This window comes from Arachis ipaensis, chromosome B2, assembly GCF_059453495.1.
Source record: "Arachis ipaensis isolate K30076 ecotype BB chromosome B2, ASM5945349v1, whole genome shotgun sequence".
Lineage (NCBI taxonomy): Eukaryota > Viridiplantae > Streptophyta > Magnoliopsida > Fabales > Fabaceae > Arachis > Arachis ipaensis.
This window is the reverse complement of record NC_142437.1, coordinates 122,018,945-122,287,725: the sequence shown is the minus strand read 5'-3', so window position 1 is coordinate 122,287,725 and position 268,781 is coordinate 122,018,945. Positions and strand designations below refer to the sequence as shown.

The following is a 268,781-nucleotide window of genomic DNA, read 5'->3' as shown; positions in this document are numbered from 1 at the left end:
GTGACGTTTGATTAGACATGACGCTTGAGAAATTCAAAATCACGTCGATTTTAAACTAAAATCACGTCGTTTTCCGACTTGAATGGAACCAAGCTTAATTAATACTCGAATCCAACTCATAACTAAGAGATCGGACTCGAATAGGGGCACTGTTCATGCCCTGGCCCAATACCATGGTCCAAGCCCAAGTAAGCCAAAAAGATCCAATCTAAAGGTTGGCCTTTACCACCTACCCAACCTCCTCAAAGAGGTCGGATTCAGCTGGCAGATAACGCTTATTCAAATAAGTAACTGCCCCCTAAAATCTCTCCTCCACTTCTAGAAGAGATATCTCAACAACCCTAAGATAAAGGGACGGTTATCCACCTTCAAAAGTGGAACTACTCCAACGGTGGTTATTGGATCATCACCTATAAATACACTAACACACTCAGGTAAACCTAAGTTCCAATACTCTCTAAACCTGCTTACTCCATTACTAATTTAGGCATCAGAGTGTCTTTACAGGTACCACTCCACATTCTGTCAAATACTCACAATTTGGACAGCGGTACCCAGACACAAACCAAGTCGAAAATCACCTCCTTCTAACGTTCGGGCCTTTCATCTAAGTCCAATCCATCTATTTCAGGTTACCTACGTAACACTTATGTATTCAAACAATTTATCCAGTTGGCTATATGATTAAAAATAATATATTTCTTTATTTATTTAAATATAGAGTTCAAAATTTTTAACTATTTTCTGATTATTATCTCTATACAAGACACTCCGGCTATTGTTAATTTTGTTAATGTTGATATAAGATTTTTTTGAGTGAGTTTATAAAAAATTATTTAAAAGAATATATATTTTTAAATTTTTTAATTATAATATTTTTTATTTATTAACTATATTTAAGTATAATAATATAAAAATATTTTTATTTATTATGTTAAAATATATTTTAGTTAAAAAATATTTTAAAAATATAAATTGTAATTTTAAAAAAATATTTTAATTTAATTGTTAAAAATTTACTAAATATACTAAAAAATAAAGAGTAAAATTTCAATCCAACCCTTAATCATTTTACTAACCTCATTCCGTCCTCTATCGATTGAAAAATGAGATTGTTCCTAAGGACTAACTTTGTCAGATCTTCTACCTCCTTTGTTAATATTTTCGTTTAGAACTAAGGAATTTTGTTAACGTGTAACGTTAATCCATTATTTAAAGGGACAAAGTTAGCACTACGCTATCATTTTGGAAATCCTAAAATGTTTAATTTTTCTTCTTTTTTTTGTTGTTCATGCATTTAAAACTTTAAATAGAAAGATGAGCTGCATAGAGCAATCTTCAACTTCTAATTGCATTCATAGAAGACTGTCGAAAGGTTGATGAGATGACATGAGAGCAAGTAAAGTTAGTAGGTTAATTATATTAGTTATTTGTAATAAGGGAATACAAGTCTCATATTACTTAGAATGGTGAACTTTGTGTTATCTATTAGTCCCACATTGCTTAAATCACGAAGGTTTTTCCTTTTTTCATTAGTATAAATAACTCATGTATTATTCTTTTATGAAATAAAGTTGATTTGAATATAAAATAAGATGTGTGTTTATTTTTCTCTAAATTTTTTTAGAGTAAGAGGTGCATCCTTAAGTGGGTTCATGACTATTTTCACCAAGAATTTGGATCTTTTAAATTTTGAATTTTTATTTTAGAGGATAAAGTGTGATCTATCACCCTTAAATGATTTTTCTCTCATATTTTCTTTTAATCCCACCTTTGAAATAAATAGTGAGAGATCATACTTTATCCTCTAAAGTGAAAATTCAAAATTTAGAGGATCCAAATCCTTTCACCAGGATTGCTAACCTCGCTAAGATTGATTGTGACCTCTTACTTTCAAAGAGTTTAGAGGAAAACAAACACATAACTTATTTCATATTCAAATCAACTTCATATTATAAACAAATGGTATATAAGTTATTTATGCTAGTGAAAAAAGAAAAAACCTTTAACTTAAGTAATATGGGACTAATAAATAAGATAAAATTTACTATCCTAAATAATATGAGACTTATATTCTCTTATTACAAATAACTAATATAATTAACCTATTAACTTTATTTGCTCTCACGTGATGAGATGTGATCAAAGTAGGACTAAGAATAACGAAACAAGAGGATATACAACTTACTAGTATAAGACTGCATAACGCTTACAATTGTAACTTAGGTGTTTTCGAACTTTTTTTTTTTATTGTTCTCAATCCCTTGATAAATCTCGTTAACCTTAATTTTTTAGGAACGGCAATTAGAAGTTAAAGATTGCTCTACATAATTTATCTTTGAAAAAATAATAAATAAGTTCCTGACTTTTTGTCTCGTAGACATTTTCGGCCCTTACTATTGAAAAATATTTTTAAGTTTCTGACCTTCACAAAATTTGGACGGATCAGTCCCTCCGTTCAAATGCCTCCGTCAAAGACTGATTCGTCTAAATGCCTTCGTCAAGGACTGATATGTCCAAGTTTTGTGAAGATTAGAGACTTAAAAGTATTTTTCAATGGTCAAAGATAAAAATATCCGCAGGACAAAAGGTCAGAGACCTATTTGTCCTTTTCTCTTTATCTTTCTATTTAAGGTTTTAAATGTATAAACAAGGAAAGCAAAAAAAAAAAAAAAAACATTTTAAGCTTTCTAAAATGATAATATTATATCGATTAGACATGGGACGTTTTATATTTTTATTTTTTTAAATAATTGCTTGACATGTATTGAATTAAGTTATATATAAATAAATTCTGTTAGCTCTAAATAAAAATATTAACTAAAGAAATAGAAAATTCGACAAAATTAGTACTTTTCAAACGACGAAGGATGGAATAAGAGTTAGTAAAATTGTCAGGTTTAGATTGAGGTTTAACTAAAGGCTACCATTCAAATAAAGATTCCAAAAACAACTTTATGGTAAAGATGCTTACATGACAAAATCTAAACCATATATTTTAAAGCCACACTTTTTACTTAAAATCATAACTTTTCACAAAAAAAAGCGTCACCTAATAGAAAAAAGTAAATTAGAAGACTTAAGAGAAGAAATAATTAAATTATCAAAATTAATAGATCAAAAACTAAAAATTTTAACTAATGTTAACTGTAATGACACCGAATTCTTAAAATCAATACAAAATGATTTTTCTCAAAATCTTTATTTTACTATAAGTTTTATTGAAGGACTTCAAAAACCTGAAAAAACTTATATTTCACACGGAATTTCTAAAAAATGTTACCATGGAAATGATTCCCCACATCTTTATCATACTTTTAACCCACAATTAAATTCTATAGTAGATATGCTTGAAGAAATATTAGTATCCATAAAATTTCAAAGAAATAAGGAAAAAGAGAATCCCAAAGAAGAAAAATTTCAAAATATAATCAACATAACAGAATTAAAAGTAAAACCACCATTGAAATTATGAATATTGAAGAAAAATTAGAAGAAGTTACAATGCTTTTTAAACAATTAAAAATGGCTCAAGAAAATAATATTATAGAACAGGGATTTCAAATAGAAGAAGAATTAGTAAATTCTGAAAATATAGAAAATGAAGAACACATCCTAGATTATTCAAGTGACGAAGAACCAGCAATTCCAATACAAGTAAAAAATGAAGCTGGAACATCTAAGGATAGTCAATCTCAATTTAAATGGGAAACAGGTTTTGATAATTATGCTTTTAAAAAAGGGTTTATAAATAAAGATTCAAAGTATACAAAAATACCATCAAAATACGTTCCTAAAATCCAGGAAATAGAAGGAGAAAGAGTGCTCGATTTAGACTGTAAAAAGAATGAAAAAGAAATTTTCGAGAACTGGTTGAATTCCTTCTTATTAGAAGCCTTTACTAATCCAAAACTTAGTGAATTGTCTGGAAGAGATATTTGGAATTACATAGGGTTTCATACTAAAGGAACTGTAAGAGATTATATGACATCAATAGAAAACCAAATAATAGAAGAATTAGCAACAAAAACAACAGCTTATGATAAGATATTACATATAATGATGATTCTATATAAAGAATTTTTTGGAAAAAATATTATAGATCATAGACAAGAAGTCTATAATAAAGAATATCAAGAAGCAAAAAACTATTTAGCTAATATTCATATATATGATTTATGTAATGTGAAGTCTTATATGTGTGAATATAGAATTTTTTTTTGAAAGGAAGAGCTCAACACAACAAGTGGAGCATAGGAATAAACCAAAACTACAATTATAAAAGAGTACTCTAAAAACGATTAAATGATACCTCCTGTCATCTTCGGCATTGCCATCAACAACAGAAAGGATCAACACCTATCCATTCCTTATAGTTCATGGATGACTGGTAGATGATATCGTCAACCCCTTTTCCTGCATTCTGAAAAATCCGCCTATTCCTTTCCAACCAGACATTCCAGATAATGGTACAGAAACATATCATCCACCTCTTTCGCTCCTGTTTACTAGTTGAAAACTCAGTCCAGCTCTGGAAGTGCTCCTTTAGCGTTCCCGGGCAGGACCATTGCCTTCCAACAAATGACAGCCATGCACACCATACCTGCCAAGAAAATCGACAACCAAGAAACAAGTGATATCCAGATTCAACACTATCATTGCACAACACACAGACAACATCTTCCTGGTTAACCACTCCCAGTCGACTCAGCCTCTCTTTCGTATTGACCCTCCCAGTCAAGACAAACCATATGAACAATTCAACTCTAGGTGGGACTAACCCCTTCCAAACTGTCCTAGTAAAGCTGTAGCTCGCCATATCCTCTGGAAGCATTTCCACCTGCATAGTCTGCACAAAAGAGTTAGTAGAAAATACACCCTGTTTATCAAATTTCCACACAACTTTATCCTCTCTCCCATATACTAGATTGACCAGTCTTAGTGTTTCATGCAACTGGTTCACTAAATCCAACTCCCATTGGAATAGCTCTCGCCTCCATTGGAAGTTCCATCTCCACTCTAGCCCGTCCCAGAACCCACAATCCCCTATGACGGATCCTCTTTGGTTTGAAACTGAGAAGAGCCTTGGAAAAAGATCTTTCAGGGTCCCCTCACGCAGCCATACATCCTCCCAGAATCGAGTTCTCCTCCCATCGCCAATCTCCATAGCCATTCCATTGATCATTTTCTGTTTTAGGCGTTGATCCTTGAACTGCAGCTGGCATATATCCTTCCATGCCCCCCCCCGGGTAGGCAGGGCCTGGAATGATAGCATCACATTGGGGGTGAGGTTGTTGCAAGAGCATACCACCTTCTTCCATAAGGGGCAATCCTCCTTTGAAAACCGCCACCACCACTTAAAGAGAAGGGCTGTGTTGCGCACCATGGCATCTCCGACACCTAGCCCCCCTAACTTTTTAGGGGTCTGCACCACTTCCCATCTAACCATTGCCATACCAAGTCTACCATCCTCCTTACTCCATAGGAACCTTCTCTGTAAGGAAATTAATTTTTCTGCAACAGCTTTTGGCATTTTATACAGACTCAAATAGTAGACTGGCAGGCTGTTCAAAACAGATTTAATCAGTACCAGCTTGCCAGCTTTATTTAGAACCTTGGCCTTCCAAATGCTCAGCTTCTGCTCCACTTTTTCTATAATGGGCTTCCACGTCTTCACCAACTTCGGGTTCGCACCTAGCTGGATCCCCAAGTATTTTACCGGAAGGGAGGACACCTTACATCCCAGCACTCTAGACATGCTTTGTATCCACTGAACATCACAATTAACAGGAATCAGGCTAGACTTATCAAAATTAATAGTCAGCCCTGACATGAGCTCAAAGCAACGCAGGATCCTCCTGTAATTCTTTATGGTTTCTTCCTCCGGGGGGCAGAACAGAACAGTATCATCCGCAAACTGAAGATGTGTCAACTCGACGTGATCTCTACCCACCAGTAACGGCGAAAGTCGCCCATTTCTCACCGCCTCCCTGAACATCCTGTGCAGAACATCAGCAACCAGAACAAATAGGAATGGAGACAATGGATCCCCCTGTCGCAAACCTCTTTCCATCTTGAATGGCTTTGAAGGCGATCCGTTTATCAATACTGACATAGAGCTCGTACTTATGCATTCCATAATCCAACTCCTCCATCTTTGTCTAAACCCCATCTTTTGCAGCACGAGATCCACAAAGCTCCACCTGACTTTATCATATGCTTTCTGAAAATCTAGCTTTATTATTACCCCTTCCTTCTTCGTCGCTTTCATCCATTGAACAGTTTCGCAAGCAATAAGAGCCCCGTCATGAATCTTCCGTCCTTTAACAAAAGCACTCTGAGTCTCCCCAACCAGTCGTGGCATTATTGCTCGCATCCTCCTAACCAGTATTTTAGAGATGACTTTATACACACAACCTACCATACTGATCGGTCTCAGGTCTTTAATTTCCTTAGCGCCAGTGAACTTCGGGGCCAACGCCACCCATGTGAGGTTCACCTCTGCCGGTAGCTTGGTAGTCAAGAAAAAATTCATCACCGCCGCTGTAAACTCAGTGCCAATTTCAGTCCAACACTTCTTTATGAAGTTCATATTATACCCATCACTTCCTGGAGCCTTGCTTGAGTCACAATCCCACACCGCTTCTTTAATCTCCTCAGGAGTCGGTTGCACCTCTAAGGCCAAAGCATCATCTTCATCAATCATTTCCACCAATCCGTCCCTGAATCCCACCAAGGGAGACGCTTCCTGATGATACAGATTCTTGTAAAAGTCTCTAACTGCAATCTTAATTCGAGCTTGATTCCTTACCATTCTTCCATTAATAAGCAGTGTATCAATCCTGTTGTTTCTCCTTCTTGCAGAGGCTAGATTGTGGAAGTACCTTGTATTCTTATCAATATCCTTCGCATGTCTAGATCGCGACATCTGCTTCCAATGTAGCTCCTTCCTTGCATACCACTTCTCACAGCAAGTCACAAGCGCCTTTCTTCTTGCCTCCATTGTTACATCATAAACACCATCACCCACCATATCATCAATTTTCTTTATCTCCTCCTCAAACTTCATAATTTTGTTGTCCATGTCACCAAAATTATATTTATGCCATCTTCCCAGAGGAACTGTCATAGCCTTCAACTTATCTGTAAACTGCGCCTCACCTAGGCTTCTCCATTCATCTTTGACCATCCTCAGGAACCCTTCATGTGTAAACCAGGAGTCAAGACTTCTGAAAGGCCTCGGTCCGTCTCTCTGTCTCATACCTTCCACTATAATTGGGCAATGGTCCGACAAACCTCTTGGACCCCCTCGTATCCGAATCTCTGGAAATTTTTCAATCCATTCCAAGCTAACCAAAGCCCTATCTATACGGCTACAGGAACGACCTCTGAACCATGTGAACTTACGGTCTGTTATCGGCAAGTCCACCATACCCATATCATTTATCCAACTCTTGAAGTCTTCGGCTGACAGGGATAAGCTATCTACACCCCGTCTCTCCTCCACCTGTACAATCTCATTAAAGTCCCCCATGAAACAGTAGGGAACCTGGCATAGACCAACTATGTAGCTTAGCTCCTCCCATACAACAAGTTTCTCATTTCTAGTATGCGCCCCATACACCAGAGTAAAAGCACAATTAAAATTATATTTCAATAGCTCCCCTTCAACACATAACCATCTCTCCCCTTTGTGGCTGTTTCTTAATTTAAAAAAATCCTCATCCCATATTAACAGCAACCCGCCAGCTGCACCATTAGATTCCACAAACTCCCAACCCGCACAGCTATTTCCCCAAATTTTTTGTACATCAAATTTAGTCACTAACTGTCTTTTCGTCTCTACCAGGCCTAACATGTTTAATCTAAACTTCCTCTTCAAGTCCTTTATCATCCTCATCTTTCCATCCCCCCTCAACCCCCTAATATTCCAAGAGCTAAAAATCATTTCAATAAATTATTGCACACCTTTTTATGAGTTTTGGGTCTGCTCCGCCTCGCTTTTGCTTTTTGTTTCGCCAACCTTTTTTTCAGAGCAATTTCTTCGTTCTGTTGCTGAAGGATCGCCATAATGTCCTCTTCTTCGTCATATAGCACAGCTCCTGACTCGGTTGCTAGTTCCCAGGTTCTTTTATTTTCTATCAGCTGTTCCTCCAATGTGTGCTCCTCATTGTCACTAGCTTCAGCTTTCTTGGCTTGAGCATCGTCCTCCATTTCGCCCTTATCTTCTTCCTGTTCATCTGATTCATTATGCACTGTTATTTTGCTTTCCGTACATGCTTCCTTGCCCTGCCCATTCTTCCCAACCACTTCACCATGTTCCCCATTGTGTTCAGTATCCTTGCTGTGGCCATTGTTGTTATTGCTTTCCGCGCTCCCACCTTCTGCCCGCCCGGCTGCCTCTTCTTCATTATCAATATCCGATCTGCCTCCTCCCTCCTCCACCACAAGGCTCTCCGGCCACGGCGCACTATTTCCGCCTTCCCGTGTCCTAACCACCTCGCCACAGCAGGATCTTCGGTTGACATCCGGCTGGCGGTTATGCACTGCCGGTCTCGCCATGCTGCCTTGCCCATCTGCCCGCGCTACCTCCTTTCTCCAACAACCGTGGTTCTTATTGGTCGCTGGCTGAGTCACAGGTTCTGAGGGATCGGGCATGACACATTCCTCAGCAGGCCCTGACCGTTCTTCCCGACTCCTTGGTACCGCAGCACCCAGCTCGCCGCGTTTCCCAGTCACTGTCATTCCCTCCTGAGCTTCGCAGATCCCTAGTCCCGCATTTCCCAGTCGCCTGAACGTGTGTTTCGCAGAGCCAGTGCACGCCCGACCCGGATTCACCCTCTCAGGCCCAAGTTCAACATCCACAGTTCCAATTTGCTTCGCTGAACCGGGAAGGACCCGACCCGTCTTCTCCTTCGCTGGCCCAAGTCCATCAACCACTGCGCCAATCTGCTTCGCTGGACTAGGACAGAGCCGATCCGGAATCTCCCTCGCAGGCCCAATTTCATCATCCCCAGCGCCACTTAGTTTTTTGGTTTCTTTGGGCCACAGCTCAGCAAGGCCCAATGACCAATTATTGTAGTTGTAACTCTGCAAGGGCCTATTTGCTTGTATTACTAAGTCTCGACACATTTCCCTTCCTGGCCCATAATTTTTGCACCCGTAATCCCACGGAATCGTCAGTTCAGAATCCCCCTCATCATATCCCATAGAATCTGCTGTGTCTTCATTACCGCTTTTATTAAGTTGATAAGTTACTAATTTGGTTTGATTGTGTCTTAAATTATCATAACTCCACTCATTCAAAATGATTTCTGAGTTTACCATTCTACCCTCATCTTCTACCTCCTCGCGCCTCACGGTGATCACTTCCGCTGCTTGATCTGCATTACTTACCTTACCATCCTCCACCCTACCCAGCGTAGCTGCTCCGCCATATGTTTCACCACCTACCTCCTTTACCAATATATCAAAGCCACTGGTGCCAATTGTTACATGGATCCATTCTTTGATCACATCCATTACACATGTATCAATTTGTACCCGGCCAACACTGAAGGATGTGCATGATTCTGTCGCATTATCATAGCCAACCACCTCACCCCATTGACTACCTATTAGCCCGAACGTATCCACAGACCATGCATGTAGAGGCACCCCAAAACACTCTAACCACACCCTCCGAGTCTCGCTTCTCTCCGACTCGTCCCACCTCCATACACTGTGGAATAACTGTAATAGGCTATTCATATTGAAGGTGTACGCCTCTTCTGCATTCAATAGGCTGTCAAAAGTCAACAGGGCTTTATAAGCACCCATTTCTCTTACCTGAACAACATGGGGAAAGCTTCTCGCAACCGATTCCTTCAGCGCTCTGAATTCAATAGCCTTCGTCGTACCCCCAACCAGACTTCGCTGCAACCAGACCAGATTTTCATTTGCCACCGTTATTTCCACCTTCTTCGTCCACCCATTTCCATGTGGATCTTTAGCTATAGTATCATTCATCACAGCCTTGTTGAGTGTCTCCTTATTTTTCTTAGTCTCCCCTCCTTCTTCTGGCCCTTGCCGACCCGTAGCATTTCGAGTGTTGGTTCGTAAGGAAATCCTACTATCGTCTTTTGCGTTGGACGTTCTCCTATATTTAGCTTCCCCTACAAAGATAACTTTACCTCTCAGTCTCATATGGTTCATCTCCGCTATAGCCTTCAGAGCCCCACCTTTTGTAGTGTATCGTATGAATGCAAAGATATATAAGCCACCATTCTTTTCTTTTCTCGACAAGTAGATGTCGTTTATTCGTCCAGTCCAGTTAAACAGTTCAAACAACTCTCTTCTCGATATGTCTGATGGGAGATTATCCACGAAGATTGAGAAGGACTCATTCTCCAAACGTCGATACTCTTCTCGATTCCAAACTCTAGGATCCTTGACCTGACCTATCGTTCTACCCTTCCCTGTGTTTCCCACCCAGTCTCTCTCTCTAGCTCTCTCTCTCTCTCTCATTCTCTCTCAGCCCTTCTAAGTTTTTTATTTTCTTAATTGATTATAAATTAAAAGAAGAATATAAAAACTATTATCTTAGTATGTATATAACAAAACTTCCATATCCTGCTAATGAATTTATAATGGGAAGATTTATAAGAGAAATAAATAGAGGGACAATTGAAAATAATTTTGGTGGAGCAACCTCTGCAATAAGAGAGGAAATAAAAGAACGTTGTATGCAAGAAGCAACTCAAAAAAGATTTGCAAATATAATTAGAATTTGCTGTCAGGATAATGAAGAGATACCTCAAAAATATAGTCTTAATAAAAATTTTCAAAGAAAAAGAAATAACAATAAAAATAAAAGACAAAAAAATGACTATTGCCCAAATAAAAAAGAAGATTGTAAGTGTTGGTATTGCCAAGAAGAAGGACACTATGCAAATGAATGTCCAAAAAAGAAGGATAAAAAGGATCTTACCAAACAAATAGAAATTGCTAAGTCTTGTTTCATGGAACCATTAGAAGAACTGATGATAACTTAGACTATATTTTTGAATATGTCTCAGAAACAGACTCAGAGACTGAGTAATAATGCAACATTTATTACTATAAAAATAACAGAAAAATTTATAAATGCTTTCATAGATACTGGAGCAACACAATGCTTTGCTAGTACAAATATAAAACTTGATTGAAAAAAATTAAAGAAACCATTAAGAGTTAGAATAGCTGACAAATCAATACATAAAATTGACCAAAAAGTAGAGATGGCTGAAATATTTATTCAAAATTATAGGTTCATTGTTCCATCTATATATATGTTAGATTCTGGAATGGATTTTATCATAGGAAATAACTTTTTAAAACTATATCATCCATTCATTCAAGAATTAACATATATAGTTTTAAAAGCTCCACACGATTCTTCAATAAATCAAAAATCAAAACGTATAAAAATACCAACTACTACTATAGATAAGATCTTAAAATTTAAAATATTTTCTATATTAGAAATATGTTATTTAAATTTATACTTTCAGATAAATATTCCAAAAAATAATCTTGAAATAAAGATAGAAGAACTTTTGGATGAAATTTGTGCTGAAAATCTTTTAGATATTAAAAATACAAATAAAGAATTAGTAAGCATTAAATTAAAAGATCCTACAAAAGAGATAAATGTTCTAAATAAAATTCCTTATTCCGCAAGAGATAGAGAAGAGTTCTCATTAGAATGTAAAGATCTTTTGGAAAAAGGAATTATAAGATTAAGTAAAAGTCCTCATGCGGCTCCAGCCTTTTATGTCGAAAACAATAATGAAATTAAAAGGGGAAAATGAAGAATGGTAATTAATTATAAGAAGATGAATGAAGCAACTATTGGTGATGCTCATAAACTTCCAAGAAAAGATTCTATTTTAGAAAAAATCAAAGGAGCAACTTGGTTTTCATCTCTTGATACAAAATCAGGATATTGGCAACTTCGTCTAGACGAAGAAACAAAGAAATTAACTGCTTTTACTTGCCCAACAAAAGAATCAACAAGTGTGTTGCTCTATGAATGGAATGTATTACCATTCGGATTAAAACAAGCCACAGGTATTTATCAAAGATTTATGGAAGAAAATCTAAAAGAGTTAAATGAATTGTTCTAGTTTACATTGATGATATATTAATTTTTACAAAACAGGATAGAGAAGATCATCTTCAAAAATTATTAATAGTTTTAGAAAGATGTAAAGAAAAAGGATTAGTTCTTAGCAAAAAGAAAGCAAGAATAGCAAAACAGGAAATAGAGTTCCTTGGATTAATTCTATCCACTCAAGGAAAGCTAAAACTTCAACCAAATGTTTTAGAAAAGATAAATTTATTTCCTAATAAAATAGAAGATAGAAAACAATTACAAAGATTTTTAGGGTGTATAAATTATATTTCTGATCAAGAATTTTTAAAGAATATAACAGAATACACTAAAAGCTTATTTCCAAAAATAAGTACTAAAAAAGAATGAAAATAGAAAGAAAAAGATAGTATGCAAATTCAAAGAGTCAAAGAATTATGTGAAAAACTTCCAGAACTTTATATTCCAGAAGAAAATGACTACTTAATAGTATAAACAGATGCTTCAGACATAACCTGGTCAGGATGTCTAAAAGCTAAGAAAGCTATAAGAAGTTTGGAACAAGAAAAAGAATCACTAGATTCTAAATATTTTCCAAAGGAATTACTTTGCAGGTATATTTCAGGGACTTTCACTCCAACAGAACAGAGATATACTACTCATGAAAAGGAAACTCTAGCAGCAATTAAATCTCTTAAAAAATGGAAAATTGATTTACTACCCAGAGAATTTACATTAAGGACAGATTCAAGCTACCTAATAGGTTTCATACAATATAATTAAAAGTTGATTATAATCATGGACGATTGGTAAGATGGCAATTATTTTTGTTACAATATCCAATAAAGATTGAATATATTAAGGGTAACAAAAATGTTATTTCAGATACATTAACAAGAGAATGGAGTTCGTCTACAACGCATTAGATCAAGAAATTCAAAAATATGAGCAAGAGCTCGAAAAATGCAAGCATTGTCAGCAAATAAGAACAGAGATCCAATCTCTCAAGAAGGCCATTCAAGCAATGAAATCAACACAACAACCAAAACCACCAGAGTTCAGCCAGCTAAACATGGTGGACAAATCAGGTGAAGAAAAAATTTCAGAAAATATAACAATTGCTGAAATTATTAAAAAATTCACCCAGGATAAAAAATATTATGTAATTTATAATGGCCCCATGAAAGGAGTATATGATGCATGGGAAAAAGCAGCACCATTCACACATCAATCAAGGATAATTCATAAAGGAGGATTTTTAACACTGGAAGAGGCAAAAGAATCCTTCAGGGAATATGAAGCTCTTCATCCAGAGCAAACCCTAAAAAGAGCAGATAAAGCTCCAATTCAAACCCAGAGAACATGAATAATAAGAAACATTCCTACAAGGGCTGAAATCAAGGAAAAGAAAAGGGTCTGTAGATCAAATCTCAGAGAAACCCTTAATATAGTCCTGAATTGGACTGAAGAAAAAAGAGCAATTTTGGGATATTATCCTATTGCCAAAGAACAGCTAACAAAGCTGGTTATCTTTCCAGATGCTTTTCCATCTGACACTTATCAGTTCTTCCAGTATGGATTAATTGATACAATTTTAATTTTTAATGATCTAAAAATTATTAGTGAGTTTCCTACAGGATTTGTTGATGCAGTAAAGAGATTTAAAAATATGATTGACAATGTAAATCTAAGGGATGTATCCCTAAAATTTACAAACAGTCAACCTATTTTTAATGAAGAAGAAGAATGTTTGGTTCCAGCACACCAAGTAATATTCATGTCCGTCTTCCCAGGAAATTTTCAACCAATTGATCAAATTCAAGATTTAACAACTTACAGTCATGAAGGAAGACTAGCCAGCACATTAGCAAGGGTCTTTGAAAGAACTCAAAAAATAACAAAGAAATCTCACACAAGGATTAATTATAAAAGTATAAATACTCTGCTCGTGTCCAGCAAAATAAATGAAATTGAAGAAAGAGAGATGAGACTCTTGGTGGAATTTGAATCAGCATTCTACAACTTATCTGGACTTTTAGAAAAACTCCCTGAAGGGATAAAGATGAATCTCTGCTATTTGATAAAAGATAGAGAAGACCACAAGTGCCAGCTATGTGCCTCAGAAATATCTGAAGAAAGCAATAATGAAACGGAATCAACCCACATGGTAAAAGAAGAGGACAATACATCTGAAACCCACATGATAAAAGAAGAGGACAGTGCATCTGAAGCATCCTTCAACATTATTGCATAATGACGTAAGCGCTTAGGTCATAAAGCACCAATAATGTAGCTAGTGCAAGATAACAAACAATGACGTAAGCAATGACGTCATAAGAAGGGTAAGGATGGGAATTGTCCATCAGACCCAACTATTATAAATAGGTTGCTTAGGCAATTGAAGAAGTATCAGAAAACAGAAAGCAGAAGGCTAAGAGTACTCATATGCTAGGAGAGCAAGGAGGAAGCTGCCGAGGCGATTCTGTAGTCTGACAAAGAATTCCCTTAGGGAAAAATAGTTCTAAACTCCCCTCTGGAGTTAGTATCTACAATCTCCCATCTGGAGATAAAAACATCTATTGTAAAATATACTAAATAAAGGAAGTTTTTCTCCAGAAATGTACATCTTCATCCTAGTCTTTTAGTTATGAATTATTTAGAAAGTTTAGAATTAACAGAAGAATCTGATTATTATAGATTAACTGCTTTATTAGATAATGAAAAACATGCTGTTCTAAAAACAGAATTAAATCTCAAATCAAATGAAAATTTTAATAAACAAAGTCTTTTAAAAGAAGTTTTTAATAGAAAAAATATAATATACTATGGAAAAATTCAACTTGAAGCCCCTATAAAGATAAAATCTGCCAATGAAGAACTTGAAATAGCTTTGATAAGTGATGAAGAATTGAGTAAACAGATTGAGAAAATTAAGGATCAACAAAAAAATCTAAAATTGGATGGATTCATATTAGTACCATACAAGTCTTAATCAAATCTACATATATGAAAGGAATTAATTCACCAATAAGTTTAGCAATATGTGACAAAAGAATTACTGATGACCCAATAGATCAAATAATTAGAATTGTTCATGGAAATTTGGCAAACGTAAATGTAAAATTTAATGCCCATCTTGGATATGCTATACCTTTATCAACTGAAAATCTTGGAAGATCTATAAGTTTGGCTTATAAATTTCACAGAAAGAATTTAATAGAACAAAATGATGAACCGTTTTTAATTACATATGCAATAAATTATGCTTTAACAAATAGCCATCATAGTATAATATTTAAAAACAGAGAAAGAATTTATGTCGATGAATTATTTCAGAAAATTGTAAAAACAGAAATACCAAAATATAAAGCTATTGAAAACCCAGTTTTATTACTAAAAGAACCATCAGGGAAATTGGTTTCATCGAATTTTCAAATAAGAGAATCTAAAATTAATAGCCCTTTAAGTTTATCTAAGTTAAAAATTAAAGAAGAAAATTCTGAAATAAAATAATTAACAAAAAAGGTCGAAAATTTAAATGAAACCCTAAATACTAAATTATGACAATAAATAAAGAAGAAATATATATAACATCTCAAGACAAGAAACAATAGCTTTTTGAAAGAGAAAATCGTTTGAATTATTTACAGTTTTCTCAAATAAATCAAAGAGCATTTGAAGCTCTAAAAATAATCTATGACAAGTTAAAAATAGAAGTTGAAGAGCTAAAAAAATTAATAGAGTCTCTAGAAAATAGTGATGAATCGATGATAGAGTTTGCAGAAATTTTAAAATATATAATGAAGCATAAAAAGATTGAAAAATTAGAAAATAAAATAAAAAGAAAAAGGGCGAAAAAATTAAAAAGTAAAATAGAGGAGTATAAAAGGGAATTAAATAATTTTCAAATCGAAATTGATGATCTTATAATAAAAAAAGATAGAAATAAGAATAAATATAAACAAGTTGGAATTAAACTTAAAAAATTTATAAATGCCTGGAAAATCATATTAAGACTTAAAAGAATTAAAGCTGTTGAAAGAAAAAATGAGAATGAAGTTGAAAAATTAGAAAGATATTTAGAAACAAGAGAAAGTGTAGAAATAAAAGAAGTTTTTGAGGATTTGAGAAATTATATTAAAGAAAAAGACAAATAGATAAAAGATTTTATAATCCATGCAAAAAAGAATATCATAATTATGATAGAAATTAAAACAGAATTAAAAAAACTATAAATATAAAATCAGAATTATAAATATACATAAAGGACTAGTAATAAATGATCATATAACAAATACAAGAGAAATAGTAGAAATGGTCAATACTTTAGATTATGAAGTTGCAAATTATTTTTATCAAAATCTTTTAAATAAAGCACCACCAATTGAATCTATACAAATTATAAACTTATTCGAAGCAAAATATGAAGAGTTAATAGAAATTTCGAAAAGGAAATTAATGGAAAAATCGAAATTGAAAAATTGGTATCAGAGCCAAGTTAACAATTAAGGGTAACACTTTCTCTTTAAACAACACTTTTAGTGATACGCTTTTAAATCAATAACAACCACAAAATAAAAAACGTCTTTACAAAAAGTTGAAACTGACAACTTGATCAGAGTAGCCACCTTAACTAAAAAATAAAAAATAAAACTTTTTTAGCAACTCACACTCACTGAAACCAAACAAGCTCAGAGCCTGACAATGTAGAAAGAAATGTGTTAGAAGTTAGAAGAATGTAGAGAGTTAAAAACGTGCTATTGTTAGCGGCGACTGCACCTGTCCATGAAATATGCCATGGCCACAACTACAAGGGAACCACCCAACGCTAAGAAAATCCCTCTCTTCCCTCTTCTCTCCCTTCTCTGCTTCACCTCCATCTTTCTCATCCTCTCCCAGTTCAGGAACACTTCCTCCACCCCTTCCACCTCCCGCTCCTCTTCTCTCCGCACCTTCCCAATCGATTCTTCTTCATGCGACTACACCGACGGCACCTGGATCCACGATGCGCCCGGGAAACCGAGGTATGACAACACCTGCAAGGAGATCTTTAAGGGTTGGAATTGCATCTCTGCCAACAAATCCAACGCTCAACAACTCGCCACGTGGCGCTGGAAGCCTCACCGCTGCGATCTCCCCCAGTTCGACCCACTTGCGTTCCTCCAAAACCACAGACACGTCAGCATTGGTACTCGCTTAGTTTCTTCCTGCTTTTCGATTTTGATTATCGGAACAAAGTTTTGAGAATGAAGTTGTATGCTTTATGGCATTGTGAATGATGGGAGTTGTGCAGTGCAGGGTTTGTTGGGGACTCGTTGAATAGGAACATGTTTGTGTCGCTCTTCTGCACTCTCAAGAGCTTCTCCAGTGGGCAAGTGAAGAAGTGGCGTCCCGTTGGCGCTGACCGCGGATTCACCTTTCTCAGCCACAATCTCACCATTGCCTATCACCGGACCAATCTCCTCGCACGTTATGGTAGGTAAGCTTTGTGGTTTTTTCATTCTGCGGATTTCTTTGAAAATTGAAATGGCACTTCTGTTATGTTCTATGCTGATGTTGCATTGAGTCCAAATTTGAAAAACATTTTGTTTGCCCCCATCAAAACTGTTTGTGATTTTCTCCGGTAAGTATACTCTTGATAAGAACTAATATAGGATTCATGTCATATGTTCTCTTATTGGTTGAGATTTCATGGTTAAGGTTATCTCATGTGCCACTACTGTCTACTGGACTATGTGGAATCGTTTGTTGTTCATTGTTAACCTGTGATCTTCTTTCTCTGTTTTGATTCAGATGGTCAGCAAATCAAAATGGCGGTGCCTTGGAATCTCTTGGCTTCAAAGAGGGATATAGAGTTGATGTTGATGTTCCAGAAAGCACGTGGGCACAAGCTCCAAGTTTCCATGATATTCTAATTTTCAACACTGGTCACTGGTAAGCTTCCATATTCCTTTGATTGATGATATATTCTAGTTGTTTTCCTTTCTGTGCGTTGATGTTAGAAATGACTAGGATTCTAGGGAGAAAAGGTACCAATCTTTGCATCCTAAGATTGCTTTGATCATAACTTCCTGTGATTGTGAATTTACTCGAGTGTTGGATTTCCTCAAGACCTCAGCAGGTTACCAGGCAGAAGTTGTATTTGTGATCATTTTTACGATCTTGATTTCATCGGTGTCCTTGAGTTTCATGATCTGCTTCTAATTTTCTTTTTATAGTTTAGCTGATGCTAGAGTTTCTTTGATGATTGATAGTATGGGATTTTTTTTTTTAAATGATTTATTTATTTTAACCACGAAGAGCTGCCTTTTACTGCTTGCACCTCATTTTTTGTTTTAAGTTAATATTGTTGTAGCTGTTCTTTGGAAATATCTTTTGAAGTTATGAGAAAATTTGATTTGTTAATCTGGTTTTTGGTTCATATAAACAGGTGGTGGGCCCCTTCAAAATTTGATCCGGTGAAATCACCTATGCTATTTTTCAAGAAGGGTCAGCCAGTACTCCCTCCTTTACCTCCTGATCAAGGCCTGGATATGGCTTTGGAGCACATGGTAATGTCTTTGCCCCCTGTTCTGCTTTCATGGTAGAGTTTAAAAACAATTACAAACTAAAAGAGGAAATTTTTGTGCATGTGTTTTCATGGTGGAACATAGACATGGTTTTCTATATGACCCTGTGGAATCTTGTGAAATATGTAGGCAACCTCACCTAGTAGACTTGGATATTATTCTGTTGTATGGAGAAGTTTTCCATTTTTTACATATTCATGGATGTTGTGAACATACAGAACGAATCTTCTTTCAGTAATAGGTCTTCGGTAGGTCTAAATAGTGAGTTCAATTCAAAACTTTTGATGATTGCAAATTCAATGATGGCATTGTGAACTTACAACTAGTTCAAACAGTTCTGTGCTTGTTCTGTGCACTTTAATATGGAGTGATTCCTTCACAGATCGCATATGTCGAGGAGAGGGCACGACCAGGTGCGGTCAAATTTTTCCGCACTCAATCTCCGAGACATTTTGAAGGGGGAGATTGGGATCAGGGTGGTAGCTGCCAAAGGGATAAACCATTATCAACAGAGCAGGTCGGTCCATATATCTAGTATTTTCTGAATAGAACTTTCATCCAATGAAATGGCATGCGATTCCTCATTACGGCGTTAGTATCAGTTTTTACTTATTTGATAAGCTGGCCCATTCTATCATCACCCTTTCAGGTAGAAGAAGTCTTCTCTGTGAAGAATAATGGGACAAACGTGGAGGTTAGATTGGTCAATGGACACCTCTATAAGGCTCTCAAGGGATCTACATTCATTGTTTTAGACATCACTCACTTGAGTGAGTTCAGGGCTGATGCCCACCCAGCTGCGGCTGGAGGGAAAAAACACGACGATTGCATGCACTGGTGCTTACCAGGACTCACAGATACTTGGAATGACTTGTTCGTAACACATCTGAATAGTGTCAAGGGTAGAAGTTGATGAACTCCATAGTAATATTCATTAGGAAAAATTATGATGAACGAATTTTGGTGGTTGAACTGTTTGAGATGAGTCTATATTCTTCCATTTGTTCATTTGAAAATTAATGAGATAAAATAGTTCTAAGTAAAAATCTTGTGCTCCGTTTTACTATCCTTCCATATTATCCGTGTATTTGGATATTTTCGTCTCATTTCAACGGTTCTTTGTTGCTAATTAATGTTATTATATTTCAAAGTATGATCCAAAGTAAGTTTAATTTCAATGTATTGATTATATAAAATGTTTTACACAGTTGTCCAATTACATATATTTTTATGCGATCGATGTAAAGTGTAATTTTTTTTGTTAACATGAAGTTGCGTAATTAAGCATTCGTGTAAAATTGTTTTATAACGGGAATGCATCAAAATTAAATTTTCCAATGTAAAAGGAAAGATGCCTATGCGTGAAGTGGCATGGTAAAAATGTTAAACCAATCACTGAACTTAGATTCTGCCTGTTCATAGAGGCTAACAATTTAAATATTTTGGGAAAGTTCTATACCAATGCCTAAATTTCATATACATGCACCGAAAAGAGATAGATGTAAAATAAACAAATAATAATGTCTAAAGTGAATTACAAAAACACCAGCAACTCATACCCTGTTTTCTGGGTGAAGCTAACCAATTTACTGAATCTTATTACTCAGAATATGACTAATCAGACTCAATCTTGACGTTTTTGGAGGAGGCTTTAGGACTTTTATTGAGAAGTTTTGCAATTTTCAATACTAGAGTTCAAGACATTTAATTTACAAAAATATTAGACGGTCAATACTTTTAGTAATAAAAAAGCATAGAGTTAGTTAGTGTTAATTCATATACAAATCAAAACAAGGGAAAAATGTTGGTTACTTAGCATTTCTTTTTAATTTAAATACCAAAGTATTTGCAACTAAACCACCATGTGAGTAATGTATTCATACTCTCGCACAAGAAAAAGATAAAAATGAATATAGTTGATGACATTTTCTGCTTAATTAATTACGTGTGATCTTGCCTGCTGTTCACTAGGTTAGTAAATTATAGAATATAATATTACTCATGTATTTGCTTATTATTTATTTATTATAATCATTCAATAAATATATATCGTGATACATAACGTGTCAATAATTTATCAATGTCATAGAACAACAAACTTATGGTGCACCAGAAAAAATAAATAAAATTACACTTAATCTGCTATAACACAATCTTTCCAAAAAAATAAATTATTATCATGTGAAGTTGTGCAGATCTAAAACTGATTATATTAAGATGCATTAATGTTACTTTGATAGACTCTAAAATGTACTTTAATCGATCTCTAAGATGCGTTACAAATATTATAATAAATGTACCAAAAACCAAACTACTCAAAATTATTTGTAGATAATATTTTAATAGGCCATGCATCCGATCCTTTAATTGGAAGGCGAAAAAAGAAATGAAAACAGCGTAGAAATTGGCAACTAGTTTTGTTAGTTGAGACTTTGTATCTGTATTACTGTATATCACACAATTCACCATTCACCATTGACTCATCTAATTCAATAATCAATTCACCATTCATCATTGATTCATTTTCATAACTGCATAATAAATAAGATTATTGTTAGTTAATATAATTCTAAATCTAAAGTACACGGACTGTCCAGCCTTTTCTGTCCTCAATGGTTCCAGTTTGAATCCCAAGCAGAGTTTTGCGCAGCTTCTGAGCCACTGTCTCTGCTCCTGTCTTGTATTCAATTCTGCATTCAACAATTATTAATTAGCAATTAGCATCATGAATTTTCATTAGGCACAAGTCTTTTTCACTATGATATTAAGATCATTTTACTTTGTATTCTTATATGTCACAGATGCAATATTGTTCACAACCACTGCAGTTCCAGTGCAGAACAATTCATCAGCAACCAGCATTTCCTCCACTGTTACGCCGCGTTCCATTACCTGCTCAACCATAATTTCAATAACCAACTCCGTAGTTTAAAATGTTAGATCATTAAATAATTAAATTTCCATAGTTCTATACATAATGGAGAAAATTAAAATACCTGGTAACCCAAATCAATGGCAATGGCAATGACAGATTTTCTAGTAATCCCAGGCAGAATGGCTCCATCTGTTGTGGGAGTGCAGATAGCATTTCCCTTCACAAGATTACAAAAAAAAAATAACGAATTAAATCACAAATTTTTGTTTGGGATGTAAATTAGTAACTACATGTTTATGATATGTACCTTAACTACAAACATATTGCACGCAGAACCTTCCTCTATATGTTTTCCAGTTGCTGCATCCAAGAATAAGACATCGGAGAACCCTTCTGCCTTTGCTTCAGTGGTTGCTGGATAAACCTATACCAACAGAAACATGGAGCTTTCAGGGTAGGCTGTTTAGCTTAATTAGTAGTATGGTTTAGTCAATAAAGTCATTTAATTTAGTTGTCATTCTCCTTTGTAGTATAAATACTTAAATTGAATAATGAAATCCCGGACCACAGTTATGTAACACAGAATTTGTGGCTTCACTAGATTCCTTAAAACTTGAGTGATCTCAAAAGTCAAAACTATACCAAAGAAAATAGACATATATCTAAGTTGGAGAAAATGGTGATTAATAGGTAGTTGCTAATAATATGGTGGTTACCGGGGCATAGTTTGTGACACTCTTAATCCCTCCAGTTCCAGAGAGGCCAGATATTGCTCGATAGAGTTTCTCCTCCACTTTGAAGTTTAGAGGACCCTATATATACATAATCAACAAAGTGATATTAGTCTTCATAAGAAAAAGGTTGTGATGTTTGTTCCTTCTTTTTAGTTACCTTGTGATAGTTGCTAACAGGAGAACAGTAAATAAGGAAAGTGTACTCAGTTGAAGGTCCCACGCCTAAGGCAGCACCTGTTCCCATCAGCAATGGCCTAAGGTACAGTGTTCCTCTCCCTGCTGGAGGCACCTGTTTCAAGTTCCAACCTCAATTTAGTTTTCATTCTTATATCCTAAGTTTTAAAATCAAAATCACAAGTATCTCGAACCGAATCTGATTAGTTGAAAATACATACATACCCAGCGTTTGTTGGCAAGGACTGTGTCCTTGACAGCATTAATAAACTGCTCAACGGATGGGGAAGTCATACACAATCTGTCAGCACCAGCCTTCATGCGCAGGGCATTCTCCTCTGGCCTAAACAGAAGTATAGACCCTTCTTCGGTTCTATATGCCTTTAGCCCCTCAAAGATCCCCTGACACAACCACAATTTTTCATGTATATATGTAGAGTGAAGTTAGCTAATTAAATAAAAACTGAAATTTTACCTGTCCATAATTTAAGATGCCAGCAGCAGGGCTGACCTCAAAGGTTCCATAACGAATGAGGTTTCCATGTGAAAACTTTTCACCCTTTGCACATTTCATTACATACATGTAATCTGTGGGAACTAGACTGAATCCAATGTCCTCCCAATTGATGTCAGGGTAAGTTTCACTGTGGTTTCATCACAAAACTGCATTAACTAATGAAAAATGCATTAACTAATTTGCCTTATACTTGGGGTTATACCTGTTTGAATCCTCTAAGCAGTTCTCCAAAACTGAAGGGGGAGCCATTGTTGTTATGCAGTGGGGCCTTTCTGCAACATAATAATAATAATAAATTAATAATTGTGATATTGGTCCATGGTCCTCACCACCACCACCAATGCTCTCTAATTGTGGTGAGGGACGCATAAAGATAAGAGCATTCTCTTCACATTTGTAAGGTTAGAGAGATTAGAGATAACAGAGCACATAATAATATACAATCGTTGTTGAGTAATGCACATAATATATAATACGAAAATGAAGAGAAGCAGTGGTACCTTAGAGGGAGTTAGGGTAGAAAAGAGAATGAAAGGAATATGAATGGGAGTGGAACGTAACCAATAACCACGCTGATCTTAATGCACACACACACACACACACAGAGCTATGATATCGGGGTTAAGGCCTTTTATATAGGAAGAACCATTGGAACAAGCTAACCAATATGCCACGTGGCATGATCCTTCCCGTTAGTTACAACATGATTATTTTACTCCTAAAACTCACCTTAGCTTCTTCTAGAACCATAAATTTCATTTTTCAAGTTGAGAGGGTGATACTACTTATATGTGTCCTGAAATCTCAAACATGTTAAACAATCCAACCATATAATAATAAGGAAAAGTATAGGGTACCAACATATTATCTACCAACTTCTGCCAACTCTTATTTATAATTGTGTTTCATGGAAGTGTGTTCGTGGATGTGTCTAATAATTAATATATTTTAAATACATATATAAAGAGACACATCCAGAAAATATATTTATAAAGACACTTCTATTAAACACAGCTATAAAAAAGATATTTTTATTAGACACATCCACGAACACATTTTCATGAAACATAATTATAAATAAGAGTTGGCAGAAGTTGAGCTGTTGGTAACGTAGCGGAACCGTAATAATAAACATTATCATCTTAACATAAAAATATTTTTGTGAGAATATCCATCTAATAATAATATAATTAATGACCTAGGTTGGGTAGTATGCATAGTGGGAAGTGAGAACTGCAAAAATGCATTTACACCTGCTGTCCCTACTAGGGTTGGTTCCTTCCTTCCTTCCTACCTATCCATTTGTGATTTGTTACCCTTTTTTAAATCCAGAAACGAGCATGGTCCATCACCAAGAGTTTTCTAAATCTAACAACTCAGAATAATTTTGTTATCACATTCTAACTATAAGATGAGTTTAGTCATTTTTGTAACTCCGAATTTCCTTTTACAATTGTTGATTTTTGACTTGTACTATTTTTTTGGTGTAGAAGTTGAGTCCAATTTTTAATAGGTACGCATGTTCGGTATAAACATGGTCTTTTTTCCCTCTATATAACTTCACTCATTTTCTGACCAATGAAATAAAATAAAATAACTTCGCTAATTTTATATACTTTGCTGTTTTGATTTTGAGAACTGGTCAATATATATAGTACTTTTTCCAGAAACGAGGTAGTTAAACAAATTTTGTGTTTGTATACTCAGAAAAAGAAAATATTGTTTGTCATAAAGCAAATTTAGTCGTCACTGCTACTGAGGCTAATGTTTAATAGTGTTTCTGTATATATACATTAATGAATATATCTAAAATTATAAAATTATATACTAATAATTTCTTAATACATTCGAAACTCATCCAAAAAGAATTATATTTATTATTCTTGTTAATTTAGAATAAAAAAAATCATATATACCAATCTCAAAATTGAAAAAATTGATTTTGATAGTATTATTTTAATTTTAATTTAGTTAAAATTTAATTTTAATTTGTTATTTTTGTTTTTTTGGTTTAAATTTAAATTTAAATGTTCTAACTTTAAGGAGATATAATTTTAAATATATAAAAAGAATTTTGAGACATAATATCTAAAAATAATTATTACAATAAATAATGACAAATTAAAAAATGAATTATGATAGATATTTAATTATATTATTTTATATATTTTTTTAATATATCTAAAATAATAAGACAATACACAAAATATTTTTAGTATACATCTAAAATTCATTTAAATAAATAATGACGGATTAAAAGATGAATTATAATAAATACCTAATTACACCAATACAATAATATCAGTTGAAACTCAAATCGTACACACCTTCGATTTATTTAGAAGCAAGCCCTTTACTTATGCTATTGCCATTGAAAGATTAACTTATATAAATTAAATATGATCTGATATTTTGATTCATTAATTGTAAAATAATTATTTTATGATAATGAGTTATAGCTCAAATGGCATAATCTCTTCATATTCTCTCAAGAGGTCATGGATTTGAGTCTTCTGGTAAAAAAAATATTATTTTATTGCTAAAGCTTCTATAATTTAATAATCAAATTAGGCTTAGAATCTTTCGAATTTTGCTAATCACATTAATTATATGCCATTTAAAATTTATTTGATTAACAAAATTTTCAATTACAGACTGGAGTTATATACATTTCTTTTGTTGGGGTCAACTTAAGTACATGTTTTAATAATAATAAAAAAAACACTATTTCACAAAAACAATAATTCAGATGTTTTGTTAGCGCAATTAGAATCTGTGGAGATTTATACAACTACATTAATTAGTTCCGAAAAAAAATATTCTAACATCTCATTTTTTAAAAAAATAAGGCATTATATACGTTAGATTAATCAAACGATTAAGATTAATTATTAATTTTTAAAATAATTAATTATTTATAATTTACAAAAGAATTTACCTAATATATATTGTAAGATATATATTCAGGTTATTAGTTAAAAAATTTTGTATAAAAAAGTATACAATTTAATTTTTAATTATTTATTGTGTATTTACTAAAATAATAATAATAATAATAATAATAATAATAATAATAATAATAATAATCATCATCATCATCATCATCATCATCATCATCATCATCATCATCATCATCATCATCATCATCATCATCATATAGTGTTTACTCTGATACATATTAGAGATATACAGAGATACCGAGAAAGTAGCTCTATGTTATGTTTTGTGAGTTCTTTTTCTTTTTCTTCACTTTGTTATGTGAGTGTAAACCTAATACATATTTGTTAGCTAAATCACTTAAAAAATAATTAATATAGTTTGTACTTAGTCTAATTTTCAGAAGACTTATGAATATTACTAACAAATATGAAAATATATTGTTAAGATTTAGATCCCGAAATGAACAACAATTATCTTAAAATTCAGTTTCTAATACGTATAATTTTTTTTTTTTTAATTCTTTTGAACATTAGAATAACTGAAGTTAGAAAATGAAATAAGAAAAAGTAAAAAGCCTTACTTGATGCCAAATTGATGTATTCATAATTTCATGTATTAATAAAATCAATTTCAACCACTAAAATCAGCCACCAATGTATTTATGTATTTATATTCTAACATATATTTTAGTGTACACATAACATAGTATATTCAAAATAACAGATATGCTTGTTGCTCTGCTCAATCAAGTTGGAGTGTCCATCCTCTTTTGTCTTGAACAAGTCCAGTTTGAATTCCAGTTAGTGTCTGATACAATTTTGAAGATACTGTTCCTGGTCCTGTTTTATATTTGGCTCTGCGTTGCGCAAATACACATTACACAACACATAATATAGTAAAACAGCATTTAAGATATAGCTTCTTAATTCTTACTTTGTTTTATTATAGGTTACAGAGAAAACAGGGTTGATAACCACAGCAGTTCCGGTGCAGAAAACTTCATCAGCTTGTAACAATTCTTCCACTGGAACACCACGCTCCTCTACCTACAAAAGATTCCAATTAATTATTGATTTCAGTACTAATTGAAGGAAACAACAATGTAAGTCACCTGATAACCCAAATCAATGGCAATGTCAATGATGCTTTTTCTTGTGATTCCAGGAAGAATAGTTCCTACTGCTTCTGGAGTTGTGATGCTATTACCCTTCACAAGATAATCCAAACATACATTACTGAATAAATAGATGATTTTACTAGTTCTTCGCATAAAGATATAACAAAGAAAAGCATAGCTTCTGTTGTACCTTGACCACAAAGATGTTGCATCCGGTGACCTCTTCAATAAATTTTCCTGTTGCTGCATCTAAGTATAATATATCAGAGAACCCTTCTTCCCTTGCTTCATTCAATGCTTTATAAGCCTACAGCAAACAACATATATATGTTACATTGAGTAACACTTAACAGTAACTTTGTATTTATTTTCTTTATACTTCAAATCAAATGATGGGATTATCCCACTTACTGGGGAATAGTTAGTAATGCTTTTGATCCCTCCAGTTCCTCCAGGGCCAGAAATTGCTCTATAGAGCTCATCTTTAATAACCAAGTTCAATGGACCCTAAAAAAAAAGGTGAAGTTATTAGTCCAAACTCCTAACTGTACAATGAGTAAAGAAAAAGGGAATTGAACCTTGTGGTAACTCTTGACAGGAGTAGTATATATGAGAAGCATGTATTGAGGTGATGGAGACAAGCCTAAGACACTTCCTGTTCCCAAAAGCAATGGCCTAATATAAAGTGAACCTTGCCCAAATGGAGGTACCCAACGCTTGTTTGCAATTACTGTCTTCTTGATTGCATGAACAAATTGTTCAACTGATGGAGATGGCATGCACATTCTCTCTGCTCCTATCTTTATGCGCCTTGCATTCTCTTCTGGTCTAAATAGCACTATACTCCCATCTTTTGTTCTGTATGCCTTTAGCCCTTCAAGCACTCCCTACATAATATTGGAATGAAGGTATGATAGAGGAAGGATTATTATATGTTGTATACTGTGTCCTTTAATTTCTAACCTGTCCATAATTTAAGATTCCAGCAGATGGAGGGAGCTCTATGTTTCCATAGGGAATGAGGCTTCCATCTCCAAAGTCTTCTCCTTTTGAGCATTTCATGACATACATGAAGTCAGTTGAAACTATACCGAATCCAATCTCATCCCACTTGATTTCTGCATGCCTTTCTTCACCAGCACTACTACATGTGGAGTGGAAGAGAATTGGAAACAAATTCTATACATAAAGTTAATAGTCTTTAATTAATGGCTTTCATAACGTACCTGGTAGCAGCAGAATCAGAGGATGTTAGAATAGGAGGAGGATCCATATTGTGTTCAACTTTATGCCTCGTAGCAATGACCTTATATATATGCATCAAATACTGAAATATTCAAAATTCCATTATTACTTGTATTTGTAAAGGATCCTTTAATATTGAAGGAGTCCAAAGTGGCATGCCAATCACCTATTATACTACCATTTTTAAAACTTATAAAAGTGATTATGATGAGAATCAAACACTTTACGTACTATTAGATATCATTGGATATTTGTATAACTTTTTCGCACGAACTGTGTATTGTATATAGAAAATGTATAAAGAATAGTGTCAAGTTACAATTTCGTTGCAAAATTGATGATCTCCTCACTTCATCGGTGGCTTCTGAATTGTTTATTGGCCAAGTCAGAGTCACGCGAGTAATTAGGTGTGCATTGCTGCCAACTACCAAAATGGCAAACTTGGGTAAAATATTCTTACATTTTTAATTTGACCCTTTTGGTTTTTCCAACATCCACATATACATGAAGATGAAGAGCGGTATGTCTTAATGATGTATATCATTAATTGATTTAATTATTCCATGTACTGATCAAATTATTGATCTCCGTACAACAATTTTGTTCTTTTCGTGAAGATAAAAAAACAAAGAGTCATATTACTTTCTGACAACTAAGTCTAACTAAGTTGATCTAAGCTCAATAACAATTAGTAACGTAAATACACGCTTCAACTATGTAAATATTCTTGCGTTTCTCTTTTTCACCTCTTTCTTCTTCTTCTCCTTCTTCTCCATGTTTCTCCTTCTTCTTTTTTGCATTCATTCTTCTTCTTCGCATGTTTCCTTCTAATCATCATTCTTTTATAGTTATTGTTACTACGTTTTTTTATTTTCTTTCTCTTTTTCCTAGTAATTTTGCAGCATAATGAGTTTTTTCTTTTTCTTTATTTGATTTTTTTTTTAATTTTTGTTAACAAAGTAAAACCAGAATAATAATGAGAAGATAAAATAAAAAGATGATGAATAAGAAAAAAAGGAGATGATAATAATGATGAAGAAGGAGAAAGAGCGGTGCATTTTGGATTTAAATTTTGACACATTTTGTATTTAATTTCGGTGTATTCTGGTCTTAATTTGTTTTAAATTGAATTTGTTTGTGTGTCATTATTATTAAAAAATTTCAGTGCATTCTGATATATATATATATATATATATATAAAGAAAATAACAATAATGACAATAACAATAACGATAATGATAATAATGATGATGAAGGAGGACGACGAAAATGAAGGAAGAGATCGAAGAAATTTAAATAAAAAAAGAAGGAGGAGGAGGAGATGGAGGTGGTGGTGACAACAAGAACGGAGGAGAAAGATGGAGTAAATGGTCAAATTAGTACCCGAATGATCACTCATTTTTTAAATTAGTCTCCAAATGATATTTTTAATCAAATTCGTCATTCGAAGATTTTAAGTTAGTCATTTTAGTTCTTCTGTCACTTTCGTTGCTAACAACATCAAATTTTGTTGATAAATTTATAAAATTATAATTGAGGAATTTATAAAATTATAACCTAGTAGTTCTAATTGGCGGTTAGCATGATAAATTTATAAAATTATATCAAATCAACTCTAAATTGAGGAATTTTATTGTCTCAAGTTCTTTCTTCGATTAGGCTTTAATTTGATATAATTTCATAAACTTTTCATACTAATAGTCAATTAAAACTCTTATGTGTGTATTGTAGTATCACTTAACATACTACATTAACAAATTTTGGCATCGTTAACCAAGAAAATAACAGAATGATTAATATGATTAATTTAAAATCTTTGAAGGACGACTTTTATTAAAAAAAAAAATCTTTTGGAGGCTAATTTGGAGAATGAGTGATCTTTGAGAGACAAATTTGATCATTTATCCGACGACAATAATAAAAGAAAAAGATAAAGAAAAATAAAGAAGAGAAGAAAAAACAACAATATTAAAGATGAGAAGAATGAGAAGAACGTAGATAAATTAAAAAGAAAACAAAGTCCGCAAAAAAAGAAATAGTCAAAAAGTCTATATATATATATATATATAATGACTTGTTTGGCCAAAAAATGATTAGAAATAATAGCGTGTGGATATCAATTAATTAGGTTATACTAACTTTGATTAAACTTAATTGAATAATTAACTTGGTTTAGAGTATTATTTAAAAAGAAAATCACAATAATAATAATAATAACAACTACCAATTTGTGGAGTTTGTATGCAATGTGGGAGCAATAACGAACAAAAAAGTCAACCTACATAGCTCAATCAATCTTGACTACCCATCCCCTATTATCTTCTGTTAGACCATTTTGGATCCCTCTAATCGTTTCAAACAACTTCCTCGTCACTGTGTTCTCTCCCGTCTTGAATTCAACTCTGCACGCAAGCAAATTAACGAGTATCAATTAATTTTGTTACTAACTATATACTATGATGAAATTACTAATTTGAACAAGAATTACTTTTTATCCATGTAGGTTGCACTGCACACGTCAGAGATGCCAACAGCAGTTCCAGTGCAAAAGACCTCATCAGCTTCAAGAAATTCATCCACTGAAATTCTGATTTCTTCGGCCTACACAAATTCGTGATTAATCACATCAATTATAAGCATGTTAATTAGTACATTGGAGTAATTTATAACTTGGGCAGCGTAACAGGACCTGGTAGCCCAATTCAAGAGCAAGTTGAAGGATAGATTTCCTTGTGACTCCGGGGAGAATTGTTCCAGCGGTGGGTGAAGTTGAAATCTTGTCACCCTTAACTATGAAAACATTACATGAAGAAACCTCCTCAACATACTTGTGTTCTACTGCGTCTAGAAACAGCACATCAGAGAATCCTTTGGCCTTTGCTTCTTTTCCCACTTGGAATACCTATATATAATTATATATGCAAAAATGTTTCAGTCAGAATTTGCAGTATTTAACATTCATTAATTCTACTAACAATTAAAGTTACCGGTGAATAATTGCTTATATTTTTTATTCCGCCAGTTCCACCGGGAAAGGCGCGAGGAAGTGAATGATGAACCAACAAGGTCAAGGAAGTAGAGGTTCCCTTGTAGGCATTGGCAATTGGATTGGTGAATATTAAGAAAGTGGTTTGTGGTGCAGGTGCAATACCCATGACAGATCCACTTCCGAATAGCAATGGCCTAATGTAGAGTGTTCCTTTTCCATGAGGAGGCACCTGCATGCATGCATGCTCGTCAAATTGAAAAATAAAAAAAAAGGGTAAACGTGTAAAGTCATATTCATACCCAGCGCATGTTGGCACGGACAACTTGTTTGACAGCATCAACATACTGGTCAACAGTTGGTGAGGCCATCAGAAGCCTCTCAGCTCCCATCTGCATGCGAATGGCATTCTCCTCCGGCCTGAATATCTGCACCTCACCGGTTGGTGTTTTGTATGCCTTCATCCCCTCGAACAATCCCTGTCCGTAATTCAAAACAGAGGAATGGGGATTGATTTCGATGGTTCCGAATGGTACGAGAGCTCCATCGGAAAAGGTGCCGTCTGGATTGGATTTCATCACGTACATGTAATCCGTTGGAATTACGGCATAGGATAGCTGCTCCCAATCCATCGTAGCATGCCTCTCTTCGTTCTCATCACCATTTGTGGCTAATGTTGCCATGCCTGCCAACCCAAGAATTCAATGTTGCTCCAAACTAGTGACTACAACAAAATGTGCTTTTATCTTTCGGTCATGGGGAAGCCTTAAATAAGTCTTGAATTTCACTCCGGATTCTGTGGATTCAAGAAACCGTAATTTGAAAATAACGGCATGCTTTATTTAGCTTGATTTTTGGGCCCGCTGGAATGAAATACACATACATCACTTTGTACAGATAAACATAAATATAGATAAATGAGTACTGAATGACGAACAATAAGTAGGGTTCGGGTAGAGGTTTTGTAATACGTGGTCTACTATGGAGGGCCTTACGAAGGGAACTGTTATCGACTTAAACCTACGGGCTACGGGAGAGCCCAATTTTGGTAACCCAAAACTGAAACCAAACACAAGCATTGACATCCAACTATGCTTCTTTTGGACCACTAATTAAAAACAAATTAAAAAAAAAAAGTAAGATAGCAGTTAGGACGTTTTTTTTTTATAAATAAACAAAATAAATACTAAATTTACGCTTATAGACATGCATGGATAAATTTATATTTATACATTTTATTATATATCTCGTCCTCAATAATAACAAGATTGTTACGAATATATCTCATTCATACTATAGATAAAATATGTAAAAAATTATTAACAGAGTTTTTAGTCTGCAAATGAGATAAAATAGTGCAATCGTTTTGAATGTGTTAATATAAAATTTGACAAAATATAGGCAGTTCGACCACAGTAAAACAAAATATTGACCAATCTATATAAAAGTCGGAGTATTGTGCAAGTCGGGATATTATAGCACATGGATTAATATATATTGAAAGTCTTGAACACGTGACCATAAGGAAGTCTAAATGTGATAATTGCACATGATTTTATCCAAAAGAGTTATAAAGGACGTGGGGCTTGAAGACCAAGGTAAGAGAAGATGTGAAATATCAAACTTTGGAGTCAAGATTCTTTATGGTTAAGATAATGTCGTGGGTCATGAAACCCCTGAAAAAAAGGAGAAATCTAGATCGTGAAAAGAGAAACAATATGTAAAATCTATCTTTGTGCTCTATAAATAGGAAAAATTTAGAAGAAATCTAGGATTTCAATTTAAACATCTCATTATCACAAAAATTTTGCAAAAATTCAAGTCATACTGATGCAAAAAAAAAAAAAAAAAATCATGAAGTGCAAGTATATGTAAATATAGGGATCCACTATTAATTTATTTCTTTTGTTTTCGTTTGTGTGTTTTTTAATTTATTTCTTTTGTTCTTTTTTTTTGTCAACTTATTATATTTTCTTTGAGCATTTTGCTTCTTTTACTCTTTTATTTTATTAAAGCCTTCATTTATTTTATTTGTGTACTTTTTTTTATTCGTTACAATTTGCATTGTTACAAGCATTTCGACACTGTTTGTTTCGACACAAATACTAAATAATTTTCAGGTCGAATCTATCTTTTTCAAAAAAATCATATCTGCTTCCCAAACTAAGATCTTGATACAAACTTAATTCGACATCCTGTCGAAGTTACCAAAAATCAAGTGGAACATAATATATCTCATTTATGACGTGGATGACATATATGTTTAAAAATATTTTTTAATATTTTATTTAATACAAAAGTATTAGTACAAATCAAACTTCTTGAAACATAAACATTCAGAATTAATTTGTCTATCTTGAGGATGAGATATGTTCATAATTAATTTGTTTATGTTAAAAGTAAGAGATGTAATAAAATTTATAAATATAAATAAATTCTAATGTGTCTATTATATATTTTTAGTATTTATTTTATTTACTAAAAAAACAGTTAGCACAATAAAATAGAAACACTCAAAATAATTTTATATCTAAGAAAAAAGATAAAAGAAAACTCAGAATGATAGATATTGATATTCTTTTTTCAATGATGCATATTATGACTATATTTTAATTGTATCATACTTTTTTTTTTACGAGTAAATACCTTTTTCAACTTCTATCTTTTTTAAAATTTGACTACCAGCTCCCTAACATGTATAAAATATCAGATCGGCCCCTGTCCATCTATTCCATGAGACCAATAAGTCCTTCCATTGGTTTCTTCGTTTAGAGTCGTCGGAAAAAGCTGAGGTGTAACATTCAGCCTATGACATGGCCTTGGGACATCCTACGTAGAATGGTATGTGTTGGTTGGGACCATTAATTCCCTGTACAATCAGCAAAACGACGTCGTTTTGCTTGCCTCCTCTTTTGCGTGTTATTGTGAAATCTTATTCTCCCCCTTTACTGAACCCTAACTCTAGCCTCAAGCATGAGCGATCCAGAGCAATCTGCAACCTCTCACACACACCGTGTCCGGAGGAAGACTATGGTGGGTTCGAGTAGTAATGCAAGTGAGTGGAAGAAGGCCAAGTTCCAGCACCCTAAATGCAAGTGTGGAACTTATGAAATCATGCAAGAATCTGGGACATCGAAGAACCCAGACAGAATCTTCCTCGGTTGTTCCTACTATCGCGTAAGTGTGCTTCTATCTTCCATTTATGTAATCAACTTCTTCTGTGATTTAACAAGTTGTATTCATTATAATGGCAATTGCAGGCAGAGCAATGTCACTGCAACTATTTTGTTTGGTTGGATGAACTGATTTCTAAATGTTCTGGGCATGAAGATGACAATGATGTTGAAGGAAGAATGCTGATGTTGGAGAATAGATTGGAGCAACTGGGATATAAGATTAAGCATGAATATGAAAGAAAATCAAAGAAATGTAGTAATCACTATAGTGTATTTGTTATGCTGGCAATGTTAATTCTGTTAACAGCAATTGTGTATGTAGTGTTTTAGGGTAAACTGTATTGCTGTAAGTGATATATGGACAAGGTTAAGACATGAGTTAATTTGCTCTGTAATTGTAGCTTCTACATAAATGGAATGGGATTTTTTTTTGGAAGAATCCCGAGTGTGAAACCATAATAATTTTGCACAATGATGTATAAGCCAAAAGCATAATATTTATATTCATACTGCTAAGCACAAAGGCCTGCATTAGTTTATTGATGTATCAGCCAAAAATATCATCATATGTCTGAATTCACAAAACAAAAAACATGTTTCAGTAGTCTACCAAATTCCATAATTGTAGCCTTAAGTCTATTACATATTGTAACTTGACAACCAAAAAATTTTACACAAAAATATTCAGTCTCCATAACTATGACTACAAGTATGTTATTTCTAAAGTCTTGGTGGCCTAAACCCATATGTTTGCTTGAAGCTGTGGGGTGCATTTAGGCTTGGTGTGGGGATAAACTTGAAGCGAGTTGTGGCAGTCACTGAACTAGTTGCTCCATCAGTTGTGTGTTGCTGCTGAGTTGGTGGTTGTGTGGTTGGGGCTATGGCCTGCTGGAGAGGTGGCTGAAGTGTAGGGGGTGTGGCCTGCTACAGAGTGTGCTGAGCTGTTGGAGGTGTGGCCTGCTGTTGAGGGTGGTAAAATGTAGGTGCTGGTGGCCTAGTTATTACTTGCTTGGGCTTAAAATTTGGCCCCTGATAGAGTGTAGTTGGATTAGTAGGGGTTGATTGCTCAGTGTTGGAATTCACACCCTAAATTTCAGAAAAACAATAGAATTTAGGGTCTATGCACTTGGGCTAAAATATGGTATAGTGTGCACAACAATCTGAAAAATAAAATTACCTCTGTAGGTGGTGGGGCAGACTGTGAATATTGGATATCAACTCTTGCCTCTTCTTGAACTGAAATAGTGGTGGATCTCTTTGGAACCTTTTTCTTTTTCCTTTTTGCTTTAGCCTGTGAAGTACACAAGAGAAGTAAAGTTGTTCATCCAAACAAAAAAAAAAAAAAAACTAAATAACTATAGGTAGTAAGACAGTCGGCTGCCACTGGGTCCAGTGTTGTGGCAATAACATTCTAGGAGTTATTTGATTGAGCTCTTTCGGGGGCCTGTGCAAATAAAAAATTTAAAACCTCAGCTACTTTCATGCATATGGTACTATAACTATTCTGCTCATTTTATGCAAATAACAATAACTAGAATATGACAAAAACAAGTAGAACCTTTTTAACCTGTGCTGGAGGTTGATCTGCAGGTGTCTGTGATTCTTGGTTTCCATTTTGTTGTGGCCTTGCCTTCTTTTGCTTTGGCTGCCAATTCGGGTTTGCAAGTGTGCCTTTGCAAGTCCTATGGTAGTGTCCCTTTTGCCCACATTTACTGCATGTTACTTGAAATGACTTCCTCACCTTGTGACCTTGTGGCTTTGAGACTCAGCCACCACATCAACAACCCTTTATGGTAAGCCATTTGTGTGCGAAATTCTCTGGCCTTAGTTGTTGTTTCCTTAGTCTTGATATAGCAGCTACTACATGTTTGCATGGCAACCCTGTCAGAAAAAGATACATGAATCAAATTTTACTGAATTCACATTACTACAACATAAGATACAATACCAGACACTAAATTTATCATTAAACCCGTTAGTTGCCAAACATTGCAAGCACATGCTTGTCTTTGCAAATTGACAGCAACTCTTGTTTGGTATCTCTGGACTTCAAACAAGACTCTGGCTTCATCCGCAGCACACTCTGCCGTCCACTTGTTACTCTTAGGGATGATGTACTCATCCAGCCTTAATTGCTGAACAGGAGCCAATTTACTATTGCACTTGCTTAATCTATGTTTGTGCCCTACCATCTTTCGTATAATGTAGCTTTGAAGGTCCTCGCACATAGTTAAAATTGGTTTGGCCCTATACTACACGATCTTGGCATTTCAAACTTCGCACATGTTGTTGGTTATATTGTCACACTTGGGACCGTGGATAAAGTAAGCCTTGGTCCATGCACCGGGATCAAATTTCTGTAGATACTCCCAAGCATCCTTATTCACCTTCTTCACAAGCTCCATTGTGCCGTTGAATTCTCTCATTGTTGTGCTCTTAGCAGCCTTCTAAACAAGTCCTTTTGTTTGCTTGTCCTTGAAGTGTTTGATGAAGTTTTTCCATATGTGTAGGACACAATTTCTATGATGAACTTGTGGCATTATCTCATGCAAATCCATATCCAACCTCTTCAATAACATGTCAACCGAATATTGAATTAAGAAATCAAAACAACACAAAAACAAACACAAAGAAACTGAATGCATGTTACCTTCTGCTGATCGGACATGAAGTTCCACCCATTGGCTGCCACTGGACCAAGATCATCATGTAGGATTGAAAGAAACCATTTTCAGGAATCAATGTTCTCAACTTCAACTACGGCAAATGCTATTACAAAGAAACTGTTATTGGCATCCTGCCCTACAGCTGACAAAAGATGACCATCGAAGTACCCTTTTAGGAAGCATCCATCCAATCCGATCAGAGGGCGACAGCCAGCCTTGAAGCCCTTCTTGCAAGCATCTAGGAAAATGTACAACCTATTGAACAGTGGACGATCCTCTGGTTGAGGAGTTACGTCAATCATACCAGTGGACCTTGGATTGCTTCTATGAATTTCATTCAAGTAGTCATGGAGCTTTCCATATTGTTCTCACTCGTTTCCAATTGTTTGCTCTCTAGCAGCTTTCAGAGCTCTGGTAATCATCTTGTAATGTATATGGACATTATAGTCTTGTTTCATGTGGTCCAGTGCCTCTTTGGGAGTCATTAGAGGTTGAGTAAGCAGCCTTTTCACCAATTTACTTGTTACCCAAGCTCTATCAACCATGTTACTGCTCAAATTTCTGCCACAGTTGTGCTCTCCAATGAATGTCTTGATTTAGAAATATAGACTCTGACTATTATGAGAGCGTAACACTAGCCATGGACAACCCTCCTCAACACACCTTGCTCTAATCCTCTTTGGCTCATTCTTCAAATACATCAGCTCTTTACCCTCAAAGATAAATTAGTCCTTAAGTGCTTGCTTGAACATTGTCATGGTCTCAAATTGTTGTCCTACCTGAAACTGAACATCACCATATTCGGCCTCGTCATTGAAGTAAGGATATCTTGCCTTATGCTCCTCATCTGAACTGGATATTGGAGAGTTAAACTCTTTAGACTCATATTGATATGGCTTGTCCAGGTTTGAGTCCAAATCCTCACCCACTGGATTTGAATTGGGCTTATCCCTTGCCTCAGCAATTGGGTCAACCTCACCAGGGCCATCACCTTGTTCTCCACTAGGCCCACTATTTGGCACATTGTCTCCTTCTTGTTGGGACAGGATATGTTTTCTTTTTTCTTCTAACATACCTTTTTGCCTTCTTCTTCTTAGTCCTAGGAGACATGTCCTTATCATCATCTCTACCAGGAGGCACATTCTTCTTCTGCTTAAGTGTTTTTTGTCTAACGCAACTCTCCTTCTTAGTACTGGATTGTCCAGCACCCAACGCGTCTTTCATCCTCACACTAGGCTCCTTTTTCCTCAAACTCTTCCTCTTTACATTAACTTCCTCACTACTACTACTTCCATCAGGTTCGAATCCAGGTGGGAGGGGGCTTGTAAGGCTCGTCTTCAGTGGTCTCATATCCATCATCGGAAGAAGAAGAATCAACCTCAACAACATCTGGACCATATTCTGGTTGACTAACATCATGCTCAAAATAAATAACCAGCAAATCTGACTCCACATTCTCCATCTTTTTATCACACATTTCATTGATCTTCTTATCTCCCTTGAGAACATGTAGCCCAGACTCTAAATCAAGGGCACTGCCATCATACCAATACATCTGTTTGTAGCTTGTATACCCTAAACCCTTGAACATTTTCTCCAAATCCTTGAAATTAACATAATCTATGTCTAATGGAGGAAATGTACGAACACTTCCGTCATAGTAGTATAATACACGATCTTCATCCTGTTCAAACCAAACCCCATGGTGAAAAACATGAACTATTTCATACGACATCTATTAGAACATCAATGTGCAATAATTAGAACTAAAATAACTACTTTAATCAGCTTTCAATCGTTAAAGACAATAATTATTAGACCATGCATGGGATGATCACTAAGCGACAGCATCATTAAAAAAATCACATTAAGCAAAAAAAATTGGAGCAATACCAACTAACGAAGCTACAAAATCAGATAGCGGCACTAACCTTAGTAGCGCCGTCAGTTGCTCCGTCTGCAACACCATCACCACCTCCCGCCTGGAAGTCTCTGTCAGCTTGCCTTGGATGGAAACGTTTCGCTTTCTTAGGTTTTTCTCGTAATTTTGTGTTGAGAATGAGGGTAATGTATGGTTGCTGAAGTGTGCACAAGGGGGAGAATGAGATTTCACAATAACACGCAAAAGGGGAGGCAAGCAAAACGATGTCGTTTTGCTGACTGTACAAGGGTTTAATGGTCTCAACCAACACATACCATTTCACGTAGGATGTCCCAAGGCCATGTCACAGGCTGCACGTTACATCTCAACTTTTTCTGACGACTCTAAACGGAGAAATCAACGGAAGGGCTTATTGGTCTCACAAAATAGATGGACAGGTGCCGATCTGATATTTTATAAATGTTAGGGGGCGGGTAGTCAAATTTTAAAAAGGACAGGAGACGGAAAGGATATTTACTCTTTTTTTATCTATTTGTTAGTGAAATCAAGCATATTCCCATTTCTTATATACTGTATATATATATGATGTATTTTACTATGAAGAATGGATATTAACACAGATTTGGACATAAAATGCGAGATACGATACGAAATATGTATGTAGAGACACAAATTTTAAAATTTGATAAGATACGGAGACACGTATATATATAAAATATACCGTATTTTTTAAATAAATTATAATAATATTTTGATATTTTATTAATATTAAATTATAAATTAATTTTTTAATTATTTTTAATATATTTTTTTAATTATATAAAGTATTTAAAATATTTTTTGTTTTGATAAATAACAATACATGTTATTTCTACATTCATTTTAAGAATATATGTTAAGAATAAGACTAGATATGTTGACACATGATGATATTTAGATGTGTCTTCAATTTTTTTTTTAAATACGGTTAAATACAGCAGACACGCGTGTTGGACGAATATCATGTCTAAAACGTATCCGACAGATAAACACGACAAATCAGTAAAGTGTCTGAGGATCATAAGTGTTTTATGCTATGATTGAATGCAATATAATGATTATTATTGTTCATACCCTGACCCAACACTAAAGCCCAGGCCCAAACGAAAGGACCCATTCCAAAGGATTGAGCCTCACCCCTCACCGACCTTCCCCCAAAGAAGTCGGTTCTCACCACGACTTGCTCTAAAGAAGTCGGGGACGAAGATTAGCTGGCAGATAAATCCCCACTCAAATGAGTAACTGCCCCTAAGATCTCTCAACCCACTTTCAGGAGCCATATCCCAACTTCCCTAAAATAAAGGGACGGTTATCCACCTTAAAAGGTGGAACTACCTCAACGGTGGTTATTGGCTCACCGCTATAAATACACTGACACTCCTCAGGTATCTCTAAGTCCCAAGACTCTCTAGACCTGCTAACACCCTTGCTGACTTAGGCATCGGAGTGTCTTTGCAGGTACCACCCCCCATTCATTCATACTCACAAGTCGGACGGAGGCCCCCAAGGCGCAGACCCGCTCAAAGGCTTCCTTCCTCAGACGATTGGGCCAACCTAGCAAGTCCAGCCCACCATCTCCGGTTACCCATCGTAACAATTATTATGATGACTAAAATCTTAATAATTTACAAAATAATTTAAATTAAAATAATATTTTTATTATTTGTTAGTATTATTTTTAATTTAAAAGATAATCAAATTAAAAAAATTACTAAATACTAAAAATATAATCTTAATGTTTGCTATATATATTTTTAAATATTATTAAAATTTTATAGCCATTTATACCTTATTGGCTGAATAAAGTTTACTGGTCGCACATAATTGGGAATGAAAAAATCTAGGAACCACTAGGGTGTTAGCCAATTTCAACTGATTATAATGTGAGCTATAATAAAAAGATATAATTAGACAAAAAAGACACCCTTAAATTTAATTTTAAAATAAAAAAAATAATTGCACACCTCCTATTTTCTCTTCTACTCCTATTTACGTTCTTCCTTTCTGGTTCTCCTACCATAGCGCTCTCTTGCAGTAGGTTTCTGTTTTTTTTAACTATTTTTAATTTTTGGATCTTTTTTACAGAATTTCTAATATATGTTTCTTTTTATAATTTTTTATGTAAATTACTGAATGTTTATTTTTTAGATTTTATGACCCTTTTTTTTTTGGGAGGTGCATGCCTGTTTTTTTTTTCTTTAACTGTTTTTTTTTTTATATTAAGTAGATGTTTCTTTTATAGTTTTAGATGTTTTTTTAAAGTAAATAGATAATTTTTTTATGTTGATTATTGAATGTTTCTTTTTTAGTAGAGCGACAATGCGTATTTTTTAAAATTTAAAAAGTGATTCAAATTAACTGATATTTTAATTGATTACCTAACAATTAATCGGGAATGTTCGTTACGTTCGCTTATAGGAATTTAGAGTGGGCTCAAGAAAGTTACATGTATGACTATGCAGTATAGTGAGACATTCGATACCCAATCCTATTATATCTATATTCTTTAATAATACCATTTTAATATTAATATTTTTTTAAGAATTAAATATATATTTTTATTTTATTAATTAAAAATAATTTAAATACATAATTAATTAATAAAAATTGTATTTTTATACGAATATTAAAATTATTTAGTGTATGAATATTATTTTTGTTTTGCATTTATTACATAGTAAGAAAACATAGTAATATTTTTCATATTAGTACTTTATTACCATAAAATATAAATAAATAAGTATTTAATAATATATAAGAAAAAAAGAATTTTGTCTCTCCATTCCAAAAGCTTTGTAGTGAACTTTTCAACTAATAATTAATTACTTTGGGAAGAAGACAATATTATTGCAAGACGAAATTTGTACAGTACTTGAGTGAAAAAGTTTTGGGACCAATTACACGTTTCTGCATGAGAGGCCTAGTGTGAACATCAGACGCCATTGAAGACTATTCTGCCATTGATTGTCCGTTGTAACTCATCTAGTCCTATATGTCCATCATTATGTTTTCTAATTAGAATGCATGCAAGTGATGGAACATCGTAGCTTTTATAACATGGCTTGGGTCCTATTATCATTATTATTATTTTGAGATATATATGACAATGTGTCATCATAATCATAATTTATTAATTTTAAACCTCATGCACTATGCCACTTAATTATGTAATTAATAATCTTCTTTCAATATATCAAAATTAAACGCTTGTTTAAAGTAGTAACGAATTTTCCTCTATAAATTAAATAAGATATTGCAAAGCATTTGGCATTAAGGAAGATGAAGATGAAGATAGATGAGAGACATAAAGCAGCTACTCCGGCAACACAGCGCGTGTTGTGAAAAGCATTTTGCCGCATTATTAGAAAAACGATTCAATCACTCTACACTCTGCATATAGTGGAAAATGACTCATGCATCATGCATGTACCTCTTATTATTATACGTCCAAATACATTATTATATTTTATTCGGATTTAAAATCCCTCAACAAATTACTGCCTTGGTATGAAGCAAATGAGAAAGTATGTGACCCAATAGTTTTAGTGTATAATGTATACAATAGATTTAAAAAGAAATGTATTTTAAAAATAAAAAATTAGATTTTTACTTAATTATTTAATAATTATTTAAATTTAGATTTTAAAATGTAAAAAATTAGAAATAGTAGTTAAATTTATTTACACTACATATGATATCTACATCTAAATCCTAGTAGAGCGAGCCATCATCTTATATCTGTTACCTCCACTCACTCTACGCCTCATAGTCCTCTCTCTCTCCTCATAATCAGCAGCAATTATCCAGCGGCAAAATAACAGTCTATTATATACATTATCAAGATTATTTATGGGCTCTCTAATAAAATTCTAAGCAAATATAATGAGCACTTGTCCATGAAAAAGAAAATTAATTAAGTTGAGAAGCTTCAGATATCTATAATTATTATGTCAATTAAATTTCAAAAAATAATTATTTCTTCTATTCTTAATCAAATTTTTATTTTTTTTATAGTAAATTAATTATAATTAATTTTTTTTCTTATTCTATAACTAATAAATTATCGACATGATAAAGTGGACTCTGAATTTTATCACGAGGAGACCTATCTAAAATTGACGTCGCTTCGATCCATCAAAATAAATAGATCTAAAATAATCGTTTTGAGAAAAATCATATTGAATCGACTGGTTTAATTGAATTAACTAAAAATCGATTATCAAACTCATCTAATTTATGATAAAAATCGACCAATTTTAATTGAATATCAATTAAACGATTAAAATTTTAAATTTTTAATTCTACCGATTCGATCACCAATTTGATTTTTGATACTTTGCCTGAAATATTAGTTCATCTGGCTTGTTGAAAGATTGGAGGGCTAGTGGGTAGTCCACCTATTTTTTTTTTTAATAACAAGCATAATTATCCGTGTCATGTACGTAGTAAGATTGAAATTATAATTTTAAATTATTTTTTAAAATTAATTTGAATTATAATAATTTGATTAAAAAAAGTAACATGTTGTGTATTATTTTTTTTAAAAAAATTTAGTGTAAATTGGATTAACTCTAAAATAGTTATTAATCGATTTTAATAATCTATTTTTTTCAATAAATCAGACATATATATTGAATGTGATTATAAATAACATAGTAATAGTTAAATCCACCAATAAATATATTAGTTATTATCAAACTATAAAACAAATAAAATATAAAGGCTATTAGCACTTATAAATCTATAAAATTGCACTCTCTTTGTTCGCGTGCAATGGTTTAATTATCAAATAAATTTAAAATATGAACAAAAAATATTTATAAATTGGATCTAGCATCGCTTGAAAGAATAATGGAAAATAATCAACCTACTTTATCATCCATGAGAACCATTTATATGTAAGTCGTCTTGTTCTTGTCAAATTTGGACGAGACTTTCGATAACCTTATATATTAATTTTGTTAAATAATATATATATATATATATATATATATATATATATATATTATGGTAGTTTTTCTTAATATATATACGTATATATAATACATAAATAATTCTATACATATACATAAATAAAAAAATATATGAATTATATTTTATTAAACTCTATATTACCGGTTATTAAAAATATTCAAATATATGAACCAAAAATATTTATAAAATGGACCTAATATCACTTGAAAGAATCATGAAAAATAATCAACTTACCTTACTATCCATGAGAACCATTTCTATGTAAGTCGTCTTGTTCTTGTCAAACTTGGATAGAACTTTTCATAACCTTATATATTAATTTTGTTAAATCATTATATATTACGGTAGTTTTTTTTAATATATATACATATACATAAATAATTCTATATATATACATAAATAAAAAATATGTGAATTATATTTTGTTAAACTCTATGTTACCGGTTATTAAAAATATCTAAATCACATATATTAATTGTTTTTTTGTTATAATTATTTCGTTTTATATATATGATTATTTTTTATTCTACAATCGTGTAATAATTTTTTATTTTTTATATCTATATATATTCCTCAATTCCGACTCCATTCATACGCATATTAACAGTTTTTTTTCTAATAGTGATGTTTTAATTTTTTATTTTCCTTTTTTTCACGTATCTTTCTTTTTTTTAAATAGTGATGTTTTAATATTTTTTTAAATATATTTTTCTTAATAATTACATTACTAATCTAAAATATAAAATGAGAAAAAAATAAACTTAAAAATCAGAAAAAAGAAATTTTATATTAAAAAATATAAAAATAAAATATTCAAAAAGAATACTCGTAATATATAAATTGAGTCAACAATTTAAATTTCCCTAAAACTAATTTAATCAAATACCAATATTAGAAATAAATTACTTAAATAATATTTAATCTATTCTAATCCTTAGATACGTATAGATTAGAGTTATTCTCGTAATGACTACGAACTGAAACAACGTCGTAAGTTCGAACATTTAGAATTCGTGCAAATTCAAACCATTTCTTTGTTCTTTGAAAACCTTCTGTATCCCTGATAGAGTTGAATCGAAATTCCTTTTATGGAAAAAGAGTTACGGAGATGGCTTTGATGTATTGGAGACAAAAATCTGGAAATCACTATTTATATTTGAATGTCACACCCATTAAACCCGAAAGACCAAATAAAATAGTATCACTTATTTTATTCTCATTTAATTCTAAATTAAAAGTAATAATGACTTATTTAATTTAGTATTTATGATAATAAATGAGATGACCATTATATAAGTCATTTAATGTAAAATAGCTTAATTTACGATTATAATTAATATATGTATTGCCCATAAATAGATTAGGAAATAATAATTTCGTAACAAAATAATGATTCAATTTGAATTACAATTAATTGATTGATAGAAATTATAATAAATTGTATGATATTTAAAAAAATTAACCAAATCAATTAGTTGATATAATTAATTTATTATAATAAAATGAATTTAATGAGTTAAAAGAAATAAATCAAAAAACACCATCAGAAATATGTTACGACAGTTTTATCATTAAGTGCAGAAATTTAATTTTTACATAATAGAATAGATATTTACAGATTATTATATTAAACACAAACTAAAAAAATACACTAAACAAAATAAAAACATCAATGGTAAAATATAACCTAAAAAATCACTTAAATTAAAAAAAAACCTGTGATGAATTATAATAAATCTATATATGAGAAGTAAAAGTAAAATAAATAATTAAAAATAAAATAAAAAAAGTAATTAAAAAAATTAAAAGATAGAAAAAATAATGTGTGGAGTAGATAAAAAATATATTGCAATAGAAGATTAATATAATTAATTAATAAAAAGGATGAAAGAGAAAAATCAAAATACGATCTTATTAAAAAAATTTCAAAAAATATTTTAAAAAATAACCTATTAATCAATTTTTATAAAAATATTACAAAAAATTTAAATTATCTTTAAATAAAATAATAATACCCTTAAGAATTATTAATCAAAATAAATAAAAAAATTAATATAAAACAAAATTATAGAAAAATATTAGCAAAATTAAGGAAAAAAAATAAAAAAAAATTATAAATATTTTAGCTGAAGAACAAAATAAAGAGAAAGAAAATGGATATATAAAATAATAAGATAATAATTTGAATTAATTGAGTTCATTTATTTCATTGCTTTATATATTATTTATTAAATAATTTAATATTTATCTCGATCATATTAAATAATAAATTAGTTATAATTAATTTGGTTTAGTGAATCAAAAAAATTTAAAATAATTTAATATTTACTCTAATTAAATTAAATATTTGAAGTTATGATTAATGTAATTTAATGAATCAAATAAAATATTAAATGATGAAATATTTATCATAATCAAATAAAATTACATAATTGATTAGTTATAATTAATACAATTGAATGAATCAAACGTATTAAATTGACAAATAATTTAGTTAATTTGTGTCTTAAGGACACATTTTAAAAATATTTATTTTGCAACAACTTTTATAAAAGGTTTTTTATAATATTTTTAACCTATGGTTTAAAGGCATAGTTATAATAACCCATTAAAAAGTACTGAATTAGTTAATACAAATAATTAATATAATTGATTTAGTTCAATAAATTAAAAGAAATAAATATGAAAGGAAGAGATAAAGAGAAAGTAAAATTATAAAAATGTATATCCATTAAAAAATAATTAAAAAAAATTCTTTTTAGTTTTTTATTTATTAATTATTAATTTATTATAATTAATTTCACAACATTTATTACAGGTTATTCATCTTATAAATTAATACAATTAATTTATTGATATTAATTATCGATAATTAATTATAATTGATATAACTCATTTCGCTATACTTTTTAAATAAATAATTAAAAATGCATGTCTCAATTTTTTGTTAAAGTAAAATAAAATAAAATATATAAATTGAGTAGATATAAATCTAAAAATTATAAATTTTATTAACAACTCAAATAAATTAGTACCATAAAATTAAATTTAATATCTATTTTAAAAATAATTACTGACCTTTTATTATTTTAATTATTAATAATTTAAATAAAATAATACTCTATAACTTATTTTGTTATTTATTTTAAGTAATTACTAACATAGTTGTCAGTAATACCCAAGTGTATTTATCAACATAATTTTATCACGGGTATTTCAATCTTATCGTCATTGTAATTTTGTACCGTCTTACTTTTTTTTAATTGTTATTATTATAATTGTTAAATAATATTAAAAAAATTATTTAAAAATAGAAATAGTGATTACATCTTGAATAATTAATTCAATAGAATTACATTTAAACGAATAAGCCGATATAATTAATTATACAAATAATAGCATATTTATAAATAATAATATTAAAAATAGTCTCACTAATGTAAATGATCAATACAATAATTATATAAAAAAATAACTAATTACATAATTGCATAAGTTTAAAGATCCTATATAGTTAAATCTAACGGACAAATAAAAAAATATTTATATGATAATGTCCTAATATTTTAGCATACTATAAATCATATTATAAATTTATATATGATATTATAATTTTAAGTCAACTCCTTAAACACATTATAACATAAACCATCTAAAAAGATATACCAAATTAACGAATATCACATGGGGCACAACATACACTCTAAATTGTCACAATATTTCAAATAAAAAGAGTATCAATACAGAAAAATTAATGAATATATATAACTAAAATAAAGAGAAACAAAGAGACACAAAAAAAAAAAAAATAAAGAGAATCAATAAAAATATTAATATATAAACCACATACACAAACAATGTATATATTAATTGTGAATCACAAAAAAAAAAGATAATATATATATATGAATTGAAGTACACATGACAAAATAGAATATTACAAAATAAAATTATAGTAAGATTATTTAAAAACAACATAAAAATCACATATTTTTTTGTTAATCAGAAGCTAAAATAAAAAAAAAATGTGCACCTAATAATAAGCAATTAAAATAAATAAAATTTTAAAAAATATAAAAAAATAAATATAAATAAAGATAAAAGAAACAAAAATTCAATAAATTACAAAAATTTACCTAAACACCATAGAGAGACAGGGGAGGGAGGGAGAGAGAGAAAAAAAAACGAATGAGTAAAAAATATTTGATCTTGTATAAATAGAGGGTATTGAGAAAAATAAACTAATTAAATTAATTTATATATTTCGTTATCATATTTATTATTTATTAAATAATTCGATATTTACTCCAATCAAATGAAATAATTAATATAATTAACTAAATTAATTAATTGATATAATTAATTGATATAATTAATTATAATTGATTTGCTTTAACGAATTAAATAAAATAAATCAGGAAACACCTTAAGAGCATGTCGCATCAGTTCTGTTATTAAGTGCAAAAATCTTATTTTTATATAATATAATAGATAGATAATAAAGATATTTTCTTAAATTAGTATATATGATTGTGCATTATTCATTAAATATTAATTATAATATTGTAATATAATTATAATAAAGATGATTAAAAGTATTATTATTATTATTATTATTATTATTATTATTATTATTATTATTATTATTATTATTAAAAATAATTAAAAATATTTTTAATTGACAATTGATAAGTAGTTTAATAATGCATTAAATATTGATTTGATATAATTATAATGAAGATATGTTCCTAAATTAATATAATTATGTATTATTCATTAAATATTAATTATAATATAATTATAATAAAGATATTTTGTATAAAATAATTTAAAATAGAAAAATGTGTATTCATTTTGGAGAAAAAATGGAATCACGAGGGATCGACACCTCACCTTCATTAGTTGGGGGAAAACCCAATTTTAGTATATTAAGTAGATAAAACTAATAAAAATTAATTTAAAAAATATAATAAATAAAAATCTAATTATATTTTAAATATAAATAAAAAATTAAATTATAACACAAATTTTCAACGTCAAAAGAGTTTTCCATCATAATATTCATCATTTTCAAATTATTACAAAGAATAAAAAAAAGGCCTTTTAAACTTAATTTTCAGTTAACAAATAATTTTGGAACAAAAAATTACAACACAATATAACATAAAATTAGGAATAAAATTGTGATAAAAAAAACAAAAAATATCTTTATTTTAAGAAATAAGTTAGATCACAAAAAAAACTAAATAACAAAATAATAAAAAAATGTATTTAAAAATTATAATTTTTAATTTTTGTATATATTCTTATAATCCTAAAAAAATAACCCAACACACCAAAATTTACGAAGTCTGACGAGTTCAAAATTTTCATCCAATCAACTTTTTTGATGAATTTCGCAAAAGAGACCACTTTAATAAAGATATTAAACCTTATGATATTATTGGACATTTTTATTAAACCGGTTAATAATTTATTTTTTAATAAATCAAAATAAAATCGATTTATTATAGTAACAATAATAAACTCAATTGTCCGTATTAAAATTATTAGATCCGATCGATTTATACAATCTGAACTGAATCATGTTTAAATTTTTTGATAAAAAAATAAATATATTCCTGATTTTTATTTAAAAAAATAAAAAAACTATAATCCAATGAATTTTATAAATTAGTCGATTCGACTGAATCTGATAACAATTGAATTTATTATTTTTATTATAAAAAAATTAATTTTATTCTGATTTATTAAAAAATTAAAAAATAATCGATTCATACGTCCAATAATAGGATACATAAGTGTTTTTATAAAAAGATCGTTTTACCCGTTCTTATGGAACAACCTCCTTTTGGCAAATTGACATTGGGTTTCTGGTTGTTTAACTATTTTCGAAAGAAAAAAGTTAAGAAAAAATATTTTTTAAACAGTTTTAGTTAATTTTTTATTATAAAATTCTTTTTTTTTTTTTTAATTTAGACAAATAGAAAAAGTTTGACTCCCTATTTTACTTCTAGAAAGAAAAAGTGAGAACAAACGATTATTGAGTTACCTTAATTTATTTGGGAGTTGCGTGTCGGAGTTTTCTACTATATGAGAGATGGATGAGATTTAGTTAATGAATGATTGAATGAATAATGTAGAATAATTAGTAGGTGGATGCCGAGCAAACCAGCAACGCACGTGGACAAAAAATTCTTGCTCAAGATAGATCTTGTTAATTACATTAATACATTTTGTCTCCTACCCAACCACTCGTATAGACATTTTAACCATTAGGTGAGACATAAGACTTGTATATACATATGATGTTAACTATATTCTATACATTATATATAGTACAAAACGAATATATAAAATCTTACCAACAAATTATTGTTTTAACTTTTAAATGGAACAAATATTTCATTCATAAAATAATCATACAACACTTACAAATAACAAAAAGACATTTACATTTATATCTAAAGAAGAAAATTACATATATATTCTCCATATTAAACTAAGATGGAAAGTGATCATATATAATCCAATATATATTCAATTCCATATAATTTTAATATATATAAACATAGATAAAATCTAATCTAGTTTATTTCTAAAACTACACAAAATTAGAAGTAGCTAGTGCAATAATATTATACTATCATTCTCTGAGATAAAAAAAAAAAAAAAGAAGGCACTAACGGTATGATGCTTAGCCGAGGCGACAAATAAAATATGCGGAAAATATTATTCGTGGATGACGGAAAACAAAAGCATATGCATTACTTTTGACGAATTTTACCTATGATTCTGATAACATAATTTACCTAACGAAATTAATAAAGTTGGTACCTATTATTATTTGAGCAAAATAGTCAAAGATTTCAACTGGTGCAGCTTATTATTCCTAACAGTCCAAAGGTTTAGTTATTACATAAGGATAAAAAGAAAAGTCTAGGGCCAGCATCTTTGTTAAATTCTGGCCAGCATGTAACCAGCAAAAAAACGTAAGTCATTTGATGAAATCTCACACTAATCTCACACCATTAAAACCATCATTGATAGCTATTTGATGGCTACAAATTACAAAAGTTACTGACCCCTAACATTCTTCAAGATAAAATATGAGGCAACAAGGCAGATGAGACATCCGTCTCTGTCAAAGTCTGAATAAATTCCACTAAAAATCTTAGCAATTGGACTTAAGAGACTAAAGAATGAAGAGATGACAAGTGCCATGACGCCATCATGCATGCCATGGAACCACTATAAAACCCCACTCCCTCCTCCCTGCTTTCAGCATCCAAAACAAACATGGCTCTCAAATACACACTTTCAGTCTTGCTACTTGCATTGTTCTTTGCAGCAGTCTCCATTGCTGATGAATACCCTAAACCTATTCACGACAAGCCTCCATTCCAAAAGCCACCCTATGAGAAGCCTCCATACCATAAGCCACCATTCGAGAAACCACCACACGAGAAGCCACCCTTTGAGAAGCCACCACATGAGAAGCCACCATATGAAAAACCACCACACGAGAAGCCACCCTATGGAAAGCCACCCCATCAGGAGGAGCAAGTAGAGAAGGTTGAGGTTAATGGGTACTACAAGCCACCACAACACCATCAGCCTCGTCCTTACAAGCCACCGTATGGAGGTGGTGGACACGGCGGTCACCACCCTCCGGCAGAGAATGAGCAGACTGACGGTTACTACAAACCACATCCACACCCATACAAGCCACACCCACCTCATCACGGCCACTGGCCTCCAACTGCCAACTAAATGCATGTATCATGTATGCTTGTTAGTATATGGTGATGGTTACGGTGATTTCAAATGTTAAATAAAATGTGGCTTAGGATAGTGGTTGCCGCTACTCTTTGCTGCTTATACTCATGTAATCATCCTTTTCTTTTAATACTTTACTTCCTGCTTCGTCTTTCTTCTCTTCCTACCTACCTTGCTTGCTCCATCTATTATTAATAATGGATTTCTTTTTTTATACTTGCTGCTGCTTCGCTTCTACCATTCTCTTCATTTCAATAAGCACTTTCTAAAGCTTAGACAACAGATGCATTTTATTCATGTCACTACACTTTTAGTAATATAAAATAGAAATTTTGTTAGCATTAATTCAAATATATATAGAAAAGAAATAAAGTTATTAATCATCTAACATTTTTCCTAGTCGTCAATGCTACAATTTTAATTCACAGATTATATATAGTACCATCGATCTGTCTCAACATATCCAGAGTCAAGACACGTTGTGTTTTGTCAACCTTTTATATATATATATCAATTACAACAATATTAATTATCAGCGATATAAAACATATATTAAAATATAAAATATATATTAAAAATAAATTAAATAATATATATATATATATATATATATATATATATATAATAACTAATATTGATGGTTAGTTTTAATATGAATGAAACTGTAAAACTCTGAGTTAATTTAATAAAATTACAATTATATTGTACCGAAAAAAATACTATATGTATCACTTTAATTTTGTGTCTTATATTCTAATACACCTTTTATTTTTAGTCTTAAAATTAAGGTTCAAAATCTTCTAAAGTGAGAGAATAATTGATAAAGTGAGAAAGTATCGTAATCAATTTTAAACCAATATAGCGAAACTCATATATAATCGAAGTTATAAAATTAATGGTAATTAATTTTTTATTTTAATTTATTATTTTATTATTTTATTATTATCTTATTTTTGAACATCTAAATTTTAAAATTAAGAAATTCATTTTAATACACTGTTAATATAAAACAATTTTACACATGTATTTAATTACGTAACTACTTTTTATGTTAATTACGTGAATAGTTATTCAAAAGAACTAATATATTTGAACGACTGTATAAGATATTTTATAAGTGATAGTACATTAAAATTAAATTTTTAAAATTAAAAATAATTGATATGAAATAAGTAAAGATAAAATCCCATATGTTGCTCACCTTCCTTTTAATATTTTTATTTCTGTGTTTTTTTAGGTTAGATGGATTGGAGCGCCCTCACTGAATGTATTACTTTTTTTTTTTTTTGGACTTGTCACTTGATGTATTTCAATAATCGTAGATCCATAGCCAAAAACATAAACATCATCAGTTAGCTCTTTTTTGGACAAGCAATATTGGGCTTTGATTGGGAAAAGGAGGAGGTCGAGATTTGCTTTGTAAAGCTTCATTATTATTTGATCTCCAATCCAATCCATTTGGATGTTTCTTGTATATATAGACGAATTTGGTTTGTTGACCAAAAACTAAAAAGTCAAATTTCGCCTTAGACCACAAAAGAGGAAATTGTTTAGCTAGAATGTCCGGCCCAAATGTATTGTCTTTTTTAATTGTGTATTTGATATTTTGATTTGTTTTTTATTTTTTATTTTATAAATTTAAAGTAAAAAAATAAAAGAGACACAAATTACATGCATTCTAAAATCTCTCTAGTCTTTCTTTAATGTTTTATCTATGAGACAAGAGCACTGAATTTTTCGCACACTGTCACGTCATTTTCTGTTCTGTTAGCTAAATTAAATATGAAATTACGCAAGAGATGGTACACTGCATGTACAATGAATATGAGTTTCACATGTGTGGACTTATTCTGCCTCCTGTCATAAATTATCAATTGAATAGATGCATGCTACTTCTGTACTTCAAGTCTACTGGAGACAAATCAACCAGTTTGACGAAAGGATTAGGTACCATATAATATAAAGAGTAAATTCACAAATAAATTTTTCAAATGGCTCAAGAATTTAAATATGAGAAGGAAAGTGGTGATTTGGCCAGAAATGGAAGAACATTGTATTTTATCCAATGGTGGACGTCTGGGGTGCATGATCAACACGCAGGGAGCGTGTTGACTGCTACACGTGGGGCGTGATGATGACGTAACGGAACTTGAGTGGTACACGGGGGCATTACGTGGGAGCGTGCTGACGTAGCATGTGGGGGCGTGATGATGACATGGCGGAGCTTGAGTGGTACACGCAGGCATCACGTGGGGGTGTGCTGAGTCAACACGCAGGGGCATCCTGACACGTGGCAATACGTGATTGGCCTGAGGCAATCAAAACGTGGGGGGCATGGTGAATGCTACTCTCTATATAAGGCAGTGTTCGGGTCCATTTTCATTCTGAGGAAGCGTATGAGTGTTCTTTGAAAGTGTTTCTGGTGTAATGGAAGGTACCGCAAACTTGGTAGTGTATCGCGACGGTGAGATAATACGTAATACTCATGAGGGAGTGAGGTTTGTGTGCCAGAATCCGTTTTCGTTTGTAGTTCCATGCACCATGACGTTTATGGAACTTCAGAACGGTCTCTGTCAAAGCATGGAGAACGGTACGTTAATGAGAGTGAGCAGAATTCTGTACCGGAATTCGGTTGTAGTTTTTGGTGGTCTAATACAGTTTGATACCATGCCAATCACTGACGAAGTGACTATGCATAATATGTTTCAAATTCACCAGCAGACTCAGATGCGACAGCCACAGATTGAGCTGTATGTTGAGTTTGAAACCATAGAGGCGGAAGGGATTCAAAATGATTTAGAGGTGGAGGATGATAGAGCTACAATGTACGAGGGAATGAATAGTGACAGCAAAGAGGACTTCGAAGCCACTTATGAAGCCGGCGACGAAGACGAGGATGGTGATGTGGGAGTTGAGACAGCAGCGGATAATGTAGTGGTTCAGCCCTCAATCAGTCAACCGATGAACGTGCCACATTTTATGCGTGAGTTGGATCTCGACGCCATGCATGCACCGGAGTTTCCGGAATATTCAAACATAGGTACGTGATGACCGAATAATATGTTTTCTTTAATCTATACTTTAGATTGATTAATAAACGATGATGGGCACTTTCTGTAGGCGTTGCTGATCCCGAGGACGGAGAGTTTTGGATTGGAATGGAATACAGTTCTAGAAAGTCGGTCGTGGCAGCAATTAGAAGTTACACTATCGCTAGAGGAGTTGACTACGACGTGTATGAGTCTGAGCCACAGACGTTCTATGCAAAATGCAAGATGTATGGGCGTGGGTGCGACTGGCTTATCCAAGCCATCTTGATACGGAAAAAAAGGTTGTTGGGAGATATGCAGATACAACGGTAGGCACACGTGCACAATGGGAGTGATTTCACAGGATCATTCCAAGTTGGACTCGGATACAGTTGCTGAGGCTATAAGGCCATTGGTCGAGACTGACCCGTCCATCAAGGTAAAATCTATAATAGGCGAAGTCCAGTCAAGGTTCAACTATACCATCAGTTACCGAAAGGCTTGGTTGGCAAAGCAGAAGTCTATAGCGAAAGTTTTCGGTGATTGGGAGGAGAGTTTCCAAGCCTTGCCGTGGTGGCTCTCGGTTATAGTTCAGAAGATGCCTGGGTCAGTTGTCCAGATAGAAACACGCCCACTGTACAATGGGAATGAAGAGGCGCAAGGGGTAAAAATACTTTATCGCGTATTTTGGAGTTTCAATCCATGCATTAGGGCATTTAGGCATTGCAAACCCCTAGTTCAGGTTGACGGAACACACCTATATGGAAAGTACAAAGGTACACTTCTGGTCGCTGTTGCACAAGATGAGAACCACAAAATATTTTTGTACAAAGTGTGAGTCTCCGGCCTCCACCTTTCAACCAGGGCAGCTAACAATGAGTGAAATCCTCTTATCATCCCAATCCTAGATAAGTGGTAGAATCCCGTGGCGCGTAAGTAGTTTTCGACTCTCGGATTTCAACTCTGTGGCGGATCCAGTTTACGCACCAATAAATTTCTGTTAAGCTGCATCAACAAAAATATATTTATTGATAAACAAATATTAGCATATCTATTTGTATGTGATCACTTCATTTAATAATATTATTTATATATTTATTTATTTTAATATTTTATTTGTTAAAATAATTAACGTGCAGTGCATTATCAGTATCATAGTTAAAATAATTTTTTTTCGTGCATCAATAGCATATATTTCTCTAATATTATTAATAACAACGTATATATTTTTCTAATATGTATTTATTACTGTAACATTTATATATTAAAATTTTGAATATGTTCCACAAACATATCTATTTATTTTACAGAATATATATTTTATTTTACTATAGTATTATTTTATATTTTTATCATAGAAAAATATATTTTTTTAAAAGATTTTTAGTATATTATATAGTATAATGTATATTTTATTTTAGTATTTTTATAACATAAAATTAATTCAAAATTAACAAAAAATTTATATTTTAACATGTTAAATAACAAAAAATAACAGAAATTTAAATTTAAATACACAATAAAAATATAACTTAACAACTTATATAAATTGGATAATTCAAATAATTTATAATATGTTCTTTCAAAGCACTATAATTACGAACCATTTTTTAAAATAAATACAAAATAATATTTTTTTTTCTGCCTATTTTTTCACCCCTTCTCCTTGTGGAGCAGCAACACCCTTCCCCTTTTAGTTAAATCACAACCCCCCTTTCCTCTGTTTCTGGTGTAATGCACTAATGATTTTCTTCTCTCACTAACACACTTTGTATACATTGCAGTTGGGAGAGGCTCTTTATATAGAGCAACATTAGGCCACTTGCTGTTTATTAGGGTGAGATCTGTCCCCTGCATGGCAGCAACTGCAACACGCCTCCCGTGGTGCAGGCACCTCAAGACTCCGCGCCGCCAGCTCCACCACGCCCCTGCGTGCTGCCAGATCCTTGCACGCCGCGTCACTATGCCCCCGGCGTGTTGCTGACAGCAGAGACACCACGCCCCCTGCGTGTTGACCGAAAGCTCCACCGCCGATAATTCACCCCACCTTCCAATATCCTCCCAAAACATCAACTTCTTTCTCATAACAAAAATAATTTTATATTTTGAATAAATTAATTAAAAATATTTTTTAAGATAATAAGTGTAGATATATTATTTTTAAATTAATTCTTATAATTAGAATAAAAAATTTTAATTTAAATTAATTTATTCACATTTATTATTATAAAAAATTTTATTAATATATTTTTTAAAAATTAATTTGTCTAAAATATAAATTTTCAAGATTTATTTATTATTTTACTCTTAAAAATAACACGGACTAAACACAATTACAATTCCGTGAAATTACGAACATATCATCCAAAAAAAAGGAAACTGATATTTATAATGAAATAACCATAATCTAAATTAGAAAAAAAAAAACCATATAACATTGATATTTCCTTAATTTACTAAAAAATGAATGGGATAAAGTATACCAAGAAGAGTCAAGAGTCAGAATGCGGAAACTCATAAAATAATAAAATATAGTAGTTGTGAGGAAGAAAGAGTACCAAGATGAAATCTTCACTAATTCACTTCTTGTTACGTTACAGCTAAATATGACCATTGGAAATCTTCAAAATGAAGCAAGGAAGTATGAGTCCTAAAACAAGAATGGGAATTACTATTACTATTCTCATCTTCACCCAAATCTTGCTCTGCATTCATGCTACTGAAACAGATATATTCTGTTTAAAATCCATCAAGGATTCCTTGGAAGATCCATATAATTTCTTAGCTAGCTGGGACTTCATGTTAATGAAATTAGCTACTTATACATTTATCATGTTAGTTTCCTACATGAGTGCAGCCTTGTTAATGCTGCAAGTGTGAAAAGTGTATGAAATTAGTTTAACATTGAAGAAAGTAAAGAAGAGTGAGAAGTTTATAAGATGAGAGACCTATTAGCTTAGTATTTTAAGGTTTTGAATTGGATGTGGTATCTTATCATTTTATGTTCTCTTTTAAAGGAATATTCAAGAAGAGGGGGAGTTGATGTGCTCGATGTGTTAGTTCACACTTGAGGCGAAGATTGTTAATGTTGCTTTTTCTATTTTGCCTTTTGATCTTAATTTACTTGTATATTGATTCGATCACACCCATTATTGATGCTGCTTGACTGACCCAAACATTAAGATTAGTAATAAACTGAATCAACTCAAACCAAATGACTTGAGATCTATCGGTTGAATTTAGAGATATACTAGACTACTATATTTTCATTACATTTCATGAATGCAAACATTAAGTGAATTTCTATAGCTTTATTATCTAGATAATTTCATTGATAGTTGTGAGTTGAATCTTGTTGGGAATAAAACACCATTCCCCCTTGAGAAAACATCTTTGACAGAGAAATAAAATAGACACAATCACAACACAAGAATTTAACGTGGAAACTCCAATTACCGGAGAAAAAACCACGGCCGTTGTCAAATGACAACCAGAGAATATCACTATGTGAAAATTGTTACAACACATAGACTTCTTTCTCTCACCGGCACCCCAGTACACCCACACTCTCTCAAAGCAAATACCTAACTACACCTCACAACACTCTCTAATCAAAGAGTACAGAGGAAAAGAAAAATCAGATACAAGCTTAAAGTGTTTCTGACTGGTGCAAAAACAAATGGAGAACTTAGCCTCATATTTATAGCCTAGGCCACCCACTCCATTTGCTATCCTGAGCAATGTGGGACTAATTCAACCAAATCCTAACAATCTCCACCTTGATTGAAATAGTCACACATCTTCAGCTTCCATTGTCAACACCGACAATTCTTCGCTGCCATTGTCTATACCGACAATCATAGTTCAGAGAACTATCATACTCCACCATGAAAGTATACTCACTTGGAATTAGACCACTCCAAGAATTTCGCCTTGGTACAGATCGGAACCTTGCTGAAAATTCATGGTGCAACTTCCAAACTGGCTTTTCCTGGAAGTTCTTCAGCCATCGACCTAACTCCGCCACACATCTTGCATCTCAACGCCAACCAATGCCCGTGTGCAATTGTGGACCCGATTGCCACAACTCATCCTTATCCATGGCAGTGCGGTAATACCATGAGGATACTTCTTGTCTTCTAGAGAACATCATCTTCTCTCATAGAGAGAGCAACCAGAGATCTTCTCCTTCAACGCCTTGTGCAAACCTGATTGTATCAACACATCCTTGACTTGTATTTGCCACAAGCCAAAATTGATTCTTCCATCAAATTTCTCTATTTCAAGCTTCACAGCACTTGAATATCCTGACATTGTTGCAACCGTATACTGGAATAGTATAACTCAACTGTAGACCGTGCACTAGGAAGGGTCCCCAGGAAAGAGAGGTGGGTCACAATGGACACACTTAAATACCAGGTCTTTCCTTAGCCAGAACCTTTCCAAATTGCACTCTCACAGTATCACACTGCCTTCCAGCAACAACAACAGCAACCAAAGATCAACCTCAAGCCACAGGACAAAATTCTTTTCTGATGTGGAAGGTCAGACTAGACTGCAACTACAGAGCATACTAAGAATAAATCCCACCGAACCGAAGCTCTGATACCACTTGTTGGGAATAAAACACCATTCCCCCTTGAGAAAACATCTTTGACAAAGAAATAAAATAGACACAATCACAACACAAGAATTTAACGTGGAAACTCCAATTACCGGAGAAAAAACCACGGCCGTTGTCAAATGACAACCAGAGAATATCACTATGTGAAAATTGTTACAACACATAGACTTCTTTCTCTCACCGGCACCCCAGTACACCCACACTCTCTCAAAGCAAATACCTAACTACACCTCACAACACTCTCTAATCAAAGAGTACAGAGAAAAAGAAAAATCAGATACAAGCTTAAAGTGTTTCTGACTGGTGCAAAAACAAATGGAGAACTTAGCCTCATATTTATAGCCTAGGCCACCCACTCCATTTGCTATCCTGAGCAATGTGGGACTAATTCAACCAAATCCTAACAGAATTCACAGATAGCTCTACTACTGGAAAGATTAACATCCACTATGAAGTTTGAAGAACTAAATGATGCAAAAGATGGATTTTCTATAAACAATGCAATTGGGTTTGGAAAGATGGGAATAATGTACAAGGGAACATTGGCTAACGGTTGGCACCTAGCCATTAAGAAACTAACTGATTCTCAACAATTTGGGAGACAAGTTCTTATAGAAATAAGGATTCTAGGTAAGCTCCGACACAGAAACATAGTTCCCCTGCTTGGGTTCTGCATTGATAACGATGAAAGGATTCTGGTGTACCCCTACTTCTCAAATGGAAGACTCTCGAAATGGTTGCACCCTTTGGAAACTGAGGCTATGATATTGACATGGCCACAGAGGATTAACATTGCACTAGGTGTGGCTAGAGCCTTATCTTGGCTCCATCATTTATGCAATCTGCATGTGGTGCACTTGAATATTTGTTCACGGAGTATCTTGCTAGATAAGAATTTTGAACCCAAGTTATCCAATTTTGGAGATGCCAAGTTTTTGAACCCCAACAACCATGAGAGTCTAGGCATGTCGTTTTATATCAAGGATGGGAAGAAGGATGTTTATGATTTTGGTAATGTAATTTTTGAGTTGGTCACGGGAAAATTATATGAGGAATTGGTGGAGAATTCATGTAACAATGCTAATCTATCTCCTAATCCTTCAAGTTTTTATAGTGCAATTGATAAGTTTATTATTGGTGAAGGGTTTGAAAGTGAAGCGTTTATGCTCATCAAGATTGCTTGCGAGTGTGTTCAGCCTTTTCCAGAACAAAGACCAACAATGGTTCAAGTCTACAACAAAATGAGCAGTCTATGGGAAGAGGGACATGAACTTTGCGGTGATTCTAACACTTCCACGCGATCAGAGAGTTTTTCTGCTACTGACCGTGATGAATTTGTTGAATTATAACCATAGTTGTCGTATTGTGTATATATATAATATATAATATAGGAAACATTTCAAGTACACCAGGAGTATCAGTGCTCCAGTTGTTTTAACCGTTGATCTGAATTATAAAAAATATATATAATATATATTAATTGAAATCAACAGTTAAAACAACTGGTGCACCGGTACTCCCCGGTGCACTTGAAATGTTTCCTATAATATAATATTTATTTTATTTTGGCCCCCATTTGCTGTAAAACTTGTTCTCGATCTTGCAATACTCCACCAGTGAACTCAGAAGGCATAGCACCATCACATTCAGGATCTCTCTCTCTAGTGTTCCCTCCACTTTCTCAACTCTGCCCAATTTGTATGTTTAAATCTCACTATTAATTGGCTTAGGATGTTTTTCACTTATATGAATATTTCAATAATAATTTACCATAACTTTAATATAATTTTTAATCCACAATAATAAAATAATAATTTAGAAAAAAATTACATCAATAATACATATTTCTACTTTTTACTTTCTTATAATAAAGTAGAGAGGATTGGATCAACACAAGCATGTACTAAATAGTTACTACTAGTCTACTACACACACAAATTAATACCCCTTAGCTTGTCATCTCTATAATAAACATTACTTTCACTGTTCCTCTTACTCTTCTGTTTAGTACTGTTACCATCTAGGGATAAAAACCAAATTCTCTAGCTATATAACGCTTGGATATGTGTCTATGTTTGTAATGATACGCGCAGTACAATAATATGATTTATTTTCATTTTCATTAGTTGAAATTAATTAATTTCAAATTATGGAGCACTTGGTAGTTGGTACATTGACATATATGTTTATTAATTTATCAAAAACGACGAATAAAATCAAGTGAAAAGCCAATCTAAAGTGAAGTGCAATTATTTTTACGCATATGCATTATTTGTTTATTTTTTAGAAAAATTATAGGGAAATACTATAATAACATTTCTTATCAACAACTAATAAAAAAGGAGAGAGATATCTCTCTGACTCGATACACATCTCTACTGTTCTACTATATTTATACATACATGTTTCTCTCTCTCTTATATATGTATATAGTTGTCTACATAATTGTTTGATTTGAGTTGTTTACAAAACATTATTGAAATCTATAGCATTTTTTTCGGTGACTGAAATAAATTAAACAAAGAAAAACAAAAGAAACAAAACAAGGAACTGCTTAAATAGAGGGACAGTCCCGTTTAAGACTACTCTTAAACTCCTCATAAGGTGAAAGAAGCTCCACATGCGAAAGTTGTAACTTCATCGCCATCTTTGCCATAGTATCTGCCACCGTGTTTGCATCTCTCATAATCAAACGAAAGTCAACACGCCAATTCCAATGCATGATATCTCTTATTTTGAGCACCAGTGGATCAATAAACCCAAAACCATCTTGAGTAACAAGATTAAATGCTTCCATACAATCCGTCTCACAAATAACATCTCGTTGACCCACATCCCAAGCTAAGAGATATCCTCTCCAAATAGCAAACAATTCTCCTTGAAGAATACTATTACTCTCAATCATTCCCAAACACCCCCTTTGCCAGCTCCCATTACAATCTCTAATAACACAAGCAAAACCAACACTATTACCCGAACCAAAATAACTAGCATCACAATTAATCTTAAAAGTACCAATGGATGGGGATTCCAAAAACCATTTAGAGTAGAGGGAAGGGACATACGTTGTAATTCAAAAATATTTCTAAGCTCCTTTTCTGAAGTTAATGTCAGACAAATGACTTTTTCCGGAGGCCAAGTTTCATGGGATTAAAGATGTCGTTATTCCTTGCTCGCCATATCCACCAAAGTCCCGAAAAGAACTTAAACGGGTGCTCTCTGCTATGATACAAGAACCAGTTCTTCAAATCCAAAGGATGACAAGGAATATCCAACCTTTGCCAGACAAGCTGAGCTTTTGGACAATCCCGAATACAATGTATAACCGATTCCTGGCTAGAAAGACATCTTGGACATCTATCCGATGACGACATCCCTCTTCTAAAGCGAAAAGTTGCAGTAGGAAGAGCCTCCTTAAGACACAACCAAGCCAAAAACTTATGCTTTTCCGGAACAAGCTGACGCCAAAGCCAAAGCCAATTCTCCCTCTCCTCCCAACCAAACAGCTGCTTACACAACCACAAGTAACCATTGCGTGAGTCAGAGACTTTGGCAGCAGACCCACTCCAATACCAACCCACTTCCGGACCTGCTTGTTCATCTGGATTGTAAGAGAGAATATTATCTTTCAAATTTTGAGATAAAGGAGAATAAAGAGTATCCAAATGCCACCTACCAACCGACCAAATATCCTGTATCCGGAGATTCGAATCAGAAATGTGGACATAATCCATCTCATTAGATAACCGTCCTTCTCTCCTCCAGCTAGAAAACAAAAAATTCTGGTTCAAATCTCCAATACACCAAGCAAACTCATCCTTCAACACTTTCCAAGCCTTGCAAAGACACCTCCAAATGGGAGAGTCCTTGTTCTTAGGATAACTAAAACAGTCATATAGAGATGATCGGTATTTGGCATCCAATAATTGGACCCATAGCTTGTTTGGCTGCTGGAAAAAAGTCCAAACTAACTTCCCAAGAAGAGCAATATTTACACAATAAGGATCTCTAATCCCCAAACCTCCATATTTTTTTGGAGTAACCAGTACCTTCCAACTAACAAGATTCAATCCTCTTCCATCAACTTGTCCTTTCCAAAGAAAATTCCTCATCATAGACTCCAATTTACTAATGATTCCTTTGGGAAAAATAGAGACCTGCATCTGGTACGTGGGAATAGCAGCGGCAACAGAATTAACCAAGCAGAGTCTACCAGCCCGATTGAGTAAACTCCCTTTCCAGCTTGCTAGCCTACTCCGAATCTTATCCAGGACACCATTGAAAGCTGAACGAGTCACCCTAGAATGGCTAAGGGTAACTCCAAGATACTTGCCCAAATCTTGGACAAATCTGATAGAGGATACCCCAGTGAAAACCTCTTTCCTTGTTGCAGAGACATTCTTGGAGTAAAGTGCTTTAGACTTCTCCACATTAATCTTCATCTCAGATGCTTTGCAAAAAGTCTCTAAAACCAACATCACATTTTGCACTTGTCTCTTTGTAGCTTTACAGAATAGAAGCAAGTCATCCGCAAACATTAAATAGGATATTCTTGGTCCCCCTCTAGAAATAGCAACCGGCTCCCACAAGCCCAAATCAACCTGATGACTAATAAAGCATGCCAGTCGCTCCATACACAATACAAAAAGATAGGGTGACATAGGGTCTCCTTGTCTAAGACCTCGGCTAGGAGTAAAGCCATTCAGACGACTCCCATTCCAAAGAATAGATAAGGAAGAAGCAGTGACACAATTCATAATCAAATTAAGTGTAGGAATAGGAAAACCAAAGCTCTTAAGGGTATGAGCTAAAAACCTCCAGTCAACTCTGTCATAAGCTTTCTCCAGATCAATCTTAAAGGCCAGTGTACCTTTCTTTGATTTAGTCTTCTTCATAAAGTGGAGGACTTCTTGAGCAATAATGATGTTGTCAGGAGTTCCTCGTCCCGGAATAAATCCTCCTTGAAGCGGGCCAACAATCTCCGCAAGATGAGGACGAAGCCTATTAACAAGGACCTTCGTGATGATCTTGTAAACTACATTGCAGAGACTAATCGGCCTGAAATCTTTCATAGATACTGGTGATTCAACCTTTGGAATGAGAACCAGTAAAGTCTCCAACATTCTCGGATCAAGAGTAACACCGGAGAATGCCTGCTTAACCATCTTCCAAACATCAAGACCAATGATCTCCCAATATTCTTTGAAGAAGAAAGCTTGAAACCCATCCGGACCTGGAGCTTTAAAAGAGTTCATGTGAAAAACAGCTGTTTTGACTTCCTCCATAGTAACTGGTGCCGTAAGATTATTGCAAGCTTCCTCATTCAGAGAAGGAAGAGGCACATCACCAAGGCAACCCAAATCAACATCATCCAAATGACATAATAAGCTTTTATAGAAAGACTCTGCTTCTTGACTCAGAACCTCTGGATCAGTTTCCCACACTCCATCCTTGAGAAAAAGGCCATGAATCTTATTATGCTTCCTTCGCGCAAGAGTTTGAATATGAAAGAATCTTGTATTCCTATCCCCGAACCTTACCCACTGCTCTCTGGACTTTTGGAACCATAGGAGCTCTTCTTGCACTAGAGTATTATTATAATCATCAAGCAACTGTTGCTCTTTCTGACGCAAATAAATACTATCCACCACTTCCAAACGCTTTTGTAAATAATTAATCTGCTGCTCTAATTCACATTTCTTAACAAAAATGTTACCAAATACCTTCGAGTTAAACTCTAGTGAATTCTTCTGTACTTCTGAAAGCTTGCCATGAATTCCTCTATTACCAGACCACCATGACTGGTTCACAATATCTTTATACCCAGGATGAGTAGCCCAAGCAGCAACAAATCGGAAAGGTCGATTCCCTTTAGGCTGAGGACGACCTTTACAACGCACCAGAATAGGGCAATGATCAGACTGAAGCCTATTTAAAACTTCTGCATAAGCCTCTGGAAAGATAGATAACCAACTACTATTTATACAGACTCGATCAAGCTTTTTTGCCACGTCAACATAATTTTTCACCCTTCTGTACCAAGAAAACTGCCTCCCGATAGTCTTTAGATCAAACAAACCACTATCCCCTAATGAAGTAGCAAACATGTCTGCTCTTTGATGAGAAAATTGACAGCCCTTAGATTCATGAGAAAATTTGACTTCATTAAAATCACCAAGAACAATCCAAGGTCCTTGAAAAACCATGGATTGTGCAACAAGATAATCCCAAAGGAGAACCCTTTTATTAAATTGAGGACTGCCATAAATACCACTACACCTCCAAATTAAATTATCAAAGTGAACCTCAACAGTAACACCCTGATCAAAAGCATTAATGAACTTACAACAAACACCCTTCATAGAGGATAGAAACCAAATACCTCCCTTGTGCCCCTGTGCCTCTACTATACCAACAGAGTGATACCCCAACCTTTCCCAAAATAATTTTAAATGCTGAAAAGGGGAGTGAGTTTCAACCACAATAAAGAAAACAGATCTAAATTTCCTAACAAGTTCCTTACAATGCACCCGGGCTAACTTATTAGAAGCACCCCTAATATTCCAAACAATCATATTTAAACTATCCATAAATAATAGGGACAGAATAAATAAGAACATAAACTCTAAACAGAATCACCAACCTCAATAGGTGGTTTGTCCTGCGGTACTGGCACACTCTGATCCTCAATAATTGCCACCTTTGGACACCCTGACATTGCACTTGCCATGCTTCCATCTACTAAGGTTTCCTCCGTTGTGCCACCATTTTTATCAACTGGCGAGTTCTGCAAGGAGGAAGGCCGAGGACGCTTCCGTAGAGAAATTCCACGACGTGCAGGAGTTCTGCGCGATGGAGATGGCGCAATTTCATGTTTTTCTTGCTTCCCCATCCTAATGCCAGTTGATTTGCCTCCATCACCATGCAAATTGGGCCTTGGACCCTTCTCGAACCAAACTTGTGCTGCTTTCCATCTTGATCCTTCAAACCTGATGACTGGCCCATTGTAAATTTTTTCTTACGCAGCACTTGTTGCCAGCCCTCTCCATCATCCATGCATGCCTCATTAACAAGACCATCAGGCATGTGAGGAGCCAATGATTCCGTAACCACATCCTTCCCTTTAACAACTCCTAATTTCTCACCCAAATCACGAGCTTCTGATTCAGCCTCTTTTTGAATCTCATGATTGTTGTGTGGCACTAGTGTTGGGGCTTCATTATTTTTTCCATCACCAAAGGAATTTATGTTTCCTTCCAAGGACTCCTTCTCCATGCACAACGATTTATCATGCCCATACCGTGCACAAGTAGCACAAATCAACTGTAAACTCTCGTACTCCACTTCATAAGTCACACCCTCCACTATAATATGTTTGATTACAGGCAACTCAAGATTAATTTGAACACAAGCTCGGGCATATTTTCCTCTTTCTGCAAGCTTAGTAGCCAAATCTACTTTCACCGGAATCCCAATTACAGAAGCAATTCGCAGCATTGCTTGTTCCTGGTAGCACCAAATTGGAAGTTCCGAGACTCGAATCCATACCAGCATTGATCCAAAGGATTTTTAGCATGGCCTAAAATCCACATCCCATGGCTTTACTGCAACATAGTGACCGTCTATCAACCACGGACCACCAAGAATGACTTTCTCACGATCCCCAGCAATATCAAATTTAACCAAAAAATATCCAAATCCCACGTCCAACAAATCAAACCCTCCTTTGATGCGCCATACTATCCGGAGCTTATGCATGAGAGCCGTGTAGCCATAATACTTATCCAGCACCTTGGTCACGATGGCTTCCTTATAAGGTTCAGCTAGACAGCTCTTTGCCTCCTTGGTAAAACTGACACTTGGTGGACGAGAATCACCCTGCTTACCTGTCACCGTCGCGATACCATCCCCAGATAAAGACCCTACTAATGCAAAGGCCTTGGACTTTTCTGCACCAATGACTTTATCTCTAAAAGAAACCTTGGATGGCTTTCCTAACCCCTCTCGAGAAGAATCCTCCTTAACACCGGATACACACCCACCCACGCTCTCCCCCTTATCTCTTCCGATGGCATGACCATCTTTCTCACCCTGTTTCACCCTCAACCGCTCGCCCCCGCTTTCTCCTTCTCTCATTCTCTTTGAGTACGGAGTACAATCATATCGAAATCTATAGCATTTGATAACTTTCTTAACCATGCTAATAGAAAATTAATTAAACCACTAACGCTACAGAATGAAGCGGGTATAACTAGAGCGCAAAAATGTAACAGTATATTTAGAGCTAAATATATTCTATCCTTCTTGTATATTGCATTTAAAAAATATCTCTTCTATTAGTTTTTTTTTGGTGACTACTTCTATTAGTTAATAGCGCTCAATATTTCGCACCATTTTCTGTTAGTTAATTAATATCAATTATATATCAAACAATGTGAGACTCTGGGACATTAACAATTTGACTGACATAAATATATCAATTGCGCGTGTGGACTTATTCCGCTGTTGGGCTATTTGCTGTAGCTATCAATTTATTGGAAAAAAAAGAAGCTCATTCAAAAGTTAAGAAGCCTTTTAAAATGGTTGTGAACATAGTTTTTAAAATTAATTTGTGTTTTTGAATGCTAAACAATTTAATATAAATTTATTATTAATAAGTATTTATATTTACTAAAATTATTTTAAATGTTAAAATTGTCTACTAAACATAATTTTTGTAATTTTTATTATTTGGGAAATAGAGCTTATTTAGATAAATTTTTATAAAAAAGATTTTTTTTTTTCAAGTGATTTTTTTAAAGGTATCTTTTATAGTGCTTAACTGCTTATATTTCACTCATATAATTCAAACATAAAAGGTGGGTCTCACCTTATTTTATCTCTATTTTTAGACAAATTAGGCATAATTTTTATAGACACTAAAAAATTTATTTTTTTAAAGATTTTTTTTGAAAATAAAAATAATTTTATATTTAGATATTTCATATAAAAATATTTTTTATCTAATAATTATGTTTGGATATAATAATATAAAAATATATTTTTAATTTATTTATTATGTTAAACATATCTTTCTTTCAAGTAAAAAAAGAATCTTTTTAAAAATTATAAATTATAACTTTTAAAAAAAATGCTTTATTCTAGTTTTTTTACTTTTAGTACTAAAATTTTGTAAAACACATTAAAAAAAAGAAAAAGTATTTTTTTATTCAAAATTTTTTTTCTATCAATTTAATAATACCCAAACAAGTTTATAATACAAAATTTATATTTTTTATTAATATTAATCAAACTTTAAACTAACACTTTAATTTTTATATTATTAGAATTTATAATTTAAATATTAAAATTTAAAATTTAATAGACAAATAATAATAAATTTTGTCGATAGTATAGTGGCATTACTTTTTATATTGGGTAAAGCATATTTTTTGTTTTTGAAGTTTGACAAAAATTTTAAAAATATTCATAAGTTTTATTTTATTTTGATTTTGTCCTAAAATATTTTTATTTACATGAAATATACCCCCAACAGCTAAAACTTAAGAATATTTTTAAAATTTTTGCCTAATTTTAAGAAATAAAAAGTATATTTTATCCTTTTATATTTATTAAAAGTCACTTTTATTTTAATTTAGAAGGAAAGACGATTGTGGGCCGCTTATCAGCTTATGAGACAGTTGGAGCTAGAAAGAAGCATTATTGGAAGATACAATGAGAAAACATATAGTGGCAAGCGGGGAAGCCTGTCCCGTCCCACGAGAAGCCTGCTCTTTGGCGGGCTGGCCCGCCCCGCCCCGTCTAGTGAGGTGGTTCCAGAATCCCAGCCCGCCCCGCCTAACGGCGGGCTGGCGGACCGGCGGGCTAAGCCCGCCAAATATCCTCTCTCTCTCTTTTTTTTTTTACTTTTAACTATTAAATAATATATATAAATGCATAAAAAAATCTCTTATGTTTTTTACTTTTAACTATTATAATTTTTAAAAATATAAACAAATTATAATTTTTATATTCACAAACATTAAAGTCTTTGTAATTATAAATATTGTTTCTAAAACAAAATAAACATAATCCAAAACATTCAATTTTCATCCTCATTCTCTTGTAAGTTGGGTTTTGGCAAAAAAAAATTATAAAAATACCTCTTGCCAAAAGAATACTAAGTCCAGCGAGAAAGCTCGCCCCGCCTCGCCAAAGCCTGCTAAAGTCCGCGATTTAAGCGGTGCGAGTTAGGCAGATTTTTACTATTTGATAATTCCAATTTTCCAGGCCAACCCGCCTTTTTTGACGGGTTACGCGGGTTACGCGGGTCAGTCCGGCGAATTTAGGTCCGTTTGCGTTGCTAGGATGGAATATGTATCTTGGTCAAGACTCAAGAGTCAACCAGAAGTGTATTTTTCTTTTTGGCTCCAAGTCCAAGCAATGAGGTAGGAAACTTGATGTAATCATGTGAGTTCCCTTGTGAAGAACTTTCTCATCAATTAATCCTACATTCCATTACATAGAGACAGTCACCAAGATATCAATAAAAGAATGGGTATTATTCTCCTGTACATCATCCAAGCCTTCTTGTGTTTCTTGCTCGCCACCGTTTTCACACCAGGCCATGCTACTCTCACAGATATATTCTGTTTGAAATCCATCAAGGAGTCCTTGGAAGATCCAGATAACTACTTACAATCCTGGGACTTCAGCAACTACACCGAAGGTTTCATATGTAGATTTACTGGTGTTGATTGCTGGCATCCCGATGAAAATAGAGTGCTCAATCTGAAACTATCGAACATGGGTCTCAAGGGGGAGTTCCCGCGGGGCATTCGGAATTGTTCATCTTTGACTGGCTTGGACCTTTCTATAAACCACTTATCGGGACACATCCCTTCTGATATATCATCAATCCTCACTTATGCTACCACCCTTGATCTCTCAAGTAACATGTTCAGCGGAGAGATTCCACCATCTTTGGCTAACTGCACTTTCCTGAATTATCTCAAGCTTGATGACAACAAGCTCAGTGGTGGAATCCCACCAGAATTTGCGAGTCTCCGCAGGCTTAAGACACTGTCTTTGACCAATAATGAGTTGTCAGGACCAGTACCTAACTTCCCAAGTGGTCGAAGTGTTAGCTATGGTAATAATAGAGGGCTTTGTGGAGGGCCTTCTTTGTTACCGTGCTCCTCGCACAAGCACCTCCACCTGCACCTGCACCTAACATTTAAGGTTGCCCTCCTCCTTGCTTTTGTTTTCTCCTTCATCGTTTGTGTTGTTGTGCGCACTATGTGCTTCCGTTCTTCTTCTAGGACTAGGAAACACATGAAGCCCGCCAAATTCAACCACCCAGATACATTGAAATATGTTTGTTCCCTCATAAGGTGGAAGATGCGACCGCTTGTTTATCACATACGCCAACTGCTACCTCTGCACTTGCAACACAATGGAACCCAACAGGTACTCCCTCAACCACCCCCTTTGTCTCATCTTGCCATGTTATAAGAATATGGAATGTAATGGGTTGCCAAAATAAATGTGTTCGGTTCTGTCTTGTCCTGTTTTATAGTATCCAAAGAAATGAATGGAACTTAGTCTTCATCACTTTTCATAGAAAAATCATGACTGTTTTGAGTTGAATCCACAGATAGCGGTACTAGTGGAAAGATTGACATCCACTATGAACTTAGAAGAACTCAATGATGCTACCGAAAGCTTTTCTATTGACAATGCCATAGGGGTGGGAAAAATGGGAATAATGTATGAGGGAGTACTAGCTAATGGTTGGCACCTTGCTGTTAAGAGGCTATCAGATTCTCAACTGTTTGAGAGAGAAGTTCTTTTAGAGATAAGGATTCTTGGGAAGCTTCAACACAGAAACATAGTTCCTCTGCTTGGATTCTGTGTGGATAATAAGGAAAGGATTCTGGTGTACCAATATACATCAAATGGAAGACTTTCCAAATGGTTGCATCCTGTGGAATCTGAGGCTCTGATATTGACATGGCCACAGAGGATCAAGATTGCACTTGGTATGGCTAGAGCCTTATCTTGGCTTCATAACACTTGCAATTGGCATGTTGTCCATCTTAATGTATCTTCTGAGTGTGTCTTGCTTGATGAGAGTTTTGAACCAAAACTATCAAATTTTGGAGAGGCTAAGTTTATGAACCCCAACAAGCATGATGATCTAGGCATGGCATTTTATGTAGAGGATGGCAAGAAGGATGTTTTTGATCTTGGTAGTGTGCTTCTTGAGCTGGTCACCGGAAAAACATTGGAGGAATTGGTGTGTTTATCTAACACTGCTGACTTATCTGTTGACCCTTCAACTATTTATGATGCAATTGACAAGTCTCTTATTGGGAAAGGATTTGAAAATGAAGTGTTTACTCTTGTCAAAGTTGCTTGTGAGTGTATTCAGCCTTTTCCAGATGATAGGCCAACAATGCTTCAAGTTTACAACAGCATGACCAATGTATGGGAAGAGAAGCATGAGTCTATTGATCATTCTGACATGCTTGCCAGGGGATTAGAAATTGTTTCTGCTACTACGGATAGTAGTGAAATTGTTGAGTTATAAGAAATTAGTATGTATAAGGTTACTTATGAATTCAGATATATATTATAAATAAGCTTTGCTGGATGTGAATGAAAATAAAGTACAAGTTACATATATGATGCTGTATCCTTGTTGTTACTGTAGTGATCAACATATTGTGAATTCTAAATTTGAACTGTGCAAGAATTCCATGCACAGTATCAAATGGTTTTTCTGATTTCCCTGATGATTAATCATCTCTTTTGTGAATGGATTCGATGAACAAATTCTTATCTTGTCTCCTGAAGAATGCCATTGACTGCAATCAACACACACAAGCCAAGCATACTTGATGTGTATATATCTAGTTCTAACTTGTTATGGCAAATGGAAATACTTGGCTACAACAACACGGTACTAATGTATATAGTACATTCTCTGCCATTTGGTGTCAATGAAGGGTTCAGACTTCAGTCACATGTTCTAATAATAAAATCAGTGGGCGGTAGTCCAAATCCTTCTAATTAAGTGGTTGTATGTTGTGGCAGTCACCAACTCACCACCACTGAAAATCTTGCCTTGACTAACAAAACTAGACACATTATCACAGTGATTTGATTTGGGCTTGGAAATTCATGGCCACTTGCATTGCCCTGTCACTCTACCACTAATCACTATTTAATTATATACTAAAGGCCTAAAGTGTTTCTTGTCACTTGATATGCACCAAAAGGCACACATCTCCAACCTGTAACTTCTTCAGAACCAAAATTCACTTCATGTATTTACATAATTGAGTATCTTCTTCAACAATAAAAAATTATTTTCTTTTAAATAATGAAAAGTATTCAAAATCATTGAAGAATGTAACCAAGGCACATGTATAGGAGTAAAACACAACTTTAATTAGTACAATGACTTATCCCTACTTTTGGCATATTTGGAAAAAGAAAAAGAGAAATGATGATTGTGGTATTCAAAACATTTCAAGAGGAAGTTTTTATCATAAATAATGCATGGATGTGAGATAATTAGGTCACATATGAGTCTTTAACTATGAATAAGTACAGATAAGATCGATCATGTGATTGGCAAAAACATGTTGATAGAAAGGACGTTTGTGCAACTGGAAATTAGAGAAGGAAATAGATAGAAAGTGATTACTAATTAAAAGCAATAAAGCAGAATGATGGAGAGCTTGGCACCGATAACCATAAACATAATCATTTTAGCCTTTGAATAATTATATTGCAAGAATGTGGCAGTGCCAAACATATATACATTTGTCACCATGAATTAGCACTAGACTAGAAGTGCCACTCAGCCGCCGCGTGGTACTGAAAGAAATCTCTAGCAAGTTGCCTACTACTCTAATATATATTGTTTTTGTCTCATGTATGACTCACGTCGCTATTATATTTATGAGAGACAATGTATACAATGAGTTGATTTATTGGTCTACCGTAGATTAAAAAAAAAATCTCCTAAATTTTAATAACAAAAAATTTTTATCTTCATTTTCAAATTTTAACTATTTTCTACCTATTACCAAATTTTTCAAAATATACAATAAAATAATCATTAAATTTTAAATTTAAATTTTAAATTCCCCAATTTTAAATTTTAAATTTTAATTTCGTAGTCCCACAGTCGCATCCATGTCCATTGATAGATGTTCAGTTCAATAGGTTGGCAAATGGTTATTGTAATTCTTACGAGGATGGTTAGTTTAAGTATATATAATTAACAAATACTAGATGTTCATTTCATTAGGTAGTCGGATGTTTATTTTAATAGATATCTGGATGATTGTTTGTTGGGTTTAGATCTATCTCAAATTTTTCAGAAGCGACCTTCTCCTACCTAGATGACGCCGGCGAAGTTCAAACCATCATCATTTCCGACCTAACGAAGGGCAAAAAAGCCATCATTTTTGCCGTCCCAGGAGCCCTTCACACCAACCTGCTTGCAGAAGCACGTCCAACAGTCAACAGAGCTGAAGGCGAAAGGCGTGGACAGAATCGCGTGTGATGCATTCGTGATGAAGGTGTGGAAAAAAGACCTCCTGAAAGTCAACGACGAAGTTCTGTTACTTTCTAAGGGTAACGGAACGTTCACAAAGGCCATTGGGTGCGAGTTGAATCTGAGCGCGGCTGCCAGGATTCAGGGAGTACAGTGTTGAACAGTTGCTAGTTGCGCGATAACCGAAAGTGGCCGCGGCGACGGGGAAGAAAGGAAGGACCTGCCGAGGGATCCGATACGCCAACGGAGAGACCACGTGCGGTTTTGGTCGGCCAGAACCACGCGGCAGCGGCATAACGGTCGGCCGGGAATCGCTGCGGCGTCAACGTCAGATACCAATGGGTGTGAAATTTTAATGAGATGTTGAGTAACTGTACGTATTTAAAGGTTTAATTGTTAATCTTAATTTTTTAAAATTTAAAATTTAAAATTAATCAAAAATCTAGTTATTAATTACAATTTAATTTTTCTATGTTATCTATTGTACACATTGTATATTAAAATTATTGTTTCCTAATATTTTCTTTATATTTAAAGATCAATGGTCAATAAGAAATTAATGAGGTTGTATTATTTTTATTTGTATATAATTGAAGATCAACACAATCAACTCCTCATTTGGCTTTATAAGTTGCTTTACCTGCCATTAAGTATGGCTGCGTTTGTTTTGAGCATCCCTTCACATGAAAATATTAAGATATATAAATACATAAAAATAATAAGATATATTTTTTAACTTGTTTGATATATAAATACAAAATAAAACACATAAATCACAATTTTATTAAAATATTAATATTATTCTTAATCAGAGTACTATCATTTTACAGTCATCATCTTAACTAAGTTACTACCATTAACAATTAATTATTATCTCAACTAAACAATTATGTTAACAATTTAAAACTAAATAACAAATTTAATCCAACAAATTTAATATAAGGAGAAGCGACATTGATTTAAGTGGAAGGGAAGCAAAAAAGGAGATGGTAATAGGCTAGTAACAAGAAAATAGGAGAGGCAACAGTGGTCTGAGGGCACACCGAGAAGAGAGGCGACGGTGGCCTAATGGCAAGGGAGGAGAGACCGTGATAGCCTGACTAACAAGGAAAAAAAGAGGTTAAACTCATTGTGCTTTGAGTGTTAGCGGAAAAAAAAAGGAAAAAGAAGAAGAATCTAAACATAATTTAAACATAATTTTGGATTTATAAATTGGTAGAAATTCAGGTGCAATCGACTTTAAGTAAAATTGATAGTTGAGAGTAGTTAGATAATTTGACTGATTTAACTAAATTTTTATTTAACGGCTCTCAACTATCAACTTCACGTGAAATCGACTGCACTTGAGTTTTCACCTTATAAATTTAAAATAAAAATATTTATGTATCTTTACGTTTTTTGTAACTGTCAAGATTTTGTCTCACAATCAAATAGCAAATATATACCAATGTACTTATGTCTTGGGTAGACACGTCCATTAAATAAACGCACCTTGTATGGTGTTATGCATATAAAGATATCTAATATATTTTATATTAAATAATTTAATTAAATATATCAAATTACTTATCTAATAATTAAATAATTAATATCCATAATTTATTCTAAAAACAAATAAAGACTTGTTTGGGAAGCTTTTCTCCATCCACTATAACATAACCCGACTTCGTTCCAGCATCAATATTAACATGGAAAAGTATATCGAATTAAAAAGTGATCAGCCAAAAAGTAAACAACTTAATTAATTTATAATTATATTTAATTAATTTTATTTGTTTTTAATTTATAATATTTGATATTAATTGCTTCTCACCCCAAATTAAAATTCTGAATGATATGTTGGAGAATAGGGGTGGAGATCACGGAACTTCTAACAATCCTGATTCTTAGTATAAAAAAGAAACATTCAGATATTTAGTAGAAAAAACATCCTAATACCTAACATAAACACCATTTATGTAAAAATTTTGGATTTACCCAAAGACATTTAACTGATTTTTTGTTGATACCCTCTTAGTTCCCTAGCATTGTTGTATTAATATTGACCTTATTTTGTACAAACTAAGTTTGCATGCAAATCACAATATATATATATATATATATATATATATATATATATATATATATATATATATATATATTCATGAGATTCTTGTAATTAATAAGAGTTAAGCCCCCACTTTGGTCTGAGATTGGCGAGTTGCACTGATTTAGTCCTCAAGATCCCAATTGCACTAAATAAGTCCTCCAGATTTGAAAAAGTGCACCACGTTAGTCCTTCTCCCAATTTTCGTCACCGGAGCATTAACGCCGTCAGTGACGTGGCCATTTCTTGCCACGCTGGACCCAGCAACAATTAGATGACATGGCACTCAAATTTGATTAGCTCCAATTTAGTCCTTGTCCCCTTTTATAACCAAGATTTCTGCCCTAACTTCTTCCTCTTCTTCTTCTACCCACTTTTCCTAGTTCTTTGTCTTCTTCCTCGCTGTGCAGCTTTCTGGGTTTAGGATCATGAGTGCAAATGGGAGCCACAGTTCCATGTGGTCAAGCAGAAGGATCTCCAGAGGAACCAATAGAGCATCGAGTTTTTCAGAGTGGTGTGAGTGTGGATGCTGCCCTGTTCTCCGGTGGTCCACAACAGAGGTTAACTCTAACAAGTCATTCTTTGGGTGTCCTAATTACAATGTCAGTGAAAAAAGGTGGTGTGGTTTGTTTGTCTGGGCTGACATTAGAGAAGAAGACATCGGGGTGAAAGGGTGACTGCTACCGAGAATGTTGATGAAGTGAGGGTCAATTTGGCCTAGAGAATTGGAAAGTTAGAAGTTGAAGTTAGGACCCATAGATTGTACATGTTATTGTTGGCTCTGTTTATAATGTTTGTTGCTGTTTTCATGTTGGTATTTAAGGTTTGAGGATGATTATGTTTTAGAGTTATTGTAAAGTAGACAAAAGAAAAAGTGTCATTGTGAATTATTTGAAGTTGGTAGTCTTGCTCTAAATATAAACCAAGAACTCTGTTTTTGTCATCCAACAAAATGATAGAAAAAATATTGTAAAGAAGAACCTGTTAGTAGCATAATTAAAGGTAGAACAATTTGTCATTATAATAATAAGATGCTAACTTAACAATGAGTTTTCAGCATGAGTATTAACAAGCAAAACAGCTGCCATATTAGTGACACCTCCCCAACCTAATTAAAAGCTAGTTCTTGATCCAAAATACACCAATAACAAAGACAGATAGTGCCATCAAGCTTACAATGTTTTCAAATATAATAATTGGTCTACTGTCATATACTGAAGCCAAAAAACAAAAGTATGATTCACAAAAAGATTCCTAATTCAACTACATCTTCATTCCTTCTTTCTCGGGGGCTTGAAACCAGGTGTTGGGACAAATTTTAAGAAGTTGGCCAGTCTGGAAGATGTGGCTGAGCTTGCTCCTTGCAGTGGATCCATGGTGACCAGTCCTGATGGTGGTGAGGACTTCCTCCTGGTCTGCAACTTGGATGGCCTTTGAGGTGGTGCCTATTCCAATAAAATAATATCCAAGATGAGGCTGATTGTGCAATCAACAAGTTATTGGTAAGTCCTATTCAGACCAATCAACAAGTTCATTTGAACTATTTACCATTCAGAATCCATTCAGATTATTTACAAACAAGAAATCAACAAGTTCATTTACACTATTCATAATCCAGAATCCATTCAGATTATTACCAACAAGAAATCAACAAGTTCATTTACACTATTTATAATCCAGAATCCATTCAGATTATTACCAACAAGAAATAATACAAGAAATCAACAAGTTTATTTACACTATTTACCATGGAAGGAAATAAATATAATGAATGAATAAAAATTATTACCTTTTGCATGTCACTCATAAAAGTTGAAATAGAATTACACATAAAATTGATGGACTGAGTTTGATCACTACCTGTGGTAACACGCTTTCTTTGTCTTTCGGATATCCTGCGCAACATTTCATCCCCTATTAGAGTATCAGCACATATTTCTAAATCCAAGATCTGTAAATCACAAATTAGATAAATAGTAGAAACCATAAGGACAGTATTTGCATTTGTGATGATGCAATATTGTGAGAAATCAGAACTCAGAACTACTTGAAGTTGAAGATGTCAGCTTTAGTATATATTCTGTTATCATCTGGTTTGCTTCCTGGCCTTCAGATGCTGTTGCCTAGTATTATTAGAAAGGCAATAAGATTAAAAGGTTGTGTATCAATTAAAATTAACAGTTTAACTGAACTTAAGAGGAAAGAGTATGGCTAAGGTGGTAATGTATAATAGAATCAATTGCTGAAGTTCATTTCTATAGAAATAGTAATGCTTTATAATTTGCTATGCAGATTTTCCAGTGGAGCATGGAGTTAGTTCCTTTCACCTTCATGTATATATCGATATCTTGGTCGGGTTTAATTTTTGCTGCTATCTCTCGTCTTGTTAGTTTAGAAAGCAAGTCTGCACATAGCAAAAAGTAATTATAAGTCATGCTTAGACTACAGGTTACATATATGGAAGCTATCTTCTTCAACAAGAACAATTTAGGGTGAAATTCGACTAACCAAATCTTGAACCAACCCCTTGACACCTTGCTGATTCTTCCACCACTAGAACAGAGCATAAAAAAAAATTCTAAACACAGTCCCACAAAACATCAAAACAAAATCCTATCACAAAATCAGCTTTAAAACTTGTGAACTGACAATATACAAAACACTTAATCATGATCAACAACCATCACAGCATTCCATTAAATTTGAAAAAAAAAAAACTGTTGATCCTCACTAACCTTAGTGACGACACAGAAGATCTCTATAGTGGCAAACGAACTCTTCCAATAATTGCACAGCGAACGTTGTGTTCCAATAGTCTCGACAAATTCTATTGCAGCCACTTGTTGCTACTTTGGGTCACTCATGGAAGAGAAGCTTTTTTTTTTCTCTGCGTCGTTTATGGAGAAGTAGAAGAGGAAGAGTAGAAACAAAAAAGGGTGCCTAACGTTTTATTTCCCATTACATACAAACGACATCGTTTAAAGGGATGTTTAGCGCTAAATTAGAAACGACGTCGTTTCATTCTGTCCAGCGTGGCAAGAAATTGTCACGTCACTGACGGCGTTAGTGCTCCGGTGACAGAAATTGGGAGAAGGACTAACATGGTACACTTTTTTGAATTTGGGAGACTAATTTAGTGCAATTGGAATTTCGAGGACTAAATCAGTTTAATTCGCCAATCTCAAAAACCAAAGTGGGGCTTAACTCAATTAATAATACAAAAATATTTAACAATAAAAAAAATAAATCAAAATTATTAAAATTTTATTTTATTTAATATTTATTAATTATTATATTAATTAATAAATACTAAATAAGACAAATTTTAGTCAGTTTTAATTTAATATTATCGTTAACAATAATGGAAAGCCAAAATCAGCCTCTATAGACATTTTATGCAACTAACTGCGCTCATCGCTACAAATGGAAACCAATCTCCAAGTAAATAACCTAGAAATTAAGCCTTAACTTAGGGCTTGTTTGGGTGAGCTTTTAAGAAAAGATCTTTTTTTGAGTTATCTTTTTTTAAAAGATCTTATAGAGAAGTAAAAGTAATTTTATGTTTGGATATCTTATGTAAAAAAATCTTTTTATCTATCAATTATGTTTGGGTATAACAATATAAAAGTACTTTTTTGTTTATTTATTACATAAAAAACATCTTTTTTTTTAAAAAAAAAGATCTTTTAAAAAAAGATGTAAGTGCATGTTTGGGCGCCATTATTTTGTTAAAAAAAGATCTTTTTTCAATGAAAAAAGATCTTTTTTTATTTTTTAACGTGTTTGGCAAATTTCTAGTAGTAAAAGTAAAAGCACTAGTAAAATAAAAAAAAGATCTTTTTTGAGAAGCTGTAATTTACATCTTTTTTTAAAAGATCTTTTTTCCTTAAAAAAAAGATGTTTTTCATGTAATAAATAAACAAAAAAGTACTTTTATATTGTTATACCCAAACGTAATTGATTGATAAAAAGACATTTTTATATGAGATATCCAAACATAAAATTACTTTTACTTCTCTATAAGATCTTTTAAAAAAAGATAACTCGAAAAAAGATCTTTTTTAAAAAGCTCACCCAAACAAGTAAATTACAACTTCTCAAAAAAGATCTTTTTTTGATTTTATTAGTGCTTTTATTTTTACTACTAGAAATTTGCCAAATACGTTAAAAAATAAAAAAAAATATTTTTTTATTAAAAAAAGATCTTTTTTTAACAAAATAATGACGCCCAAACATGCACTTAATCTCACATAATAATGTTGCCACTAACACCTAAGCAAATGATGAACTGATGAAGAGATCGAGGCTGCTGAAAGGGCTTTTACCAATTCTTTCTTCTAGATTATCAAAAAGATATTATTCTCTATTATGCCTTTGCCGAAATTTTAGCACAATTATACATTCACTAATTAAGTTTCACAATCTATTATTCCAGTATTAATTAGTTTCTGTATTAAATAATATAATAATACCCTTAAAATTTACGGAGACCAAGAGCTTGGAATCTTGGCATGTGTGTTCATGTTCATTGGATTGATGCCGACCCATCCTATGTCGATAGATTCCTTTTTCAAAATTATGTAATGGCTAATTTTATAGTGTCTTTTGTTTGGTGTCTAATTTTTGCCTAAATTATTTTTTATAGTAACTTTAAAATATTTAAAATTTTTTAGTTTTTATAGTTTTAAATTTAAAATTAATTATTTTACCTATTTTAGTAATTAGACAATACTTTTTAGACATCTGACAAGGATATATATAGTAATGGAAACATTTCAGGTGCACCGGAGAATACCGATGCACCAGTTGTTTTAACTGTTGATTTTAATTAATATATATTATATATATTTTTTATAATTCAGATCAACGGTTAAAACAACTGGAGCACCGGTACTTCCGATGCACTTGAAATGTTTCCTATAGTAATTACCAAAGATGAAAGCTTGAACCTAATCTTCACTCAATCTAAATCAAGCTGTCATTTGTCACAGTCCTTAATCATCTTTAAAAAGAAAATTACTGTATAGTCATCATTATTTATATTCATGCATATCATACACAGTCATGTATCATAGATTCTAACCTAAAATATGACATAAAAGTGTATGCATTTAGTTTAACTCTAACTTATTCACCGGTTCATTTAATTTAAAAACAAAAATAGAGACCAAATGTTTAGTGAGTTAATATTAGTTATCTTTTTTAATTTAAATTTTTTTACTTTTTTGAAGATTTAAAATTTTAGATTTATAATTTAAAAAGTTTATAATTTAAAATTTAAAATTTAAGATAAATAAAATAATTTTAAAAAGACTGACTAATATTATTAATCGAATAATATTGTTAATTGAAAAAAAGTAAGTTTTTAGTATTATTCTCTTTTTATTTTTTTATAAGTTTTTTCTTTTATATCTTTTAAATGAATATTGAATCAAAGACTTCTCATTAAATATAAAAGATATTTAGTTACTAAGAGAAGATTATTAATTGATAATTTAATATTTTTTTACATAAAAATTAGTTTTATTTTAAATTATTATTAAATTATATAATAATGTTGCATCTTTTTAGTAATCTGTGGATAAGATCTAGTATCCGCAAATTAAGAACGGATAGAATTAGAGTTGAAATATTCTCAACTCGCAAATAAATTAAAATTAAATTTATATAAAAATTTCAACTTAACGATAGAAAATTGAATTTAAACCTTACCCTACTTTACCTTACCAATTGTGACTCCTAATCTCGACCAGTATTTTCCTCCAATATATTGTTGCATGAGTGGAGAAAACTAAACATAATTAAAAAGCTTGCATGTCACTATATATAATAACAAATAAAATCAAAGCTGAAAGTCTCGAAAATAAAATATTCTATTATCCATATATATTTTTCAACGTTGATAAATTATAAACTGACTTATTTTAATAATTTAGATTTCTTAAAGAATTAAGTTTAATTTAAAATTATTTTAAAATAATAAGAGGATTTGTATTGAAAATTTCTATTTTCAAAGTGATTGAGCAAAACTCTAAGTTTATTGGAGTCTGACGAATAGATTACTACTATCCATTTGAGTATTTGACTCACCTAATATAAATTAATTTTGCAATCCTAATCTATCCTTTTAATTAATATGTAGAAAATAAATATGCAATTAATTAGCTAGTAAATATTTTAATCTTTTAGAGCAATATTTTTAGAGTATTATTTTTGGTACTTTTAAAAAGTGAATTCATTTAAAATTAAGTTTGTATTAAAGTTAGTTGATGAAATAAAACCAATATTATCTTAAAGATATGGTACACTTTGATAAAAAACTAATAAAATTTTATCATTCGTATAATTATATCTATAAAATAATTAAAAATAATATAAAATTTTGATTGAATTAAGACTAAAAATTAAAAAAATAAATTTTATTTTTAATTTTAAATTATTATTTATAATAAATGATTCCACAAATATTTATGTGCTATCTTATAAAATCTAAAATAAAATTATAATTAAAACTAGTATTAGAAATACTCTTACGTTCTAGTCTTCTGGTCATATTTATTTTATTCAATAAATTAAAAAAGGAATATCTAATATGAAAGTAAAAGATTTTTTCTTTTTCGACATTTAACAAATCCTAATTTCCTACGACAATTGAATTCAAAAATCAAAACCACTACTTATGTGCGGAATCAAATCGAGTAATATACCGGAAAAAGTCATTTGTCTGGCATTAACTTCAGAAAAGGAGCTTAGAAATATTTTTGAATTACAACGTATGTCCCTTCCCTCTACTCTAAATGGTTTTTGGAATCCCCCATCCATTGGTACTTTTAAGATTAATTGTGATGCTAGTTATTTTGGTTCGGGTGATAGTGTTGGTTTTGCTTGTGTTATTAGAGATTGTAATGGGAGCTGGCAAAGGGGGTGTTTGGGAATGATTGAGAGTAATAGTATTCTTCAAGGAGAATTGTTTGCTATTTGGAGAGGATATCTCTTAGCTTGGGATGTGGGTCAACGAGATGTTATTTGTGAGACAGATTGTGTGGAAGCATTTAATCTTGTTACTCAAGATGGTTTTGGGTTTATTGATCCACTGGTGCTCAAAATAAGAGATATCATGCATTGGAATTGGCGTGTTGACTTTCGTTTGATTATGAGAGATGCAAACACGGTGGCAGATACTATGGCAAAGATGGCGATGAAGTTACAACTTTCGCATGTGGAGCTTCTTTCACCTTGGGAGGAGTTTAAGAGTAGTCTTAAACGGGACTGTCCCTCTATTTAAGCAGTTCCTTGTTTTGTTTTTTTTGTTTTTCTTTGTTTAATTTATTTCAGTCACCAAAAAAAAAAAATCGAGTAATATAAAAGTTCCACGGTTTTTTACTTTAATTAGAAATTAATTTTTTTAATTCATATTTTTTTCTTCTTTCCAACACCATTCTTAATATCAAAATTTTACCCTTTATGATCAGCCATCCATTGTTGTTATCATTGACTTAAATTAAAAATTCTAAATCTTCTAAAAGATAAAGATAAAAAAAAGATTAGCTAATATTAATTTATACTATCCTTAACAGCAAAATCTTGTTTTAACTAATTTAAAGAATTCGGTCCAATATTGTTTATTTGTTTTTTACTCACTTGGATTCATACTCTTTATCATATGCTTCCTCTTCCTTTAATTGTGTCACTATATAAACCCCACAACACAGAAACCACACACCACTGATTCCAATCATGAACCACGCTTCTCTTTCATGCTTCCTTCTCATCTTCATCGTAGCCTTCAACTCTGCAAAATCACAAACAAGTTCGGTGGAGAAAATCTATGATGATAATGGATCACAAGAACATGCCAAGGTACCTTTATCAGGCCACATGCTTCTTGCATCACTCTTATGTTTCGTGGCTTCTTCCATATCCAGTGCTGGTGGGATCGGTGGTGGTGGCCTCTTTATACCGATACTCACCATTGTTGCTTCTTTAGACCTCAAAACAGCTTCGTCTCTCTCTGCTTTCATGGTCACTGGAGGCTCCATTGCAAACGTTTTCTGCAACCTCCTCTGCACCACTAGTACTAGATTTGGTGGCAAATCATTGATTGATTATGATATAGCCCTCTTGTCAGAACCGTGTATGTTGCTGGGAGTGAGCATTGGAGTTATCTGTAACCTTGTGTTCCCAGAATGGTTGATCACTTTGTTGTTTGCCATCTTTCTCACTTGGTGTACCTCAAAAACTTGCATCAATGGGGTACTGCTTTGGAAGGCCGAGTCAGAAGAGATTAGGAAGAAAGGGTTTGAGGGAGTTGAGAATGGGGATAATGCTGCTGATGAAGAAGGCCAGAGGCTAGTTCAGGAGAACAAACAAGAGATTGAAGAAGGGTTGAAGAGTCTTGAGCCTCTTCTTGCTGCTGAAGAGAATAGAAAATTTGGTATCCCTTGGTTGAAAGTGGGGGTGTTGCTTTTAGTCTGGTTCTGTTTCTTCTTCCTCTATCTTCTTCGTGGCAATAAATATGGACAGGTAACAGTTTCTTTCACTCTTTTTATTATAGCCATAGGCAATTTCGCTCTAGCAGATTTATTTAATCAGATACTTTGAATTGTGAAATTGTGCAGAGTATAATTCCAATGGAGGCATGTGGTGTTGGATTTTGGATCCTCTCATCAGTTCAAGTACCTCTGGCTATAGTTTTCACTGCCTGGATTGTGCTTAGAAAAGAAGTTAGTGAACATCACATTAGAATTTAGAATAGAAGCTTCTCTATTCAACTAAGTTACTCAACTTCCCTTGAAATTTGATTATGCAGGGTCCATGCCTAAGCAGAAGTGGGCAACCAAATAAGATGATTTTTCCAGTGATGGCACTACTAGCAGGGATGCTGGGTGGTGTATTTGGAATTGGTGGTGGAATGCTCATAAGTCCACTTCTCATTCAGGTTGGAGTACCTCCTGAGGTAAATCTCACTTATGACATTAATTATGATTAATCTGAGTTCGGAGTTTTAATTTCGAATATATTGGTTGTGCAGGTAACAGCAGCAACATGCTCATTCATGGTGTTCTTCTCATCTACCATGTCAGCATTGCAATATGTAATGTTGGGAATGGAATACATAGAGACAGCAGTAACATTGGCCATAATATGTTTCATTGCATCACTCCTTGGGTTATTAGTGCTGCATAGAGCAATCAAAGAATATGGAAGACCATCCTTGATAGTATTTTCTGTTAGCTTAGTGATGACACTCAGCAATGTCCTAATGACTAGCTTTGGAGCCATGGATATTTGGAAGGACTACAAGTCAGGGAAATACATGGGGTTCAACCAACCATGCTGAATTTCAGTTTTATAACCTTAGTTTTTTTTTTTTTTAATTACATACATGGTACATGGAGTGCAATTTTGGACTTACTGAGAGTCACGGAAACAAATTACTAAGATAGATAATGTAGCCAAGCTTATGAGAGTGAAATTAATATGTAGCATAGGCTTGACTGCTATTATATTCTGACATGTAATATCCATGTGCAATAACATATAACAGCTTCCGGGAAGATGAATCACATGAATGTAACTTTGTCATTATTTCGTTAGAGAAATTCTTATTGAAGAAAAGAGAGTACAGTACCTAAACACAATTAAGAAAGAAGGGATGAGTAAATTCAAGAAATAGAAAAATTTACGTTTCTCGGTTCTGTTGCTCACAACAGAATATGGTATCTCAGATTCTCTTATTCTTTTTATATTCTTTTATTTTTTAAGGTTAACATATATTTCAAATTGATTATCATTTCAGTTCTTTGACGTTTGATACCATTTTACCCACATATCACTATTATCTTTTTATGTTGGGATACCTAAAAGTAGGCTATAAATTTTAGTAATGAATTGGAAAAAAAAGTTAATAGTCATATTTCTTTTTAAATTCTAACATTCAATTATTTCTTATAGGTTATTCATGTTAACAAGTCTTAACAGGCTTTATACATATTTTTATAAAATGTTAAAAGACTAGAAATTGTTATTCATTTTAATAATCTTAATCTTAATGGAAGGAATATTTCTTTAGATTAAATACTTTTACTAAAAATGCTCACGGAATTGACAGTTACTCAAATTCAACTCTATTAATATACACAAGTTCATGCCTTAGTATTTATTTATTTCTTATTTTCCTATCATCCGTATTCCTTTATTTATTCACAATTTTCTTCAAAACGAAGTTTCATCCCTCTTAGAAAAAAAGAGGCAGAAGAAAAGGAGTAAGGATTTGTGTTGTTCTATGTAGAGCTTTCCCTCAAGAACAATTCACAGGATGAAAGTTTTATTTTAAGAATGGTCAACACTGCTAAAATAATGAAAAGGTGACTATTATGGTCAGCTAAATGATACAAATCATTAGTACTTTCTTTTGGAGGCTAAATCTAAGCCTCTTTACAAACAAACTACACAAGCCCCATTTCTCTAAAATGTTACACTCTTACATCTATCAAAGCACCATGAAAGAATAGCATTTTTTTTTCCAAACACTAATATATAAATAACAGTTTTATTTTTGGGTTATGGATGATATGTGGCTGTCTGAGTTTGACGCCTTGGAACCCCGATTTCACACGCATTGACTCTGGCTGCGAAACGAAGCGAGCAAAGCGACTCGCTGGTTGATGATTGATCAGGTGCAATGTTGACAAACATCAATGTTTTTGAATCACCAGCAAGACATGGCTGCAAATGCACATGGATACAACATAGAAAGTTAAGTAGCATGTAACAAATTTAAGAATCATACCTATGTAGTATGGACATAGAACATAGAAATTTAAGTAGTATGGACATCTATGTAGTATGTAACAAATTTAAGAATCATACCTGAAGAAGGTATGTAAGTTTTGAATTCCTGAAAGGAACATGCTCTTCTTTCTTTGCCAAAGCGAATATTACATCACTCAAAGATGATAGACTTTTATTGATAGCCTGAATGTTGCAGCAAAACAAAATTAGTTACTATCTCTTTTTTATTACAAGCATTAATTACTGTTTTGTTGAACAATGCAAATCAAATTGATACCTGAGTTTCCTTCAACCGGTCCCCAGTTGCCCCACTCCTTGAAAGTCTTTCACTTCCAGCAAGATCAATCAGATTTAAGACACCTTGTACTTGTTGTTCAGTATTCTACACGCATCAGAAAATAAAGTATTAAGACAAAAAAACAGTACAAAGATTTAGAAGTGTGTCTCAGAATGAAAAATAAAAGTTTTATCAATGTGTATTAGGAGTCAAGTACCTCATTTATCCCACAAATACGCAAAGTGAAGACAAAATGGCTTCTAGATGAATGCTCATTCATCTGTGTCCTTCCCACAGACCTGAAAGAGGGCACAAAAATCTTAAGTTATAAGTAAATTGTAGAACAAGAACAAAAATGTATTATGTATATGAGTAGCTGGAACTTGGAAGAGAACAATATTTCATTTGCAATTCATGTGAAAGAGCACACAGGTTCTTGCATTATATTGGAGGATCCAACATATATAAACCAAACCATACCTGCATTGGGCAGCCTGTTTTAGGAGTGAGGAAATCTCGTTCACGCTACAAACATCCACAATGGTTAGGTCAGAAACGTGTGTGTTTCCGTTTGCATCATGTTTAATATTGTACTGCTTGCCAGAAACACCATTGTCTGTTCGTGTCTGGTCAATCCCACATGGCCTATTTGATAACAAATCCCGGATGGTCTCATTATATATTTCCAAGATTGATGCCTACAAATGTTAACAAAATATTTCAGCTCCCATTCATAGGTATAACCACATGAAAACCAGGACGAAGTATACTAGGTACCAACCTGCATTTTGTACTTCCAACCCTGATCTTTCAGAGATTGGCTTGTCTGGAATATCTGTTCCAGAGAACGTGGTATCAACCCTTTCAAATCTGGAGCATCAGGCCTGCCCATCATTGTATAAGTTTTGCCTGAACCCGTTTGCCCATACGCAAAGATACACACCTGCCATAACAAGCCATGATCCTCTTGTCAATGCAGTTTGTACCAAAAAGAAAAGATAAGTGTTGAGTATGACATGTCAAAGTAAAAAATCAACCTTGTATCCATCAAGTGCACTCTGCACCAGCTGGGATATCTCTAGGAATACGTCATTCTGAGAAGCGTCGTGATTAAACACCTTGTCAAATGTAAAAGGGTACTTCTGCCCTGTTGATCATCAACGATGGCATTGTTATACTTGTTTGGCAAGCATAGACACTAAGTGAAAATCATAACAGAGAGAATGGTGCAAAGAAATTTGAGCATATACCATTTTGAACCAATTCAATTCCCCGGCCAAGTGATTCTGTTGATGTAGGGTAAGAAACGACCATATCAGTTCCTGTGCCGTCATCTGGTAGCAAAGGTCTCACCCGGCAGAACACGCGAATATTTCCTTTTAGCTCCTACAATTTGAAAATTAGAATAATGACCATTGGTTAGAATATATTGCCTCACAACTGAAGAGGGAATGTGGAGATGATACCAATTACTTGGCAAAAAAGTATTACCAGAATGGTGTTGTGAAGTTTTTTCCTCAGCTTATCTCCTTCAACTATTTGAGATTCTTTATCTGCTAATTTATCCTGCAGTTCACGTATGATTCTTTTCTGATCTTCAAACACTGTTCTTGTTTCTGATACAGACATATCAGCCATCTAAAAGAAATAAAATAGATGTTAGCATCAAATCTAGTAATCAAATGAGGACTATATATATAAATACCATTTAATTATTTCCGATAAAATTTTAGCAAAGCCACAAAGGTAAGAATATGTGATACATATAAGTCAATTGCCTTACCTTTAACTTCTCCCTTTCAGTTGCCAGGTGCTGCTCGAGTGTGAATATTCTCTCCCTTTGAGAAGAACAAGTCTCCTATAAAGAAAGCCCACTCTATTATGATATTGTGACTTATGGTCACAGGAGTGCACATAATTAATAAAAAGGATAAAAAATTACAAAGCTGGAAATCTGTACAAACCTCAAGGGCGTTTGTTTTATCTATCAAGGAATCCAATTGTTTACATGATTCCCCAGTAAATTCTTTGTACTTTGCTACTTCTGCTGTTAAATTCTTTACTTGCTTCTGTTGACAATCACGGTCATCTCTGATTTGTTTTAACTCCTCACGAAGACATTTTAGTTCATTTGCTAATTTTTCTTTCTCATTTAGAGCTTCACTCTGTGAAGCCTGAAAAACCAAATATGAAAAAGGGAGTGAACAAACTTTAGAATGCTATACAAAGACAACAACTGGAAGCTAATGCCAATAATTGAAAAGCACGTAACAGCGTAATGCTCAAATCAAAAGTATTTCCTATTTTCACAATAAGATTTTATGACATGTTAGGAATCAGAGTACAAGTTGAATTCCAGTGCCATCATGAAGAACGATGCCAGCACAGAAAACAGCATAACTGCATTAGCAGGTGAAAGAAAGAAAGATCAGACTGAAAAAACTTACTTTAAGAGTCGCCAACTCATTCTGCAGTATCTTATTGTGACCTCTAGCAAGACTAAGGCTTTCAACAGCAGTTGCTTTCTCTGTTTCAAGTTTTCTCTGTGCTTCCTTAGCTGCTTCAAGATCTGACTGAAGACGACTATTGTACTGCTGCAGACTCATATTGTACTCCTGTGATCTTTTGTACAAGTCCTCATTTGAATTTGCCTGCAAAACTCAACAGTTTCAAAGAAAAAATGATAAATAAATAACAATGAGGGAATCACCAGGAATCAAATAACTGACTAGCATTATTAAATCAAGTGAGGAATAACCCAAGAGAAATATTTTTGCCTGACATATTTGACCAGTTTATCAATGACTATCTTTTCTAGAATATAGCACAGTATTACCTTTCGCTCAGCAGCTGATTTCTCGCCCTGAATCCGCTCAAGCTCAGTGGATTTCTCTTTACAAACTTTCTCAGCCGCATTCCTTGCTTCCTTTTCTTCTCTATAACGATTATCTGCTTCCTGGTTTTAAATCCAAGAAAACTTAGGCCATTAGGCAAGAGGGGCAAAAATAGACTCTTCAATTGGGATATTCAACCAGGCATTCTTACCAACTTATCTGATTCTTCCTTTGCAATTCTCTCTTCTAAATCAGAGATTCTCTTGTTCAATTCCTCCATCATATTCTTCAACTCAATCTCTGAGAAAAACATGAGTATTTAATGAATAAATGGTTGGTCTAATGGTATCAATTTCTTATAACATGTCAAAGGAAATGTAAGTACTATGTAGACTTTTAGAAAAAGCAGCCAAAGCAACAAGGTAGAAAATTGAAGCTTTCTTCAACATCAAATTTTGTTAGGAATTTGAAATCATTAGACAGTTATACTAAAGAAAGACATCCATATTCACGGATAATACTCTGCATCTTGGATGCCACAGCGTAATAATAGTATAATTCAAAGAAGCTAGCATTCAACCACATATTTAACAAAAATCAGATATTTTCAACAACACATCCAATCAACTTATCAGTTGTCACCGAAAAAGTCCACATAGTCAAGAGAGAAACACAATACCAATATCATTGCACTTCTTCTGAGCTGCCTCTAGTTCAGAACCAAGCCTCTGCTTTTCTTGGGCATCTCCTTCTTCAATTTTCTTAAACCAGCGAACGCAAAGCTTAAGCCGCTTTATCAGGTCAGTCATCTGCTCCATCTTTTTCTGCAAAACGAGTTGGGAAAACACTATGAAACTAAAACACCAGCATAACAACAACCACCTAAGTACTTCAGCAAAAAAAAATTGTCCAAATAAGATCCACCGCCCAGATAACACAAATTCATTAAGATTGTCAAAGTACCTTATTATCATAAGGATTCCCCTTCTTCATCTTCTCATTCAACAAGGCCGCTACGTCCTCCTTGGTGAACTCAATGGTATCACACTCAGAGGGTTCGGCGCTTCCGGCCTCACTTGCGGCATCCGTGCGGTTGTTAACGGAGGAAAATGGCGTCCTTATCCTACCTCCAGTGGCTCCTTGTCTCTCCATCTTGTCAGCTCCGATCCTTCGACGCTTATCCGAGAATAATTCTTCTGAACCCACCTTCTTCTAAAATAAAACAAACAAAAAAATCCGAAGAAGAAATTGCCTTAGATTCGAAAATTATTATCACTATCAGTGAATGAAATCGATGCTGAAATTAGATGAAAGGGGGGAAATGGGGACTTACGTGAGAGGGGCTGCGAGGAGGCCTGTTCTGGTTTCGAGAAGCCATGTTTGGCTTCGGAAATGGTCGGGTCAATTTGGGAACTTAGGGTTTGTGGGAAAGGGAAGACGAAGAGAGCGGGGTGTTGCGTTGTGTTGTGGATGGAGCGTGAAATTTGAATTTGGGTGTGGCGCGGTTAACTCACCCAGTTGATCTAATCATCTACGATAAAATAAAATAAAGAAATAATCCTTTTTTTTATAAATTCAAATTTGAAACTAACGGTTATCTTCCTCGTAACAAAAATCGTCTTTTTTATTTTTGCTAAGGCCCACACAAGGGTGATTTGGTACATTCAGCCCACCCAAGTTTTGCAATTTGCATAGAGTGGGCAACTAGTTATTTCAAAATCATAGTTAATTCAATTTCTATATGAGCATGAAAGAAAATTATGATCAAAACAAAAAATTAGTAATAACTAGAGAAGTGCCCGTGCGATGCACGGGTATCATAATTATAATGAAAAATATTTAATATTAAAATATTATTAGATTAAGGACTTGATATAGACTTTTATTTATATATATATATATATATATATATATATATATATATATATATAAAATTAGATCATAAAAATAAGAATATGTGATTTTACTTTTTAAAAAAAATTACAAAAATAAATAAAATAAAATAAAAATATGACTTAATTATAATAAATACATTATAATATAATTATATAATGAAGTTGTGAACAAAATAATTTAATATTAAAGTCTCATATAAAAAAAAGTTTACGAATCAACACAAATACTAAAAAAATCTAAAGCTAAAATACAATTCAATTTGCATTATAATAATAAAGTTATTTTTTTTTTCAAATAATGAAAACTATACAGAATAATCCCATAATTTTCATTATTTTTTAATTTTTATATTTGTTTCAAAACTCTTATGTACTAAATTCATTGTTCTTTTTTAATTTTTCTCCTTTTTAAGACAAAAAAAAAAAAAAAAACCTTTTAAAAACTTCGATATCAAAAACTCAAATGCTGAAAAACAGTTTCAAATAAAAAATAATAAAAATAAATAATCATATTCAATCAAACAAAATTGCTATAAGATGAAAATGATTATCCTTTTTTAATCTTCAATATGACTACTTGGACATATAAACATGAGATTAATTTTTATCAATTTTTTTCTTTAAAAACGAAGAGTAAATATTCTGACACATCAAAACTAATAGGGTATGTTCTTAAGAAGATTACTTCTTATTATCAGTTATTATTTTTTTTTATTGAAAAAAGGTCTAAAACCATGATATTTAGATTCAAAGCACTTACTAAAAGACACGAACAAAGTGAAAAGTAATTTCACAAACTATATGTATATAACTTTTATTCAAAAGAGTCGCAAGATACCAAAAATATTATAAAAGATTGGCATAAGTATCAAATCAGAAGGAAGATGAGAATGAAATTTGAGTTTGTGATTTAAATAAAAATATGTTAACCAACTACCGTAATCCATAAAAAAAAGGATTTAACCATCTATCTTCATTACTTCAAAGAAATATGCTTATATAATTATGAAAAAATGACAAAATATATCGTGCATTGTCGCTGTATGTGAACAAAAATAAATAAAGCTAAGTATCACATCATGCAATATTATTAAAGACCTCTGTTAAATACTACATTTAAACTTTATAGTACTGCTGTTGGGCATCAAACTATTGTTTTGAATAAGCATTATAGTGCTTTTTTTATTTGATTAAGAATTATAATACCTCTTTTTTTATTTGACCCTTGATAATGTAACAAATAATTGTTCCAACTTGTATGCTTTGCAGAACTCTTTCTAACCATTGTCAAACTTGATATTACCTTATAAACAAGATGATAGTTTTAATGAAATAATATTGTTGCTATTAAGTCGAAAAACTTTAACAAAAAGCAAGGCTTTATGTGAAAATTGTTTACCAAAAAGATCAATATTTTTAAAATATTCTAATTAATAAAAATGTATAAATTCCTTATTAATCATACCTTGAGAAATACTAAAAAAAAAGATGTTAGAGAAATATTTATTTAATATTAATTAATAATCATATTTATTATAATTATTATTATTAGTAGTAGTAGTAAACAAAAGATAATATGAGAGAAAGGGTTTCTTAATTTTTTAAGCTGATTCAAAAACTGATAATTACACTAAGTCATAAACTGATAGTTACACTAAGTCATCAATATCTCCATAAAAAGATGTGAACTATGAAGTTAAGAACTCGACGAGAAGGAGATTCCATAAGAATTTGGTATGCATTGTTCCTGTTAGGTGGTTCCAACTTCCAAATGCCCTTTTAATTGATTAGAAGAATTTAAAGGCCCATTTTAGGGCTATTATTGAAGTGTTTTAAGTTAAAATGATTCAGTTAGTAATTATTAGAGGACCAATTACATCTATCTATACTTTATTAATATCAAAATAAAGGTGCAAAATTAAACATGTAAAAAAATGTGTAAAATTAAGTTAAAAGTGAGCGATGTTGGTATGGCTATGCTATAGAATCCATATCAACCAACCTAGAAACACATCTAAGAATGAGATGTAAAATTAATCATGAAAAATAACAACAAAATTCTTATAATTATTACTACTCTCTAGCCACCAAGCTTAGTTTTTTGTATTTACCATAGCAACAAATAGTATTAAAGCTTGTGGCACCCAATAGACAACAAAAGTACCCCATTCCAAAAATCATGAACAGAGTAATGATATCCAAAGAAAAAAAAATAATTATGTAATACTTTTTTCTCAAAAAAAAAATCAAGAATCGATATAAACCTAATCAACAATGAAATTTAGATTCTTCCAAAGAACCATCACACATAAATATGAAAAGAGCCATAGTTGATGAGAACTAATCATTGAATTAAACTTACTCATTATTCATGATGCTCCCTAATATATCGTGATAAATACTCTGTTACTCTATCTAGTTATGTCAATCTAAAGACAGCCTACATTAAAAATTAGAGACCAAGAAGCATCTTATCAGGACCAGAATTAACACTAAGTTCAAAATCAGAAGAAAATAATGAACAATAAAGAACATGAAAAAGAAAAATTAATGAATAGCAATTATGAAAATACCTTATATATAATATGTTCAAGATAGTAGTGATACTAACATTTACATCACTATTAGGAAATAAATCAAAATTTAACTCCAACACCTCCATGCGTAAAAAAATTCTTCAAACAAATACTAAAATTGAGAAGCAATAAAATTAGGCCATTCCTCAAAGAGATTGGAATTTAAAACCATCAAGTTTGACCTTTTGTCTTTCTATAATCAACTAATGAAATTATTAATATCATATAAAGGGTCAAATGAATTTGGAAAAAAAAATCGAAAAAGCAATAAAAGGGAAGCTAGAAACTTGATAACCTACATTATCTTATGCAATTTTCAAATAAATATATTATGTGCCAAAAATTGGTCAAAAACAGATTCAACATATAATCAATTATTCTGTTGAACTATTTTAAGTTGTATTATATGACATTGCCAAAAGATAACTTGGTATGATATGTCTTAAATATTAACCGAAAGTTATTGCTACAACTCCAACCAATAAACAAATTATTTTTCACAACTGTGGTAAGTAGTTTCCATGTCTAGCTAACCACCGGAGAAGACAAAAAAAAGTTAAAGGCTTATTTGGTAATTTTTGGGACTTTGGATATACTGTATAGATATCAAAATAGTAATCAAGGCAAATACTTACTTGAAAGTTATACACGAAATAAAGAAAAACTAAAAGCACCAAGAATATTTTCTAGACACTATTTTAATTATGTAAAAAAATAAAAAGAAAAAAAGAGATGAACGTGGATTTTTGTTCAAAAAGAATTAAGTTTATAAGTTAAACAAACTCATAAACATAGTCCAAAAAGACTCATAATCATTAAGGACAGCCAAAAAAATAGAATTCAAGAAAAAACAGTCTATGAATTTATGATGAACAAACCATCCAAAGTTAAGACTTAAAAGAAAGGCATTAACCAATCATACCAAAAGTAATTAGTATCACCATTTTATTTTCTAGACTTGAAAGTTGCAGGACAATAATAAGTGGTTCAATCTCGACCATGTCAAAAATGGGAATTTAGTTCATCAACAAATTTTCTAAAGACGGTGAATCTAAGCATAGTATGTCTATAATTAATATTTGATGATTAAAATGGAGTGTGTTCGTTGCCATATATACAACATAACTTAGACTTATTTCACTTCAAAATCTTATTCAAATGCATAATATAAAAATTGTAGTCCATAGGATAATACTATTTTCACAAATAAGCTTTAATTATGAATGAAAAGATATATACGTATAATATCTCAGATACAGCGATAAAGGAGAATTTTCTCTAAAAAATTAACCCAGTTTTAGAAGGAAAAAGACCCAAAAATTGAGAATTGAAACTACCACCCTGAAGAGTGAAGAACATAGCCAAACTTGAGAGGAAGGAGGATAGATAAGGTAATAATAAGTAGAAGAATAATAATAAGCAAAAGCAAAAAATAAATTTAAGCAATTGAACAAATAAAAAACTAATAAAAACTCAATAGAGTGGGTGGATGCAAACCTTCCACAGTAGCTACACAGCAAGACCTTCTTTTGCCTTAGTTCCTAAATTACTCTGAAAATATAAAAGCCAAGACATCAAAAACTAAAGGAAAAATGAAAACTCAGGCACAATGTTCAGAGGAGTAGTGAAAATGTGGAATGAGGATGGTTTGATAATGGGGTGTTATTGTAACAAAGATCATACATTAAAAATTTGAAAAAAATCGTGAGGATGCCACGTAAGATTAATCACTATGGCATAAACCTTCTTTTAAAGGATTGTTATAGGATAATAAGTCTCTTTGATGTTTATTTAAAGCAAAAAATATTTTTTAATAATTAAAAATTAGTAAAAAGACTTTCACCACTTGTTTTTTCATTGTGAGTTTACTTGACAGATATGGTGTACATAGTTATTTGACTATGGTAAATTGTAGACTATTTTAGGGACAATTAAACAACACTTTGAGAGCTGAACATGAACGACAGTAAAAAAGGAGGAGAGTAATAGGTGGCTAATTGATATTTTTGTTATTATTTGGCACATATGAATAGAAAAAGAATAACAAAATCTTGAGGAGTCAAAGAAGCAGAAATTGCGGAAGTTATTAACAAGTCATTTATGAGCTATAAAGAGTAAAACGAAGTTGATCATAATAATTGTTGATGGTAATGAATATGGATTAATTTTTATACTTACTATTTAGTTTTTTTGTTCTATTATTGTTCCATTTTATTGTGTTGAACCTTTTTACTTCAAAAAGAATATGACCGATGAATCTTTGTAAAATTCGAATTTGCGAAAAAAAAAAAAAAAGACTAATAACTGAAACATCATCATTTTCTAGTACTAAATCTAGTATAAATCATGTTAGTGTAACAATGAAAGTTTGGTTCCATCACAGTTTGCAAATGTGGAAGATGGTGACTGTTATCACAATCTCATAATTAGCCAAATTTATGTGTTTCTTTATTTGATAGTAATGAAGATTTATATTCATCCTTTTTCTGTTAAAAAAAATGGGATTATGTTTGGTATATTGATAAAAATAAATGATACAAATATTTCAAAAACATATTTATGTATAAAAATTATAAATAAAAACAGCTAATCAATAGTTTTTTACTTTTTACATATTTTTTTGTAAGATTGTATCAATCACACAATGAGTATTGACTTTTAAATTTATTTATTTTCGTAAAAAATAAAAACACAACCACTTAAATAAAAGGAGAAATCATGCGTGTGAAATACACTTTTCTTTTTCTTTTTAAGTAATTATTTGAGGAGCTGTTGAAATAGTTTATGTAACAAAGTGACGGTTAAATTATTCAAACTTTTTCACTCACAAATCATATATATAAAATATCTAATTTGAAAAAGAAAAAGAGTTGTGGATGATATTTGGGACCAAAATACATACAAATTATATTATCTTTATACAAAATCCTAATTCAAACTTCACGTGACAAGTACATGTCAATAATTTTTTGTCAATACTTCAGTTATGAGTTATGAGCAAAAAGGAAGAGGAGGTAAGATATGTGAAAAGGAAAAAATAATTGTTCATGTACATTTCTTTTCTATGAATCGAAATGTTTGGCGAAATGATAGGCATTGTATCTGAAACATTTGGTAAGTGAATGATTAATTGGGGCTTTGTTGCCTCTTCTCTTCCCTTCTTGAAGCAGTGACAGAAACATAATAGGCAACATTGAACAATGCATGAATAAAACACAAAATCCCTCCGATGGATAGAAACCGATTAGGGGTAAGTATGGTTTTGGTCCTTAAAGTTTTTCACCAAAATCGAATCCGTCCCTCATATAATTTTTTATTTAAAATGATCCTTAACGTTTTTTTCGTATTAAAATCGTCATTTTTAATAATTTTTTTATATTATTCCTAAACTACCCATATTCCTATTTTAATAATAAAAATTATAAAATTAAAAAAAAAGAAAACGCGTGTAAAGCATGTTGGGGGGGGGGAAGAAAAGGGTATACGAAGGGGGAGGAGGGGAGGGGAAGGGAAGAGGGGGAGGGGGAAGGGGAAGGGGGGAGCGGGACGGCGCCGGCGCCGGCGAAGCTTGAAGCTGCCGTCGCCGTCGCCGAAAGAAAGGAGAGAAAGGGATACAGAGAAGCGGGGGATCGGGAGAAACAGGGAGGAGGGGGGAGAGAAGGGGTCGTCGCCGCCGCCGCTCCTCGTCGCTCCTCGCCGACGCCACTCCTTGTCGCTCCTCGCCGACGCCACTCCTTGTCGCTCCTCGCCGACGCCACTCCTTGCCCTCGTCTCGAGCCGTTTCTGCTCCTCCTCCTCGCCCTCGTCGTCACCGCCGTGACCTCCTCGTCGTCGGCTTCCGCTCTGCTGCTCTTCACCGCCTCGCCGCTGCTCCTCGCGCGCCTCTGCTTCTTGCTTCGATCTCTGTTTCTCCTTCTTCTGCTTCTTGATTTGTTATTTTGTTGAATCTGATTTGATTTGTTGAATTATTGTTGGTTTTGTTCTTGTTGAATCTGATTTCATTTCTGAATTGTTGGTTTTGTTGATTTCTGAATTTAGTGTTGGTGTTAGTTGGTGTTGGTGTTGTGTTGGTGGTGGTGTTTGTGGTGGTGGTGGTGGTGGTGGTGGTGGTTGCGGCGGCGGTGGTGGTGGTGGTGGTGGTGGCGGTGGTGTTGGTGTTGGTGGTGTTGGTGTTGGAGGAGGTAATTGTGTTAGTAGTGGTGAGGGTATTTTTGTCCAAAAAAAAATAAAAGAACGATTTTAATACGAAAAAAAACGTTAAGAACCATTTTAAATTAAAAATTAGATGAAGGACGAATTTGATTCTGACAAAAAATTTTAAGGACCAAAACCATACTTACTCCAAACCGATTATTTGATATCCCACAAGATTCTCTTGATCTTGAGTTGGCTAATGTGCCTATGATGAACATCGAGAATGCAACCCCTAATACGATCCTGCAATAAGAATGATAATCATTCACATCAAGTTTAAAGTTTATGGCATAGAATTGAAGATTAAAGTGAAATGAAGGGCTATTAACTTACCAAATGCAAATGCATCTTCCAAGCAAGTGAGCAATTGCATGTGCACACACCAACATAAGAATAAAGATTGAGCCAGGATTGTTGCCAATTATCTCATGTGTAGGAATGGCAAAATTTTCTGAGACGTGGGCATTCCTGCGGGGACTGTTCTGAATGGGGATCCGATTGTAGGGAATTTTTTTCGCGGGGATGGGGATGGGGGACAAAATTCCCCTGAAGCAGGTGCGGGGACCCGAGCGGGGATCCCCGTCCCGTCCCCGCTATTCCCTGAAATTTATGAATTTCTTAAATTATCCTTAATAGTTTATTTCTCATATATGTTTTTTAGTCATTTCTCACACACATATATATATAGAAACCCAAAACTCCTAATCTTTATTTGCATAACCCTTCTTCAATTCAGAGATCTCTAAGGCTGTCCATACTCCATCCAACCTCTCTGCAGCCACCCCCTCGTTACCCTTCTCACCGCATCGTCACACCTCACCGTGCCATCACCCTTACCGCGTCATAATTTCTATTTGCGGCGTTCCTTTTCGTAACTCTGCCGTCGTGTCCATTCTCCTCTCTGTTGCCGCGTCTCCCACCTCGTCCACTACTTTGTCCTTTGGCTCGTCGTTGCGTCCCCCCATTGCGTTATTTCGAAAGAAGTCACCATCGTGTCATTTAAATTTTTTGTATAAAATCTTGCAGTTTTTGTATAAGATAGATACTTGCAGCTCTATTCATATGAAAATTAATAATTAGTTAAAACTATTATGTAGATGGGGAATGGAGTCTCCGCGGGGAATGGGGCCCCGTGAGAATGGGGATGGGGAACAATATTCTCCCACGGCGGGGAATGGGGCGGGGATGGGGAGTAAATATGAGGGCGGAGATGGGGAGCAGGGAGGCATCCCCGCCCCCACCCTGCCCCATTGATATCCCTACTCCTGTGAGAGCAATTATTAGTTGTTATTAAGAGGGGTAAAAGCTGCTTTTACTTTATTCTTCTTCTTTTATTGTTTCCCTTTCTAATATTCCTTTCTTTCATGGAGAACAAGAAAACCAGAGGTTCATGAGCAAGGAAAGCTCAAATCCATGGGTATTGCTACTCAACTTCTTGGAACCAATATTGTTCTCTAATCTCTATACTTTTAGTTTTCATTATTTTCTGTAAAATACGAAAAAATCAGTTGGAGAAATGAGCTATGATAAAGTTGATTGGAATTTTTTTGAGCACACTCTTGAATCTTTTGGCTTTCCTTCTCTAATTATTCGGCTTGTAATGAATTGTGTTCAGGCCTCAAATCTTTCCATCCTTTGGAATGAGAATAGATTGGATAGCTTCCAACCTCGCAGAGGGCTCAGGCAAGGAGATCCAATTTCTCTGTATTTATTTGTTTTGTGCATGGAGAGATTGGCGTGCTTCATTTCCAAACAAGTTGACGAGGGTATTTGGGATGGTGTGGCTGTTTCTAGAGGGGGACCTAGAGTTTCTCACTTGATGTTTGCAGATGACCTCCTCCTTTGTTGTAAAGCGAAGAAAAGTCAAGTTCAGAATGTTGTGCACACCTTGGAGTTATTCTGTAAAGCTTCAGGTATGAAGGTTAACATTGAAAAATCTAAAGCTATTTGTTCTAGAAATATCTCTAATAGAAGGAAGGAAATGTTGTCTGGTGTTTCTCATATTCCTTTTACTAGTGACCTAGGCAAATACTTGGGGGTGAACCTTAATTATCCTCGAGCTGCTAGATCTATTTTTTCGGACTCTTTAGAGAAGATCAAGAATAGGCTGGCTAGTTGGAAAGGTCGGCTCCTTAACAGAGCAGGCAGGCTTTGCTTAATCAAATTTGTTGCTTCTTCTCTTCCTATTTATCAGATGCAAGTGACTCTTTTTCCTACTTCGGTTTGTCAAAAGATTGATTCTGTGCTTAGACAATTCTTGTGGAAGGGAAAGGTGGGGGAGCGTTGCTTAAATTTGGTCAAGTGGAGCAAAGTTGTCACTCCAAGAAAATATGGAGGCTTGGGAATTAGAGATACTCAATGCGTAAATTTTGCTTTACTCGGAAAGCTTGTTTGGCAATTATTGCATAATAAAGATAAGCTTTGGGTAAGAATTATGTTGGCAAAATATTTATCTGGGAGTTCTTGCTTTTCACCCAAATTTTCTAATAATGTTTCAAGCACTTGGCGAGCGATTTATAAGACAATAGAAAAGCTTCGTGATGGTTTTGATTGGTGTACAGGCAGGATGTCTCAATCCTTTTGGTATCATGCTTGGCGACCATGCGGAATGCTAGCTCCTTTGGTTCCTTTTGTACACATTTCTGATTCTCACTTGAAGTTAGAAGATGTCTGGCACCTTGGGCATTGGCGGTGGGATATTCTTTGCACAATGATTCCGGAAGAAGTTAAACTTGATTTGATGCTCTTTGATCCTATCAAGCAGGCAGGAGATAAAACAGGTTGGTTTTGGACAAACTCAAATACTCTCACCTACTCGACTAAAAGTGGGTATGAATGGCTATTGAAGAAGAAATTTGGCTGGAATGATAATGAAAATTGGCTTTGGCTTTGGCGCTTGAGAATACCGGAGAAGATAAAGTGTCTGCTCTGGCTTTGCCTCAACAATGGAGTTCCCACAGCTAGTTACTGGTTTCAAAGAGGTATTTCTACTTCTGATTTTTGTCAGAGATGTTATCTTGCTCTAGAGGATATTAACCACTTCTTTAGGACTTGCAAAAAAGCTCGTCAAATTTGGATTAGCTTAAATTTGGGAATGACCGCTGAGGACTCTAATTTGGATTTTGTGTCTTGGATTCGTTCTAACCTCAACAAAAATGAGTTTCTCTTTGCAGCGGCCTTTTGGTGGATTTGGAGGGATAGGAACAATGACATCTTCCACCAAGATGATCCATGGAGTAAGGAGAAAATTGTTCACTTAGTTAAACATGCTGCTCGAGATTTCTCTAATGTTGTTATCAACCAAAAACATATTATTCCTTCTTCTTTGAAATATAACTGGAAACCACCTCCAATGAATGTCTGTAAAGTGAACTGCGATGCAAGCGTTTTTGAAAATGAGCAATTAGCTGGCTTTGGATGTATTATTAGAGATAGCATGGGAATTTGGATAAAAGGTTGTTCTGCCAGTATACCTCTTTCTAGTGTTCTCTGTTGTGAGCTTTATGCTATTTGGAGAGGGTTGTTATGGCTTGGGATTGCGAGTGCAAAGAGGTCATATGTGAAACTGATAATCTTGATGCGTTTCTTCTTGTTTCGCGAGGCACAACCAGCATGATTAGGAATGACTCTGATCTGCTTGACAAAATCAAAGAAATGCTCCAACGCAATTGGACAGCTACTTTAGTGCTCATCCAGCGAATAGCAAACAGAGCGGCTGATTTAATGGCTAAGACTGCTGTTTTAAATAAGCAGGTGTATGTAGAGTGGTTATTGCCTTCTAATAATTTAGACATTATTATTAGAGAAGAGTACTACTCTTTTTCTTAGATCTTTTTTCTTTATGTTATGTTCAGTCACAAAAAAAAATTGAACATTGCATGTTCCAAGATATTGGTTTATTAGAACCCGAAAGAACCACTGTTTTTACCTTTTAGATATGACTTGATTAAAAAAATAAAAAATAATGGTAGTTATATATTTTTCACATATTTCTTTTCATATGAATTTTATTACCCTCTCATACTAATTCAATCGTGAAGGGCAGATATTTGACTTATTGGTGGTATGACTGGTATCTACAATTTATTTTATTGTTTCTTTAAATTAAAAATAAAAACACCCCCATGGCAATGAGTTTTATATATATATTATATGTGTGTATTACAATAGTTATTAAATAACGAGTGAATTGGTTTGTTTCATCTAAATATCATACTAAAATTTTTTATAGGTTAAGTACGAATTTGATTTCTAAAGTATAAGTCGAAAGTTTTTTTTGTTTTTAATCTTTTTTTTTTATACAAAATCGTATCTAAAATTTAAAATCGTTCTTTTTACTTAAATCTTAAAATATAGGATCAAATTATTTATAACAAAAAAATTATTAAAAAAAGGAGTGTTTCTGCTCCTATTAAGGGGAGAGGGAAGAAAAAAAAGGAAGAAGAGAAGAAGAAGAATCTGTCCACTATCCATCTTTACCTCCATTTTGGTCGTCAAAAATTTAAAATTAAGTTAAACCTTAGGAACAAGTTTAAAACCAAGTTAAATCTTAGGGACCATTTTGTATGAAGAAAAAGTTGGGGACTAAAAAATTTTTTGACCTATATCTTAGAAACTAAAATCCTACCTAATATTTTATAAAAAATTATAATAACAAACAAACCAGATATTTCAACAAAATTAAGTGTTATTGGTCAAGTAATTTATAAAGAAAATGAAGAATGGATAAGAAAAGAAATTTTTTTTTGTTTGGATGAAAAAAAAAAAACGTACAACTCATTAAATTTTATTTTTTTAATCAGAAAACAAAGAAAAAAAATATAAATATTAACATAATTATTAATTCATCCTTTAATTAGTAAAAAAATAAAAGATTTAAGAATATTAATATAATTTAATTTTATTATAATTTTTTTACTTTTTTAGTAAAATAAATTTTTATTTATTATATTTTTATTTTTTATCCAAAGTGTAAATGCAAAGTTCTATTGTCTAAAAAAGACCATGAATGAACACGTGGCAATATGAATAAACCGTGTTTCTAGAAGGAACTGCATCCTTCTTTCAGCTCCGAGAAGGAACTCAATCACGATCACAATCAGCATCCATTTCCATTTGGATATTTGCAGAGAGAAATTCGATTCAATAATTAATCCCAAAAGAATCCATCTTCAATTCCCCGCTTCCTCTCTTTTGAGTTCTCATCTCATCGCGAAAGAGAAATGTCAGCGTACAGATGGAAGAGCTTCGAGGAGAACGAGGACCGCCCCTCCAAGCCTCGCCGCTACGGCGTCACCGAGATGAGAAGCCCTGATTACTCTCTCTTCAACCACAATGTTCTTCAGGTTAACATTATCATGCATTGCACTGCATTGCGTGCCTCTAATTTAATTATATAAGGCTTAAGTGGAGATTACATTAATTAATCAATTAATTGATTAATTTTAGGATATATTTGAATCAATGGGAGAGTACGTTGACGGATTGAAGTTTTCTGGAGGGTCTCACAGCTTGATGCCAAAGTCACTTCTCAAAGAAGTGATCGACATGGCTCATCACCATGATGTGTACGTTAGCACTGGTGATTGGGCTGAGCACACCATTCCCAAAGGTCCTTCTGCTTTCAAAGATTTTGTTGAGGTTTGAGTCTGAGAATTCTCTCTATTGGTTTCTAATTAGCTGTTTGTTATTGTTGTGCTAGGTCAATAATAATTTGCATGATTTATTGCTGTGACTTGTGACAGGAATGCAAGCAGATGGGTTTTGACACAATTGAGCTCAATGTGGGCTCACTTGGGATTCCCGAAGAGACTCTTCTCAGATTTGTCAGATTGATTAAGAGTGGTGGCATGAAAGCTAAGCCCCATTTTGAGGTCAAGATTAAGGAGTCTGATATTCCAAGAGGTCCTTATAGGGCTTTTGGGGCTTATATTCCTCCTTCAGCGCCCAGATCATCTGGTAACCATATTTATATGCGCGCAAGCGCGTGTGTGTGTCTATGATTTATGTTTTTATAATTTTATCTTGAGATGTAAACTTGTCCGATACCTGCTCATTCTACCTCATAATTAAATGGAAGCTCAGCTTTTACCTCATAAAATGGTTAACTCGTATCTTTTTGGAGGGAAAAATAAATATAGCATGTCTCTGTTTTGCTCTATGCTCTTCCTTTTCTAATTTTGCTGAGTACAATGAGTTGAAATGAAATGAAATATTGAAATTCAGAATGTCTGTGAGTTCAATTTGGATGATAAATTGTCTTTAAGCAGATGAATGAATGCAGATAATAAGATAAGTTTTTATTCATTTAATTTTTCTTTTCTTAAATTTCAAAGTTAGAATGTGTATGAAATCAAAAGGATGATGCAGAACATATTTTACCATGGTATTATCATCTTCCTCAGTAATTTGAATGCTGTATTAGAAAGCAGTAGCTTGTAGTTACTGGTGGTGCACATGGTATCAATCCTTTTGGATTGAGGGCTATTTGAGCATATAATGTGGATGTCAATTGGATAACCATCGTGATCAAATTTGAAAAATAAGAGTTTGAGTGTTGAAGTGAAGTTTATACCAAAATCTAAGGGTGATATAAGCGATGTAAGTTGTAAGGGCAGAGTATGATGATATAAATGTTCTGTACTTGTTAATGACACACAAACACCCAAAATCACCATACAACAAAATATTAGTTTGACTTGTGTTGAAACTTTTGCCACAGAATTTGTGGAAGATGTGGATCTCTTGATCAGAAGGGCTGAGAGATGTTTGGAAGCCGGTGCGGACATGATAATGATTGATGCTGATGATCTTTCCAAACATGCTGATAACATGCGCGCAGACCTTATAGCGAAGATCATAGGGCGGCTTGGGATTGAGAAGACTATGTTTGAAGCATCAAATCAGAGAACATCCGAGTGGTTTATCAAACAATATGGTCCAAATGTAAATGAATACTCTCTACTATATGTTTATTTACATACCACATCTTCTATTGATATTAAGGGTTTTTTTATTCATTTTATTTTATTGGGATATTAAACATATACTATACCTCTTTGATATGTTTCAGGTGAATCTCTTCATAGATCACTCGGATGTTGTTGATGTGGAATGCCTCCGAGGGCGCAACTTGGGAAGAAATCATGCATCTGTTCTTGGTTCTTCATATTTCCTGTTCTGAAGGGACATGAATTTGTGTAGCACCCTGTACTGGACTTGTTTGTCAAATGTAGAAGTCATGTGTGTTTGTTATAGTGGGTATTAAAATTAAAAACATCTTTTAAAAAAAATGAAGAGTGAAGACTGAAAATTCAGGAGGGGAGATAGAAGCATTTGTAATATATTCTCCAAGGAATGCATTTCCCTACTTGATTTTGTGTTGGATTATTCGTACAATATATAGCTCCTAATGTGAAGAAAACTTGAAACATTCTGAAAGCGATAATTTCGTCATTTCTATTGTAAGTATGTGTTAGACTGCTACTCTACTAGAGTTGCCTTTTGCAATGTCATCATGTGCGCATGGCTGTAATTTGCTTTGGACTTCTATCTCATAATTATAGGCCAAATTAATGTGCATCAAGACAACCTCAAGTTAAACAAGGTGATGTGGGATAGGCATAGGATTACTCCCTGAAATTTTGATAGGTTAGTTATGAGTTATGACCTTTTAACTAAAATTTATTTTATTCGTTAAGGAAATAGTGTTAAAAGAAAATGGATATTGTAGCTTTTCAAAGTAGTTCCTATTATTCAACACATACAAAGCAACTTAAGAGATTCATATTTATTATTCTTTAAAATATGGGTGTGAACATAATAATTGATACTGGAAAGAATGATAATATTTATTTGAATCAACACCATAATTTTTTTTAAGGATTGAAAATAAAAATCACAAATTCCTAATTTTATAAGTAGAAAAATTTTATTTAAAGCCTTGTGACGTAAAAAATATTAAGAAGAAAATACAGGCCAAGAACAGAAGAGTCGGGGAAGGTTGCAACCACAGGATTTAAAGAAGTTTTCTTTTGTGTTTGCATTAAAGTTGCAAGTTGCGACGAATCGTTGTCTATCCCCGCGGCATATTAGACTGTGTGCATCAGTTTTGACATTGATGGATCTCATGCTTTCTCACCTAACATAACAATAAATACATTTCCGTTATTATTTTTCTAATCTTCTTCTAGTTTATGCTGCTGAGCTACGTGCTCTTCATCGCGAATTGCATCACGCCCTATTCTTCCCCTTCAGTTCAATTTAAATCAAGCACGCCCTTCCATTTTCACGGTAACGCCTTTTCTCCTTTTCCCTTTTATTCGATCTGTGTTTTCATCTACGGTTTTGGTTTTGATTCGCTTTGCTTTGTGTCTTGGATTATCTCTAGTCTCGGATTTTGTTGTGTATACGTATATGTTACCCGGAAAATTTTAACAAAAAAACATTTTGTTGTATGAGCGTGGAGTAACTTTTGCTTAGATGAGACTTTTAATTCATGTTTCGATACTGCCTTAGTATTCACTGCTTGAATTTTCAGATCTGATGTTGCATTTGCATATTAATTTGCAACTAAAACGGGGTAGGGTTTCGGTAGATTCAATTTGTGGGCTTAAATTAATTAATATTCTCATCCTGAATTTTGCGAAGGAACTATTATTCTCATTGGTGTGACCTTGGTTGAGAGTGGATGGTTTTTGTTTATCAACAGTATTGGTCCTTGGATTGTGTATCTGTTTTCCTGCCGTGGCTATTTCATTGATCTTGCTAGGATAAGAAAATAGGTAAAAAATGATATTGCCATTTGGTATAGAATTATAGATAGTGTCATAGTGAGATCTATGTTGTTCCATTGCAAGCCTACTGGCATTGTATGATGAGTTTAAGAGTAGTTACACTTTTGATTAGGTGCTATTATTGCAATTTGCAATCAACAATTCTCTTATGAATTATATTCCCACTTTTGACTTCTTGTGATCACAGCTGTGTTGTATCTATCAACTTATTATAGTGGTTGATACAATTCAGGATCAGGGTTCCAACAATAGAAGTGAAACAGGAAAATTGTGATAAATTATAAGCTACTTCTGCAGCATATTTGCTTTATAACAATTCATATAATCATATATAATATTTGAACATGTTTTTCTGAGTGGGAAAAATGGTTTACCTTCTATTCTATATATTTAGAAAAGGAACCAGTTTTGCAAGAGGGAAAATTGTCTTCTTTTCTTGGTTCTTGAGTCATTACATTGCTGAAGTATCACTGAAAAGAATGTTCCAGTGGTTTTTAGGGGTTGCACTATTATTATGTTAATGTGGAAATATTATTTTCGATTTTGTTAAACTTCAGGCTGGCCTATGTCATCTGGTGAAAAATCTGGAGGAGTCTATTTTCTTCTAGAGTCTAATGACAAAATATATTTTGCTGAGGCTCTCTGTTTTATGACAATTGATGTTGCTATCGTTGTTTATTTTATTTATTCTAGCATGAAATTTATAGACTACTTTTACCATATTGTTTTCCATTGTGGTTGAACTTGAAAGCTGCTGTTTCCAGTTTGGTTGCCATTTGACATTATTCAACATATGCGGATTTCTCCAATTCTTAAATATTTTGAATTTCCAAAGCGATGGATGTGTAACTAGTTGAATCTACTTTCAGCGGTCTCATGCATTGATATCTTGAGAACTGATTGTAATTCACTAGAGATTGAAATTGTGTAGTTTTAGGCTTTTCAATTTTCCTATCATCTTGCTTGATGTACACCAATGAAATGAGTGTGATTCATGGCTTTTATTGAGCTATGGATGCTTTCATATTTAGTTGCATGAACATCCCGTTGTTCTTTATTTAAGGCCAAGTCAAGAAGACAATTCACTACATTTTCCGAACTCAAGTTTTGAGTGGAATGTGATTCTGATGTCATTTCTCAAAGCCCCAAAAGAATAGAAATAAAAATGAATCATTTCATTATATTTTCTGTGAAGCCAAAGATATGTGTGTATTGGATATTTACAAACTACAAATGTTTGACATGACATGCAGCTTCTGGCAAGCTCCGATGAGGTCACCATCTTTCAGGAGGCCCTTCACAAAGAATGAACTGGGAAGTTGGTCAACACTCATGGAGAGGCACCGGTTCCTCTTGTCAGCTCTTGTTCTACTAGTTCTCCTTTGTAGTGTTTATCTTTACTTTGCTGTCACATTAGGAGCCAGTGACATTTGCTCTGGGTTGACAGGACCTGAGAAAGCTTCATGTCATATGCAGCATCTTAAGGCTTCTGTTGCCAAGGGTAAACTGAAACATCTTTGACATTTGTGATTTGAATATTATTTTTGGTGGAGATTGTGTTAGGTGACATGAAATGGAAACATACTCAGGTATAATCATTGTGTTATATGTATACATAGTATTTATCTTGGTTATTGTGAGCACAAATGCATACAGATTACAGACCTTGTATAATGAAGCTATCCCTTGATTGTTTCCTTTTTGTTGATTGTTCTAATCTGCCTAATTTAAGAACGTCCTTAGTACCAAAAATTATAGTTGTCAAATCTTGAATTATATCGTCAACCGTTCAACCAGATTTTGGATCCTGCATTATTTTGTATCAAGCGATTTTGAAGCATACTCATAAAAATAACAAACTAACTAAAAATAAATAAATTCCTAGAATAATAAAATAAGTACTTTGAATTGCATATAAACAATTAAAATTTCAGTATATCTTTGAAGTAGTTGAGAAACCCTGTAATGAGTTTAGTTTTAAGGGAGGAAAAAAAAAACATAAAGTGATTACTGGTTTGGGAGTGTAGTATTTAAACTTCGTGTTATATATAAAAAAAAATGATATTTTTAACTGTTAACTGTAAACTGTAAACTGTGAAGGCCTTTTATATAATTTAATCATTTATGGTCATTTTATGAATTGGATAATACGGTAGTCTATTACTATACTATAACTTTACTAAAACTTATATAATTAATCCATCTCTCGGTTATCTTAATCTTCTTGGCAATAAAGTTGCCACATCAATAGTTCAACACACATGGAGAGAATATAAAAAACAGACAAAAAAAGATGCATTTTTGGTGACATAGGGGGCCGAAGCCCAAACAGAAACAAAAAGAGAAAAAAAAAGAGAAACGAAAGTGACAAACCAAGTTACATCATAGTGAATTTCTATGGGGCTGCTGTCCTGCTGATTGTCCAAGCCATGCTGAGAACCTTAATAATTCCCCAGATTTCTGCATTGAATTTTTTATTTGGTTGCCCACGGTTTTTTTTAAGCCAAGGACCAATCCAGTCATGAATCTGAACTTCATTTAAGATCAGTCATTAATCAATAAATTGCTGCATGTATAAAGTAAAATTCAAACTTGCGAGATTAAACGGACTCAACCAATCTTAAGTTAGTTTCTGCATTGAATTTAATTGGATGATGACGAGTATCAAGTCCCTTTTCTTATGGTCAACTACTATTCGGCCAGCTCCCCGTTGACTGGCCCAATCCAGCAAAGGGGCCCAAATCCTATACCCATTATCCAAAAAAAAGAGAAAGATAGGAACCGCCGTAGCTACTGCGTGCTCCGCCAGGCACGATCTTCTGGTCTCCGTTGAAAAGAGAGGGCAACGCCGAAGCACTTAAGAAATCTTTAAGCTCCACCTCACTTCCCCATTTTCCCCTCATCGTCGTTCCTCCTGCTCCGAAAATCCACAGGTTTGGTTTCTACATTGCTGACGGGGGTTCATTATTTCATTGCTTCTATATTTTTGTTCGGTTTTCAGCAATCAATTCATAATCATAGCTCCAAAATTTGGCAACTGTCAAAGAAATATTGACTTTATCTCAGATTGTTATGTCTAAGGCGGAAGAGAAGGAATATCCACGCGGCTCTACTGTTAAGCGCGAATTGAAGTGCTCCGCTTGCTTCGATGCTCTCTGGTTCTGCTATTGTAATTCCATTCATCCCTCTTCCGTTACTGTCTTTAACCCTATTTTCTCAATCTGGTTAGCTAAATACTACTAATCAAATTTGAATTTTTATCACCGTTTTTACTTTTGTTTGAATACGCGCAGCCCCCGTTCATCAGATGCAGCAATATTACAGGGTTGGTGTTCTTGATAATTGTTCCAAGCAATGGAAAGCCATGTTTGATTGCTTAAATCTCAAGACGAAGAGGGAATCCGAGGTCCAGGTTGGTTGCCTCCTCATCCTTTCTGGTTTCGTGTGTTGTGCTCTGTAATTGGATGAATATTTAATTTTATAGATGATGGAAACATTTTCTTTGTGTTGATTTCCTCAAATCTGTTTTACTATTCTCAGGTCCCAAATCTCTGATTATGTTAAGTGATACATTAGATTTTGCAATTTTTTTGCTGTCATGCTGCCTACATAGTTAGAGTTAGAACCGAATTCGATTTCATGATCAATCCTATGCTAGAGTTGGCAGTAATGGAAAAGTGAAGGCAGATATCAATGCTATGTGAGGGGTAGTTCTTCTGCAGCTTGATTATAATTTATGAGGAGTCTGAGAATGCTTATAGCTATGTTTTTCAAATGATCTTTTTTTGGTATTCTTCCTCTTTGCATTGTTTGTCTATTGCTTGCAATCTTCATGTGGTATGTGTATGCTATGGAATGGCCTCATTCATGTTCATGCTTTTTCATTGTTGCATTGCACAAGTTGCAGGATCAAAATAAGCTTTCAGCTCTGGTAATAAGATGAATTACTTTGTGCAGGAAATTCTGGAAGCTCGTGAGAGTTCAAAGCCTCACATTTGGACTTTCCGCACACCAGAAGAAGCTTCAGAGCGTTGGAACAAAATTTACGGGCATTTACTAGATGAGAATGATGATTGAACCCAAATAGTGCAAATAAAGATATCATTCAATTTGGCCAGTGATTCAGAGACAGAATATGCTTTCAAGTACCAAGAAAAATTATGTTTTGATTAATGCTAAAGAGCGAGTTCTTGGTAATATTTATTGCTTCTTAACAGAGTGAACTTTACACTCAGTGGACTAGGCAAAAATAGTTTCCAACGATGTTATTTTCTTTTCTGGAAGTTGCTATGGCTTTAGTTCTCAACTTCTCATGATTCCCATCGTTAGTTGAATGCCTCGTTTCTGATATTGAATGTACTGCTGGATTGCTAAATCTTAAGTGGTTTATTTGAAACCCCAGCATAGCAGATTTCCTAATTCATGTTCCATTAGCTGTCACATGAAAATGAGGAAGATGTCACCGTCTTTTTTGGCTAAGAAGTAAGCCAATATAGCCATAGATTTTGACATCTATTCTAATTTCTATATATAGTTTTTAGTAGATCAGCTGGTAAAAAGGGAGCAGAAAAAGCATTATCTGATGGAGCATGGAAATGTTGATTGATTAACTAAAGAAATTTAAAGCATTGGACATTTGCAGTAAATTACAGGGGAAAAATTTTAATCAAACTACCTAACTACCATTCTCTCACATTTAAATTAGTTAGGTGCCTCACATCGCATGAGAAATCCAGTGAAATTTTGTGTATATTTCCACTAACATTGTGGAAGCACTTAGAACTTAGTGATTAGATTTAGGTCACAAAAGCCAACAGCCATGAATAATAAGTGCTCAAAATCTAAATTCGGTTATTATATTGTTAAACATCAGTTCACTCGTCGATTTAAGTAAATGTTCAGATTCACCGCGAATTAATTCTTAACCTATCATATCGAGAAATAGTGAAATACCATGAAAAAAAAAAGATGGCAATACACGGAGCCAAAACGTGCTTCTCAACCCATATTATGCACCTTCAATTTTCATGATTGGAAAACGTTCTTATACATCTCCATTCTCCATGGGAATACAGCGTTACCGAGTCCCACATGAATTATTAAGTTCAATAAAGACTACATTAATTATAGGATAATTAAGATAAAATAAATTTAATAATTTTTTAATTATATCATATAATAAAAAAATAAATGTTAAATTTTCAAATGTTAAATAAGGTGTATAACAATCTTAAAAATAAAGTGTAATATCTTTATCATAAAAATTATAGCAATATATATATAGAGGATGAGAATTCTCCCCACCTTTAGCTATTGTTATATGCTTGTGCAGGTGAAACGTTAGATGTTAGAATAGTAGATGAATCATGTGAGTCTGTAAGGTGAGGTGGGAATTGATAATTAAAAATATTGAAATGAATATATGAAGGTTAAATAACTTTAATGAATATATTATTAGAATATCATAATTAGGAAACAAAATCAGACAAATATCAAAGAGGTTTAGAAAAGTATTATTTTTATTATTCATATTTTTTATCTGTGATTACAAGATTCTTACTAATATAAAGATCAAGAGTACGCTCGTTATGAAATAATATCCTAATAAATTACATTGATTTTTTTTTTAATCCTCTTTAATATTTTCCTGATTTTGATATTCTAATATATATCTCTCTTACTAAATTGATAGATTTGTTCAGCTAGTTTCATAGGACTTGTTGTTGATGCGTTGGTCACGTGCTCAAGTAACTGATGGAAATGAAACACCGTATTATTTAAGGAGCAAACAAGTATGTATAACTCTCCATTATCCCATTACATCTTTGAACATGGCTAGCATCGAGAACCAAATGGAGAATAAGAAGAAGGCATGCGTCATTGGTGGAACTGGTTTTGTGGCTTCTTTGCTCATAAAGCAGTTGCTTGAGAAAGGTTATGCCGTCAACACCACTGTTAGAAACCCAGGTTGGCCTATTCACTCTCTACCATGCATTCTAATAATACGTTTCATCAACAGGTTATTCCAATAAATTTTAAAAATGTATTAAAGTTACCATTTTATTCTATTGAATTGAACAAAATTTGTGTGCAGATAATCTTAAGAAAATATCTCACCTATTGGCACTAAAAAGTGTGGGAGAGTTGAAGATATTTAGAGCAGAGTTAACAGTGGAAGAAGATTTTGATGCCCCAATAGCAGGTTGTGAACTAGTCTTCCAACTTGCTACCCCTGTGAACTTTGCTTCTGAAGACCCTGAGGTATTTTACATTGAAATTAGATACTTTTAAACGTGTGAATGAGTGATTGAATTAAAAAAGAGTGACATGTTGCAGAATGACATGATAAAGCCAGCAATAAAAGGTGTCCTGAATGTGTTGAAAGCATGTTCAAAAGCAAAACAAGTTAAAAGAGTAATCCTGACATCATCGGCAGCTGCAGTGACTATAAACCAACTCAATGGGACAGGTTTGGTCATGGATGAAACCAACTGGACTGATATTGAATTCTTGAACACTGCAAAGCCACCTACTTGGGTAATGTATATAGAAACCAAACTATATTATTGAATGATGATAGATACTAAAAGTGAAGTTGGTAATCCAAATGTTCAGGGATATCCAGCATCCAAAACACTAGCTGAGAAGGCTGCATGGAAATTTGCTGAAGAGAATCACATTAATCTCATCACTGTCATACCTGCCCTCACAGTTGGTCCTTCTCTCACCCCAGATATCCCATCTAGTGTTGGCCTTGCCACATGCCTTATAACAGGTTCAAAAAACATTACAAATACTCCTAATAATAATTGAGTTCGTTCATGTTTCAAGAATGGTATTCTTTGAAACCCTGCAGGCAACGATTTCCTCATAAATGGTTTGAAAGGAATGCAGATGCTGTCAGGTTCAATATCCATAACTCATGTGGAGGATATTTGCCGGGCACATATATTTGTGGCAGAGAAGGAATCAGCTTCTGGTAGATACATTTGCTGTGGCCACAACACTAGTGTTCCTGAGCTTGCTAAGTTTCTTAACAAACGGTACCCTCAGTATAAAGTTCCAACTGAGTAAGCTTCTAATTCTGAAATTTGGTGTGAATTTTTGAGAATCATGTTTTGTTGATTTCATATTGCACTTTTATGTGAAGCCTTTATTATGTATACCGTTTTCAACTCATTTTCAATTTTGTAATTGCAGATTCAATGATTGCCCCTCCAAAACAAAGTTAATCGTCTCTTCTGAGAAGCTTATCAAAGAAGGCTTCAGTTTCAAGTATGGAGTTGAAGAAATTTATGATCAGACTGTGGAATACTTAAAGACTAAGGGTGCCCTCAAGAACTAGATCTTGATAAATCCAATGCCTTCAGCATGCTTTACGCTTGTTATGTAATAACTAGCCATTTCTTGAAGTCCAGTGTGATGTATTAATTTAAACAATAACCTAAATCAAGGAAACAGTAGGCTTATTACTGTCAATTTCCTACTGTGTTTGTGATGGATTAGTTCATGGTTAATTACTTTACTAAAATATGGATTAATTCATGGTTAACTTTCATACTTTCCAAGTTCATAACATCAAACTATCAAAGAGTTTTACATATTCCATGAGACCTTGCTGTGGATTCCTGCCAGTAATAAGCTCAAAGAGTAGCATACCAAAACTATAAACTTCACTCTTCTCAGTGAAGGTTCTTGTAGACATATACTCCGGATCTAGATATCCAAAAGTTCCTCGGACAATCGAAGCATGAGGTCTGGAAAGCCCAAAATCAGTGACCTGCTCAGCAAAATTTAGATTTTAAAACTCAAAAGTACATTGGAAAGAAAGATTTTATGCTTCTAGCTTTATAGGGTAATAGTGAGAAAGGAAACTTGCAGTTCATTTTATATGAAAGTAGGACCCTTTAAATCGAGAATACAACATTGTTTGATGCTTCCTAACAAATAAGATAATATATCATTCTGATGAAATGAATATAAATGAGGGAAATGTAATGCATAAATTTGAAGATTAGAACAAACAAGAGGAAAAAAAACACCTACAAATATTTCAAGTACCACCATCATCCTTATTCATATTATTGTGGAGTATCCTGAACTGGTCCAGCAGTATATGTTCGAAGAAATACTTGGGAATTATTCTTCCAACTATAAAGGCATGTATGTTACTCCACTCACATGTTCTGACTTAAGATCAATCTCTACATTGATCCTTTTGTTATATATAAACAATGAATGTGTAAGTTAATTATTTTTATCTATATAATAGTATTTGATATAATCAAATGTGATATAAAATTGTTAGGTGCATGCTTCATAACAAAATTTATTAGCAAAATAATTAATTTTCTTATTCATTACACATGAAAATAGTTTAAAAATATTTGGCCTAGCATGATAAAAAATCACAATAATACTTTCCGGAACCAAAAATTGATTTAATCTGAAAAATGAATAAAAGCAAAACGACGACGTAGTATTGAACGCGTATGTGAAACTGGCTAAACCCGGCGTACAAGAACCGGAGTCACGTACGCGTTTCGGGATCGGCAGCTTGCAACCATCGCCACTTTTCTTCTACTTCTTCTTCTTCTTCTTCTTCTTCTTCACCGATTTCATCGTTTTTCTCTCTCCCACGAAACCAGACTAATTATCTTTCCCCATCCTTTTTTCTCTTCACAAAAGAAAGGGAGCAACATGTTGGAGAAGATCGGGTTGCCGCCAAAGCCTTCGCTGCGAGGGAATACTTGGGTCGTCGATTCCTCACACTGCCAGGGATGTTCCTCTCAGTTCACCTTCATCAATCGCAAGGTTCTTCTTCTTTTTATTTTATTGTATTCTCTTGGGTTCTGTTTCATATTATTCATGATCCGATTGTTCATTCTTTTCTTCTTCTATGAGCAAATGTTGAAACTTTTGCTTTTAGGGAGAAAGCCCATGATTTTTCATGATCGATTGAAATTTTGTCATTGATGTTGTTACGTTCACGGATAGTTAGTTCCCATTAAGTTAAAAGTGATTTGAAAATTAGTCGTCAGTGATTTTTCTGGGATAATCCGGTTAAGCTGACTGAATTTTCAATTACATGGTTTAATTGTATGTAAATGCCATGCTTATAAGAGATATTGTTGTATGTGTATAATTATGTGTTAGATTGCTTCTTAGTTGATCCTAACTAAATGACTATCTCAACTTATTGGCTTTGCATTACAATATTTCCAACTGTCAAAACTACAGTAAAATGCTGTGCTTTTCTCATTGATCCATGAATACAAGAGTAGTTCGTTTGCTCATTTTCCCATTGGGAGAATACGTGCGAATTTACTTCCTACTCATTTATGTAAATGTAGAAAAGAACATCTGTCTATGTCATGTGGTTGTGTTTTGATCTTTTGGTACCACTTCCCTTCTGCATTGCATCTGTATTTTCAATGAGATGGGTAATTCAATGTTTCTGTTATAGTCAAATGGAATTTTGGTCTCAATAAACACAATGAGATGGGTTAAGTCAGTATTTTGGTCTTCTGTGGAAATTGAAAAATGGGATTCATATGCCGGAATATGCTTCTCCATGTTTGCTTATAAGAGTCTTATTGGAACTATGTTAGCAATAATTGTCCAAAATTTAATAGGCAGTTTTCTTTCATGTTTCAGCATCATTGTAGAAGGTGTGGGGGCTTGTTTTGCAACAGTTGTACCCAGCAAAGAATGGTTTTACGTGGACAAGGTGATTCCCCTGTACGTATTTGTGAACCATGTAAGAAGCTAGAAGAGGCAGCACGGTTTGAGTTGAGACAGGGACGCAGACTGGGAAGAGGTGTTTTTCTTTTCTCTCTCCTTTTTTTTGAAAAACAAAATCTTTTGTATGTGTACTAGTTTACCCTGGAGTTGTACTCTGTCAATTATGTTCTTTCTTTCTTTATCACTTCAGTTCCATATTTTCAAATATTCACTTCAATTCATCCAGGGAACGTGAAATCAACTTCTAGAGATGAGGATGAAGTTTTAAGCCAGATTCTTGGTTCTGGTAGAGAGGAAAAAGCTCCCAGCAGTCAAAAATCAAGTGGCACTGCATCATCTTCAAGTGCTAAGGGATTTTCCAATTCTGATGACAGCGAAATACAACAATTTGTCTCAAATGATAAGCCTGATATTCTGGGCATTGATGTTGGATCCACCACTCCTGATGAGTTACGTCAGCAAGCATTGGAGGAAAAAAGGAAGTACAAAATTCTGAAAGGAGAAGGGAAATCTGAGGAGGCCTTGAGATCTTTTAAGAGAGGAAAGGAACTTGAGAGGCAGGCTGATTCTTTGGAAATTCAGTTAAGGAAGAACCGTAAGAAGATGTTATCTTCTGGAAACTTGTCTGACATGCATAACAAAGGTAGTCCAGAAGAGGTTGGCAGTAAAACAAAGTCACTTCCTCATGAGGGTAAAGAAAAGGATGATCTTATGTCTGAACTTAGAGAGCTGGGTTGGTCTGATATGGATCTACATAGTGAAGATAGAAAGCCAGCAAGCTTGAGTTTGGAGGGTGAACTGTCATCAATCATTGGAGAAGTCCGTCCGAAGACTGGTGAAGAAAAGGGCAGCAGAATTGACAAGACTGAGGTTGTTGCTCTGAAAAAAAAGGCTCTTACGTTGAAGCGTGAGGGTAGGCTTGCAGAGGCGAAAGAGGAATTAAAAAGAGCTAAAATTCTTGAAAAGCAGCTGGAAGAACAGGAACTCCTAGCTGAAGCTGAAGATTCTGATGATGAACTATCAGCGCTTATCCGTAGCATGGATAATGAAAAAGAAGGTTCAAATCTGCATGATCATGGGAAAGGTTTTGATCTTGATGGCCTTATTCATATTTCTGATGATCTTGGTGCTAATTTTGAAGTGACTGAAGAGGATATGATGGACCCTGAATTAGCTGTTGCTTTGGAATCAATAGGTTGGACTGAACCTGAACAAACATTCATAAAGTCCCAAACCATTGACAAAGAAGCAGTGCTTAGTGAAATTCAATATTTGAAAAGAGAAGCTCTTAATCAGAAGCGGGCAGGTAATACTGAAGAAGCAATGGCATCCTTAAAAAAGGCGAAGTTATTAGAAAGGGGCTTTGAGTCGGAAGACAGCACCATATTTGAAAAGTCCACTGCTGTTCAGAAAAATATGAGTTCTGACATTACGGGTAATGGATCAGACTCCATTCAATTTGATGAGAGAAATACTAATGCCACTAATACTTCTGCTTCAAAAATGGCATCAAAAAGCCGACTGATGATTCAGAGAGAGCTTTTGAGCTCGAAAAAGAAGGCTCTTACCTTGAGAAGGGAAGGAAAACTGAACGAAGCAGAGGAAGAAATGCGAAAGGGGGCTGATCTTGAGCGTCAGCTGACAGAGTTGGACAAGGCTTCAAATCTCAAAGCACCTCAGATAAGTAGTACCACAGACAATGTCTTGCATACATCAAGAAAGCATTCTGATATTCATAGAAATATGCAAGTTGAGGAAGGAAGTGAAGATGATGTGACAGATCAAGATATGTCTGATCCAGCCTATCTTTCACTCCTTAAGGACTTGGGTTGGAATGATGACAGTAATGAACCTTCTAGTTCTCCAAGCAAGCTTTTGAAGAAAGAAAATGATCATTCTCTGCCTGTCAGTGATGCTTCTTTAACTAAGAATTCTAGAGCACCAAGAAAAAATAAGGGTCAAATCCAGAGGGAGCTCTTGGGATTAAAGAAAAAGGCCCTTGCTCTCAGGCGTGAAGGGAAAGCTGAAGATGCAGAGGAAGTGCTAAGCATGGCTAAAGCATTGGAAACAGAGCTTTCAGAGTTGGAAGCACCAAAAAATGAAGCACGGGTTGAGGCTACTATGATGACACATGAAATCTTAAATCCTCCAGTTGAATCTGCAATTGATGAAGAAAGCAATACTCTTGTTTCGGAAGAGGATATGCGTGACCCCGCCTTGAATTCCATGCTCGTCAATCTGGGGTGGAAGGATGAATTTGAACCTGTGACTGTAAAAAAAGAGCCAGCTAAAAAGGAACTATATATACACAATTCGTCTTCAGGTATTCCTGCTAAAGCTTCTAGGAGTAAGGGTGAGATTCAAAGAGAACTTTTAGCATTGAAAAGGAAGGCTCTTGCTTTAAGGCGCCAAGGAGAAATAGAAGAAGCTGAGGAAGTTTTAAGAATGACCAAGAGTCTGGAAGCTCAAATGGAGGATGAAAAATCAGTAATGCCTGAATCATCTGACTTACAGGAAAAACCTGAGAGTTTAAGATCAACTGTTGAAGTGGATAAAGGTTCAGATACAAATATTCCATTCTTAAGGGAGTCAGGTAATTCAGTGCTTCCTCCCTCTCAGCCAATCGAAAATAAGGATTCATTATCAGCCAAGGTGAGTGCTTCAAGGGAAAATCTTGCAGAAAAGATGAACACAGCACAAACAACTGATAATAGCACTTCAGCTGGCCACTCCATGCATTCAATAGATAGACTTACTAGTGATGGTTCAACAAGTTCATCTCAAACAAGTAATCCTATTCATTTGGACTCCTCGGAAAATCTCAGCCAAGATCAGCAACTCAAAAACAGTGTTACCACGAAAAGAGAATTGACTGGCACAAATGAAAAACCTAACATTAGCAAGTTAAATGCTGCTCAGAATTATGCTTCCATGGACCACCTACATCAAGATATTTTAGCTCATAAAAGGAAGGCAGTTACTTTGAAAAGAGAAGGGAAACTTGCAGAAGCTAAAGAAGAACTCCGGCAGGCCAAGCTGTTAGAGAAGAGTTTGGAGGATGGAAGTGCGCAGCCAATTACTTCTTCTGCAAACAATGTTCCTGATGCATCTCATGCTGTAAAGAAGCAAGAGTCAACAAGTGTTGCCGCGAAGCAAGAGTCAACAAGTGTTGCTTCAAAACCATTGAGTAGCCGTGATCGGTTCAAGCTGCAACAGGAGTCCCTGGGGCACAAACGCCAAGCCCTAAAACTACGGAGGGAAGGCCGCACAGAGGAAGCAGAAGCCGAGTTTGAAAAGGCAAAGGCGATCGAAACCCAGTTGGAGGAGTTGGCAGCCCATGATGCCAATAAACCAGATGCAGCCGAAGATGTGACTGTTGAGGATTTTCTTGATCCTCAACTCTTATCTGCTCTGAAAGCTATTGGAATTGAAGATGCTAATGTTGCATCAAGAGGCCCGGAGAGACAAGAGCCTGTGAAATCCAATGTCACTAAAGGTGAAAACTCTAACCAAGAAAGAATTCAGTTAGAAGAAAGAATCAAAGATGAAAAAAGAAAGGCGGTTAATTTGAAACGTTCAGGAAAACAAGCTGAAGCCTTGGACGCTCTTCGACGTGCCAAAATGTATGAAAAGAAGCTGAATTCAATGACATCTGGGTGATGATGGTACAGTTTCAAGCTGGAAATTGTTCAAATTGGTGAAGAGAATCCATGTTGTATGGAGAGAATCCATGTTGTATGGTAAATATATGGTGCGTTTATTCATATTGTGTGTATGCTTTCTGTTGAAAACAAGTTCATTGTACGGCTGACCACCTTCTTTATGATCATAGAAACATGATCAAATTTGAAGGTCTATTACTTGATTCACAACTACCACACCAGAAATTTGAAGGTCTATTGCATGATTAACTAATTCACAACTAAGTTTTATTAGTTGATAAGGTGGGTTATTGGGTACTACTAACATTGTTCCTATAAGAATTTCAAAACCCACTCAACCCAAACTTGCTGTATTATTAATGAGCATCCATTATTAAAACATCTTGAATTTCAAATGTCGAAGAGATAAATAGCTATCCCCTAGCCTCGTATGTTTCATCTTTTCCTTCTTCTCTTTCTATTTTTGGCTTCTCTGTATCGATCTCTCCTCTTTCCCATAACCTCTTTATCTCATGCATGATGATGATGGTAGCAACTGATATCACTTAGCTTGAGTAAAATTCCCTTTTGCCATATATGGGACTCCAAATTAAGCCTTGCCTTTCCTCTTTCAAGCATCAAACTTGATCCTTTTCCTTTGATTAACAAATGTAAATCATGTATGCACAAATGCGCAACTTTTACTGGTAGTGTCTCTTGAATAGAATGAGTAACTTATAGAAACCTTGGGCTAATCCTGTGAAGTGTAATTATTTGCAAGGACGTCTGTGCATAAATCATGAACTTAGGAATGTGGGTAAAAAATTAATTGAAAGGCTTGTACATGATCGATGCTATCTAAGTATTAAACAGATTCTTGTGTATTTCACTATGCCGACATATGTGTATATAAAATGTATGTGAAGGCTTTAAAAGTAACAAATCAAGCTATGTAATTACCAAGAATGTTGTAAAACAAAAGTGTTGAGCTTAGTTTGATTTTGGGCAAATAAATGATTACAGATATTGGTTGGGTTAAAAGTCCAATATTGTTTAATGTGTGTTTTATTGTTACAGGCCTAAATACTCACTTTCACAGCCAAACAATGTAGTTGGTTTATTCCAATTCCCTTGCTGCTTCAAGTTAATGCACAAGTCCAAAGCACTCTAACATAGTACCGTTAAGCAAAAATAAAAGGCTATCCATTTGATAAAAGAAAAAGGGCAGTTGTCTACATCATGAACAAAGCAAGACGCTGGAAGAAAAAAGAAGAAACAACACACCAAGGACAGTTAGGATACTACCACCACTCCAAGGACATCAGTAAAGCAAACTTCAGAGTATGGGAGAGCAAAACACAAATTTGCTAATGAGCAGAGGTAGTGGGGCTGCTCCTCGGACAGCAGAGAAATGGAATAAAATGAAAAAGGAGTGCATGTCAAGGAAGAAAGCAAAGCAAAGGACCACAGAGGTGGTGTACGGGCTCCTCAAGCAGCAGAGATAGTGGAGCGAAATAAAAAAGGACTGCATGCCAGCTGAGACAACTCCAACGGGTAGCTGGTACAAGAAATGGAAGAGGCAAAATTTGAAGACAAGCTGAAGATATATAACTAACCTCATTCTAACATTTGAAGACAAGAAAAAGAGAGCACAAACTCAGAGTATCATCTCAACTATTGAGCTAAAATCTTTTTCTTTTACTCAAACTTAATTTCTGATTTTCATTGTTATGGTTGTCTTGTGTCATTTTCTGTTTTGAGAAAAAGGCTAATAATGTGAGTTGTAAAAGCCAAGAGAGAAAAGGTAAGAGTGATGCAAAAGAGCCACTAAATTCTTGTGTAAATGGAAGTTGAACTAGGACTAGTTCCCCTTGCCAGGTTGGGTTAACACTTGGTGATCAGTTTGAATCTGTTTGAATTCTCCTTCCAAGTTGAGACAGTACTTTGGGTACTAAACTTTGGTGAAGAAAGCTTAGGGATAGATACTAGTTGAATTAGGTTGTAATTCAATAGTATTTATGTTTGTAATCAGTGGATTATAATAAAGATTCCACCATGATTTGTGGTGGAGACTGGACGTAGAATTCATGGCACTTGGAATCTAAACCACTGGTCTCTTTCTCTTCTTCCCTTCTCCGTTTATTTTCTGCCCATAAGACAAAACGAAAAAAATTTCTGCATTTCCAGCTTCAGTGAATACAGAGTTTGAAACTTTAAATTTTAAGTTAACTTGATTCAATTCCCTTCTCAAATTCAAGTACAACCATCAAAAAATATCTAAAATCATGCTTTAATTGATTTGATTTGTTATTAAGTAACTAATCATATTGAAGATATTTTTCCATAAAGATAATAATTAAGAAATTGCAACGTATTATGTTAAGTGATTTAATCAACCTATTAAATTATCCAACAATTTTTATCTTATATCTTTTTGTAAAAATAATAGCTAAGATATTAATACATATTATATTTATCTAAATAAAACTGTCAGTCTCGTCAGAACAAATTTATTGAAAAAGATATAGAAGCGAATAATAGACCATTGCGCAAGCATGCATGTCTGCCATTAAATATCCATAGATTTCTGAATCAACCAACCACAATTTGTTGTCATTTGCTTATATTTGGAAGGAACTAGTAACATTATTTAGTCTCGATTTCAATAATTCTATACTCAATTTAAAACAATTTTTTTTAAAAAAAATAAAAAATAACTAATCTGTGATTCTGTGCTTCTCAAAATTGAAAACTCACTAACTATCCTGGAACACATCTCTTTCATGCATTTGAAAAAGGGAAGTAATGTTCAATATAACATAAAATTAAGTATACAGCGTATTTATTATTATATATACAGAATTACAGATATACTTGTAGTCTATATTACACACTACAATAACCATTAGAATTTGAGGGCCATGGACGCACCGACAATAATACTAATAGGTTCTTAAATATAGAGATAGATTTGCTAGTAATAAATTGAGAGATTAATCACCATTGAATTTATAATTTTTATGATATATAAGTTCCACTTTAGAAGGGCTTCATTCCGTTAGAGAGAATAAGAGAGAGCAGTTGAGAAAAAATTTATATGTATTTAAGTTGTATCGAATGATACAATATAAAAAGATATTTACAAAATCGAAATCATAAAGACCTATAATAAATATTTAGATACAAAAACAAACAACAACAAAGCCTTGTCCCACTAAGTGGGGTCGATTATAATAAATATTTAGATATGCTAAATAATTTTAATAAAAACTAATTGACACATCCTATTAGAACACGTGCATATGGCAAGTACGTAAATAGTAGTGACAGGATGGTGCATTTCATCAATATGTGCCATTTTTCCTCTACTGTACTGGGTCCGTTCGTTTACTGCTTCTAACAAACCGTATTTTGTCCCTATCTGCTGGAAACTATGAAGCAAATAAATATATGTACTATGATGAAGACACAACATTCAAAATTTCAAATTAAGATTCATATTGATTAGTCAAGTATATACGCAATCACATTGTTCGTGTGGGCCATTTAGTAAGCGGTAATATGAAACAATCAACCATAAGTACTCATAACCAATGGAATATCTGTACAATATGTATAATGGAAGTTTAGGGATGACCGACTCACAGATTAACCGGGAAGCAACTATAGGTGCGGCACACCAGTTTCTGTTTTTCTCTTAACCGGAACGTAGCGTAATGTAATGCATGTGCTTTCCTTTATTTGCAAGAAAAATCTAATAAGGTGTTGGATCTCCACCATAATAAGTGACAATTGTACGTGTTGTCACTGTTGGCACACCAATTTAGAAACTATATATACTAGCCAGTCAGCCATTCGTTGTCGTAGAAAATCTCGAATAGACCAACACCACAGAAAGAATGAATATCCTGTTGTTAAGGTATAAGCTCTATGTGGCTCATTTTAACCACACAATATAACAGCCAAAATCTTATTAGGTACGTATAGTAGAGTAGTCGTAGTTAATTAATGTGCTATTTTTCTGGTGGGATTTATGTAATCCCTTACACACAACAATGGATTATATCATATAATACTAATTAGCAGGTCAGAATCGGAAATATGTCTCAGCTATTCATCTAACATGCCTAATGCCTGTTTAGGTCTCAGCATAAGTGAAGAATAGAGATGGATAACTGAATTAGAGTTCTCAAATATTTAATTTATCCGTTTTGGTAGGTAGCGAATAATTTGTGTAGACAATTTGAATAATAGATTTTAGAATTGATCTAATAAAGTAATATTCCATCTTAAATTAATTTCTAAATTTTAATATTAAGATAACCATCTGCACACTTAATGAATTGAACATTCAGTTATTATTAACTGTGCATGAATAAATTAAATAAAAAGAAATAATCATCCAATTAAAAATAATAAACATAATCATTTACATACCTATTAAATTGAACATTCGATATATTCATTATTCACATTATTTAGTATTCTCGTCATCTAGCTATAAGAATGGATACGGTCCCTCTTTCTTTTAATAAGGGAAGATCAACATAAATGGTATGACTATTGTAGAACTGCGTAACAATGCAAATGCAAATGTAAATATATACATTTTGATTTTGTACACGTAGCATTTTGTTAGCCGAGTACAATCACAACAGGAGTATGTACTAAAATTACGAAAAATTTTATAAACTGTTTTTATTCATAAAAAATTATAATATTGACAAATATTTTTATAAAAAGATAAAATTATTTTTATATTATAAAAAAATAAATATTTATTTTTATTCATAAAAATTTTAGTGTTAATAAATTTACCAATAGCAAAATTAATATTTGAGTTTTTTCATCACACAAATTATTTTTCATAAATACAAACTTATTTTATTCATTTATAAACATTCTAAATTAATTTTATTGCATTTTTAATATAAAGCAGTCTATCATATATTTTATTATGTAATATTGTATCAATAAAAATAATTATTTTTAATATTAACTATGTACATGATAATTTAAATTCTAAAAAAATAAATATAATTAAATATTATATAAAATATTTAAACTCTAAAAATAATAGTTTTCTTCGAAAAACAAATCGTGCATGCAAATTGCAATCTACTAAAACTCTAATAGACTTCCGAAAACAGCACATCAAGATAAATTAGGTCTTGATATAAAGTCTACCAAACTCAAGCAATACGCCTCCGCCACAAATATCTTATCTTGCTTATAATAATATATGTTGCGGTAGTTATTTGTATATTATTTAAAAATATTTAAAATCAATAATTAATTATTAAATTCAATTATTTACCAAATAAAATACTTTTATTATATGTGGTGCGAATATTTATTGTTATTGAACTTACCATTTTATACAGGAAAAAATAAGAAATATTTAATAAATATTTTATATTTCAAATATTAGAATGACAAATAATGTACGTAAACTAATAAGAAAAAAAAAATTTAAGGGATAGATATTGTGAATCCAAAAAGTAATTATTCTTTTTCTAAATATCATGATTTTAGCAAAACATACGAAATGGCTCTCCATTATTATTTGTCATCCATATGCGGGCTCCCCATGCAAACCTTCATGTCTGCCGATCATCATAATGAGTGATGACGTCATTACATATATTGGATTTTAGTTGATAACTGATAAATGAATTTACCAAACATTATTTTAAGAACACATGTGTTCAGGTTATTATTAGTAAAATTAAAAAAATATATATTTTAACAAGCACACAATAATATTAAAAATTAAATCTTATACTTTTCAAGAAAAAAAAGTTAGTTAACAAAACTAATATGTACCTTTAAATCGTCCTTTATTTTTTTATTTCCTAAAAATTGAAAATTTTGAAAACGTTTTAATCATGATGTACCCATTTGGTTGCAGATCTATAAATAGGGTATCTATGTATCCTTATTTTCTGCACTCCTGGAATTCCTTTATATACACTAATACACAAACCTTAATATAGTATATATCTATGGCCATCTCTTACTCTTCCTTTGGTTTCTCCAATCAGATATCATTTTCACCCAACAAACCAAACCATGACTATTGGAGCCGTTGCCGTAGTAAAACCCATTTTACTATCGTATTCAACGAAACTATAAATAATCTTCCGGAAAATTTAAAACTCAAGGTAAATTAAATTGACTTTCTCCTTTTATTTTTCTTAATCTTCGATCTTTTTAAATAATGAATTAATTCACTGATCTGTATCATGGAACAAAAGTGATGACTCAAAAAAAAAAAAAATTGATGTTTGTACCATTTTTTTTTTTGCATTTTTTAATTATATTTTCTTTTTATATTATAAAAGATAAAAAAGTTTATTTTTTTCTCCCTTCTTATAAATCACTTTTAATAAAAAAAAATTAAAAAATCTAAAACAGAAATGTACAAAAAAGAAAATAGTAGTGCATATATCCAAAAAATATATGTAAGTATATACAACTCTTTTACTCATGTGTGCTATTTAGAGTGAAATTCTGGAAAAGATCTAAACTTCTTTTTGACTCCTTCCTCATTTCTGCATTTGATAGAGATTTATAAGTTTCAGGAAAGCGTAAAAGTGAGACATGGTGAAGTGGTGGAGAAAGTGAAGCGTGCACTGATGATGAGCAACGCAGAAGAATGCTTGTCAATGGTGGACTCCATCCAAAGGTTAGGCATTGAGCACCACTTTGAAGATGAGATTGCAGCAACAATTGAAAATAAATATCTTCAAACTCAGAGAAGCAATGAATATCATCGTCGTCAAAAGCTGTCAAGAGTTGCGCTTCAATTTCGTTTGTTGAGACAACAAGGCTACTACGCTCCCACAGGTTACTTAGTGATGTCATTTTCACTCTTTTAAGCCATAACTTTTACTTTTAGCCAACATATCAAATGACTTTAATTATCCCAAATATAGTCAAATTATTGAGGTGTGGAACCATGCCATGCAACACACGTTTTCCTACTCAATTATTTAGTTATTAAAGGGATTTTTTCAAAATGTTTTTCCCTTAAAAAGTTAAAATTTTTAAAGTACAAAAGCAAAAAATATAAATATTAATGTTAGAGAGTCAATTTTTTCAACTTACTTCGGTTAATTTTTTAAATTATTTTATTTATCTTAAATTTTAGATCATAAATCATAAATTTTTAGTTATAAATTTTTAAATTTTAAATTTTAAATTTTTTAAAAAATAATAATTTTTATAATTTTAAAAATATAAATATTAATTAACTAAAAATATTTTTTCCTTACTTTCCCTTTTTAGTTATTAATTTTTAAAAAAAATGATTCTCTGAAAAAAAAAACATATATGTTACTCTAGAAATTTTTTAAAATTATTTTATTTATTTTAAATTTTAAATCTTAAATCATAAATTTTTAAACATAAATTCTTAAATTATAAATTCAAAATTTTAAATTTTTCAAAAATTAATAATTTTTTAAAATTTAAAAAATACTAATATTAGTTAACCAAAAATGATTGTCTCCTTTCACATTACTAAAAATGATTGTCTCCTTACTTTTGCTTTTAATTATTCACTACTTTATTCATTAGTCTTTTTTTTTTTTTAATGTATCGCCCAACCCAACATGTTAAGAACTAATTCGTCGCGAATCTGACAATATGAAAAAAGAAAAGGAAAAATTGAATAATTTACCCCGTATATGTTATTCTAGAAAATTTATCCGCAATGACAATATTGTTTAATGTTGTAATGCTAGTCTAAGATGGTGGTGCTAATCATGCATGTTGTTGCATCTTATAGACGTGTTTGATGAATACCGTAACACTAAAGGCGAGCTCAAACATACGTTATTATACGAGGACATAGATGAGTTAATTGCTTTGTTCGAAGCATCTCAACTAAGAATTCCAGGGGAGTATTTTCTTGATGAAGCAGAGGAGTTTAGCCGGCAGTACCTATGGTCCATTGCTTCAAGGTTTCATGATCATCCTCAAGCCAAATCTATTCAACACACATTGCGCTTCCCAATTCATAGAACTCTTCCACGATTCATTCCTCAAACCTTACAACTTTTTGGAAATGCACCGTGGACTACTTCTTTACAACAACTGTCTCAAATAGATACCCAACTCGTTAACTCTTTGCATCTCAAGGAAATTCTCCAAGTTTCCAAGTCAGTTCCCTTTGCTTTCTATTAATTCACGTTACTCTATATACATACATAGTAATTGTCATTTTAATATAGGTGGTGGAAAGATTTGGGTTTGGCGAAGGAGTTGAAGTTTGTTAGAGATGAAGCAATAAAATGGTACATGTGGCCCATGGCATGTCTCTCTGGTCCACGCTTCTCACAAGAAAGAGTTGACCTCACTAAACCTTTGTCCTTAATTTACATCGTCGATGATATCTTTGATTGTTATGGTGGAAGCATCCATGAACTCACCCTTTTCACTCATGCAGTCGAGAGGTATATGTACATGATGTTTTATACAAATACATACGGTAGAAACTCAGGTGCAGTCGATTTCACGTAAAGTTGATAACTAAAAGCTGTTAGATAATTTGACTGATTTGACTAAATTTTCATCTAACAGTTCTCAGTTATCAACTTGTGAAGTCGACACTTAAGTTTTCACCAATATATATATATAGAATTAAAACACGATTATTTGATATGTAGGTGGGACTTGGCAGCCATGGAAGAATTACCAAATTGCATGAAAGTGTGCTTTAAGGCTCTTTACGAAGTGACTAACGAGTTTGCGCTCAAGACCTATATCAAACACGGATTGAATCCAATAAGCACCTTAGTAAAATCGGTAATAAAATATTAATTATTTGCTACGAAAATACAAGTAATTAATTATTAATTATTGCATGCATGATAATGTTGCAGTGGGTAAAACTATTCAATGCATTCCTGGAAGAAGCAAAATGGTTTGCGTCAGGGAATCTACCAAGTGCTGAGGAGTATTTGAAAATTGGTAGAGTGAGTACAGGGGTGCACGTGATCCTTGTCCATGCTTTCTTTTCCATGGGTCAGGGATTAACCAATCACAATGTGACTCTAATGAATGAATTCCCAACCATTATATCCACATTAAGCACAATTCTTAGGCTATGTGATGACTTGGAAGGCCACAACGTAATTATCACCACCATCACATAAACTCTGTTTTCTCTCTTTCTCTTTATCAATACATATTTTATATTTTTCACTGCTGCAGGAATCTAACAAAGATGATACTAGTGATGGATCGTACATAAAATGCTACATAAAGGATCACTCTGGAATTTCAATTGAAGAGACACGAAAGCATATCAGTCATCGAATTTCAGAAGAATGGAAACGACTTAACCAGGAATTGCTAGCACCGGAAAATCAATTACCATCGTCTTTTGTTAGAATGTGCTTCAATGCTGCTCGCATGGTACCTCTCATGTACAGCTATGATGGCGATAGCCCATCAAAGCTAGAGGAGCATGTCAAGTCCTTGCTCTACAATGGTGCTAACCTACAAGCTACTCCTCCACAAGATCACGCCACAGTTGTTGCCTGAAGCAACCATAGGATAAAGATTGATCCATGAATAAAATAATTCTAAAAGTATACAGTAAATATAAGCTCAAGTGTATTGTAAATTGTTTCGAGAGCCATGTACAATAAATAAGCAATGAAAGTTCTTTGGAAAATTAATATTTTCTTATCTTTTAAAAATCTATTTTAAAATATAATAATAAATTTGTTACAATATTTTTAATAATAAAAATGTTTTTTATAGTATCTTTAGACAAATATATTTTTAGGACAAATATTTGTAACATCCTTATTTTAATTGGGCAATGGATTGTTGCCCATAGTTAATATGCAGGTTGACTCCTCCTGTAATGCCACGTGGGGTCATGCTCCGCTTACCCTGGCAATGATGACGCAGGCAATCTTAAGTTCTTCATTTGGTTGTTATAAAATGCACAGAATTATAAAAGAAATGTCTATTGTCTATAGTTAGTTGGGCACGTCACACACGACATTGAAGATTATGAAATACATCAATATCTATCTTGGTCTTTTATTCACTGTGGACCATGCAATACATCAGGACCAAAAACAAGGTATATACATGAATTATAAAGGATTATTATTATCATTATTATGTTGGTCTAGAAAGATTTATTATTTTAAAGACAAAATTTGGGTTGTTAGATTTGCGATTGGTAAGGACGGATTTGAGATTCCTTAGTTTTTGTAAAATGCATTAACTTTACAAAGGATGATGAATGAAAATGCAGAAAAAATGAACAGTATTTATTTAAACAAAAAACATTGTTCAATAACTTATCTTACTGTGGAACCCACCAAATAATTTTATGGTAATCTCTTATCTTAATCAACGATAGCCTTTACTCTCCGGCTGAAAGATGAAACGAGATTCTTATTCTTCTCCAGCCGATATCAGACCAAAATAATATAATTATAAAAGAGCATTCTCAAAAAATAAAAACTCTAATATCTGCCAAATTATTTTTAAATGAATATTTCTGAACATAAACCATCACTTCTAGACTTGTAGTCAAAATTCAAGGCTGGAAACTCAACTCGACTGAAAGACAAAGTGAGGGAGCTAAGAAACGACCATGGAATTGCATCTTTGCCAATGCCAAGTAGAGAAAAATGTTAAGAGATAGCATAACTGCATAAGGATATATGGTGTATCAATGAAGACAAACTTACTTTGGCTCTTGTAGGTGTAAAAAAGCCATATGTCAGAGCCACGAGACTGAAGACATTTTCATTCTTTGGGACATAACCAATTACTCATAAGGCCAAGTTCGCATGAATAATTCATTTGATGGCTAATACCTAAGGACCTAAAAGGAGCAGCGCAATCGCACAGCAAAGGCCATTTTCAAGCAATCAGTTTACTGATCTCAGAATGCTAAACAAAACGTATTAAGCCATTTTTAGTGGCAATGGCAAATTCACCACTTATGACAGAACATCAAATAAAGTGCAAGATTAACGGTAGACACAAGACACACACACACACACACACAAAAGGGTTCTACTCTACTCTACTCGCTCTTCTTTTCCTCTGCTGGTCCAGGCAAATTTAGCTTATAGCGGCAATACTTATTTGCTTTCCCTAGTTCCACAATCTCCTCCGCCTCTGAAACCATAGACTCGGCCACCAGCTTATCAACCACGAGCTGCAGCAACGACCCATCAACACGCAACCTATGGTTGAAGATGTCCTTAGACACCTCATGTGCTGTTTTCAAATCACCCTTCTCACACAGGAAAGGAACAAGTGTGGCATAAGTGACCTTATGAGGATCAAACTCAGATTTCCCAATCTCACCAAACCACTTCTTTGCTTCATCCAAATTGCCCTCATTCACAAACCCCTTAATCAAGGCATTGAAGCTGAAAACATCAGGCTTCACACCATCCTTCTTCATTTCCTCGATGAACTCAACGGCTTCCTTTGTTTTCTTCTCCAGAGCCAACCCCATCAACCTCGAATTGCAGGTCCTGATATCAGGTGCAATACCCTTCCCACGCTTCGAAACCCACAGCTTCTCCCCATCCTCAAAACGACCATTTGCATACAACGCATCAAGCAGCGTGTTGAAAGTGATCAAATCAGGCTTCACTCCCTTCTTCTCCATCTCGTCAAGCATCTCCAACCCTGAATCGAAAGAACCAGATTCGCATAAAGCCTTGATGAGGGTGTTGTAGGACACCAAGTTAGGCTCCACGGAGAGCTCCTTGGGAAGCTCCTTGAAAAGGGTGTGGACGAGGTCAAACTTGCGAGAGTGAAGGTACGCGGCGAGGAGGGCGTTGAAGGAGAGCACGGTGCGAGTGCAGTTTCGTTGGGGCATTTCGTCGAACAACTTGCGGGCATGGCGGTACATGCGAGATTTCCCATAGAGCGTGATGATGCGGGAGCAGAAGCCCTCCTTGTCGATCTCCGGGTACTTCTTCTGGTGGTCGAGGATGTTGCGGACGCAGCTGAATCTCTTGGCGGAGGCGAGGCGGCGAACGGTGTCCTCGTATATGCCAGTCTTTTTGCGGAAGCGCTCAAGGTCGGAGGCCTTCTTGAACTTCTCCACGAGTAGCCTGAAGTTCGATTCCTTGTACAGGTCCTGAGATATTGCCTTGATGCTGGTTGTTGATGCGGCGGAGGAGGTGGTGGCGGATTGTGTGGCCGTGCAGAGGCTGCGGTGGAGAACGCGACGATACATGGCCGTGGAGCGTGGAGCGTTTTTCGCTACAAGAATTGGAGGGTGGCGGAAGAACTCATGTTAGGTCTCAGTCTCACAGTAAATGAGTATTGGATCATATCATGTTAAGGCCCATTTTGATTTTCTTATTGGGCTCAGATCAGAGTGTTGGCCCAACAGAGGATAACATGAGCATAACATGAGAGGAAAGCTAAGGAGACTACTCACAGTAGGTACAGCACATGACAAGTTGGGGTTATATCATGTTGATGTACTTAACAAAAATTCTTGGAACTTTCTAAGAAGCAAAAGGCATCAAGGATGTGGCCATTTGCTCTAACAACCTCAGTCAATCGTACTTTGGCAGTCAACAAGGACTAACTGCCACACATCACTCAGTTCCCAAACTTCACATTTTGTTTGCTCATGTAGATGCACAAATACCACAAATAAATTAATTCATCTATAGGCCACTAACTAAACTGCATTAATTCATTAATGATCTAATGTTATACTTTTACCTTGTGAAGCTCTACAATTTTTTATTTTCAAGTGTACATTGATTTTAAAATAAATTTGATTTCTCATGACACTTTTATGACCCAAAAAAAACAACTTTTTCTCTCTCTCACAAGAATAAGGTGTGTTAACTCTTGGACCAACCAAATGAAATCCCCCCATAAAACACACACACGCCAAAATATACAACAACATCTCTGATCTGACATGATTGCTTTGTGAGAAGCATTTTAATTTGTTTCTTAAGAAAAGTTGCTCCAAGAATGGGAAACCTATATGATAATAGGCTAACAGTGTCTGTAGATGAGTTATATTTCAATGCTGAAAACAGTAGCATCAACAAGAGGGGGAGGATGGGAAGGAGGAACTATGATGCTGATGACACAGTAGTGTACAAATCCAAGAACCTTGAGACTGAGAGGAGGAGGAGACAGAAGCTGAGTGACAGGCTCTTGATGCTGCGCTCCTTAGTCCCCATCATCACAAATGCAACCACCTTAACCCTTCTCTTTTAATTACCCAATGCTTTCTTGTAATTCTCTGCTCATTATGAAGCCTGCTTTTGATTTCTTCAGATGAACAAAGCAACAATAATTGAGGATGCCATCACTTACATTAAGAACCTTAAAGACAAAGTTGACAGTCTCACCCGAGAGCTTCAGGAAATAGAAGCAACATCGGAGACAACACTTGTAGAACCAAAGACTAATGAGACTAACAATGGTGAAGCCATGAAAGAATGGGGGATAAAGGTTAACCTTAGCTTTTTCCAATTGGCACCTTTACAAGTACAATTATAATAATGTTGTTTTACAGGAAGAGGTGAGAGTGACCAACATTGATGGAAAGAAGCTGTGGTTGAAGCTGATCATCGAGAAGAAGAAGGGAAGGTTCACACAGTTGATGGATGCCATTCATTCGTTTGGCATAGAGCTCATAGACACAAATGTTACAACCATGAAAGGAGCACTTTTGATCACAGCTTCTATACAGGTGAGTAGTCATCTACCATTATTTCCTTTCATTTCAGCAACTATGCTCTATCACCTTACTCACAATCTTATGCTTCAGGGCATGGATGGTGAAGCCCTTGTGGTTCAGCAAACCAAAGAGTTGATGCTAGATATTATCAACTCCACACACACCTATTGACATTTTTACTTGTTCATTTGTTCATCAATTCATGATATGAATTAACTTATTAAGAGAGTATTATTATTATTGCAATAATAATTTATAAAATTTGTTAGCAGAGAATTCAGAAACTACAAGAAGCTCATTTATTTTTCCTCCAATTAAAGTCCGTTTTTTTAGATTAAGCACGTTAATAAAAATGAAGCGAAATGACCAAATTAAATATATATTCCTAGTTAGAGAAATTTTATAGGTAGTTACTTCTAATAATTAAATAGAATAAAAACACGATGATGTTGGGTTAGAAAGTGAGAAGAGTCTGTGACTGCTTAAAGCGTATAGAGATGTAGTAGCAGAATCAGCATTGTCTAGTTACTGCTCAGTTGCAAAAGTGAGGTGTTGAGTACCTCAATAAAACAGTACATAGTACATAGTACATACATACATGCATCTATATAGGAAAATGAATTCAATATATCCAAATTAAATGTTAGCTATTTGAATCTACACCCAAGATTACACATGAAATTTGGGTTTAAATATTTATTTAGGACTTTAGGTACATATTTAGTTTTCATTAAAAAGGAAAAAAAAAATTATCATTATATAACTCCCACACTCACACTATGAGATTTTTAAACCTTATCCGAGTGATGAGATTTAAACTTGGTGTAACTTTTTTTTTTTTTATTTGTCGGGGGTGTAGTGTAACTGTGTAAGTGTAACTATATTCAGAAGCAATCTAATTTGCCATTTGATCTAGGCATCAACTAAAAAAGAACATTAAAATTTAAAAGAACTTTTTGCCTCAAAATCTTTTTTGAGGTTACATCCTGAATAGGTTTTTTTTTGGGGCTCTTAAATAATATTCTATACAATTAGAAATAAACAAACTCAGTTTTTTTAAGAAAAAAATGTGGGATCACTTTTTTTCTTTTGGGCTATGGGCTAACTTTTAGGTCACAGGATAATCGAATCCAATTGTCTTGGTTGATATTGGATTTTTGGAACCCACTATTTCTCGAAGGTATTTTTTCTGTGTGCTTTCATGTTACATTAAAATTTGGATTTCAAAAACAATTTCTTTATTGACAAAAAAAAAAAAAAAAAACCATTTCCTTAAGGATTTGTTTGGATGCAAAATGAAAAATAAATGGTAAGAAAATGGATGAAAAGAAAATGAGAGAAAAGAAAATAGAAGAAAAAATTAATTTTTTTGTATTGTTTGGATGAGGAGAAAATAAAAGGAAAGAAAGTAGAAAGAAAATTTTTTCTTGTTTGGATAGAAAGAAAAATAAAAAGAGAGAAAATGATACCTAAATAAAATTACATTAATATCCTTATTTATATTATATAAAAATTATAATATATTAATATAACATAAAGAGTAAATTTGTAATATTATACTTATGTACAAAATTTTTTCAATTTTCTTGCATAAGTGAAGTGAAAACTTAAACATGAGTCCCACGTCAATCTTTTTCTTTTCCATCCAATTTCCTTTCACATCCAATCAAAGAAAAACTAAGTTTTCTATTCATTTTCATTCTCTCTATTTTCTTTCTTAGTTTTCTTTTGTTCCAAATACAGTGTAAAAGACCCGAAACATGAAGCTGATTCCACCGATAATAATTATTGTGAGTAGAATTTTAATAAATATATTAAAAGTTTAAATTTTATAATTTTTAAATTAATAATCTTAACATATGTCCTAAAAATTTATACAGTTAACTTCACGTTAAATTGATAATTGAGAACCGTTAGATAAAAATTTAGTCAAATTATTCGAATTATTTAACGTCTCTCAACTGTTAACTTCACGTGAAGTTGACTGTACCTAGATTTTCACCTAATTAAATTTATAAAAATATATTAAAAGAACAAAACGAAAACTAAGGAAGCCAAGAACAATGAAACCCCGCCAAATAAATCTAGTACACCAAACCTTGAATTCAATGCCTTCACTACAGTGTATTTATTGAGGCAATATGTTGCGTTTTGAAGCAATATACTTATATACATAGATCACCTTCAATAGCTCTTCTGATATTCTAAATTCTAACACCGGCCTAAAATTTTCTACTACTGTCTTGAATTAATGTTATCTTGTTACCCAAAAAATTAATGTTATCTTTGCTTTAGATATGTTGATTACCTCCATTTCTTTTAGCTGTGCTGTACCAAAAATTATTGTACCTTAATTAATCTGTATCAAATGAGGTCGACCTATCTATTCGCCCCATAGACTATCTTATCATTAAATGATAGAAAAAGGAGCAGTTTAACCGTCTGCTGTGAGGAAATTGGAATGTAGTAATTGGAAGGAAGGAGCAAAAATATTTTCATATTTTGACGTTTCCGTGAAAGTGACTTTCTAAAAAATATTCTATTTATTAGTTAGTTTTATACACATATCTAACTTTCTATATATTAATGGTCTAATTGATTTTGATTGAGCTAACTTAACACAGAAATCTTAGTATTTATATATGACTTGGTTTGATAATATTTTGTAGAGTAAAGTATTGTTTTTGTCCCCAACGTTTGGGGTAAATCCTATTTGTATCCCTAACGTTTTGTAAAAGTGATCCAATGTTATCCTGCCGTCAATTACACATCATGAGCGCTTTAGTTTGAATTTTAAAAATCTCTTCTTGAAGTTAGAATACAAATGTCTAGGATAGAATCGATGATCTACTCCGAAAAATAGCTCATCAAATGTTGAAACTAATTCCTACAACCATTTACATAATTCACTTTTCTAGGGACATAATTGAATCTAAACACAAATAATGGGTATAATATTAAAATCAAACACATCCAAGTGAGACCTAATTGAGAATGAATACATTCAAGTGAGAATAATTGAAAAATATAATCTGATTTGCTAGTATAATTGATAGTAGGATAACATTGAATCACTTTATAAATGTTAAGGATATAAATAGGACGATTTAAACGTTAGGGACACAAATAGGACTTACCCCAAATGTTGGGGACAAAAACGATACTTTACTCTATTTTTTAAAGCATAAATATTTTATTGGTTTGTATTTGATAGAAAAAAATTACGTATTTTTTTTATAGTTTTTAAAAGTTAGTGGTATTTTTAAAAATTAGTTTATAATTTTTAAAATTAAAAAATATAATATTATATATTAATAATATCTAAATTTATCTTTATATTTATATTTATTATGATTTTAAATTTTAAAAAATATTTTACCAAATATAATTACTATTTGTTCTGAAATATTCTCTAAACTCATTATTATTAAGAATTAAGTTAAAGAGTACGTAAAAAGAATTAGTTTTGATCTAAGATTCTAAGAAGATTTCATAGAAAATGTTATGAATATAAATAGTAATCCTTCATTAATTAACATAATACCTAATAATTCATTAAGGGGGTTAAAAGATTTATTTTCAGAGTTGTTTATGCTAGTTGTTGATAAAAATTACGTTATTAACGAATATGGATTGCGGAACGACTTATTGTGGGTATAGAATTTGCAATGGAAAAAACCGTTAAAAAGATAGAAAGAAGCCACCGGGGTCAAATGGGCTAGTCTGACTCATTCAGGTCCGGATTGTTAAACTCGTGAGTTAAATAAGTTGGACCGTTTAAACTCGTTTCATTCACGGATCTTAATTTTTCAATCCGCACCGTTTATGGTCAGTTTGGTGGGTTAAACGGGTCAGTGCGTTTATCTTTTTATTTTATTTTTTGATAAAAAATATCACTTTTAAATAAAAAAATTAAGAAATAATATTTTTTTTAGTTGGTGGGTCGGATTTTTGGATCGGATCGGAAGAAATATCGGCTAAAAGTGTTATTTTTTTTTAAAAAATATAAAAAAAATAAACGAGCCACCCATTTAGCCTACAGATTAACCCGTTTAACTCGTCATTTTTTTGAATTAATCAGGCTTAGTCCGTTTAGCCCAAGACTTAATTTTAGAGACAAAGTCCACCTATTTAAATGGATAAATAGATTGGTCCGATAGGTTTGACCCATTTTAACGGCGCTAACCTTGTATGATTTTTAACATATTTTGCTAAGAGTGGGCTTTTATGAGAAAGGAATTGATAGGTTATGTTTGAAATATGACAACAGTGAGAATTTTTCTGTGAATTTTTTTTTTGTAGGTTTTCTATAAAAATAAAGAGGAGGAGCCAAATATATATAACATTTCGAAGAACTTGTGGAGAAGTCTTGTGACACCTCATATTGAGATGGCTTGGTTTGTTATCTTGAAAAAATTTAATGAGGGATAAATTCAGTAAATATAGTATCATTGATCAAGTTTTTGCGTTTTGTGTGTTTTGTGGTATGAAGGTGAAAAGTATTCACCATTTATTCTTTGTCTGTGAAATGTCTTAAAAGGTATGGGGTGATTTTTTAAACTCCTTTGGATTATCTTGGGTGTGGCCAGAAGATTACAGAGACTGTTTTAATTTGTGGTCAATATGTTATGTGTCGAGAAGATCAAAAGTGGGGTGGATGGTCTTGTTTTTTGTCATGCTATGGAGTATATGGAGGATGAAAATAAGGCAGAGTTTAATTAAAAAGTCCTAAATATGGAGAAATTAAAAAGCTGAATTGAGCACTCACTATAACATTTTGGGTCTATGGTTACGATTTTTTTTGTCACGGTAAAAAAATCGTGATCATAGATTCTCTATGGTTACGATTTTTTAGAATGACAGAAAAAAATAGTTATGGTCACGGTTTTTTTGGAAAGGGTGACCATAGAGTACATATAGTCACGGATTTTTAAAAAAGGGCGGCCTAAAAGGGTTTATAGTCACAATTTTGAGGGGTGACTTAAAGGGATCTATGGTCACGGTTTTTAAAAAAAATGTGACTTAAAAGGGTCTATGATCACGGTTTTGGGGGCTGGCCTAAAGGGGTCTATAGTCACGGTTTTGGGGGCTGGCCTAAAGGGGTCTATAGTCACGGTTTTGGGAGGTGGTAGAACAATTAGTTCATAAGGACTGCCATTGTATAACCATTCATCAATAGATGCTGCTTCCCATATCAGGTAAAAGTGCAAACCTATAGCCGCCGAAGTAGGAATAATGGCACCCGAAATAATATTGTTTTCATAAAGTAGAGATCCAGAAACAGGCTCACGAATACTATCAATATCTATTGGAGGGGCAGCAATGAAAGTGATAATAAATACAGAAATTGTGGTTAATAAAGTAGGGATCATCAAAACACCAAACCATCCAATGTAAAGACGATTTTCAGTGCTGGTTATCCAGTTACAGAAGCGACCCCATAGGCTTTCACTCTCGCGTCTCTCTAAAATTGCAGTTATGGAAAAATCTTGGTTTTTTTAATTATCAGGGACTCCCAAGCACACGAATTCTCTCTAACTAAAAGGGTCTATAGTCACGGTTTTGGTGGTTACCTAAAGGGGTCTATGGTCACGATTTTTTATAGTGACCAAAAATGGGCTATGGTCACGATTTTTCAAAAAAAGGGTGATCTAAAAGGGTCTATGGTCACGATTTTTCGGAAGGGTGACCTAAAAGAGTCTATGGTCACGGTTTTGAGGGTGACCTAAAGGGGTCTATGGTCACGGTTTTGGGGGTGACCTAAACGGGTCTATGGTCACGGTTTTAGGGGGTGACCTAAAGGGGGTCTATGATCACGGTTTTTTACAGTGACCAAAAAGTGTATATGGTCACGGTTTTTCAGAAGGGTGGCCTAAAAGGGTCTATGGTCACGGTTTTGGGAGGTGACTTAAAGGGGTCTATAGTCACGGTTTTGGGGGGTGACCTAAAGGGGTCTATGGTCGCAGTTTTAATCATTTGAGTTTAAATTAATTAAGATTTTTATGTATTTTTTATAATTTTAAATATTTTATCTTTTTTAAAATTTAAAAATTTTAATAGAATAAATGACCATTTGTACCCATAAAAGATGAAAACGCTGACATATGTACCTACACTAAATCGAAACTAAACTTGTACACACACAAGATGTTCTCAGTGTGACAAAAGTACCCTGTCTTTAGAGGGTTTGAGTGTCACGTAGGGTACTTTTGTCACACGGAGGGCGTGGGTACAAGTTTAGTTTCGATCTAGTGTAGGTATATATATCAGTGTTTTCATCTTTTATGGATACAAATGGTCATTTATTCTAATAATTAAAAGCTAATAATAATTTTATATGATTTATTGATATTAAAATTTTAAATTTAATTTTATAAATAAAAAATTAAGTTGAATACTATTAATTTTAAATTAAAAAAAGATTTAAAACTTAATAATATAAAAAATGATTTAATAACTTCATAATAAAAGTGTTATATAATTAAATTTAAGAAATTTTTATTATGAATAAATTATGGTTTATTTTATTAAATTGAGTTCTTAGAGATTAATTTATTAAGAATGATTAAATAGATTTTTGTAAATACTTTAGATTTAAGTCAATTAATACTTATGTACAACTTTTATTTTAATTGGTTATTTTATATAAATTGAAATTAAAGTTATAATGAAAAAATAATGAAAGCACATATAATTTAATTTAGGTAATTGATATTTCGAGTTTAACAGTATTTTATAAGATGTGATTAGTATGTTTATTTTATAATTTAAATTAGAAATAATTATTTGAACTCAATGATATCTTGATAAATGAAATTTTATGTGTTCTGAAAATAATCTTCATAGTATTATATTTAAATTCTAAATTATTATTTTATCTCAAATATTTTGTAAAATTGTTATATTGCTCGTGTATATTTTACACTAGTCCTAAAAATTTCTAATAAAAACCCTAATATCCCAAAATTTTCCAATTTACTACCCTAAATCCCTAAACACACGCACACAACACTCAGTAAGTGAGGGAGAAAGGAAAAACAGAGAAGGGAGAAGGGGGAGCTCGAGGGAGAAGAAGGGAAGAGAGGAGGGGACGACGCGGCTGGGTCTTTATTGCCGTCACCGTTGTCGTTGAGGCGCCAGAGGAGAGAGAGATTTGCTTTGCAGAGGCGTTGAGGGAGACAGACGCGACGCGAGGAAGAGGAGCTCGTCTTCGTTGCCGCCGTCGCCGCGCCTTGCCGCCGTTGTCGTTGATGGAAGCCGCCACCATCGTTGGGAGGAACCAAACAGGGAGAGGAGGTCGTCGTTGATGCTACCGCAGAAAGGAAGGAAGCAACGCGTGTGAGGAAGTGACGCAACAGAGGAGGAGCCGTTCCTCTGCCGCCGCTAGAATTCCTGGTCGCCGCCGGAATTCAGGAGAGTTAATCGTGCCTAGCTACCATAATCACCACCTCTGAACCTTATTTGCTTTGTAACAACCTTGCGCTTGCTTCTGATGTTTTTGACTCTGTTGAGTTTGCTGAAATTATCACAGTTGAAGCTTGTCACCAGAGAAGACAAGTTGTTGCGGCATCCTTTTCATTCTGACATCGATTCTCCCGTTCAAAACCCTTTAACGCTTTCACTCTTGTTCTGTTTAGCATTGCTTCTCTGTTATATTCTTATTTTAATTACGGTAGCCAATATATTTGTTTTAGTACTGCTGTGTTCTGCCGAAAATGTCGAAATTATTGCTGCGAGTGTGATCATAGTTGGTGTCGCTGTCTCTGTTCCGATTACGTTGGAATTGTTGCTGCTGCTGCCATGATTGGGGATAAAGGAGCTTTTTGCGTTAAATTATGCGATTGCTTCATCAAGGTAGGGGGTTTAATTTAAGCGGTTTTAATTTAAGAATGCCCACAAGGTTTATTGAGTAATTGCAAATGGGTTTAATTATTGTAAATAATTGATTGACTATATGGATGTTGAATATGATTGAGCTTGTTGATTTTATGAGATTGATTGATTATGTGTGAATTATGAATTGTTGATAAATAATTGCTGAGAGTGAATCCTAATGTTATTGGTTGATTACTGTTGAGCTAGTTATTAGATATATTATAGTGGTGGTGGGCTTGGTTGATGACTATATTTTTTTTGTCTTAATGATAGATTAGGAATTTTAATTTTATTTATTTTCCAGAGGTCATGCATCAACTTTATTTATGTGATTAGTATGTAAAAATTTTAAATGTTTTTGTATCTATTTTCTTTGATTTTTCAAATAGCTCTGTATTTTTTAAGATATTTTTTAATTATTGATATGTAAAATCTTCAATTGCTAAACTGTAAATATTTTCTAGAATATGCTTGATTATGTCTCATTTTAAGATTGATTATTTTCAAGAAGTTTAAAATAGAAATTATTTTGTATTTTATATTAATTCGGATTAATATTTGTTAATTGATTATTTTGTTTACCTACTCTTGAATGTTCTTTACCTTCTCTTGAATTTTTTGTTTTGTTTTGTATACAGGATAATTTTTTTGGACTTGTAAAGACAAAAGGAGTTGACTAGTTGTTGTGGTATCGTGTATAACAACTTCAAATGGCATCTCAAAATGAAGGAACTAAACAGTAAGTTTATATCATACTTGTTATATAAAATAGTTTAATGTTAACTTTATTGTTGATTTATTGGCCTAAGATTACTAGTTTTTATTATACCTAGTATGTCTTTTTTATTTAGTTCAAAACCTTAGCAAATGCTCCTTGTTATTTAGTGGATGAAATTTTCATGTTGATTGACTTATTAAATTTGTGCTCCATATTCATTATTCAACTGTACTGCATCATCAAAAATATTTTTTCTCTGTTCTAACATGTTTATTTCTTTTGCTAGCAGGAGGACATGATGATGTGAAGAAAATATGTTCTATACAAATATAAGATGGGATGGGTCTTATAATTAGTTTGGCTATCTAAATGTATTATTTTGATGTGTTCTTTACTTTTTGATAAGAGACTTTATCCGATGTTATATGTAATAGATAAATTACACCCTATTTTGATTAGTGTTATAATGGATATCTAGTTTTTAATGAAATTTTTATGATTTGGATTTATCAAATTTCTCATTCATAGATTTATTTTGTGATTATCATCATTTTGGGATGTGATTATTCTTTAAAAAAATTAAATCTCATAACATAAAACAGGCTATGGTCACCGTTTAAAAATAGGGTGGCCATAGATAAGCTATGGCTACGGTGAAAACCGTGACCATAGATAAGGCTATGGTCATGGTTAAGGTAGGGTGACCATAAAGGCTATGGTTACGGTGAAAAACCGTGACCATGGATAAGGCTATGGTCACGGTTTAAGGAGGAGTGACCATAGGAACTATGGTCACGGTTTTGGGGAGGGGTGACCATAAAGACTATGGTCATAGTAAAAAAACGCGACCTAAAGTACTAGAATTTGAACATTACAACCGTGACCATAGAAACTATGACCATAAATAAAAAAAATCGTGACCATAGATCTATGACTACAAGAGAATAGGCCACGATAAAAAAATTGTAACCATAAACCTATGGTCACCATTTTCACTAACCGTGATCGCATACCTTTTTTTTGTAGTGACTATAAGATGTGGCTTAAAGAATGGGATGAATGTAAGTTGGTAGGCATAGGTGTTATATATTTTTGATTGTTGTTGCGGTTGTGGTGTGTGTTTTTTATTTTAATTTGGGTTGTTTCTCTTTTTTTTTGGATGTATTGTATTTGTTGATTTCTATTGTACCTCACTTCCTTTTGAGAAACTAGTGAATTGTTAGTTATCAAAAAAAAAAAAAAACTCATTTTATGAGTGTAATATATCTACATTGTAACGAGCATTTTTTTTTTCTTAGAAGAGAAAGTTCCAATTGATTATATATGTATCTAAAAGAATGTGACTCAATGCATGATACCACAACAAAACATCAAGTAACATGTGAGAAGAAAGTTCATTCTCTTAAACTAACTAAATCTAAAAGGTAACTCATAAAAATAGACTGATGAAAAAAGAGCATGTCATAAAAAAGATATATAAAAAAAGTATTTTGAGTAAAGAAATGCTAGTTCATAAAGAAAGGTAATTCTCGTCGACTTAAAATCAACTAAACTTAGTGATATGCATTATTTTAAATATGTACATTTAGATTTTTTTTGCGATTCATACTTACTTGAGTATTAAAATACAATTTTTATTATTGGGAATGATAAACTTAAAATATTAGAAATTTAGAATAAGAAGATGATGGTAACATCATGTCTTTAATTTATTTTTTTATAATTTTATTTAAATAATTTTTAAGTTTAAAAGAGCAAAAATATTTTTAAATACTATTATTTATAGTTATTAAAATTATTTTTAGTTTGATTAACTAAATATATGTAGTGTAATTTTAAAAAAAGTTATTTTCAAAAATCAATTTTAATAGACTATTTTAAAAAAAAAGTTGTACTTGTATATATCCCTTTGTTGTCTACTTGTCTTTATTATCAATTAGGGTAGTTACTTGGAGCATATCCCTACTTTCGAAGACCTTTTTCTAGTTATATAATATGAAAAAGTACAGGTAACTAATAAGATTTTTAAACAATGTGAATTAATAGGGTTAAAAGAGTAAATTTAATTAGTAACATTAAATTAGAGTATAGTGTATTTTTATTTGATTGGTGGTTGTTCATGTTATTCAAAATTTTTATTATTCCCCTAACACTCCCCATATAATATAATAATATGAGGCTACTTTCCTGTATGTGTTGCGTGCAAAACATTGTTTTGAATGAAAATTAAACTGACCACAAAAGAAAGGGGTCTATTGGATATATATAAAGGGCTGGGCTACACATACAAGCTTACAAGTTGGCCCAGCCCAAACACAAGTCACGCGCATAAAGAGAGATAACATGGCGCATCAAAATCACGCGCTCAACACTACGGTTACGTATGGCAGACTCTTCCACTTCTTTCACTTCTCAAAGCGCTTCGAAAACAAGGAAATCCTCCCATTTTCGAGCGAAAATCAAAGTTCAAAATATACAAATCGTTGTTCGAAACCTCCATCAAAACACCATCAAACTCTCCGTGAAGAATCTAAAGAGAAAACAAAGCAACAATACTCAACGTAAGTTCATTAAGATTCCTGTATATTTTACTTTTCTTCTACGTCGTTCTTCTAGGGTTTACTATTATTCTTGCTTCTTTGTTACACTGTTCTAAGTTCTACGTCGTTCTACGTTCTTGTTCTAAGTTCTGCTGCTATTGTTGTTGATTTTTGGGGGTTTATTCCGTAGATTGAGGGGTGTATACTGCTTGAACTTGTAATGTGGCTTGATATTGAAGCATGTTTGATTGATATCTGACTGATATATATGGATACTATATCTGAATCATATCTATGGGAGTATCTCACTGTTATCAATGGGTGTATCTTATTCTTACATATGGGTGTATCTTAATGTTATCAATGAGTGTATCTGACTCATATATGCGTGTATCTTGCTGATATCTCAATTAATTTGATATTGAAGCATGTTTGAGTGATACCTGACTGATATATATGGATTTATCTGAATCATATCTATGGGTGTATCTCACTGTTATCAATGAGTGTATCTGAATCATATCTATGGGTGTATCTTACTGATATCTCAATTAATTTGATATTGAAGCATGTTTGAGTGATACCTGACTGATATATATGGATTTATCTGAATCATATCTATGGGTGTATCTCACTATTATCAATGAGTGTATCTGAATCATATATGTGGGTGTATCTTACTGATATCTCAATTAATTTGATATTGAAGCATGTTTGAGTGATACCTGACTGATATATATGGATTTATCTGAATCATATCTATGGGTGTATCTCACTGTTATCAATGAGTGTATCTAAATTATATCTGTAGGTGTATCTTACTGTTATTAATGGGTGTATCTGACTCTTATATATGGGTGTATCTTACTGATATCTTTGGGTGTATTTTTCGTTTCAGAGAAAATGGCAGCAAGAAACCAAACGAAAGACCTTAAGTGTGCCACACATCTCCTGAGTGATAAGTTCAGAAACATGACTGAGGAGAAGAAGGCAATTGTGAGGGATCTCGGATTCGGTGGGTTGATGCACATCCCACCACTAAGGGTGGATCACCAACTCTTAAGGGAACTGGCAAACAACTTTAAACTTGGGGAGAACAGACTGAAGACAGGATATGGTTCTTTCCAAATAACACCAAAAACAATAGCTGATGCGCTTGGCATCAATGCAACAGGTAACTAGCTCAAAATTATAGGTGTATATTAAGTTGATGCTTGGGTGTATTTAAGGTTGATGCTTGGGTGTATTTGAACCGACTTTGATACTTTGTTGTTTTCCTTTTTGTAGGAAATCTGTTTCCTGAGAAAGTTGAGTATAAGCAACTTTCTGATGATGACAAAATAATTTATAGAAGATTCCAGGGTAAGACCCTCAAAAGTCTTACCAATGAAATGATGGAAATCGGCGTTGGCAACGAAGAGGAACGCCTGATGTTTGTAAGACCCAGGACTTTGAAAAGTCTTTTTATGATCAAGTCTCAAATCATATAGTTATTTACAGCCTCAATTTCAGAAATTATTTTATTAAAGATAATCAAGGCAAGTTTTGATTTATTGGATTTGAGATAAGTTATGATTATTATCCAATTTTATAATTATTGGATTATTTTCTATATTTAAAGTATAAGGTTGATAGTTATGAAATAATAAGAATTTTATATGATTTGGATTAGATAAGTAATATTTTAAATATTATTACTGCTATTTTGGAAAATGAAGAAATTAAGTATATTACTTCTAATTATTTGATTTGGACATTTTATTGAAAATAATTTGTGAAATTGATGAGCAAATTGTATTTCCTATATACAATTAGTGTTGGACTTAATTTGGGTTTCAATTACTATATTATTCCCAATTTTATGTGAAATTACCATAATGTCCTTAACCCTAATTTTTGAAAGAAAAATCCTAACCCTGAAACCCTAACCCGGTACCCGTTTCCCCTCCCTAAACCAGCAGCAGCAGCTGCCCCTCTAACCTAAACACACACACACACGGTTATTTGAGGGAAAGAAAACAAGGGAAGGCATAATGGGGAAAGGGTAGAAGGACTTGGCGCCGCCGCTGTTTCTGTGTTCCCCAACGGCACTGCCGGCGAGCGCGAAGCCAGAGGAGAGAGAAAGAGCAATCAAAGGAGAAGAAGAGGAGAGGAGAGAGGAGGCCGTGCCGGCACGTCGGACTTCACCACCGCCGTCGCGTTGTCGTCGCCAGGCCTTGCCATCCGCGCCGCTGCCGCCATTCCACGACGAAGAGGAGGTTCGCAGCGAGTAGCGCCGGAATGAGGGAGAGGCCAAGTGGAGGGCTTTCCCTGTCCTCCTCGTCGCCGACTAGCTCGCCGCCGCCACCGTGATGCTCGCGTCGTCGTCCTCCTCACCGCGAAGTCTGAGTCCTCGCCATCCATGGAGGGCCGAAGAGAGAAGCCCGAGCAGGAGAGAGAGAGATAACGGCAGAAAAGGGGGTCCCTGTTCTGCGGCCGTGCCTCCGCCGTCGCGGGTCCTTCGCTGCCCTTCCACCATCGTCGAAGTCCTCCATCACCGTGGCTTGCTGTTCGAAGCTGCTGCCTCGCCACTACTGGAGGTCTGCCCCGATCCGGTTTGAAGGAGAGGACGCCATTGAGTGGGGGAAACGCCTCTGTCACGCTCCTCGGTCACTGGTGGTGGAGCCGCGTCGCCGTCACCCCTGGGTTGCTGTTCTTACCACCGCTGCTAAAACCACCGCCGAGGCTTTTGCCGTTTCTGCTGCCGGAGAATGCAGCTTAGCCACCGGAAAACCACTGCCGGTAAGGGTCCTTGCATTTGGTCTTCATTCCTTTCTATTCATGGGTCTTTATCGTCATGACGTTGTTGTGCAGTCGCGGTTGTCGGAGTCTTATATTGCCGCTGCCGCTTGAGGCGGCTGACGGAGCTGCTACCAGGTTGATATGGAGCTGCGGCTGTTTTGTTAATTCAGTGAGTATTTTACGTTTCGAAACCTCCGCGTTAATGTCTTGTTATGTATATTAAGGTCTTGCGGTATTATTGTGTTAGGAGTTTGAATCCGGTTTGCTTATGCCGCTTGTAGCTGTTTCTGATTTTGTAACAAGTAGAGCCGAGGTTTTGGTTGCCGGTGATTTCGAGTTGAGGACAAAAAGGACTCTGTGAGGCGTTTGGGTTATGGAATTGCGTTTTGAGGTAGGGGCTCTTTCTGAAAACTACAGTTTATTATTGGAATTATTACATATGGATACTGATGTGAGATATGGTGTAATTAGTGATTGTATCTGCCTTATGTATTATTTGATTGACTCGAATGATTATGGACGTTTGCTTGGCTGAATTGTTGTGTGGCTTGTGAAATGTAATGTTTGAAGTTGATTCTTTAAATATTTGAAATGAGTTTAATCCGTTGAGGATTGGTTTGAATTGAGTCAATTATTTTGATGATGTGAAAGATAGAATGCTCTTGAAATTCAGCCTGGGTTGCTTTAATTGCTCTGGTTTTGATAAATGATTTATTGCTGAACCGATTCTTTAAAGCTTTATAAATGAGTTAAATCGGTTGATATTGAGTTGATTTTTGAAATGATTTTCTTGAGGTATGCCATTAAGGCGACTGTTGGATTTTGCTTGCTTTTGAATTGATTTCTGGTTTTGAGCTGTTGAAAAGGAATGAGAGACGGTTTAGTTGGGACCCGAACCGGGTGGCAAAAGTCCAAGTTTTAGGGGAGGTGCTGCCGAAATTTCTATAAAATCCGAGTCTTTATTGAAATGTTGTCTGGAAAATGATGAGTTAAGGACTTCTACTATTTTATCTGAATTAACGAGAAAAGGATGATTCATGCTTTCGAAATGAATTTAATAAAGAGGAAATTGTGATTTAGTCTTGCTTCTTAAGAAAGGCATTGTATCTCTTTCAGAAGAAAGTTACTTAGATGAGACTGGTGTTTTAAAGCTGTTTGGATGTGAAAAGGGTTTATGCCTTTGAATTTGACTTGGGAATTTTAATTAAAGAAGTTTCAATGACTTTGAAAGAACCTGAGTGTCTATTGACAAGTTTCATTTTGAAATGTTTTGAGAAAGGTTTTGAGTACTCTTTGAATTCTGAATTTCTTGCAAGACTAAAACAATTTTTAACAGTTGAAACGTTTTAGAATTTGTCATGGGGGTTAAAGCTGGTTTTGCCTAAGTAAAGGAAACGGCTTTGAAGGAAGTAAATGATTACGTGACTCGGTTTGGCTTAGATCTTATTTTATTACTCAAATCGGAAAGCCAAGGTTTTAATGATTTTAAATGAATTTGGCGAAATGAGTTATGCTATTCTCCCCTAAGGACTTGGGACTCTGCTGAGGAACTTTCGTTACAAAAATCTCATTGTTGGATGGGTGATTTTGAATGATTCAAAAGGAATCTTTAACTTTCCATGGTTTTGGAAGTTTTGGAAAGAGGAAGCCGAGAGTGGCTTATTTCAAAAAGGGAATTTTCCTTGAGTAAAATTGGCTTATGAGCCTGAGATAATTTGAGAAATGAGATCTTTAAATCCAAGGCTGAAAAGAGTTGAAACTTGATTTCAAAGTGAAATAAATTGAGAAAATGATTTATGGTTTAAATGCCGATTTCATGAATTTGATGATTTTGAATGTGGAAGTGCTGTTTTATTATGAGCCGGAATGGCTATGTATGATTATGAATATTGACTGGTTCTGGATTGAACCGTGAGCCGGAATGGCTGTGTGTGATTATCAATATTGGCTGGTTCTGGACTGAACCGTAAGCCGGATGGCTGAGATGGATGTTGATCCATGGATGAGAATGAATGCATGTATATGCTGAATTATTGATAATTGTGATTTTTGCACTTCCACTATTGGAGATGAGGGTTTCCCTGGGTAGTAGCAATGGCTAGCCACCATGTGCTCCAGGTTGAGACTCGAAGCTCTGTTAACCCAATGTCGTAAGTGTGGCCGGGCACTGTGAAAGGCCCGGATGAGCTCGCCCCCATAAATATTCACCAGTGATGGTGATGGATAAATATTCACCAGTGATGGTGATGGATATGGATCATGATTATGATCAAGTTTATGATGAGTATAACTCGAGTTGGGGATGCACGACAGAGGGACAGTCCAATGGTTAGCTACCAGGACTTGTCGGGTTGGCTCTATAACCGACAGATGATATCATCAGCCACTAGGGACAGGCATGCATCATATGCATTTGTGTGACATTGGTTGGGTGTGCATATTATACTTGGTTTGCCTATGTGATTAATTGCTAACTGTTCTACTTGTAATAACTGTTTGTGCTTGAACTTCCTATTTGTGTTTGCATCTGGGACTCTGTTGGATTGTGGTGATTGGTTGTTGGTTGGATTGTTTGGGCCTAGGGCCGTGGTTGGAAAGAGATGAACTGACGGTTGATTTCGGTGTTGTGTTTCTGGTTTGGAATAAAATTATGAAAGGCTATTTTGGTTCCGCATAGACAAACCGTTTTGAAAGGCTTTTGAGTTTTGAGAATTGAACGGTTCTTCTTTCCGAAAAGATTTCCGACTTTACTTTCATTATAAACCGTTGTTTTTGAAAAGAGGCATAAGAAGGTTATGAATCACTGGTGCGGTTATCTTCATGTATCCTATTACAGTAATTCCCAAAAACCCTCTACTGAGAACCCTTTCGAGGATGATGTTCTCACCCCCCTACATTTTTCCCCTTTCAGGATATGGGCGCAGAAGTTACGAAGAGTTTATTTTATTGTTGTTGAGATGCTCTGTATCATTTTAGTTATGGTTTATTGTACCCTCGCCTTTATCTTGATATATTCTGTAAGAGGGATAGGAATTGTATTGGATTATGTTTGTAATATTTTATATATATATATATGTATGTATATATATATGGATGTACTCTTTATGAGTTGTTGTAAGTTGAATGGTATTTATGGATGTACGTTATCGAACGAAAGTATCTTTGGGAGCGGTATTGCGGTTTAAAGTTTTAAACAGGCTCATATTTTAGTATTAAGTAGTATAAGTGTCGTCGTAATGTCCGAGCTATCAGAGTCGCGCAGCCGGAAGTGTGAACTTTGGTAGTTAGGGTGTTACAATGTTCAAGAGGATATTCATCCTCTACATACAGATGGCGTTCCTTTTGCCAACGACGATAAACAAAATATCACCCGTGCACCTGGCCCCAATTTTTAAGATGGACGGCATATCGGAGAGAAACTGGGGGGGGCATGTTTTGACCTTCATGATCAAGGGCATCACAGACTACCAGGAGAAGAAGAAGAAGGCAATTGATGGCTGCCTCTTTGCCCTGATGATAATATACTTTCATCTTTCAGAAAACAAAGGCAAGAAGAGGGCTGAAAGACCACCAAAGCCTTGGATTGCCAACTGGACTAAGGAGCAGTTGGTGGAAAGAATGACTGCAGAAAGAGAGGAAATTTTGGTAAGTAAACATAATATGTTGCTTGTATTTTATTTACCTGAATGCTGCTAGCTAAAATATCTAATGTTTCAGGGGATTGTGAAGATGGCGGAGACAAGAGCAAGAGAAAAAATGAAAAAAAAAAAGAAAAAAAAAGAAAAAAACAAGAAATCAAAAAAACAAAAAAGGAAGGCGAGTCCAACATCGTCTTTGGAAACAGAAACAGCTACTGACAGTGACACTTCTACCTCTGAGTCTGAGACTCAAGAAGACTCAGAGGATTTAGGAAGAAAACACCCCAGCAAAAAGGGGAAAAAGTAAGTACCATACTGAGTGCTGTGTTGGGTGTATATTGTATATTCAGTTGGGTGTATGTTGTGAATTCATTTGGGTGTATTTTTAGTATGTTCTAAATAATGGTTGTTTGCCTTCCAGAATGGACTCCAGAAAAAGAAAGCAGAGGCAAGAGGAGTCAGATTCTGATTCAGAATCTGAATCTGAACCAAGTGATGAGTAATGTCCTGAAATTATTACTCCTTTCTTTTGGCTTCATTATAAAGATTTCGTGTATTAACTGAAGTGTCTATTATTAACTTATAGGAGCGAAGAATCATCACCTGCAGAGAAGGAGAAGAAAAAGAAAAAAACAAAAACAACACCAAAAAAGTAAGCACTTCTTTGCATAATATTCTGTGATAAAATTAATTTTTTATTTCTGATTGGTACTCCTTTTTTTCCACCCAGAACACAACCAAAAAAGAAAAAAGTTGTTGTGGAGGATTCACCTCCTAAAGAAGATCAATACTTTGACGGGTACAGTACCTCGTAAGCTATATTACCGTCTATCATCGTAATTATTTTTGTTAACATCTTCTTTTATGAATGTAGTGAGACATATGAAATATCAAATGACGAACTAGATGAATGGCTAAGGGAAAATGTTGATAAATCTGCTGCAGAGGGGTATGTCTTACTGGGCTGTGTATTTCAGATTTTGGTGTGTTTTGTTTGCTAATAATTGTTTCTTGTTTCGCAGGGAGAACCGAGCTGACCTGCGATCGACAGAAGGTCGCTATGTGTCGTCTGAAACGTAAGAAACTTTATTATTTAATAAAATCTTGCTATCATGATTTGGGTGTATTTTGTGGATCAAGTTGGGTGTATGTTGTTTAATAAGTTGGGATATTAAGTTTGTTGTGTTGGGTGTATATTATCCATTCGGTTGGTTGTATCTTGTGCATTCATTTGGATGTATTTTATACATGTATCTTGTTTTGTCTGAATAACATGAGATCTGTTTTAGAATACCGGCTGTGAACTTGGGAAGTGATGGTCCTTCCTCTCAAGGGTGCACAGAACAGAGTAGTGTAAACCAGCCGTCACAGAGCATGTAATTTCTCTTTCAACTAACCGTTACTTTTGTTCTTCTATTACCCTTCTACTTCTAATTCTGTATATATTTTTTTTTAGAAAAAAAAGCCCTTTATTATTTTATTCAAGAAAAAAAAGGCAGGAAAAAAAGCAAAAACTGCAAGTATGTAAGTTCTCAAAAAAACAAAGCCTGTCTTCTTTTTGAATTGTTCGGGTGTATTTCTTGAATTTCTTTGGGTGTATTTTAGGTTGAGTCCGGCTGATTCGAATATGATGGTTGTGAGGGAACAGACACCGTCGGATGCGCTTGCAGTGTGAGTTTTCCAAGAATATTTCAACCTTATAAGCTTATTATTTTCAAAGGCGTTGTTAACCTTTCATTTTTCTTCTTGTTTAGAGTCCCGATTCAGGTTTTTGTGCCGGCATCCCAAACAACCACTGAGACAGATTTTGAACCAACCCCTATGCTACAGATTGAAGGGACTACAGAAACGTAAGAAATAGTATTGAGTGTATATTTGTTTAGAGTTTGGGTGTATATTGTTCCTGATTAGTTTTTTTTACGCCGTGATTAATTTTTTGTAACTGTGCAGCACTCCTGAAACCCCCAAACAACTTCAAGAGACCACACCCGCGCTTCCCCCAGCTCCAACTAAAATGTAAGTTCATCAGAATAAAATCAATCTTTGCTTATCATCCGTATATTCTTATTCTTATTCTTATTCTTATACATGATGACGCAGTCATCCAGACGCAGAAGACGCTGCTGCCCTGTTGATGATGGCATGGACAGCATCCTATGTTCCTAAAACAGATCCAGGGGTGCCATCATTCAGCCTTGGATTGAGTGATTCGAGCCAGGAGGGGGCGTCAACGCAGGAGACAAAAAGGGCAAAATCTCCTGAATCTGCAAATTTGATAGAACAATTGGACGATTTGGTCCAAAAAATAGCAAGCAGTGCGGCGAAGGGAAAAAACAAAAGTCCACAAATTTAGAGGGAGACTGGGGGAGAAAGTTCTGCAAAGTTCAAACTCCTGGGGGATTATATCAGATTACGGATGATATGAAACAAAAGTGCTACATCTGGGGGACGAGACTGAAGGAAGATGCAGATGGCAATACTAACGAGTATGAGGAAATGTGCACTCTGATTGGCCAAGGAGAATACATTTTGATGAGAATGCACCTTGTATCCCTCCAAGCAAAAAGTGATATAGAATCTCAGGTAATATTAGAATAACATTAATGTTTTTACACCAAAGTCAATTGCAATGCTTATTAATGTAAAATTGATTTCGGCATATATTTCTAGATTGTATCTGCCATCTGCCTCATCCTCAACCAGAAAAATGAAAAGAGGTTTCAAGAACAAATATACTGTCTCGCCCCGATATTGTGGTAAGTGTTACTTCTACGAACTTTGGGTGTATTTTATGTATTGATTTGGCTGTATTTTTTACGTTCAATTGGGTGTAAGTTTAGTATTTCATTTCTTGTTTCGCAATTCTTGCAGTGCATGGCACTTTCGGATCACCCAAAGGGGGAATTCATATCACCGAAAACGAAAAAGGAATTTAGGGTGGAAGCCTACCCGAGTTTCATTCCCTTCATAGATAGAAAAAAATTAACTTCGCATCCATATGTAAGTTTTCGTTTGCTAAATTTGTTAGTACGCTTATTTACTTATATGCCAAATAAAATAACACACTGTTGAAATGTGGCAATCCTTCAGATTTTTGCTCCTGTTTGCCACTCGAGGCATTGGTGGTTATGGCTAATAAATACAACAAAGTGGAAATGTCATATACTTGACCCGCTACACAAAAAAGCTCCAAGCGATGAGAGAAAGGACATTAATAAATTCACTGTAAGTTGCCTCTGTCTTCTTTACTTTAATATTTAGGTCTATTTCGTTAGTTGTGTTGGGTGTATATTGTCCATTCAGTTGGGTGTATCTTGTGCATTTATTCGGGTGTATTACTGATTTGTTTTGCTATTTAAGGGATATGTAATTTCAAGATTGATAACATATGCCGGCGGGGAACCTCTGCAGAAAGGGGAGAACGAGAAGAAAATTAAATCATCATATGTTAAAATATCAGACCAAAAAATAAGGTATAAATTTGTGAGTCTGAACATTAAACTTTCGTAAATGAGATTTGTAATTTATTTTCTTCGTTTTCAGCTATGACTGCGCTATCTATGTTATGAAGTGGATGGAGTTAATTGAGCCGGAAAACATTAAAAAGGGGAAGTATGAATGGGATAATTGGCCACAGGTAACTGTGTTTAGAACTATATAACTCTGTATTACTTTACTGAATTAATATTGCTGTTTAAACAGAATATCCTTTTTAATTGTAGGAGGAGGTGGACCACTATAGAGTGGAGTATGCTTCCCGGATACTATTCAGTGAGATGAATAAAGAAAGAGATCGGGCAATTAGGGAGAGTAGTGCTATAAGGCTGTCGAAGCCATCCTCTGTATTATTGAGTCCGTTTTGTCAGATTAATTCTGCTGATATAGAAACTGCGTAATCCAACTGCTGGGTAGTTTGTAAATTGAACAAATGATGTAAATATTTGCCATTTATCAACAACTTCTATTCCATGTATATTTTTTCCCATAGTTAAACTATCTGTGCTGGTAAACTGTCTGTGATGTATTCAAAAGCTGTATTACAGGTGGTAAAATATGAAGGAAAAAATCAAGGCATATATAAACGCAAATTATAAACTGTTACACCCAACGCAGGTCTAATAATACACCCAAGATTGCATAAAATATACACCCAAACTGTCTGTGCTGTATTCAAAATGTATGAATTACATGTACTAAAATATGAAGAAAAACATCAAATCAAATATACACCCATAACCTGCGAATTTTTAGAGCTTTTGTTCTATATGAATCTATATATGTGTCTATATGTAAATTGTCAATGAACAAAAATACACCCAAAAGAACGGTGCTTTTACACCCATATTCTATAAAACTATACACCCAAAGAGTTATCCCCTGCTGCTGGTACCCTGAACTGATAATTCATAACGTGTCCTTGATATTGGCTGGAATTTGAATGCGCCGCTGATGCAGCATCAAACAGGTTTGTCTGAATATAACACTCACACATTAGCTAACCTATTAACGAGAAAAATAAACTCAATCGCCACAAATTTAAAGAACATTACTTTTACCTCGCTTAAAACTTTCGTCTTCTTCTTCTTTGTGCCATTTGCGATCTGTTTCTCCAGCTTTGAACCTAGCCTGTTTTTTGGACGTCCTCTTGTTCGAATCCTTGGCGGGCTTTGAAGCTCGTTAACGGATTCCAAGTTGGCGTCTTCGTGGGATAAAGAAGATGTCCCCTTCCTTTTGGCTTTTAATGCTTCCATCTCGGCCATGACGTTATCATACGCACGGTGCAGAATTGCAGTCAGCTCCTCCGATTCGGAGGCAAATTCGCAAATATTTTGCGAACGAAAAACCAATTGGTCGAACCTCTTGCTTCTTGGCTCCATTAGTGGCTCGTCGTGGCTGCTCTTGATGTGTGTGTGTCGCCTCTTTACCTTCTTGCTTCATCGTTCCAGTATGTATCTAGGTGACACTTGGCTTGCTTGTTCGAAGCTTAACACGCTTAGTGCGTGACGGCACAGTATCCCTCTCGACTCGAATAATAAGCATTGGCATTTTACCTCGGCTGCAACTGAGTCGTAAGTAACCACGAACTTGTTGAATATTGAGCTGGAAACTTGTTCTCCGACTTCGTATACTGAATAGCCTAGAGCAGAATTCTTTAATCTGGTGATGCAATTCGCCTTTCCTCTGAATTGCGCTTGGACTTCCCTAAACTTTGCGTGAGTGTACGCCTCTTGAAACTGAGCTTCAATGGAGGAGTTGGTTGCACACGGTATGACTGTATGAAAATCTGCAGCATCTGATTCTCTCTCTGCTTGCTCCCTGCTTCCGAGGCAATTATCGTATTGTTTGACGAACTGAATAAGCGAGCTGTTCCGGGTTATATACTTGTTAAAAAATGAATGCATGCTCTCGCTCCTTTGTGTGCTTCTCATCCCTGCCCAGAAGTAGTGATCCAGATAGATAGGAACCCATATGTGACGGTCTTCGTACAGATCTGCATAATACACCCAAACACAGAATCTAAATACACCCGAGGGAACATGCAATTTACACCTCTGCTGCAGATTTTAAAAAGACATTACCTGAAAGCCACTTGTTGTCCGCAAGACCAAAATTTAGCAGAAAATCATTCCAATTCCTATCGAATGAGTCTTTGCTATGAGAGTTCCAAACAACTTGACTCATTTCTTGTTCGATATCGGCATGTCCCTTGTACCCGTTTAATTTGCTTGGAATCTTCTTCATGATGTGCCAAATACACCAACGGTGAATTGTCGTTGGCATACAGGCCTCTAAAGCCCTTTTCATTGATGCGCACTGATCGGTGAGAAACCCTTTCGGAGCGTTTCCTCCCATGCAACGAAGCCAGCATTAAAATAACCATTTGAATGATTCAATTTCTTCGTTCTTCATCAAAGAGCATCCGAGAAGTGTTGACTAACCGTGGTGATTCACCCCGACAAAAGAACCACAGACCAAATTATACCTGAAACAAATTACCATGGTCCAGAATGCAAAATCATTAGTTACACCTTAACAAATGCTTCGAATACACCCAATGAAACAGCCAATATACACCTCTGATGCAGATTCGTAAAAATAAATTAATTTAGCATCATAAACAGGGGCAGTTTGTTACCTGTTTGTATTGTAGGTGGTGTCGAATGAAATGACGTCTCCGAAATACTCAAAGGTGGCTCTGCTTCTTGCATCGGCCCAAAAAGCCAGCTTAATCGATTGATCCTCTTCGAGTTGGAGCTCAAAAAAGAAATTATGATTCTTCTCTTTCATTCTTAACAAATATTTCCCGAATTCCTTTGCATCTTCTTGTTCGGAAACATTCCGCACTTCCCTCGTAATGTAATTCTTCACGTCCTTTTCGATAAAATTTAACTCGCGGTGACCCCCGGTAGCTGCAACAAATGATTGGTATGTTTTGCTTGGTCTGATACCGGCCTCCTCGTTATTCTCTATTGTACGACGAATGGACATGCTTAGTTCCCTGTGCTGTTTGAGCATCTCTGCTTTGCTTGGACAGCAGGGGTGTGAATGATCGAGCACAACCTTTGAAATGATCCAAGCACCGACATCCTTCAATGTGTGTATATAAATTCTTGCAGGACAGTTTAGACCGGCTGTCGGATTGGTCTTCTCGGTCGGAGATATTTTAGATTTCCATTTTCCCTCTCTGCTACATGTAATCAGTTGATTCTTAATCTCGTTTCCCTTCCTATTTGTGCACCGAACTCTTGTAGAGAAACCCGCAGCCTTGGCGTAGTTCCTGTAAAATTTTCCAGCAGCTTCAAGGGTGGTAAAGGTCATTCCAACCTTCGGAACAAGCTCATCATCAACAACGGAGAGAGGCTGCACAATACACCGTGTCAGAAACTGTAAATATACCCATAGATATGATTCAAATACACCCAATCATGCCTAATATGATACACCCGAGCCGCAACAACTCAACTACACAATGACCTTTAAAGCCATAAGCTGTAAATACACAGGCTGCAGAATACACCATGTCAAAAACTAAAAACACACCCAATCATGTCTGATATAATACACCTGAACAACAACAACTCAATTAAAATAACAAAAAACCAGTAAAGTGTAAATACACCCACACTTCTAGCAAAAATACACCCAAAAAAAGACCTGATCTACACCCGAACGTCTGCTATAAATTCCAGGTAATTAATCACAACTAATACATTGAATCGATAGATTCATGTTAACGTGTTAGTTTCACAGTCAATGTTCAGCAATTTTTCAACTACACAATCCTATACAAATTACTGTTACTGAAAGAAAATTCATTATGTAAATCAAACCTCAGGAACTTCGTTAGATTCAAATTCATAATCCACTTCGCCTGGATTCAGCTGACAATCTGAGGTTGAATGATTCATTATCTTCAAAACGAGTTCAAACTTTGATTTCAGAAAACAACAAATCAAAATAGAAAACAAAGCTCGAGTTGCAGAGAGAGAAAAAAGTAACGTAAACGAAGAACATACCAGTGAGAAAAGGAGAGAAAAAGAACGATGGAGAAGAACGAGAGAAGACGCGCGAGAAGAACAACCAAATCTCAAAATAACGAAAACGAAGAAGGAAACAAATATTTTGAATTTGGTAGTTAGATATACGCGGGATCTTATATAGCGCGTGTAATCAACGTATGTGGAGGAGCGCGTATTTTCGTTTTATTGTTTAATGAGCTTGTAAAGCATACAAGCCCTAATGGCTTGTATGCAGAGCTTTTCCGATATATAAATTGCAAAGAGGAATTCGTACTTTTCTTTTTTGGTATTAAGAGGAATTCGTACTTATTACTTAATGTCTTAATTAAAAGACAATCTAGCTTGAGTCTAATAACAGAAAATTGTCCGATGAAGTAATACGTTTGAAGAAGTTCTTTATGTCATTTGATTTGTATTCAATCTATGTAATTTCATTGATGAATTCATCATTGGGAGTTGCATATTTGATTATATTTTCCGTTCAAAATTCTCAATTAAGGTCTAAATTATGAAGTAAAATGAACAATTAAAAGAAGGGAGGGTGTGTTTGTTTGTGAGCAAAGTAAAAATTCTGCGGAGAACAATAATAATGACAAACAGAAAAAGAAGCAAAATCTGAGATACAAAACACAAAAAGAAATAGACTCGAAATTGATTGCTGGTTGAACAATATGTGCAATTTTGCTATGAATAATTCCTTCTTTTTATATGTTTTACTCTTGATGCAAACAAAAATAATGTTCTCAAATATTTGTCTTAATTGTTTATTCTCGTTTAAACATAATTAAACCCCTTTGTCATAACTCAACTCAGTTTACCATCAAACATAAATACAAACAAAATCTACCTAACCTTAAAGTGTTTTATTCTCTAGTAGCTTTTCAAAGTCACAACTGATCTAGACTTAAAACTTAAAAGTGAAAAATCAAGCCAGGCAATGAGGTCATGATCTCAAATATATTAAATTAAAAAAGGGAGAAAAAGTGAGAAGTGCTAGGGGACAGCAAGTTTTATGTTTTGTAACAATTAATTAGTTATCAATAGTGTTTTTAATGGTGTGAGATTACATCCAATTGTGGGAGATCACTCACTTTTTTTTTTATAGTTAAGTGCTGGCCAAATTGTTAAAAAAGTGCTGGTCCCTAAAAAAGAAATTAGTATCACATAAAAATAAATAAATAAGTTACGGGTCAACCATCCATTTCCATGTCATCCCACCACCACGAAGCCTAATTTGGCAAGATCAGACCACATATTCCAGAAACCCAATGATTAACAAATGACTTGTGACACTTAGTTGTTTTAGTTGTTGTTGTTGTTTTTTGGTGATCTTAGAATAATTCTTGATGTGAATTTTGATATTTCCATATCGAATGTGAATGCATATAGAATTTTCATATATGTTGCAAGTGAAAATTTTACCTTAGAACACGAGAAAATTAAAACAATCTCATTTGTGTTGAATGTATGTAATAATAATTATCCGATACTCTGATTATATTATCTTAATTAAAATAATTTTGTTCATCATTAAATTTGGTTACGCATTATTAGAATGCTAAACTAATGTGTTGTCCACCTAGCTAGGCGAGTTAAAAAAATATGGAGAGCCACACTTGTTCAAGCAGTATATGAAGTATGTAGTACATAGATTTAAAAAATAATACATGCAATTCTAACTTCTAAGACTTTTAATTAAAATGACTCTAATAATACCGTAAACTATCAGTTAACATGAAATATCTCTTTTAAAATGTTAAGGAAATGGAAAGAGGTACATAAAGGAAAAATAAAAAAATTTATATGTATACAAATAAAAGATCAATCACTAAATCAGTTATTATATATATAATTTAATATTTTTTAATTAATATTTTATATTTTAATATATATTTTATAGTAGTAATTATTTTTTATGTGTATGTAATATGATCAATAAATAAATAATTTATATATTATAGTATAGAAAAAATTTTAAATATACAAAAAATAATGATGTTTCAATTATTTTAAGTGTTGATTTTAATTAATATATATTATATATATTTTTATAATTTAGATCAACAGTTAAAATAACTAAAAAATCGATATTTTCAGTATACTTAAAACTCTTTCTATAGTACATATCTCGTGTCTAACTACTAAGGAGCCTTAAAATATAGTTAGAGTGGTGTTGGTGCTTGGGTTGACTCGTAAAGCTACACGAACGCATTTTGAATTTTGATTAATTAAAGAAACTCCTTAAACTCAAATTAGTGGCCACAAAGCTGTCTTTTTTCTTCTCTTCTTCGGTTCTTCATCTTAATTTATGTGCATAATAATCATGAACCATGAGAGGTGAATCATTTTTCATAATACGTGTCTTTTACATCGGAACCCATCATGATTCATTAATAGTGCGTAGGCACGTGATTGCTTGTTACACAATTTCCCTCCTAATAATTACCCCCTCTTTAATTTACTTTTTACCCTTTTCATCTAAGAAAAGTCTACATTACCAACAGTATATCTGTCAACTTCTGCCAACTCTTATTTATAATTATATTTTATAGAGGTGTGTTCGTGAATATGTCTAATAATTATTATATTTTAAATATATATATAAAGAGACACATCCAGAAAATATATCTATAAAAACACTTCTATTAAATACAGCTATAAAAAAATATTTTTATTAAACACATCCACAAATACATTTCCATGAAACACAATTATAAATAAGAGTTGGCAGAAGTTAGCAGATATGCTGTTAGTAACTTAGCAGAACCGTTCCATCTATTAAGTTGTCACATTTACAAAAGCATGACATCACAATATATCCTATACGTATAACTAACCGTACCTAAACATGGTAACAAAGAAGAAACATGATCAATACCAAAATCCAAATAGTCAAATATAGATGTTTTTTTTTTTCTTTCTTTTTTTTTTGTTGGTACGAATGAGAGTATTTGATTACAAGAAGCTAATAGCGTAAGTACAAGAAAATTATAATTAGGCTGTCAAGTTGAACAGAAATCAGAGGAACAATAATAGGTCCTGAGAGTATGTCTCTGGTAGTTTAGAACATTTTGGAGCAAAAGAAGACGAGGGAGAACTTCCAAAAAGTTATAGACGCTGATGATATATACATATAAGACGTAATTTTCATCAAATAATGCAATCTACTCTCACCTGTTTATTCATCATCATCCCTGTCCTATGTATTCAGAAAAATCAACAAAACAAATTCAATTGTTTCTTTCACAAGGAAAAAACATCACCTATAAATATTTTTAAACATTTGTTTAAAATTTTCATTTTATTCCAAGTATTTTAAAAATATTTCAATTTTGCTCTTAAGATAAAATTATTAACAATGATCAATTTTTGCTATTTTTTTTTTATAATGTTATTTACAATTTTTCTTTTGGGAACCTTTTTCTTTTTATCATTTTATTTACCATTTCACTTTTTATATCTTTCTTCTTCTTCCTCCTTTAATCACTGCTCCTTAATACCACCAGAATTTCACTTCTTACTGAACTTAAAATTATAAATTTTAAATATTAAATTTTAAATTTTAAACACTATATTTTAAATTTCAAATCTTCCAAAACATAAAAATTAAAAAAAAATAATATATATACATATAAAATCAGCTACTAACTCAAACATTATATATCATTATATAAACATATTTGTTTAATTTATTTTTAATATATATTCTATATAAATGACTTATTTGATAGCTAATTTTTTTGTCTACACGTCATGATTACCAGAAAAATTAATTAAAATGGAATAATATTAACTAACATAAAAGTTAAATTAAGAGGTTGCGGGTTCGAGTCTCTTATCTTTTCAAATTTTAAGAGCCAATGAGTAATAGCTCAAATGGCATAGACTCCCCATACTCAATTAAAAGGTTGCGGGTTCGATTCTCCTATCTTTCCAAATTTAAAATAAGCCAATGAGTTATAGCTCAAATGGCATAGACTCCCCATACTCAATTAAGAGGTCGCGGGTTCGAGTCACATATCTTTTCAAATGCCAATGAGTTATAGCTCAAATGGCATAGTCTCCCCATATTCAATTAATAAGTTGCGAGTTCAAATCTCCTATCTTTGGTAAAAAAAAAAATTATAAGTTAAATTCCCTGATCCTAATAATAGCTAAATTCATTTGAGCAAGTGTTCATATATACGGCATAAGTGACAGTTAATCAATGGCTACCACATATATAGAGACCAAAGAACAATGATTTTACTCGTACGTACATTATTTAAAACATGCAGTAAATTAAAACTGAGAAGTGAAAATTCTCGAATGAATTCAGTGAAAGAAGAAGGCATTGACAAGTCCCGGTGAGAATAGCGAGGGGGGCCCGCGTGTATGCTGCACGCGCGCATGCTTGTTATGGTAGGTCCTCTTTTGAGTTTTGATCATATTAAGTATTAACCATGAATTTCAAGTTTCCAACGTTTAGGTAGCGTTTGGTGGAGAGACAGAGACAAAAAGATTGAGATTGAGAGATAGAAACTAAGAGATAAGAATTGAAATAAATCTCAGTATTCTGTTTGGTGCAAAATGGAAGACAGAAATTGAAACAAGAATGAAACTCTAATTTAATTTACACAAAGAATAAAATTGAAATTAATTAATTGAAATGAAAGTATTTTAGGTATAAAATGTTATTAAAGTTTCAGTCTCCATCTCTAAAAATTCCAGTCCCCTGTGTCCCTACTTTTTGGAGGTACTGAAATACTGAAATTTTAGAGACAGAGACAGAAATTTTAGTATCAGTCTCTGAACTAACAAACACAATACTAAATCTCAGTCTCTCAATCTCTGTCTCAGTACCTCGAAACAAACGCTACCTTAAGGACTACTAGTCTACTACTACTAGTCATCTCATAGTAATGGGGAAAAAAAACTTTAATCATATTTTAATTTAACTTTGATTTTCAGTGCTCGAAAAATCATAAAATCGATTATATATATTTTGGATAACAAGCTTTTTTTAATGTATATATATCTTTTCATGTTGGTTATTATAAACTTTTTTTAATAAATACATTAGTTTTATTCTTTTAATTTTTTAATAAAATAAAACTTTTTATGTCAAATACTTTAAAATTATCATTTAAAAAATAATATTTTTATTTAAATATATCCATTTATTATTATAAAATAATGAATAAAAAATAATATATTTCAATAAAAAAAGATAAAAGTAATACTTAAAAATGTCTGTAAAATTAAAGTAAATTATATTATTAAATTAATTGAGATTCTAAATTATACAATTACCACAAATAAAAATTTCTTACACACAAATATCATTTATTTTTTACATGTAAATCGTGATAAGTTATAATGAATTACCAGTAAAGCATAAAAATACATAAATCACTATAGGTTGTAGAAGTTTTAAAATTTATGTATAAACTGCTACAAAAAGATTGCCATTTATTCTTATATCCACTGTAGGATGCAACAGTTTATATATATTTAAAAAAAATGATAAACAATAATCATCTCAATGTGGTTTACATATAAAATAATAAAACGCTACAATTCGTCATGTAAAGAAATATTTATTATTGTAATTGTATAATTTAGAGTCTTAATTAATTTAATAATATAATTTATCCATAAAACTATATTCGATCAACATCATTAATTTTTTTTTTTTTGAAAATTACTATCAAAATGGTAAGTACCTACTAAATTTTGTCTCCAAAAAAGACATTTGTCAAAATAGTGACATTTGTGGTAGAACAAATTCGGAGTTGAAAAAAAATAAAATAATCTGGTAGGGGGTTGACCTTAATTCTATTGTGTGAGCTTTTCTTTAATCGTGCTTTTTTTGTTCGTTATTGATATTAATATAAGTTGTTGAAATAATGTAAGTGGTCTATATATATTAAGTATGATTTTAGTCTTTATGATTTAGGTTAAAAAATTTTTTATTTTTAACTTTTTTTACATATAAAATCGTTCCTAAAGTTCAACGTAATTTTAAAATTTTTATTTTAAGCAAATTAAGTTTAAAATAATAAAAATACCTCTCTCGCTTTTTACTACCACCCCCTTTTTCTATCCACTGCCACTTCATTATCATCTGAATTACCTCACCCAGAATTCAAAACTCAAAAAATTATCATCATCATTGTCATCTTCATCAAAACTCAGAATCCACCACCATTATCTTCCACCCACTACCACTCCATCACCATCACCATCTGCATCACCCCACCCAGAACTCAGAAAATCATCATCATTATCGTAATATCGCCATCATCATCAAGATTCAGAACCCAGAACTCAGAACTCAGAAAAACAAGAACCCATAACTCAGAAAAACAAGAAAATCATCAAAATTCAGAACCCAGAACTCATAAAAACAATAATCCAGACCTCAAAACTCAGAAAAATAAGAAAATCATCGTCAAAATTCAGAACTATTAACAAAACTCAAAACTAAAATTCTTTCTCTTTCATTAACGAAATTCAGATGCAATTACAATAATCAGAAATCTCCAAATTCATCTTCAATTACAAAAACAAAAAATTCATAAATCTAATTACCAAAAATTTCTCTAAAACTCTTGTTGTAGATTTCGCACACGACCACCAGCCAGAAGAAGAGACACTATTGGAGGACACGAGGAATACTACCACCACCACCACCTCTTTGATGACGACGAGAAACACGAGGACGAGGGCCAAACGCGTCCTGGCGAGGCTAAGGCGCGAGTCGTGGCGCTGCGAGGACGAGGTGCGGCGAGACGAGGGCGAGGGTGAGGCGGCGACGACAACGACGGCGAGATTTTATTCTATTCTCTTCTCTCCTTCTCTCTCTCTAAGCTTTTGCTTCTCTCTCTAACTTTCTGTTTCTCTCTTTTTTGTGATAGAGATAATCATATTGAAGTGAGGGTATAATTGTAAGAAGGACAATTTTAAAATTACGTTGAACCTTGAAAACGTTTTTTTTTTTTTACAAAAAAGATTGAAGATAAAAAAAATTTTCGACCTAAACCATAGAGATTAAAATCGTACTTGACCCACATATATATATATATATATATATATATATATATATATATATAGTTTAGTTTTGTTTAGTTTATTCGTCGGTCAATTTATCATTGTGAAATATTTATAAAATTTTTATTAAATTATACTAATCATATAATAATTTAATTTTAATATATTATAATATTAATATAAAAGAGTTAGATTTAGATAATCAATCATGTATTGTGACATAAATAAAAATAATTAATTCTCACGCATATTATTTAAAAATCATTAAACACGTTATATTTACACTGTTATTAGCAATGCATCAAAATTAAAATTATTATATAATATATTAAAAAAATAATATGATATTCTTGTAGATATTTCTAAATCTTCTACCTAAACGGACGATTCATCTGAATTTTAAAATGTTCACAAGTCATAAGTTCAAAGGGGATAAGGTCATTGACATCCGAATTTGGTCGCTGCCAGTGTTGCAGTTGTGTTAGGTTAATTATTATTTTAGTTCTTGTTTCTTAAGTTGGGTTTTAGACTTGGATTATCTTTTACGTGGCATGCACGCGCCATCATACCGCGCTTTGGGTTTGGCCAACCAAGTTCCATTCTTTTTTTCCCCCTTTTGTTTCTTTTTAAATGGAAGCATTAGTACATTAGCAACTAGGTTATTGACCCTGCTACGAGTCCTGGTACTACATTGTCTGCAATGATAAGCATTTGGACCATTAGAATGGTCCTCAATTTCATCCAAGGGTACATATTTTTCCGTTATAATTTTTTTCTGGTGACTTTTTTCTGTTATAAATTTTAAATTTTAAGATAAAGTATATTTATTGTTTTTGAAATTTGACAAAAAATTTTAAAATATTTCTAAATTTTATTTTGTTTTAATTTTATCGTAAAAATTTTTTATTTACATCAAATATGCTTTTGACAGCTAATTTTCAAAAAATTTAAAGACTGATTCAACAACAATTTCATAAGAATAACTCTTAACACAAGCAATCCAAATATAATTTTTATGTGTTATTGTTATATTGGTTTTAAATTTTTTAAAAATTTAGCCGTTATTCGATATAAATCGAAAATTTTTAGGACAAAATTAAAATAAAATAAAACTTGGAGATATTTTTAAAATTTTTGCCAAATTTCAAAAATAAAAAATATACTTTATCCTAAATTTTATAATAATAGTAGTCTATCATGTCAATAAGTTATCACCAGAAAAAGAAAAAAAAGGCTAGAGTGCCTAAAAGGTAGTTGTTACGATGGGTAACCGGAGATTAATTGACTAGACTCGTTGGATTGACCCAATCGTCTGATGGAGGAAGCCTCTGATCAGGTTTACGTCTTGGGACCTCCGTCCGTACGTCTTGGGACCTCCGTCCGACTTGTGTGTATGAAAGAATGGGGGGTGGTACCTGCAAAGACACTCCGATGTCTAAGTCAGCAAGGGTCTAAGCAAGTTTTAGAGAGTATTGAAACTTAGTGATACCTGAGGGGTGTCAGTGTATTTATAGTGGTGAACCAATAACCACCGTTGAGGTAGTTCCACCTTTTAAAGAGGATAACCGTCCATTTATCTTTGGGAAGTTGAGATATGGCTCCTGGAAGTGGGTTGAGATATTCTAGGAGCAGTTATTTATTCGAATGAGTGTCATCTGCCAGCTAGTCTTTACTCTCGACTTCTTAAGAGAAGGTCGGTGTCGAATGGGGGCAACTATTGAATTGGGCCTTTATCTTGGACCTGAGACTTAGTGTTGGGCCATGATATGAACAATAGTTATATTTTAATCAATTGAAAATTTTAATTAATATTCATAATTTCCCTTTTTGAATGAGGAGAAAGCCTTGTGATTTTTTGTTTTTCTTATTTTCACTCAATTTTTTGAATGTCTTTTTGAAAGCTCAACTTCCAACAGTTAAATTAGTTATATTTTATTTTACAATATTTTCGATATTTGTTTTTTCTTAAACCATAAATTTAAAATATTTGAACCATATGATCAATATCTTTCTGGAATCATGACATGGCTGGAATATAGCTACGATCATATCTCATCACATACATCAATATCATCATACCCACATCCCTTCATACAAAAGGAACACAAGTAATTTCCACAAGCAATGTATTATAACAAGTGCCTTCCTATATATGAACTTCAGATTGTATGTGAACTTTATATCTTATTTATCATTGAGTGTAATATAAAATAATTTAAATAAAATATAAATTGATATTATTATTTCTCATCATACTCTAATATATTATATATACATACACATCATACTTTTATATATATATTGGATGATGTGGATATATCTTTTAAATATAAAATGCTTAGGATTTATTATATTGTAAGTCAAAATTTTATTTATAATGACATGGATTAATCTTGTGATTTATTATACAATATATTTATAATAATTATTATTTTAGGTAAAGGAGTAGATAAGAGTTGATACATTATTCTAATTAAATTTAAAAAGATATAAAAGAGAAATTAGACCAAGCATTATTGAAGCATATTATTCAAAATTATTTAATACATATATATAGCTATCCAGTGAACTGAATATTTCTCTCTCACAAAATTAAAACAAGATAGATAACCCAAGAAAAGTAATCAAACAAACAAATAAATAAAATTACATAGACATACACATGCATTGTACATGTATTTAAAAAAAGAGCAGAATTAGAATTAGATTCAATGTTTTGTTTGTGTCTTTAATTTATGTGATTTGTCCAATCATGGGCTTCTCCAATTTTCCGTACCCTTCTTCACAAACCGCTTCATATATAAATAAATTCTCTCTAACAACCCTCCTCCTTTACCCTATAAAAAGCCTATTTAATCCTTGCTCTCATATAATATGGCTGACGATGAGGATTTCCAAGGTGCAGCAGGGATTTGCGGTGAGAACTGGTGGAGGAGTATTGATTCAACAAGGAGTGTGTTCCCTCCTCTAACCTCATCATCATCACCTTGTTCCGTGGCACCACCCACCGACACTAGAACTTGGCCAAGTAGTGATGATCATCATCATTGTTTCATGGATTTGAAGGCACCGGCGTGTGATATTATTAGTAACAATAATAATAATAATTACCATATGGGTTTTCATGATGCACAAGAGAAGCCACACAACAACAAGACTAGTACTAATGAATCACAAAGTGGAAGCATCTTGATCGATTCAACCTTCCAAATGATGGGTTTTGGCTTGTCTTCACCCAATTGGGATCATCAATCTCTGTTGTAAGTTTTCATGAATATTATATAGAAATATGCGTGATAGTGGATGCATATGTGCACACACAGCAGGGTCCAAATTAATTAAAGGTTCCACTATGGAATTGAAGAAAAAGTAGTAGCGTTGGTTTTCTCTTAACTTTTTCTCATTGATTTCATTTGTAAAAAGCGAACCTCTTCTTATGAAAAGCATGTATATGGGGTATACATACTACACTACTGTATGTATCTTTCTTTCCCTATTATTGGATTCTACTCCTTAATTTTCTTATATTTTCCATTTTTTAACTTGTTCTTCTTCAGAGAGAATAATAATTGGAGCAGAAAGAACTTTGGAACCCAACAACAAGAAGTTTCAAGTACCATGGATGTTTTCAAGCGCATGAATAACCAAGAATTTTCCTCATCAACACTGATTCAAACATTATATGATCCACAGCGCTCATCATCATCATCATCACTTTTCACCAACCGTTCCATGTCCTATTCATCATCTTCTACAGTGAATTATCATCATGCCTCCGATGAAGTGTCACTGTCACCAATCACATGGCCTAAACTCTCTTCTTCTTCTTCTTCTTCATCTTCTTCTTTATCCCTACTTCCACCAATGGCAAAGCATCCTGACAATAACAATATTGGACTTCACTTTTCCAACAACAACAACACCCCTTTCTGGAACGCTTCCTCCGACGCTTTTCCTTTTGAAGAAGACAACAAACCCAATTCCCCCATTATTCTACTTAACAAGGTAATTTATTCAATTTTACTTGCTAACTAGCTAGGGTTTTTCAATTTGATTTAATTATTTGAAAATACAGCTTAAGAGCGAAGAATTGTGTCTGGAGTCGGTAAAGAAAAATAATAATGTTTGCTCATCACCACCTCCATTCAAAAGGCCAAGAATTGAAACTCCACCCCCTTTACCAACTTTTAAGGTACGTACATAGAAAAGATAGAATAAAATTGATTCAAGCGTGATAATCATTATAAGGCTAGATTTTAACGAACAAGTTTATATATGTAAGGACAGGTTCGGAAAGAGAAGTTAGGGGACCGAGTTACTGCTCTTCAGCAACTGGTTTCACCTTTCGGAAAGGTGAATTTCCCAACATGCATGTCTCTTTCACCTTTTTTTTTTTCTTTCTAGCAGCATCTACTTCTATATAATATCATACACTTATTTGCAACCTTTACTTTCTTAAAATAAAGCTGCAAATTTAATAATTGGAAAAATCAACTGACCGCACATATATGCCGTATTCTTGTTTCTTCATCTTATCAGACCGACACTGCATCCGTTCTCCACGAAGCCATTGAGTACATCAAGTTTCTTCATGATCAAGTCAGCGTATGTAATTTGAATAAAACCCTAATCATTATTAGTTAACTTAATAGACGTACGTAAATTGTTCCAAGTTATATTAAAGCTTTTTTTTTCGAAAAACATGCTCAATTAAGATAATCAATTATTAATCCTTCACTTTTTTTAATAAATTCAGGTTTTGAGTACTCCATATATGAAGAGTGGAGCTTCCATTCAACCCAATCAGGTATTTTAATGTATAATGCTTTACTTTTTGTCTTATTAAATTATTTATCATAGCTTGTATTATTTAAAGAGAAATGCTAACGGCATCATTATTCAATTTTTTTAGTCTATTAATTTAATAATTTATTTTATCCTATATTGATAATTAACTGATAGTCAAAAACAATAAATTCTGATGAAACTTTGTTGCGGTGTATTTCAAGGAATGTAATGATTGGAAAGAGTCATCAGAAGGGGCAAAAGGAGATTTGAGAAGCCGAGGGCTATGTTTGGTACCAATTTCAAGCACATTCCCGGTTACTACGGAGGTGAGTGCTGATTTCTGGACGCCAACATTATCATTGGGAGGAGCACTTCTAAGATAGAGAGAGAAAAAACAATTTTGGATGTGTGAGAGGCAGCGGAGAGAGGTTGTTGAAGAAAAGAAAGAAAAGAAGGGAAAGCAACAAAGTGAGAAAGAAACAAGAAATTAAAGTAAGTGACCCTTCAAAATGCTGGGCCAAACTATACAAGCAGAATGATGTAGCCTGCCAAGTGATTAGTGACCACTCAAACATTTTAAGGTTAATAACCACCATCACTATATATGGTCGGTGACACGGGGTAGGAACAAGTGCTAAATTCAGCCACAATTAACATTAGATTATAGATATTAATATTATTAAACTTTGTTGTTGTTGAGGGGCAGAATTTAGCAGATGGGGTAGTTAATAAGCTGCCTTTTGTTCCTGCTCATTCCTTTTATTACTACTGATTATTATTATTATTATTTTGTTTAACTTAATTATATTTTTATTTTGTACAAAAAAATAAACCTGTTTATCATTATCAGAAGTAATGCAGTAATGCTATACAAGTTCAACCATTTGTTAAATTTTTAATTTAAGAAGATAACAACTTATTGTATGTGAATTTTTGGAAAAGTCTAGGAGCAGTAACTTTGTTAAATTCTGGCCATGTAACCAGCAAAGAAAAGTGAGCCATTGAATGAAATCTCACATCATTAAAACCATCATTGATGGCTATTTGATGGCTACAAATCACAAAAATTGCTGTCCCCTAGTATTCCTCTGAATTTTTTTATCAATTAAAAATGATATGTATTTTTTTTCAAATTATTACTATTAAACTTGAAAGACTCTAGCTCAATTGTATAGTTCAAATTCAAAATCAAAATGCATGTCTCAAATCTATAAAGCTTAGCCTAGCCGTGAAAGTTGAAACCATGTCGATATGGGACCTATGCTAATTATATTATGCAAAGAAGTATATATATGGTAATAATTTTGACTATTTAATATTTTGCTCTTTTTTTTTTTCCCGGTTCATTTTATGGGTTACTTTTTTTTTTTTTTTTTTTGATGTTTCACCTTTTCTTTCCCCCAAAAGTTTACTTGTTGAACATATTGTATATACAAATTTAGTAAGGGTATGTCATTTATTTGTAAAGATTTTCTTTGTCAAACTCAAACAAACAAAAGACCATTATTCACCATATATTATGTATTGAGAGAAAAATATGTGAGAAAAAGAGAGGTCATTTTTGTATGTCTGATCAAAAGCTCATATATCATTAGGAGGTAATATTATTTAACTGTAACTCAGTAAAAGGCAGGTATTGGATCCATGCATGTATTCTCAAAACCAATTATCCGATCTGAAAAAAAAACAACTCCACTTAGTTTTCAATTGCCCCTTTAAATGTGTGTCAAAAATAGAATAATATCACTTTATCATATGCAAGCAAGCTAAGACAAAGCATGCCTTTCAGTTTCAAGTGTGCATGAGTATATATTTTTTTCAGTAACTGATGATTAAACCCTTAACTTTTATAGAAATAAGCAATAAATGCAGCAATAAAGTTCCGATTCTCATCCTCGATCTAAGCTCCTATAACATAAAAACTAAGATTTTACTATATCCAGATTAACTAAATGTCAAAATGAAATCAGTGCAAAGAAAACCGCCTTTTAATTTATGAGTAAATCATCAAATTCATATTTAAAATATTATTCGTTATTTAAATTAGTTTTCGAAATTTTTTAATTAAATTCGTATTTTAAATATTTTAAGTTAATCACATTGGTCTTTTCATCATTTTTTTGTTGACATATAGTGTCAAAAATTTTTGATGTGGCACATTAAGTGACGCTACACTACACACTTAGAAGTCTTAATTTTTTGTTAACATGATAAAATTATGAAATTAAATCAAATTAAAATCTAATTGAAAAACTTTGAAGTATTGGAATCCCTTCATTTAGAATCGATTTGATTTAATTTCATAAACTTATCATATTAGTCATCAATTAAGACTGCTAGATATATTGTAGTGTCACTTAATGTGTCACATAAGTAAATTCTGATACCGTTAGCCATCAATTAAGACTGCTAGATATATTGTAGTGTCACTTAATGTGTCACATAAGTAAATTCTGATACCGTTAGCCATCAATTAAGACTGCTAGATATATTGTAGTGTCACTTAATATGTCACATAAGTAAATTCTGATACCGTTATCAATAGAAGTAAGGAAAAAACTAACATGACTAACTTAAAATATTTGAAGAATTAATTTGATTAAAAAAAATTCCGACGACTAATTTATAAAACGAATAATTTTTCAGAAACTAATTTAATCATTTATTCTTCAATTTATACTTCAAATTGGAAAGCTTAAAACATTTTTTTTTGTTTTGGGAATTTTTTGTTGGGACTAAAGTTCTCCCAAATTACAAGTCATGTACACTTTATTAGACTTTCAAAAAGAACTTCCATTGATATATTCACTCCATAGTTTTATTAAGATTTTGTTCACTACTGTTGTATATACTAGCAAGAAAAATAACTGCGCTATATCTCTAAATTATGTCCATTTTTGTCTCTAAACTTGTTAAGAACATGATGCAATCCAATTTCTTCTTTTGAATGAGCGTATATGCTATATGAAAAAGTAAACAAAATGATTAACTTACAAAATTAATAAATGTTTAACGTTAGGTCAATTTGTTTAGTTTAATAGTACTATCTCATTATTATTATTATTATTATTATTATTATTATTATTATTATTATTATTATTATTATTATTATTATTATTATTATTATTTCAAATAATATAAAAATATATAAATTACTACTTAATTTATTGATAATTAAAATTCAAAAAATATAAATTTGAATATGTATCTATCAATGGAGTTGGTAAAGTTCTACAAGAGACTTGCACATAATAACGGTGGACCGATTCTACGGCTGATAATCAATTAAACAAAACAGAATTAAGCTTGAAGCTGAAGAATTCTTTTTATAGGAAGTGACAAATCATGAAAAAAGTACAACTTTAGTAATAAAAAATCCAATTGACGATAGGTATCTGTTGGCACCCCTCTTGTCACTTTAATTTTATTAATGATTTGTTTTTCCCAATTGAGATCGAATGATAATTATTAAACTAAATAACCATTACCTTAGAGCATATCTGTTACCATTCTCTCGATCTGGAGTACTCCATGGATATGAAATCTTGTTTTTTCTATATAAAGTTATGGTTGATTACTTAATACATATAAAAGAAGGTACATAAAGGAATTTCATAAAGCGGGGGAACCAAAAAGAATATGAGGCATCATTGTGGTATTATTAAAGTATGAGAGTATGTATTATGACTCCTCACACATCTTACTTTGTTACAAAATTTTCTCTTTTTTCCTTGTTTTGGCTAATCAATCAATGACAATCTATTTCTATATCTTATGACACAAGATTTGTTCCTGCTTCAAAAGGGTTCCTTCTTTTTTGGTACCTTTCAATCCAATCTTCCACCATTCATTCACACACTCATATGGCTCCTTAGAGTTAGCAATTAACATTGATCTAGCTAATTAATCAAAATATTAAATATTAGATTCTTCCGTGGCTGGTGGAAAAGCCGAGTAATATCATTTAAATAGGATTTATCTAACTTGTATCTTTATAAGGCACATGTTAAGATGATAAATTAAGATTTTTTTTTAAAAAAATATAAAAAATTTAAATTTTTAATGTATTTATTTATTATTTATTAAATAAAAATATTTTATTAATAATTTTATTATGTACCTTTAAAACACATGTTAGTCAAACTCATTTAATAATATAATAATTAATTTCAGAATCACTTCAATTTTTTAATTTTTGGCGGAGATTATATATAGACGTTATAATTCATTATGGAAAAATGATTTCATATTGCGGTTAGTGAAAGAATAAAAAATAATACTAGCAAATGAGAGAACAAAATGTAATTAGTATTTTATATTGCTAGTGTTAATTTTTATATTTATTTAATTTTTTATTTTTGCATTAACAATAATATGAGTAGATTTTTTTTTAAAAATAGATATTATTTTATTATTATAAAATAAGATTATTTTCATAAAGAAATATAAAAGAAACAGGGTATTTTCAATTATCACCAAATATGATTGGAAGATAAATAGCTTAAAAAAAGAGTAAAGTAAGAATAAAGAAAAATCAGCAGTATCCAAGTATGGCTATTGAGTTCACGCACTAAACCTGACTTCTTGCACTATCTCGAGTGCAGTGCTGGACTTATTAGCTTCCCAAAGACACACCTATTCTTTGCTTTCCAATAACATATTAACATCTGCGCGTGCATCTCTATTATAGAATTGTTAACAAAATTAATGATAGGATAATATTATAACAATTTTAAAATATTAGACATTTAAGTAAAATATTTAAAATATTATAAATAACATTAAAATTAAATTTAAATGTTTGGAATAAAAATAATATTTTATTATTTTTTATTTCGAATATATCTATTATTCTTATTTTTTTTTTGGGATCTAAAGTGTGTTTATGATTTTTAATTTGGAAAATAAAACGAATTTAGAATAAAGACGGAGCTTTTTAGAGGGGACGAGATAATGGTCCCCAAACTTTTTTTTTTTTGTTATAATTTATATGTAAAATTTTAGTTTAATCATCTTAAAATTTTTATTTTAATCTCATTTTTATTGTAAAATTAATTTTTGGCACCTCTTTTAATTTCAGCCTAGCTCTATCCTTGGTTTAGAATGTAAATCTTAATCAATTGTATACTTTTAAAGTTTAAACCTTTTGTGTTCATTATTAGTGACGGAATTTGAAACAAAATTTTGGGGGGTCACATAAAAGATAATTGTTAAAATACTTTTGATATAAACCCCATTTAAGATAAGCTCGTCTAATATCATCTCTCTGGTTTGGGTGATATTGCCAAATTTAAAGCCGTTTTTCAGGGTCTCGTTCCAAAAAATTAAGGTCAAACTTATCAGATGTAATTTTTTGAACTTTTGAAAGTTGCATCTCATTTTTTTCGTGATTCATTAAAGTAGAAGAACTATCTACAGGTGTTGATATTGTAAAAATTATATGTTCTCATTCTTAAAATATTAGCCTTCCTCTTAAAAAATGCATCAATTCTTTGATTTTTTATTATTATTTTATATAAAAATTTGAATATATATCCTGTAGAATATGTAAAGAAGAAATTAGAAGGACAAATATTAAAATTTATAATATTTATTGAATTTTTTTTATCAATTTATACAAATACAATAATATTAATATTTATTAAATATTCTATTATTTTTTATTATATAAAAAATTAAATTAAATAAATAGTAAAATATAAAATAATATTAAATTAAATAAATAAAAAATATCTAATTTTTTATATTTGAACTTAAAGGTAGAGAGAGTGTTGTTTATTAAACTTATTGGGTATTTTAAGTCATAGTAAAGATTTAAACCAACTGAATTATTTTTTATCTTTTAAAAAAGTACTACTAATTTTTTTATAAAAAGTTTGGGGGGCTATGGCCCCTTGTCTGAACTAAGCTCCGGCACTGTTCATTACCCTTATATTTTATTGGAATCAAAAGTTACACAAAGGTGATCTTTGAAACAATATTTGAATGAGATGGAAGAAAATTTAGACTAGTAAGAGAAAAGCATTGTCCAACAAATTAGAGGCGAGTATAGTAAATGTGTCATATCCTTGATTGTGTTCCATCCAAACATATATACCCTCTTAGTATTGTCAAGCTCTGCATGCGTGTTAGATATGAATGAAATGTTCTCGTTTTGAGAGCAGACAAAAAGGATTTTGGTTTGGGGTGAAAGACGTTCAGATACTGACTTAACCATATAATATAATGCTAGTTGACATTTGATTATTCCCAAAGTGATTATAATAATTAATAAGGAAGAATAATGTCCAATATTGATATAAGTTGTAGCCAAACCAAAGATGGGGTTGAAAACAAACTCAAAACTTTGCTCAGCATTTTGTGTCAAACCATAGAGTTAAAAAAAGGAGAAAAAAAAGTTTGTTTGCCAAGATATCCACCACCGAATACAATGATTAATCTCTTCGTCACAGATCATCCACTTAAGAATAAACGGGTGGTGACCACAAAATGCTTTTTATGTCCAAAGAGATATTTGAAATTTTGAATTATAAACCTCTTCATTAAAGCCTTAAAGGTCACATCCGCGCGATTAGATGAATTGAACTCTCGGTAAAAGACTAAAAGCTAGGAGGATGCTTTATTTTTTTTTTTTGTAATCTGCTTTAAATTTTTATAACAAAAAATCTAAATGAACAGGTTCAAGGCCCATGTTTTTTAATTAAACAAGAGAAAATTTTTCTCGCTTATCCTCACCTTGAAGTCCCATTGGAATTTTACAAGTAAAGATAAAAAACAAAAATGTAAGGCCTTGTTTTTAAAATTGGGGTCATATTTTTAGTACAAAGGCCTTGTTTGTTGCTATTGAATAGGAAAGAAAAGAAAAAGGGGGAATCATAAGTTAATAACCATTGACTGATGGTTAATACAAAAAAAAAAAAAACACATTGACCGATGATTTTATTTATAAAAAACATTGACCCGTAGTAGATTATGGCTTAGTTTGATAAATTTTTTTTTTTTTAAGTATATAAGTGCTAATTTTCAAAAGATAAATTTTTAAAAAGTATTTACTCATTTTAGTCTTAAAGAGAATTTTGGACCAAACATTTTAGTCTCTAACTAAAATTAAATACTAGATTGATTCTTAACAATGAATTCCGTTAGTCACTTAGGTTCTTTGTTTCGTCAACTTTAATAGAGGACAAAATGGTCCCTGACAACTCTAACGGATGACAAAATGGTCATTGACTCCCTCTGTTCGAAAGCGACACTGTTCTTCCCCAATTTTCATCCTATCTCGCATAACCCTAAGAGTCTAACACTGCAACTTCAAACTACACAATGTACACTCTACAATTTCAATGTTCACAAGAAGAAAAAAAACCTCAACTTGTTCTCAACCAATTCATACTCAGGAAACTAATGACTATGTCTCTCAAGTACTTGTTGTCTTCGATGGACCCATGAATCTAGACAGCAAGTCTGATTTGTTAAGACCTGTTGTCGTCATCACCATCTCCCTCCTCCTCTGCCTTATCATCTCCATGGCCACGCACATTGTTCACCACTCCGATCGCTTCCTTTAACTTCTTCTCCGAACCAATGTTCAGTAATCACTTCAATTTTCATATGAGCGGTGATGGCAAATTGCTCGCTGTACTGGTAGCTTGCATGCGAGGTTGAAGCTGTCTGCCAACTTGGTCTCTGGGAGAGAAGGAATGAAGCATTTGGAGTCTATTCCAAATGAGAATTTGCATATGATGTTGAAGGAGAATTTTCTCATGATATCCTAATATCTAACAATCTATATTGCTTGCCGAAAAGTGAAGAAAAGCGTGCCCTTGGGGTTGTCATGGAACTTAGTCTTGAGGATGTGTTGAACGTTGCCGGGGTTGGAGGTGGATGCTTCTGGTGGGTGAAGTGCGAAGGAGGTGGGTATATCAGTCACCGAAATTTGGAAAGTGTGTAGTTCATGACATGTTGAGGTAGGTGCGACATGCGTGACAGCACCATGGCTTGATCTTGGAGCTGAAAAGGAGGAAGGAGAAGATGGAGAAGAAAATTGTGAAGGTGAAGAAAGAGAGTATTAATGTTAGGATTATGCAAGATACGATAGAAATTGGTAGAGAACGGTGTCGTTTCCGAACAGGGGGCAATGACTATTTTGTCTTCCGTTAGAGTTGTCAGGGACCATTTTGTCTCCCGTTAGAGTTGACGGAGTAAAAGAACCAAATGATTAACGAAGTTAATTGTTAATGATCAGTCGAATAATTAATTTTAGTTGACGACTAAAGTGTTTGGTCCAAAATTCTTTGGGACCAAAATGGATAAATACTCTTTTTAAAAATTATAGTTTATAGCTGTTAGAAAATCATTAGCATCAATTAGGATCAATTAGTATCGTCTATATTTATGTAGTATATCTGTATATTAATTATAGGATTCTATGCCTTTATTACTCTGATTCATTTAGCACCTATAAATACCTCTTGTATATTGTACTTTTGATGACAACTCAATAATACACCTTTCAGATTACTCTCTCAGTCTCTTGTTTCTAACATGGTATCAGAGCTTAGGTCCTTTTTTTTTTTTCAATAAATATTAGTTCATAGCCCCATTGTTTTTCCTTTCCGGCAGTGTTCTTTGGCCTCCTTTTTCGTTCTCTTTTCGACGCTTTGGTTCGTCACCCCCATAACCATCTTGTTCGTCTTGTCTCCGTGATTCCAACGCAATCAGAACCACCGCCATCCGCCGTCAGATGCGCCTCCACGCGCCGCCGAAATACGCTGCCACGACCAGGTTGCTCTTCCTTCTAGCTACCACCCGTGCCTCTTTGCTCGCCTTTTTCGACCTGTTTCTGACGCTTTGGTTCGTCACCTCCGGCACCGTTGTGATCCTCTCGTCGTCAGCTTTCCAACGCCGTCAAGATCGCCGCCAGACGCCCCCGGACGCGCCGCTGGAAGATCGCTGTCCACCTCCATTGATCCTCCCCCGAGATGCTTCAGTAGCCGTTGGATCTTGCTGTTGATCCCACGATCCTGAAGCCGCCACGTGTCACGCCACCAGCCTTCCCTGCGACCCACGCACCCGCTCCTGACCCGACCCGGCCCGTGCGCTGACCCGGCCGCCACCTCGACGCCAGCTCGTCCTCCTCATCCTCTCACGGGCTGCCACGTGTCTCCGTTGCCCTGACGTGGCGCTGACGTGGCTGCTGACGTGGCGCTGACGTGGCAGACAAGTGGGACCCTCCCTAAGGTTTTTTGGTGAGCTCTTTCCGATTTTGCCATCCGTTTCCTCATTTTCTGCTCCGAAATTGCAGTTTTTCTCTCCTCTCCTTGTTCTCTATGACTTCTTTTATGGAAAAGTCAGATGTTTTTGCTGCCACAGACAGAAAGGGGGCCTTCTGTCGCAACTGTAACCATTTCGGGCACCCGTTCTCCAGCTGTCCCTCTGTTGAATGTCGCACATGCCACCAGAAAGGGCATATTAGCTACCATTGTTCACAGTTGTTCTGCCGTTATTGCAAGCTCTCGGGACATTTGCTTACTACCTGTCCTACTCGTCCACCACGTCCTGCGCCTGCTTCTGCTGTTGCTGCTACTACTGAACCTACCACTGTCTCTCTATCTGATATTGCATCTCTTCTACAGCGTCTTCTCTCTGTTTCTGGTAATACCCCTGCTGCTTTATCGAGCCCTCCAGGTACTTCTAAATGGTACTTTGACTCGGGTTGCTTTAATCACATGTCTCCGTTGCGTAATATTTTCTCGTCCATGTCTGCAACTACAAATGGACCTTCTGTCAATACTGCAAATGGCTCCCTCTTGCATGCAACACACAAGGGTTCTATATCTCAGTCATCTCTTAATCTTCCTGATACTTACTACATTCCCAAATTAAACTTCAATCTTATTTCTGTTGGTCAACTTGTTGATCTGGGTTTTGACGTCACCTTTTCTGTTTCTGGTTGTCGTGTACAGGATCCTCGGACGGGACAGATCATCGGGACTGGACGTAAGGTCGGAAGGTTGTTTGAACTCGAAAGTCTTCATATTCCTCCTGTACCAAATCTCTGTGCTGCTTCTTCTCCCTCTACCCTTCACTTATGGCATCAACGTCTTGCCCACACCTCCTTAGGAAAACTGCGTCCTCTTGTATCTCAGGGTGTTTTAGGTCAGGTTCTGAATGAATCTTTTGACTGCATTTCTTGCCAAACTGCCAAACAACCTGCTTTATCTTTTCACAATAATTCATCTCTTGCTTGCTCTCCTTTTGATCTCATTCACTCTGATGTTTGGGGCCCCGCTCCCACTGCCTCTATGGGCGGAGCTCGATACTTTGTTGTTTTCATTGATGATTATTTCCGTTTTACTTGGGTTTATTTGATGACTAATCGCCATGAGTTACCTCAGATCTATATCAACTTTGCTACTATGATTAAAACTCAGTTTTCCAAGGCCATTAAGGTTTTCCGACGTGATAATGCTATGGAATACCGTGATTCCAAACTCTTAGCCTTTCTTGCAGAACAGGGTACTCTGTCTGAGTTTTCTTGTCCTGGTACGTCTCAACAAAATGGTAGAGCTGAACGCAAACACCGTCACATTCTTGACTCCATCCGTGCAATGCTCCTTTCCTCTTCGTGTCCTGAGCGTACTTGGGGTGGAGCTGTTCTTACTGCTGTTCATGTTATCAATAGACTCCCTTCTTCTGTTCTTGGTAATGTTACTCCCTTTGAGCGTCTTTATCATACCCCCCAGATTACAGTTCTCTTCGAGTTTTCGGTTGTGTATGTTTTGTTCTTCTTCAACCTCATGAACATAGTAAACTTGAACCTCGGGCTCGTATGTGTTGTTTTCTTGGTTATGGCACTGAACACAAGGGTTATCGTTATTGGGATCCTCTTTCTAAACGTATTTGTATATCTCGTCATGTTGTCTTTTGGGAGCACCACATGTTTTCTCGGTTCTCATCCTTTGAGTCGATTCCTACTACTCAGTCACCTTTGTTTACTAACCCCAATGTTGATCTTTTTCCTAGTGATGATTCTACAGGTTCTATCTCGAGTGACCCTCCACAGCCTCCTGTTCCTCCGCCTTCTCCATCTCCCGATGATTCCAGACCGGACGATGATCCTGCTCCTACCGTCATGCCTCCTCCTCCTGCTCGTTCTTCTAGGGTAAGGAATCCACCTCCTCATCTTCTTGATTACCATTGCTTTTCTACTATTCTTCATCAACATGAACCTAAGACATTCAGAGAAGCCTCCTCAAACCTAAATTGGCAACAAGCAATGCAAGAAGAATTACAAGCACTTGAAAAAGCACACACTTGGGATCTGGTTGATCCTCCTTCTGATCAGGAAGTTGTGGGTAGTAGATGGGTATACAAGATCAAGACTCGCTCTGATGGCTCTATTGACCGTTATAAGGCCCGCTTGGTTGCTCAAGGTTGTACGCAAGAGTATGGTATTGATTATGAAGAGACTTTTGCCCCTGTCGCTCGCCTTACGTCTGTTCGAGCTCTTCTTGCCATTGCCGCGGTTAAAAAATGGTCTCTCAGTCAGATGGATGTGAAGAATGCATTTCTTAATGGGGATTTGAAAAAGACAGTCTATATGAAACCACCTCCGGGATATCCTTGTCCTTCTGATAAGGTTTGTCTCCTTCGCAAGGCACTTTATGGACTTAAGCAAGCTCCTCGTGAATGGTTTGACAAGTTCAGCACTACCATATGCAGTCTTGGTTTTACTTCTAGCCCTCATGAGAATGCGCTCTTCATTCGTAAAAGCGAACGTGGAGTTGTTCTTCTACTTTTGTATGTTGATGACATGATAATCACTGGGGATGATGTTGATGGTATCTCTGCTCTCAAGGCCTCACTTCACCGTACCTTTGAGATGACAGATCTTGGTTCTCTCAGCTATTTTCTTGGTCTCGAGGTCATCTCCACCAATGATGGCATCTATCTCTCTCAGGCTAAGTATGCTTCAGATCTTCTTGCTCGTGCTGGGATTACAGATAGTCGCACTGAGTCTACTCCTCTTGAGCCTAATGTTCGATTTACCCCTATGGATGGCACTGTTCTGGTCTACTTGACTGTCACCCGACCAGACATCGCCTATCCGGTTTATGTACTTAGCCAGTTCTTGTCAGCTCCTCGTACTACTCACTATGCGGCAGTTCTACGCATTCTTCGCTACATCAAAGGCACTCTCTTTCATGGTCTTTATTTTTCTGCCCATTCCTCTTTATCTCTTCAGGCTTACTCCGATGCTGATTGGGCTGGTGATCCCACTGATCGTCGTTCTACTACTGGTTACTGTTTGTTTCTTGGCGACGCTCTCATTTCTTGGCGTGCTAAGAAGCAAACGTTCACTGCTCGCTCAAGCACAGAAGCTGAGTACCGTGCCCTCGCTGACACCACTGCTGAAGTTGTCTCGGTTCGTTGGCTTCTCGAAGATTTGGGTGCTCCTCAGTCGTCCCCTACTGATGTTTTTTGTGATAATCGCAGTGCTATTCAAATCGCCCATAATGATGTCTTTCATGAACGCACCAAACACATTGAGCTTGATTGTCACTTTGTTCGGCAACGTATCCTTATTGATGCTATTCGTCTCATTGCTGTTGGAACACTAGATCAGACTGCTGATATCTTCACGAAAGCTCATCACCCGACTCGTTTTCCAAACTCAAGTTGGTATCCTTAGCTCCCACTTGAGTTTGAGGGGGGATGTTAGAGAATCATTAGCATCAATTAGGATCAATTAGTATCGTCTATATTTATGTAGTATATCTGTATATTAATTATAGGATTCTATGCCTTTATTACTCTGATTCATTTAGCACCTATAAATACCTCTTGTATATTGTACTTTTGATGACAACTCAATAATACACCTTTCAGATTACTCTCTCAGTCTCTTGTTTCTAACAATAGCATCTATATTTAATAAATTTAATTTAAAATGGCTTTTAATAAATACAAATAACAATAAGTGTATTCGGTAAAATAGTTTTTAAAATTTAAAAAATATTATAATAGACATTAATATAAGAATTAAATTTAGATATTAATTAATATATAAGGTTATATTAGATTTTTTAATTTTAATAAGTATAAATAAATTTTTAAAAATACTTCTAATTTTTAAAAGTCACAAACACAAACATATGAATTTTTTAATTTATCAAAGAAATACAAAACGAAATGTTCGAAAAGCTTTACCAAATTATTTTTTTTTTTGGGTTATAAAAACCTGTATATGATTTATGAATACCAAAATTGGTTTTGATAACGACATTATTAGACGTGCTCCTCCTAAAATACTGAGTATCATTCATTGATTAGAAGAAAATTAAAATTAATTAAAGAAAGAAAGAGGTAGAATGGCATATCATTGAAAGATCAACCGTAGTATCGAAGCTTACGTCAAGTTATTTACATAACCAACAATGAAATGATGGATTGGAAAAATAACGTTTGCGTTGGAGGCGATACATCATCGCTCATTGCATAATGCATAGATAGAGAGACAAGAACAACAGCAAAGAGACATTAACCTGTGGGGTTACGACTTACGACATGATGTATGCACGGAAACTCTTGTTTTTATTTAAGTCAACTATTTCAATGAAGATGCTAAAAATATCTTTTTATAATAATCTTTATTTAAAAAGTGTGACTTATTTGTTTAGCAATATTTTAAACAAAAGTAACACTTTTACTTTAAATAAAAATCAAGTCCTACAACTTATCATTCAATAGTCAAAATAAAATATCTTCACATGATGACAATCATAAAATCTTCATTGGAGTAGTCACCTTTATTTAAAATCATATTTTAGCCTCATTTCTTTCTTTCTTGTACTAAGTCCATTAACTCTCTTCTGGCATTTAATCTGATGGGGAACTTAGTTAATTTAAATTTCATATTTTATCCAAGGATTCTAGTTAAAGCTACGTTGTTAAAGTTATTAATTAGAAAATTTTTTATGAAAAATATATAATAATTAAGGTGCATTTGGTTTGTATTTTTATTTTTTATTTTTTTTAATTTTTAGTATTTTTCAAATTTTGTAAAAAGAAACAAAAGGTGGAAGTAAAAAAAAAAAAAGAATTTTACCATTTTCACATATTTTTTTAAATTAAAAAAATTACTGAAAAAAAAAATGAAAGCACATCAATACCCAGTGTTATACATTTATTTTCAAAAAAAAAATCACTAATAATAACTTTTAACACGTATTTTTTGGTAGGACACATGTTAGTTAAATGCAAAAACTAATCATCTCGATATATATACATGTATAACACAACTTGATTTGATGGCCAAACTTCCTTGGGAAATGAGAACAGGATTACCAATAAGAAATGGGGATTGAAGCAATTTATCTAGACATTCTAGTGAAATTGGTTGAAATGAGAGGTCAATAACATAAGCAACTCCAAAAGTAACAGGGACTGGACGTTCAATAGGTAACATTAATGATTATATCTATAATACTCCAATAGGTAACATTAATGATTATATCTATAATACTCTTTAAATTTTTATTGTACATATTGTATAAATATTCCATTGGCTCCTCATACTTTCCCTTCGAGAATTGACATGTCCTCGCTTTACATTATGCCTTTGTCGGGAGAAAATGCAATGCTTCCAACTCCTCCCTTCTTTATTTCCTTTAAATTGATGAATAAATGAAACCTTATAACAGAATTGCGCAAATAAAGTTAGGCTGTCCTACTCATTGTCATCATTTTGCAATTAGTTGAATAATCAAGGTCATCAACTCATCCCCTATCAATTTGTTGCATTGGAAAGATAGAATATGTTCAAATTCAATGATTAGTATTGTTCTACATAAATGAATTATTTAATATGAAATTTCACATGACAAATCATGTATTGAATTTTATTATTGACTAGATATTTTGTAAGCCTCTCAATCCCATACTAAACATTCAATAATGAAAACTAACATGTGATAAAATCATGTAAAATAGTAACAATTGCCAAATTGTCATTAACAATAACACTATATTTAGGGATACAACATGAAGAGTGGTAACAACTGTAATAGACATAAAGCAACAATTATTTCTCTCCCCTGCTTTTTCTCATTTTTCACTAGCAACTTATTCTATGTATGACAATTCTGGATACTGAACGATGCACAAACACTCTTTTGCTTAAGTATAAAACATATCAAATGGGAGATGAATGGAGAATAGAAAGTCACTGAGATCCCTTTAACTTCTTGGCAATCTCAGCAAAGTACTTCCCCTGATGGAAAGCCTGAGCCAATTCCAACTCAGTCGGCTGTCTGGAGCCGTCCCCGGCAAACGTACCAGCACCATATGGGGAGCCACCCTTCACCTTCTCCATCTCAAACATCCCGGCACCAAATGTATATCCAATCGGCACAAAGATCATCCCATGATGAACGAGCTGAGTAATGGATGTCAATCTGTACAATTTCACAATCGGAAAAACAATTAATAATTAAGTTTGATCAGACTTATTTTTAGATTGAGATCTGACTCCCACATCTACCTGTGGGATAAGATCTAAGTGTAATGTATGCAGAAAATAAGGCAACGTAGTTCACAAATGTCTATAACCAGCATTAAAAAGACACTCATGGGGGAAAATGGCAAGTAATGTAAGCAAAATTGGACAGGTAAACTCACGGGGTGGTCTCCTGTCCGCCTCCTTGAGAACCGGTGCTGTAAAAGATTCCGGCAGGCTTTCCTGCTAGTGCCTGTGTACGCCATAGGCCTCCAGTTGCATCCAAGAATGCCTTAAACTGAGCAGCCATGAGTCCAAATCTCGTTGGGAATCCAAGCAATAAACCATCAGCCTCAGGTAGCTCATTGGGTGTAATAATCGGCACATCACTCTTCGGAGGTGCTCCCATCTTCCCAAGTACCTCTTCAGGTAGTGTTTCAGGTACCTGCATGTGTTAACAATATTATAACTGCAGCATGCAAATTCCCCAAAAATTCTCAGAACAATTGAGTTCTAAAGAAAGGATTTATAACAAGATAGATTTTTCAATACAAACCTGCCAGAGTTTTGCTTCTACTCCTTCCACAGAAGCAGCCCCCTTTTTAATCTCTTCAGCTAACTTCTCAACATGGCCGTACATGGAATAGTAACTAAACATGCCATATAATTTTAATCAGATTCATGCCAGTGCCAGATCATAATACTACACATATAGTATGACTCACTTCCAATCACTATTAGATTGCGTATTGCACCTACGTGGTTTGTATTGTAAATATATCCCCTAAATCAAAGGTACCTTTAATGTTGAAATTTGAGTCAATAATACCCAAGCTCAAAGTCAACCCAAACTAAAGTGAGATTTTACCTATTCAGGATTATACTAATGCCAACCACTAAAGCATGAACAGAGGGTTATGGTGGCACTATGCTATCACTAAGAAAAAAACACGAGCATGCTAATAACAGACAAGACATAATGACATTGACAAACACTCATCTCCACAGTAGGAACCCATTTAACAAAGGCTCCATCATTTGCATTAACAACAGAAATTGGTTGGGACTAAAGAAACATTTTTCAAAGAAAATTAAATGTTTTTATTAGAAATTCAAGGCAATGATAACCAAATAGCCAAAATCCTTATAAATCATCTTCAAGGTGTATGTAGCTGGAATAGTCATCAATAATGATGAATTGATAGGACCACACTCTATAAGTGTGTGGGGCTTGCACTATTCTTTCAAAGGCTTATTGCTCTTCTTTACAACCTTATTGTGAAAAAAAGGTAGGTAAAGAGGCTTCAGCATCATTTTTTTAAAATTTCCTTGCAGATCCAGCAAAATGACCTTCAACCCCTCCCACCAATTAAAAAAAACACCACTTTTCCCAATAGCAAATTCCTCAAAATCAAAACCATGTTTCCTCAGTTTTTTCTAGCTAACATCCAACCTTGCATGTTTCCCCAAAATGAGAAAAAGGGGAAATAAATGATAACAGCTTGAAGAAATGAGCAATTAAACCAGAATCAGACATGAGTATGTGTCAAAACTTCTACTTCTAGGACTGAATAGTATACAATTTTATCCACAAGCTCAAATAGGTTAAAATTTATAGGTCATCTAGTTCACATGATTCTGTAATTTGGCTTCAATTGATTCTACATAGTCCAATTTCTCAATCTATTGCAAAAAACGACGCCTAACAAGACAAACAGCAAACACCTCAATTTCTCATGTTTTCAGAGAGATGATTCTCATCAAAGAAATAAAATTGATGCCTTGATATGTCAAAAAGGAGAAATTGGATGAAACCCAAGATTCAGATGAAGCTAACAAGTGAGAAATTATTGGACTTGGCGAATAAAAAGGTTAGAAAGAATGATGAGGCAATGAAAATAGCATCAGATAGAAGAAGAAAAAGAGAGAGGGGGAGAATAGAACAGCTTACACAATGTAAACTTTAGTAGGAGCCATTGATCGATGTTGCTCGTGGCTTGAGCACAGTGAGGGAGAAGAAGCTCTTCGACGAAGAAACGAAAAGAGAGTGTGTGTTTGTAATTGGTAGATGAAAACGTTGACAGGGCACCTTTGATTATATATACTCTTTTTCTCTTTTAGGTAGGTGTTTGGACACTATTAAATTAATAATTAAAAAAATATTAAAAAATAAAAAAATAATTTTTTTAAAAATTATAATTTATACTTTTTTAGAAGATTTAAAAAAAAAAAGATTTTTAGATAATAAATAAATAAATAATATTTTTATATTATTATATATTTAAATATAATTGATAAATAATTTTTTTTCATGAGATATATATCTAAACAAAAAATTATTTTTATTTTTTTATAAGATTTTTTTAAAAAATAAATCGAAAATATTTTTAAAAGATCACCAAACAAACTCTGAATCTTATTATCAAGCATTTTTTTTAAGAAAATCTTATTAAATTGTTCTAAAACCAGTACTTAACATTTTACAGAAAAAATAAATAAAACTTTTTAATATGCTTTTAATTGTATTTATTAAAAAAATTAAAAAAATTCTCAATAATAACAACTTTTAATCAATGCATTAAAAAATTAAGAATGTTTCTTAGTAAAAATCGATTATTTTTTTATTTAATTTTTGTTAATTAAATAAATTTTAATTTTGTATTTATTATATTTTATATTAATAATGATTCAAATTTAAAGTTTAAAATTTATGATTTAAAATATTTTTATTTTAATAATAAAATTAATTTTTAAAAAAGTGTTACGCTCCTTATTTTTTTTAGAGTGTATTAATATTAGAAGAAAAAAAAATCTAATAAATAAATCTCTAATTAATTGATCAAACTATTACTATTTGCATTAATAAATGGATTACTATTAATTACGCACTCTCAACATTTTTAGAAACATATATTTTACTTTTAATATATATACGCCAAATGAAAATAAAAGATGCGTTCTAGACCATTTTTAAAATTTCATTATTATAGAAAAAAATAAAAATGATCATTTACCAATGAAAAAAACGAGTTATTATTATTATTATTACTATTATTATTATTATTATTATTATTATTATTTGGAGTTTATTATTGATACTAATCAGTTTAGCTTATTAACATAAATTATAGGATAGCATAAAAATAATTCAACACAAATTTATTTTATCTACCAAGATTCCGATCCAGAAACTTGCTTAACGTTGAATTATTTCAACTAATCATGTAATAATATCATCGATTTTATTTATTCATCTACCTGTTTATTGTCGTTGTCTTATACATATATATGGAACTGCAGTCTTAATAATAATAATTAAAGGCGGCTAACTTTTGGGGTCTTTATGTTGTACTCATCTTAAATATAATTTTGATTTTTATTAAAGAAAATGAGTTTAAATATTTTGCGTCAATAAATTTATGATAATTTCAAACTTTTTTTTCCTTTTAATATAGTCTAATTTGTAGACTTTTCCAATATTTATTAGTATCAGATATTGTATTGTATAAGGATTAAAAATGTAATGTTAAAAAAATATTATAACTACTAAACCTAACATATTAAATACATATTATCATTATTAAGAATGATGCATAATTAGTGGGTCAATTCTTATAATATTGCATCATTGTCAGTGGAGTAGTTGAAGCCAAGTCACGTCGATAATCAGTCACTGATAATTTGGTATAAAATCTGGTTTATAATGTTTTATCTTATAATTATACAGGATCGCAAAATAAGGTTGTTTCTGCATTATTTCTGGTTCAGATTCCCTACATTTGCCTAATATAACACAACGAAAAAGGTTAGGTGCTGTTAGGGACCAACATTTTTTATCATCATTATAAAAGTCTCGTAAAGTTAATATAGCAGGGATAAGAAAGGAAAACTAGAAATTAACACCAATATATATCCTAGTTTAATTTTGATATGTGATGAAATCTATATTTAATTTATTTAGTCTTTAGAAAATCAAATATGTTGTTCCTCATCACAATATATATAAAATAAATGTTCTAATCTCAAGTCTCAACACATATATTTATAGTTCTAATAATTAATTAAAAGTTGTCCTTGCTGCCTGTGTATAGCTCGTCCGTCGATGAATGTCTTCAAGCTTCTCGCAAAAGACACTCGATGAATGTCTTCAAGCTTCTCGCAAAAGACACTCTGACGCTCAAGTCAGTAAGTGTTTAAGAGGTATAAGAATAATTCTATGAATATAGAATGTAAGACATGAAATAGAAGTTATTATGTGTTGTGTATAATAATTCTATGAATATAGAATGTAAGACATAATATAGAACTTATAGAACTTATCATGTTGCCCCTGAGATTAGATATAGAAGGTTCCTTTTATAGGCATAAAATTGATAAATGATATCCATGTTATGACCGTTTGGTCATTAAGATTGAAATGATGGTCATTAAGTCGATGATGAAGGTGTCGGTTACAAGTAATGAATGAATGATAATTAACGTCGAGTTGTAACTCATAATGCACAATAAAGATCGAGTTATAAGGTGACGGATCAAAAGTAATACACAATTTCTAAATGTGTATTATTATCGAGTATTTTTAAATGTATTCATTCAAATATTATATTTTCATAATAATGTGTTGTGATTTGCACAATAGTATTTTTGGGTTTTGTAATCTGGATGTGTTTCTAACGTTTAATACACACTGATTATTAATGGAAGTAATTATGTGTGTCTGCTGAACTGAAGTCATTCTTTTCTTTTTGGGGTGGTAATGATGGATACGTATGTGGATGGTAGTGAATAATATTCTGATACTTTAGACTCTTTATTTTCGGTCAAAACCTAAACAGTAATTCCTAACAGAAAATGTTAACAATGAAATCCAGACATATATATATATGTGCATGTATAATCCCAGATCTGATCAAGTGATCATAGCGTCCACCAATTTTTTTCTTCTTCTTTGTTTTCTAACGTGAAAGTCCGAAGGCAGACACCAACTTTGATTATATTATATTATATAGTTGATGGTTGAATTGTGTATAAAATTATTCGATGCGCATGTGGAGCTAGAATTAAATAATAGAGTTCAACCTTAGCTTTCAATTTTAAATTTCATGTTTGATATGTAATTACAACCTAGGATTATTTTTAAGAAATTATATATATATACTTGATTACAGCCTATAGTCTAGTGTCTCTTCTGTTTCTTGCAATATATATTAACTAGCTTCATCATCATATATCATACTTGTTTACATGAAATTGAACCACAAAACTTATATTCAACTCAAATAATTTGAATGATAGACTTTTAAATCATAAAAAAATAAATGGATCAAATACTATTTACATTGCTTGAATTATTGTTATTCACTTATTTGTACAAATAAAAAATCTGTCATAAAATTATTGTTTTTCAATATGTAATAAGTGTCGAAGAAGCTAAGCTTGATTCTTAATCTGATTGGCATGCCATGCATATCATTACTCATTGCAATGCAAGATTTGATAGTAAGAATTATGTTGAGGCTAAAAGAAGCAAAGCAACGTTGAATGGACCCACAATTGCATAAGCAAAGCTAGAAAAGCTAATGGCTTTTGCTCCACGAATGCCATGTCCCCTTATGTATTAGAGTATATTGCTTGCTTGGAAGGAAATTAAAATATTAAAAAAAAAAAAAAAAAAAAACACCAAAGTCTTCTCTCTCAAATAGATAGATGCTTCTTGTTTTGTTTCTTTCTTTTCCTATTTACCCTACTTTGTGAATATATATATATAATGGATGGACCACTGAACATTCTACTCCGCAATCATAGCTCTTAAATGAGTTTGTGGTGGGTTCTTTTTATTATTGGGCTTCAAGGGAATAGCATTATAGAAGCTTTTTCTCATCATGTTCCCACGGTTCACATACACCCTTATAGATTTCACACACATACACCGCTATGTAGTTTAATTTTCTTTCAATTTTAGGTTTCTTGTTTGAGGCCTACGTATATTATAGGCTTGTGTTGTTCTCATAGGATATTAGCATTTAGCTGGCATTGAAAAGGTTTATGGGTAGTTACATAACATCAAATGTATCATTGAAAGTATGACCTACCACTTTTGTTATGCCATGCCAGTCTTTAAAAAACATTATTAAGAAAATTGAGTGACCCAGCAACCTTCAAGTTCCCCTCCTCCTCCCGGCGGAAAAAAAAAATTCGTATATGTTTCGCACTGGCATGTTTTTCTGGTTAAAAATGATATTTGTACACTAAAATTAGTCCCTAAAATTAGTTACTAATGTATTTATGTATAAATATATATGATTTAATTTATTTTTAATATACATTTGTATTCCAACATATATTTTATATTAATGACTAATTTTAATAGCTGATTTTAATTTAGTGTATACGTAATATAGTCATTTTTTGGTTTGTTGCAAATTAAAATTTATTATCACCTTATATATTTGTTGTAAGAATAAATAACCATTTGTACTCATGAAAGATGAAAACGCTGACATTTGTACCTATACTAGATCAAAACTGAACTTGTACCCACGTTAGATGCCCTCTGTGTGACAAAAGTGCCATGTCTTGGATCTGCACTTGGTTCGTGGTTATCCGACCCTACGTGGCACTCCAACCCTCCAAAATTCTATCTATGTGGAAGGAAACGTTGGTATATGAAAGTGGATAGGGTTCTACGCATCAAATCGAAACCCTAGCAAGTTATCTTTCCTAATTCGAACCATATCCCAAAAATCGAATCTTGTTGAATTTCATATAATGTTAAGTGCACCCACGGTCAGAAAGAATTATCTCGTAACTCCTGGAATGTCTTTGCGCAGATTTAATTCTGCTGTAAATGATGAAAATCGTAGCAATTCTTCAAGTTCGAAGAAGATGAAGGAGAAGAAGCTCGACAGCAGATACTTCTGTGGGAGGGAGATTGCGTTGATGGAGTCTGGCACGATGACGAACCCTAATAGATGGTTCATCAGATGTCCTTTATGAGCGGTAAGGGCCAGACGCTATTATTATTGAGGTGAGAAAATTATTTTTGAATTTTAGTTGACATTTGGGTGCGTTTTTTTTTTTTTTTTTTCATATAAGAGACTGCAAATACTTTGTTTAGGTAGAAGAAATCGAAGAAGAATGAGAGGGCCTAGCAAGATGTTTAGCCAAAAGAAATTCGGAGCATTCTTATGCAAGGCATGATGATGGATTAACTGTCACTAAAGTTAGGGAAAACCAGCAAGCATCATCAATGTTGGCTAGGAAGATAGACAAATTTAGGGTTGAAATTAGGGGTGAAATCAGAAAAATTAGAGTGTTGCTTTCAACCATTGCATTGGGGGTAGCGTTTGTTTATTGTGTGAGTTGTATTTGGTAATGAAAATATAAGATTTGTATAATTTGGGATCTTTGTTAAACATCAGATAGTGAATTTTTTTCCTGATATCAGCATGACATGATGTGTTTCTTACATTTTTCTGTTTTTATTTATTTATTTATTTATGATACATTAACATAGACACCCATGCTTTGAACTTGTTGCTGCCATCTAAGTTGATTTTGATAAAATTTATCTCTAGACAATGCCAATCGAAATGTACATGAATCTCTCTTTTCTACTTAAGGATCCAATAATAAGCTGAATCTGTAACATAGGAACCTGATGGTTTTGGTTTTCAATATATGAGTTTCTTCCAAAATCAGAACAAGGTGCTGTTAGAAGAATGATAAAATTAACAATAAGTTGTTTGAGAACACTTATATATAGTTGCTGCAAGTTCCATTGATTGTCACATAAACTAAAGAAGACAAATATTGACAACTCAAAGCACAACCTCAAAATCAGCATAACTAACTCTACCCTTAAACAGACTATGGAAATGTATAACAAAATACAAGAGTCTTGTATCTCTCTTTAGTATGCTAAAACAACAAAAAGCAACCATAAGTAGTCCACGAGCAATGTTGACTACATCAAAATACGAAAACATAACAGTTTAAGAGTATCAAATTCCTCTCTTGTGAACGTCCACCCACTCATCAAAACACATAGTCTATGAAATTGGGGTTGAGTTACTGCTCCCGCTTAAGACACCATTTTTTGCTCCGCTTGATGCACTTATCCTGCCTCGACCTCTACCTTGACCTCTGCCTCTAACAGATGTGCCTCGGCCTCTAGCACTTGGAGTCACACTAGGTGTGGGCATGAACTGCACGAATCGTGTGGTTGTCCCTGCACTAGCACCTTGCAGTGAATGAGGTGTTGTTTGAAAGTTGTGTGTAGAAGAGGTTGTAGATGGATGGTTGGCAGATGGTGTAGGTGTTTGTGCAGTCGGAGGAGGTCGCCTAACACTTCTCCTTTTAACTTGTTTTTTGGTTGTTGCATTATTTGTTGGAGGTTGTGGTTGTATTATTGCTGGTGGTGACATCGATTGAGGTTGCTGAATTCCAAAGAAAAACCAAATCAAATGTGCGAATAATTAAACAAGTAAAATTAACAAATTAAATAATGCAATGCACTTACCTGTGCAAGTTGGGGTGTTGCGGAACCATTTTCTCCTTCAGTTGCTGCTGCTTCAGCTTCTGCAGCTTCTAATGTCTCCTCCTAATATATTTCAGTCAGCATATCCTCATCTTCATCACCTGCAGGTACTTGCGATGCAGCACTCCCTTCAGCCATTGCTTCATTTCTCTTCTTACAGCTTCTCTTATTATGACCAGCCTAAAAAACAAAGTACTCATTGTAAATTCAACATGAATTTCAGGTAGAGCTCAAGTTCCACAGTATGATCACAAGAATCAATAATTATAGAGTTGAAATAATTTCAACTAAAATTGGTGGATTCACATACCTGGAGGCAGTATTTGCATACAATAGTTCCAATCCTCCTCTTTGTTCTATGAGGGTCACTCTTCGCTTTAGGGACATCATTTCTCTTGTCTCTCTTGAGTGTAGGTCTTTCAATTGAGTTTTTGTACCGTGATGGCATAATGGGTAGGGTGTCAAGGTGCTTCTAGAACTCCTGGCTTGGAACTGGACGCATTGAAGACTGATACGCTGCATTATATGCACCCATGGTGAGCTAGTTATGTGCATACTCTTCGAGTCTTCTGTTTTAGTAAGCTAAAGTAGCACAGACATGTCTAGTAGGGAGAGGCCTCTTTGTTGATCTTCTCTCGTTCACCTTTGGCCATCCCTCAACCTCATCTAAAGGATTGGTTTGATTATTTTGGAGAGTCCTATTGGAGTTAGAGGGTGGAACTGACTCAGGGATTGACTGTGAAAGTGGATTTCTATACAGCTGTGGGATGTATTGGGTTAGTTGTTCAGGTGCAAGAGGTTCAGAGACATTGACTTCAGAGGGCGGGACTGGGTCTGAACCATCAGTATGGGATGGTTGTTGGTCATGCTCAATAGGTGGCTGGGAAGGTTGGGACTGAGTTGATGGTGGCTCCTCCGGTAGGACAGGTGTTGGAGGAAGTTGGAAAATCTGTCTTGCTTCATGGGATGATGAAGGTGTTGGATTTCCTATCTGTTGGGACATTATGACACCATCCTCATTTTGGGCCTTAACATCAGCCTGGTTATTTTCTTCATGGGCCTCTTTCCTGGGCTGGACCTCACCTCTTTTTTGGGCCTCCTTCATAACTTGGACATGACCTACTATTTCAGCATCGTCATCATCTTCCACTACTATCAATCTTATTCTTGGACTCTTCTTTGGAGTTGGAACCCTTTTAGCACAGCTCTTTATTCTCATCTTTGATGGAGTCATATCATTCTCCTCAACTAGCACAGGATGATCCATCGGATGCTCTGTGTAGACATTAATTTTGTTACCGTTCTTCACGGCTGCCTCATACATTTTAACTATGTCCATATCAACCCTTAGTAACCTCAACCCATGATCAAGCTCCTTCCCAGGTTCTAGCCAGTAAAAATCAGTAATAGACGTATATCCAATGTCCTTCAGCAAATCAGATATAAAAAAATCATTGAGGGTAACAACGTTAATCCTCTCAATTTCTATTACTTTTCCACCAATGTAACTAACCTTCCCACATGATCCTCTCTCAAATCGTCATCTATGATTAATAGACAGAGTTATATGGATGGTGGCTATCCCTGAAAGTAAAATTAAACAATACAATAAAAAAATATTGTCTGTAACTGCAGCTTACACAAACCCTCAATCAACTATTCTATCAATTCTCAAACATATAAAATCTAATCACAGGGTTTGGTAAGGTAACAGAATTTGTCTAACTAGTAGCAACGACATATGAAATTAATCATTAGTGGCACGACATACCTCTGTTCTTCACGAATAAAAAAGACTGACGTCTTCGCTGTCAACGAGGGCTCTGCTCGCTAATCTATGCACCATTATTTATTATGTATTCGTGGTGATGGATTGGGAGTGCTCCGGTCGTCTTCTTCGACTTGGGAATGGAGCAACGGCGATGATAAACCTCTGCTAGGGTACAGCAGATTCTCTCGAGAAATGCACTTCTTTTTTCCAAATCCTTAGTGAAAAGCAACGTTCAATTCCACGTAGATAGGGTTTTAGAGGGTTGGAGTGTCACGTAGGATTGGATAACCACGAACCAAGTACAGAATTAAGACAGGACATTTTTGTCACACGGAGGACATCTAGCGTGGGTACAAGTTCAGTTTCGATCTACTATAAATATAAATGTTAACGTTTTTATCTTTCATGAGTACAAATAGTCATTTATTCTTTGTTGTAATTTTCATAATTGGTATGTGATATCCTCTTAATAAAAGATCTACTTTTTTCTTTATGAATTTAATTATTCAGAAAGAGTAATACTATGCAATGCAGGTCTATGTATGGCACACACCTCAGCATGCTCATTTAATTTGAAAAAAAGGCACACACAAATTAAAGCAAATTCTTAGCTTAGCTAAATAATTATCTTAAGAGAGATACGATGACAGATTTAAAAAGAAAAAATTTGACACAAATATAGAAGCTCACAGCATATAGTCACACACTATTCACTAACTAGAACCACAATAAATGACAAGTTATTCTTTTTTATTTGAGTATTTACCCAAATTGGTCCCCAAAGAATTTTGAAGTGGACGTTTTGGTCCCTAACAAAATTTAATTATGTAATTAGTCCCCAACTTTTGTAAACGTCTGTCATTTTAGTCCTTCTGTTAGTTTCCTCCGTGAAATTCTAACGGTAGAGTCCAACGTGTCACGTTCAGGTGATGAGTCAGCCGTTAAGTGCCACATGTTCAATCAAGACAAATTGGTCCCTATTCTGAATGATGCTAAACGCGGCGTTTTGGGAGTAGGGCACGAGGGTGTGTGTCGTTTCGTTAGCTGAGTGGCTTTAAAGGTCCATTTTTGTCTTCCTCCCCCAAAACGAAATTACAACAAGCACCCTCTCTTCCCCTAAGTTTTACAAAGAAATCCACCACCACGTGAACCGGTAGTCAGTCTTCCGACGACCTCGCTGACATTGTTGACTCAAGACTTTGTACCAAACGAAGTTATTGTAGAAGAAGGTTTTGCCGGTCTATCGGTCTTCACCGGTCAGGTTAGTATATCTTTTCTCTATTATGATGCGGATGGTATAGTTGATCATCGTTGCAATTGTTCGAATGTGTTTACCTTGTGTATCTGTTTCTGGCAGTAGAAATTAGTTACTGAAGAAAGTGTTTTTAAGTTCTTCATTACTATGAAAATCAGTTACTGATAAGTGACGTAATGCATGCATATATGAGTTTAACATTAAAAAGATTCAATATTTTGTGGTAAATACACTTTATACATTAATTAATCTAGTTATCACAATTAGGAAATTAAAGTTTGAGCAGTTGTTGTTTAATATGAAATTGCTTTGTATAAGTTTGTGTTCTGGTTTTGACATTTTATTCCATATTTATGGATTGCGGATGACTGATTGGGTTATCCCTGTCTTTCAACATGGGGGAAGTTTTGTCAAAGATAACAAGGGTGAACTACTTTACATTAATGGGAATGTAAAGAGATTTCCTCCTTTGGATCTTGATTTAGTGAATTATTTTGATTTGAAGAAAATGTTTGAAGAACTTGGCTACCATGCATACAAAAAGATGTATTGGTATGACCCAACAGCTCCTAGTTATAAAGCAGGCCTACATCCTATATATGGAGACAAGGAAATCAGAGAGATGTGTGACAAAAAGAGGGAGGACAGAGAGACGGATGAATTGTGTCTGTTCTTTGATCATCCAATTATGGAAGATGTTGATTTTGAAGATAGCGATGATACTGATGAGCATAGTGAGGCCAAGGTCTTGTCTGATGAACCAATTTTTGACAACGATAGCTATGATAGCTATGAAAGTGCTGAAGACGAGGCGTATAAACCCCCACCTCCAGGATTTGAGGATGACATCGATGATAGCTATGATAGCTTTGAAGATGAAGAACTCATGAAGAAAACAAAGAGAAAAGGTGGCAAAAGAGATAAGGGTAAGAAGAAAGCTATTGGAAAAAAGGATAATGCAAGGAAGATGGCTGTTGAAAAAAGGGATAATGCAAGGAAGAAAGGTGGGCCTAAACAGACTACTAGGCCCAATGACAAATATGGGCCCAATATAACTGTTGGGCCTACTCTTACTAATGGGTCTACTCCTACTGCTAGGCCTAGTCCTACTGCTGGTGGGTCAGAATTTGGTGTTGGACCGGGTATAGCAGAGGAAGGGGATGACATCTTTAGTGATGAGTCTGATGGTTTAGGATTTGAGTCAGAGGGGTTTGATACACCTCAATCATCAGACAATAAAGGAGATGATTTTGATTGGCCCCAATTCAATGAGGAAGCAGACTTTGGTGATGTGCATCTCCAATTGAACATGGAGTTTGCCACATTGGAGCAATTCAAGCATGCCTTAAAGGACTATACTATTGCTGAAGGAAGGAGGATTTTTTATGTTAAAAATGATAATAGAAGAGTTAGATGCAAGTGTGCAAGTGGGGAAGAGAAGGCTATGATTGCAAAGGCAAAGTTCAAGGCTAAATGTAAGGCTAAAAGGAAAGAGACTGATGCTGCAGAAGTGGATAATTCTGGAGAGAATGGAACTGCTATTGTCCCTAGCAGTGATGATAACGAATGTCCCTGGCTGATTTATTGTGCCTGGAATAGTGCTATAGGGTGCTACCAGATTAAGACGTATGAGCCTAAACATACTTGTGCTAGGGAATTCGGGTCTAACATGGCTGATCAGAAATAGGTGGCTGATAAATTAGAGAAGAGGTTATTGACCCAACCTCACATGACTCATGGAGAAGCTTTTGATCATATTAAGATAGACTTTAATGTGGTGTGCAGTGGCAAGATGATTTATAGAGCTTTAAGGGTTGCTAGGGAAAGGTATGTTGGGAATGAGAGGGCTCAGTATGGAAAGTTGAGAGATTATCTCACTGAAATACACAGAAGAGTATTGGGTGAAGACTGGACTACTATCTCCAGAGCCACCCATCATTAGGAGACCTGCAGGCCGCCCCACGAAGAAAAAAAGGAAGGCGGACCCTGTTGAAGACGCGTGTGATGGAACAAAGGGATGACGAACATTCAAGGTTACCTGTCAAAAATGTGGCGAATCTGGCCACAATGCAAAAACATGCAAGGGACCACCAAGGCCTAAACCCCCACCAAAGAATAAAGGTAAAAAAAAAGGTAATGGAAATGGATCCACCATTGCAGCAGGGTCACAGGAAGAAGTACAAGTAATCCTATCAGCCCCTCAACTACAGCCACAGGTACCTTTCTAAATTGGATTATATTCGATGCTTTGTATGCCATTCATGTACTTACTTGTCTTGTTACTTCGTCTTGTGTTAGGAGCAAACTACTAACTCATCCAACCAAGTTGCATCAACAACAAGTTTTAGGCCTCTAAGACCCAAACAACAAATTCTGAGACCTCATGTAGCTCCGGTCACTACCCCAACACCTCCTATGAAGCTTGTTTCGGCTCCAAGACCTTTGCCTCCACCAAATTTAACTCCTCCACCTACAGCCCCATTTGCTCCAGTGCCTAGGTCACTCCATCCGAATCAGATACCAAGAATCTCTCCGGAAACAGTTGTTGCTACAAGCTCTGGAACTGCTGCCAGAATATTCAAGTTCATGCCTACACTAGGACTCAACCTCCAAAAGAAGAAATGATATTGCTCTATGATATCATGCTGATTGTAGTTATGTTGTTTAGTTTATTAAGATCCTTTTGTAACAGATTATGGTTATGTAGTGCATTTATGCAACTTTGAGCTATGCTTTTGGAATGTATCTTTAATGCTAGCAACAGATATAAACTAGCTAGGAGTAAGTTTTTTGTTGGAATATTCAGAACTTTGATGCTTGATTTCAAATATATGAAATTATGGTTATTAGACTATTTTGATAATTATGAGTGATGTGATTTGTATTAAATCAGGTTTTTGAAACATTATTTTTGTGAATGCATATGATTCTAATATTGGGCAAAGAAATTTCATTACACAATTCTGACAGACTATAATATTAGCAATTACACTTTGATCAATTATTCAATTACAATATATCCATACATAATAAGCACTTAATTCCCTTTTTTTTCTACCTAACTATATCTTTCCTAAAAAAATACAAACCAAAAAACCTAGCATGAAAAAGAACACATTTTTTCATTGACTGCTCCACTCCCTCCTTTTACTTATATTCTTAGTCTTCTCTAATTCATCTACCAAATCTTTCAACTTCTTCACCCTCTCTTCCAGTACAATATTATGCTGGCTATCTTGCATTTCATGGGAAAAAATTTTGTCAAACCATATAAAAAATTCACAGTGTGGAAGATTCTCCTACATTGAAGGGGAAAATGCACAAAATCAGAGTTAACCCATGAATTTTGCAATGCATAAAGAAGATACCATACCCAATGTTTCTTACCCTATAATAAGGACAACCAAAGAAAGGTCTTCTTGGGTTCTTATCTGTTCCAGATTCCACAACAATGGCATAAGCTCCACAGTGGCATCTTGGATTCTCCCCTCTTGCAATTTCAAATTTGGGGCCACCTGAAGCACTGCTAGCACTACCATCTCCGCTACCTCTAATAACTCGTTGACGATAAGAACTTGCTGAATTTTCTCCACTTGCCATGGTTACACGTTTTCAGAGTAGCACACGAGGATGATTATGACCTTCACACCATTATTTTAGGATTTAGGGCATCATACAAGAACAAATTTGTAGTTGTATTTCTAGGGATTATTTTGTCTTTCATCCCACGTGATGTTTAACAGCTAACTCAACACCTTAACATGACACGTTGGATTCTATCGTTAAAATTTTACGGAAGAAACTAACAGAAGGACTAAAATGACGAACATTTACAAAAGTTGGGGACTAATTACATAATTAAATTTTGTTGGAGACCAAAACGTCCACTTCAAAATTTTTTAGGGATCAATTTGAGTAAATACTCTTTTTATTTTCTTAACGGGATTTCAAAAGCTCCATATGATTAATTGAGAAGTAGCGTGTTTGAGGCCCTTGGAGTCATTATTAGTAGATGATCTCTCAATTCTTTGTGTGGTCTTAGATGCGAATTGAAGAGAAAGAAAGGAGAAGATTTAAATAACTATATATATTCACATTTCAGATTAAAATGATTTCATAGGAAAATAATGGATGAAAATAACTAAATAATTTGACATGTTTATGTTTAATTAAATTATTTAATATAATATATATTTATCAACATCTTAAAAGATTTATATATTATTTTTATGATAAAAATTCACATGTAATTGTATTTATTTAAAATTAATATTTAAAAATTATTACATAATTTAATAAATTTGACTAAATTATCATCTAATCATTATCACTTATAAACTTCACATAAAAACAGTTGTATATAAGTGATTATTTATTTTTAAAAAAGTATAAGTAGACAATGAAAATATTAAACAATGTGAACAATGAATATATCGGATGTTCAATTCAATAGGTGTGCGAATGATTATCTTAATATTAAAATTTAAGTAAATAATTTAAGAATATAATGTATTTTTATTTTATTAGACCAATTTTAGAATTTATTATTCACATTATTCACACAAAATCATTGTCTGTCTTTTATTTTTATACATTTTCATGTAAAAATTTATGCACAAATGACATGTGAATAGTAGTCAATATTAATCAATTATCCATTTTTTTAACTAAAAATCCGGTAATGCTGACTTAATAAAGATCCAAGCATGCTGGGATCGTCGTGTTTTTCATCAAGGCAATTAAAGCACGTACGGGATAAGAAGGATGTTATCTGTATCTGTTGCCAGCCACGTAGAAAAATAAAGCAAAAAGGTTTTAATGCCATGCAACTACCATCTATTCAATTTTCAGTTGCCTGTTCCATCAAACTCCCCATTTACGCATACATCCACATATTAAACTTAATTATCAAATAAATATCATTCACAATGCATATACAGGTTTAACATTATCATCAGAAAACTCCTTGTTTTCAGACTAGTTTCAACTTTCAACCAAAATATATAGAATCATGACGATATTTTCTTCTAATAAACTCCTGCTTTTCACGATGATCCTTTTCATCCCTTGTTGCCACTCACTTCATACCATAACCATAACACCAAACCAACCCCTCAAAGACGGCCACGTTCTTGTCTCCGAAGACAAAGGAACCTTCGCACTCGGTTTCTTCAGCCCCGCAAATTCCACAAGCCGCTACCTTGCTATATGGTACAACAAAATCTCACAACAAACCGTTGTTTGGGTTGCCAACAGAGACACTCCCCTTAACCACACTTCAGCTGTTCTCTCCATCAACAACCATGGAAACCTCGTCCTCCACCACCAAAACACCACCCCAAACCTCAACCCTCTTTGGTCCTCCAACGTCACTCTCTCATCTACCAACACTTCAGCCAAGCTTCTCGACACTGGAAACTTGATTCTAATCCAAAGAGGAAGAAGCAGCAACAATAATAGCAATAGCGACGATTTTGTTGTGTGGCAGAGTTTTGATTATCCCGGCAACACACTCCTTCCCTTCATGAAACTCGGATTGGACCGGAAAACCACCTTGGACCGGTTCCTCACATCATGGAAGTCCCAAACCGACCCGGGATCCGGGAATTTCACTTTCAGGATCGACCCGACAGGGTTCGCCCAACTGTTCCTGTACAAGAACAAGACAGCTGTATGGCGGGTCGGGTCATGGACGGGTGAAAGGCTGACCGGAGTGCCCGAGATGACTCCGAACTTTATCTTCAACATTAGCTTTGTTAGCGACACAAAGGAAGTTAGCATAATGTACGGAGTGAAGGACCCCAACGTGCTCTCCAGGATGGTGCTGGACGAGACGGGTCACGTGAGGAGGATGACGTGGCAAGCTCACGAGCTAAGATGGTTCGAATTCTGGTACGCGCCCAAGGAGCAGTGTGATAACTACAGGCAGTGCGGCTCAAACACCAACTGTGACCCGTATGAGGAGGACAAGTTCATGTGCAAGTGCCTGCCGGGGTTCGAGCCCAGGTTCGAGAGAGAGTGGTACCTTAGAGATGGGTCAGGTGGGTGCGTGAGGAAGGCTAACGTGTCCACGTGTCGAAGCGGGGAGGGGTTTGTTGAAGTGGCGCGTGTGAAGGTGCCGGATACTTCGAAGGCGCGTGTAGATGCGGGATTGAGCATGAAGGATTGCAGGGTGAAGTGTTTGGGAGACTGCTCGTGTGCGGCGTATACGAGTGCCAACGAGACTACTCACACTGGCTGCGTTACGTGGCATGCTAACATGGAGGATACTAGGACCTACACACAAGTCGGCCAAAATTTGTTCGTACGTGTCGCTGCAATTGAATTAGGTACCTTTGCTTCTTTTGCAAGAATGTCACACTTCACACTTGCCTTGTTTCTTCACTAATAATCACTATTTGCAGCTCAATATGCGAAAAATCGCCATGGTTCTCTAGGCAAGAAGGGGATGCTAGCACTTTCAGGAGTTTCAGCTTTCTTATTCTTGTTTCTGGTGGTCATGTTGGGCTATTGCTTTCTGAAATCCAAGAAACAAGGTAAGTTAAGAATTCTGCTCAAACTTGTCTTCATGCCTACTTTTCAAGTTGTTCAAATTTCATCATGGCAGGGAGAAGAACGGATCGCAAGTATTCATTTCGTCTTAGTTTTGAGGACTCTACCAATCTACAAGAATTTGATAGTACGCAAAATTCAGATTTACCATTCTTTGATCTAAGCTCAATAGCTGCTGCAACAGATAATTTCTCCCCTGACAATAAACTTGGTCAAGGTGGATTTGGTTCTGTATATAAGGTACCCTTTCTTTTCTTCTTAAGTTATACAATTCTTCTAAGTAGATTGAAAATTTTAGGTAGAGCAATTAATAACTACCATGCTGACTCTTACTAATTACTTCAGGGGCTATTGAATAATGGAAAGGAAATTGCAGTGAAGAGATTGTCTAAAAATTCTGGACAGGGCATAGACGAGTTTAAAAATGAAGTTGTTTTGATTTCAAAGCTTCAACATCGAAATCTTGTGAGAATCTTAGGTTGTTGCATTCAAGGAGATGAGAAGATGCTAATATACGAATACTTGCCTAACAAAAGCTTAGATTCTTTTATTTTTGGTAATGTCTTCTTCTTACCTTTGTTTGAATAGTACTTCAGTTCTCACTTTGAGAAAACCCTGTCACTTCCTAATCCAACAACATGCTTCACTTACACAATTTTTAACGTTTTGGCTTTTGAGTACAGACGAATCTAAAAAGTCACAGTTAGATTGGAAGAAACGATTTCAAATTATATGTGGAATTGCTAGAGGAATGTTATATCTTCATCATGATTCACGACTAAGAATCATTCATAGAGATTTAAAGACTAGCAATGTCTTGTTAGATTCTGAATTGAATCCTAAAATTGCCGATTTTGGAATGGCAAGAATATTTGGCGGAAATCAAGTTGAAGCAAATACTAACCGTGTTGTTGGAACCTAGTAAGTATTACTTCATAATCCAAAAACATTAAAATTAGCTTCATTTCATTGCACGGTTACTTGTTAGTTATCTCTTTCTTTTTCGGATAACTGATAAAATCTTTTATATATTTTGTTTTTAAAGTGGATATATGTCACCGGAATATGCTATGGAAGGACAATTTTCAATTAAGTCTGATGTATATAGTTTTGGAGTTTTGCTCCTAGAAATCATTACGGGCAGAAAGAATAGTGGTCAATACGACGACATTACTACGACAAATTTAGTCGGCCATGTAAGTTTAATTTTACGAGAATCATGGCTCCAATTTAAATTTGAGAAGGAGCCTTAAACCTTTTAACAGAAAGTGTGCATATCAGAACTATATTGATCAACTAGTAATTTGAATTAATTAATTAATGCAGATATGGGATCTGTGGAAAGATGGGAGAGCCATGGAGATTGTTGATGAATGTTTATTGGAAGAGTCGTCATGTTGTGAGCATGAAGTCCAAAGATGCATACAAATTGGACTTTTGTGCGTTCAAGATTACCCCACAGACAGGCCATCAATGGCAGCAGTTGTTTCCATGATGGGAAATGACTCAGCCCTTCCTTCTCCAAAACATCCAGCATTTATTTTCAAGAGGGGCAAAAATTATGAGAGTTCAGATCCATCGACCAGTGACGGTGTTTATTCAGTCAACGACGTAAGTATGACCATCATTGAAGCTCGCTAAAGGCCCCACAACGCTCTTTAATTCCGTTCATACAATAATCCGGTATAGAAATAAGTATATACTCATTTGCTACACAACTTTTTCGAACACCATGAACAATCATCAATCAAATAAAATCACATTATACCTCCGAATTACCCACTTAAATCTTAATATTAGAATAACTATCCGTACACATAGTGAAATGAACATTCGATATATCTATTGTTCACATTATTTAATATTTTTATTATCTACTTATATATATATATATTTTTTTGGTAAGCTCTAATACATAGAAATTCGTTTGCTCTTAATTATAAACAAATAAATATTCTCTTTTTAAAAATGCGAAATTTGTAATAGTTAGTTGCTGAGCATAATTGTGGCCAAGTATCATTATCTGCATTGACAATTTCTTGGACGATCCGCTACATCTGTTGTTACTACTATTAAACAGTCCCACAAATGAAGAAAAAAAAAGGCACCACTTTTGAATTGGGAACAGAAACATATATAATACTGCAATCTGCGTTGCTCATCAAAATGTCAAATAAAAATAAAGAAACCGCTGTTATATATTAAGAGCCCTCAATTTAACTGAAGATAAGTTTAGTCACCAAAAAAAAAACTGAAGATAAGTTTCAAGGATTCAGATGCTCTACTAAGCTAAAATATATATTTAGCTCGTAATTTCATATTTGATTTTAAAACTCCTTTTTTTTGGTATTTATAATTTTATATAAAGAGTTTAACTAAAAAATCAAATTTTTAACTAATATTAATTAGTTTTTAAATTTTTTATTCTAAATTTAAATCACAAATCTTGAATTCTAAATTCCAATGTTCTGAAAATCGGTTCGAATCGGCCGGTCGAACCGGTTGAACCGCGAACCGATGAGAAATACGATTCGGTTATATGTTAAAACCGAAAAAAATGAAAACCGTTGTTGAACCGCTAAACCGGCCGGTAACCGGTCAGTCGAACCGAACCGGGACCCGGCCGGTTTTTTTCACTTTGCCCAAAAACTCTCAAAACGCGTCGTTTAGCACTCAGTAACCCCAACCTTACCCGTTACCAACCCTAACTCACTCCAACACTCTCTCCAACGGCGCAGCAACAGACCCTCCCTCGTCCTTCCCATCACCCTCGAGCTAACCGTTCCTCTCAACGTCGGCGAGCTCAGTCCCTCCTTTTCGTTCAGCCGCCGGACTACTCCTGACGCCGTCGCTGGTTGGAGCTTCGAAGCTCACTCAGTCCCTCACTCAGCTAACGTTTCAGACTCTCAGCAGTGGAAGCATAGTCGCTGGGTTCGTCTCCTGCCTCCGTCGCGAAGCTTTGTTCCACCGTCGCCAGCTCTCCGTTTCCAGCGCCGTCATCCTTCCTTGCATTTGAATCTGTAATTGAGCCTCTGTTTGATTTTGATTCTGATCTGTTTTTATTCTGAACTTTTTTATTCTGATTGTTGGTTTGATTCTGATTTATTTTTATTCTTCCGTCGTCCTCCCTATTGTTGATTCTGATTTGTTCTTTGGTTGGGTTGTTAATTTTATTTTTTTTACTTTGAACTTTTTGTTCTGATTTTTTTATTAGTTGCCAAATCAGAAGGTACAATTTAGTATTACTGTTATGGCTGATTTGGATTTGCTGAGGAAGATTCAAGATTTATTATCCCTCTCTTGAGTTGAATGAAGTTTTTGTCAAAGTTAAAAGAATGTATCTGAGCAATTGCAACATGCATTGTTACTATTACACACAGCAATTTGATGATTTGTTTGATCTTTGTTGCCTGTGTTGGTATGTGTTGATGGCCTGGAGTTTTGAGCTATTTGTTAAATATGAGTTTAGATTGTGATAAATTTTGATAATTGTTATGTTTTGAGAAAGTTTAGCTCAGTGATTACGATGAGCTTAATTGCAGAAGAGGTCTTGCTACTTTGTTGAATTTTGAGGTATACATACTTGCTTCTCTCGCTGTCTTTGTCTGTCGATCCTTCTGCAACCATTGTCTCTTTTATAGTGATATCTGATATGTGGTCAAATTGCTTCTCTTTAATATCATGGTTACTAAAATTCAATTAATCTTTCCCCTAATCTGATGAGAACTCGATCAACCAAATTGGATTTCAATAGAACAGTTACATAAATATAAAGACATAGAATTGAAACTGAAATTGAAATTTATAATCAGACATGGAATTACAATCGACAGATTTGAAAAAGAAATAATAAACGGGGATACTTATCCCCTTATATAACCTACATGCTTGTTACATATACTTAGAGAAATAATATCCGAGGATACTTATATAACCTACATGCTTGTTACATAGATCTAGAGAAACTTACAGTATATGCTTAATCGAACTAAACAGCTCTAATAAAATCTATGACAAAGAAGGGGTTTTAACTTTTAACAAGAGTAATTGTAGTGAGAACATGTATGTAGTGAAGCTATGCGAACTCTGATTCAAGTAATTCAACCGTGAACTGAAATGGTGATATAGTGATATAGTTTTTTTGTGAACTGTGAAGTGTGAACTGATATAGTGATATAGTGATTGAATAAATAATTGAATATTGTTCTTGCTATTTTAATTTTCAGTTTTGATTGATCTTATTAACTTGTTAATTTGATAAATTATTGTTTTGGTGTTGTTCTTGACCTTTTGACTTTTATATTGTGTTTTGCTGTTGTTGATTTAATAAGTTGTTCATTGAGTGGAAGATGAAAATTTGCCATGATAAACCTACTCTTGCCATGTTAAACCTGTCATGTTAAACCTACTCAATTCATTTCATTATTGGCATTCATAACAAGGCCTCTCATCTCCTCTGGTTGTTCTGTTAGGCATATCCACAAACAAGTCTCGCAAGCCACAAGGGTTTACATAAGTGAGGGATTAATGTAGCAAAACTGCAGCAAGTTATAGCGGATTTTGATGATTGATGATAAACTTAGATGTTGTCATTTTATGTTTGGTTGGTTGTTTTTGTTATTTGATTTTTGAGTATGTATTTGAATGAGATTATAACATTTTGGTTTATGTAGTACTTTTAATTTGGATGATATTTTAAAATTTATATTAGACTATAATTATGTTTTAGTGTGTTTATTTATATTTTATTTATTATTTTATTATAAAACGGTTTTTTCGGTTCAATCACGGTCAAACCGGTTGAACCTATAAACCAGTAAACCAGTAACTAAAACGGTTCGATGATCGGTTCGGTTTTCAGAACCTTGCTAAATTCTAATCTTAAATCTTAATTCTAAATTTTAAATCATATTAAAAAAATAAACGTACAAAAATAATTTTACAATAAAAATTAATTAGTATTGACTAATTAAAAATTAATTGTTTATATTTAATTTTATAGATAATAATTTATAGCTCAACATTGAATCTAAATATGGACCAAAAGAATATATTAATAATGAAAAGCCAAAACTAGAAGGGATAAAAAAAAAACTTTTGAAGGACCAAATCAAGATAAGACACATTTATCATTGTAATATTAAAAAAAAAAATTTAAATCTTAAAATAGTAATCAAATAAATAGATGTCACTGCAATGATTTCACATCAACGCTACGTAACCAATATCCCTTGATAGTAGTTTCATCTCAGGGATAGTTGGATCCTGCATCTGCAACATTTCTGAGGAATAAATATTCAATCCATAGCCCCAACTTGGTCAACTTAACACATCGTCCTCGGACGTAATCCGAGCTCAAATAACTTTTTTGGTAATCTGATGGGGCCTAAGCCCAACACAAAAAAAGAAAGCAAACTAACTAGTGGGTCTGGAGACTCTACAATCCTACTCCATAAAGATCTCTAAATTTGGCTCAGATTTATCATTTATCAATAAAACTATATTCAAATGGTTTGTTCAAACGCCGATGAGTCTTAGTTTAAGTGGCATAAGTTTTTCTTTAATCTGAGCTCAAATATATAGTAGTCTATAAGCTTGCATTTTATAAGGTAGCATTTGGTGGAGAGACAGAGACGAAAAGACTGAGACGGGGAGACAGAGACTAAGAGACAGGGATTGAAATAAATCTCAGTATTCTGTTTGGTGCAAAATGGGAGACAAGAATTGAAACAAGAATGAAACTCTAATTTAATTTACACAAAAAGTAAAATTGGAATTAATTAATTGAAATGAAAGAATTTTAGGTATAAAATGTTATTAAAGTTTCAATCTCCAACTCTAAAAATTTCAGTCCCTTGTGTCCCTACTTTTTGGAGGTACTGAAATACTGAAATTTTAGAGAGACAGAAATTTTAGTACCAGTCTCTGAACTAACAAACACGATACTGAATCTCAGTCTTTCAGTCCCTATCTCAGTACCTCAAAACAAACGCTGCCTTAAATACTTTGCCCTGGCCCATTGTGGAACTTGCCTGGAATGTAACCACACTCTCAATGAACCATGCATGATTCGGATTATCGGTCAGAAGTTTTGTAACTCTTTTATTATAAACATAATCACAATTTATAGAGACATAAAAAATGTTATACGTATGTCAAAATTAATCATTATGTATATATAAATAAATACACGTTATTTAATTTATTTCTAATATATTTTATATTTTAATATATATTTTTATACTAATAACTAATTTTGATAACTAATTTTAGCGTATATTTCTGATATAGTTCTAATTTTCACATATACAAATAACAACAGTAAAGTATCATCCAAATATAATTATGAGATTTAGTGGTATGTAAGTGATGTGGTATATATATGCATTGAGAAAGTATGAGGTTTTAGGGATGGATGCTATGGACACATGTAGTGGATTCATCAGGACTAGTAGGGCAATGTTATCGTCCTGAAATGGCTCTGACTCTCCGAGGTGCATTCAAATTGGATTATTGTGTGTGCAAGAAAATGTGAACAGTAGTAGACCTTCCATATTAGAAGTTGTTGTAATGCTTTTTTTTTTTTTAATCAAAGGGAGCTCAACACAGCAGAGTGGAGCAGATAGTAAAGTTATAGTAAGAATAAAACAAGATAACATATAATTCTTAGACACTGTGACCCGGCCATCAACATCCAAAGGGCTCAGCACCACTCCATTCTTCGTAGAACGTAAACGATCTGTTAATAATGTCCCCTACTCTTGAACTCTTATTTCGGAAGAGCCTGTCATTCCTTTCTAGCCAAATTGTCCAGATAACAGCAAAGAATCTAGTGAACCATCTCTTCCTATCTACCTTCCTTCCTGTAAAGCTCGTCCAACTCTCAAAATGTTCCTTCAAAGTACCCGGAAAGCTCCACCTTTGTTGAAAGGCCATTAGCCAAGCACACCACACCTGCCATGTAATCTCACAACTAAGAAACAGATGATACGCGGTTTTCACAGGCTTACCACAGAGAAGACACCTATTGTCCTGCTGGTCAATAACCCGTAATCTGCACAGTCGATCCTTTGTGTTGACCCTTCCGACTAACACAAACCAAGAAAGGAGTTCAACCCTCGGGGGGACAAATCCTTTCCAAACTGCACTAGTGAAGCTATAGCTGGTAACCTCCTCCGGTAGGACTTCCTCCTGCATCATCGCACAAAGGATTTTGTTGAGTAGTCACCTGTTTTATCAAATTTCCATACCACACTATCTTCCCTTCCATTTGTAAGCTTGAATGACTGTAAGATCTCATGAAGCTGGTGTACTAAGTCCAACTCCCACTGGAACAACTCTCTCCTCCACTGGAAACTCCAAATCCACACTAGCCCATCCCAAAAGCCACAGTCTGCTATCACAGATTCATGAAGAGTTGAGACCGAGAAAAGCCTAGGAAACATATCTTTCAATACTCCAGCCGGTAGCCATCTATCTTCCCAGAATCGGATTGTTCTGCCATTCCCTAACTCCATCGACAACCCACTGATAATCAGATCTCTCAGCCCCGGCTTACTAACTTGTAGCTGGCATATATCCTTCCAAGGACCCCCTCGCGTGGGAGTAGGTTGTCCTCCCACCATTCTTGCAGGATGCATATTATTACAAGAGCACACCACTTTCTTCCATAAGGGACAGTCTTCTTTTGAGAACCTCCACCACCACTTAAACAGCAATGCAGTATTTCGAATCACCGCATCCCCAACTCCCAACCCACCTGCCTTCTTTGGAGCCATAACCACTTCCCACTTCACGAGCGGTACCCCGTATCTCCCATCCTCAGTACTCCATAGGAACCGTCGTTGCAGGGAAATTAGCTTCTCTGCCACTGTCTTTGGCATCTTATATAAATTGAGGTAGTAAATCGGCAAGCTACTAAGAACCGCCTTAATTAGGACCAGCTTACCTGCTTTGTTAAAAGTTTTTGCTTTCCACAAACTCAGTTTGTCTTCCACCTTATCAATCACCAGTTTTCATGTCTTAACCAGTCTCGGATTTGCTCCCAGGAAATGCCCAGATATCTGACTGGTAATGAAGCCTCTTTACAACCCAGTAACCGACACATCCTCCGGACCCACATCCTCTCACAGCTGACCGGTATAAGGCTGGACTTTTCAAAATTAATGGCCAATCCCGACATGAGTTCGAAGCATCTGAGTAGCGGATGATAATTCCTGAGGGCTAGATAACCAATGCCTGCTTTTATTTATTTAGTGTCTTGCAAGAAGAAGCAACATCTAGTGGAGGATCTTCAGTAAATAAAAGAGTTAATATTCAATTTGATTCCTAAACTTATACGTGAGTCTCAATTTAGTTTTTAAAGTTTTAATTTTCTCTATCTAATCCCCAAATTTTATAAACGTGTTTTACATTAGTTCTTGGGATAATTTTCAGTACAAAAATGTTAATGAAGCGTTGATATAAATAGCCAAATATTATGTTAAAACCCATAAAATAATGCAATTAGATAAAATTTCAATAAATATTATTTATGATGTTGTTTTTGAATTATTTGAGTGTCAAAACAAAAATGATATTCTTTTACAGTGTCTAACATAGCACCCTGTGGTCCATAATAACGTTCTATTAACATATGTATATTGATCATTATTTCAAGAACTAACATAAATTATATTCACAAAATTTAAAGAGTAAATAAAGATAATTAAAATTTGAAAGACTGGTACAAATTTAAGGACTAACTAAAAACAACGACTATCATCACGGGTCGATGATAAACACATTCACATGTATAATGTGATTGGCCTTCTCTCTCATAAAACAAAATTCCTATTTATTCTCTACACACCTTCTCCCCTTGGTATTTGGGACGTACTTTCGTGGTAATGATTTGAGTTAAAGAAAAGAAAGTGGATATTGTAAGCTAAGGGATAATAGTTAGTTGAAGAGTATGTTGATGGTTATGCTTAGCTGTAATTAGAGCTTCCTTCCATTCTCATACCTGGCATCCATCTCTATATTATTAGCTGACTCCTCTGGCTCCTTGATGAGCATTATTTTCAATTCTCTTGTATGTTTGCGTTTTTGTCAGCTCATGACACATAAAACATTAAATAAAAATGAGTTATTTATGCATTTTTATACTACTTTATCATCAACAACTTGTTGTACGTGCGGGGCACATTAGAATCATGAGGGGCCTCTATGTCTGCGGAGAAAAAATGAATGCTAGTTTCGGAAAAGAATTCGTAGTCCTTCCCTGCCATTGACTTCTCATTACATTATTCCTCAATTTTCGGATCAAATTAATTAGCAGTGCACAGCATAATGGGTTTTCTTGGTATGAGTTTCCAAAGCCGACAGACACTAAACTCCAACATCATAATAATGAGTCCCTTCTTTCTACTGTCATTACTCCTTGTTGCAACTCACTTCACACCATAACACCAAACCAACCTCTCAAAGACGGCGACCTTCTTGTCTCCCAAGGAAGAGGAACCTTTGCACTCGGTTTCTTCAGCCCTCCAAATTCTCAACAACATCTCACAACAAACCGTTGTTTGGGTGGCCAACAGAGACACCCCTCTTAACACCACTTCAGGTCTTCTCTCCATCAACAACCATGGAAACCTCGTACTCCACGACCGTAACCCTCTTTGGTCCTCAGACGTTTCTGTCCCATCTATATCTACCAACGCTTCAGCTAAGCTCTTAGACACGGGAAATTTGGTTTTGACCATCAACAACAACAACAGCGACCAAGTCTTGTGGCAGAGTTTTGATTACCCTGGCAACACTTACCTTCCCTACATGAAACTCGGATTCGACCGTAAAACCGGCTTGAACCGGTTTCTAACGTCATGGAAATCCCGGAACGACCCGGTAACCGGTAACGCTACATACAGGATGGACCGGACCGGGTTGCTGCCGCAACTATTTCTATACACGAACAATGCTCCCTTGATGCGGGTTGGGCCGTGGACGGGTCTAAGATTGAGCGGGGCAGCGGAGATGACTCAAGACTTCATCTTCAGCTTCTTCTTCATCGACGATTCAAACGAGGTTTCATAAATCTACAGAGTGAACGACCCAAACCTGCTTTCGATCTCTGTGCTGGAGGAAACCGGGTACCTAAGGCGGTTAGTATGGCAAGCTCACGAGGGGAAGTGGTTCGAGCTCTGGAACGGTCCACGGGAAGAGTGTGACCACTACAGAAGGTGCGGGTCGAATTCCGTTTGTAACCCTTATCATGAAGAGACGTTCTTTAACATATCTCAATTTCATAATATATAAGGTATCTCTTCTTTAACATATCTCAATTTCATAATATATATTAGATATGAAATTCTAAATTTAAACATCGCCATAGAAAATGCCAGAGAAAACTTATGTAGATTAATCAAGCTAAGTTTAGAGAAAATATTAGCAAACTATTTTTTTTCCATTAAAGTTGTCTCATTTTTAATCTTCATCGATAAAAAATTATTGAATAAGTATATATATATATAGTGACTACTCAAATGAAAATTGAGATCGTGTATTATATAATTTGACATATTTTTAAATAAAATTTAATATAATATGTGTCTATATTTTAACTACTATATTTATATGAAAACAACTTTAACTTATTTAAATAGTAAGCTAAATATATATATTATATGAAAAACTAATAGATAGAAAGGTTGAAATATTTTTATGAGAATAGAAAATAAATAATTAGGATAGCAATAGGTACAGTAGGGTAGGGTTCGTATCCAATTCAAATTTTATTCGTGGATTGAATTTTTCACTAAAACTCAATCCTACTATTGTATCTGTAGATTTATAATATGCTAATTCTAACTTTATTCGCCCTTAATCTGTAAATATTCAATCCTACTACTCACGGATCATAAAAAAATATAATATTCAATAACCTAATGAGATCTTAAAGTTATGATTTGATATTTATATATCACTAATTAAACAGATTTGTTTTTTATATAAACAAAAGTATTAAATTTTTAATTAATGATCTTAACTTAATGGTTAAAAACTTTTTATATAAATGAAATTTTTTGGTTTGAGATTCACCCCTAACACATTTTATATATCCAATCTCACTAGGTAATCAATAAAAGTCTAGCCATAACAAACCAATAAATATTTTTGAATTACATTTTATACTAATTAATTATCATTAATTAATGAATATTTAAATTTTATTTTTAAAAATATAAAATTAATGATTATTAATTGTAATTGTTTAAAATTGGTTAATTAAAAATTATTTACCTATATTTTTTCTTTATATATATATATATATATATATATATATATATATATAGAGGAGAGGTCTTTAGTGGCTAAGATTATAGTAGTTAAGAATAGCTAAAATTTGATTGACCTATAAATATATGATATGTGGAGACTGAAAAGTAACATACAGGTTGGGTTTGATCACGTTACATGTTAGGAATTACTGCAGGGTAAAGTAGTGGGCTTTTTATGTGAAAAAAAAAAACTATATTGAGTGAATAACACTAAAAATTGAAAATCCATTAAATATTGGATCAATAAAAATTCTTTAATTATTAATTTATTATCTATTATCTATTATATATTACTAATTTTATAACCAAAATATATCACATGTCACTCTTTTATTGCAATTGAAATTCAATCTTTTCCTTTAAAATTAGAGTGTTCTCTCCCTCCAAAGATTCAATTATTTAAAAAAAATAATTTTTAAAGAAAGAGATATAAAATTAATTAATAGTTATATTAATAGTTATAAAATTAACTTAAAATTAATTTTTTAAATAATTAAATCTTTATTCTAATTAATTAATTATTAATTACAATATTAGTATTCTCTTCAAATTATATATATAAATATTTAAAGAAAGAAATGTACAAATATATATTAAAAAAATAAATGGTAAAATTTTAAAACTAAAAAAAATAAAAATATATAATAATAATAAGAAAAAGTATAGGGTACTAATACATTATCTGCCAACTTATTACCAATAATAATTAATTATTATATTTTAAACACATGTATAAGGAGACACATCTAGGAAATACATCTATAAAGACACTTTTATTAAACACAGTTATAAAAAAGACATTTTTATTAGACACATACGTAAAGACACTTCTATTAAATACAGTCATAAACAAGAGTTGGCAGAAGTTGGCAGAAATATTGTTGGTAATGTAGCGGGATTGTAATAATAATAATAATAATAATAATAATAATAATAATAATAATAATAATAATAACATATTTTTTATGTCAATAATATTACGGAATTATTTTTTAATTATATTTAATTATAAATTTAATATATTTTTTATAGTTTTGTGAATTTATTTGAATTATATTATTTTATTAATTTAATTTTTTGTTGAACACAAATGTAGAGAGAAATAGAAAATGAGAGAGAAAAGAGAGAGAAAGATAAAGAAGAAGGAGAGAAGAAGAGAGTTTGTTAATTTTTAAAAAAATATTTTATTTTAATTGTAATGAAAGAATATCTTATGACATATTTTCATTTGTAAAATTAGTTATATAAGATATAAATTATAAGTTATATATAGAGTGGAAGGATAAAGAAGGGGAGAGAGATAGATAAGAGGATAGAAGAAAGAAGTTTATTAATTTTTGAAAAAAAATATTTTATTTCAATTTTAATAAAAAAATGTCATGCAATATATTTTGGTTGTTAAACTAGTAATATAATATAGCTATGTTTTAATTTCAATATTTTAATTTTAATTTTAATTTTAATTTTAATTATAATTAAAGAAGGTGATATTGTATATTTTGATTTTATAAAATTAGTAATATATAATAAATAATAGATAATAGATTAATAATTAAGAAGTTTTATTGACCCAACATTGTAATGAGTTTTTAATTTTTAGTGTTACCCACTCAAAAAATACTAATAGAATTTTTTTTCTATAGAAAAGGCCCACACAATATATATATATATATATATAATTTTGGTCAATTCATTTCTTACTTTACGTCATTCCTAACATATAACGTGATCAAATCTATTAATAACCTGTAAACTACTCTCTTCCGACCAGATTGGGTACCCGCAAATAAGCTTGCTGCTGCCACCCCTATAAATAACTAGTTAACATGTTGCTTAATTAAAAGAATATAATTTATAACAAATATTGAAAATTAAAAAAAAAAATTAAAAAATTTACAAATATTTCAGGGTTGCTTAATTGATGGAAGAGAAATAGCAGTAAAACGATTATCCAAAAATTCAGGTCAAGGAACCGAAGAATTTAAAAATGAAGTTACCCTATTAGTGAAACTTCAACACAGAAATCTTGTGAGACTGTTGGGTTGTTGCTTTGAGAAAGAAGAAAGAATGTTGATTTATGAATATCTTCCGAACAAAAGTTTGGACTTCTTTGATTGTTAACGTTATTCTTCTATTACGTTCATTTACTAAAAAGAAATTGAAATTCAATGGTTCATTTTCAGATGAAACTCAAAGATCATTACTAAATTGGGATCAACGTTTTGAAATTATTTTTGGAATTGCTCGAGGAATATTATATCTTCATCAAGATTCGAGACTAAAAATAATTCATAGAGATCTAAAAGCTAGCAATGAATCCCAAAATTTCAGATTTTGGAATGGCTAAAATATTTGGTGAAGATCAAATTCAAGCAAGAACAAGAAGAGTAGTTGGAACATAGTAAGTGTACAAATGTTGGAGGTGGATTTTATCTAGCAGAGATGGTAGTTACTGTCACTTCATTTACTGAAGATCCTCCTCCAGATGTTGATGAATCTTTCATGTCCAGGTTGCCATTGAATAAAAATGCTGGCTTCTGAGGTGAACAAATAGGTGCTTCATTGCATAGCATGAAAACAACTTCTAACATGGAAGGTCTATTGTTGATGCTTTCTTGCACACACAAGAGTCCAATTTGAATGCACCTCAGTGCTATTTCAGGAGGATAAGATTGGCCTAGTGTTGAATCTACAACATCCAAGGCCCTTCCTTCAGTCCAAAGTTTCCACACCTACAAATTCATAACAAAATCTGTGTCAGTAATGTGTTTGCCATTTTTAAGAATACTTCTTGTTTACTTACATATCCAATTAAGGAGGCTGCTCTTCCTTTTTCACAATTTGTATTTCTTTTTCCAGCAATAATCTCCAATAACAAGACTCCGAAACTGAAGACATCTGATTTTGTAGAGTATCGTCCTTCCATTGCATATTCAGGTGACATATAACCACTGTAATTGTTTAGAATGATTAGATGACTATTAAAATGCAATTAGTTTTTCTATTCTTGGTATATGTATTGATACTTACTAGGTTCCAACTACTTTTTTTGTACTTGCATGGATTTGTTCTTCTCCAAATATTCTAGCCATTCCAAAGTCTGAGATTTTGGGATTCATTACAGCATCAAGAAGAACATTGCTGGCTTTTAGATCTCTGTGAATTATTTTCAATCTTGAATCTTGATGAAGATACAATACACCTCGAGCAATTCCCGAAATAATTTTAAAGCGTTGACCCCAATCTAACGATGATCTTCGAACTTCATCTACAATGAACCATTGGTATTTTAAAAAATTGGAATGCCATGGTTAATATTAGTTACAATTCACATTTTATTTTATCAATAAATGCCAAAATGAGAGGAGTTTATCTAGTCAGCAGATATGTAGCATTTCTTACTAAATTAGAAGATATTGAAGTGAAAATGGAGAATAGTAGATGGTGATTCCAATGGAGGTCATCTATTAAAGCTATGAGAGCTATTTTTGTGCACAGTCTATTCCTTGTCCCAAAATTTACAGAGGCAGGAGAGTTAATAAGTTAATAGAAAAATGCATAGTTGCATACCAAATATAAGGAAGTCTAGGCTTTTGTTTGGAAGGTATTCGTAAACTAGCATCCTTTCTTCCTTCTCAAGGCAACAACCGAGCAACCTCACAAGATTTCTGTGTTGGAGTTTAACTAGCAGCCTAACTTCATTTATGAACTCTTCTATTCCTTGACCTGAATCTTTGGAGAGTCTTTTTACTGCTATCTCCTGTCCATCAAATAGATGACCCTAAAATATTTGCAAATTTAGACAATTTTTGCATTAGCTTCTAAAAGAATAAGAATTCTCATGCATTAATTATTAAGAGTTTCCATTTACCTTATAGACAGAGCCAAATCCACCTTGGCCTAGCTTATTATCTGGAGAAAATTTTTCTGTGGCTGCCATTATCATTTTAAAACTGAATAAGGGAAGGTTTGGATGTCTTTTGCTTTGAACATCGTTTTCTTCTCTTGGAGAATCATGATTTAAATCCCACATCATTTTCTCTGGAATTTCAAATTTCATAAGATTTCACGTAAGGCTCAAATTGAACAGAATATTTCTTTTCCTCTAAAATAATATGACCAGAATCCTTAAGAAACTGTAGTACTTGCCATTTCTATATGAACTAAAGGACCAAGTTCCAACCTCTGTTGTCTTTAGAGGGTGATAAATATTACTTTAAAGTACTATATGTTTTTCTTTGCAACATAAGAAGAGATCCAAAATCAAACTGCTGATAATGATGAAATATCACAACAGGGGATGCTTAGAATTAGGGAAACTAGTTCTTTCAAAAAGCTACTCTGGTCTTGGTGAACTTCCTTTACATCAGTTCCAAAAGGTATAAAGTATAAACCCAGTTTTCAACTATTCTTTCTAATGATATTATTTTTATTCAATATGAAGCACCTTGTTAGTATCCATGAAAGTAAATCACGTACCTTTGTTTTTACTCTTCTTCCACAAGTAATACACACTGGACACTAGAAGGAGAACCAGAAGCATGAAAGCTACCAGGGCCGTTACCAACTTGTTTTTACCAAACAATCTTGGTCTTTTATAGTACTTGGCTGAGAATAAGAAACAATACCAAACATACTAATATTCGTCATCATTTTGAAACTTAGAATAAGTTAACAGAAAAAAATGAGTCATACCTAGCTCAAAAGAGTCGACACGGATAAAAAGATCTTGGCCTTGATCACTGAGCTTCTGAATGTCCATCAAGTCCCCATGCCATGTCATGCACCCACTCCCACCATTCCTAATATCAGCAACTGAATATGCATTGCAAGTGCAGTTTCTCAAACACTCTTTCTCACACTCATTCAAACTCAAACCCTTTTTAACTATTACCATAGATGTATCAGGAATCTTCAAGCTTTCAATCTTCTCAAACCCTTCCCCATTCCCACAAACAGACACACCTTTCTTCCTCACACACCCTCCTGATCCATCTCTATTCTCATACCAGTTTCGTGGGAACTTGGGTTCAAACCCGGGTAAACAACTACACTGAAAGGCCTCATCATAGTTCAAAGGGTCACAGTTACTGTTAGATCCACATGTTCCATAGTTATCACATAGACCTGTTGGCTCTGACCAGTACCGGTTCCACTGACTCTTCTGGAAATCCCAGGTGAACACTTGAAAGAAACCTGATTGCTGAACCACTATTCTGCTCACAATGGACTCATCAAACATGGTGTATGAGAGTGCTGAATGGTTTTCATCTTCCTCATAAGAAATATTGAATTTGAGCATGTCTCGTTTCATGTTTGGTATACCCATGAGCAATTCACCGTTCCATGATCCTCCTCGCCACCATGGAAGGTTCTTGTTGTACAAGAACAGCTGTGGCTTCCCATTGGGGTTGAATCCCAACGTGTATGCACCAGGAGCAGGGTCATCATCTGTCTTCCATGATTGGAGGAACCAGCTCTTGTTACTTCTTCTGTCAAAACCAACTTTCAAGTGCTGAATGAAGGTGTCAGTAGGGTGATCAAAGCTTTGCCATATGATGGTTCCGGTGTTGTTTTGGAACAGAACAAAGTTTGCTGTGTCCAAGAGTTGAGCTACAACGTTGTTGTTGGAGTGTGTGAGTGAAACATTTGAAGACCAAATTGGAAGAGTGGTATAGTTGTTATAGAGTGCTAGATTTCCATGGTGGTTCATTGAGAGAACCCCTGATGTGTCGTTGATGGGAGTGTTTCTGTTTGCAACCCAAATCACAGTTTGTTCTGGCAAGTTGTTGTACCAGATTCCGATGTAACGGGAAGTGGATTTGCCTGGACTAAAGAATCCCATGGCAAAGGTTTTGCTCTTAGAAACAAGAATCTCACCATCTCTGAGGGCTTTGTCAATGGTAATTGTATCAGAACATGAGGTAAGTGAGATGCTGAGAAGGACTACACTCAAAGAACTAAGCAGAGAATAATGGTTTTGGGCCATTCACAAGAAAGAAAGGATCTTTTGAAGCAAGTCTTACACATGTGAATGTATTTAAATATGTTAAATGTCTCATGTCACCCTTCCTTGTACATACATGGATTATTAGCACACCTTATCAATAAATTTTCTATCTTCTAATGAACGTTGAAGTCTATGAGACTAGGACGTATACAAATTATTGCTAGCATGACTTATAGGTCAGAGGCTGCTGTCCATTTGGTACATTGCACCGGGCTTGGCGGTGTACAAATTTCTAAGATTAAAATTGACTTTATGGTCCTAAGAGACCCACACTACCACGTATTTGCACTTTTAGGTAATATAACAGCTTATGAACTATTACTAAGCTTAATACTCTTAGTAGGTTCAAGACCCATTGAAAACAAATGATACAACTTTCAAAAGATTCCAATTTTTTCAATCTTATCAGTTATCACCGTGTTTAAGCATTACGCAAAGGATAATCTTTACAACAAGTGGCGGGGATAATCCATCATTGTTTTCACATTGAGAAATTGAGCATCATTAGTTTTGTTCTGTCGTGCAGTTAGTTATTGGAAGTTAGCTTTTTATTTGAAACTTCTTTTGGTTATTCAAGCCTACATCCCTTAACTACCATTAATACTAATTAGATTTCTTATTAAAAATGGAGTTGGATTCTTGCATAAATGAAGCCAAAAATTGTTCATGAGTATCAAGCCTATAACTAAAATTTTAATTTGCCATTAAATTAATATGCAGTTGTTTTGTGAGAATTGCTTTTCGGTTAAGAATAGACATGTATAATAAGTTCTCTAATACTGATACATAACTCAAAATGTGAGTCAATTACTAAAATAGTAAAGATTTGAACAACGGGAAAACTTGGACTTGAAAATTTTCAGACTAATTAAGCCAAAAAAACTCATCCAAAGAATTTCTGGCTCATGAAGTGGCCAACCTATTACTCTCATATTTAAGTATTTAACTGTTGAAATTATAATTTCTTTTAAGGAAACAAAAAGGCGAAGAAACAGTATGAGTTTCTGAAGGACTATAAACAACTTTTCAGGCATCCTATAAAGTTATGTAACCATTGCATATAACTAGATTTTATCTAGCAGAGATGGTAGTTGCTGTTACTTCATTAATTGAAGATCCTCCTCCAGATGTTGATGACTCTTGCAAGTCATCTTGGTTGCCATTGAATAAAAATGCTGGCTTTTGAGGTGGACAAATAGGTGCTTCATTCCCTAACATGAAAACAACCTCCAACATGGAAGGTCTCTTGTTCACATTTTCTTGCACACACAATAGTCCAATTTGAATGCACTTCAAAGCTATCTCAGGAGGATAAGATTGGTCTAGTGTTGTGTCTACCATATCCAAAGCCTTTCCTTCTGTCCACAATTTCCATACCTAGAAATTCATAACAAAATCTTTGTATGAGTCAAATTCACCATTGCTTAAATTATTTTCCTTATCTCTCTTCTTTACTCACATATCCAATTAAATTTGGGGAGGCTCTTTCTTTGTCGCTGCTATCTGTGTTCCTCTTGCCGGCAATAATCTCTAGAAGTAAGACTCCAAAACTAAAGACATCAGATTTTGTTGAATATCGTCCTTCCATTGCATATTCGGGTGACATATAACCACTACAAAAGCATAAAACGATTAGATTATAAATAATATTAATTAATTTCGTGAGTCTTGGTTATTCTAAGTTCCTAATACTTACTACGTTCCTACTACTCTTCTCGTTCTGGCTTGGATTTGATCTTCGCCAAATATTCTAGCCATGCCAAAGTCTGAGATTTTCGGATTCATTGTGGCATCAAGGAGAACATTGCTAGCTTTGAGATCTCTGTGAATTATTTTTAGTCTTGAATCTTGATGAAGATATAATACACCTCGAGCAATCCCATAAATAATTTCAAAACGCCGATCCCAGTCTAACAATGACCTTTGGAGTTTATCTGAAATATGACCATGATTTCCAAGAATGACCACTGTATGAAATATTAAGCACATATAGGGCTCTAACTTAAATTCAAAGAAAGTATAAAAACCTACAATGGAAAAGGAATATACCCTTTTTTAAAAAAAATATGTTTGCTGTATATATTAGTATTTCTGATTGAAAAATTGAACTAACAGGATTTTTCCCCCCTTAGAATTGTGACAAGCTTCTTTGTAAAATGGAGTAGCCACAGCCCAGATTTGGTGTCTGCTTCTAAAAGTGGAATGGAAGAAGGTAATTCTTCAATGGAGAGAATTTTTCCAGTCCAAAAAAAAATGGAGAGAATTTTCCCTCTTTAATTTAGTAACCATGATAGCTGCTAATCTAAATAAAAGCTTATATGAGTGAATAGAAGATTTACCGAATATAAAGAAGTCCAAACTTCTGTTTGGAAGGTATTCATAGACAAGCATTCTTTCTTCCTTTTCAAGGCAACAACCATGCAATCTCACAAGATTTCTATGTTGAAGTTTAACTAATAGTGTAACTTCATTTTTAAATTCTTCTATCCCTTGTCCAGAATCTCTGGACAATCTTTTCACTGCTATCTCTTGTCCATTGTATAGCTGACCCTGAAATATTTAACAACTCTTAAGACACTGTTACTCTATTTTCCCATTAGTTTTCTTAAGTGTCTTGAAAGAAGAAAATGAAAGTAAAAAGAGTTTTAGTTTACCTTATAAACAGAGCCAAATCCACCTTGTCCAAGTTTATTCTCAGGAGAAAAATTTTTTGTGGCTGCCATGATTATTTTAATGCTGAAGAAGGGGAGATTTGGATCTCCTTTACTTTGAATATCACTGTTTTCTCTAGGAGAATCTTGATTCAATTGCCGCAACATTTTATCTGAAATAAATTCAAGGTATGAAACTACTATACCTATATAGGTTACGAAAGCATCTCATGAATTCTAATACTTAACCAATTCTTCATTGCATTTCATATGGAAGTCCCGTGTAAAATCAATAGCATCATCCATGAAAGTAATCTTGAATCACATACCTTCTTTCTTTTTCTTCTGCAACCGCAAGTGATATACACAGGCCAGAATAAGGAGAACTGCAAACAAAGAAGCTACCAGAACCCCTACAATCTTCTTCTTACCAAATGCTTCTTTTGTTTTCTTGTAATAATTAGCTGAGAATAAAAAACAAGAACAAACATAATGAAGCAGAACCACTTTCATTTCAGATGAAAAAAAAAAAAAAAGAGAAAAATTGTGTAGAAGAGAGTACCTAATTCAACAGCATCAACACGTACAAATATTTCTTGGCCTTGATCACTAAGCTTCTCTATGTCCATCAAATCACCATGCCATGCAAAGCATCCACTTCCACCACTGGCCACATTAGCAACTGCATAAGCACTGCAAGAACAGTTTCTCAAGCATTCCTTCTCACACTCCTCCAAACTCAAACCCTCCTTAACTATAGCCACAGATGTATCAGGAACCTTCAATCCTTCAATATTCACAAACCCTTCTCCACTCCCACAAACAGATGCACCTTTCTTCCTCGCACACCCTCCTGATCCATCTCTGTTCTCATACCAGTTACGCGGGAATTTCGGTTCAAACCCGGGCAAACAAGTGCACTGAAAATCCTCATAGTTCAAAGGGTCACAGTTACTGTTAGGTCCACATGTTCCATAGTTATCACATTGACCAGTAGGCTCTGACCAGTACCGGTTCCACTGATTCTTCTGGTTATCCCAAGTGAACACTTGAAAGAAACCAGATTGCTGAACCACCACCCAACTGGGAACGGATTTGTCATAGGTGTTATATGAGAGTGCTGCATGGTTCTCATCTTCCTCACAAGAAACATTGAAAATGTTGTTATCTCGTTTCATGTTGGGTATACCCATGAAAAACTCACCATTCCACGGCCCTCCTCGCCACCATGGAAGATTCTTGTGGTATAAAAACAACTGTGGCATACCATTGGTGCTGAACTTCAATGTGAAGTCACCAGGTGAAGGATCATCATCTGTTTTCCAAGATTGGATGACCCAGCTCTGGTCTTTTCCTCTGTCAAATCCTAATCTCAGGTGGGGAATCAAAGTATCTGTTGGTTGATCAAAGCTTTGCCAGATGACAGTTTTGGTGTCGTTAAGGATCAGAACAAGGTTGGCTATGTCTGTGAGTTGAGCTATAACTTTGTTTGTGTCTGAAGGTGTGACTGAAACATTGGTAGACCAAATTGGAAGAATGCTATGATTATGGTGGAGTGCTAGATTTCCATGTTGGTTGATTGAGAGAACCCCAGATGTGTCATTGATGGGAGTGTTTCTGTTTGCAACCCAAATAACAGTTTGTTGTGGCAGATTGTTGTACCAGATTCCGATGTAACGGGAAGTGGACCTGCCTGGGCTGAAGAATCCCATAGCAAAAGTCTTGTCCCTAGAAACAAGAATCTCACCATCTCTGAGGGCTTTGTCAGTGGATATGGTGTCAAAGCAAGAGCCAAATGAGATGTTAAGAAGGACTAATGTCAAAGAACTTAGCAGCCAATAATGGCAATGTAAATTTGGTTTTTGATTTTGACCCATGATAAGGCAGAGTACATGGAGTTTCTGCTTCATTCTCTTTGTTCATCAAGGGAAAGGGAAATAGACATAAGCGATAAAGTGTATTCACACTGAAGTGAAACAGTTGTAGACTGCTTGACTTAGGAGTTAGGACACATGCTTTCTATTTGGATGGCTATTAGCTAAGTATCTCTCAATGATTAGAAAAAGACAACAAATTTATATAATTAAATTGAAGACTATGAACTATATAATGATTAATTAGCATAAATTTTTGCACCAAAGGTGGGCAAATATCTGAAAGCATAATGACTTTTAGTCCAGAGAGATCCGCACGTAATCAAGACTAGATAAATGTCATTTGCTCATAATAAGTCTTTATTAGGCGTTTACAAGTCTTGCGAAATATGGAAATATTTCTGGTAGGATAAAGGCACATATGATTCAATATTCTTTTGAAAGATTCCTAGCTTAATTATCACTGTTTAAAAGTAGGCTTTATTATATTAATGACTATCCTGTAAAGACTATTGAGCATGGTGATGTCAGATGTGATTGTTTTTCATGTTGATCATGACTAAACCTCTTAATAGGGCTTGTGTGGAAGGTTCCCGGTTACTCATAGAGTCAAAAGACATTTTCAAGAGTTTTATTCTTCTGTTCTCAAAGCTGCCTCACTTCCTCACTACGGGGCAGTATAAGGGAGTCTCGTTGTTGATGCATCTTATAGGTTGGTATGCAACTGCCACGTTCATACTTCAATTTGATATTTTGTCAGTGCAATAATGACTCACTGGTTTAAGTCATGCTGAGAAAACCAAGACAAGAAGATTGATTCTGCACTATCTTTCCTTTGTTGGTGGCTGAGGTTGTTTTCTCTTCTCTTCTAGTCTCTATTAGAGTTAGATTCTGTATGTCAACTTTTTTTCACAGCATTTTACAACTACACACTATAAACTTTTTGTTTTCAGATCAGGAAAGCACACTTCCTTGTCAAAATTGAAACTAAGAAAAAACCAAAGACTTGCACTCTGGCAGTCCATGGAGTTTTCAGGTTCCAGACTAAGTCTAACACAACACACATTAAAAGAATGTGATTGTGGTCCATGAAGTACTCCTCAATTTATTTTGTGGAACAACTCTTTTGTTACTCCAAGTTGGGCTTCTTCCAAGTTTTGAAGGCCAAGATATGCTGCATGTCACATTAGCACTTTGACAATTCAGATATTGTCAAGTTCCTCCCAATTATTGGCTTTTCGGTTTTCTGTTTGGTATATATATTTTCTTATTATTTGAAGTACGTAGATAAGTTATCTAAGTTCTTTCAAGAGCAAGCCTACGCTGCCAATTTGTAATGCAACTGGCTCGGATACTGAAGTGATTGTTAAGCTACTTGTTTCGAAACAAGATCAAACTGAAAAAATTTTGAGATAAAGTGCTATAAACTGTGTAAAAATAATTGATGAAGCATCTCTTGCATATTACAATGAAACAAGACCAAACTTGATCTCCAAGTTACCCAAAATCACCAAGAAAGGAAAAATTAACAGATTTTTTCTATATAGCTCAGGGAATATACAAACTGTGCTAGATCTAGATGAAGGTCGTGCTTCTTTCACTACCTGGCATTTAGCATTGTGACTGTGACTTGGTTCACAGTGAACGTTTCATCTTGCTTACTTGAAGAAGAATCAGTTTCCATTGGATTCCTTCCCAGGCAAAACCCAGGGTTTTTGGGCTGCGGCATTGATGCAGTTTCACTACTTAGCATCAAGACCACTGAAGACATTGTTGGCCTGTCTTCTGCACGCTCTTGCACACATAAGAGCCCCACTTGTACGCATCTAAGAACCTCAGATGATGAATATGAATTGTCAATTGACGAATCAATTAATTCCAATGCATTTCCTTCATTCCATTGCTTCCATGCCTACAACAATACAATTTAAGGATATGGTTTGCATCAACTATGTAATAACATACTAATAAAAGAAAATTTTTCACTTACATGCCCTAGAAGATTCAGTTCAGCATTTGCATAGTAGAATCCTCTATTCTTTTTTCCAGTAATGATCTCCAACACTAATACCCCAAAACTAAAAACATCAGATTTTACTGAAAAGATCCCATCCATAGCATATTCAGGAGACATGTAACCACTGCACATAATCAAAGTGTTTGTAGTTAGAGTTAGAGAGGTTACTATGTTTAATATTTTGGAGAGTACTAGTTTTGTTGTGGTGCCACTTACTATGTTCCAACAACTCTCATTGTATTAGCTTCTGTTTGATTTGTGCTAAAAATTCTAGCCATCCCAAAATCTGATATTTTTGGATTCATTTCTTTGTCAAGTAGAATGTTGCTTGCCTTGAGATCTCTATGGATAATCTTAAATCTGGAATCATGGTGCAAATAAAGAAGTCCTCTAGCAATACCACAAATAATGCTGAAGCGCCTTGGCCAATCCAATGAGGAGCTTTTTGCCTTGTCTGAAATGATGTCATGATGGTTACAAACATTAAATATTGAATTACACATTAAAAGTATGAATGAGATAACATCAAGTAATATTATGAGTAAGAATGTTGAAATAACTACCAAATAAAATCCCATCAAGGCTTCTATTTTCCAAGTACTCATACACAAGCATCTTTTCATCCATTTGAATGCTGCAACCAAGCAGCCGAACAAGATTCCGGTGTTGAAGTTTGACAATCAGTTTGACCTCATTCTTAAACTCTTCAACTCCTTGACCAGAATTTTTTGATAGCCTCTTCACAGCGATTTCCTGGCCTTCCATCAACCTGCCCTGATATAATCATAGTTACTGTTGTTAGGATGAATGTGATAGGGTGCATTTTGGTGGCACACTATAACAACTTACTTTGTAAACAACACCAAATCCTCCTTGTCCAAGTTTATTCTCTTCAGAGAAGTTCTTTGTAGCCATTGTTAAGGTATTAAAATCAAACAATGGCAACTCTAAGTCATCAATTTTCCTTTCACTAGACTGTTCTCTGTTGCTTGAAAAGACTACTTCAGTCATCAACAAATCCTGACTCCTTTCCAGAGAACCTGGCAAGCAAAAACGTTTCATCAAACAGTACAAGTGCACAGGCATTGGTTTCATTCATTTGTAGCACAATACTAATTGTGAATTACCTCTGTGCACTGTCTCCCTCTCCAACATGCATGGGAATTTCCTTTTCTTCCATAACAAGAAACAGATAGCCAGTGCCAAAAGTATAAGAGCTGCACCGCCAACTATAATGCCAACAACCTTAGCTGTGTTGTGAGAACCATCTCCAGATTCTGTGTCAGCTAAAAGGAGAGAAAGTTAAGATATGCACTTTATATCTGGTCTAGTTGCTACAAGATAAAGGTTATTATTATTTAGATTAGTAAATTAGTCTAGGGACTAGGGACAAAAAAGGCATGTCATATAACCTGTTATTCAGTTGCAAAAAGAAAACACAAGCTCATAAAAGAAGCTAGTACAAAGGAACATTCATATGGTGCTTGCATGGAATTTAAGTAACAAAAAAGATCATGTGACAAAGTTAGCAATATAATTCTGCTACAAGCACCACCGCCAAGGGAATGTAAACCAATCAATTTCAAAAGGTTCTTTTTCATTTTGGATTACTTTGCACTTGTAAAGCGAAACTCACTATTATAAAAAAATGGATCACAAAAAGGGTAGTTAGGAAATTGGGACGGGGATATAGAGAGAGAAGGGGTGTCAAATGCTCCAACTCCCACCGAAATGGCTTGAAAAAAACAATAACATGACCTTTTTTGAGTCCCACCACAGAAGGTGGTAGGCTCCATTTCTTTCACCAAAGATAATTTTAAGGTGACTCTTTTAACACTTTTTTTTTAATGTGTTTAATTTTAATATTTTACATAATCATACAATTATTTATTTTTTCGAATGATTATTTATCTAGTTTAAAATTATTTTACACTGACAATATATCAAAATTAAATTCTTCTTTAATTAGTAATCTTTTGAAATTTCCTTAAACTATTTTTCATCTAGCTCCATCTAACATATACAGCTAGATTCTTAATGCATGTATGGTCACATTATATTTTAAACAAAATACGTGCAGTGATAATAAGAAGTCCCCCTATTTAATTTAGTTTAGGCGAACCACAAATGGGAAAGTGATATTGCATGCAGAAATAAATAAATGAAAACAAAATCCTATGAAGAATATATTAACAAATAAAAGTGTCCTTTTTGCATCATATATTCGTGTAAAACACTAACACATGAAGATCTCAAAGGGGTGTGTGCTATGAAGTGTGAACCAAGAAAACCTCAGAAGTCAAAAAGGTTGGCCAGAACAGAACGTTTGAGAGCCGAACATTTAAAATTGGGTGGGCCCATATTGCCGTCCTGGATAGCAATCTAAGGGAGAGGCCCTATTAGGTAGTGGGCCCACTAAACATTTTTTGGAGAGCCCCATTAACTTACGCAACTAATCAAGGCTAAATGGACCGACATGAATATATACTGGAGTCAATGCAGTTTACGCACTTTTCTGTTTTCTCTTCGTGATTCGCAGACAAACAGCTACGTATCTGAGTTTAGTTGCCTTCTAGTGTGTTTCATCAATGTTTCCTTATCTTGAGTTTGGAAGGTAGTTCATCTATGCTAATTTATGAGAATAAAATAAAGCTTATTCCATCACATGTTGAGGGAAAATTGAAAAAAAAAAGAATATTGTTGCTTTTGCTGGTATAGCAAGATAGCAACTTTTTTTGTTAGAAATCGCATGCATGATAGAAATTATACAATTAATCACATATTTATGTGTACCAACTTTTTTTTTAAAAAAATGAAAAGTGCCCGACCCGAAATATTCATAAATTATAAGCAATGCATTATGCATGGGACCCGAAAACATTGAAGAGCACGTGGTGAAGACAAGATTTACAACGCAGCAAGCAATTTTGCGCTGTGGTCCTTCGTTTCATCTCATTGCGTTGCTCTGTCCTCACTCACAATCTCACTCACTCACATGACATGCAATGCAATGCAATAAACAAATATTTTCAGTCTTCTAACTTTGCCACTATCTGTTTTTTTTTTTTTCAGTCTTATCATTATTAAAAATAGCTTTTATTTTTCTAAACTGGTTCTCATTACAATATTCCTTATATTAAAAGAAAAACGATTTAGTCTTGGGTAAGAGTTTGTTTATAACACAACTGTATTTTACATGTCAATAACTTTTCTTTTTAGTAAAATTTAATGTCTCTTAAGCGACATTGAGATTTTAGTACATTTCCTTTTAATTTCAAGATTTTACATTATTATTATTTATTGACGGGTAATGCCAGTAAAGTATGCTACAAGTGGTATAGTCACCACTCACCCCAAAAGAAAAAAAAAATACTACAAGTGGTATATTATATTTAAGATTCCATTTAATATTTCACCAACCTTTTGACTCTAATTTCTTTCGAAAAGCTATATATCATGTCATCATTACATATATACATTTTCAACACAAACGAATGAAATATTGCTGCACCCTTAGCTTATAGCCAGAAGACCAGTTGAGTAAATAGAACATGTTTACATGACAAGGCGATGTTTTTTTTTTCCCAAAACAACGATATATTTCAGTTATTATAATTTGATATCTTAATTGTATGAGTTACTATTCACATAAAAAGAAATTTATGAGTATTTCTTTTATAAAAAAAAAAAAAAACAATAAAGGGGGTCAATTTATGAATGAAAGAATAATAACTAAAACAAGGCTTATGAAATTTGATGGACAGAGAAACTTCTATTTTAAGAGTCTTGATGGTCTCCTACCCCAGCTAACTCTAATTCTACTTCTAACTCCTATTCTCCGTGCTGTTTTTTCTTTCTCTGTGCATTATTCTAGTCCAAGTCTATCTCATCTTTGGAAATGTCTAGTCTTTCTTTGGTTTAATTTAAAATTAAAAAGCCCATAATTTTTTATCCACAAACTAAATGCACACTTCCTAAAATAAAAAATATTTTTTATACATTAAAATCGACTATTAAAATTAGTTATTAATATATTTATATATAAAAATATATAATTTAATTTATTTTTAATATATATTTTATAGTCACTTTTTAATTTGAATATGGAAGAAAAAATGGTGTTGGATTCAGATGTGGGAAATACAGGTACTTCACAGTCATGTGGTGTCAGTGAATAAAACTCAGACCATGCGAGTTCTTCCTTTCATACAAAAATTGATAATAACAAACAATTCGGAGGGTCCGTTTTCTAGCTTCCGAAATTCATATTTGCCTAACCACAAGTCGGACCATGCGATTTGTGTACTCTGAATTTTTTTAACTTTTTAAACACAAATCGGAGGGTCCGATTTGTGTACTCCCACAATTTTAAAAAATACCAAAAATTGTCATGTTAAAGTATATCACTCATTTTATTTTCATATCAAAATTTTTTACTCTTTTATAGTAACCAATTTTAGTGGAAGGATTTTATTGAGTTCATATGAAATAGATAAATGAAAGAGAAGAAGAAGGAAAGAAATGAATGGACATACCCAAATCAGAAGCTGCTAACCTGACATAGAGATCCTGACCACCGGAAGGATAGCGCCTGATATCTAAGAGGGGGCCAATCCACATGACACATCCGCTGCCCCCACCGGTGATCTCTATATTCGCATAACCACTACATGAACAGTTCCGACGGCACACTTCTCCGCATTCCATGATCCCCATGCTCCGATTCACAAACACTGACGTCGTCTCTGGCAGCTTCACATTCCCCATCTTCAAGAACCCGTCACTCTCACACTCCAATTCCGTCTTCCTCACACACCCATTCGACCCATCCCGAAGGTTCCATGCCTGCGGGTTCTTCGGTCTGAACCCCTTCACACACTGGCAAACCGGCGATGCATTTGCGTCGCACACGCCGTACGCCCCACACTCTCTGTAATAATCGCATTGGTCCTTGGGTGCGTACCAGAATTTGTTCCATGCCTGCGTGCTCTCTATCCAAGTCAGCCTCTGAAGTTCTCCGGAAGAACTCACCAACAGTCTCGAGAACAACGATTCGTTCCCGATGAAGAATGTGTAGTACACTTGGTGCTCATCAACGTGGAACGTGAATTTGATTGAATCCGTTACGGGTTGCATCTCTGGCACGCCGCTGAATCTCGCACCGTTCCATGGTCCACTTCTATATGTTATCTTGTCCTTGTTCCAGAGGAAAATCTCAGGGAGGCCATGGAAGTTCATCTTGAAAGAGTAATCTCCGGTTGAAGGGTCTTGGTCTTGGAACTTCCATGAAGTTAGGTGCTTCTCCGTGTTTGTGTCTAAGTTCCAACCCAATTTCATTCCCGATAACAGAGTATCCGTAGGGTAATCGAAGCTCTGCCATAGAAACTTTGGTGGGTCGTCGTTCTCGTTTGATTCTCTTAGAACAAGGTTCCCTGAATCTAAGAGCTTGAGAACTGGGTTTTGAGGTTGTTGTGTGGTTTGATTTGAAGACCATATGGATTTCAAGGAATGGTTAACTATGTTGATGGTTCCTGTTTCAGCTATTTGGAGAAACCCTGTGGAACTCTGAAGTGGGGTGTCTCTGTTTGCAACCCAAACCACTGTTCTAGGAAGAATGTTGTTGTACCATATGGCGAGGTACAAGGAGGTGGAATCATCATCGGTGGGGGAAAAGAAACCTAGTTGGAAGATTCCCTTTGGGGACAAGAGGGTTTGGTTTGTTCTTAGGATTTGGGATTTTGTTAAGGTATCTGAAGAAATACAAGGTTTTGGGGAAAAAATGGAGAAGCAAAAAAGGAAGAAACAGAGGAGAGTAGTGACACCTCTTCCTCTTCCTCTTCCCATGTTTGGAGAGAGGGGGCTTGGTTTGTGAAGGTGGATTCAAGTATATAAGCGGTTGGAGTCAAGTTTGTTGTTCATGTTGACTCAGAGGAACCCTTGTCTCTTATTGCTCTTGCTTTGCTTCACTCCCCTTTTTTCTCTGCTTTTTTGTTTTTTCATTTCTTCGCCTTTCTTTAAACTTTAAATTAAAAATATATGACATTTAAGATTAACATAAATATTTTTTTTTTTAGTTGTAACGTTAATATGCGAGTCAGTGAGTGTTATGAAGGTGGTGGTCTAAAATGATGGCTGAATCATCAACTTAAGAATAAAGAAAGAAATGCATGTTTTTGAATATTGCTATTTTTACAAATATAATATTTTGCTTCTGATTAGGTGATCAACATCACAATGAAATATTCTGTCAACAAAAAAAAATCAGGATGAAATATATGGCAACCCGCAACCTTTAACACGAGAGGGAAAAAATGCTACGAACAAGCCGGAAAAATATATCAATTGATTTTGGAGCTGCTTCTTTGTTTCTTTATGTATTCACTGTGGTAACATAATCAAAAATTTGATTTGATTTTTCTGATGTTTCTTAAATAATAAAGACGTTAACAGATTTAGTATTTAATGGTTAATCATAATGTAGGACAAAATCGTATGCTATCGGCTACCCATCAACTATCGCCAACATAAACATAAAAATAAAAATAAAAATAAAAATAAAAATGTTATCCCTACACTAAAATTAATTATTAAAAATATATTTATATATAATTTAATTTATTTTTAATGTGTATTTATATTTTAATATATATTTTATATTAATAATTAATTTTAATGGCTGATTTTAATATACACATAAAATAGTCAAAATAAAATTATCTTACATTTGTTCTTAATAATTAAAAATATATATATATTTTACAAATTCCTAAAACTTCTCGTAATAATCTTTTTAAATATGTTCTTGGGTAAATAACTTGGATATAAGTCGGTCTCTGAGAGTCGATGTCGAGTTGTCGCCCTCAACACCGAGCTATAAGTTTCGAAGTCCGAGCTCTTTGGTCCAGAAATATATCACGCTGTGGAGAGTATGAACAAAAAAAAAGAAGAATCTACCTGCAAAAGGTATTTCAATACTTAAGTTAGTATTGTGTATTCAAAAGTGTGTCTCTGCATCAATAAAAATGACATACCTTTAAAGATGGTGTAGAGTAAATCGGTTACATTCTTTGATAATTATTTGTATTGAAGGTCACTTATAACAAATTAGGAGTTATGATATTTGGTCGGAAGTTAGGATTTCGAACTATATCATTTGAGATGTACTATGATTTATAAGACCAATTTATAACATATGATATCGAGTTATAACTCGTAATTTGTAACAGCCATATCAAAACATAAAGTCAAATATAAATACAATATCTAATTTTATATGAGATTAATAAATTTTTATAAAACACTTATCATAAATCACAACATAAAATAGATTAAGAGATAAATTTAAATTATCAGACTCCAGACTTATGTAAAGTTATTTCTATTTGATTATACACATTTTTCCCACTTTTGTTACTATCTAATGCAATTAACTTTTTTACCCTTAGCCATCCAAAAATGAGTTTAACAAGCATAATGACATAATCAACGCATTTTATTTTATTAACAAAATTATTCTGCCCTTCGTCCATTTTTTCATTTTTAAATAGCAAGGTGAGATGAGTTAGTCAGCATACTTTGTCATATCTAACAAACTCATTGTTTCCTTTTTTTTTTTTTCTTTTCTTTTTTCAGTGATATACGAGGCAAAAAACTCATCAACTAAAAGAAAGAAAAAAAATTACACAATCAATTTAAGAAAAGAAGTATTTTTCGTATTGTTGGAGAAAATAGAAATATAAAAATAATTTTTTTTAATATATAAAAAAAATAATTACTAAATCAGTTACTATAAATTTATATATATTTATTTTTTTAATTATATAATCAGTTATCATAATAATTAAATCTGTCATAGTAAAATAATAAAATCTGCAATAGACTATAATTTAGTTTATTTTTAATAATATAATTTTTTTTTTGTAAAATACCAAATAGTTATATTTATATATAATAAGATTGTTAATTAATTTTTAATATACAGATAGTATAATTCATATATAATATAAAAACACATATAGCAAAGAGAAATAAAAGATATAAATAATTTTTTTTTTTGCTCGGTGGATTGGACAACCCCCAATCCTAAGTACACAACACACCCACACACTCCTAATGCTGTTAACAAATTCGTTGGCACTCTGTTAATGATTATCAAAACAATATATGAAAATCAACGTACGTGTATGCGTATTAAATGACACATATGCAAATGGTAGATAGAAATAAAAAATCTTTATTGACTGGTATCATTAGTTTATTACAACAACATGCCAAATATATACACACACTTTCTACATCCCACGCTATTTACTATTTTTTTTTTTTAGAGAAAAGAGATATTATATATGGTGAAAAATAAATTCTAATTTGCCTCTCTCTTAGTTAAATTTCAGAGAGTTGGATTTCCATTTTAATTTAGATACATAATAATTTTAAAACTTCAAACCAGTTATTTTATCTATTAAAGTTGTCAGAAATTAATAAAAAAAATAGTTATCATTGTAAAAAATGTATTAGACACTAACGCAAATTTGAGTAATAGTGTTAGTGCAGGTTAAAAAAAACAAAACTCTATTAAAGTGTTAGTATAAGTCATAGTATAAATAAAAAATTGTTACTTTTAAAATGAGGAGGTGTAATACATTTTTTTCATAATTCCAATTTTATTTTACTGTATTGTCTTTGTTACTAAGTTATCCTAAGTTCTTTCTTAGTTTTTACTATCTAGCTCGTATACATCATCATTATGCCCCTGTTTTCTATTCATCTTTCTTCTTGAAAATTACATGCTTCAATTCTCTTGAGATAGTATCTAGAGCTTAAGTTTCTACTCTTCAATGGCTGAATCACCTTCCAATTCCAACTCTGTCAACATTAACAATAACCCCCCAAAATGTCGTCACATCTGTTCCTACCACTGCATCCTTCTTGAATCAACGACTAGTCACCCCGATTGGAGACAAACTTGGCAAAAATAATCACAAGACTTAGTTACAACAAGTTGTGGATACCATTTATTGGCAAGATTTACAAAATCATCTTCTACTAGAGAAATTTTTTTCTCAATATCTTTCTGAAGAAGATCGAATTGCTAGAAAAGAATCTGCTCACTATAAACAGTGGAGGCAAGATGATTCCAACCTCATGTCATGGATGCTTGCATTAATTGAACCGAATTTCAAAAACAAAATGGTAGGCAGTGCTTTTAGTTTTCAAATCTGAAAAAAGATTGAAGATTACTTTGCTAAGTCAACCCTGTACAAAATCAAACAACTCAAGGCACAATTGAAACTTATCAAGAAACATGGATTATCTACCTTTGATTATGTGTTCAAAATCAAACATGTTACTGACTCTCTTGCGGCTTTAAGAAGCCCTCTTACATCAGCAGAGCATATTGAAGTACTTCCTGAGGGTTTGAATTCTGATTATCAAATGCTAATCTTTACTGTCGATGCAAAATCGAAAATGTACTCATTAAGTGAAGTTGAAACTCTCATTATGACTCATGATAATATGGTAGATAAGTTTCGAAATTCAGATAGTTTAATGGTACAAGCTCATTTGACACAAGGCAATTTTTTACCCTCCATCAATCAAGAAAAGGGTTTTGGAGGACGATAAGGCAGAGGGGGTAGGTTTTCTCGAGGAGGCAGGTTCTTTAATTCAAATTTTAGACCACAATGCCAAGTTTGTGGTCGTACGGGTCATATTGTTTGGCATTACTATCATGTACTTGATCAACAAATTCCTCCTCCCTCAAATCTCAATGCACCCTTTTACAGACCTCAATCTCTTTTTCCTTCATCTTCTGTACCATAATCACAACCACCAGTACTATCCACCACGCCACCACCACCTACAGCATCCTTTCATCATCCTGAGGCATACATGGCTGTTCCCTCATTAGCAGCAGACACTTCTTGATACCTAGACACAGGTGCATCTCACCATGTCACCCCAAATCACTCCAACCTACTTATCAGTACTGAATATTCTGGCCCAGATCAGGTTCTTGTAGGTGATAGATTAGGTTGGTCTATTAAACATTATGAAAATTCAATTCTTTATACACAAGACTCAAATAGATGGTTTCAATTACAAAAGTTAATTTACACACCATAGATCACGAAGAATTTAATTAGTGTTTTTAAATTTGCTCAAGATAACAATGTTTTCTTTGAATTTCATGCCTTTGTTTGCTTTGTTAAATGTTAGTTCTCCAAAAAGATTCTCATGCAAGGATTTCGTAGAGGAGGAATCTACAAATTTGTTAATGTTGCTATTCCTCATTTTTCTTCTTTAAATTTTGTACCTAAAGTTCTAGCTATTACATGTTCTTCTTTTGAATTGTGGCACAAGAGGCTGGGACATGTTGCTAAACAAACTGTACACACAGTCTTAAATAAATACACTATTATTACTTAAAATACAATTGACTTCTTTAATTTAACTTCTGATAATTTATTGTGTGAAAAGTGTGTTTATGCAAAATTACAGAAGATGCTTTTTTTTGCACCCATTCAATTAGTATATTCTGATGTTTGGGACTCAGCCGCCCCTATTATATCTCATCTTGATTTTAGGTACTATATTATATTTGTTGATGCATATAGTAGGTACACTTGTCTATATCTATTACAATCTAAATCTCAGGTATATACTGTATTTCTACAATATAAGACTCTCATTGAAAATTTAACAGGACATAAATTGAAGGAGTTACAAATTGATCATAGAGGAGAGTATAGCTCTAATAATTTTAAAGAATTATACTTAAACATGGCATACATCATAGATATTCATGTCCTCATACACATGAACAAAATGGTAAGGCTGAGAGAAAGCATCACCATGTTATAGAAACAGCTTTGACAATGCTTTTTACAGCTTCCCTTCCCCTTTTTGAGATGAAGCAGTAATTATTGCTACATACTTAATCAATAGATTATCTACTCCTGTTCTCCAAGGTAAGACACCATATGAATTGTTATTTAATCAAATTCCTGATTATCAACATTTGAGAATTTTTGACAATACATGTTATCCACTGCTGAGACCCTATAATAGACATAAGTTTGATTATAGATCTCACAAATGTCTTTTTCTGGGATATGCAGCCAATCACAAAGGTTATACGTGTTTGTCACCCACTGGTAAGGTGTTTATTAGTAGACATGTTGCCTTTGATAAATCTATATTTTCATATAAAGAATTATTTATAAATTCATCTAATAACTTACGATATACGAAGACTAATACTGATAATAATTTCATTAATCAGAGTTCTTTCAGACTATTCCTACTGTACCAACATATGCTGGTTTACTTACACAAACACTCTCTCATGATCAGCTCTCCCATAATTCAACTCTTCATAAGTCGAGTAATAGTACTAACACTAGCTTTAATATAGAAATTTTTCAGCCTGATCAAGTTTTTCCTTCAATTCTGCACCATGAAACTCTTATTCCTAGTTCTGCTATAGAGGGTCAGTTACCCTGTGATAGTTCACAACACAGTCATAGTGTGCCACAAAATTCTCCCATTTCACCAAACACTAATGTCCACCCTATGAACACCAGATTCAAGACAGGCAAGTCTAAATCCAAAATTTTTCTAACTAAACATAGTGATGAGAAATCTGAAGAAAGACCACCAAAAACTGTAGCTACTACTCTCACTATACCACACTGGTATGAGGCTATGAAATAAGAATATATTGCCCTTATGAGAACTAATACCTGAAACCTAGTGTTGCCACCACCTCATGCTAAAATAATAGGTTCTAAATGGATTTTCACTACTAAAAAGAACCCTGATGGATCTGTGCAAAAATACAAATAAAGCACGATTAGTTGCACAAAATTTTGAACAAAGTGAAGATTTTAATTTTGACCAGGTTTTTAGTCCAATAATTAGGCCTACTACTGTGATAATTGTGCTAAGCTTAACCTTATCCAAAGGTTAGGTTATTCGACAATTTAATTTTAATAACGTATTTTTAAATGGAGATTTATCTCAAATTATTTATATGCAGCAGCCCAGGAATTTTGAAGTCAATTTTAAAATCTTAATGTACAAATTAAATCGATCCCTATATGGTCTAAAGTAAGCACCACGAGAATGGTTCTTAAAGTTGAACAAAACTCTAGAAACATTTGGTTTTATCACTGTAAAATCAGATACCTCTTTGTTTTTGAAATACATTTCTAATCATGTCATATATCTTTTATGCTATGTAGATGACATCAAGTTTAGCCAATTTATGCATAAACTCTTGTTTGCACATTGGAAGGCTCTAAAGAGAGTTCTTCGATATCTTCAAGGTACTAAACAACAAAGGTTACTCTTTCATAAGAATACAGACTTCAGATTGTATAGATTCGTTGATGCTGATTAGGCATCAGACCTTGAAGACTGCAGGTCAGTCACTGGGTTTTGTATTTTTTTTAGGATCTAATTTTGTGTCTTGGTGTTGTAGGAAGTAAATCACTGTCAGTAGGAGCTCAATAGAGACTGAATTTTGAAGTCTTACAGCGTGTGTAGCAGAGACAGTTTGGATCAGGAATTTGTTACTCGAATTGAAAGTTCAACTTCAGACATTTTTAACTATTTTCTGTAACAATTTAAGCACTGTAATGCTTGTTTCCAATCCAGTGTTACATGACAAAATTAAGCACTTCCAACTTGATATACAGTTTATTCGAGACAAGATCAAAAGTAATGAACTACATGTGGTCCATATCCTAGACCAAGAGTAGATTACTGATATATTGACCAAACCCTTGTCAGCAGCAACCTTTGATAAGCTCAAAATACAAATTTAGAGTGGTCCTAAGATCAATCATAAGTTTGAGGAGGGTGTAAAAGATGTAGTGGACACTAATGCAAATTTGAATAATAGTGCTAGTGCAGGTCAAGAAAAGCAAGACTCTGTTAGAGTGTTAGTATGAATCATAGTATAAATAAGAAGTCATTGCTTTTAAAATGAGGAGGTGTAATACATTTTTCTCATAATCCCAATTTTACTTTACTATATTGTCTTCTTTACTAAGTTACCCTAAGTTCTTTTTTGATTTTCACTATCTAACTCGCATACATCATCATCATGTCCCTATTTTCTATTCATCTTTCTTCTTAAAAATTACGTGCTTCAATTCTCTCGAGAGTCATTGCTTAAAAATAAACAATCACGCTACGTTTACACAAAAAAATCAACCATAAAATTAACTATATATATATATAAAATACACATTAAAATTAAATTACATAACATATTATATATGTATAATAATAAATTTTTAACATAATATTTTTGAATAATAAATATTCTGGTAGTGCACAAATAAAACACTATAATATAAATAATGATTGAGAATTCTAATTTATCATCCTAATTATTTTTTTAATATTTAAAAAGTAAAAATTCAAATATATATTACTTTTTATAAATATTAAAAAATAAAAAATCAAAACTTTATTTATTTAGCAATTAGAAAGATAATTATGAAAATAATTAAGACTTTCAATATTTTTTTTATAATTTACCCATTAAAAAAAAACTTTAGCTCTAATCCTATTGTTGTATAGCAATAATTTTTTTTATGAATGATATTGTTACTTCCAAATCTCATATTATAAAATTCTCTTTGTGTAATTTTTTAAAATTATTTTCTGATTTTCATTATTTTTATTTTTCATAATGATGAAAAGATTTTCATTGTCAAAATAATTTATTAATAATATAAAACATAATATAGTATTATATAGCAATTAGAGGATTGTAATATATATATTATTTTTTAAACTTTATTCTATTTAGCTTTGAATGACATATTGCCATAATATATACTACAGTATTACACCACGAAATTCAGGATTCTGTAAGGCATTTACAAAAACAATGACGTTATATATAAAAAGAATATTCATTAAATAAATTATTTGTATAAATATATATCAGAATATAAAATATATATTAAAAATAAATTAAATATTATATATTTATACACAAATATATAATATTAATTTAGTGACTAATTTTTTTTAGCACATAATATTTTTATTACACAAATTAGTTTTCATTCTTTTGATATATACTCCTATTCTTTTTCATTTTTCAAAGCATGTATACTAATAACTTTATCTTGAGATTGAAAAATAATTCCCACCCAGTGTAGTGGGGCTTCTGACAAACCCACCATAAAAAAGGCTTATTATAATATTATATTTTAATATTTTTTTAAGTTAATTAAATAATTTTTTTTCTCCTCCACGTTCAACACTTCAACATATAGGAACTAGAAGTTCATAAATTAGGTGAAACATCTCTTCAAATTTTTGTTTACGATATACTATGCATAAATCATAATGTTGAATTATTGCGAGGATGTGACAGCAGATGATTATCATTATCATGAATTAATTAGAAAAGTTAATTACTTATATATTCACTTATAAAACTAGTAATGAAACATGTTTTGATGGGATCTAATAATCTATACAACTTGTGCAGTTAAAGTGGCCAAAACATATATTGATCATCATCATGTTCAATGTACGGACTAGTAACTGCAATTTCAAGCTTCCAAAGTTAATCAATTATTTAGGAGATGATGATCATGATGAGAATAACTTGAGATGGACGATGAAGTGTTCTTTTCTCCGCCAGCTGCTTCGTTATTTATATTAACGTAACGTTGCTCATCATACCCTTTAAATTAATTCCTTTATTTTAGAAAATACGAAGGCTTCAAATCTTTAAAACTTTGAATAATATAATAAAAAATAGGTTTCAAATAAATCTTTGATGTGACGATAAATGATTCATAACAACTCATTGAAAAATGATGGCCAAGAAAACTGTTGAGTGCTCAAGTTTAATTATAATCTCGTGTTTATTAGTTGCTTTCTCCAATTCGTTTACTTCTGATTTTGAAAATATAATCATATCACTGTAGAGAGATCTATAAATTAAAGTTAGTTAGCATTTAGCAACTTGGATAATCTCGTTCAAGTTTTTATATTAATTGTATACCCAAAAAAATAATATTAATTTCAACTATCTTTTAAATCGAACAATAATATGTCATTATTATTATTTCTTTCATTTCAAATGATTCTTTCTTTTTGTTTTTTCCGGGATAGAAGAAGTTAAGCTAGCTAACAAAAAAAGAAAAAAAAAATCTGTGTCTTGGAGTGGGTGCTTTGAGCCCCAATGGAGTTTTAAAAAGTACACATAATTACGAATAATCATGTTATATGTTTACTAAATTCAGCCATTTAAAATTAAAATATATTTAAATATAAATATACATAAAAAAATTAAATAACACATATATTTATATATTTATATATAAATACATAAATAATTAATTTTAATATATAAATAATATTTTCGAATCACATATATAATTAAAAATTGAATGAAATAATAAATCGTAATATAAATTTTGATACAAAGGACTTCAACTATTGGGAGATCTTTTCATTAATTTGAATTGAATTGATATGATCAAGTTTTGATAGCTTAAAAATTTAAACTTATAATATAATAGCAAGTTAGTAACATATAATATAACATAGATCAACAAAGTAAAAAAAAAATCTCATGTAGTATTTCATCAAATATTATTTTAGAGAATTGAAGATAATACATTTTCGTTTGAATTTGAATTCTCATGTTCGACTTTTCCCTCTCTCCCTAAAATACGTTGTTGTAGAACTAATTCATCTTGCAATTGTTTGTTTAGGTTTTGGTTGTTGGGTACTGTTGGTACTTGAAGCGGAACTTTTGAATTAGTGAGTTATAGGGATCTTAATTCACATGGAATTGGAACAAGGTTAGAAGTATATAACCTGCAAAAATACTCTCTTAAATAATAAGTAGTACTGTTAGATGATGAGGAATGCTAGGGAGCTAATAATTTTTGTGATTTGTAACCATCAAATAGCCATCAATGATGATTTTAATAGTGTAAAATTGGTGTGAGATTTCATCCAATGACTCACTTTTTTTTGCTGGTAACAAAATTGCTAACCCCTAGACTTTTTCTATTAATAAAGTTACTGTGTTTTATGTCTTTTAAATTACTTTTTTTATTAGATTTTATTTGAACTCGTAATGCAAAACACTCTTTCAATCATAATTAAAGAAATATTATTTTTGTCTATAACAGGTACAAATCTTGAACCCATTCTATAATCCAGACTAAGGATTGGAGCTTTATTGAACACTAAATTGTGTCACTAAATTGTGTCATGACTCACGACTTGCATTATTTTTTGGTGTCTAAATAAGGAAAGAAACAAAGCAAAAACTATCATAAATCTGAGCGGATGATTCGTTGGAGATCAATACCAAACTCAGACCAAATAACATGATTAGAGTTACTCTTGGCACCATATTTAGCCATCCAATCCGCAGCTCTATTTGCTTCTCGGGACACCCATTCAACGTAAACAAGCCAAGGACGAGATAAAAGCTCCTGAATCTTGTGAACCAAATATGTTACTTCAGATGAATACCCACTTGTAAGCTCATGCATGATGGGCAGAATGTCAAGGCAATCCGTTTTACATATAATATCCCTCAAACCGCAATCCCAAGCTAAAACCAGCCCCCTCCAAGCAGCAAATAATTCACATCTGATTATAGACCAAGGGGAATGCTTCCAGAGCAGCCCGAGATCCAATCTCCCTTAGAATCTCTAATAATACACCCAAATCCCGCTAAATTTGAATCCATATGCAAGCTTGCATCACAATTAACTTTAAAACTATTGCCTACCGGTGGTTCCCAACACAGGCAATTTCGGAGAGACCTAAAGGCATTGCTTCGATTCCTATAAACCTGTAAGTCCTTGGCGGTAATTCTGGCCAAGGCAACAACCTTATGGTCTGTCCAAGGGTTGTCAGTGTTGAATATGTCATTGCACATATGTCTCCATACCCACCAAAGCCCTGCACCAAAGGACGCCTCATTGTTAGCCAAGGCCTTCCGAAACCACTCTTCAAGAGCAGTACCAGCCGTCGAGTCCAGGATACTAGGATCCAACATATACCAGATTGCCTTTGATCGTTCACAGTCTCTAAGGCAATGCTCCATAGTCTCCTGCGCCTTGTTACATCTCTTACACATATCTGAAGAAGCTAAATGTCGCTTGAATCGAAAGGTCTCAGTTGGTAGAGCATCATGTAAGCTAAGCCACATAGTAAATTTGAACTTCTCTGGAATGTTTGTGTTCCACAACCAGTTCCAATTACTGTTGGCATTTCAATTTAATATTTTCTTTAATAACCATCTGTAACCCTCCCTTGCACTATACTTTTTTGTTGCTGCAGGCCACCACTCCCACTGTGGCTCCAACTCAGTCAAACTAGGATATCTCAGACCACAAATAAACTGCTTAATCTCATGCGGAATAGGCGTGGTAAGACTATCAACCTCCCAAGATACCCCTTTCCACAAGTCAGCCACCATGAAATCTGATTCAGAAATATGTACATAAAGAACAAGATTGCAAAGCTTACCAAAAGGAGTCCACTCATCATACCAAACTGATTTGTGGACATCTCCAATATTCCAATGAAGTCCTTCCTTGAGATGCTCATAGGCACTAACAATGTTCTTCTAGGTAGCCGATGAAGAATTTCTACTGTTTCCGTTCATACCAGATTGATTCCTGAGATATTTATGCTTCAGAACCTGCACCCATAACTTCTCACTATTATTTAGACAATCCCATACCAACTTTTCTAGAAGCGCCATGTTAGCATAGGAAGTATCCCTAATACCCAATCCTCCTGCCTTTTTAGGAGTTATAGCGACCTCCCACCTGACCAGAGGTAGACCTTTTCCAGTCGCTTGGCCTTTCCACAAGAATTGTCTCATCAAGGAATCAATTTTATTACATGCATACTTCGGGAGAAGAGAAATTTGCATTTCATAAACTGGGATAGAAGCCATAACCGATTTAACAAGACAAAGCCTCCCTGCCTTACTCAGTAGGCGTCCTTTCCAACTGGAGAGCTTCCTCGAAATTTTTTCAATAATCTTCTGAGTCGTCTTCCTCGAAGCTCTGGCATGACCGATGTTAATTCCCAGGTATTTACCCAAATCATTGCAGAACCGGATGTTAGAGACCCCTGAGAGAACCCCTTTTCTCCTCTCCGACACCCTCTTGGAATACTGGGCCTTTGACTTATGAAGATTTACCTTTAAACCTGACGCTTTAGAAAACAAGTCCAAACAATGCATGACCTCTATTACTTGAGCTTTTGATGCCTTACAGAAAAGTAAAAGATCATCTGCAAACATCAAATGAGAGAGTCGTGGTCCATTCCTAGAAACCGCAACTGGGTTCCACAAACCTTGGGAAACTCTATGAGAGATAAAGCAGGCAAGCATTTCCATACAGAGTACAAATAGATAAGGAGACATAGGATCTCCTTGCCTCAACCCTCTCTTCGGATTGAAATTTTGGAGCCTGTTCCCATTCCACAAAACTGCCAATGAAGAGGAAGTCACACAATTCAATATAAGATTAATGGTAGCCTTTGGAAACCCAAACCGGACCAAAGTAGCTTCCAGAAAACGCCAATCTACCCTGTCATAAGCTTTTTCCAAATCAATCTTGAATGCCATGGTCCCTTTTCGAGACTTGGTGTTCCTCATGAAGTGCATAATCTCCTGAGCAATGATAATATTCTCTGTGGTTCCTCTTCCTGGAACGAACACTCCTTACAAAGGACCAATGATCTCCGACAGGAAAGATCTGAACCTGTTAACTAGAACCTTTGTGACAATTTTATAAATTACATTACATAAGCTAATAGGCCGAAACTCCCGTAAGGAAGAGGGAACTTCCACTTTAGGAATTAGAACAATAAGAGTATCGAAAATAGCCGCATTCAGTGACTCACCCTCAAAGGCTCGCTTGACCAGTCCACACACATCGTTGCTAAGAAAGTTCCAGAACTCTTTGTAAAAAATTGCTTGAAATCCATCTAGCCCTGGGGCTTTAAACGAACTCATGGTCATCACAGCTCTTTTAACCTCTTCAGACGTCACTGGTTCCACTAACTTTTGACAAGTCTCAGTACTAAGAGACGGGCAAGGAAAAGGCCCCATGACGTCCAGGTCAATATCCTCCCTTGTAGAAAAGAGCTTTTGAAAGAAAGAATTTACTGCCATTTCTAGAGTCGTAGTCTCCGTGGCCCAAAACAGCTCTTTTAACCTCTTCACGACTTGCACTATGAAATAATCCCTACTTAGATTTACTGTATATGTTTTGCTAAATTTTTATTTTAAAAAATTGACCACTGTCGATAGAAAATAGTTTACCTATTAGCTAGATGTGTCAATAAAAACAAAATATATGTACTCACAATCTTTACATGAATGTTTCGATATTATTTACTTTCAAATTATGAATCAATTAATTGGATTTAGATTTTTTAAATTTTGAATTTATATTTTAAATAAAAATATAAAATTAATTTCTTAAACTCAATAGAAAAGCGGCTCAACGCTAGTAGTTAATAATTAAATGGTTTAAGATTTATTTTAGAATTTTAAAATTAAAATTTTAAATTTTAAATAATTTAATTTTTAAATATGTATTTAAATTATAATATATTAATAATTAAATATATTAAATCTAAAACAGAGATTTAAAATACTAAATTTTAAATTTTAGTTTTATTTAGTTTGTATTTTAAATGTATATTTAATTTTAAAAAAATATTAAATCTATTTATAATTTTTAGATGTGTTTGTTTTAATTTTTTTTAATTATTATTATTATAATAAAAAATTAAATATTGTACCATTTTTTAAAGAATAGTTAGTTGAATTGAGAAAAATTCTATCCATTTAACACTTATATAATGAGTAGTAATATTGTCACGAGATTGATGTGACTTCATTGTTATTCGAAAATGAAGATGCTATGCAAGGTCTCGCTTTTGCTCTTATTCTTGGCCACACTGACTTGCTACTGCAACGCCTTGCCCCTCTCAGCCCACAAGCGATGGATCATCGACGACGCAACGGGGAAGCGTGTGAAACTCACGTGCGCTCATTGGGTTGCACATGCAAAGCCAATGGTGGCGGAGGGTTTGGACCACTTGCCCTTAAACGACATCGTTAAGCAGTTTCCTGAACGGGGATTCAACTGCGTTCGTCTCTCCTATGCGACTTACATGTTCACTCGCTACGCCAACGTCTCCATTGGCGAGACCTTGAGTAGTCTGGACATACCGGAGAGGGTGGCAGCGATAGAGAAGCACAACCCTTGGGTGCTGAACATGACGCACCTTCAGGCTTTTGAAGCTGTGGTTGATGCCTTGGATAAACAAGGGGTCATGATGCTCATTGATAACCATGTTAGCATGCCTAAATGGTGCTGTGATCGTCAAGATCAGAATGGCTTCTTCAATGACAGGCACTTTCAACCTCGTGAATGGCTTCAAGGTTTGGCTTTTGTAGCCCAACATTTCAAGGGAAAACGCCATGTGAGTTGTCAACAAAAACATTTATTTTCATGGATTAATTTTGCTAACAGATTATTCACGTTTGGAAGATAAAAATGAGCATAAAGTTATCTTATTTTCTCTTCATTAATTATCTTTAAAATATATATATTAGATACAATAAGTATATAATTTTAAATGTTATATTATTGTTAATATATTATCTTAATGACATTTTTAAATAACGGAATGTTATATGGACAATGTACACCTTTTTTTTTATAATTTCTATTTTGATATAAAACGGATTAATAAGAAGCGAAAGAAAAATTAAAATTGTGTTTTTCATATCATAAAATATTCAAAAGGAGATTATTTTATACTTTTTAGTTTTATTTTTTAATTTTTAGTTCATTAACAGAATCATATTTATATGATATAATTCAGTTGTTATATATTATCACATTACATTAACGGAATAGTATCTCAGATTCATACATAGTGCACACAAATTCAACGAACTCTATCCACTTTATAAATATAATACTCAAAACTTTATATTATAAAATTTGATTTGAATCTTTTTTCCAAACCACGCAAATATAGGCGTATATGTCAAAGATCACACTCTTTGAACTAGCTAATCGTTTTTTACTCAAGTATCCTTTTCTTAATTTTGTTGCATTAGGTTGTGGCTATGGACTTAAGAAATGAGCTTAGAGGTTCACGTGAAAGTTCAAAGGATTGGTATAAGTACGTGAGGCAAGGAGCAAGAACCATTCACCAACACAACCCTAATCTCTTAGTTGTAATCTCAGGCTTAGACTTCGACAAAGACTTCACGTTCTTGAAGAACAAGCCCCTTGACCTAAACTTCACCAACAAGATAGTTTACGAGGCGCACTTGTACTCTTTTACCGGCGACACAGGCAGTTGGAGCCTTCAACCGGTGAATCGGGTTTGCGCCTCTGTCCTGGAGTCGGTGCAAAATCTATGGGGATTTTTGATAGGCGGAAGCAACCCAGCACCAATGTTTGTGAGCGAATTCGGTTATGACATGACGGGTGAAAATGATGCAGACAACAAATACATCGTGTGCTTCAAGTCTTACCTTGCAGCGATGGACATGGATTGGAGCTTGTGGTCTTTTGGAGGAAGCTATTATTATCGACAAGGGAATGTTGGTGCTGATGAGAGCTATGCTGTTTTAACCCATGATTGGACAGGTTATAGAGACCCTAAATTCCCACACAAGTTTCAACTTCTTCAAGCTCTACTCCAAGGTACATACCCTAATCATCTACTTCATCTAATCATCTAATCCAGAAATGTAGTGCTAATTAATGTGATATTCCGATGCAGATCCAGCTTCTAACCTTTCAAAGTCCCAGATACTGTTCCATCCTTTGAGCGGTAACTGCACGCACGTGAGCAGCAAGAAGGAACTTGAATTTGGTGACTGCAAGAACCATGTTAGGTGGAGTTTCGAAGGAGATGGAGCCCCAATCAGAATGATGGACTCTCCTCTGTGTCTGAAGGCAACTGGTGAAGGCCTTCCTCCAACACTCTCAAAGGATTGCTTGTCACCACCACAGAGTTCTTGGAGATTTGTTTCGGTGACGGGTCTTCATTTAGCCACCAAAAATAAGAATGGGGACCTTCTGTGCTTGGACACTGATTCTCATTCTTCTAAGTTAGTCACCAAAAAATGCATCTGCGTTGATGACGATGATTCTGCTTGTTTGGATAATCCCCAAAGCCAGTGGTTCCAGCTTCTTACAACCAACGTCTAGTTAAATTAAATATTTTAGGATTAGCATTAGTTCTTATTTTTAATGGCACCTACCCGATGCCATATTAGCATAATCGTAATAATAAAATCTATGGAAAAGTATATGGAACCAAAAGGTGATCAGCCAAAAAGTAAACAAAATCGTTTAATTAGAATCATTTTTTGAATAATATGTTTGAAAACTGCTCCTGGAATCACGGAGCACAAATCAAAACCCAATTTTTCATGGAGCCCAAACACATTTTGGCTAATTTTTGGCTGATATGCTTTTGTTCCTAGTTGTTCTCCACGAGTCATGAACTCCTTTGTCATCGTATTATATCCATGACTTCTTTAGATCTTGGAATATCATCGTATTATATCCATGACCACTTGACCAGGCCAAAATATGAGTTTTTGTCGCATCCAAATTGGACATTATACAACTCCTGAACTCCATAAAAACACACAACATTGGGCCTATCAACCATCCACCGCATGTGGTATAAGTGACGCAAACAACACATTAGTTGGCCTTAAGTTTCACGCCAATGGGCTTTAATTTTACGCAACCCTCGGTATCCAGTTTATAGACGACGCTATTTGGACTTAAATTTACGCTAACAACAGTGTACATAATGGGCTCACATTGGACTCTACCCAATCAAAATCCCAAATATTGGGCCTCACTACCATCACATTCTCTTCCTGTTTCTTTTTTATTTTTTAGTAAATTATATTTTTTCTGTTTGAAATTTAATAAAAAATTTTAAAAAAAATTTAAATTTTTTTATTTTAATTTTGTGTTAACATTTTTTTATTTAAATTAAATATATTAGTTAATAACAAACTCTTAAATAAAATTTCATTTCGTAATGAATTAGTCTTTTTATCTATGGGGCTAAAAAATAACAAAAACAGTACCAGTTGGAAGCTATTCTGCTATTGAATCACTCCAACAGCTAAGACAATATTCAATTCTAATTACATGGAATGGAATAGTCCTTTTTGTGTCTCTATTTTCAACATCCAACATTCCTGCTCCGTAAGCAAAGCGATGGCGTGAATAAGTTGTTATTTTTGGTAGATATAGATATGGATATGAATATACTCATTAATAGAACTTACCTTTGTTGACTACTAAATCAAACAATTGAATCCAAAACGACTACCATAGTCAAAATAAAATCAACCCACCTAAAAATACACGTGATCCATAGGGCGACAAAAATAATCACACGGTTACTATTATCTCAAATCAAGTTGCCACGTGGCAAAAGCTACGCCGCTGATAATGTAGCAAATTTTGGGCCCCACAGAATTATTACCCGCCAACTTAAAAGATTCTCGTGTGCACACTCAGACTCAACAAAACAAACTTTTCTATCTTATCTTCTTCTGTTTATTTTATTTTCGCTCCCTCTTTCTTTCTCTCTCTCTCTCTCTCTTGCACTTTTTCAAACCCCTGCATTTGCAAAACCCAAAAGGGTGGTGCCTTAAAAAACCGAACTTTCTTTACGTTTTGTGGGTAGGGAAAGTTCGGTGCAAACAATTACAATGGGGGAACAACTGGAGAAGCAAGAGAGGGCGGTGCTTATGGTGGAGGACGAAGAAAAGGACGGGTTGTTGGAGGGAATGGCGGTTTTGGACTTCGACATGCTGTGCTCCTCCGTGGCGTTGAGAACCTCGCATCGGAATTGGGGGAAGCTTGGGAGGGTTGTTGGGAATGATGATGATGATGAAGAACAAAATGGTGGAGAGTTTGGCGGGGTTTTGAGGATGTGGGAAGGTGAACTCCTTGATTGTTTCGATGATCGTCGCATTCTTCTTGAATCCACATGGTAGGTAATTTTATCACAAAAGTTGCAAATTGTGTACATCAACGTACAGCTTTATTATTAACTTGTGCCAGGATTTTTGTAACTATTGTTCTATGTTTGATTATTGTGTGTTCTTTTTTCTTTCATGTATGATGTTAAAGAAGGTAAGGTTCATCTTGTTGAGGGAAATTTATCATTCTTCTTTTCATTGTTTATTTCTGTATAGATAAGGTATATATAGAGTACCCAGTTTGAAGATTCTCATGCTGTATTATGTCATGTCTGAAATGTTTAGAATATTTGGTGTTGCAGCTGTCCTTGCTACCGATTTGGGAAGAACATGAAGAGAGCTGGTTTTGGTTCTTGCTACATTCAGGTATGCTTAAGTTTGAACTTTGGGGAATGATTCAATTTCAATGTTAGAATTGGCAGTTTTTGTTCATGTTAAGTAGGTCTCTGAAATTATTGGAACTTCCCTGTCTAATTTTGCAGGCAGCAATGTATTTCCTGCTTGCCATTGGTGCCTTCCTTAATTTCATTGCCTTTGCTGTCACGAAACGGCACTGCTTTCTCTATCTGGCAGTTGCCTTCATCTTCTCTGTTGGATTGTATTTAGGATTCTTCCGGTCACGTATAAGACATAAGTTCAACATCAAGGTGACCCTTTTCTCCATTTATTTTATTTATCACTCTTGCAATTTTTATGCCTTGAGAGGTTTTGGTCTTCCTTTTTTTTTCTTTCTTAAGAATGACAATTATTATTGGATCCAATTATATTTAAAGTGAAATTATTAGTAGTGTAGCTAGAACCCCATTGTTTGGATAAAGATGGAACCTTATTATAACAAGCTGGCATCATTGATTGATAATTTGTAATCCATAAACAAACAAAATTATGCTGTGGTGGTAACCTGCTAGTATTCCATCATATCTCAAAAATAAAATATACACAATTATGTTCTGGCCTTTATCTTTTCTCCCTTTTTTCCTCTTTAATTGGTATAATTAGTTTGAACTCAATCATGGAGGATTATAACAGCAAATTTTATAGACATATTTTTGCATACATGAAGGTTTATTTTAAAAAAGGTTGGTTGACACAGTTTTGAGTCGTGTGATTTCCTCATATGAGAACAAAAAAGCAAGACTTTACATTACTTATTCATTTACTTTTATTCGTTGTTGTGTCTTGTGCGATATAATTTGACTAATGTGTTTGTTGTACTGAAACCTTCTGCAGGGTAGTGATAGTTCCTTGGACGATTGCATCTACCATTTTGCTTGTCCTTGCTGTACATTAAGTCAGGTCATTTTCAAAATTTTATCTCATTTCAATTTGGTTTTCCTGATATATTTTGTTGTGATATGGGAAAGAAACTATGGAATATGGACTATATTTGCATCCGATTAAGAGAAATGCTTGGTTTGCATCGTATACTAGGTCAACTCACACCTCCACCACCATTGAATTGACTGTATCGTAATAGGATTGTGAGTTGTTCCTTTGTATGATCCAGAAAGAGTACACTTGTGGTTACTTATATTTAAAATTAGTAATGATCATAACTTAAATGGTTCTAACTTAAGATGCGTAATTGGTATCAATCTTAATATTGAATATTGGTATCTTTTGTAATATGATGCAGGAGTCTAGAACCTTGGAGATGAACAATGTTCAGGATGGAACTTGGCATGGTCGTGGTGACACAATATGCATCGATGGCTTTGGTGGAAAGGGCAAGTTAAACCCTCCTCCTCTTATTACAGTCGAGTCTATTGATGATAAAGGTAGCATGGAAAAGAACACAAATTTACACAATCCAGCTTGAATTCAAGTGCACGTGGGGAATATTTGAAACAATGGTTCTTCACCTGAACTGAATCCTTATGTGTCTGCATCACATATTTCATTACGAGTTTCTCAAGGATGTCCTCGCTCGAACGAAGAAATACAGCGCAGATTCCATCGGTCCTTGAAAGTTTGTACTCAGGACTCGGTGGTAAGGAGGCATAGAGGAAGAATTTCTGTGTGTGTTCTATGTGATTGTTTCAATTGGTTTCAGATAGAGATCAATGTTCTGTTCCAATTTGTCTCAGCAGGGTGAGCTGTTAAATTTGCACTTCTATTCTACATACAGCTTCTGTGTTTCGTTCTCAACGAAGAGAGTTTAGTTTTACCAACCCTTTGTAATATAGTTTGTCTTTGTGAGTTATGAGTGGTGTTGTATATCTGTTCTACATCATTGTTGTATATATATTCAACGGATTAAGTATTTTTAATGTTAAACTTGTACATACACTTGAAGCCTGAAGAGCATAGTTCCTCCGGTTAAGTTTATTGTGTCGAGTTTGCTATACTAGTGAATTGTTATCAATCCAAGGTGTTGTGCATTTCAGGTTGTGCTATATATCTTAGTCTTCTTTGTAGGAATATTAAAAAAAAAAAAAGTTCAAGGATAAAAACATTCAGCTGTGATTTAACGAGAGATCAGCAAAATGGTAAACTATAAATTTATCTAGCAAAATGGTAAACTATAAATTTATCTAACTTAGAATAAGTGCTTTCATTGAGAGTTGAACTCAAGACCTCCCGCTTACTAAACGGGTGCTCTAACCAACTGAGCTATGAAAGCTTTTTTGTTATCAACTAAACCAGGTAAAAATAAAAACAAAATATTTATTGTCCTACTTTGGTATTTTTGATTATATATACCAAACCATTTGCAGTGTTCAAGTAACAATTTATTTATTAGATAAAATCTTCAAATATTCATTTCTAATATTTTATCTTTTCATATGGTTGCTACCCATGTATATGCATCAAGTCCAAAAAAAATGACTCAGTTGACCTCAAGAAGCCCAAGAGAGTCAAGACGAGTAGCTGTGTTCTATTATTTTATAATTGATTTGAGCCGAAAAAGAATAATAATAAGAGAAATAAGAAAAAGAAATTATTATTCAATAATGCTTCAGCCTTCAGGGGCATTGAAAATAGACATGAATGCATTATGTATGACTTCTTTCCAAGGAAAAAGGTGGGTTCATAATTTTGGTCTGAATGGAGCATTTTGAGTTAAGGCTATGTCTCCATGATTGAATAATAATTTCGTTCTGTCCTCATCAAATGTTGCACGAATTTGAAGCAATTGAACAACATATCATAAGAATACACAATCAGCGTATTAGTATTTAGTACAGTCGCCAAAAGTAATCAATAAATTACTTGAAAGGATGATTGAATTTAAATAATATGATCTTCTAGATTCTCACAAGATATAATTGAAGCTCTAAGTAATAATTGATGGTTTGAGCGTTAAACTGTGACTTTCATTTCCTTCCATTGTTTCATTAAAAATAGTTTTAGTTTAGTGCAAAGAGCATTACAGCATGATTTGGTAATTAACTATTAAATATATTCTTTCCGCTACGTATCTTTGTGGCTTTTTATTATGTGGTGCATGAAATGTGGTGAGATGATGAGTTGATGACTTGCAAAGCAGACAGGCATATCCCTTAGCCAACACTTCCCATTTGTGTTTTCATAAAATTTGTTGTTTTTTAATAGCAAAATACAAACGTCGTTCCTTTACACAAGTTGAGATTAGGTCAAAAGATTCCCAAGCTTTTGTTGCTTTCGGAAATAGAGTACGAGACAAATACCCATAATTGATGAGAGATGGTTGAAGAGACTAGAGCGATATGTTTGGATAATGGGATAGGAAAAAGAAATATAAAAGAGAATATTTAAAGAAGGAGAAAAAAAAAACAAGTCTTAATATATATTTTTTTTCAATTCAAATGTTATGGGCATCTCCTCCCTAATCCATATTGACAAGAAAATTCAATTCCTTCACAAATAGTTAAATTTATCTTCCTGAACCTGAACCAATATTCGCTTTAGAAATTGAACTGAAATTTGACAGATGCGACGGTATATTTTCATCATCACAATGCTTTCACTTTAAATACTTCTAAAATGTGTAACAAAAAAAAAACTGAAATTTCATTTTCCACATTGACAGGTTTTTTAACTGTTGTCACTGCAATAATATGATTTTGTTGGCTTTAATATACGAAAATAATACAGCAAAACAAATGTAGCTTAAAGCAATACTCTATTAATCAACAGATTTGTCATTATTAATATATACAATTTGAGCAATAAAATCCCTTGCTCAAACAATTTTATGAAATATATATCACACTTGGCTTTTTTGTGCGTTGAACAAATAAGTAGCAAAAATCTGAGAGTGCATACACACAAAGATTAAGCATCCATTTACATGACCAAAAGTAAATTAGGTCATGCTAAAAAAAAGTACATCATTCATTTAGGGAGTTGGCGACCCGATCCGACCCACCACAAACTCCGAACCACCTCTCTGTGGTTCATCCCCACCTGTCATTGCCATTGCTGGGTAACCGGAACCAGGCACCGCCTGATACATCTGCTGTTTCACACCGTCTTGAACCACAGCCGCTGTGGCAGATGTACTGTATGGATGGTGCATCGGGCTTACATGCCTCAGACCCGCGCCATATACTTGACCCGAACCCGGAACAAAATGACGGTACCCGACTGGAACCTGACCCGGAACCACTGCATGATACGGTTGTTGAACGTATGGATATGGAGCCTGCATATGAACCGGAAGAGTTCCTGGTTGAACCGGACCGGGAAAATAGTAAACCGGAACCGGTTGAACAGAATGGCCCGAATAGGAGGCATCCGCGGCGTAGTGCAGAACAGTGTTACCCGGGTACGTGTTTGGTTGCGGTTGAGGTTGTGGAGCCGGTTCAGCTTCGATTTGAATCTCCTTGGACTCCACTTCAGGAGCCGGGTTCGCCGGTTTGGTTTTAACTGGTGGAAGGTTGGGGATAGATGGCACGCACGGCACTGATGATGTGGAGGAAAATTGAGACGCAACTGGGGCAGGAGAACCCGGATCCGAATATAGACAGGGTCGGTCCTTATGTCGTAATTCGCGGTTGCTTTGCGTTTCTTCGGAGTTGTCCAACCCGAAGAGGTAATCGGGAACCTCCGAGACCATGGAGGAAGCTTCGGAGCGGCCTCGCTCGAGGGCTGAGACGCCGCCGTTGAGGGCGTCGAGGAACCAGCTCTCGCGTTTAACGGAGCCGTTGAGGAGGGAGCTGATGCTGCCGGCTCGGGAGGTATCGTCGGCGGCGGATGATTCCGGAAAGAGGAAGAGGCGGAGACGAGCGGATCGGGGATTTTGATTGTGTGCGACGCGGTCGTACTCGTCCATCATGTTCTCGACGTCTTCGTCGGTGGTGACAGAAATTAGCGCGTCAAGGTCCTCGTTGGGAAGCTGGTACTTGGCGGTTATGTTGGTCATACCTGCACCGAATGAAATCACGAAAGTGAAGAAGAGAAGAGAAGAGAGAAAAAGGGAGAAAAGAGGAGTTGGAGAGTGACCTGATAGCTTGGAGAGCTTGAGGAGGAAGGCGGGGAAGGAGATGGAGCGGTTGATGGCAAGTATGCGGGTGTCACCGCCGACATAGCGGAGCTGGTTGTCGTGAGGACGAGGGAGGATCTTGCCGCCGAAGCTGCACATGAAGCGGACGCGTTGAGGGGGGTCGTGGAAGTGGTCGGAGCGAGGGGAGGAGGCGACGGAGTCGGTGTCGAAGTCGCAGGTGGGATGGAGTGGGTGTGACGTCATTGTGATCTCCGGCGTTGAGAGAGTGAGTGAAGTCAGACACGTAGGTTCCCTTCTGTCATTCCTTTACGCACCTTGCATGTTCCACCACTATATATACAAAGCTCCCTCCTTTTCCCCCCCTTCAACACTCTCAACTTTCAAGTAGGGGTGTTTGTTTCAGTTTTAAATTCAAACTCCAAACTCCAAACCATTCTCATTCATTGTTCTTAACATTAAATAATTTTAATTTTAGCATTAGATTAGATTAGATTATATTTTATCTTTAATAATTACCCAAATTATATTAAATTTTTTTATATCTACTTTTTAAAATCAATTTGATCCAGTTCAAATCAAATCGTGTCATGCATTATTGTCATCTTATTATTAAACTTAAGATTTAACTTATAATATATTTAATATATTTATATATTATTTTAAGTAATTTGCATATTATTATTTAATTTCTTATTTTAATATTATTATAAAATTTATTTATTCAGTTGAAGTTATTTATATTAATAGTTTAATACTATTTTTTTTAAAACTGAATAAAAAATTTAAGAGTAAATAATCACTTCTGATTATAAAATATTCAAACACCGTTAAAAAATTAAAATTGTACTTATAAAAAATTAACTCTATACTATAAAATTAGGGTTGGAAGTGAGCCGAGTTGAGTCGAGCTAGACCAGGCTTAAACTCGACTTACGAAAATTAAGCTTGGCTCACGGCTCGACTCATTAACAATTGAGCATATTTTGTAAGCTTAAGTTCGACTCAACGAAAGCTCACGAACTGGCTCGAGCTCACGAGCTGACTCAAATAATAGGAATATAATCTATAATTCTATCAATAAATTATAACTTATATATATTAAAAAATATTAAAAAATAAATTTAATATATTGTCTATCTATCATTATAAATTTTTTATTTATGTTCTACATGAAAATTATATATAAAAAATGACTATAAAATTTTAAACAATTAAAAACATTCATATATATGTAAAATTATATATTATTATTATTATTATTATTATTATTATTATTATATATATATATATATAATTATTAATACACATATTCTATATACATTTAATCTATATTTTTAATATTATACATATAATTGAGCACTATATAACTATCCAAACCTTAAAAAATTATCTAAAAACTCTCTCTCTCTCTTTCTCTCTCTCTCTCAGAGAGAAAGAGGACATAGTAGCTTCTTTCGAAAAATTTTCACAAGGTCACAAAGCAAGCTTGGGTTACCACTGGAGGTTATGGGAATAACTCGAATCAGGAAAAATGGAATCCATTGTTCATCGTTTCCAAAGATAGCTGTAGTGAAGGTGGACACATGTGAAAAAGAGAAGGGGATAAAGAGGGCTGCAAGTCTATGCTAAGAGAGGAGGGAGAGAAAGAGAGTAATGTGATGACGATGATGATGGGTGAGGTCAAGGAATGGTAATTTAAAATTTTTTGGTAATTTTTAGGGGTTGAATAGTTTTGTAGTAAGAAGTCGATTTTTTATGGGTACGACTTTAATTTTATTATTTCATTATCAATATGTTACCGTTCGAATTTTTTATGATAAAAAATGACTATTTACTCAACTTTTTTTTGTGAATTAAAAGAAAACAAATAACAACAAAAAAAAGAAATAAAAATAAACAAGAAACTACTTAAGAAAGATAGTCCCACTGAATACTACTCTCAAACTCTTTCCAAGGCAACGGAAGCTCCACTTGAGGAGAAAGGATCCTCATTGCAGTCTTTGCCATGAAATCTGCTACTGTGTTTGCATCTCTCAAGATCAACCAAACATCAGCACGCCGTTTCCAAGACATGATATCTCGGATTTTTAACACCAAATGATCAATAAAACCAGAGCAATCCTGTAAATTATTAACAATAGTAAAGACCTCCACAAGTCTGTCTCACATATAATGTCTCTATGCCCCAAGTCCCATGCTAAAAGAAAGCCTCTCCAAATAGCAAATAACTCTCCTTGCAAAATGCTACGACTCTCAATTGTTCCCAGACAGCCTCGTTGCCACCTTTCCTTCCAATTTATTCTAACACAAGCAAAACCAACCCGAACACCATTGTCAGGATAGCTAGCATCACAATTAATATTAAAGGTATCCAGTGAGGGAGGAATCCAAAAGCCACTAATGGTGGAGGGATAGACAGTCGTTGCAACTCAAAAATATTCCGAAGCTCCTTTTTCAAGGACAAAGCCATACCAGTCACCTTGTCTATGGTCCAATACTCGTGAGGATGAAAGATCTTGTTATTCCTCGAACGCCAAATTCACCAGAGACCATAAAAGAATCTAAAGAGGCGCTGTTTGATATTATGTACAAACCAACTCATCAAATCCATTGGTTGACCAGAGATCCCCCGAGTTTGCCAAATTAGCTGGGCTTTTGGATAATTCTGACTGCAATGTAAAACCGATTCCTGACCTGAGAAACATCGTGGAAAGCTATCTGTGTGCGAAATGCCCCTCCTAAAACGAAATGCAGCAGTAGGAAGAGCCTTTCGAAGACATTGCCAGGCCAAAATTTTGTGCTTTTCCAGAACATGTTGACGCCAAAACCAAAGCCAATTATCCCTATACTCCCAACTAAACATCTTTTTACTGAGCCACAAATAACCACTACGAGTATCATAAACCTTTAAAGCCGCACCAGTCCAACACTAACCGACCTCTGAACCAGCTTGAACATCCGGGTTGTAAGAGTTAATGTTGCTCTGCAGAGACTGATTCAGAGAAGAATAGATATTCTCAAGGTTCCACTGTCCAGATGATCAAAGGTCCAAGATCCTGAGATCCGAATAAGAAATGTGAACATAATCCATCTCATGACGCAGTCGCCCCTCTTTTCGCTATTTAGAAAACCAAAAGTTCTATTCCAAATCTCAATGCACCAAATAAAACCTTCATTCAGAATATTCCAAACTCGACATATACTCTTCCAAACATAAGATCCCCTTTCTCGAGACCGATTGAAACAATCATCCTTAGAAGAATGGTATTTCTCCGTCAACAGTTGAACCCATAACTTGTCAAGATGGTGAAAAAGTTGCCAAACTAGCTTTCCAAGAAGAGCAATATTAGCACAAAAAGGATCTCTAATTTCCAGACCCTCAACTTCTTAGGGGTGACCAACACCTTCCAGTTAACTAGATTCAGGCCTCTACTATCAGCTTGACCCTTCCATAGAAAGTTTCACATCGTGGATTCTATCTTATTAGTTACCCCTTTAGAGAAGAGAAATACTTGCATGCGGTAAGTAGGAATCGCAGTCACTACCGAATTGAGCAAACAAAGTCTGTCCGCCTTATTAATTAAGCAATCTCCCTTTCCAGCTGGCTCATCCCTAAATACTTGCCCAAGTTCTGGACGAATCTGATGGAGGACACTCTAGTGAAAATCTCTTTTCTTATCGCCAAAACATTCCTAGAGCATAGTGCTTTAGATTTATCCACATTAACCTCCATCCTAGAGGCTCTGTAGAAATTTTCCAAAGCTACCATCACAGTTTGAACTTACTGCTTTTTGGCTTTATAGAAAAGAAGCAAATCATCAGCAAACATCAAATGAGAAATTCTTGGACTCCCTCTAGAAAGCGCAACTGGCTTCCATAAGCCCCTGTCAACTTGTTGATTAATAGAACAAGACAATCTCTCCATACACAACACAAACAGATATGGTGATATAGGATCTTCTTGCCTAAGATGCCTGCTCGAAATGAAGTTATTTAATCTATCCTCATTCCAGAGGATAGACAGTGAGGAAGCAGTGACACAACGCATAATCAGATTGACTGTCGGAGGAGGAAAGCCAAAACTCACAAGGGTTTGTTTCAGAAACCCCCAATCCACTCTATCATACGCTTTCTCTAGACCAATCTTAAAGGCTAGGGTGCCTTTCTTTGACTTTGTCTTCTTCATGAAATGGAGAACCTCTTGTGCTACAATGATGTTGTTCGGAGTTCCTCTCCCTGGGATAAACCCTCCTTGAAGGGGTCCAACAATCTCTTTGAAATGGGGACGAAGTCTATTGACCAGGACCTTTATTATAACTTTGTAAACCACATTACAGATACTAATAGGTCGAAAATTCTTCATGGAAAACGGGTTTTTTACCTTCGGAATAAGAACCACAAGAGTTTCCATCATCCTTGGATCCATATCCAAACCAGAGAACGCATGACGAACCATAGTCCAAACATCAAAACCAACAATCTCCCAATATTCTTTAAAGAAGAAAGCCTGAAACCCATCAGAGCCTGATGCCTTAAAGAATTGCATACTAAAAACGGCCGACTTAACTTCTTTTATAGTAACTCAACATTTAATCTAACCCGCAAAAAATTTAAACTGAATTAAATTGAAAAATACAATCAAACTATCTCGGTGCTACTAATACCTCTAATTCCAAGTTTCAACCGTTAAAAATTACCAATTTAGAATTATATGCTAGGATAAAAATTAGATTTTTTTTTTTATGAAGAGAGAGGAGTTAAAGAATTCAAAAATTGATTTTTCTTATGTATTTTAATATTTCATTATTTTTTCTCTAAAAGGTACTTGTTAGCAAAGAGCAAAAAGAATTTAAATTTTTAAAACTATGCTAAATTAATTTCAACTTATATGCGTTGAAGGAAATAAAAGAAAAATAATAGTATAAATTAAAAGATTCTCCTATTAATAAAAGCATAAAACCATTTTCTTTTTTTCTTCTGAAAGTTAAGTTTTTAATTAGTCCATCCATTTTGAAGGAGTTATATATCCTCAAATTTCACTTTAAAAATTGTTCAGTGATACTATTTGTTTCAAAATTTTTCCTATTATACTGTATTTTATTTAGGTTTGTGGATATAAAAAAAAAAGAAAAATATAATTTATGGACACATCCTTGAGAAGTTATTTATGGGATAACATGATTTGGAAAGCGGCCGGAAAAGCTTTGAAATTTTGTAAAGTAAGTGATAAAATAAGAATTGTCAACGAATGAGAAACTTGTATTTCTTGGTTTATTGTGAGTGTTGCGATGAATGGGTGGCTGAGAATGGTTGAGCACATTGATGAAATCATCTTATTCTGTTATAAAATTGTTGGGCGGCAGATAAAAGTAATTACTAACATTGGTAGTTGTAAGTAGTTGTTATAATCAAATCTAATGATTGGTTTGGATATCTAAAAAATAAATAATTAATTAAGCATGATTGGCACTAAAAAATTACGAGTTTGGACTTTTGGCATGGCTTTGTATGTAAGATGTATAAGGTTTTGTTTGGGGGTGACAATACTATCCAAATTTGCGGGTACCCACTCCGTCTCTATCTGTTCGGGACGGGTAATTACTCACTCCCGCACCGGGGTGGGTTTTTGGTTGGGGCGGGTCGGAATCGTGTTTAGGTTGAACCCGTCCCTACCCGCCCCGGTATATATAATATATATATGTAAATATATATATTTTTAATATATAATATATGTAACATATATAAAATAATTAGTAAAATGATTAATAATATTATATCATATATAAATTTTTATTTTAATTTATATTATGTATGTAAATGGTGGTTATATAATTTTTAAAATTTAATTTTATTTGTTGGATTTAATAATTATAGGGGCGGGGCGGGTACTCGCAGAGACGGGTTAGGGTTTAACATTTTTACAATCCGCGGATAGGGCGGGACGAATTTGATGCGGGTTTTTTATAGGGCGGGGCAGAATCGGATAGAGCAAAAACCCGCCCCTACCCACCCCTACCCACCCCGTTGCCACCCCTAATTTTGTTACTAGCTAGGCCGTCTCACCAGCTTTTGTTTAAGGATCAATCACCGGTGATTTGCATGATTACCAATTTACACACTTTAGGGTAGCTGGGTAGGGTTTGATTTAGAGTAAAAATAATGTTTTGAAAGTTTTTATGGATACCTCTTTATATAAAAGCTCTCAGTAATATTTTCTTAATTGAATTGTTCAGGTGGTATCATTAGTGAGGTCATGCACCAACATCAAATTATAAGCATCTGCTTTTCGCGACCCCATCGAATTTGATGATTATCCATTTTGTCATTACTCGTTACTATATACCTATCTTACTATCTACATTTGATTCCTTGAAGTTTGATTGGGTAAATTCTTTTAAAAAAATATTTATATATTTTAAAAGTATAAGTTATTTATCTTGTATCTAGTAAATTAAAAGGAGTTGGTTCAAATAATAATAACACAATTTATCATTTTATATATATAAATAAAAATTTATGTCTCTATCAACAACATAACTTATGTTCTTTATTATAATTAAATATAAAAATTATATATATATATATATATATATATATAAAATACAAAATATATATTAAATATAAATAATTATAACAATTTATATATATATATATAAGTAAACTTGTTCACAAACTAATAAATTGAGCTTATTTAAATTTAAACTAGTTTCATTTAATATTTGAGCTCAAATTTAGGTTTAATTTTGACGATACAGATTCATGAGCTCAATTTATCGAGCTGTTTACTAGTCCTATCAAAATCTATAAATTTTGCGGTGCAAACTTATCAATTTTTTGTTTTTTTGGGACAAATTTCAAATCTTAATCCAATTTACCCTTTTTTTTTTACCAATTTAATAGGTTAGTCATGTAAATTCAGTCCATTTTGTCACCCCTACCTAGAGCTACCTACAGTTTATAATATTGCCCTCTGCAATAGCGTCCTATAACTATAACTAGTTCTAGGTACATAAGTTTTGCTTTAAATTGTCTTATATGATTAATATGATGATGGTATATAGAGTCACGTCCACTTTTTAGTTTTTTACTAATGATGATGATTGATGAAGAAACAATATAAGATATTATATGTAAAGACTAAAGTTTGTTATTTCTTTCAATCGCTAGTTGGTTTCAGTTAAAAGGACGTGTGTGGCCATGGCTCCAGTGGACGGCGCATAAACAAGTTTTATATACACATACATTTACAAAAAATCGCACACAGACAAACCAATATATTTGCTCTTCATTTTTTCAAAAAAAGTGTTCTTTTTTTTGTCAGCTTTTTTCCAATAATTGGTTGAAATTTTAATTAATAAGGATTATTCTGGATCTTTTGCTTTATTTGATTTGGCCAAAACGCTTCTGGATATGTTTATGATTTTGGTTATGAACAGGATTGTGTTGTTACCTTCTAAGTTCTAATATTAATTAATAAAATCTCTTCACATGTATAAAATTTTCAAAGTGGTAGCTTATATTTACAATGACAATTACTTTTTTTCCCCTTCTAGCTAGGCAAAAGAAATTTGGTCTCCACATAATTATTGAAAGTGACGAGTGCTGCGCTGTTATATATATAAGAATCCATATTTTCTTTTAAGAGGAAAAACCAAGGCTGATTTTTTTTATATGGAAAAAATATTGGTGTTTTTTTGGGAAATAGGATTATTTAGTGTAATTACAGATGGGTGGATTTTGTAGGTGAAAAGTCAACACGTGGAGGGCGTGGTGCAACACGTGGGGGGCGTGGTGTAACACGTGAGGACGTGTTGAATGAGTTCCACAATACTGTAATACACTTCAAATATCAATATTCAACCAAAACGCCATCTCCATTTCCATATTAAAAATAATTTCTGAAAAACCAACTCTTCACTTATCTAACTACTTTAATTTTGCTCTTTATATAATTTTTATAAAAATATTATTAAGATTGGTTATATCTATTTATTTATTTGTTTTTTATTTCTTTAATTTCACTTTGTTTGGAAAAGAGAACTTGAAATTAAAACATATATAACAGAACACATTATTCTTTGAGTTCACTCATCATCTGTCAAAAAGAGTTCAGTGGAAGAGACTTACACAAGAAGTAACTAAACTTGATCATTTTTTACTTTAATATTCTCTTTATAGCTTGATCACTCTTGCATGGTGCTTCCATTTTGCACTTTGTAGGTAAAACTCAGCATTATTTTCAAAGACCTATTGATAATGACACAAAAGTCAAAAAGCAAACCAAAAATACTTTATTTCTTTCAATTTTTTTTCCCTTTTTGGTTGGGAATAACAAGTAGCAACTAATCAGCCCACAGCAACATACAGATCCACGCAAATCACTATAATTCAAGGGTCTCTTGCTTTTATTTTTCTAAAAAATAAAGGTTTTAATTTCTCACCTCATTACAAGAAATTTCATTGAATACCATTAAATTTATTAGTAAAAATATGAAAAATTTCATCAATAAACATATTATTGGTGAATATAATTTGACAATAAACTCTTTGCTAGTAACTATTTATTATCGGATTAGTAAATTTCATAATGACTATCGTCGGATAATTTTTTACGATAATTTTATTTTTCATATTTTTTATTTAATAAAAATTATTGTTGAGTAAATTTGATGGCAGAGTTAATATTTTTTTTAATTTCTTTCTGAACCTGACAAAACTTGATAGTCGACAATTAATAATTAAATCTTAATTAGTAAAAATCAAGTAATAATTTATCTATAAATAATAATCTATATAACGTGAAATATTAAATATACAGAATAAAAATTCAAAAAAACAAATACTGACAAACAAATCAAAACAAAAATCCTAATGACATGTGAAACCGCTGCTAATTCAATGAAAAATAGGATGATATTCAATGTTAGTTTTTCTTGTAACATCTTTTAGTTGTAGCCGCTAAAGATATTTAATTTATCCCAAGACATATAATGAGTGTTGCATGTGATGAAAAATGATGTAATGGTTGACCAAAATAGATAGACCAATGTAACAGTAGTAGTACAAGATTTGATTCTAGTACAACTGTACAAGTGATTAGCAGTACAATAATTATAAGAGAGGCTGATGGAATAGCTGATAGTACAAATTAAAGGAATAGGAATGGAACTTGGTTGATGTACTGCATTCAAAATTCTCTTAACAAATAGCTGATGATGCATGCAATATATCTACAGCTATGGAAAGTGGAAAACCAACAGCTCCCACACTAGAAAAGCATCATTGAGTGCAGCGTTGATGCAAATTCCAGCTCAGTTCCTTCCTTGTTATTGCCATTGACGCTGCATTCAATCATGTTTTTTTGGTAATACGGGATTATTTATTAGAAAAGTCTAGGGCCAGCAACTTTGTTAAATTCTGGTCAACATGTAACTAGCAAAGAAAAGTGAGTCATTTGATGAAATCTCACACCAATCTCACACCATTAAAACCATCATTGATGACTATTTGATGGTTACAAATCACAAAAATTGCTGGTCCCTAGCATTCATCTTATGCATTTGAGTAAGCTAAGGTAATAATAATATAATAATGTTTAGATGTCTTCTATTGTTTCTTCTACCTTTTCTCCCTTCTTCCTGAAGCATCAAAGAGTTTAAGTTTGTGAGAAAGTACAGAGAAATAATGTTTTTTTTTTAATAATTTAAATAATAAATTAAAAATAGAAAGTTAATTTTTATTTTTATTTTGAATGGTTAATAAATCTAAAATACATACCATTATTCATGTTGTTCGTATTTTTTATTATTCATCTAGCGAAATTACAAGTTTATTTAGTTAAAGTCCATGTTGTTTGGGAAATTGGAATTTATTATTTTTGAACATAGACTTTTTTTCTCTTTTGTTTCTATTTAATTTTCATAGGATCTTCTAAAGTATTGCAAACAGGTACTACCACTTTTAGTTAATTAGAACTCACCCTTCCAATAAAACAGAGCCTCAGACATCAGAATTTGGGTGAAGTGTTGAGGTCGAATATGGATACAATAATGATAGGAAAACTTATTTCTTTTTATATATAATTATTTTACAACAAAAAAGTTATAAGTTTTTGTATTTGTATTAATGATCTAAAATATGTATAAATATGAAAACTTTTATACTTTAATTGTTCAATGATTGTAGAAGAATAATTAGTCATCTAGCATTATTGAATATCAGTAATTCAGTATATATTAGTTAGGTACTTGAACCTCTAAAGTCTAACCTAACTAAAATAGAATTTGAAAAAATAGTTTGTACTTTGTAATATCTCTTCTATTTCTATTTGAAGTTTAAAGACAAAAGAACTCAA

At 33.7% G+C, this 268,781-nt stretch overlaps 28 protein-coding genes, 1 long non-coding RNA gene, 1 other non-coding gene and 3 pseudogenes across 40 annotated transcripts; 20 read left to right on the top strand and 13 right to left on the bottom strand.

Moving 5' to 3' along the window:
• The first annotated feature begins 16,793 nt into the window (after positions 1-16,793).
• TBL13 (TRICHOME BIREFRINGENCE-LIKE 13) lies at positions 16,794-19,727 on the top strand. The gene is made up of 6 exons (XM_088504171.1): positions 16,794-17,300; positions 17,411-17,591; positions 17,906-18,046; positions 18,543-18,663; positions 19,064-19,198; positions 19,331-19,727. Exons 1-6 carry the CDS (start codon positions 16,898-16,900, stop codon positions 19,592-19,594), a joined length of 1,245 nt encoding a protein of 414 aa, XP_088360297.1. The 5' UTR covers positions 16,794-16,897; the 3' UTR covers positions 19,595-19,727.
• Positions 19,728-21,085: 1,358 nt separating this feature from the next.
• Positions 21,086-23,597, bottom strand: LOC107626259 (branched-chain-amino-acid aminotransferase 6). Its single transcript, XM_016329097.3, has 10 exons — positions 23,482-23,597; positions 23,184-23,253; positions 22,940-23,108; positions 22,690-22,866; positions 22,448-22,579; positions 22,273-22,368; positions 21,864-21,980; positions 21,678-21,773; positions 21,461-21,573; positions 21,086-21,371 (listed from the first exon to the last, which is right to left on the bottom strand). The coding sequence occupies exons 2-10, from the start codon at positions 23,228-23,230 to the stop codon at positions 21,257-21,259; spliced, it is 1,062 nt and encodes a 353-aa protein (XP_016184583.1). The 5' UTR covers positions 23,231-23,253; positions 23,482-23,597; the 3' UTR covers positions 21,086-21,256.
• Positions 23,598-26,501: 2,904 nt separating this feature from the next.
• On the bottom strand, positions 26,502-28,485 carry LOC148575461 (branched-chain-amino-acid aminotransferase 6-like). 2 transcript variants are annotated; one of them, XM_088505096.1, is made up of 8 exons: positions 28,265-28,485; positions 28,002-28,182; positions 27,617-27,925; positions 27,450-27,545; positions 27,229-27,345; positions 27,033-27,128; positions 26,855-26,967; positions 26,502-26,777 (listed from the first exon to the last, which is right to left on the bottom strand). In XM_088505096.1, the coding sequence occupies exons 1-8, from the start codon at positions 28,357-28,359 to the stop codon at positions 26,663-26,665; spliced, it is 1,122 nt and encodes a 373-aa protein (XP_088361222.1). In that variant the 5' UTR covers positions 28,360-28,485; the 3' UTR covers positions 26,502-26,662. The 2 variants fall into 2 exon arrangements, with proteins under 2 accessions (XP_088361222.1, XP_088361223.1); XM_088505097.1 differs by having other exon boundaries at positions 28,002-28,179.
• Positions 28,486-30,570: 2,085 nt separating this feature from the next.
• Positions 30,571-31,969, bottom strand: LOC107627996 (branched-chain-amino-acid aminotransferase 6-like). Its single transcript, XM_016330801.3, has 5 exons — positions 31,572-31,969; positions 31,271-31,501; positions 30,973-31,185; positions 30,772-30,884; positions 30,571-30,685 (listed from the first exon to the last, which is right to left on the bottom strand). Exons 1-5 carry the CDS (start codon positions 31,950-31,952, stop codon positions 30,571-30,573), a joined length of 1,053 nt encoding a protein of 350 aa, XP_016186287.1. The 5' UTR covers positions 31,953-31,969.
• A 4,923-nt stretch (positions 31,970-36,892) lies between these two features.
• On the bottom strand, positions 36,893-39,310 carry LOC148575460 (uncharacterized; annotated as a pseudogene).
• Positions 39,311-54,212: 14,902 nt separating this feature from the next.
• On the top strand, positions 54,213-55,147 carry LOC107627995 (uncharacterized). Its single transcript, XM_016330800.1, has 2 exons — positions 54,213-54,825; positions 54,906-55,147. The coding sequence occupies exons 1-2, from the start codon at positions 54,213-54,215 to the stop codon at positions 55,145-55,147; spliced, it is 855 nt and encodes a 284-aa protein (XP_016186286.1).
• Positions 55,148-55,160: 13 nt separating this feature from the next.
• LOC107627994 (probably inactive leucine-rich repeat receptor-like protein kinase At5g48380) lies at positions 55,161-60,787 on the top strand. Its single transcript, XM_021116561.2, has 2 exons — positions 55,161-55,478; positions 59,846-60,787. The coding sequence occupies exons 1-2, from the start codon at positions 55,161-55,163 to the stop codon at positions 60,785-60,787; spliced, it is 1,260 nt and encodes a 419-aa protein (XP_020972220.2).
• A 9,036-nt stretch (positions 60,788-69,823) lies between these two features.
• On the top strand, positions 69,824-72,104 carry LOC107626257 (probably inactive leucine-rich repeat receptor-like protein kinase At5g48380). The gene is made up of 2 exons (XM_016329095.3): positions 69,824-70,886; positions 71,074-72,104. The coding sequence occupies exons 1-2, from the start codon at positions 69,972-69,974 to the stop codon at positions 72,007-72,009; spliced, it is 1,851 nt and encodes a 616-aa protein (XP_016184581.1). The 5' UTR covers positions 69,824-69,971; the 3' UTR covers positions 72,010-72,104.
• An 11,576-nt stretch (positions 72,105-83,680) lies between these two features.
• On the top strand, positions 83,681-85,632 carry LOC107626255 (sulfite exporter TauE/SafE family protein 2-like). Of its 2 annotated transcripts, none has more exons than XM_021116560.2 (4): positions 83,681-84,598; positions 84,694-84,798; positions 84,885-85,031; positions 85,107-85,632. In XM_021116560.2, the coding sequence occupies exons 1-4, from the start codon at positions 83,813-83,815 to the stop codon at positions 85,413-85,415; spliced, it is 1,347 nt and encodes a 448-aa protein (XP_020972219.1). In that variant the 5' UTR covers positions 83,681-83,812; the 3' UTR covers positions 85,416-85,632. The 2 variants fall into 2 exon arrangements, with proteins under 2 accessions (XP_020972219.1, XP_088360296.1); XM_088504170.1 differs by having other exon boundaries at positions 83,696-84,598; positions 84,885-85,013.
• A 743-nt stretch (positions 85,633-86,375) lies between these two features.
• Positions 86,376-91,518, bottom strand: ATK1 (kinesin 1). Of its 2 annotated transcripts, none has more exons than XM_016329093.3 (17): positions 91,314-91,518; positions 90,944-91,192; positions 90,660-90,804; positions 90,192-90,280; positions 89,983-90,102; positions 89,594-89,797; positions 89,111-89,320; positions 88,930-89,004; positions 88,638-88,784; positions 88,397-88,532; positions 88,184-88,293; positions 87,928-88,089; positions 87,627-87,844; positions 87,364-87,445; positions 87,147-87,251; positions 86,948-87,052; positions 86,376-86,803 (listed from the first exon to the last, which is right to left on the bottom strand). In XM_016329093.3, exons 1-17 carry the CDS (start codon positions 91,356-91,358, stop codon positions 86,639-86,641), a joined length of 2,367 nt encoding a protein of 788 aa, XP_016184579.1. In that variant the 5' UTR covers positions 91,359-91,518; the 3' UTR covers positions 86,376-86,638. The 2 variants fall into 2 exon arrangements, with proteins under 2 accessions (XP_016184579.1, XP_020972218.1); XM_021116559.2 differs by having other exon boundaries at positions 90,944-91,189.
• A 12,127-nt stretch (positions 91,519-103,645) lies between these two features.
• On the top strand, positions 103,646-106,112 carry HSA32 (Aldolase-type TIM barrel family protein). The gene is made up of 5 exons (XM_016329092.3): positions 103,646-103,990; positions 104,094-104,285; positions 104,390-104,603; positions 105,367-105,590; positions 105,718-106,112. The coding sequence occupies exons 1-5, from the start codon at positions 103,868-103,870 to the stop codon at positions 105,826-105,828; spliced, it is 864 nt and encodes a 287-aa protein (XP_016184578.1). The 5' UTR covers positions 103,646-103,867; the 3' UTR covers positions 105,829-106,112.
• A 683-nt stretch (positions 106,113-106,795) lies between these two features.
• On the top strand, positions 106,796-109,139 carry LOC107626252 (uncharacterized). Its single transcript, XM_016329091.3, has 2 exons — positions 106,796-106,937; positions 108,694-109,139. The coding sequence occupies exon 2, from the start codon at positions 108,710-108,712 to the stop codon at positions 108,959-108,961; it is 252 nt and encodes an 83-aa protein (XP_016184577.1). The 5' UTR covers positions 106,796-106,937; positions 108,694-108,709; the 3' UTR covers positions 108,962-109,139.
• A 1,068-nt stretch (positions 109,140-110,207) lies between these two features.
• On the top strand, positions 110,208-111,863 carry LOC107626251 (uncharacterized). Its single transcript, XM_016329089.3, has 4 exons — positions 110,208-110,373; positions 110,507-110,609; positions 110,734-110,852; positions 111,398-111,863. The coding sequence occupies exons 2-4, from the start codon at positions 110,513-110,515 to the stop codon at positions 111,515-111,517; spliced, it is 336 nt and encodes a 111-aa protein (XP_016184575.1). The 5' UTR covers positions 110,208-110,373; positions 110,507-110,512; the 3' UTR covers positions 111,518-111,863.
• A 1,303-nt stretch (positions 111,864-113,166) lies between these two features.
• On the top strand, positions 113,167-114,919 carry BAN (NAD(P)-binding Rossmann-fold superfamily protein). Its single transcript, XM_016329088.3, has 6 exons — positions 113,167-113,407; positions 113,535-113,701; positions 113,777-113,977; positions 114,056-114,215; positions 114,297-114,510; positions 114,641-114,919. Exons 1-6 carry the CDS (start codon positions 113,167-113,169, stop codon positions 114,783-114,785), a joined length of 1,128 nt encoding a protein of 375 aa, XP_016184574.2. The 3' UTR covers positions 114,786-114,919.
• A 1,003-nt stretch (positions 114,920-115,922) lies between these two features.
• LOC107626246 (phosphoinositide binding protein) lies at positions 115,923-121,124 on the top strand. Its single transcript, XM_016329085.3, has 3 exons — positions 115,923-116,254; positions 117,098-117,260; positions 117,411-121,124. The coding sequence occupies exons 1-3, from the start codon at positions 116,141-116,143 to the stop codon at positions 120,842-120,844; spliced, it is 3,711 nt and encodes a 1,236-aa protein (XP_016184571.2). The 5' UTR covers positions 115,923-116,140; the 3' UTR covers positions 120,845-121,124.
• Positions 121,125-126,765: 5,641 nt separating this feature from the next.
• Positions 126,766-130,510, top strand: LOC107626247 ((3S,6E)-nerolidol synthase 1). 2 transcript variants are annotated; one of them, XM_016329086.3, is made up of 7 exons: positions 126,766-126,989; positions 127,410-127,674; positions 128,618-128,990; positions 129,063-129,284; positions 129,498-129,636; positions 129,714-129,962; positions 130,045-130,510. In XM_016329086.3, exons 1-7 carry the CDS (start codon positions 126,831-126,833, stop codon positions 130,375-130,377), a joined length of 1,740 nt encoding a protein of 579 aa, XP_016184572.1. In that variant the 5' UTR covers positions 126,766-126,830; the 3' UTR covers positions 130,378-130,510. The 2 variants fall into 2 exon arrangements, with proteins under 2 accessions (XP_016184572.1, XP_020972217.1); XM_021116558.2 differs by having other exon boundaries at positions 126,857-126,989; positions 127,393-127,674.
• A 970-nt stretch (positions 130,511-131,480) lies between these two features.
• LOC107626249 (uncharacterized) lies at positions 131,481-133,267 on the bottom strand. The gene has a single exon (XM_016329087.3). It carries the CDS (start codon positions 133,061-133,063, stop codon positions 131,891-131,893), a length of 1,173 nt encoding a protein of 390 aa, XP_016184573.1. The 5' UTR covers positions 133,064-133,267; the 3' UTR covers positions 131,481-131,890.
• Positions 133,268-133,674: 407 nt separating this feature from the next.
• On the top strand, positions 133,675-134,770 carry DYT1 (basic helix-loop-helix (bHLH) DNA-binding superfamily protein). Its single transcript, XM_088505751.1, has 4 exons — positions 133,675-134,049; positions 134,137-134,313; positions 134,378-134,554; positions 134,633-134,770. The coding sequence occupies exons 1-4, from the start codon at positions 133,825-133,827 to the stop codon at positions 134,711-134,713; spliced, it is 660 nt and encodes a 219-aa protein (XP_088361877.1). The 5' UTR covers positions 133,675-133,824; the 3' UTR covers positions 134,714-134,770.
• Positions 134,771-152,516: 17,746 nt separating this feature from the next.
• LOC107628593 (uncharacterized) lies at positions 152,517-154,692 on the top strand. Its single transcript, XM_088506246.1, has 9 exons — positions 152,517-152,593; positions 152,681-152,746; positions 152,825-152,893; positions 152,969-153,043; positions 153,117-153,170; positions 153,384-153,470; positions 153,700-153,765; positions 154,195-154,252; positions 154,504-154,692. Exons 1-9 carry the CDS (start codon positions 152,517-152,519, stop codon positions 154,690-154,692), a joined length of 741 nt encoding a protein of 246 aa, XP_088362372.1.
• A 276-nt stretch (positions 154,693-154,968) lies between these two features.
• Positions 154,969-155,990, top strand: LOC148575459 (uncharacterized). Its single transcript, XM_088506245.1, has 5 exons — positions 154,969-155,031; positions 155,185-155,319; positions 155,455-155,567; positions 155,638-155,731; positions 155,817-155,990. Exons 1-5 carry the CDS (start codon positions 154,969-154,971, stop codon positions 155,988-155,990), a joined length of 579 nt encoding a protein of 192 aa, XP_088362371.1.
• A 13,403-nt stretch (positions 155,991-169,393) lies between these two features.
• Positions 169,394-172,286, top strand: LOC107626245 (transcription factor bHLH112). 2 transcript variants are annotated; one of them, XM_016329084.3, is made up of 7 exons: positions 169,394-169,906; positions 170,204-170,651; positions 170,722-170,838; positions 170,934-170,999; positions 171,186-171,255; positions 171,403-171,453; positions 171,656-172,286. In XM_016329084.3, exons 1-7 carry the CDS (start codon positions 169,521-169,523, stop codon positions 171,661-171,663), a joined length of 1,146 nt encoding a protein of 381 aa, XP_016184570.1. In that variant the 5' UTR covers positions 169,394-169,520; the 3' UTR covers positions 171,664-172,286. The 2 variants fall into 2 exon arrangements, with proteins under 2 accessions (XP_016184570.1, XP_016184569.1); XM_016329083.3 differs by having other exon boundaries at positions 169,397-169,906; positions 171,186-171,251.
• Positions 172,287-172,790: 504 nt separating this feature from the next.
• On the bottom strand, positions 172,791-222,496 carry LOC148575455 (G-type lectin S-receptor-like serine/threonine-protein kinase RKS1). 2 transcript variants are annotated; one of them, XM_088504169.1, is made up of 8 exons: positions 221,064-222,496; positions 220,848-220,976; positions 220,240-220,409; positions 219,939-220,149; positions 219,399-219,636; positions 219,172-219,319; positions 218,780-219,100; positions 172,791-173,003 (listed from the first exon to the last, which is right to left on the bottom strand). In XM_088504169.1, exons 1-7 carry the CDS (start codon positions 222,355-222,357, stop codon positions 218,798-218,800), a joined length of 2,493 nt encoding a protein of 830 aa, XP_088360295.1. In that variant the 5' UTR covers positions 222,358-222,496; the 3' UTR covers positions 172,791-173,003; positions 218,780-218,797. The 2 variants fall into 2 exon arrangements, with proteins under 2 accessions (XP_088360295.1, XP_020972213.2); XM_021116554.2 differs by lacking the exon at positions 172,791-173,003 and having other exon boundaries at positions 218,573-219,100.
• On the bottom strand, positions 186,386-189,017 carry LOC107626244 (NAD(P)H dehydrogenase (quinone) FQR1). Its single transcript, XM_016329082.3, has 4 exons — positions 188,885-189,017; positions 187,490-187,583; positions 187,116-187,378; positions 186,386-186,892 (listed from the first exon to the last, which is right to left on the bottom strand). Exons 1-4 carry the CDS (start codon positions 188,908-188,910, stop codon positions 186,661-186,663), a joined length of 615 nt encoding a protein of 204 aa, XP_016184568.1. The 5' UTR covers positions 188,911-189,017; the 3' UTR covers positions 186,386-186,660.
• LOC107626243 (G-type lectin S-receptor-like serine/threonine-protein kinase RKS1) lies at positions 203,380-206,912 on the top strand. The gene is made up of 7 exons (XM_016329081.3): positions 203,380-204,827; positions 204,903-205,034; positions 205,106-205,290; positions 205,396-205,606; positions 205,734-205,971; positions 206,096-206,246; positions 206,377-206,912. Exons 1-7 carry the CDS (start codon positions 203,510-203,512, stop codon positions 206,689-206,691), a joined length of 2,550 nt encoding a protein of 849 aa, XP_016184567.1. The 5' UTR covers positions 203,380-203,509; the 3' UTR covers positions 206,692-206,912.
• On the top strand, positions 207,407-209,778 carry LOC148575458 (uncharacterized). Its single transcript, XR_015904992.1, has 2 exons — positions 207,407-208,070; positions 209,523-209,778. It is a non-coding gene; the product is annotated as an uncharacterized LOC148575458 (long non-coding RNA).
• On the bottom strand, positions 211,738-212,247 carry LOC148575457 (uncharacterized). The gene has a single exon (XM_088506244.1). The coding sequence runs from the start codon at positions 212,245-212,247 to the stop codon at positions 211,738-211,740; it is 510 nt and encodes a 169-aa protein (XP_088362370.1).
• LOC148575456 (S-locus-specific glycoprotein S13 pseudogene) lies at positions 214,381-215,124 on the top strand (annotated as a pseudogene).
• A 662-nt stretch (positions 222,497-223,158) lies between the features above and the next one.
• Positions 223,159-227,985, bottom strand: LOC107627992 (G-type lectin S-receptor-like serine/threonine-protein kinase RKS1). 2 transcript variants are annotated; one of them, XR_015904993.1, is made up of 8 exons: positions 225,592-227,985; positions 225,359-225,493; positions 225,033-225,202; positions 224,718-224,928; positions 224,075-224,312; positions 223,838-223,991; positions 223,372-223,755; positions 223,159-223,324 (listed from the first exon to the last, which is right to left on the bottom strand). XR_015904993.1 is itself a non-coding variant. In XM_021116553.2 (7 exons), exons 1-7 carry the CDS (start codon positions 226,937-226,939, stop codon positions 223,450-223,452), a joined length of 2,562 nt encoding a protein of 853 aa, XP_020972212.1. In that variant the 5' UTR covers positions 226,940-227,985; the 3' UTR covers positions 223,159-223,449. The 2 variants fall into 2 exon arrangements, 1 of the variants encoding a protein (XP_020972212.1); XM_021116553.2 differs by having other exon boundaries at positions 223,159-223,755.
• A 315-nt stretch (positions 227,986-228,300) lies between these two features.
• On the bottom strand, positions 228,301-234,999 carry LOC107626241 (receptor-like serine/threonine-protein kinase SD1-8). 4 transcript variants are annotated; one of them, XM_016329077.3, is made up of 7 exons: positions 233,456-234,999; positions 230,048-230,197; positions 229,770-229,960; positions 229,484-229,694; positions 229,137-229,374; positions 228,894-229,044; positions 228,301-228,815 (listed from the first exon to the last, which is right to left on the bottom strand). In XM_016329077.3, exons 1-7 carry the CDS (start codon positions 234,762-234,764, stop codon positions 228,504-228,506), a joined length of 2,562 nt encoding a protein of 853 aa, XP_016184563.1. In that variant the 5' UTR covers positions 234,765-234,999; the 3' UTR covers positions 228,301-228,503. The 4 variants fall into 4 exon arrangements, with proteins under 4 accessions (XP_016184563.1, XP_016184562.1, XP_016184565.1 ...); XM_016329076.3 differs by having other exon boundaries at positions 230,048-230,206; positions 233,456-234,992; XM_016329079.3 differs by having other exon boundaries at positions 233,476-234,842.
• Positions 235,000-248,864: 13,865 nt separating this feature from the next.
• On the top strand, positions 248,865-251,239 carry LOC107627991 (glycosyl hydrolase 5 family protein pseudogene; annotated as a pseudogene).
• Positions 251,240-252,536: 1,297 nt separating this feature from the next.
• LOC107626239 (cell number regulator 5) lies at positions 252,537-255,322 on the top strand. Its single transcript, XM_016329075.3, has 5 exons — positions 252,537-253,010; positions 253,302-253,365; positions 253,482-253,646; positions 254,230-254,295; positions 254,636-255,322. The coding sequence occupies exons 1-5, from the start codon at positions 252,727-252,729 to the stop codon at positions 254,816-254,818; spliced, it is 762 nt and encodes a 253-aa protein (XP_016184561.1). The 5' UTR covers positions 252,537-252,726; the 3' UTR covers positions 254,819-255,322.
• Positions 255,323-255,548: 226 nt separating this feature from the next.
• Positions 255,549-255,622, bottom strand: TRNAT-AGU (transfer RNA threonine (anticodon AGU)). The gene has a single exon. It is a non-coding gene; the product is annotated as a tRNA-Thr (tRNA).
• A 1,481-nt stretch (positions 255,623-257,103) lies between these two features.
• On the bottom strand, positions 257,104-258,859 carry LOC107626238 (Octicosapeptide/Phox/Bem1p family protein). The gene is made up of 2 exons (XM_016329074.3): positions 258,427-258,859; positions 257,104-258,348 (listed from the first exon to the last, which is right to left on the bottom strand). Exons 1-2 carry the CDS (start codon positions 258,668-258,670, stop codon positions 257,321-257,323), a joined length of 1,272 nt encoding a protein of 423 aa, XP_016184560.1. The 5' UTR covers positions 258,671-258,859; the 3' UTR covers positions 257,104-257,320.
• Between the last annotated feature and the right edge of the window lie 9,922 nt (positions 258,860-268,781).

What these genes read in the sequence shown, in the direction of transcription:
- TBL13 (XM_088504171.1), top strand. Translation starts at nt 16,898, where the DNA reads ATGAAATATGCCATGGCCACAACTACAAGGGAACCACCCAACGCTAAG. An exon ending in CTCCTCGCACGTTATGGTAG is followed by an intron (nt 17,592 to 17,905) that starts GTAAGCTTTGTG and finishes GTTTTGATTCAG; the next exon opens with ATGGTCAGCAAATCAAAATG. An exon ending in AACCATTATCAACAGAGCAG is followed by an intron (nt 19,199 to 19,330) that starts GTCGGTCCATAT and finishes TCACCCTTTCAG; the next exon opens with GTAGAAGAAGTCTTCTCTGT.
- LOC107626259 (XM_016329097.3), bottom strand. Translation starts at nt 23,230, where the DNA reads ATGGCTCCCCCTTCAGTTTTGGAGAACTGCTTAGAGGATTCAAACAG. An exon ending in GCAATATGTTTGTAGTTAAG is followed by an intron (nt 21,774 to 21,863) that starts GTACATATCATA and finishes AATCTTGTGAAG; the next exon opens with GGAAATGCTATCTGCACTCC. An exon ending in GTGACATATAAGAATACAAA is followed by an intron (nt 21,372 to 21,460) that starts GTAAAATGATCT and finishes TGTTGAATGCAG; the next exon opens with AATTGAATACAAGACAGGAG.
- LOC148575461 (XM_088505096.1), bottom strand. Translation starts at nt 28,359, where the DNA reads ATGCATATATATAAGGTCATTGCTACGAGGCATAAAGTTGAACACAAT. An exon ending in GCAACATCTTTGTGGTCAAG is followed by an intron (nt 27,129 to 27,228) that starts GTACAACAGAAG and finishes TATCTTGTGAAG; the next exon opens with GGTAATAGCATCACAACTCC. An exon ending in GTAACCTATAATAAAACAAA is followed by an intron (nt 26,778 to 26,854) that starts GTAAGAATTAAG and finishes TGCGCAACGCAG; the next exon opens with AGCCAAATATAAAACAGGAC.
- LOC107627996 (XM_016330801.3), bottom strand. Translation starts at nt 31,952, where the DNA reads ATGGCAACATTAGCCACAAATGGTGATGAGAACGAAGAGAGGCATGCT. An exon ending in ATATAAGCAATTATTCACCG is followed by an intron (nt 31,186 to 31,270) that starts GTAACTTTAATT and finishes AATTATATATAG; the next exon opens with GTATTCCAAGTGGGAAAAGA. An exon ending in GCAACCTACATGGATAAAAA is followed by an intron (nt 30,686 to 30,771) that starts GTAATTCTTGTT and finishes GCTTGCGTGCAG; the next exon opens with AGTTGAATTCAAGACGGGAG.
- LOC107627995 (XM_016330800.1), top strand. Translation starts at nt 54,213, where the DNA reads ATGGAAGGTACCGCAAACTTGGTAGTGTATCGCGACGGTGAGATAATA. An exon ending in TCCGGAATATTCAAACATAG is followed by an intron (nt 54,826 to 54,905) that starts GTACGTGATGAC and finishes CACTTTCTGTAG; the next exon opens with GCGTTGCTGATCCCGAGGAC.
- LOC107627994 (XM_021116561.2), top strand. Translation starts at nt 55,161, where the DNA reads ATGGGAGTGATTTCACAGGATCATTCCAAGTTGGACTCGGATACAGTT. An exon ending in GGAATGAAGAGGCGCAAGGG is followed by an intron (nt 55,479 to 59,845) that starts GTAAAAATACTT and finishes AAATCCTAACAG; the next exon opens with AATTCACAGATAGCTCTACT.
- LOC107626257 (XM_016329095.3), top strand. Translation starts at nt 69,972, where the DNA reads ATGGGTATTATTCTCCTGTACATCATCCAAGCCTTCTTGTGTTTCTTG. An exon ending in AACACAATGGAACCCAACAG is followed by an intron (nt 70,887 to 71,073) that starts GTACTCCCTCAA and finishes TTGAATCCACAG; the next exon opens with ATAGCGGTACTAGTGGAAAG.
- LOC107626255 (XM_021116560.2), top strand. Translation starts at nt 83,813, where the DNA reads ATGAACCACGCTTCTCTTTCATGCTTCCTTCTCATCTTCATCGTAGCC. An exon ending in GTGGCAATAAATATGGACAG is followed by an intron (nt 84,599 to 84,693) that starts GTAACAGTTTCT and finishes GAAATTGTGCAG; the next exon opens with AGTATAATTCCAATGGAGGC. An exon ending in AGGTTGGAGTACCTCCTGAG is followed by an intron (nt 85,032 to 85,106) that starts GTAAATCTCACT and finishes TTGGTTGTGCAG; the next exon opens with GTAACAGCAGCAACATGCTC.
- ATK1 (XM_016329093.3), bottom strand. Translation starts at nt 91,358, where the DNA reads ATGGCTTCTCGAAACCAGAACAGGCCTCCTCGCAGCCCCTCTCAC. An exon ending in GGAATCCTTATGATAATAAG is followed by an intron (nt 90,805 to 90,943) that starts GTACTTTGACAA and finishes CTCGTTTTGCAG; the next exon opens with AAAAAGATGGAGCAGATGAC. An exon ending in GAAGAAGTGCAATGATATTG is followed by an intron (nt 90,281 to 90,659) that starts GTATTGTGTTTC and finishes TGTTTTTCTCAG; the next exon opens with AGATTGAGTTGAAGAATATG.
- HSA32 (XM_016329092.3), top strand. Translation starts at nt 103,868, where the DNA reads ATGTCAGCGTACAGATGGAAGAGCTTCGAGGAGAACGAGGACCGCCCC. An exon ending in TTCAGCGCCCAGATCATCTG is followed by an intron (nt 104,604 to 105,366) that starts GTAACCATATTT and finishes CTTTTGCCACAG; the next exon opens with AATTTGTGGAAGATGTGGAT. An exon ending in TCAAACAATATGGTCCAAAT is followed by an intron (nt 105,591 to 105,717) that starts GTAAATGAATAC and finishes GATATGTTTCAG; the next exon opens with GTGAATCTCTTCATAGATCA.
- LOC107626252 (XM_016329091.3), top strand. Translation starts at nt 108,710, where the DNA reads ATGAGGTCACCATCTTTCAGGAGGCCCTTCACAAAGAATGAACTGGGA.
- LOC107626251 (XM_016329089.3), top strand. Translation starts at nt 110,513, where the DNA reads ATGTCTAAGGCGGAAGAGAAGGAATATCCACGCGGCTCTACTGTTAAG. An exon ending in TGCTCTCTGGTTCTGCTATT is followed by an intron (nt 110,610 to 110,733) that starts GTAATTCCATTC and finishes GAATACGCGCAG; the next exon opens with CCCCCGTTCATCAGATGCAG. An exon ending in AGAGGGAATCCGAGGTCCAG is followed by an intron (nt 110,853 to 111,397) that starts GTTGGTTGCCTC and finishes TACTTTGTGCAG; the next exon opens with GAAATTCTGGAAGCTCGTGA.
- BAN (XM_016329088.3), top strand. Translation starts at nt 113,167, where the DNA reads ATGCGTTGGTCACGTGCTCAAGTAACTGATGGAAATGAAACACCGTAT. An exon ending in TTGCTTCTGAAGACCCTGAG is followed by an intron (nt 113,702 to 113,776) that starts GTATTTTACATT and finishes GACATGTTGCAG; the next exon opens with AATGACATGATAAAGCCAGC. An exon ending in CTGCAAAGCCACCTACTTGG is followed by an intron (nt 113,978 to 114,055) that starts GTAATGTATATA and finishes CCAAATGTTCAG; the next exon opens with GGATATCCAGCATCCAAAAC.
- LOC107626246 (XM_016329085.3), top strand. Translation starts at nt 116,141, where the DNA reads ATGTTGGAGAAGATCGGGTTGCCGCCAAAGCCTTCGCTGCGAGGGAAT. An exon ending in TCACCTTCATCAATCGCAAG is followed by an intron (nt 116,255 to 117,097) that starts GTTCTTCTTCTT and finishes TTCATGTTTCAG; the next exon opens with CATCATTGTAGAAGGTGTGG. An exon ending in GGGACGCAGACTGGGAAGAG is followed by an intron (nt 117,261 to 117,410) that starts GTGTTTTTCTTT and finishes CAATTCATCCAG; the next exon opens with GGAACGTGAAATCAACTTCT.
- LOC107626247 (XM_016329086.3), top strand. Translation starts at nt 126,831, where the DNA reads ATGGCCATCTCTTACTCTTCCTTTGGTTTCTCCAATCAGATATCATTT. An exon ending in TTCACTCATGCAGTCGAGAG is followed by an intron (nt 129,285 to 129,497) that starts GTATATGTACAT and finishes TTTGATATGTAG; the next exon opens with GTGGGACTTGGCAGCCATGG. An exon ending in ATGACTTGGAAGGCCACAAC is followed by an intron (nt 129,963 to 130,044) that starts GTAATTATCACC and finishes TCACTGCTGCAG; the next exon opens with GAATCTAACAAAGATGATAC.
- LOC107626249 (XM_016329087.3), bottom strand. Translation starts at nt 133,063, where the DNA reads ATGTATCGTCGCGTTCTCCACCGCAGCCTCTGCACGGCCACACAATCC.
- DYT1 (XM_088505751.1), top strand. Translation starts at nt 133,825, where the DNA reads ATGGGAAACCTATATGATAATAGGCTAACAGTGTCTGTAGATGAGTTA. An exon ending in TAGTCCCCATCATCACAAAT is followed by an intron (nt 134,050 to 134,136) that starts GCAACCACCTTA and finishes TGATTTCTTCAG; the next exon opens with ATGAACAAAGCAACAATAAT. An exon ending in TGATCACAGCTTCTATACAG is followed by an intron (nt 134,555 to 134,632) that starts GTGAGTAGTCAT and finishes CTTATGCTTCAG; the next exon opens with GGCATGGATGGTGAAGCCCT.
- LOC107628593 (XM_088506246.1), top strand. Translation starts at nt 152,517, where the DNA reads ATGGACTCCAGAAAAAGAAAGCAGAGGCAAGAGGAGTCAGATTCTGAT. An exon ending in ACAAAAACAACACCAAAAAA is followed by an intron (nt 152,747 to 152,824) that starts GTAAGCACTTCT and finishes TTTTCCACCCAG; the next exon opens with AACACAACCAAAAAAGAAAA. An exon ending in GAAGATCAATACTTTGACGG is followed by an intron (nt 152,894 to 152,968) that starts GTACAGTACCTC and finishes TTATGAATGTAG; the next exon opens with TGAGACATATGAAATATCAA.
- LOC148575459 (XM_088506245.1), top strand. Translation starts at nt 154,969, where the DNA reads ATGGCACTTTCGGATCACCCAAAGGGGGAATTCATATCACCGAAAACG. An exon ending in AAACGAAAAAGGAATTTAGG is followed by an intron (nt 155,032 to 155,184) that starts GTGGAAGCCTAC and finishes GCAATCCTTCAG; the next exon opens with ATTTTTGCTCCTGTTTGCCA. An exon ending in ATATCAGACCAAAAAATAAG is followed by an intron (nt 155,568 to 155,637) that starts GTATAAATTTGT and finishes CTTCGTTTTCAG; the next exon opens with CTATGACTGCGCTATCTATG.
- LOC107626245 (XM_016329083.3), top strand. Translation starts at nt 169,521, where the DNA reads ATGGCTGACGATGAGGATTTCCAAGGTGCAGCAGGGATTTGCGGTGAG. An exon ending in CCATTATTCTACTTAACAAG is followed by an intron (nt 170,652 to 170,721) that starts GTAATTTATTCA and finishes TTGAAAATACAG; the next exon opens with CTTAAGAGCGAAGAATTGTG. An exon ending in CCCCTTTACCAACTTTTAAG is followed by an intron (nt 170,839 to 170,933) that starts GTACGTACATAG and finishes ATGTAAGGACAG; the next exon opens with GTTCGGAAAGAGAAGTTAGG.
- LOC107626244 (XM_016329082.3), bottom strand. Translation starts at nt 188,910, where the DNA reads ATGGCTCCTACTAAAGTTTACATTGT. An exon ending in CCTACTAAAGTTTACATTGT is followed by an intron (nt 187,584 to 188,884) that starts GTAAGCTGTTCT and finishes TGGCATGTTTAG; the next exon opens with TTACTATTCCATGTACGGCC. An exon ending in GGCGGACAGGAGACCACCCC is followed by an intron (nt 186,893 to 187,115) that starts GTGAGTTTACCT and finishes GAAATTGTACAG; the next exon opens with ATTGACATCCATTACTCAGC.
- LOC107626243 (XM_016329081.3), top strand. Translation starts at nt 203,510, where the DNA reads ATGACGATATTTTCTTCTAATAAACTCCTGCTTTTCACGATGATCCTT. An exon ending in TCTGAAATCCAAGAAACAAG is followed by an intron (nt 205,035 to 205,105) that starts GTAAGTTAAGAA and finishes TCATCATGGCAG; the next exon opens with GGAGAAGAACGGATCGCAAG. An exon ending in CTTAGATTCTTTTATTTTTG is followed by an intron (nt 205,607 to 205,733) that starts GTAATGTCTTCT and finishes TTTTGAGTACAG; the next exon opens with ACGAATCTAAAAAGTCACAG.
- LOC148575457 (XM_088506244.1), bottom strand. Translation starts at nt 212,247, where the DNA reads ATGCAGGAGGAAGTCCTACCGGAGGAGGTTACCAGCTATAGCTTCACT.
- LOC148575455 (XM_088504169.1), bottom strand. Translation starts at nt 222,357, where the DNA reads ATGGCCCAAAACCATTATTCTCTGCTTAGTTCTTTGAGTGTAGTCCTT. An exon ending in GAAGAAGAGTAAAAACAAAG is followed by an intron (nt 220,410 to 220,847) that starts GTACGTGATTTA and finishes TTGAAATTCCAG; the next exon opens with AGAAAATGATGTGGGATTTA. An exon ending in AAAAAAGTAGTTGGAACCTA is followed by an intron (nt 219,320 to 219,398) that starts GTAAGTATCAAT and finishes AAACAATTACAG; the next exon opens with TGGTTATATGTCACCTGAAT.
- LOC107627992 (XM_021116553.2), bottom strand. Translation starts at nt 226,939, where the DNA reads ATGAAGCAGAAACTCCATGTACTCTGCCTTATCATGGGTCAAAATCAA. An exon ending in GATTTGGCTCTGTTTATAAG is followed by an intron (nt 224,929 to 225,032) that starts GTAAACTAAAAC and finishes TAAATATTTCAG; the next exon opens with GGTCAGCTATACAATGGACA. An exon ending in AGAAGAGTAGTAGGAACGTA is followed by an intron (nt 223,992 to 224,074) that starts GTAAGTATTAGG and finishes ATGCTTTTGTAG; the next exon opens with TGGTTATATGTCACCCGAAT.
- LOC107626241 (XM_016329076.3), bottom strand. Translation starts at nt 234,764, where the DNA reads ATGGGAAGAGGAAGAGGAAGAGGTGTCACTACTCTCCTCTGTTTCTTC. An exon ending in GAGGGAGACAGTGCACAGAG is followed by an intron (nt 229,961 to 230,047) that starts GTAATTCACAAT and finishes TTTGCTTGCCAG; the next exon opens with GTTCTCTGGAAAGGAGTCAG. An exon ending in ATGAGAGTTGTTGGAACATA is followed by an intron (nt 229,045 to 229,136) that starts GTAAGTGGCACC and finishes GATTATGTGCAG; the next exon opens with TGGTTACATGTCTCCTGAAT.
- LOC107626239 (XM_016329075.3), top strand. Translation starts at nt 252,727, where the DNA reads ATGGGGGAACAACTGGAGAAGCAAGAGAGGGCGGTGCTTATGGTGGAG. An exon ending in ATTCTTCTTGAATCCACATG is followed by an intron (nt 253,011 to 253,301) that starts GTAGGTAATTTT and finishes TTGGTGTTGCAG; the next exon opens with CTGTCCTTGCTACCGATTTG. An exon ending in TTGGTTCTTGCTACATTCAG is followed by an intron (nt 253,366 to 253,481) that starts GTATGCTTAAGT and finishes CTAATTTTGCAG; the next exon opens with GCAGCAATGTATTTCCTGCT.
- LOC107626238 (XM_016329074.3), bottom strand. Translation starts at nt 258,670, where the DNA reads ATGACGTCACACCCACTCCATCCCACCTGCGACTTCGACACCGACTCC. An exon ending in CAAGCTCTCCAAGCTATCAG is followed by an intron (nt 258,349 to 258,426) that starts GTCACTCTCCAA and finishes CATTCGGTGCAG; the next exon opens with GTATGACCAACATAACCGCC.